The sequence below is a fragment of the Hyperoodon ampullatus genome (assembly GCF_949752795.1).
Source record: "Hyperoodon ampullatus genome assembly, chromosome: 18".
NCBI lineage: Eukaryota > Metazoa > Chordata > Mammalia > Artiodactyla > Ziphiidae > Hyperoodon > Hyperoodon ampullatus.
The window spans coordinates 29414298-29647519 of NC_136931.1; the positions used below are offsets into that span (position 1 = coordinate 29414298).

Consider the following 233222-nt stretch of genomic DNA (forward strand, 5'->3'; position numbering starts at 1 on the left):
CTGCTACCCCTGAGAGCTCCCTGTGGTGAGTTGGCTCTGAATCTTTGGAAGTTCCTTTAGGTCAGGCTGAACGCTGCCTTCAAAATCCAGCCCTTGGCTACTGGAAACCACAAAGTGACTAGGAATTTGTAGGTAATGCCCAGCCACTTCCCAACAAGAGGCAGAGTACCTGGAAATTGGTTCCAGATGAAGGACTTCATGTCTGCCTGTGCAGGGTAGTGTCAGATTCTGCATTTACAACGTGGTGGTGGTATTTACTAGGAAGGAGTGAGGCGCTGAGTGACCTGTAAATAATGGCGAGAGCTGGTCCTCCTGACAACTTCTGGAGGGATTTGCTATTTGATGGAAAGTCAAAGAGAAAGACGAGTCACGTGGCCCAAGTGTCAGGACCACACTCACCCACAGGTGTCCTGTGTGAAGAGGGGATTTCAGGAGCCAGCCTGTGCTGGGTGCGTGGGTGCTGGTGTCAGGCAGTCTTGGTTCACAGACCACAGTGGCCCTTACCAGCCGCGTATCCTAAATGAGTCGCTCGACCTCTCTAAGTCTCCATTTCCTATAAAAAGGAGATGATATCCCTGTGTGGTATTGAGAGTGGCCTAGCTCCTCACTAGGGCTTAATAAACTCTGTCTATTAGGATGCTTCTGTTCACAGTGACTTTACTGGGACACAATCTTGCTGAATTCCAACAAGCTCTTGGGGAAAGGCTCATGGTTTTGCAAGCATCACTCCAGGCTGGAGGTTAAGGTTTGATTGCAAATTTACTGATCCACTGGCAGGGGGAGTGTGGATGCCCTGCAATAGCCCCCCCCCCCCCCCAGGATAAAATGCTGCCACACCATTTGGAGAAACACAAAATCAATGCCCACCCTTCCTATCACTTGATCTATATTGAACCAGTAACACAGTGAACCTGCAGGGGCTGGAATGATTGCGCCAGCTACCCAGAGTTTCAGCAACCTGCCTAAGGGCACACAGATCATATTCAGAGGTCTGAAGCTATAGCAAGGCTGTCTCACCTCCTTGCCAAAGGTCGCTGATTAGGAGGTCACTGAAGGCTGAGTCCTGCCTATCATTACTCAGAGCTGGAAGTGTCCTTTCAGACAGTCTAGTTGTGCTTCTGGCTGCAGAGATGGGAGACTAAAGTCCAGAGAGGTCACAGAGCTATGCAGAGGGATGTGACTGCCTGCTCAGTGCCCTTCCCACTGCTGAATACTGAAAGGGAAATAACCACTTGTCATGCTTTGCTATTTAATGCCAGGTCTGCCCATCACTTACAATGATCCCTTCCACGGGGTGGGATCTCATCCTTTGGGAACCTCCATCCTGGTGCAGGGTGGACTGGCTAGGATCAGGAAATCCCCTGCCAAGTTTAGGCCAGGAGCACAGGGACAAGTGTGCCCATCCATCCATTCAGTAGTGCAGAAAAGAAGGAAGGATGGGAGGCAGAGGCCTGAGTTGGTCGCGGTGCTCTTACGGAGAAACGTTAGAGAAACGCTGCCTAAGGACCATCGTGGGGACCAGGACAGGAAATGGTGGGGGAAGAGGGAGTCGGAGGATTGGTGGTGAAGGTCACATCCACCGCCGCTCTCTGCACACAACTCCCAGGATCCAGCCATGCCTGGGACGGGAGCGCGAGACTAGGGTTGCACACGGGCTCCGGAAAGGGGGAACCTGAAGACAACAGCGCGGGGGCCGGTGGTGGGGAAGACAGCGAGGATACAGAGGCTGGCTTGCTGGAAAATCCCGGAACAAGGTGGCTGCCGCCCTCGGGAAAATCGGGAGGGGCGGACAGGGAGGCTAGGACACCGCGCACCTCCTGGCAAACAGTCCCTACCGGCGAGCAGGCACCAAATACGGCTCTCCGTGCGCAGAGCGGACCCACGTACACTGGGAGAATCCTGTCTCGGCCCCAGGGGTTGCTCACGGCCGGGCCCCCGGCGCTGCGGGCGGGGCGGGCGCAGATCCGCGGGGCGGGCGCAGATCCGCGGGGCGGGTGCAAGGAGGGGGTGGGACCTCTGCGCCCGGGCCGCCTCCTCTGGGTACAAACACTGCAAGCAGGCTCCTAGGCTCGACACGCCTCCCACCAGCTCACGGGCCTCTTGGCCGCTTGCTTTCTACCCCCGGCCTCGCCTTGGCTCCAAATGGACCCCAACTGCTCCTCCCCACTGGTAAGGAACCCCTGGCTCTGGGCCTTGGATGCCCGCTTCTCAGCCCAGGACACAGTGTCCCTGGGGTTAGACGAGGAAGAAGTTTCAATTTGAGCACAAGTGGACGGCCACGGTTCACCCAGTGCTTTCTTCCCAGCCAGGGCAGCGACAGCATTTTTTTAATCTATTTTTTGTTTTTTGTTTTTTGGCTGTACCACTCAGCTTGTGGGAGCTTAGTTCCCTGACCGGGGACGGAACCCAGACACTAGGAAGTGAGAGCGCTGTCCCCTAACCACTATATCGCCAGAGAGTTCCAGCCTCTATTTTTGAATGGGGAGTACAGAGGCTCAAGACTGACTTTGTTGAGGTCACCCAGCAGGTCACGGAATTGCTAGACCCAGGGTTTGGAGGAGGCCTCGGAGCTGCCAGGACTTGATGGGAGGAGGGGACACTGCCTCTTTGGGGTTCACGCCATGGGCCCTGGCCCCCGGCCCCAGTCAGCCTGGGCTGGGTCTGGAGCCTGGGACCTTTCCTGTGGAGTCCCATCAGGAGGGGACCTACTCTCCTTGGACCAGAAGACACGAGCTGGGGCTTCTCTATCCGCCTGAGTGGACACGAGCTCCCAGGGCCGCGTCCTGACGGAGGAGGAGGGCTCAGGGAGGCATTGCTGACCGTCTGCTGTAGCTCCTGCATCCCTCTCCCTGCTCACTGCTGGCCTTTCCCTTCCTGGCAGGCGGCTCCTGCAGCTGCGCTGGCTCCTGCACCTGCAAGGCCTGCAGATGCACCTCCTGCAAGAAGAGTGAGTGTGCGGGGCCTTCTCTGGCAATGCGGGGTGTGGGCTGAGTGCGAGGAGGGAGCCCAGAGCTCAGCAGGCAGGAGCAGGACAGGGACCAAACTTCCCGGCACCCCCCTCACCAGGAAGGGATTCCCAGTCAGAGCTGGAATCGCCTTCGACGTGACCGAGACCCAGGCGCGCACTAGAGAACAGGGAGACTGAGGCCCAGATGGGTCACCAACAAACAACCTCAGACCTGTCACTAGAACTAGTCCTCCTCCCTCCTGAGTCACGCTTCTGAATCCTCCCAGGGACTGAAGCACTGTAGGGACATGAACGAGTGACCCTGTGTGGCTTCTCGGACCTGGTGCAGCCCCTTCCTGTCGAAGCAGCCCAGAGCCTCCCTATCCCGAGCGGGAGCTGCTCTGTGAGGGGTTTGCCTCCACTTTGATCCTGAGGACGTGGCTCACATCACTGGTGGTGCTGGGGGCTGGCTTTGTCTTGTCCCCAGAGGCCCTGCTCAGTGTCTCTCCAAGGCGCTGTGCCCTGTCCCGGGCACAGATGGGGCAGGCAACCTGAACCTAGTGCCTGAGAGCAATTATCTCAGGACAGAGGACACCATCGTAAACTCAGGGTCTGGGCCTGAGGGCGGCTGGGGCCAGGCCTGCTGTTGGGAAGGGTGGTTGCGGACAACGCGTGGTCCGACTGCACGCTGCCCTTGCCTCCCCAGGCTGCTGCTCCTGCTGCCCCGTGGGCTGCGCCAAGTGTGCCCAGGGCTGCGTCTGCAAAGGGGCCTCGGACAAGTGCAGCTGCTGTGCCTGATGTCGCGGAGAGCCTGCCCCGGGTGTCAACAGAGCAACCAGGACAAACCTGCATTTTACCGTTTTTCATACAAGCGGACCTGACGCTACATTCCTTTTTCTGTGAAGTATGTGAGTTGTAATAAAAGTTGTTGACTTTATTCTGGCTCTGTCTTCCTTTGTCTGTCTTGAACAAAGAGACGCCGTGCCCATCAGGGCTGGCGTGGGGAACTGGACTGGACGTGCAGAGACCTCGGCTCTGGACCAAAGAGTACCCCCCCACCCCCCAAAACACACGCACACGGAGCGTCTTAGCCCCTTAGGTTAAGTTGAGCTTCAGTTTCTCAGCTCCAAATGAAAGCCTCGCCAGATGACATAGGGCACTGGACACACAGAGGACACACTCCCTCTATTCCCCTTACGAGTATGGATTGCAGAGAACGTTGTCCATTTCTCATTTTCCTTCTCTGGGGGCCCCTGCCAAACTCAGTCCTCGGTGATGAGAGCCTGGAAAAGTACCCAGAGGGGATGGAATCCCACACCCCTCTTGTTTGACTTCTACACGGGACTGGCGTCTAAAACACCCTGGAAAGACCTATTTGTATTTTCGGCCACAGTTTTAACCCTGGTCAGTAAAAAGAATCGCTAAGATAAAATGTAAAAGGACACTATATGTGACACCCATTTTTCCCTTCAACACGTCAAATCACCTTCATACGTGGAGGAGCAATTCTGAAAGCTGGACGCTTTCATATGCTGCACTTACATGGAAGGTGTGCCCGAGTCCTGGGAACGCTTCACAGATGCCCCACTGTGCGGACCACACACGCCCGGAGCAGCTCTGCCCCCTGCCTCCCCACAGGGAACATCAGTCTTGGCTTGCCTAGGGCTACTGACAGGACACTCGCCACCCGTGACAGCTCCCTGCAGGGCCTTGGCTCTGAATCTTCGCAAGGTCCTCCCTAGATCAGGCTGACATCTTCCCTTCCCTCAAATGCAGCCCGTGGCTACTTGACACCCCGATAGTGATTTGAATTTGGTGGGAATTTCCCAGCTGTTTCCCTGAGACTTGCTTTCAGAAGAAGGACTTCATGTGTTCCTCTGCAGAGTGATGGTGGTGCTGCAGTGCGGAGGGCCTGGTGCTGTTTATTAGCAAGAAGTGTGTGCTGAGGGAACAGGTAATATAGTTCAGGTGTTGCGCCCCCTGGCGGTCTGGGGAGGGAATTCCTAGTTGATGGGCACTCGGAGAGAAAGAGGAGACACGTGGCTCAGAAGTCAGGAGCAAGATTGCCCACAGGTGCCCTGTGTGAAGGGGGCATTTCAGGAGCCGGCCCGTTCTGCGTGCGTGGGTGTTGGTGTCAGGCACTCGGGTTCACAGCCAGCATGCCACTTCCTGACCTGGCAAGTCACTGATACTCTCTGAGATTTCATTTCCTCCTTTCGATAAAAAAGATTAATTTCAATGAGGGGGAATTAGCCAGATAGTGGCCTGGCTCCTAGCTCGGGCTTCCCGAACGGTGTCCTTTATGATCGCTCTCTCCACACTGACATTTGTGCACAGAGAATCCTTGAGCTCCCAACAAGCTCCTGGAGAAAGGCTCCCTGGTTTGCAAGCAAGCTCATGGTGAGGGCAGAGGTGGATAGGAACCTTGCTTATCCAGTGCCAGAGGGCGTAGGGATGTTCTCCAACAAGCCCCATGGAACGAGTCACCGCCACAGCATTTGCACAGACTCAGTGAACCTGCAAGGTCTGGAGTGATGGTGCCAATTGCAGAGGGGTTAAGCAACTTACCCAAGGGCACACAGCCTATACTCAGAGGACTACACCTACACCACAGCTGTCTCACCTCCCGGCCACATGGGGCCGGTTATGACATCACTGGAGGCTGAATCCGGCCTCTCCTTTTTCAGGGCTGCAAGGGTCTTCGGAGACAGTCCAGCTGTGCTCCTGGCTGCAGAGGTGGGAGGCTGAAGCCCACAGAGGTCACAGAGCTGTGCAGAGGGCTCTGACTGCCAGCTCAGGGCTTTCCCACTGCTGCCTCTGTGCCAGGTGTTCAGTGTTCTCACCTTTCATGGGATGACATGGTGTCCGGTTGGGCGGGGGGCTGCAGTCAGCCTGCAGGAGGGCCAGTCCCATCTGTGTCACACATAGCCCTGTGACATAACCTCTCTCTGGCTCAGTCTCCTCTGCTCTAAAGGGCAAAATAACAGTGTCTGGCTCTCGGGATTACAGAATTGAATACATGCAAAGAAGGTCAGAACATACTGGGCACTCAGGGAGTAATCTATCGTACCACCGATTCATTTATTTATCTCTTTATTTATTTGTTATCATTAGCCTAGGAGACATTGTCCTCCTTCCAGACACGCAAGCAAGGATGGTGTGTTTAGCTCTGTGCTCTGGGCCGTCCTCATCAACCCTGTGAGCCTGGGACCAGTTCCCCTGAGAGGGTTATCCTGCCTTCACGCAAAGAGCCGTTGACACTACAGGTAGAAAGCCGTGAGTAACACAGTCGGTGTCCTCCTAACACATACAGAAGGATCCTGCCATTTCTGCTGTCACCTGCATCAGGATTTCCTTACCATTCTCTTTTCAGCGATTTTTCGAAATATGTTATACCAAAAGAAACCTCTTGAGCACTACTGAAGGAGAGAGTCAGAAGGTAGCCACAAAGTCATAAATCCATTCCTATTCTGTCACTCTGGTCGCCCCCAGGATTGAGCTGGACATGGTAGAGACGGGCTGAGGACACAGCTCTGCGCCAAAGGGGAGCTTTCTCACTGACTCCCTCTCTCAGCTGCGAAGCGACAAAAGCACAGAAGCAGGGCACCACTCCCCAGCACCGTGTGCCTGCCTCCGGAGCCTCCTTGTACTGTAGGTACTTTGGCCTTTGGGAAACGGGCTCCTGACTAGGATCTCCCTTCCCGGTTGGTGTGACAGTTCAAAGAGCAAAAGTGATTAACAAGGCTTGGCCTGGACTCCACGGTGAGTAACTGTCGGGACTACTCAAAGGGAACTATCCACTTGTCTCGCTTTGTTATTTAACGCCAGGGCTGCCTATCACCTACAATGACGCCGTCCCTGGGGAGCATCCCATGATTAGGGAACCTCCACCCTGGCGTGGGGTGGACCGGCTACAGTGAGGAGCCCCCCTGGAAAGTTTAGGCAAAGAAGCCCCCGCCGAAATGAGCCATGATCCCTCCAGGAAAGGAAAACACAAGTGAGGAGGACTAGCGGCTGAAGGCAATGTTCACCGCGCTGCCGTTCCAGGAGACGGCACCGGAAACGTGCTTCCAAAGGACCGTGGTGGGGACCGGGGCTGGCAACGCCTGGGGACACATGGGCTGGGCGAAACGGTGGTGAGGGTCACATACGCCTGCCGTCTCTGACACCGCTCCCCGGCTCCAGCCAAGCCAGGGACACGAGCGGGAGGCGGGGGCTGTTCTCAGGCTGCAGGAAACGGCGACCCGCAGGCCGGCGGCGCGGGGCCCGGGGCGGGGAAGACCGGAGGACGCGGGAGCTGGATTCCTGCACAACCCGCCAACAGGGTGGCTGCTCCCGTCGGGCACATTGGGAAGGGGCGGCCAGGGGGCTGGGACACCGCTTACCGCACGGCACCCGGTTCCTCCGCTCCAGCCGGCACCGAAGTGGAATCGTGCGCTCGGCCCCGCCTGTTGCTCACAGCCCGGCCCAGGGCGCTGAGGGCGCTGCGGACGGCGCGGGCGCGGGCGCGGGCGCGGACCCGCGGGGCGCGTGCAAGGCGGGGGCGGGGCCTCTGCGCCCGGGCCGCCTCCTCGGCCTATAACTGAGCCCCCGGGCTCCTCGCTCCCACACGGCCCCCACCGGACCCGTGCAGCCGCTTCGCCCCTTGCTTTGGACCTCGGGCCTCACTTCTCCTCCAGATGGACCCCAAGTGCTCCTGCCCCACTGGTAAGGGAGCCCTGGCTTTGAGCCTTAGGATGCCCCCTTCCCAGGCACAGGACGACAAGGGAGGGTTTTGAGTTTGAGCTCAGGAGGACTCCTGTCACGGGTCCGGGGCTTTCTTGGGAGCCAGGCCCCTGGGAGCAGGTCAGTCTCCCTTTGCCTCTCTGTTAACACTGAGGTCACGGGGGCTCCAGGCTGTCCTGATTGAGGTCACCCAGCTGGTCAGGGGATTGCTAGACCGGGACCCAGTGTTTGGAGGAGGCCTCGGAGCTGCCAGGACTGGATGGGAGGAGGGGACACTGCCTCTTTGGGGTTCAGGCCATGGGCCCTGGCCCCCGGCCCCAGTCACCCTGGGCTGGGTCTGGAGCCTGGGACCTTCCCTGTGGAGTCCCATCAGGAGGGGACCTACTCTCCTTGGACCAGAAGAGACGAGCTGGGGCTTCTCTATCCGCCTGAGTGGACACGAGCTCCCAGGACTGGGTCCTGACGGAGGAGGGCTCAGGGAGGCATTGCTGACCGTCTGCTGTAGCTCCTGCATCCCTCTCCCTGCTCACTGCTGGCCTTTCCCTTCCTGGCAGGCGGCTCCTGCAGCTGCGCTGGCTCCTGCACCTGCAAGGCCTGCAGATGCACGTCCTGCAAGAAGAGTGAGTGTGCGGGGCCTTCTCTGGCAATGCGGGGTGTGGGCTGAGTGCGAGGAGGGAGCCCAGAGCTCAGCAGGCAGGAGCAGGAGAGAGACCAAACTTCCCGGCACCCTCCTCACCAGAAAGGGATTCCCAATCAGAGCTGGAATCGCCTTCGACGTGACCGAGACCCAGGCGCGCACTAGAGAACAGGGAGACTGAGGCCCAGACGGGTCACCAACAAACAACCTCAGACCTGTCACTAGAACTAGTCCTCCTGCCTCCTGAGGCCCGCTTCTGAATCCTCCCAGGGACTGAAGCACTGTAGGGACATGAGCGAGTGACCCTGTGTGGCTTCTCGGACCTGGTGCAGCCCCTTCCTGTCGAAGCAACCCAGAGCTTCCCTATCCCGAGCGGGAGCTACTCTGTGAGGGGTTTGCCTCCACTTTGATCCTGAGGACGTGGCTCACATCACTGGTGGTGCTGGGGGCCGGCTTTCTCTTGCCCCAGAGGCCCTGCTCACTGTCTGTCCAAGGCGCTGTGCCCTGTCCTGGGCACAGATGGGGCAGGCAACCTGAACCTAGTGCCTGAGAGCAATTATCTCAGGACAGAGGACACCATCGTAAACTCAGGGTCTGGGCCTGAGGGCGGCTGGGGCCAGGCCTGGTGTTGGGAAGGGTGGTTGTGGACAACGCGTGGTCCGACTGCACGCTGCCCTTGCCTCCCCAGGCTGCTGCTCCTGCTGCCCCGTGGGCTGCGCCAAGTGTGCCCAGGGCTGCGTCTGCAAAGGGGCCTCGGACAAGTGCAGCTGCTGTGCCTGATGTCGCGGAGAGCCTGCCCCAGGTGTCAATGGAGGACCACGGGCCGACCTGTGTTTTTATACAACTCTGACTTGATTGCTACATTCCCTTTCCTATGAAATATGTGAGTTGTAATAAAAGCTGTTGACACTCTTCCGACTCGGCTCTTTTTTCTGTGCATTGGGAATAAGGGCTCCTGCCCTACACCAGGGCTGGTGTAGGAGACTGGATGAGAAGTGCAGAGACTTGGGTACTGGAACAAAATGTGAGTCCCTCACAAACTGAGTGCCTAAGACAAGCCACACTCCCTCACTGGGTTCATCTTCCGTAAAATGGAAGAGCATTAGACCAGATGCTCTAAGGGTGTTGAGCAGATACAAGGTCCCCTCCATTCTCATGGCAAGGGTTCGTGGCATGGCAAGGGTTGGTGACTTCTCCATGCCTCATTTCCCATCCTCTGATTTCCCTGGCTAACTTCACGTCCTCATAGATTTTAGGCTTCATAGACTCTAAAGAAGTTGGAATCACACCTCCAGTTACCTGAATCCCTACCTGGAAGTCTCAAACTCCCTGCACTGAAAGATGTGTGAATTTTCTAGCTGTGGTTTTTATTTTCTAACGTCACAAACCTAAACTTTGGTAAAATAAAATTAAGTGAACTACTAAGAAAAATTTCAAAGGACACAAAATACAAAACCCAATTGTTGATTCAATAAATTTGAATAAATGTATGAGGATCAGAGTAGTACAGGAAAAATTTAAAAAGTAAAAACATGTTTGTTCACCTGAAACTAACACAATATTGTAAATCAGCTACACTTCAATTATTAAAAAAAAAACCATGAGTTCATCAAAGGAGTATGTTGAACACGGAAAACACTTTCAAACGCCCCACTGTGTGGATCACCCACACCTGAAGTAGCTCTTCCCACCATCCCCACAGGGAACATCCGTCTCGGCTGGCCCAGTGCCAGTGAGAGGACACCTGCTACCCCTGAGAGCTCCCTGTGGTGAGTTGGCTCTGAATCTTTGGAAGTTCCTTTAGGTCAGGCTGAACGCTGCCTTCAAAATCCAGCCCTTGGCTACTGGAAACCACAAAGTGACTAGGAATTTGTAGGTAATGCCCAGCCACTTCCCAACAAGAGGCAGAGTACCTGGAAATTGGTTCCAGATGAAGGACTTCATGTCTGCCTGTGCAGGGTAGTGTCAGATTCTGCATTTACAACGTGGTGGTGGTATTTACTAGGAAGGAGTGAGGCGCTGAGTGACCTGTAAATAATGGCGAGAGCTGGTCCTCCTGACAACTTCTGGAGCGATTTGCTATTTGATGGAAAGTCAAAGAGAAAGACGAGTCACGTGGCCCAAGTGTCAGGACCACACTCACCCACAGGTGTCCTGTGTGAAGAGGGGATTTCAGGAGCCAGCCTGTGCTGGGTGCGTGGGTGCTGGTGTCAGGCAGTCTTGGTTCACAGACCACAGTGGCCCTTACCAGCCGCGTATCCTAAATGAGTCGCTCGACCTCTCTAAGTCTCCATTTCCTATAAAAAGGAGATGATATCCCTGTGTGGTATTGAGAGTGGCCTAGCTCCTCACTAGGGCTTAATAAACTCTGTCTATTAGGATGCTTCTGTTCACAGTGACTTTACTGGGACACAATCTTGCTGAATTCCAACAAGCTCTTGGGGAAAGGCTCATGGTTTTGCAAGCATCACTCCAGGCTGGAGGTTAAGGTTTGATTGCAAATTTACTGATCCACTGGCAGGGGGAGTGTGGATGCCCTGCAATAGCCCCCCCCCCCCCAGGATAAAATGCTGCCACACCATTTGGAGAAACACAAAATCAATGCCCACCCTTCCTATCACTTGATCTATATTGAACCAGTAACACAGTGAACCTGCAGGGGCTGGAATGATTGCGCCAGCTACCCAGAGTTTCAGCAACCTGCCTAAGGGCACACAGATCATATTCAGAGGTCTGAAGCTATAGCAAGGCTGTCTCACCTCCTTGCCAAAGGTCGCTGATTAGGAGGTCACTGAAGGCTGAGTCCTGCCTATCATTACTCAGAGCTGGAAGTGTCCTTTCAGACAGTCTAGTTGTGCTTCTGGCTGCAGAGATGGGAGACTAAAGTCCAGAGAGGTCACAGAGCTATGCAGAGGGATGTGACTGCCTGCTCAGTGCCCTTCCCACTGCTGAATACTGAAAGGGAAATAACCACTTGTCATGCTTTGCTATTTAATGCCAGGTCTGCCCATCACTTACAATGATCCCTTCCACGGGGTGGGATCTCATCCTTTGGGAACCTCCATCCTGGTGCAGGGTGGACTGGCTAGGATCAGGAAATCCCCTGCCAAGTTTAGGCCAGGAGCACAGGGACAAGTGTGCCCATCCATCCATTCAGTAGTGCAGAAAAGAAGGAAGGATGGGAGGCAGAGGCCTGAGTTGGTCGCGGTGCTCTTACGGAGAAACGTTAGAGAAACGCTGCCTAAGGACCATCGTGGGGACCAGGACAGGAAATGGTGGGGGAAGAGGGAGTCGGAGGATTGGTGGTGAAGGTCACATCCACCGCCGCTCTCTGCACACAACTCCCAGGATCCAGCCATGCCTGGGACGGGAGCGCGAGACTAGGGTTGCACACGGGCTCCGGAAAGGGGGAACCTGAAGACAACAGCGCGGGGGCCGGTGGTGGGGAAGACAGCGAGGATACAGAGGCTGGCTTGCTGGAAAATCCCGGAACAAGGTGGCTGCCGCCCTCGGGAAAATCGGGAGGGGCGGACAGGGAGGCTAGGACACCGCGCACCTCCTGGCAAACAGTCCCTACCGGCGAGCAGGCACCAAATACGGCTCTCCGTGCGCAGAGCGGACCCACGTACACTGGGAGAATCCTGTCTCGGCCCCAGGGGTTGCTCACGGCCGGGCCCCCGGCGCTGCGGGCGGGGCGGGCGCAGATCCGCGGGGCGGGTGCAAGGAGGGGGTGGGACCTCTGCGCCCGGGCCGCCTCCTCTGGGTACAAACACTGCAAGCAGGCTCCTAGGCTCGACACGCCTCCCACCAGCTCACGGGCCTCTTGGCCGCTTGCTTTCTACCCCCGGCCTCGCCTTGGCTCCAAATGGACCCCAACTGCTCCTGCCCCACTGGTAAGGAACCCCTGGCTCTGGGCCTTGGATGCCCGCTTCTCAGCCCAGGACACAGTGTCCCTGGGGTTAGATGAGGAAGAAGTTTCAATTTGAGCACAAGTGGACGGCCACGGTTCACCCAGTGCTTTCTTCCCAGCCAGGGCAGCGACAGCATTTTTTTAATCTATTTTTTGTTTTTTGTTTTTTGGCTGTACCACTCAGCTTGTGGGAGCTTAGTTCCCTGACCGGGGACGGAACCCAGACACTAGGAAGTGAGAGCGCTGTCCCCTAACCACTAGATCGCCAGAGAGTTCCAGCCTCTATTTTTGAATGGGGAGTACAGAGGCTCAAGACTGCCTTTGTTGAGGTCACCCAGCAGGTCACGGAATTGCTAGACCCAGGGTTTGGAGGAGGCCTCGGAGCTGCCAGGACTTGATGGGAGGAGGGGACACTGCCTCTTTGGGGTTCACGCCATGGGCCCTGGCCCCCGGCCCCAGTCAGCCTGGGCTGGGTCTGGAGCCTGGGACCTTCCCTGTGGAGTCCCATCAGGAGGGGACCTACTCTCCTTGGACCAGAAGACACGAGCTGGGGCTTCTCTATCCGCCTGAGTGGACACGAGCTCCCAGGGCCGCGTCCTGACGGAGGAGGAGGGCTCAGGGAGGCATTGCTGACCGTCTGCTGTAGCTCCTGCATCCCTCTCCCTGCTCACTGCTGGCCTTTCCCTTCCTGGCAGGCGGCTCCTGCAGCTGCGCTGGCTCCTGCACCTGCAAGGCCTGCAGATGCACCTCCTGCAAGAAGAGTGAGTGTGCGGGGCCTTCTCTGGCAATGCGGGGTGTGGGCTGAGTGCGAGGAGGGAGCCCAGAGCTCAGCAGGCAGGAGCAGGACAGTGACCAAACTTCCCGGCACCCCCCTCACCAGGAAGGGATTCCCAGTCAGAGCTGGAATCGCCTTCGACATGACCGAGACCCAGGCGCGCACTAGAGAACAGGGAGACTGAGGCCCAGACGGGTCACCAACAAACAACCTCAGACCTGTCACTAGAACTAGTCCTCCTCCCTCCTGAGTCACGCTTCTGAATCCTCCCAGGGACTGAAGCACTGTAGGGACATGAACGAGTGACCCTGTGTGGCTTCTCGGACCTGGTGCAGCCCCTTCCTGTCGAAGCAGCCCAGAGCCTCCCTATCCCGAGCGGGAGCTGCTCTGTGAGGGGTTTGCCTCCACTTTGATCCTGAGGACGTGGCTCACATCACTGGTGGTGCTGGGGGCTGGCTTTGTCTTGTCCCCAGAGGCCCTGCTCAGTGTCTCTCCAAGGCGCTGTGCCCTGTCCCGGGCACAGATGGGGCAGGCAACCTGAACCTAGTGCCTGAGAGCAATTATCTCAGGACAGAGGACACCATCGTAAACTCAGGGTCTGGGCCTGAGGGCGGCTGGGGCCAGGCCTGCTGTTGGGAAGGGTGGTTGCGGACAACGCGTGGTCCAACTGCACGCTGCCCTTGCCTCCCCAGGCTGCTGCTCCTGCTGCCCCGTGGGCTGCGCCAAGTGTGCCCAGGGCTGCGTCTGCAAAGGGGCCTCGGACAAGTGCAGCTGCTGTGCCTGATGTCGCGGAGAGCCTGCCCCGGGTGTCAACAGAGCAACCAGGACAAACCTGCATTTTACCGTTTTTCATACAAGCGGACCTGACGCTACATTCCTTTTTCTGTGAAATATGTGAGTTGTAATAAAAGTTGTTGACTTTATTCTGGCTCTGTCTTCCTTTGTCTGTCTTGAACAAAGAGACGCCGTGCCCATCAGGGCTGGCGTGGGGAACTGGACTGGACGTGCAGAGACCTCGGCTCTGGACCAAAGAGTACCCCCCCACCCCCCAAAACACACGCACACGGAGCGTCTTAGCCCCTTAGGTTAAGTTGAGCTTCAGTTTCTCAGCTCCAAATGAAAGCCTCGCCAGATGACATAGGGCACTGGACACACAGAGGACACACTCCCTCTATTCCCCTTACGAGTATGGATTGCAGAGAACGTTGTCCATTTCTCATTTTCCTTCTCTGGGGGCCCCTGCCAAACTCAGTCCTCGGTGATGAGAGCCTGGAAAAGTACCCAGAGGGGATGGAATCCCACACCCCTCTTGTTTGACTTCTACACGGGACTGGCGTCTAAAACACCCTGGAAAGACCTATTTGTATTTTCGGCCACAGTTTTAACCCTGGTCAGTAAAAAGAATCGCTAAGATAAAATGTAAAAGGACACTATATGTGACACCCATTTTTCCCTTCAACACGTCAAATCACCCTCATACGTGGAGGAGCAATTCTGAAAGCTGGACGCTTTCATATGCTGCACTTACATGGAAGGTGTGCCCGAGTCCTGGGAACGCTTCACAGATGCCCCACTGTGCGGACCACACACGCCCGGAGCAGCTCTGCCCCCTGCCTCCCCACAGGGAACATCAGTCTTGGCTTGCCCAGGGCTACTGACAGGACACTCGCCACCCGTGACAGCTCCCTGCAGGGCCTTGGCTCTGAATCTTCGCAAGGTCCTCCCTAGATCAGGCTGACATCTTCCCTTCCCTCAAATGCAGCCCGTGGCTACTTGACACCCCGATAGTGATTTGAATTTGGTGGGAATTTCCCAGCTGTTTCCCTGAGACTTGCTTTCAGAAGAAGGACTTCATGTGTTCCTCTGCAGAGTGATGGTGGTGCTGCAGTGCGGAGGGCCTGGTGCTGTTTATTAGCAAGAAGTGTGTGCTGAGGGAACAGGTAATATAGTTCAGGTGTTGCGCCCCCTGGCGGTCTGGGGAGGGAATTCCTAGTTGATGGGCACTCGGAGAGAAAGAGGAGACACGTGGCTCAGAAGTCAGGAGCAAGATTGCCCACAGGTGCCCTGTGTGAAGGGGGGCATTTCGGGAGCCGGCCCGTTCTGCGTGCGTGGGTGTTGGTGTCAGGCACTCGGGTTCACAGCCAGCATGCCACTTCCTGACCTGGCAAGTCACTGATACTCTCTGAGATTTCATTTCCTCCTTTCGATAAAAAAGATTAATTTCAATGAGGGGGAATAAGCCAGATAGTGGCCTGGCTCCTAGCTCGGGCTTCCCGAACGGTGTCCTTTATGATCGCTCTCTCCACACTGACATTTGTGCACAGAGAATCCTTGAGCTCCCAACAAGCTCCTGGAGAAAGGCTCCCTGGTTTGCAAGCAAGCTCATGGTGAGGGCAGAGGTGGATAGGAACCTTGCTTATCCAGTGCCAGAGGGCGTAGGGATGTTCTCCAACAAGCCCCATGGAACGAGTCACCGCCACAGCATTTGCACAGACTCAGTGAACCTGCAAGGTCTGGAGTGATGGTGCCAATTGCAGAGAGGTTAAGCAACTTACCCAAGGGCACACAGCCTATGCTCAGAGGACTACACCTACACCACAGCTGTCTCACCTCCCGGCCACATGGGGCCGGTTATGACATCACTGGAGGCTGAATCCGGCCTCTCCTTTTTCAGGGCTGCAAGGGTCTTCGGAGACAGTCCAGCTGTGCTCCTGGCTGCAGAGGTGGGAGGCTGAAGCCCACAGAGGTCACAGAGCTGTGCAGAGGGCTCTGACTGCCAGCTCAGGGCTTTCCCACTGCTGCCTCTGTGCCAGGTGTTCAGTGTTCTCACCTTTCATGGGATGACATGGTGTCCGGTTGGGCGGGGGGCTGCAGTCAGCCTGCAGGAGGGCCAGTCCCATCTGTGTCACACATAGCCCTGTGACATAACCTCTCTCTGGCTCAGTCTCCTCTGCCCTAAAGGGCAAAATAACAGTGTCTGGCTCTCGGGATTACAGAATTGAATACATGCAAAGAAGGTCAGAACATACTGGGCACTCAGGGAGTAATCTATCGTACCACCGATTCATTTATTTATCTCTTTATTTATTTGTTATCATTAGCCTAGGAGACATTGTCCTCCTTCCAGACACGCAAGCAAGGATGGTGTGTTTAGCTCTGTGCTCTGGGCCGTCCTCATCAACCCTGTGAGCCTGGCACCAGTTCCCCTGAGAGGGTTATCCTGCCTTCACGCAAAGAGCCGTTGACACTACAGGTAGAAAGCCGTGAGTAACACAGTCGGTGTCCTCCTAACACATACAGAAGGATCCTGCCATTTCTGCTGTCACCTGCATCAGGATTTCCTTACCATTCTCTTTTCAGCGATTTTCCGAAATACGTTATACCAAAAGAAACCTCTTGAGCACTACGGAAGGAGAGAGTCAGAAGGTAGCCACAAAGTCATAAATCCATTCCTATTCTGTCACTCTGGTCGCCCCCAGGATTGAGCTGGACATGGTAGAGACGGGCTGAGGACACAGCTCTGGGCCAAAGGGGAGCTTTCTCACTGACTCCCTCTCTCAGCTGCGAAGCGACAAAAGCACAGAAGCAGGGCACCACTCCCCAGCACCGTGTGCCTGCCTCCGGAGCCTCCTTGTACTGTAGGTACTTTGGCCTTTGGGAAACGGGCTCCTGACTAGGATCTCCCTTCCCGGTTGGTGTGACAGTTCAAAGAGCAAAAGTGATTAACAAGGCTTGGCCTGGACTCCACGGTGAGTAACTGTCGGGACTACTCAAAGGGAACTATCCACTTGTCTCGCTTTGTTATTTAACGCCAGGGCTGCCTATCACCTACAATGACGCCGTCCCTGGGGAGCATCCCATGATTAGGGAACCTCCACCCTGGCGTGGGGTGGACCGGCTACAGTGAGGAGCCCCCCTGGAAAGTTTAGGCAAAGAAGCCCCCGCCGAAATGAGCCATGATCCCTCCAGGAAAGGAAAACACAAGTGAGGAGGACTAGCGGCTGAAGGCAATGTTCACCGCGCTGCCGTTCCAGGAGACGGCACCGGAAACGTGCTTCCAAAGGACCGTGGTGGGGACCGGGGCTGGCAACGCCTGGGGACACATGGGCTGGGCGAAACGGTGGTGAGGGTCACATACGCCTGCCGTCTCTGACACCGCTCCCCGGCTCCAGCCAAGCCAGGGACACGAGCGGGAGGCGGGGGCTGTTCTCAGGCTGCAGGAAACGGCGACCCGCAGGCCGGCGGCGCGGGGCCCGGGGCGGGGAAGACCGGAGGACGCGGGAGCTGGATTCCTGCACAACCCGCCAACAGGGTGGCTGCTCCCGTCGGGCACATTGGGAAGGGGCGGCCAGGGGGCTGGGACACCGCTTACCGCACGGCACCCGGTTCCTCCGCTCCAGCCGGCACCGAAGTGGAATCGTGCGCTCGGCCCCGCCTGTTGCTCACAGCCCGGCCCAGGGCGCTGAGGGCGCTGCGGACGGCGCGGGCGTGGGCGCGGGCGCGGGCGCGGACCCGCGGGGCGCGTGCAAGGCGGGGGCGGGGCCTCTGCGCCCGGGCCGCCTCCTCGGCCTATAACTGAGCCCCCGGGCTCCTCGCTCCCACACGGCCCCCACCGGACCCGTGCAGCCGCTTCGCCCCTTGCTTTGGACCTCGGGCCTCACTTCTCCTCCAGATGGACCCCAAGTGCTCCTGCCCCACTGGTAAGGGAGCCCTGGCTTTGAGCCTTAGGATGCCCCCTTCCCAGGCACAGGACGACAAGGGAGGGTTTTGAGTTTGAGCTCAGGAGGACTCCTGTCACGGGTCCGGGGCTTTCTTGGGAGCCAGGCCCCTGGGAGCAGGTCAGTCTCCCTTTGCCTCTCTGTTAACACTGAGGTCACGGGGGCTCCAGGCTGTCCTGATTGAGGTCACCCAGCTGGTCAGGGGATTGCTAGACCGGGACCCAGTGTTTGGAGGAGGCCTCGGAGCTGCCAGGACTGGATGGGAGGAGGGGACACTGCCTCTTTGGGGTTCAGGCCATGGGCCCTGGCCCCCGGCCCCAGTCACCCTGGGCTGGGTCTGGAGCCTGGGACCTTCCCTGTGGAGTCCCATCAGGAGGGGACCTACTCTCCTTGGACCAGAAGAGACGAGCTGGGGCTTCTCTATCCGCCTGAGTGGACACGAGCTCCCAGGACTGGGTCCTGACGGAGGAGGGCTCAGGGAGGCATTGCTGACCGTCTGCTGTAGCTCCTGCATCCCTCTCCCTGCTCACTGCTGGCCTTTCCCTTCCTGGCAGGCGGCTCCTGCAGCTGCGCTGGCTCCTGCACCTGCAAGGCCTGCAGATGCACGTCCTGCAAGAAGAGTGAGTGTGCGGGGCCTTCTCTGGGAATGCGGGGTGTGGGCTGAGTGCGAGGAGGGAGCCCAGAGCTCAGCAGGCAGGAGCAGGAGAGAGACCAAACTTCCCGGCACCCTCCTCACCAGAAAGGGATTCCCAATCAGAGCTGGAATCGCCTTCGACGTGACCGAGACCCAGGCGCGCACTAGAGAACAGGGAGACTGAGGCCCAGACGGGTCACCAACAAACAACCTCAGACCTGTCACTAGAACTAGTCCTCCTGCCTCCTGAGGCCCGCTTCTGAATCCTCCCAGGGACTGAAGCACTGTAGGGACATGAGCGAGTGACCCTGTGTGGCTTCTCGGACCTGGTGCAGCCCCTTCCTGTCGAAGCAACCCAGAGCTTCCCTATCCCGAGCGGGAGCTACTCTGTGAGGGGTTTGCCTCCACTTTGATCCTGAGGACGTGGCTCACATCACTGGTGGTGCTGGGGGCCGGCTTTCTCTTGCCCCAGAGGCCCTGCTCACTGTCTGTCCAAGGCGCTGTGCCCTGTCCTGGGCACAGATGGGGCAGGCAACCTGAACCTAGTGCCTGAGAGCAATTATCTCAGGACAGAGGACACCATCGTAAACTCAGGGTCTGGGCCTGAGGGCGGCTGGGGCCAGGCCTGCTGTTGGGAAGGGTGGTTGTGGACAACGCGTGGTCCGACTGCACGCTGCCCTTGCCTCCCCAGGCTGCTGCTCCTGCTGCCCCGTGGGCTGCGCCAAGTGTGCCCAGGGCTGCGTCTGCAAAGGGGCCTCGGACAAGTGCAGCTGCTGTGCCTGATGTCGCGGAGAGCCTGCCCCAGGTGTCAATGGAGGACCACGGGCCGACCTGTGTTTTTATACAACTCTGACTTGATTGCTACATTCCCTTTCCTATGAAATATGTGAGTTGTAATAAAAGCTGTTGACACTCTTCCGACTCGGCTCTTTTTTCTGTGCATTGGGAATAAGGGCTCCTGCCCTACACCAGGGCTGGTGTAGGAGACTGGATGAGAAGTGCAGAGACTTGGGTACTGGAACAAAATGTGAGTCCCTCACAAACTGAGTGCCTAAGACAAGCCACACTCCCTCACTGGGTTCATCTTCCGTAAAATGGAAGAGCATTAGACCAGATGCTCTAAGGGTGTTGAGCAGATACAAGGTCCCCTCCATTCTCATGGCAAGGGTTCGTGGCATGGCAAGGGTTGGTGACTTCTCCATGCCTCATTTCCCATCCTCTGATTTCCCTGGCTAACTTCACGTCCTCATAGATTTTAGGCTTCATAGACTCTAAAGAAGTTGGAATCACACCTCCAGTTACCTGAATCCCTACCTGGAAGTCTCAAACTCCCTGCACTGAAAGATGTGTGAATTTTCTAGCTGTGGTTTTTATTTTCTAACGTCACAAACCTAAACTTTGGTAAAATAAAATTAAGTGAACTACTAAGAAAAATTTCAAAGGACACAAAATACAAAACCCAATTGTTGATTCAATAAATTTGAATAAATGTATGAGGATCAGAGTAGTACAGGAAAAATTTAAAAAGTAAAAACATGTTTGTTCACCTGAAACTAACACAATATTGTAAATCAGCTACACTTCAATTATTAAAAAAAAAACCATGAGTTCATCAAAGGAGTATGTTGAACACAGAAAACACTTTCAAACGCCCCACTGTGTGGATCACCCACACCTGAAGTAGCTCTTCCCACCATCCCCACAGGGAACATCCGTCTCGGCTGGCCCAGTGCCAGTGAGAGGACACCTGCTACCCCTGAGAGCTCCCTGTGGTGAGTTGGCTCTGAATCTTTGGAAGTTCCTTTAGGTCAGGCTGAACGCTGCCTTCAAAATCCAGCCCTTGGCTACTGGAAACCACAAAGTGACTAGGAATTTGTAGGTAATGCCCAGCCACTTCCCAACAAGAGGCAGAGTACCTGGAAATTGGTTCCAGATGAAGGACTTCATGTCTGCCTGTGCAGGGTAGTGTCAGATTCTGCATTTACAACGTGGTGGTGGTATTTACTAGGAAGGAGTGAGGCGCTGAGTGACCTGTAAATAATGGCGAGAGCTGGTCCTCCTGACAACTTCTGGAGGGATTTGCTATTTGATGGAAAGTCAAAGAGAAAGACGAGTCACGTGGCCCAAGTGTCAGGACCACACTCACCCACAGGTGTCCTGTGTGAAGAGGGGATTTCAGGAGCCAGCCTGTGCTGGGTGCGTGGGTGCTGGTGTCAGGCAGTCTTGGTTCACAGACCACAGTGGCCCTTACCAGCCGCGTATCCTAAATGAGTCGCTCGACCTCTCTAAGTCTCCATTTCCTATAAAAAGGAGATGATATCCCTGTGTGGTATTGAGAGTGGCCTAGCTCCTCACTAGGGCTTAATAAACTCTGTCTATTAGGATGCTTCTGTTCACAGTGACTTTACTGGGACACAATCTTGCTGAATTCCAACAAGCTCTTGGGGAAAGGCTCATGGTTTTGCAAGCATCACTCCAGGCTGGAGGTTAAGGTTTGATTGCAAATTTACTGATCCACTGGCAGGGGGAGTGTGGATGCCCTGCAATAGCCCCCCCCCCCCCCAGGATAAAATGCTGCCACACCATTTGGAGAAACACAAAATCAATGCCCACCCTTCCTATCACTTGATCTATATTGAACCAGTAACACAGTGAACCTGCAGGGGCTGGAATGATTGCGCCAGCTACCCAGAGTTTCAGCAACCTGCCTAAGGGCACACAGATCATATTCAGAGGTCTGAAGCTATAGCAAGGCTGTCTCACCTCCTTGCCAAAGGTCGCTGATTAGGAGGTCACTGAAGGCTGAGTCCTGCCTATCATTACTCAGAGCTGGAAGTGTCCTTTCAGACAGTCTAGTTGTGCTTCTGGCTGCAGAGATGGGAGACTAAAGTCCAGAGAGGTCACAGAGCTATGCAGAGGGATGTGACTGCCTGCTCAGTGCCCTTCCCACTGCTGAATACTGAAAGGGAAATAACCACTTGTCATGCTTTGCTATTTAATGCCAGGTCTGCCCATCACTTACAATGATCCCTTCCACGGGGTGGGATCTCATCCTTTGGGAACCTCCATCCTGGTGCAGGGTGGACTGGCTAGGATCAGGAAATCCCCTGCCAAGTTTAGGCCAGGAGCACAGGGACAAGTGTGCCCATCCATCCATTCAGTAGTGCAGAAAAGAAGGAAGGATGGGAGGCAGAGGCCTGAGTTGGTCGCGGTGCTCTTACGGAGAAACGTTAGAGAAACGCTGCCTAAGGACCATCGTGGGGACCAGGACAGGAAATGGTGGGGGAAGAGGGAGTCGGAGGATTGGTGGTGAAGGTCACATCCACCGCCGCTCTCTGCACACAACTCCCAGGATCCAGCCATGCCTGGGACGGGAGCGCGAGACTAGGGTTGCACACGGGCTCCGGAAAGGGGGAACCTGAAGACAACAGCGCGGGGGCCGGTGGTGGGGAAGACAGCGAGGATACAGAGGCTGGCTTGCTGGAAAATCCCGGAACAAGGTGGCTGCCGCCCTCGGGAAAATCGGGAGGGGCGGACAGGGAGGCTAGGACACCGCGCACCTCCTGGCAAACAGTCCCTACCGGCGAGCAGGCACCAAATACGGCTCTCCGTGCGCAGAGCGGACCCACGTACACTGGGAGAATCCTGTCTCGGCCCCAGGGGTTGCTCACGGCCGGGCCCCCGGCGCTGCGGGCGGGGCGGGCGCAGATCCGCGGGGCGGGCGCAGATCCGCGGGGCGGGTGCAAGGAGGGGGTGGGACCTCTGCGCCCGGGCCGCCTCCTCTGGGTACAAACACTGCAAGCAGGCTCCTAGGCTCGACACGCCTCCCACCAGCTCACGGGCCTCTTGGCCGCTTGCTTTCTACCCCCGGCCTCGCCTTGGCTCCAAATGGACCCCAACTGCTCCTCCCCACTGGTAAGGAACCCCTGGCTCTGGGCCTTGGATGCCCGCTTCTCAGCCCAGGACACAGTGTCCCTGGGGTTAGACGAGGAAGAAGTTTCAATTTGAGCACAAGTGGACGGCCACGGTTCACCCAGTGCTTTCTTCCCAGCCAGGGCAGCGACAGCATTTTTTTAATCTATTTTTTGTTTTTTGTTTTTTGGCTGTACCACTCAGCTTGTGGGAGCTTAGTTCCCTGACCGGGGACGGAACCCAGACACTAGGAAGTGAGAGCGCTGTCCCCTAACCACTATATCGCCAGAGAGTTCCAGCCTCTATTTTTGAATGGGGAGTACAGAGGCTCAAGACTGACTTTGTTGAGGTCACCCAGCAGGTCACGGAATTGCTAGACCCAGGGTTTGGAGGAGGCCTCGGAGCTGCCAGGACTTGATGGGAGGAGGGGACACTGCCTCTTTGGGGTTCACGCCATGGGCCCTGGCCCCCGGCCCCAGTCAGCCTGGGCTGGGTCTGGAGCCTGGGACCTTTCCTGTGGAGTCCCATCAGGAGGGGACCTACTCTCCTTGGACCAGAAGACACGAGCTGGGGCTTCTCTATCCGCCTGAGTGGACACGAGCTCCCAGGGCCGCGTCCTGACGGAGGAGGAGGGCTCAGGGAGGCATTGCTGACCGTCTGCTGTAGCTCCTGCATCCCTCTCCCTGCTCACTGCTGGCCTTTCCCTTCCTGGCAGGCGGCTCCTGCAGCTGCGCTGGCTCCTGCACCTGCAAGGCCTGCAGATGCACCTCCTGCAAGAAGAGTGAGTGTGCGGGGCCTTCTCTGGCAATGCGGGGTGTGGGCTGAGTGCGAGGAGGGAGCCCAGAGCTCAGCAGGCAGGAGCAGGACAGGGACCAAACTTCCCGGCACCCCCCTCACCAGGAAGGGATTCCCAGTCAGAGCTGGAATCGCCTTCGACGTGACCGAGACCCAGGCGCGCACTAGAGAACAGGGAGACTGAGGCCCAGATGGGTCACCAACAAACAACCTCAGACCTGTCACTAGAACTAGTCCTCCTCCCTCCTGAGTCACGCTTCTGAATCCTCCCAGGGACTGAAGCACTGTAGGGACATGAACGAGTGACCCTGTGTGGCTTCTCGGACCTGGTGCAGCCCCTTCCTGTCGAAGCAGCCCAGAGCCTCCCTATCCCGAGCGGGAGCTGCTCTGTGAGGGGTTTGCCTCCACTTTGATCCTGAGGACGTGGCTCACATCACTGGTGGTGCTGGGGGCTGGCTTTGTCTTGTCCCCAGAGGCCCTGCTCAGTGTCTCTCCAAGGCGCTGTGCCCTGTCCCGGGCACAGATGGGGCAGGCAACCTGAACCTAGTGCCTGAGAGCAATTATCTCAGGACAGAGGACACCATCGTAAACTCAGGGTCTGGGCCTGAGGGCGGCTGGGGCCAGGCCTGCTGTTGGGAAGGGTGGTTGCGGACAACGCGTGGTCCGACTGCACGCTGCCCTTGCCTCCCCAGGCTGCTGCTCCTGCTGCCCCGTGGGCTGCGCCAAGTGTGCCCAGGGCTGCGTCTGCAAAGGGGCCTCGGACAAGTGCAGCTGCTGTGCCTGATGTCGCGGAGAGCCTGCCCCGGGTGTCAACAGAGCAACCAGGACAAACCTGCATTTTACCGTTTTTCATACAAGCGGACCTGACGCTACATTCCTTTTTCTGTGAAGTATGTGAGTTGTAATAAAAGTTGTTGACTTTATTCTGGCTCTGTCTTCCTTTGTCTGTCTTGAACAAAGAGACGCCGTGCCCATCAGGGCTGGCGTGGGGAACTGGACTGGACGTGCAGAGACCTCGGCTCTGGACCAAAGAGTACCCCCCCACCCCCCAAAACACACGCACACGGAGCGTCTTAGCCCCTTAGGTTAAGTTGAGCTTCAGTTTCTCAGCTCCAAATGAAAGCCTCGCCAGATGACATAGGGCACTGGACACACAGAGGACACACTCCCTCTATTCCCCTTACGAGTATGGATTGCAGAGAACGTTGTCCATTTCTCATTTTCCTTCTCTGGGGGCCCCTGCCAAACTCAGTCCTCGGTGATGAGAGCCTGGAAAAGTACCCAGAGGGGATGGAATCCCACACCCCTCTTGTTTGACTTCTACACGGGACTGGCGTCTAAAACACCCTGGAAAGACCTATTTGTATTTTCGGCCACAGTTTTAACCCTGGTCAGTAAAAAGAATCGCTAAGATAAAATGTAAAAGGACACTATATGTGACACCCATTTTTCCCTTCAACACGTCAAATCACCTTCATACGTGGAGGAGCAATTCTGAAAGCTGGACGCTTTCATATGCTGCACTTACATGGAAGGTGTGCCCGAGTCCTGGGAACGCTTCACAGATGCCCCACTGTGCGGACCACACACGCCCGGAGCAGCTCTGCCCCCTGCCTCCCCACAGGGAACATCAGTCTTGGCTTGCCTAGGGCTACTGACAGGACACTCGCCACCCGTGACAGCTCCCTGCAGGGCCTTGGCTCTGAATCTTCGCAAGGTCCTCCCTAGATCAGGCTGACATCTTCCCTTCCCTCAAATGCAGCCCGTGGCTACTTGACACCCCGATAGTGATTTGAATTTGGTGGGAATTTCCCAGCTGTTTCCCTGAGACTTGCTTTCAGAAGAAGGACTTCATGTGTTCCTCTGCAGAGTGATGGTGGTGCTGCAGTGCGGAGGGCCTGGTGCTGTTTATTAGCAAGAAGTGTGTGCTGAGGGAACAGGTAATATAGTTCAGGTGTTGCGCCCCCTGGCGGTCTGGGGAGGGAATTCCTAGTTGATGGGCACTCGGAGAGAAAGAGGAGACACGTGGCTCAGAAGTCAGGAGCAAGATTGCCCACAGGTGCCCTGTGTGAAGGGGGCATTTCAGGAGCCGGCCCGTTCTGCGTGCGTGGGTGTTGGTGTCAGGCACTCGGGTTCACAGCCAGCATGCCACTTCCTGACCTGGCAAGTCACTGATACTCTCTGAGATTTCATTTCCTCCTTTCGATAAAAAAGATTAATTTCAATGAGGGGGAATTAGCCAGATAGTGGCCTGGCTCCTAGCTCGGGCTTCCCGAACGGTGTCCTTTATGATCGCTCTCTCCACACTGACATTTGTGCACAGAGAATCCTTGAGCTCCCAACAAGCTCCTGGAGAAAGGCTCCCTGGTTTGCAAGCAAGCTCATGGTGAGGGCAGAGGTGGATAGGAACCTTGCTTATCCAGTGCCAGAGGGCGTAGGGATGTTCTCCAACAAGCCCCATGGAACGAGTCACCGCCACAGCATTTGCACAGACTCAGTGAACCTGCAAGGTCTGGAGTGATGGTGCCAATTGCAGAGGGGTTAAGCAACTTACCCAAGGGCACACAGCCTATACTCAGAGGACTACACCTACACCACAGCTGTCTCACCTCCCGGCCACATGGGGCCGGTTATGACATCACTGGAGGCTGAATCCGGCCTCTCCTTTTTCAGGGCTGCAAGGGTCTTCGGAGACAGTCCAGCTGTGCTCCTGGCTGCAGAGGTGGGAGGCTGAAGCCCACAGAGGTCACAGAGCTGTGCAGAGGGCTCTGACTGCCAGCTCAGGGCTTTCCCACTGCTGCCTCTGTGCCAGGTGTTCAGTGTTCTCACCTTTCATGGGATGACATGGTGTCCGGTTGGGCGGGGGGCTGCAGTCAGCCTGCAGGAGGGCCAGTCCCATCTGTGTCACACATAGCCCTGTGACATAACCTCTCTCTGGCTCAGTCTCCTCTGCTCTAAAGGGCAAAATAACAGTGTCTGGCTCTCGGGATTACAGAATTGAATACATGCAAAGAAGGTCAGAACATACTGGGCACTCAGGGAGTAATCTATCGTACCACCGATTCATTTATTTATCTCTTTATTTATTTGTTATCATTAGCCTAGGAGACATTGTCCTCCTTCCAGACACGCAAGCAAGGATGGTGTGTTTAGCTCTGTGCTCTGGGCCGTCCTCATCAACCCTGTGAGCCTGGGACCAGTTCCCCTGAGAGGGTTATCCTGCCTTCACGCAAAGAGCCGTTGACACTACAGGTAGAAAGCCGTGAGTAACACAGTCGGTGTCCTCCTAACACATACAGAAGGATCCTGCCATTTCTGCTGTCACCTGCATCAGGATTTCCTTACCATTCTCTTTTCAGCGATTTTTCGAAATACGTTATACCAAAAGAAACCTCTTGAGCACTACTGAAGGAGAGAGTCAGAAGGTAGCCACAAAGTCATAAATCCATTCCTATTCTGTCACTCTGGTCGCCCCCAGGATTGAGCTGGACATGGTAGAGACGGGCTGAGGACACAGCTCTGCGCCAAAGGGGAGCTTTCTCACTGACTCCCTCTCTCAGCTGCGAAGCGACAAAAGCACAGAAGCAGGGCACCACTCCCCAGCACCGTGTGCCTGCCTCCGGAGCCTCCTTGTACTGTAGGTACTTTGGCCTTTGGGAAACGGGCTCCTGACTAGGATCTCCCTTCCCGGTTGGTGTGACAGTTCAAAGAGCAAAAGTGATTAACAAGGCTTGGCCTGGACTCCACGGTGAGTAACTGTCGGGACTACTCAAAGGGAACTATCCACTTGTCTCGCTTTGTTATTTAACGCCAGGGCTGCCTATCACCTACAATGACGCCGTCCCTGGGGAGCATCCCATGATTAGGGAACCTCCACCCTGGCGTGGGGTGGACCGGCTACAGTGAGGAGCCCCCCTGGAAAGTTTAGGCAAAGAAGCCCCCGCCGAAATGAGCCATGATCCCTCCAGGAAAGGAAAACACAAGTGAGGAGGACTAGCGGCTGAAGGCAATGTTCACCGCGCTGCCGTTCCAGGAGACGGCACCGGAAACGTGCTTCCAAAGGACCGTGGTGGGGACCGGGGCTGGCAACGCCTGGGGACACATGGGCTGGGCGAAACGGTGGTGAGGGTCACATACGCCTGCCGTCTCTGACACCGCTCCCCGGCTCCAGCCAAGCCAGGGACACGAGCGGGAGGCGGGGGCTGTTCTCAGGCTGCAGGAAACGGCGACCCGCAGGCCGGCGGCGCGGGGCCCGGGGCGGGGAAGACCGGAGGACGCGGGAGCTGGATTCCTGCACAACCCGCCAACAGGGTGGCTGCTCCCGTCGGGCACATTGGGAAGGGGCGGCCAGGGGGCTGGGACACCGCTTACCGCACGGCACCCGGTTCCTCCGCTCCAGCCGGCACCGAAGTGGAATCGTGCGCTCGGCCCCGCCTGTTGCTCACAGCCCGGCCCAGGGCGCTGAGGGCGCTGCGGGCGGCGCGGGCGCGGGCGCGGGCGCGGACCCGCGGGGCGCGTGCAAGGCGGGGGCGGGGCCTCTGCGCCCGGGCCGCCTCCTCGGCCTATAACTGAGCCCCCGGGCTCCTCGCTCCCACACGGCCCCCACCGGACCCGTGCAGCCGCTTCGCCCCTTGCTTTGGACCTCGGGCCTCACTTCTCCTCCAGATGGACCCCAAGTGCTCCTGCCCCACTGGTAAGGGAGCCCTGGCTTTGAGCCTTAGGATGCCCCCTTCCCAGGCACAGGACGACAAGGGAGGGTTTTGAGTTTGAGCTCAGGAGGACTCCTGTCACGGGTCCGGGGCTTTCTTGGGAGCCAGGCCCCTGGGAGCAGGTCAGTCTCCCTTTGCCTCTCTGTTAACACTGAGGTCACGGGGGCTCCAGGCTGTCCTGATTGAGGTCACCCAGCTGGTCAGGGGATTGCTAGACCGGGACCCAGTGTTTGGAGGAGGCCTCGGAGCTGCCAGGACTGGATGGGAGGAGGGGACACTGCCTCTTTGGGGTTCAGGCCATGGGCCCTGGCCCCCGGCCCCAGTCACCCTGGGCTGGGTCTGGAGCCTGGGACCTTCCCTGTGGAGTCCCATCAGGAGGGGACCTACTCTCCTTGGACCAGAAGAGACGAGCTGGGGCTTCTCTATCCGCCTGAGTGGACACGAGCTCCCAGGACTGGGTCCTGACGGAGGAGGGCTCAGGGAGGCATTGCTGACCGTCTGCTGTAGCTCCTGCATCCCTCTCCCTGCTCACTGCTGGCCTTTCCCTTCCTGGCAGGCGGCTCCTGCAGCTGCGCTGGCTCCTGCACCTGCAAGGCCTGCAGATGCACGTCCTGCAAGAAGAGTGAGTGTGCGGGGCCTTCTCTGGCAATGCGGGGTGTGGGCTGAGTGCGAGGAGGGAGCCCAGAGCTCAGCAGGCAGGAGCAGGAGAGAGACCAAACTTCCCGGCACCCTCCTCACCAGAAAGGGATTCCCAATCAGAGCTGGAATCGCCTTCGACGTGACCGAGACCCAGGCGCGCACTAGAGAACAGGGAGACTGAGGCCCAGACGGGTCACCAACAAACAACCTCAGACCTGTCACTAGAACTAGTCCTCCTGCCTCCTGAGGCCCGCTTCTGAATCCTCCCAGGGACTGAAGCACTGTAGGGACATGAGCGAGTGACCCTGTGTGGCTTCTCGGACCTGGTGCAGCCCCTTCCTGTCGAAGCAACCCAGAGCTTCCCTATCCCGAGCGGGAGCTACTCTGTGAGGGGTTTGCCTCCACTTTGATCCTGAGGACGTGGCTCACATCACTGGTGGTGCTGGGGGCCGGCTTTCTCTTGCCCCAGAGGCCCTGCTCACTGTCTGTCCAAGGCGCTGTGCCCTGTCCTGGGCACAGATGGGGCAGGCAACCTGAACCTAGTGCCTGAGAGCAATTATCTCAGGACAGAGGACACCATCGTAAACTCAGGGTCTGGGCCTGAGGGCGGCTGGGGCCAGGCCTGGTGTTGGGAAGGGTGGTTGTGGACAACGCGTGGTCCGACTGCACGCTGCCCTTGCCTCCCCAGGCTGCTGCTCCTGCTGCCCCGTGGGCTGCGCCAAGTGTGCCCAGGGCTGCGTCTGCAAAGGGGCCTCGGACAAGTGCAGCTGCTGTGCCTGATGTCGCGGAGAGCCTGCCCCAGGTGTCAATGGAGGACCACGGGCCGACCTGTGTTTTTATACAACTCTGACTTGATTGCTACATTCCCTTTCCTATGAAATATGTGAGTTGTAATAAAAGCTGTTGACACTCTTCCGACTCGGCTCTTTTTTCTGTGCATTGGGAATAAGGGCTCCTGCCCTACACCAGGGCTGGTGTAGGAGACTGGATGAGAAGTGCAGAGACTTGGGTACTGGAACAAAATGTGAGTCCCTCACAAACTGAGTGCCTAAGACAAGCCACACTCCCTCACTGGGTTCATCTTCCGTAAAATGGAAGAGCATTAGACCAGATGCTCTAAGGGTGTTGAGCAGATACAAGGTCCCCTCCATTCTCATGGCAAGGGTTCGTGGCATGGCAAGGGTTGGTGACTTCTCCATGCCTCATTTCCCATCCTCTGATTTCCCTGGCTAACTTCACGTCCTCATAGATTTTAGGCTTCATAGACTCTAAAGAAGTTGGAATCACACCTCCAGTTACCTGAATCCCTACCTGGAAGTCTCAAACTCCCTGCACTGAAAGATGTGTGAATTTTCTAGCTGTGGTTTTTATTTTCTAACGTCACAAACCTAAACTTTGGTAAAATAAAATTAAGTGAACTACTAAGAAAAATTTCAAAGGACACAAAATACAAAACCCAATTGTTGATTCAATAAATTTGAATAAATGTATGAGGATCAGAGTAGTACAGGAAAAATTTAAAAAGTAAAAACATGTTTGTTCACCTGAAACTAACACAATATTGTAAATCAGCTACACTTCAATTATTAAAAAAAAAACCATGAGTTCATCAAAGGAGTATGTTGAACACGGAAAACACTTTCAAACGCCCCACTGTGTGGATCACCCACACCTGAAGTAGCTCTTCCCACCATCCCCACAGGGAACATCCGTCTCGGCTGGCCCAGTGCCAGTGAGAGGACACCTGCTACCCCTGAGAGCTCCCTGTGGTGAGTTGGCTCTGAATCTTTGGAAGTTCCTTTAGGTCAGGCTGAACGCTGCCTTCAAAATCCAGCCCTTGGCTACTGGAAACCACAAAGTGACTAGGAATTTGTAGGTAATGCCCAGCCACTTCCCAACAAGAGGCAGAGTACCTGGAAATTGGTTCCAGATGAAGGACTTCATGTCTGCCTGTGCAGGGTAGTGTCAGATTCTGCATTTACAACGTGGTGGTGGTATTTACTAGGAAGGAGTGAGGCGCTGAGTGACCTGTAAATAATGGCGAGAGCTGGTCCTCCTGACAACTTCTGGAGGGATTTGCTATTTGATGGAAAGTCAAAGAGAAAGACGAGTCACGTGGCCCAAGTGTCAGGACCACACTCACCCACAGGTGTCCTGTGTGAAGAGGGGATTTCAGGAGCCAGCCTGTGCTGGGTGCGTGGGTGCTGGTGTCAGGCAGTCTTGGTTCACAGACCACAGTGGCCCTTACCAGCCGCGTATCCTAAATGAGTCGCTCGACCTCTCTAAGTCTCCATTTCCTATAAAAAGGAGATGATATCCCTGTGTGGTATTGAGAGTGGCCTAGCTCCTCACTAGGGCTTAATAAACTCTGTCTATTAGGATGCTTCTGTTCACAGTGACTTTACTGGGACACAATCTTGCTGAATTCCAACAAGCTCTTGGGGAAAGGCTCATGGTTTTGCAAGCATCACTCCAGGCTGGAGGTTAAGGTTTGATTGCAAATTTACTGATCCACTGGCAGGGGGAGTGTGGATGCCCTGCAATAGCCCCCCCCCCCCCCCCAGGATAAAATGCTGCCACACCATTTGGAGAAACACAAAATCAATGCCCACCCTTCCTATCACTTGATCTATATTGAACCAGTAACACAGTGAACCTGCAGGGGCTGGAATGATTGCGCCAGCTACCCAGAGTTTCAGCAACCTGCCTAAGGGCACACAGATCATATTCAGAGGTCTGAAGCTATAGCAAGGCTGTCTCACCTCCTTGCCAAAGGTCGCTGATTAGGAGGTCACTGAAGGCTGAGTCCTGCCTATCATTACTCAGAGCTGGAAGTGTCCTTTCAGACAGTCTAGTTGTGCTTCTGGCTGCAGAGATGGGAGACTAAAGTCCAGAGAGGTCACAGAGCTATGCAGAGGGATGTGACTGCCTGCTCAGTGCCCTTCCCACTGCTGAATACTGAAAGGGAAATAACCACTTGTCATGCTTTGCTATTTAATGCCAGGTCTGCCCATCACTTACAATGATCCCTTCCACGGGGTGGGATCTCATCCTTTGGGAACCTCCATCCTGGTGCAGGGTGGACTGGCTAGGATCAGGAAATCCCCTGCCAAGTTTAGGCCAGGAGCACAGGGACAAGTGTGCCCATCCATCCATTCAGTAGTGCAGAAAAGAAGGAAGGATGGGAGGCAGAGGCCTGAGTTGGTCGCGGTGCTCTTACGGAGAAACGTTAGAGAAACGCTGCCTAAGGACCATCGTGGGGACCAGGACAGGAAATGGTGGGGGAAGAGGGAGTCGGAGGATTGGTGGTGAAGGTCACATCCACCGCCGCTCTCTGCACACAACTCCCAGGATCCAGCCATGCCTGGGACGGGAGCGCGAGACTAGGGTTGCACACGGGCTCCGGAAAGGGGGAACCTGAAGACAACAGCGCGGGGGCCGGTGGTGGGGAAGACAGCGAGGATACAGAGGCTGGCTTGCTGGAAAATCCCGGAACAAGGTGGCTGCCGCCCTCGGGAAAATCGGGAGGGGCGGACAGGGAGGCTAGGACACCGCGCACCTCCTGGCAAACAGTCCCTACCGGCGAGCAGGCACCAAATACGGCTCTCCGTGCGCAGAGCGGACCCACGTACACTGGGAGAATCCTGTCTCGGCCCCAGGGGTTGCTCACGGCCGGGCCCCCGGCGCTGCGGGCGGGGCGGGCGCAGATCCGCGGGGCGGGTGCAAGGAGGGGGTGGGACCTCTGCGCCCGGGCCGCCTCCTCTGGGTACAAACACTGCAAGCAGGCTCCTAGGCTCGACACGCCTCCCACCAGCTCACGGGCCTCTTGGCCGCTTGCTTTCTACCCCCGGCCTCGCCTTGGCTCCAAATGGACCCCAACTGCTCCTGCCCCACTGGTAAGGAACCCCTGGCTCTGGGCCTTGGATGCCCGCTTCTCAGCCCAGGACACAGTGTCCCTGGGGTTAGATGAGGAAGAAGTTTCAATTTGAGCACAAGTGGACGGCCACGGTTCACCCAGTGCTTTCTTCCCAGCCAGGGCAGCGACAGCATTTTTTTAATCTATTTTTTGTTTTTTGTTTTTTGGCTGTACCACTCAGCTTGTGGGAGCTTAGTTCCCTGACCGGGGACGGAACCCAGACACTAGGAAGTGAGAGCGCTGTCCCCTAACCACTAGATCGCCAGAGAGTTCCAGCCTCTATTTTTGAATGGGGAGTACAGAGGCTCAAGACTGCCTTTGTTGAGGTCACCCAGCAGGTCACGGAATTGCTAGACCCAGGGTTTGGAGGAGGCCTCGGAGCTGCCAGGACTTGATGGGAGGAGGGGACACTGCCTCTTTGGGGTTCACGCCATGGGCCCTGGCCCCCGGCCCCAGTCAGCCTGGGCTGGGTCTGGAGCCTGGGACCTTCCCTGTGGAGTCCCATCAGGAGGGGACCTACTCTCCTTGGACCAGAAGACACGAGCTGGGGCTTCTCTATCCGCCTGAGTGGACACGAGCTCCCAGGGCCGCGTCCTGACGGAGGAGGAGGGCTCAGGGAGGCATTGCTGACCGTCTGCTGTAGCTCCTGCATCCCTCTCCCTGCTCACTGCTGGCCTTTCCCTTCCTGGCAGGCGGCTCCTGCAGCTGCGCTGGCTCCTGCACCTGCAAGGCCTGCAGATGCACCTCCTGCAAGAAGAGTGAGTGTGCGGGGCCTTCTCTGGCAATGCGGGGTGTGGGCTGAGTGCGAGGAGGGAGCCCAGAGCTCAGCAGGCAGGAGCAGGACAGTGACCAAACTTCCCGGCACCCCCCTCACCAGGAAGGGATTCCCAGTCAGAGCTGGAATCGCCTTCGACATGACCGAGACCCAGGCGCGCACTAGAGAACAGGGAGACTGAGGCCCAGACGGGTCACCAACAAACAACCTCAGACCTGTCACTAGAACTAGTCCTCCTCCCTCCTGAGTCACGCTTCTGAATCCTCCCAGGGACTGAAGCACTGTAGGGACATGAACGAGTGACCCTGTGTGGCTTCTCGGACCTGGTGCAGCCCCTTCCTGTCGAAGCAGCCCAGAGCCTCCCTATCCCGAGCGGGAGCTGCTCTGTGAGGGGTTTGCCTCCACTTTGATCCTGAGGACGTGGCTCACATCACTGGTGGTGCTGGGGGCTGGCTTTGTCTTGTCCCCAGAGGCCCTGCTCAGTGTCTCTCCAAGGCGCTGTGCCCTGTCCCGGGCACAGATGGGGCAGGCAACCTGAACCTAGTGCCTGAGAGCAATTATCTCAGGACAGAGGACACCATCGTAAACTCAGGGTCTGGGCCTGAGGGCGGCTGGGGCCAGGCCTGCTGTTGGGAAGGGTGGTTGCGGACAACGCGTGGTCCGACTGCACGCTGCCCTTGCCTCCCCAGGCTGCTGCTCCTGCTGCCCCGTGGGCTGCGCCAAGTGTGCCCAGGGCTGCGTCTGCAAAGGGGCCTCGGACAAGTGCAGCTGCTGTGCCTGATGTCGCGGAGAGCCTGCCCCGGGTGTCAACAGAGCAACCAGGACAAACCTGCATTTTACCGTTTTTCATACAAGCGGACCTGACGCTACATTCCTTTTTCTGTGAAATATGTGAGTTGTAATAAAAGTTGTTGACTTTATTCTGGCTCTGTCTTCCTTTGTCTGTCTTGAACAAAGAGACGCCGTGCCCATCAGGGCTGGCGTGGGGAACTGGACTGGACGTGCAGAGACCTCGGCTCTGGACCAAAGAGTACCCCCCCACCCCCCAAAACACACGCACACGGAGCGTCTTAGCCCCTTAGGTTAAGTTGAGCTTCAGTTTCTCAGCTCCAAATGAAAGCCTCGCCAGATGACATAGGGCACTGGACACACAGAGGACACACTCCCTCTATTCCCCTTACGAGTATGGATTGCAGAGAACGTTGTCCATTTCTCATTTTCCTTCTCTGGGGGCCCCTGCCAAACTCAGTCCTCGGTGATGAGAGCCTGGAAAAGTACCCAGAGGGGATGGAATCCCACACCCCTCTTGTTTGACTTCTACACGGGACTGGCGTCTAAAACACCCTGGAAAGACCTATTTGTATTTTCGGCCACAGTTTTAACCCTGGTCAGTAAAAAGAATCGCTAAGATAAAATGTAAAAGGACACTATATGTGACACCCATTTTTCCCTTCAACACGTCAAATCACCCTCATACGTGGAGGAGCAATTCTGAAAGCTGGACGCTTTCATATGCTGCACTTACATGGAAGGTGTGCCCGAGTCCTGGGAACGCTTCACAGATGCCCCACTGTGCGGACCACACACGCCCGGAGCAGCTCTGCCCCCTGCCTCCCCACAGGGAACATCAGTCTTGGCTTGCCCAGGGCTACTGACAGGACACTCGCCACCCGTGACAGCTCCCTGCAGGGCCTTGGCTCTGAATCTTCGCAAGGTCCTCCCTAGATCAGGCTGACATCTTCCCTTCCCTCAAATGCAGCCCGTGGCTACTTGACACCCCGATAGTGATTTGAATTTGGTGGGAATTTCCCAGCTGTTTCCCTGAGACTTGCTTTCAGAAGAAGGACTTCATGTGTTCCTCTGCAGAGTGATGGTGGTGCTGCAGTGCGGAGGGCCTGGTGCTGTTTATTAGCAAGAAGTGTGTGCTGAGGGAACAGGTAATATAGTTCAGGTGTTGCGCCCCCTGGCGGTCTGGGGAGGGAATTCCTAGTTGATGGGCACTCGGAGAGAAAGAGGAGACACGTGGCTCAGAAGTCAGGAGCAAGATTGCCCACAGGTGCCCTGTGTGAAGGGGGGCATTTCGGGAGCCGGCCCGTTCTGCGTGCGTGGGTGTTGGTGTCAGGCACTCGGGTTCACAGCCAGCATGCCACTTCCTGACCTGGCAAGTCACTGATACTCTCTGAGATTTCATTTCCTCCTTTCGATAAAAAAGATTAATTTCAATGAGGGGGAATAAGCCAGATAGTGGCCTGGCTCCTAGCTCGGGCTTCCCGAACGGTGTCCTTTATGATCGCTCTCTCCACACTGACATTTGTGCACAGAGAATCCTTGAGCTCCCAACAAGCTCCTGGAGAAAGGCTCCCTGGTTTGCAAGCAAGCTCATGGTGAGGGCAGAGGTGGATAGGAACCTTGCTTATCCAGTGCCAGAGGGCGTAGGGATGTTCTCCAACAAGCCCCATGGAACGAGTCACCGCCACAGCATTTGCACAGACTCAGTGAACCTGCAAGGTCTGGAGTGATGGTGCCAATTGCAGAGAGGTTAAGCAACTTACCCAAGGGCACACAGCCTATGCTCAGAGGACTACACCTACACCACAGCTGTCTCACCTCCCGGCCACATGGGGCCGGTTATGACATCACTGGAGGCTGAATCCGGCCTCTCCTTTTTCAGGGCTGCAAGGGTCTTCGGAGACAGTCCAGCTGTGCTCCTGGCTGCAGAGGTGGGAGGCTGAAGCCCACAGAGGTCACAGAGCTGTGCAGAGGGCTCTGACTGCCAGCTCAGGGCTTTCCCACTGCTGCCTCTGTGCCAGGTGTTCAGTGTTCTCACCTTTCATGGGATGACATGGTGTCCGGTTGGGCGGGGGGCTGCAGTCAGCCTGCAGGAGGGCCAGTCCCATCTGTGTCACACATAGCCCTGTGACATAACCTCTCTCTGGCTCAGTCTCCTCTGCCCTAAAGGGCAAAATAACAGTGTCTGGCTCTCGGGATTACAGAATTGAATACATGCAAAGAAGGTCAGAACATACTGGGCACTCAGGGAGTAATCTATCGTACCACCGATTCATTTATTTATCTCTTTATTTATTTGTTATCATTAGCCTAGGAGACATTGTCCTCCTTCCAGACACGCAAGCAAGGATGGTGTGTTTAGCTCTGTGCTCTGGGCCGTCCTCATCAACCCTGTGAGCCTGGCACCAGTTCCCCTGAGAGGGTTATCCTGCCTTCACGCAAAGAGCCGTTGACACTACAGGTAGAAAGCCGTGAGTAACACAGTCGGTGTCCTCCTAACACATACAGAAGGATCCTGCCATTTCTGCTGTCACCTGCATCAGGATTTCCTTACCATTCTCTTTTCAGCGATTTTCCGAAATACGTTATACCAAAAGAAACCTCTTGAGCACTACTGAAGGAGAGAGTCAGAAGGTAGCCACAAAGTCATAAATCCATTCCTATTCTGTCACTCTGGTCGCCCCCAGGATTGAGCTGGACATGGTAGAGACGGGCTGAGGACACAGCTCTGGGCCAAAGGGGAGCTTTCTCACTGACTCCCTCTCTCAGCTGCGAAGCGACAAAAGCACAGAAGCAGGGCACCACTCCCCAGCACCGTGTGCCTGCCTCCGGAGCCTCCTTGTACTGTAGGTACTTTGGCCTTTGGGAAACGGGCTCCTGACTAGGATCTCCCTTCCCGGTTGGTGTGACAGTTCAAAGAGCAAAAGTGATTAACAAGGCTTGGCCTGGACTCCACGGTGAGTAACTGTCGGGACTACTCAAAGGGAACTATCCACTTGTCTCGCTTTGTTATTTAACGCCAGGGCTGCCTATCACCTACAATGACGCCGTCCCTGGGGAGCATCCCATGATTAGGGAACCTCCACCCTGGCGTGGGGTGGACCGGCTACAGTGAGGAGCCCCCCTGGAAAGTTTAGGCAAAGAAGCCCCCGCCGAAATGAGCCATGATCCCTCCAGGAAAGGAAAACACAAGTGAGGAGGACTAGCGGCTGAAGGCAATGTTCACCGCGCTGCCGTTCCAGGAGACGGCACCGGAAACGTGCTTCCAAAGGACCGTGGTGGGGACCGGGGCTGGCAACGCCTGGGGACACATGGGCTGGGCGAAACGGTGGTGAGGGTCACATACGCCTGCCGTCTCTGACACCGCTCCCCGGCTCCAGCCAAGCCAGGGACACGAGCGGGAGGCGGGGGCTGTTCTCAGGCTGCAGGAAACGGCGACCCGCAGGCCGGCGGCGCGGGGCCCGGGGCGGGGAAGACCGGAGGACGCGGGAGCTGGATTCCTGCACAACCCGCCAACAGGGTGGCTGCTCCCGTCGGGCACATTGGGAAGGGGCGGCCAGGGGGCTGGGACACCGCTTACCGCACGGCACCCGGTTCCTCCGCTCCAGCCGGCACCGAAGTGGAATCGTGCGCTCGGCCCCGCCTGTTGCTCACAGCCCGGCCCAGGGCGCTGAGGGCGCTGCGGACGGCGCGGGCGTGGGCGCGGGCGCGGGCGCGGGCGCGGGCGCGGACCCGCGGGGCGCGTGCAAGGCGGGGGCGGGGCCTCTGCGCCCGGGCCGCCTCCTCGGCCTATAACTGAGCCCCCGGGCTCCTCGCTCCCACACGGCCCCCACCGGACCCGTGCAGCCGCTTCGCCCCTTGCTTTGGACCTCGGGCCTCACTTCTCCTCCAGATGGACCCCAAGTGCTCCTGCCCCACTGGTAAGGGAGCCCTGGCTTTGAGCCTTAGGATGCCCCCTTCCCAGGCACAGGACGACAAGGGAGGGTTTTGAGTTTGAGCTCAGGAGGACTCCTGTCACGGGTCCGGGGCTTTCTTGGGAGCCAGGCCCCTGGGAGCAGGTCAGTCTCCCTTTGCCTCTCTGTTAACACTGAGGTCACGGGGGCTCCAGGCTGTCCTGATTGAGGTCACCCAGCTGGTCAGGGGATTGCTAGACCGGGACCCAGTGTTTGGAGGAGGCCTCGGAGCTGCCAGGACTGGATGGGAGGAGGGGACACTGCCTCTTTGGGGTTCAGGCCATGGGCCCTGGCCCCCGGCCCCAGTCACCCTGGGCTGGGTCTGGAGCCTGGGACCTTCCCTGTGGAGTCCCATCAGGAGGGGACCTACTCTCCTTGGACCAGAAGAGACGAGCTGGGGCTTCTCTATCCGCCTGAGTGGACACGAGCTCCCAGGACTGGGTCCTGACGGAGGAGGGCTCAGGGAGGCATTGCTGACCGTCTGCTGTAGCTCCTGCATCCCTCTCCCTGCTCACTGCTGGCCTTTCCCTTCCTGGCAGGCGGCTCCTGCAGCTGCGCTGGCTCCTGCACCTGCAAGGCCTGCAGATGCACGTCCTGCAAGAAGAGTGAGTGTGCGGGGCCTTCTCTGGGAATGCGGGGTGTGGGCTGAGTGCGAGGAGGGAGCCCAGAGCTCAGCAGGCAGGAGCAGGAGAGAGACCAAACTTCCCGGCACCCTCCTCACCAGAAAGGGATTCCCAATCAGAGCTGGAATCGCCTTCGACGTGACCGAGACCCAGGCGCGCACTAGAGAACAGGGAGACTGAGGCCCAGACGGGTCACCAACAAACAACCTCAGACCTGTCACTAGAACTAGTCCTCCTGCCTCCTGAGGCCCGCTTCTGAATCCTCCCAGGGACTGAAGCACTGTAGGGACATGAGCGAGTGACCCTGTGTGGCTTCTCGGACCTGGTGCAGCCCCTTCCTGTCGAAGCAACCCAGAGCTTCCCTATCCCGAGCGGGAGCTACTCTGTGAGGGGTTTGCCTCCACTTTGATCCTGAGGACGTGGCTCACATCACTGGTGGTGCTGGGGGCCGGCTTTCTCTTGCCCCAGAGGCCCTGCTCACTGTCTGTCCAAGGCGCTGTGCCCTGTCCTGGGCACAGATGGGGCAGGCAACCTGAACCTAGTGCCTGAGAGCAATTATCTCAGGACAGAGGACACCATCGTAAACTCAGGGTCTGGGCCTGAGGGCGGCTGGGGCCAGGCCTGCTGTTGGGAAGGGTGGTTGTGGACAACGCGTGGTCCGACTGCACGCTGCCCTTGCCTCCCCAGGCTGCTGCTCCTGCTGCCCCGTGGGCTGCGCCAAGTGTGCCCAGGGCTGCGTCTGCAAAGGGGCCTCGGACAAGTGCAGCTGCTGTGCCTGATGTCGCGGAGAGCCTGCCCCAGGTGTCAATGGAGGACCACGGGCCGACCTGTGTTTTTATACAACTCTCACTTGATTGCTACATTCCCTTTCCTATGAAATATGTGAGTTGTAATAAAAGCTGTTGACACTCTTCCGACTCGGCTCTTTTTTCTGTGCATTGGGAATAAGGGCTCCTGCCCTACACCAGGGCTGGTGTAGGAGACTGGATGAGAAGTGCAGAGACTTGGGTACTGGAACAAAATGTGAGTCCCTCACAAACTGAGTGCCTAAGACAAGCCACACTCCCTCACTGGGTTCATCTTCCGTAAAATGGAAGAGCATTAGACCAGATGCTCTAAGGGTGTTGAGCAGATACAAGGTCCCCTCCATTCTCATGGCAAGGGTTCGTGGCATGGCAAGGGTTGGTGACTTCTCCATGCCTCATTTCCCATCCTCTGATTTCCCTGGCTAACTTCACGTCCTCATAGATTTTAGGCTTCATAGACTCTAAAGAAGTTGGAATCACACCTCCAGTTACCTGAATCCCTACCTGGAAGTCTCAAACTCCCCGCACTGAAAGATGTGTGAATTTTCTAGCTGTGGTTTTTATTTTCTAACGTCACAAACCTAAACTTTGGTAAAATAAAATTAAGTGAACTACTAAGAAAAATTTCAAAGGACACAAAATACAAAACCCAATTGTTGATTCAATAAATTTGAATAAATGTATGAGGATCAGAGTAGTACAGGAAAAATTTAAAAAGTAAAAACATGTTTGTTCACCTGAAACTAACACAATATTGTAAATCAGCTACACTTCAATTATTAAAAAAAAAACCATGAGTTCATCAAAGGAGTATGTTGAACACGGAAAACACTTTCAAACGCCCCACTGTGTGGATCACCCACACCTGAAGTAGCTCTTCCCACCATCCCCACAGGGAACATCCGTCTCGGCTGGCCCAGTGCCAGTGAGAGGACACCTGCTACCCCTGAGAGCTCCCTGTGGTGAGTTGGCTCTGAATCTTTGGAAGTTCCTTTAGGTCAGGCTGAACGCTGCCTTCAAAATCCAGCCCTTGGCTACTGGAAACCACAAAGTGACTAGGAATTTGTAGGTAATGCCCAGCCACTTCCCAACAAGAGGCAGAGTACCTGGAAATTGGTTCCAGATGAAGGACTTCATGTCTGCCTGTGCAGGGTAGTGTCAGATTCTGCATTTACAACGTGGTGGTGGTATTTACTAGGAAGGAGTGAGGCGCTGAGTGACCTGTAAATAATGGCGAGAGCTGGTCCTCCTGACAACTTCTGGAGGGATTTGCTATTTGATGGAAAGTCAAAGAGAAAGACGAGTCACGTGGCCCAAGTGTCAGGACCACACTCACCCACAGGTGTCCTGTGTGAAGAGGGGATTTCAGGAGCCAGCCTGTGCTGGGTGCGTGGGTGCTGGTGTCAGGCAGTCTTGGTTCACAGACCACAGTGGCCCTTACCAGCCGCGTATCCTAAATGAGTCGCTCGACCTCTCTAAGTCTCCATTTCCTATAAAAAGGAGATGATATCCCTGTGTGGTATTGAGAGTGGCCTAGCTCCTCACTAGGGCTTAATAAACTCTGTCTATTAGGATGCTTCTGTTCACAGTGACTTTACTGGGACACAATCTTGCTGAATTCCAACAAGCTCTTGGGGAAAGGCTCATGGTTTTGCAAGCATCACTCCAGGCTGGAGGTTAAGGTTTGATTGCAAATTTACTGATCCACTGGCAGGGGGAGTGTGGATGCCCTGCAATAGCCCCCCCCCCCCCCCAGGATAAAATGCTGCCACACCATTTGGAGAAACACAAAATCAATGCCCACCCTTCCTATCACTTGATCTATATTGAACCAGTAACACAGTGAACCTGCAGGGGCTGGAATGATTGCGCCAGCTACCCAGAGTTTCAGCAACCTGCCTAAGGGCACACAGATCATATTCAGAGGTCTGAAGCTATAGCAAGGCTGTCTCACCTCCTTGCCAAAGGTCGCTGATTAGGAGGTCACTGAAGGCTGAGTCCTGCCTATCATTACTCAGAGCTGGAAGTGTCCTTTCAGACAGTCTAGTTGTGCTTCTGGCTGCAGAGATGGGAGACTAAAGTCCAGAGAGGTCACAGAGCTATGCAGAGGGATGTGACTGCCTGCTCAGTGCCCTTCCCACTGCTGAATACTGAAAGGGAAATAACCACTTGTCATGCTTTGCTATTTAATGCCAGGTCTGCCCATCACTTACAATGATCCCTTCCACGGGGTGGGATCTCATCCTTTGGGAACCTCCATCCTGGTGCAGGGTGGACTGGCTAGGATCAGGAAATCCCCTGCCAAGTTTAGGCCAGGAGCACAGGGACAAGTGTGCCCATCCATCCATTCAGTAGTGCAGAAAAGAAGGAAGGATGGGAGGCAGAGGCCTGAGTTGGTCGCGGTGCTCTTACGGAGAAACGTTAGAGAAACGCTGCCTAAGGACCATCGTGGGGACCAGGACAGGAAATGGTGGGGGAAGAGGGAGTCGGAGGATTGGTGGTGAAGGTCACATCCACCGCCGCTCTCTGCACACAACTCCCAGGATCCAGCCATGCCTGGGACGGGAGCGCGAGACTAGGGTTGCACACGGGCTCCGGAAAGGGGGAACCTGAAGACAACAGCGCGGGGGCCGGTGGTGGGGAAGACAGCGAGGATACAGAGGCTGGCTTGCTGGAAAATCCCGGAACAAGGTGGCTGCCGCCCTCGGGAAAATCGGGAGGGGCGGACAGGGAGGCTAGGACACCGCGCACCTCCTGGCAAACAGTCCCTACCGGCGAGCAGGCACCAAATACGGCTCTCCGTGCGCAGAGCGGACCCACGTACACTGGGAGAATCCTGTCTCGGCCCCAGGGGTTGCTCACGGCCGGGCCCCCGGCGCTGCGGGCGGGGCGGGCGCAGATCCGCGGGGCGGGTGCAAGGAGGGGGTGGGACCTCTGCGCCCGGGCCGCCTCCTCTGGGTACAAACACTGCAAGCAGGCTCCTAGGCTCGACACGCCTCCCACCAGCTCACGGGCCTCTTGGCCGCTTGCTTTCTACCCCCGGCCTCGCCTTGGCTCCAAATGGACCCCAACTGCTCCTGCCCCACTGGTAAGGAACCCCTGGCTCTGGGCCTTGGATGCCCGCTTCTCAGCCCAGGACACAGTGTCCCTGGGGTTAGATGAGGAAGAAGTTTCAATTTGAGCACAAGTGGACGGCCACGGTTCACCCAGTGCTTTCTTCCCAGCCAGGGCAGCGACAGCATTTTTTTAATCTATTTTTTGTTTTTTGTTTTTTGGCTGTACCACTCAGCTTGTGGGAGCTTAGTTCCCTGACCGGGGACGGAACCCAGACACTAGGAAGTGAGAGCGCTGTCCCCTAACCACTAGATCGCCAGAGAGTTCCAGCCTCTATTTTTGAATGGGGAGTACAGAGGCTCAAGACTGCCTTTGTTGAGGTCACCCAGCAGGTCACGGAATTGCTAGACCCAGGGTTTGGAGGAGGCCTCGGAGCTGCCAGGACTTGATGGGAGGAGGGGACACTGCCTCTTTGGGGTTCACGCCATGGGCCCTGGCCCCCGGCCCCAGTCAGCCTGGGCTGGGTCTGGAGCCTGGGACCTTCCCTGTGGAGTCCCATCAGGAGGGGACCTACTCTCCTTGGACCAGAAGACACGAGCTGGGGCTTCTCTATCCGCCTGAGTGGACACGAGCTCCCAGGGCCGCGTCCTGACGGAGGAGGAGGGCTCAGGGAGGCATTGCTGACCGTCTGCTGTAGCTCCTGCATCCCTCTCCCTGCTCACTGCTGGCCTTTCCCTTCCTGGCAGGCGGCTCCTGCAGCTGCGCTGGCTCCTGCACCTGCAAGGCCTGCAGATGCACCTCCTGCAAGAAGAGTGAGTGTGCGGGGCCTTCTCTGGCAATGCGGGGTGTGGGCTGAGTGCGAGGAGGGAGCCCAGAGCTCAGCAGGCAGGAGCAGGACAGTGACCAAACTTCCCGGCACCCCCCTCACCAGGAAGGGATTCCCAGTCAGAGCTGGAATCGCCTTCGACATGACCGAGACCCAGGCGCGCACTAGAGAACAGGGAGACTGAGGCCCAGACGGGTCACCAACAAACAACCTCAGACCTGTCACTAGAACTAGTCCTCCTCCCTCCTGAGTCACGCTTCTGAATCCTCCCAGGCACTGAAGCACTGTAGGGACATGAACGAGTGACCCTGTGTGGCTTCTCGGACCTGGTGCAGCCCCTTCCTGTCGAAGCAGCCCAGAGCCTCCCTATCCCGAGCGGGAGCTGCTCTGTGAGGGGTTTGCCTCCACTTTGATCCTGAGGACGTGGCTCACATCACTGGTGGTGCTGGGGGCTGGCTTTGTCTTGTCCCCAGAGGCCCTGCTCAGTGTCTCTCCAAGGCGCTGTGCCCTGTCCCGGGCACAGATGGGGCAGGCAACCTGAACCTAGTGCCTGAGAGCAATTATCTCAGGACAGAGGACACCATCGTAAACTCAGGGTCTGGGCCTGAGGGCGGCTGGGGCCAGGCCTGCTGTTGGGAAGGGTGGTTGCGGACAACGCGTGGTCCGACTGCACGCTGCCCTTGCCTCCCCAGGCTGCTGCTCCTGCTGCCCCGTGGGCTGCGCCAAGTGTGCCCAGGGCTGCGTCTGCAAAGGGGCCTCGGACAAGTGCAGCTGCTGTGCCTGATGTCGCGGAGAGCCTGCCCCGGGTGTCAACAGAGCAACCAGGACAAACCTGCATTTTACCGTTTTTCATACAAGCGGACCTGACGCTACATTCCTTTTTCTGTGAAATATGTGAGTTGTAATAAAAGTTGTTGACTTTATTCTGGCTCTGTCTTCCTTTGTCTGTCTTGAACAAAGAGACGCCGTGCCCATCAGGGCTGGCGTGGGGAACTGGACTGGACGTGCAGAGACCTCGGCTCTGGACCAAAGAGTACCCCCCCACCCCCCAAAACACACGCACACGGAGCGTCTTAGCCCCTTAGGTTAAGTTGAGCTTCAGTTTCTCAGCTCCAAATGAAAGCCTCGCCAGATGACATAGGGCACTGGACACACAGAGGACACGCTCCCTCTATTCCCCTTACGAGTATGGATTGCAGAGAACGTTGTCCATTTCTCATTTTCCTTCTCTGGGGGCCCCTGCCAAACTCAGTCCTCGGTGATGAGAGCCTGGAAAAGTACCCAGAGGGGATGGAATCCCACACCCCTCTTGTTTGACTTCTACACGGGACTGGCGTCTAAAACACCCTGGAAAGACCTATTTGTATTTTCGGCCACAGTTTTAACCCTGGTCAGTAAAAAGAATCGCTAAGATAAAATGTAAAAGGACACTATATGTGACACCCATTTTTCCCTTCAACACGTCAAATCACCCTCATACGTGGAGGAGCAATTCTGAAAGCTGGACGCTTTCATATGCTGCACTTACATGGAAGGTGTGCCCGAGTCCTGGGAACGCTTCACAGATGCCCCACTGTGCGGACCACACACGCCCGGAGCAGCTCTGCCCCCTGCCTCCCCACAGGGAACATCAGTCTTGGCTTGCCCAGGGCTACTGACAGGACACTCGCCACCCGTGACAGCTCCCTGCAGGGCCTTGGCTCTGAATCTTCGCAAGGTCCTCCCTAGATCAGGCTGACATCTTCCCTTCCCTCAAATGCAGCCCGTGGCTACTTGACACCCCGATAGTGATTTGAATTTGGTGGGAATTTCCCAGCTGTTTCCCTGAGACTTGCTTTCAGAAGAAGGACTTCATGTGTTCCTCTGCAGAGTGATGGTGGTGCTGCAGTGCGGAGGGCCTGGTGCTGTTTATTAGCAAGAAGTGTGTGCTGAGGGAACAGGTAATATAGTTCAGGTGTTGCGCCCCCTGGCGGTCTGGGGAGGGAATTCCTAGTTGATGGGCACTCGGAGAGAAAGAGGAGACACGTGGCTCAGAAGTCAGGAGCAAGATTGCCCACAGGTGCCCTGTGTGAAGGGGGGCATTTCGGGAGCCGGCCCGTTCTGCGTGCGTGGGTGTTGGTGTCAGGCACTCGGGTTCACAGCCAGCATGCCACTTCCTGACCTGGCAAGTCACTGATACTCTCTGAGATTTCATTTCCTCCTTTCGATAAAAAAGATTAATTTCAATGAGGGGGAATAAGCCAGATAGTGGCCTGGCTCCTAGCTCGGGCTTCCCGAACGGTGTCCTTTATGATCGCTCTCTCCACACTGACATTTGTGCACAGAGAATCCTTGAGCTCCCAACAAGCTCCTGGAGAAAGGCTCCCTGGTTTGCAAGCAAGCTCATGGTGAGGGCAGAGGTGGATAGGAACCTTGCTTATCCAGTGCCAGAGGGCGTAGGGATGTTCTCCAACAAGCCCCATGGAACGAGTCACCGCCACAGCATTTGCACAGACTCAGTGAACCTGCAAGGTCTGGAGTGATGGTGCCAATTGCAGAGAGGTTAAGCAACTTACCCAAGGGCACACAGCCTATGCTCAGAGGACTACACCTACACCACAGCTGTCTCACCTCCCGGCCACATGGGGCCGGTTATGACATCACTGGAGGCTGAATCCGGCCTCTCCTTTTTCAGGGCTGCAAGGGTCTTCGGAGACAGTCCAGCTGTGCTCCTGGCTGCAGAGGTGGGAGGCTGAAGCCCACAGAGGTCACAGAGCTGTGCAGAGGGCTCTGACTGCCAGCTCAGGGCTTTCCCACTGCTGCCTCTGTGCCAGGTGTTCAGTGTTCTCACCTTTCATGGGATGACATGGTGTCCGGTTGGGCGGGGGGCTGCAGTCAGCCTGCAGGAGGGCCAGTCCCATCTGTGTCACACATAGCCCTGTGACATAACCTCTCTCTGGCTCAGTCTCCTCTGCCCTAAAGGGCAAAATAACAGTGTCTGGCTCTCGGGATTACAGAATTGAATACATGCAAAGAAGGTCAGAACATACTGGGCACTCAGGGAGTAATCTATCGTACCACCGATTCATTTATTTATCTCTTTATTTATTTGTTATCATTAGCCTAGGAGACATTGTCCTCCTTCCAGACACGCAAGCAAGGATGGTGTGTTTAGCTCTGTGCTCTGGGCCGTCCTCATCAACCCTGTGAGCCTGGCACCAGTTCCCCTGAGAGGGTTATCCTGCCTTCACGCAAAGAGCCGTTGACACTACAGGTAGAAAGCCGTGAGTAACACAGTCGGTGTCCTCCTAACACATACAGAAGGATCCTGCCATTTCTGCTGTCACCTGCATCAGGATTTCCTTACCATTCTCTTTTCAGCGATTTTCCGAAATACGTTATACCAAAAGAAACCTCTTGAGCACTACGGAAGGAGAGAGTCAGAAGGTAGCCACAAAGTCATAAATCCATTCCTATTCTGTCACTCTGGTCGCCCCCAGGATTGAGCTGGACATGGTAGAGACGGGCTGAGGACACAGCTCTGGGCCAAAGGGGAGCTTTCTCACTGACTCCCTCTCTCAGCTGCGAAGCGACAAAAGCACAGAAGCAGGGCACCACTCCCCAGCACCGTGTGCCTGCCTCCGGAGCCTCCTTGTACTGTAGGTACTTTGGCCTTTGGGAAACGGGCTCCTGACTAGGATCTCCCTTCCCGGTTGGTGTGACAGTTCAAAGAGCAAAAGTGATTAACAAGGCTTGGCCTGGACTCCACGGTGAGTAACTGTCGGGACTACTCAAAGGGAACTATCCACTTGTCTCGCTTTGTTATTTAACGCCAGGGCTGCCTATCACCTACAATGACGCCGTCCCTGGGGAGCATCCCATGATTAGGGAACCTCCACCCTGGCGTGGGGTGGACCGGCTACAGTGAGGAGCCCCCCTGGAAAGTTTAGGCAAAGAAGCCCCCGCCGAAATGAGCCATGATCCCTCCAGGAAAGGAAAACACAAGTGAGGAGGACTAGCGGCTGAAGGCAATGTTCACCGCGCTGCCGTTCCAGGAGACGGCACCGGAAACGTGCTTCCAAAGGACCGTGGTGGGGACCGGGGCTGGCAACGCCTGGGGACACATGGGCTGGGCGAAACGGTGGTGAGGGTCACATACGCCTGCCGTCTCTGACACCGCTCCCCGGCTCCAGCCAAGCCAGGGACACGAGCGGGAGGCGGGGGCTGTTCTCAGGCTGCAGGAAACGGCGACCCGCAGGCCGGCGGCGCGGGGCCCGGGGCGGGGAAGACCGGAGGACGCGGGAGCTGGATTCCTGCACAACCCGCCAACAGGGTGGCTGCTCCCGTCGGGCACATTGGGAAGGGGCGGCCAGGGGGCTGGGACACCGCTTACCGCACGGCACCCGGTTCCTCCGCTCCAGCCGGCACCGAAGTGGAATCGTGCGCTCGGCCCCGCCTGTTGCTCACAGCCCGGCCCAGGGCGCTGAGGGCGCTGCGGACGGCGCGGGCGTGGGCGCGGGCGCGGGCGCGGACCCGCGGGGCGCGTGCAAGGCGGGGGCGGGGCCTCTGCGCCCGGGCCGCCTCCTCGGCCTATAACTGAGCCCCCGGGCTCCTCGCTCCCACACGGCCCCCACCGGACCCGTGCAGCCGCTTCGCCCCTTGCTTTGGACCTCGGGCCTCACTTCTCCTCCAGATGGACCCCAAGTGCTCCTGCCCCACTGGTAAGGGAGCCCTGGCTTTGAGCCTTAGGATGCCCCCTTCCCAGGCACAGGACGACAAGGGAGGGTTTTGAGTTTGAGCTCAGGAGGACTCCTGTCACGGGTCCGGGGCTTTCTTGGGAGCCAGGCCCCTGGGAGCAGGTCAGTCTCCCTTTGCCTCTCTGTTAACACTGAGGTCACGGGGGCTCCAGGCTGTCCTGATTGAGGTCACCCAGCTGGTCAGGGGATTGCTAGACCGGGACCCAGTGTTTGGAGGAGGCCTCGGAGCTGCCAGGACTGGATGGGAGGAGGGGACACTGCCTCTTTGGGGTTCAGGCCATGGGCCCTGGCCCCCGGCCCCAGTCACCCTGGGCTGGGTCTGGAGCCTGGGACCTTCCCTGTGGAGTCCCATCAGGAGGGGACCTACTCTCCTTGGACCAGAAGAGACGAGCTGGGGCTTCTCTATCCGCCTGAGTGGACACGAGCTCCCAGGACTGGGTCCTGACGGAGGAGGGCTCAGGGAGGCATTGCTGACCGTCTGCTGTAGCTCCTGCATCCCTCTCCCTGCTCACTGCTGGCCTTTCCCTTCCTGGCAGGCGGCTCCTGCAGCTGCGCTGGCTCCTGCACCTGCAAGGCCTGCAGATGCACGTCCTGCAAGAAGAGTGAGTGTGCGGGGCCTTCTCTGGGAATGCGGGGTGTGGGCTGAGTGCGAGGAGGGAGCCCAGAGCTCAGCAGGCAGGAGCAGGAGAGAGACCAAACTTCCCGGCACCCTCCTCACCAGAAAGGGATTCCCAATCAGAGCTGGAATCGCCTTCGACGTGACCGAGACCCAGGCGCGCACTAGAGAACAGGGAGACTGAGGCCCAGACGGGTCACCAACAAACAACCTCAGACCTGTCACTAGAACTAGTCCTCCTGCCTCCTGAGGCCCGCTTCTGAATCCTCCCAGGGACTGAAGCACTGTAGGGACATGAGCGAGTGACCCTGTGTGGCTTCTCGGACCTGGTGCAGCCCCTTCCTGTCGAAGCAACCCAGAGCTTCCCTATCCCGAGCGGGAGCTACTCTGTGAGGGGTTTGCCTCCACTTTGATCCTGAGGACGTGGCTCACATCACTGGTGGTGCTGGGGGCCGGCTTTCTCTTGCCCCAGAGGCCCTGCTCACTGTCTGTCCAAGGCGCTGTGCCCTGTCCTGGGCACAGATGGGGCAGGCAACCTGAACCTAGTGCCTGAGAGCAATTATCTCAGGACAGAGGACACCATCGTAAACTCAGGGTCTGGGCCTGAGGGCGGCTGGGGCCAGGCCTGCTGTTGGGAAGGGTGGTTGTGGACAACGCGTGGTCCGACTGCACGCTGCCCTTGCCTCCCCAGGCTGCTGCTCCTGCTGCCCCGTGGGCTGCGCCAAGTGTGCCCAGGGCTGCGTCTGCAAAGGGGCCTCGGACAAGTGCAGCTGCTGTGCCTGATGTCGCGGAGAGCCTGCCCCAGGTGTCAATGGAGGACCACGGGCCGACCTGTGTTTTTATACAACTCTCACTTGATTGCTACATTCCCTTTCCTATGAAATATGTGAGTTGTAATAAAAGCTGTTGACACTCTTCCGACTCGGCTCTTTTTTCTGTGCATTGGGAATAAGGGCTCCTGCCCTACACCAGGGCTGGTGTAGGAGACTGGATGAGAAGTGCAGAGACTTGGGTACTGGAACAAAATGTGAGTCCCTCACAAACTGAGTGCCTAAGACAAGCCACACTCCCTCACTGGGTTCATCTTCCGTAAAATGGAAGAGCATTAGACCAGATGCTCTAAGGGTGTTGAGCAGATACAAGGTCCCCTCCATTCTCATGGCAAGGGTTCGTGGCATGGCAAGGGTTGGTGACTTCTCCATGCCTCATTTCCCATCCTCTGATTTCCCTGGCTAACTTCACGTCCTCATAGATTTTAGGCTTCATAGACTCTAAAGAAGTTGGAATCACACCTCCAGTTACCTGAATCCCTACCTGGAAGTCTCAAACTCCCCGCACTGAAAGATGTGTGAATTTTCTAGCTGTGGTTTTTATTTTCTAACGTCACAAACCTAAACTTTGGTAAAATAAAATTAAGTGAACTACTAAGAAAAATTTCAAAGGACACAAAATACAAAACCCAATTGTTGATTCAATAAATTTGAATAAATGTATGAGGATCAGAGTAGTACAGGAAAAATTTAAAAAGTAAAAACATGTTTGTTCACCTGAAACTAACACAATATTGTAAATCAGCTACACTTCAATTATTAAAAAAAAAACCATGAGTTCATCAAAGGAGTATGTTGAACACGGAAAACACTTTCAAACGCCCCACTGTGTGGATCACCCACACCTGAAGTAGCTCTTCCCACCATCCCCACAGGGAACATCCGTCTCGGCTGGCCCAGTGCCAGTGAGAGGACACCTGCTACCCCTGAGAGCTCCCTGTGGTGAGTTGGCTCTGAATCTTTGGAAGTTCCTTTAGGTCAGGCTGAACGCTGCCTTCAAAATCCAGCCCTTGGCTACTGGAAACCACAAAGTGACTAGGAATTTGTAGGTAATGCCCAGCCACTTCCCAACAAGAGGCAGAGTACCTGGAAATTGGTTCCAGATGAAGGACTTCATGTCTGCCTGTGCAGGGTAGTGTCAGATTCTGCATTTACAACGTGGTGGTGGTATTTACTAGGAAGGAGTGAGGCGCTGAGTGACCTGTAAATAATGGCGAGAGCTGGTCCTCCTGACAACTTCTGGAGGGATTTGCTATTTGATGGAAAGTCAAAGAGAAAGACGAGTCACGTGGCCCAAGTGTCAGGACCACACTCACCCACAGGTGTCCTGTGTGAAGAGGGGATTTCAGGAGCCAGCCTGTGCTGGGTGCGTGGGTGCTGGTGTCAGGCAGTCTTGGTTCACAGACCACAGTGGCCCTTACCAGCCGCGTATCCTAAATGAGTCGCTCGACCTCTCTAAGTCTCCATTTCCTATAAAAAGGAGATGATATCCCTGTGTGGTATTGAGAGTGGCCTAGCTCCTCACTAGGGCTTAATAAACTCTGTCTATTAGGATGCTTCTGTTCACAGTGACTTTACTGGGACACAATCTTGCTGAATTCCAACAAGCTCTTGGGGAAAGGCTCATGGTTTTGCAAGCATCACTCCAGGCTGGAGGTTAAGGTTTGATTGCAAATTTACTGATCCACTGGCAGGGGGAGTGTGGATGCCCTGCAATAGCCCCCCCCCCCCCCCAGGATAAAATGCTGCCACACCATTTGGAGAAACACAAAATCAATGCCCACCCTTCCTATCACTTGATCTATATTGAACCAGTAACACAGTGAACCTGCAGGGGCTGGAATGATTGCGCCAGCTACCCAGAGTTTCAGCAACCTGCCTAAGGGCACACAGATCATATTCAGAGGTCTGAAGCTATAGCAAGGCTGTCTCACCTCCTTGCCAAAGGTCGCTGATTAGGAGGTCACTGAAGGCTGAGTCCTGCCTATCATTACTCAGAGCTGGAAGTGTCCTTTCAGACAGTCTAGTTGTGCTTCTGGCTGCAGAGATGGGAGACTAAAGTCCAGAGAGGTCACAGAGCTATGCAGAGGGATGTGACTGCCTGCTCAGTGCCCTTCCCACTGCTGAATACTGAAAGGGAAATAACCACTTGTCATGCTTTGCTATTTAATGCCAGGTCTGCCCATCACTTACAATGATCCCTTCCACGGGGTGGGATCTCATCCTTTGGGAACCTCCATCCTGGTGCAGGGTGGACTGGCTAGGATCAGGAAATCCCCTGCCAAGTTTAGGCCAGGAGCACAGGGACAAGTGTGCCCATCCATCCATTCAGTAGTGCAGAAAAGAAGGAAGGATGGGAGGCAGAGGCCTGAGTTGGTCGCGGTGCTCTTACGGAGAAACGTTAGAGAAACGCTGCCTAAGGACCATCGTGGGGACCAGGACAGGAAATGGTGGGGGAAGAGGGAGTCGGAGGATTGGTGGTGAAGGTCACATCCACCGCCGCTCTCTGCACACAACTCCCAGGATCCAGCCATGCCTGGGACGGGAGCGCGAGACTAGGGTTGCACACGGGCTCCGGAAAGGGGGAACCTGAAGACAACAGCGCGGGGGCCGGTGGTGGGGAAGACAGCGAGGATACAGAGGCTGGCTTGCTGGAAAATCCCGGAACAAGGTGGCTGCCGCCCTCGGGAAAATCGGGAGGGGCGGACAGGGAGGCTAGGACACCGCGCACCTCCTGGCAAACAGTCCCTACCGGCGAGCAGGCACCAAATACGGCTCTCCGTGCGCAGAGCGGACCCACGTACACTGGGAGAATCCTGTCTCGGCCCCAGGGGTTGCTCACGGCCGGGCCCCCGGCGCTGCGGGCGGGGCGGGCGCAGATCCGCGGGGCGGGTGCAAGGAGGGGGTGGGACCTCTGCGCCCGGGCCGCCTCCTCTGGGTACAAACACTGCAAGCAGGCTCCTAGGCTCGACACGCCTCCCACCAGCTCACGGGCCTCTTGGCCGCTTGCTTTCTACCCCCGGCCTCGCCTTGGCTCCAAATGGACCCCAACTGCTCCTGCCCCACTGGTAAGGAACCCCTGGCTCTGGGCCTTGGATGCCCGCTTCTCAGCCCAGGACACAGTGTCCCTGGGGTTAGATGAGGAAGAAGTTTCAATTTGAGCACAAGTGGACGGCCACGGTTCACCCAGTGCTTTCTTCCCAGCCAGGGCAGCGACAGCATTTTTTTAATCTATTTTTTGTTTTTTGTTTTTTGGCTGTACCACTCAGCTTGTGGGAGCTTAGTTCCCTGACCGGGGACGGAACCCAGACACTAGGAAGTGAGAGCGCTGTCCCCTAACCACTAGATCGCCAGAGAGTTCCAGCCTCTATTTTTGAATGGGGAGTACAGAGGCTCAAGACTGCCTTTGTTGAGGTCACCCAGCAGGTCACGGAATTGCTAGACCCAGGGTTTGGAGGAGGCCTCGGAGCTGCCAGGACTTGATGGGAGGAGGGGACACTGCCTCTTTGGGGTTCACGCCATGGGCCCTGGCCCCCGGCCCCAGTCAGCCTGGGCTGGGTCTGGAGCCTGGGACCTTCCCTGTGGAGTCCCATCAGGAGGGGACCTACTCTCCTTGGACCAGAAGACACGAGCTGGGGCTTCTCTATCCGCCTGAGTGGACACGAGCTCCCAGGGCCGCGTCCTGACGGAGGAGGAGGGCTCAGGGAGGCATTGCTGACCGTCTGCTGTAGCTCCTGCATCCCTCTCCCTGCTCACTGCTGGCCTTTCCCTTCCTGGCAGGCGGCTCCTGCAGCTGCGCTGGCTCCTGCACCTGCAAGGCCTGCAGATGCACCTCCTGCAAGAAGAGTGAGTGTGCGGGGCCTTCTCTGGCAATGCGGGGTGTGGGCTGAGTGCGAGGAGGGAGCCCAGAGCTCAGCAGGCAGGAGCAGGACAGTGACCAAACTTCCCGGCACCCCCCTCACCAGGAAGGGATTCCCAGTCAGAGCTGGAATCGCCTTCGACATGACCGAGACCCAGGCGCGCACTAGAGAACAGGGAGACTGAGGCCCAGACGGGTCACCAACAAACAACCTCAGACCTGTCACTAGAACTAGTCCTCCTCCCTCCTGAGTCACGCTTCTGAATCCTCCCAGGCACTGAAGCACTGTAGGGACATGAACGAGTGACCCTGTGTGGCTTCTCGGACCTGGTGCAGCCCCTTCCTGTCGAAGCAGCCCAGAGCCTCCCTATCCCGAGCGGGAGCTGCTCTGTGAGGGGTTTGCCTCCACTTTGATCCTGAGGACGTGGCTCACATCACTGGTGGTGCTGGGGGCTGGCTTTGTCTTGTCCCCAGAGGCCCTGCTCAGTGTCTCTCCAAGGCGCTGTGCCCTGTCCCGGGCACAGATGGGGCAGGCAACCTGAACCTAGTGCCTGAGAGCAATTATCTCAGGACAGAGGACACCATCGTAAACTCAGGGTCTGGGCCTGAGGGCGGCTGGGGCCAGGCCTGCTGTTGGGAAGGGTGGTTGCGGACAACGCGTGGTCCGACTGCACGCTGCCCTTGCCTCCCCAGGCTGCTGCTCCTGCTGCCCCGTGGGCTGCGCCAAGTGTGCCCAGGGCTGCGTCTGCAAAGGGGCCTCGGACAAGTGCAGCTGCTGTGCCTGATGTCGCGGAGAGCCTGCCCCGGGTGTCAACAGAGCAACCAGGACAAACCTGCATTTTACCGTTTTTCATACAAGCGGACCTGACGCTACATTCCTTTTTCTGTGAAATATGTGAGTTGTAATAAAAGTTGTTGACTTTATTCTGGCTCTGTCTTCCTTTGTCTGTCTTGAACAAAGAGACGCCGTGCCCATCAGGGCTGGCGTGGGGAACTGGACTGGACGTGCAGAGACCTCGGCTCTGGACCAAAGAGTACCCCCCCACCCCCCAAAACACACGCACACGGAGCGTCTTAGCCCCTTAGGTTAAGTTGAGCTTCAGTTTCTCAGCTCCAAATGAAAGCCTCGCCAGATGACATAGGGCACTGGACACACAGAGGACACGCTCCCTCTATTCCCCTTACGAGTATGGATTGCAGAGAACGTTGTCCATTTCTCATTTTCCTTCTCTGGGGGCCCCTGCCAAACTCAGTCCTCGGTGATGAGAGCCTGGAAAAGTACCCAGAGGGGATGGAATCCCACACCCCTCTTGTTTGACTTCTACACGGGACTGGCGTCTAAAACACCCTGGAAAGACCTATTTGTATTTTCGGCCACAGTTTTAACCCTGGTCAGTAAAAAGAATCGCTAAGATAAAATGTAAAAGGACACTATATGTGACACCCATTTTTCCCTTCAACACGTCAAATCACCCTCATACGTGGAGGAGCAATTCTGAAAGCTGGACGCTTTCATATGCTGCACTTACATGGAAGGTGTGCCCGAGTCCTGGGAACGCTTCACAGATGCCCCACTGTGCGGACCACACACGCCCGGAGCAGCTCTGCCCCCTGCCTCCCCACAGGGAACATCAGTCTTGGCTTGCCCAGGGCTACTGACAGGACACTCGCCACCCGTGACAGCTCCCTGCAGGGCCTTGGCTCTGAATCTTCGCAAGGTCCTCCCTAGATCAGGCTGACATCTTCCCTTCCCTCAAATGCAGCCCGTGGCTACTTGACACCCCGATAGTGATTTGAATTTGGTGGGAATTTCCCAGCTGTTTCCCTGAGACTTGCTTTCAGAAGAAGGACTTCATGTGTTCCTCTGCAGAGTGATGGTGGTGCTGCAGTGCGGAGGGCCTGGTGCTGTTTATTAGCAAGAAGTGTGTGCTGAGGGAACAGGTAATATAGTTCAGGTGTTGCGCCCCCTGGCGGTCTGGGGAGGGAATTCCTAGTTGATGGGCACTCGGAGAGAAAGAGGAGACACGTGGCTCAGAAGTCAGGAGCAAGATTGCCCACAGGTGCCCTGTGTGAAGGGGGGCATTTCGGGAGCCGGCCCGTTCTGCGTGCGTGGGTGTTGGTGTCAGGCACTCGGGTTCACAGCCAGCATGCCACTTCCTGACCTGGCAAGTCACTGATACTCTCTGAGATTTCATTTCCTCCTTTCGATAAAAAAGATTAATTTCAATGAGGGGGAATAAGCCAGATAGTGGCCTGGCTCCTAGCTCGGGCTTCCCGAACGGTGTCCTTTATGATCGCTCTCTCCACACTGACATTTGTGCACAGAGAATCCTTGAGCTCCCAACAAGCTCCTGGAGAAAGGCTCCCTGGTTTGCAAGCAAGCTCATGGTGAGGGCAGAGGTGGATAGGAACCTTGCTTATCCAGTGCCAGAGGGCGTAGGGATGTTCTCCAACAAGCCCCATGGAACGAGTCACCGCCACAGCATTTGCACAGACTCAGTGAACCTGCAAGGTCTGGAGTGATGGTGCCAATTGCAGAGAGGTTAAGCAACTTACCCAAGGGCACACAGCCTATGCTCAGAGGACTACACCTACACCACAGCTGTCTCACCTCCCGGCCACATGGGGCCGGTTATGACATCACTGGAGGCTGAATCCGGCCTCTCCTTTTTCAGGGCTGCAAGGGTCTTCGGAGACAGTCCAGCTGTGCTCCTGGCTGCAGAGGTGGGAGGCTGAAGCCCACAGAGGTCACAGAGCTGTGCAGAGGGCTCTGACTGCCAGCTCAGGGCTTTCCCACTGCTGCCTCTGTGCCAGGTGTTCAGTGTTCTCACCTTTCATGGGATGACATGGTGTCCGGTTGGGCGGGGGGCTGCAGTCAGCCTGCAGGAGGGCCAGTCCCATCTGTGTCACACATAGCCCTGTGACATAACCTCTCTCTGGCTCAGTCTCCTCTGCCCTAAAGGGCAAAATAACAGTGTCTGGCTCTCGGGATTACAGAATTGAATACATGCAAAGAAGGTCAGAACATACTGGGCACTCAGGGAGTAATCTATCGTACCACCGATTCATTTATTTATCTCTTTATTTATTTGTTATCATTAGCCTAGGAGACATTGTCCTCCTTCCAGACACGCAAGCAAGGATGGTGTGTTTAGCTCTGTGCTCTGGGCCGTCCTCATCAACCCTGTGAGCCTGGCACCAGTTCCCCTGAGAGGGTTATCCTGCCTTCACGCAAAGAGCCGTTGACACTACAGGTAGAAAGCCGTGAGTAACACAGTCGGTGTCCTCCTAACACATACAGAAGGATCCTGCCATTTCTGCTGTCACCTGCATCAGGATTTCCTTACCATTCTCTTTTCAGCGATTTTCCGAAATACGTTATACCAAAAGAAACCTCTTGAGCACTACTGAAGGAGAGAGTCAGAAGGTAGCCACAAAGTCATAAATCCATTCCTATTCTGTCACTCTGGTCGCCCCCAGGATTGAGCTGGACATGGTAGAGACGGGCTGAGGACACAGCTCTGCGCCAAAGGGGAGCTTTCTCACTGACTCCCTCTCTCAGCTGCGAAGCGACAAAAGCACAGAAGCAGGGCACCACTCCCCAGCACCGTGTGCCTGCCTCCGGAGCCTCCTTGTACTGTAGGTACTTTGGCCTTTGGGAAACGGGCTCCTGACTAGGATCTCCCTTCCCGGTTGGTGTGACAGTTCAAAGAGCAAAAGTGATTAACAAGGCTTGGCCTGGACTCCACGGTGAGTAACTGTCGGGACTACTCAAAGGGAACTATCCACTTGTCTCGCTTTGTTATTTAACGCCAGGGCTGCCTATCACCTACAATGACGCCGTCCCTGGGGAGCATCCCATGATTAGGGAACCTCCACCCTGGCGTGGGGTGGACCGGCTACAGTGAGGAGCCCCCCTGGAAAGTTTAGGCAAAGAAGCCCCCGCCGAAATGAGCCATGATCCCTCCAGGAAAGGAAAACACAAGTGAGGAGGACTAGCGGCTGAAGGCAATGTTCACCGCGCTGCCGTTCCAGGAGACGGCACCGGAAACGTGCTTCCAAAGGACCGTGGTGGGGACCGGGGCTGGCAACGCCTGGGGACACATGGGCTGGGCGAAACGGTGGTGAGGGTCACATACGCCTGCCGTCTCTGACACCGCTCCCCGGCTCCAGCCAAGCCAGGGACACGAGCGGGAGGCGGGGGCTGTTCTCAGGCTGCAGGAAACGGCGACCCGCAGGCCGGCGGCGCGGGGCCCGGGGCGGGGAAGACCGGAGGACGCGGGAGCTGGATTCCTGCACAACCCGCCAACAGGGTGGCTGCTCCCGTCGGGCACATTGGGAAGGGGCGGCCAGGGGGCTGGGACACCGCTTACCGCACGGCACCCGGTTCCTCCGCTCCAGCCGGCACCGAAGTGGAATCGTGCGCTCGGCCCCGCCTGTTGCTCACAGCCCGGCCCAGGGCGCTGAGGGCGCTGCGGGCGGCGCGGGCGCGGGCGCGGGCGCGGACCCGCGGGGCGCGTGCAAGGCGGGGGCGGGGCCTCTGCGCCCGGGCCGCCTCCTCGGCCTATAACTGAGCCCCCGGGCTCCTCGCTCCCACACGGCCCCCACCGGACCCGTGCAGCCGCTTCGCCCCTTGCTTTGGACCTCGGGCCTCACTTCTCCTCCAGATGGACCCCAAGTGCTCCTGCCCCACTGGTAAGGGAGCCCTGGCTTTGAGCCTTAGGATGCCCCCTTCCCAGGCACAGGACGACAAGGGAGGGTTTTGAGTTTGAGCTCAGGAGGACTCCTGTCACGGGTCCGGGGCTTTCTTGGGAGCCAGGCCCCTGGGAGCAGGTCAGTCTCCCTTTGCCTCTCTGTTAACACTGAGGTCACGGGGGCTCCAGGCTGTCCTGATTGAGGTCACCCAGCTGGTCAGGGGATTGCTAGACCGGGACCCAGTGTTTGGACGAGGCCTCGGAGCTGCCAGGACTGGATGGGAGGAGGGGACACTGCCTCTTTGGGGTTCAGGCCATGGGCCCTGGCCCCCGGCCCCAGTCACCCTGGGCTGGGTCTGGAGCCTGGGACCTTCCCTGTGGAGTCCCATCAGGAGGGGACCTACTCTCCTTGGACCAGAAGAGACGAGCTGGGGCTTCTCTATCCGCCTGAGTGGACACGAGCTCCCAGGACTGGGTCCTGACGGAGGAGGGCTCAGGGAGGCATTGCTGACCGTCTGCTGTAGCTCCTGCATCCCTCTCCCTGCTCACTGCTGGCCTTTCCCTTCCTGGCAGGCGGCTCCTGCAGCTGCGCTGGCTCCTGCACCTGCAAGGCCTGCAGATGCACGTCCTGCAAGAAGAGTGAGTGTGCGGGGCCTTCTCTGGGAATGCGGGGTGTGGGCTGAGTGCGAGGAGGGAGCCCAGAGCTCAGCAGGCAGGAGCAGGAGAGAGACCAAACTTCCCGGCACCCTCCTCACCAGAAAGGGATTCCCAATCAGAGCTGGAATCGCCTTCGACGTGACCGAGACCCAGGCGCGCACTAGAGAACAGGGAGACTGAGGCCCAGACGGGTCACCAACAAACAACCTCAGACCTGTCACTAGAACTAGTCCTCCTGCCTCCTGAGGCCCGCTTCTGAATCCTCCCAGGGACTGAAGCACTGTAGGGACATGAGCGAGTGACCCTGTGTGGCTTCTCGGACCTGGTGCAGCCCCTTCCTGTCGAAGCAACCCAGAGCTTCCCTATCCCGAGCGGGAGCTACTCTGTGAGGGGTTTGCCTCCACTTTGATCCTGAGGACGTGGCTCACATCACTGGTGGTGCTGGGGGCCGGCTTTCTCTTGCCCCAGAGGCCCTGCTCACTGTCTGTCCAAGGCGCTGTGCCCTGTCCTGGGCACAGATGGGGCAGGCAACCTGAACCTAGTGCCTGAGAGCAATTATCTCAGGACAGAGGACACCATCGTAAACTCAGGGTCTGGGCCTGAGGGCGGCTGGGGCCAGGCCTGCTGTTGGGAAGGGTGGTTGTGGACAACGCGTGGTCCGACTGCACGCTGCCCTTGCCTCCCCAGGCTGCTGCTCCTGCTGCCCCGTGGGCTGCGCCAAGTGTGCCCAGGGCTGCGTCTGCAAAGGGGCCTCGGACAAGTGCAGCTGCTGTGCCTGATGTCGCGGAGAGCCTGCCCCAGGTGTCAATGGAGGACCACGGGCCGACCTGTGTTTTTATACAACTCTCACTTGATTGCTACATTCCCTTTCCTATGAAATATGTGAGTTGTAATAAAAGCTGTTGACACTCTTCCGACTCGGCTCTTTTTTCTGTGCATTGGGAATAAGGGCTCCTGCCCTACACCAGGGCTGGTGTAGGAGACTGGATGAGAAGTGCAGAGACTTGGGTACTGGAACAAAATGTGAGTCCCTCACAAACTGAGTGCCTAAGACAAGCCACACTCCCTCACTGGGTTCATCTTCCGTAAAATGGAAGAGCATTAGACCAGATGCTCTAAGGGTGTTGAGCAGATACAAGGTCCCCTCCATTCTCATGGCAAGGGTTCGTGGCATGGCAAGGGTTGGTGACTTCTCCATGCCTCATTTCCCATCCTCTGATTTCCCTGGCTAACTTCACGTCCTCATAGATTTTAGGCTTCATAGACTCTAAAGAAGTTGGAATCACACCTCCAGTTACCTGAATCCCTACCTGGAAGTCTCAAACTCCCCGCACTGAAAGATGTGTGAATTTTCTAGCTGTGGTTTTTATTTTCTAACGTCACAAACCTAAACTTTGGTAAAATAAAATTAAGTGAACTACTAAGAAAAATTTCAAAGGACACAAAATACAAAACCCAATTGTTGATTCAATAAATTTGAATAAATGTATGAGGATCAGAGTAGTACAGGAAAAATTTAAAAAGTAAAAACATGTTTGTTCACCTGAAACTAACACAATATTGTAAATCAGCTACACTTCAATTATTAAAAAAAAAACCATGAGTTCATCAAAGGAGTATGTTGAACACGGAAAACACTTTCAAACGCCCCACTGTGTGGATCACCCACACCTGAAGTAGCTCTTCCCACCATCCCCACAGGGAACATCCGTCTCGGCTGGCCCAGTGCCAGTGAGAGGACACCTGCTACCCCTGAGAGCTCCCTGTGGTGAGTTGGCTCTGAATCTTTGGAAGTTCCTTTAGGTCAGGCTGAACGCTGCCTTCAAAATCCAGCCCTTGGCTACTGGAAACCACAAAGTGACTAGGAATTTGTAGGTAATGCCCAGCCACTTCCCAACAAGAGGCAGAGTACCTGGAAATTGGTTCCAGATGAAGGACTTCATGTCTGCCTGTGCAGGGTAGTGTCAGATTCTGCATTTACAACGTGGTGGTGGTATTTACTAGGAAGGAGTGAGGCGCTGAGTGACCTGTAAATAATGGCGAGAGCTGGTCCTCCTGACAACTTCTGGAGGGATTTGCTATTTGATGGAAAGTCAAAGAGAAAGACGAGTCACGTGGCCCAAGTGTCAGGACCACACTCACCCACAGGTGTCCTGTGTGAAGAGGGGATTTCAGGAGCCAGCCTGTGCTGGGTGCGTGGGTGCTGGTGTCAGGCAGTCTTGGTTCACAGACCACAGTGGCCCTTACCAGCCGCGTATCCTAAATGAGTCGCTCGACCTCTCTAAGTCTCCATTTCCTATAAAAAGGAGATGATATCCCTGTGTGGTATTGAGAGTGGCCTAGCTCCTCACTAGGGCTTAATAAACTCTGTCTATTAGGATGCTTCTGTTCACAGTGACTTTACTGGGACACAATCTTGCTGAATTCCAACAAGCTCTTGGGGAAAGGCTCATGGTTTTGCAAGCATCACTCCAGGCTGGAGGTTAAGGTTTGATTGCAAATTTACTGATCCACTGGCAGGGGGAGTGTGGATGCCCTGCAATAGCCCCCCCCCCCCCAGGATAAAATGCTGCCACACCATTTGGAGAAACACAAAATCAATGCCCACCCTTCCTATCACTTGATCTATATTGAACCAGTAACACAGTGAACCTGCAGGGGCTGGAATGATTGCGCCAGCTACCCAGAGTTTCAGCAACCTGCCTAAGGGCACACAGATCATATTCAGAGGTCTGAAGCTATAGCAAGGCTGTCTCACCTCCTTGCCAAAGGTCGCTGATTAGGAGGTCACTGAAGGCTGAGTCCTGCCTATCATTACTCAGAGCTGGAAGTGTCCTTTCAGACAGTCTAGTTGTGCTTCTGGCTGCAGAGATGGGAGACTAAAGTCCAGAGAGGTCACAGAGCTATGCAGAGGGATGTGACTGCCTGCTCAGTGCCCTTCCCACTGCTGAATACTGAAAGGGAAATAACCACTTGTCATGCTTTGCTATTTAATGCCAGGTCTGCCCATCACTTACAATGATCCCTTCCACGGGGTGGGATCTCATCCTTTGGGAACCTCCATCCTGGTGCAGGGTGGACTGGCTAGGATCAGGAAATCCCCTGCCAAGTTTAGGCCAGGAGCACAGGGACAAGTGTGCCCATCCATCCATTCAGTAGTGCAGAAAAGAAGGAAGGATGGGAGGCAGAGGCCTGAGTTGGTCGCGGTGCTCTTACGGAGAAACGTTAGAGAAACGCTGCCTAAGGACCATCGTGGGGACCAGGACAGGAAATGGTGGGGGAAGAGGGAGTCGGAGGATTGGTGGTGAAGGTCACATCCACCGCCGCTCTCTGCACACAACTCCCAGGATCCAGCCATGCCTGGGACGGGAGCGCGAGACTAGGGTTGCACACGGGCTCCGGAAAGGGGGAACCTGAAGACAACAGCGCGGGGGCCGGTGGTGGGGAAGACAGCGAGGATACAGAGGCTGGCTTGCTGGAAAATCCCGGAACAAGGTGGCTGCCGCCCTCGGGAAAATCGGGAGGGGCGGACAGGGAGGCTAGGACACCGCGCACCTCCTGGCAAACAGTCCCTACCGGCGAGCAGGCACCAAATACGGCTCTCCGTGCGCAGAGCGGACCCACGTACACTGGGAGAATCCTGTCTCGGCCCCAGGGGTTGCTCACGGCCGGGCCCCCGGCGCTGCGGGCGGGGCGGGCGCAGATCCGCGGGGCGGGTGCAAGGAGGGGGTGGGACCTCTGCGCCCGGGCCGCCTCCTCTGGGTACAAACACTGCAAGCAGGCTCCTAGGCTCGACACGCCTCCCACCAGCTCACGGGCCTCTTGGCCGCTTGCTTTCTACCCCCGGCCTCGCCTTGGCTCCAAATGGACCCCAACTGCTCCTGCCCCACTGGTAAGGAACCCCTGGCTCTGGGCCTTGGATGCCCGCTTCTCAGCCCAGGACACAGTGTCCCTGGGGTTAGATGAGGAAGAAGTTTCAATTTGAGCACAAGTGGACGGCCACGGTTCACCCAGTGCTTTCTTCCCAGCCAGGGCAGCGACAGCATTTTTTTAATCTATTTTTTGTTTTTTGTTTTTTGGCTGTACCACTCAGCTTGTGGGAGCTTAGTTCCCTGACCGGGGACGGAACCCAGACACTAGGAAGTGAGAGCGCTGTCCCCTAACCACTAGATCGCCAGAGAGTTCCAGCCTCTATTTTTGAATGGGGGGTACAGAGGCTCAAGACTGCCTTTGTTGAGGTCACCCAGCAGGTCACGGAATTGCTAGACCCAGGGTTTGGAGGAGGCCTCGGAGCTGCCAGGACTTGATGGGAGGAGGGGACACTGCCTCTTTGGGGTTCACGCCATGGGCCCTGGCCCCCGGCCCCAGTCAGCCTGGGCTGGGTCTGGAGCCTGGGACCTTCCCTGTGGAGTCCCATCAGGAGGGGACCTACTCTCCTTGGACCAGAAGACACGAGCTGGGGCTTCTCTATCCGCCTGAGTGGACACGAGCTCCCAGGGCCGCGTCCTGACGGAGGAGGAGGGCTCAGGGAGGCATTGCTGACCGTCTGCTGTAGCTCCTGCATCCCTCTCCCTGCTCACTGCTGGCCTTTCCCTTCCTGGCAGGCGGCTCCTGCAGCTGCGCTGGCTCCTGCACCTGCAAGGCCTGCAGATGCACCTCCTGCAAGAAGAGTGAGTGTGCGGGGCCTTCTCTGGCAATGCGGGGTGTGGGCTGAGTGCGAGGAGGGAGCCCAGAGCTCAGCAGGCAGGAGCAGGACAGTGACCAAACTTCCCGGCACCCCCCTCACCAGGAAGGGATTCCCAGTCAGAGCTGGAATCGCCTTCGACATGACCGAGACCCAGGCGCGCACTAGAGAACAGGGAGACTGAGGCCCAGACGGGTCACCAACAAACAACCTCAGACCTGTCACTAGAACTAGTCCTCCTCCCTCCTGAGTCACGCTTCTGAATCCTCCCAGGCACTGAAGCACTGTAGGGACATGAACGAGTGACCCTGTGTGGCTTCTCGGACCTGGTGCAGCCCCTTCCTGTCGAAGCAGCCCAGAGCCTCCCTATCCCGAGCGGGAGCTGCTCTGTGAGGGGTTTGCCTCCACTTTGATCCTGAGGACGTGGCTCACATCACTGGTGGTGCTGGGGGCTGGCTTTGTCTTGTCCCCAGAGGCCCTGCTCAGTGTCTCTCCAAGGCGCTGTGCCCTGTCCCGGGCACAGATGGGGCAGGCAACCTGAACCTAGTGCCTGAGAGCAATTATCTCAGGACAGAGGACACCATCGTAAACTCAGGGTCTGGGCCTGAGGGCGGCTGGGGCCAGGCCTGCTGTTGGGAAGGGTGGTTGCGGACAACGCGTGGTCCGACTGCACGCTGCCCTTGCCTCCCCAGGCTGCTGCTCCTGCTGCCCCGTGGGCTGCGCCAAGTGTGCCCAGGGCTGCGTCTGCAAAGGGGCCTCGGACAAGTGCAGCTGCTGTGCCTGATGTCGCGGAGAGCCTGCCCCGGGTGTCAACAGAGCAACCAGGACAAACCTGCATTTTACCGTTTTTCATACAAGCGGACCTGACGCTACATTCCTTTTTCTGTGAAATATGTGAGTTGTAATAAAAGTTGTTGACTTTATTCTGGCTCTGTCTTCCTTTGTCTGTCTTGAACAAAGAGACGCCGTGCCCATCAGGGCTGGCGTGGGGAACTGGACTGGACGTGCAGAGACCTCGGCTCTGGACCAAAGAGTACCCCCCCACCCCCCAAAACACACGCACACGGAGCGTCTTAGCCCCTTAGGTTAAGTTGAGCTTCAGTTTCTCAGCTCCAAATGAAAGCCTCGCCAGATGACATAGGGCACTGGACACACAGAGGACACACTCCCTCTATTCCCCTTACGAGTATGGATTGCAGAGAACGTTGTCCATTTCTCATTTTCCTTCTCTGGGGGCCCCTGCCAAACTCAGTCCTCGGTGATGAGAGCCTGGAAAAGTACCCAGAGGGGATGGAATCCCACACCCCTCTTGTTTGACTTCTACACGGGACTGGCGTCTAAAACACCCTGGAAAGACCTATTTGTATTTTCGGCCACAGTTTTAACCCTGGTCAGTAAAAAGAATCGCTAAGATAAAATGTAAAAGGACACTATATGTGACACCCATTTTTCCCTTCAACACGTCAAATCACCTTCATACGTGGAGGAGCAATTCTGAAAGCTGGACGCTTTCATATGCTGCACTTACATGGAAGGTGTGCCCGAGTCCTGGGAACGCTTCACAGATGCCCCACTGTGCGGACCACACACGCCCGGAGCAGCTCTGCCCCCTGCCTCCCCACAGGGAACATCAGTCTTGGCTTGCCCAGGGCTACTGACAGGACACTCGCCACCCGTGACAGCTCCCTGCAGGGCCTTGGCTCTGAATCTTCGCAAGGTCCTCCCTAGATCAGGCTGACATCTTCCCTTCCCTCAAATGCAGCCCGTGGCTACTTGACACCCCGATAGTGATTTGAATTTGGTGGGAATTTCCCAGCTGTTTCCCTGAGACTTGCTTTCAGAAGAAGGACTTCATGTGTTCCTCTGCAGAGTGATGGTGGTGCTGCAGTGCGGAGGGCCTGGTGCTGTTTATTAGCAAGAAGTGTGTGCTGAGGGAACAGGTAATATAGTTCAGGTGTTGCGCCCCCTGGCGGTCTGGGGAGGGAATTCCTAGTTGATGGGCACTCGGAGAGAAAGAGGAGACACGTGGCTCAGAAGTCAGGAGCAAGATTGCCCACAGGTGCCCTGTGTGAAGGGGGGCATTTCGGGAGCCGGCCCGTTCTGCGTGCGTGGGTGTTGGTGTCAGGCACTCGGGTTCACAGCCAGCATGCCACTTCCTGACCTGGCAAGTCACTGATACTCTCTGAGATTTCATTTCCTCCTTTCGATAAAAATTAATTTCAATGAGGGGGAATAAGCCAGATAGTGGCCTGGCTCCTAGCTCGGGCTTCCCGAACGGTGTCCTTTATGATCGCTCTCTCCACACTGACATTTGTGCACAGAGAATCCTTGAGCTCCCAACAAGCTCCTGGAGAAAGGCTCCCTGGTTTGCAAGCAAGCTCATGGTGAGGGCAGAGGTGGATAGGAACCTTGCTTATCCAGTGCCAGAGGGCGTAGGGATGTTCTCCAACAAGCCCCATGGAACGAGTCACTGCCACAGCATTTGCACAGACTCAGTGAACCTGCAAGGTCTGGAGTGATGGTGCCAATTGCAGAGAGGTTAAGCAACTTACCCAAGGGCACACAGCCTATGCTCAGAGGACTACACCTACACCACAGCTGTCTCACCTCCCGGCCACATGGGGCCGGTTATGACATCACTGGAGGCTGAATCCGGCCTCTCCTTTTTCAGGGCTGCAAGGGTCTTCGGAGACAGTCCAGCTGTGCTCCTGGCTGCAGAGGTGGGAGGCTGAAGCCCACAGAGGTCACAGAGCTGTGCAGAGGGCTCTGACTGCCAGCTCAGGGCTTTCCCACTGCTGCCTCTGTGCCAGGTGTTCAGTGTTCTCACCTTTCATGGGATGACATGGTGTCCGGTTGGGCGGGGGGCTGCAGTCAGCCTGCAGGAGGGCCAGTCCCATCTGTGTCACACATAGCCCTGTGACATAACCTCTCTCTGGCTCAGTCTCCTCTGCTCTAAAGGGCAAAATAACAGTGTCTGGCTCTCGGGATTACAGAATTGAATACATGCAAAGAAGGTCAGAACATACTGGGCACTCAGGGAGTAATCTATCGTACCACCGATTCATTTATTTATCTCTTTATTTATTTGTTATCATTAGCCTAGGAGACATTGTCCTCCTTCCAGACACGCAAGCAAGGATGGTGTGTTTAGCTCTGTGCTCTGGGCCGTCCTCATCAACCCTGTGAGCCTGGGACCAGTTCCCCTGAGAGGGTTATCCTGCCTTCACGCAAAGAGCCGTTGACACTACAGGTAGAAAGCCGTGAGTAACACAGTCGGTGTCCTCCTAACACATACAGAAGGATCCTGCCATTTCTGCTGTCACCTGCATCAGGATTTCCTTACCATTCTCTTTTCAGCGATTTTCCGAAATACGTTATACCAAAAGAAACCTCTTGAGCACTACTGAAGGAGAGAGTCAGAAGGTAGCCACAAAGTCATAAATCCATTCCTATTCTGTCACTCTGGTCGCCCCCAGGATTGAGCTGGACATGGTAGAGACGGGCTGAGGACACAGCTCTGGGCCAAAGGGGAGCTTTCTCACTGACTCCCTCTCTCAGCTGCGAAGCGACAAAAGCACAGAAGCAGGGCACCACTCCCCAGCACCGTGTGCCTGCCTCCGGAGCCTCCTTGTACTGTAGGTACTTTGGCCTTTGGGAAACGGGCTCCTGACTAGGATCTCCCTTCCCGGTTGGTGTGACAGTTCAAAGAGCAAAAGTGATTAACAAGGCTTGGCCTGGACTCCACGGTGAGTAACTGTCGGGACTACTCAAAGGGAACTATCCACTTGTCTCGCTTTGTTATTTAACGCCAGGGCTGCCTATCACCTACAATGACGCCGTCCCTGGGGAGCATCCCATGATTAGGGAACCTCCACCCTGGCGTGGGGTGGACCGGCTACAGTGAGGAGCCCCCCTGGAAAGTTTAGGCAAAGAAGCCCCCGCCGAAATGAGCCATGATCCCTCCAGGAAAGGAAAACACAAGTGAGGAGGACTAGCGGCTGAAGGCAATGTTCACCGCGCTGCCGTTCCAGGAGACGGTACCGGAAACGTGCTTCCAAAGGACCGTGGTGGGGACCGGGGCTGGCAACGCCTGGGGACACATGGGCTGGGCGAAACGGTGGTGAGGGTCACATACGCCTGCCGTCTCTGACACCGCTCCCCGGCTCCAGCCAAGCCAGGGACACGAGCGGGAGGCGGGGGCTGTTCTCAGGCTACAGGAAACGGCGACCCGCAGGCCGGCGGCGCGGGGCCCGGGGCGGGGAAGACCGGAGGACGCGGGAGCTGGATTCCTGCACAACCCGCCAACAGGGTGGCTGCTCCCGTCGGGCACATTGGGAAGGGGCGGCCAGGGGGCTGGGACACCGCTTACCGCACGGCACCCGGTTCCTCCGCTCCAGCCGGCACCGAAGTGGAATCCTGCGCTCGGCCCCGCCTGTTGCTCACAGCCCGGCCCAGGGCGCCGAGGGCGATGCGGACGGCGCGGGCGTGGGCGCGGGCGCGGACCCGCGGGGCGCGTGCAAGGCGGGGGCGGGGCCTCTGCGCCCGGGCCGCCTCCTCGGCCTATAACTGAGCCCCCGGGCTCCTCGCTCCCACACGGCCCCCACCGGACCCGTGCAGCCGCTTCGCCCCTTGCTTTGGACCTCGGGCCTCACTTCTCCTCCAGATGGACCCCAAGTGCTCCTGCCCCACTGGTAAGGGAGCCCTGGCTTTGAGCCTTAGGATGCCCCCTTCCCAGGCACAGGACGACAAGGGAGGGTTTTGAGTTTGAGCTCAGGAGGACTCCTGTCACGGGTCCGGGGCTTTCTTGGGAGCCAGGCCCCTGGGAGCAGGTCAGTCTCCCTTTGCCTCTCTGTTAACACTGAGGTCACGGGGGCTCCAGGCTGTCCTGATTGAGGTCACCCAGCTGGTCAGGGGATTGCTAGACCGGGACCCAGTGTTTGGAGGAGGCCTCGGAGCTGCCAGGACTGGATGGGAGGAGGGGACACTGCCTCTTTGGGGTTCAGGCCATGGGCCCTGGCCCCCGGCCCCAGTCACCCTGGGCTGGGTCTGGAGCCTGGGACCTTCCCTGTGGAGTCCCATCAGGAGGGGACCTACTCTCCTTGGACCAGAAGAGACGAGCTGGGGCTTCTCTATCCGCCTGAGTGGACACGAGCTCCCAGGACTGGGTCCTGACGGAGGAGGGCTCAGGGAGGCATTGCTGACCGTCTGCTGTAGCTCCTGCATCCCTCTCCCTGCTCACTGCTGGCCTTTCCCTTCCTGGCAGGCGGCTCCTGCAGCTGCGCTGGCTCCTGCACCTGCAAGGCCTGCAGATGCACGTCCTGCAAGAAGAGTGAGTGTGCGGGGCCTTCTCTGGGAATGCGGGGTGTGGGCTGAGTGCGAGGAGGGAGCCCAGAGCTCAGCAGGCAGGAGCAGGAGAGAGACCAAACTTCCCGGCACCCTCCTCACCAGAAAGGGATTCCCAATCAGAGCTGGAATCGCCTTCGACGTGACCGAGACCCAGGCGCGCACTAGAGAACAGGGAGACTGAGGCCCAGACGGGTCACCAACAAACAACCTCAGACCTGTCACTAGAACTAGTCCTCCTGCCTCCTGAGGCCCGCTTCTGAATCCTCCCAGGGACTGAAGCACTGTAGGGACATGAGCGAGTGACCCTGTGTGGCTTCTCGGACCTGGTGCAGCCCCTTCCTGTCGAAGCAACCCAGAGCTTCCCTATCCCGAGCGGGAGCTACTCTGTGAGGGGTTTGCCTCCACTTTGATCCTGAGGACGTGGCTCACATCACTGGTGGTGCTGGGGGCCGGCTTTCTCTTGCCCCAGAGGCCCTGCTCACTGTCTGTCCAAGGCGCTGTGCCCTGTCCTGGGCACAGATGGGGCAGGCAACCTGAACCTAGTGCCTGAGAGCAATTATCTCAGGACAGAGGACACCATCGTAAACTCAGGGTCTGGGCCTGAGGGCGGCTGGGGCCAGGCCTGCTGTTGGGAAGGGTGGTTGTGGACAACGCGTGGTCCGACTGCACGCTGCCCTTGCCTCCCCAGGCTGCTGCTCCTGCTGCCCCGTGGGCTGCGCCAAGTGTGCCCAGGGCTGCGTCTGCAAAGGGGCCTCGGACAAGTGCAGCTGCTGTGCCTGATGTCGCGGAGAGCCTGCCCCAGGTGTCAATGGAGGACCACGGGCCGACCTGTGTTTTTATACAACTCTCACTTGATTGCTACATTCCCTTTCCTATGAAATATGTGAGTTGTAATAAAAGCTGTTGACACTCTTCCGACTCGGCTCTTTTTTCTGTGCATTGGGAATAAGGGCTCCTGCCCTACACCAGGGCTGGTGTAGGAGACTGGATGAGAAGTGCAGAGACTTGGGTACTGGAACAAAATGTGAGTCCCTCACAAACTGAGTGCCTAAGACAAGCCACACTCCCTCACTGGGTTCATCTTCCGTAAAATGGAAGAGCATTAGACCAGATGCTCTAAGGGTGTTGAGCAGATACAAGGTCCCCTCCATTCTCATGGCAAGGGTTCGTGGCATGGCAAGGGTTGGTGACTTCTCCATGCCTCATTTCCCATCCTCTGATTTCCCTGGCTAACTTCACGTCCTCATAGATTTTAGGCTTCATAGACTCTAAAGAAGTTGGAATCACACCTCCAGTTACCTGAATCCCTACCTGGAAGTCTCAAACTCCCCGCACTGAAAGATGTGTGAATTTTCTAGCTGTGGTTTTTATTTTCTAACGTCACAAACCTAAACTTTGGTAAAATAAAATTAAGTGAACTACTAAGAAAAATTTCAAAGGACACAAAATACAAAACCCAATTGTTGATTCAATAAATTTGAATAAATGTATGAGGATCAGAGTAGTACAGGAAAAATTTAAAAAGTAAAAACATGTTTGTTCACCTGAAACTAACACAATATTGTAAATCAGCTACACTTCAATTATTAAAAAAAAAACCATGAGTTCATCAAAGGAGTATGTTGAACACGGAAAACACTTTCAAACGCCCCACTGTGTGGATCACCCACACCTGAAGTAGCTCTTCCCACCATCCCCACAGGGAACATCCGTCTCGGCTGGCCCAGTGCCAGTGAGAGGACACCTGCTACCCCTGAGAGCTCCCTGTGGTGAGTTGGCTCTGAATCTTTGGAAGTTCCTTTAGGTCAGGCTGAACGCTGCCTTCAAAATCCAGCCCTTGGCTACTGGAAACCACAAAGTGACTAGGAATTTGTAGGTAATGCCCAGCCACTTCCCAACAAGAGGCAGAGTACCTGGAAATTGGTTCCAGATGAAGGACTTCATGTCTGCCTGTGCAGGGTAGTGTCAGATTCTGCATTTACAACGTGGTGGTGGTATTTACTAGGAAGGAGTGAGGCGCTGAGTGACCTGTAAATAATGGCGAGAGCTGGTCCTCCTGACAACTTCTGGAGGGATTTGCTATTTGATGGAAAGTCAAAGAGAAAGACGAGTCACGTGGCCCAAGTGTCAGGACCACACTCACCCACAGGTGTCCTGTGTGAAGAGGGGATTTCAGGAGCCAGCCTGTGCTGGGTGCGTGGGTGCTGGTGTCAGGCAGTCTTGGTTCACAGACCACAGTGGCCCTTACCAGCCGCGTATCCTAAATGAGTCGCTCGACCTCTCTAAGTCTCCATTTCCTATAAAAAGGAGATGATATCCCTGTGTGGTATTGAGAGTGGCCTAGCTCCTCACTAGGGCTTAATAAACTCTGTCTATTAGGATGCTTCTGTTCACAGTGACTTTACTGGGACACAATCTTGCTGAATTCCAACAAGCTCTTGGGGAAAGGCTCATGGTTTTGCAAGCATCACTCCAGGCTGGAGGTTAAGGTTTGATTGCAAATTTACTGATCCACTGGCAGGGGGAGTGTGGATGCCCTGCAATAGCCCCCCCCCCCCCCCAGGATAAAATGCTGCCACACCATTTGGAGAAACACAAAATCAATGCCCACCCTTCCTATCACTTGATCTATATTGAACCAGTAACACAGTGAACCTGCAGGGGCTGGAATGATTGCGCCAGCTACCCAGAGTTTCAGCAACCTGCCTAAGGGCACACAGATCATATTCAGAGGTCTGAAGCTATAGCAAGGCTGTCTCACCTCCTTGCCAAAGGTCGCTGATTAGGAGGTCACTGAAGGCTGAGTCCTGCCTATCATTACTCAGAGCTGGAAGTGTCCTTTCAGACAGTCTAGTTGTGCTTCTGGCTGCAGAGATGGGAGACTAAAGTCCAGAGAGGTCACAGAGCTATGCAGAGGGATGTGACTGCCTGCTCAGTGCCCTTCCCACTGCTGAATACTGAAAGGGAAATAACCACTTGTCATGCTTTGCTATTTAATGCCAGGTCTGCCCATCACTTACAATGATCCCTTCCACGGGGTGGGATCTCATCCTTTGGGAACCTCCATCCTGGTGCAGGGTGGACTGGCTAGGATCAGGAAATCCCCTGCCAAGTTTAGGCCAGGAGCACAGGGACAAGTGTGCCCATCCATCCATTCAGTAGTGCAGAAAAGAAGGAAGGATGGGAGGCAGAGGCCTGAGTTGGTCGCGGTGCTCTTACGGAGAAACGTTAGAGAAACGCTGCCTAAGGACCATCGTGGGGACCAGGACAGGAAATGGTGGGGGAAGAGGGAGTCGGAGGATTGGTGGTGAAGGTCACATCCACCGCCGCTCTCTGCACACAACTCCCAGGATCCAGCCATGCCTGGGACGGGAGCGCGAGACTAGGGTTGCACACGGGCTCCGGAAAGGGGGAACCTGAAGACAACAGCGCGGGGGCCGGTGGTGGGGAAGACAGCGAGGATACAGAGGCTGGCTTGCTGGAAAATCCCGGAACAAGGTGGCTGCCGCCCTCGGGAAAATCGGGAGGGGCGGACAGGGAGGCTAGGACACCGCGCACCTCCTGGCAAACAGTCCCTACCGGCGAGCAGGCACCAAATACGGCTCTCCGTGCGCAGAGCGGACCCACGTACACTGGGAGAATCCTGTCTCGGCCCCAGGGGTTGCTCACGGCCGGGCCCCCGGCGCTGCGGGCGGGGCGGGCGCAGATCCGCGGGGCGGGTGCAAGGAGGGGGTGGGACCTCTGCGCCCGGGCCGCCTCCTCTGGGTACAAACACTGCAAGCAGGCTCCTAGGCTCGACACGCCTCCCACCAGCTCACGGGCCTCTTGGCCGCTTGCTTTCTACCCCCGGCCTCGCCTTGGCTCCAAATGGACCCCAACTGCTCCTGCCCCACTGGTAAGGAACCCCTGGCTCTGGGCCTTGGATGCCCGCTTCTCAGCCCAGGACACAGTGTCCCTGGGGTTAGATGAGGAAGAAGTTTCAATTTGAGCACAAGTGGACGGCCACGGTTCACCCAGTGCTTTCTTCCCAGCCAGGGCAGCGACAGCATTTTTTTAATCTATTTTTTGTTTTTTGTTTTTTGGCTGTACCACTCAGCTTGTGGGAGCTTAGTTCCCTGACCGGGGACGGAACCCAGACACTAGGAAGTGAGAGCGCTGTCCCCTAACCACTAGATCGCCAGAGAGTTCCAGCCTCTATTTTTGAATGGGGAGTACAGAGGCTCAAGACTGCCTTTGTTGAGGTCACCCAGCAGGTCACGGAATTGCTAGACCCAGGGTTTGGAGGAGGCCTCGGAGCTGCCAGGACTTGATGGGAGGAGGGGACACTGCCTCTTTGGGGTTCACGCCATGGGCCCTGGCCCCCGGCCCCAGTCAGCCTGGGCTGGGTCTGGAGCCTGGGACCTTCCCTGTGGAGTCCCATCAGGAGGGGACCTACTCTCCTTGGACCAGAAGACACGAGCTGGGGCTTCTCTATCCGCCTGAGTGGACACGAGCTCCCAGGGCCGCGTCCTGACGGAGGAGGAGGGCTCAGGGAGGCATTGCTGACCGTCTGCTGTAGCTCCTGCATCCCTCTCCCTGCTCACTGCTGGCCTTTCCCTTCCTGGCAGGCGGCTCCTGCAGCTGCGCTGGCTCCTGCACCTGCAAGGCCTGCAGATGCACCTCCTGCAAGAAGAGTGAGTGTGCGGGGCCTTCTCTGGCAATGCGGGGTGTGGGCTGAGTGCGAGGAGGGAGCCCAGAGCTCAGCAGGCAGGAGCAGGACAGTGACCAAACTTCCCGGCACCCCCCTCACCAGGAAGGGATTCCCAGTCAGAGCTGGAATCGCCTTCGACATGACCGAGACCCAGGCGCGCACTAGAGAACAGGGAGACTGAGGCCCAGACGGGTCACCAACAAACAACCTCAGACCTGTCACTAGAACTAGTCCTCCTCCCTCCTGAGTCACGCTTCTGAATCCTCCCAGGCACTGAAGCACTGTAGGGACATGAACGAGTGACCCTGTGTGGCTTCTCGGACCTGGTGCAGCCCCTTCCTGTCGAAGCAGCCCAGAGCCTCCCTATCCCGAGCGGGAGCTGCTCTGTGAGGGGTTTGCCTCCACTTTGATCCTGAGGACGTGGCTCACATCACTGGTGGTGCTGGGGGCTGGCTTTGTCTTGTCCCCAGAGGCCCTGCTCAGTGTCTCTCCAAGGCGCTGTGCCCTGTCCCGGGCACAGATGGGGCAGGCAACCTGAACCTAGTGCCTGAGAGCAATTATCTCAGGACAGAGGACACCATCGTAAACTCAGGGTCTGGGCCTGAGGGCGGCTGGGGCCAGGCCTGCTGTTGGGAAGGGTGGTTGCGGACAACGCGTGGTCCGACTGCACGCTGCCCTTGCCTCCCCAGGCTGCTGCTCCTGCTGCCCCGTGGGCTGCGCCAAGTGTGCCCAGGGCTGCGTCTGCAAAGGGGCCTCGGACAAGTGCAGCTGCTGTGCCTGATGTCGCGGAGAGCCTGCCCCGGGTGTCAACAGAGCAACCAGGACAAACCTGCATTTTACCGTTTTTCATACAAGCGGACCTGACGCTACATTCCTTTTTCTGTGAAATATGTGAGTTGTAATAAAAGTTGTTGACTTTATTCTGGCTCTGTCTTCCTTTGTCTGTCTTGAACAAAGAGACGCCGTGCCCATCAGGGCTGGCGTGGGGAACTGGACTGGACGTGCAGAGACCTCGGCTCTGGACCAAAGAGTACCCCCCCACCCCCCAAAACACACGCACACGGAGCGTCTTAGCCCCTTAGGTTAAGTTGAGCTTCAGTTTCTCAGCTCCAAATGAAAGCCTCGCCAGATGACATAGGGCACTGGACACACAGAGGACACGCTCCCTCTATTCCCCTTACGAGTATGGATTGCAGAGAACGTTGTCCATTTCTCATTTTCCTTCTCTGGGGGCCCCTGCCAAACTCAGTCCTCGGTGATGAGAGCCTGGAAAAGTACCCAGAGGGGATGGAATCCCACACCCCTCTTGTTTGACTTCTACACGGGACTGGCGTCTAAAACACCCTGGAAAGACCTATTTGTATTTTCGGCCACAGTTTTAACCCTGGTCAGTAAAAAGAATCGCTAAGATAAAATGTAAAAGGACACTATATGTGACACCCATTTTTCCCTTCAACACGTCAAATCACCCTCATACGTGGAGGAGCAATTCTGAAAGCTGGACGCTTTCATATGCTGCACTTACATGGAAGGTGTGCCCGAGTCCTGGGAACGCTTCACAGATGCCCCACTGTGCGGACCACACACGCCCGGAGCAGCTCTGCCCCCTGCCTCCCCACAGGGAACATCAGTCTTGGCTTGCCCAGGGCTACTGACAGGACACTCGCCACCCGTGACAGCTCCCTGCAGGGCCTTGGCTCTGAATCTTCGCAAGGTCCTCCCTAGATCAGGCTGACATCTTCCCTTCCCTCAAATGCAGCCCGTGGCTACTTGACACCCCGATAGTGATTTGAATTTGGTGGGAATTTCCCAGCTGTTTCCCTGAGACTTGCTTTCAGAAGAAGGACTTCATGTGTTCCTCTGCAGAGTGATGGTGGTGCTGCAGTGCGGAGGGCCTGGTGCTGTTTATTAGCAAGAAGTGTGTGCTGAGGGAACAGGTAATATAGTTCAGGTGTTGCGCCCCCTGGCGGTCTGGGGAGGGAATTCCTAGTTGATGGGCACTCGGAGAGAAAGAGGAGACACGTGGCTCAGAAGTCAGGAGCAAGATTGCCCACAGGTGCCCTGTGTGAAGGGGGGCATTTCGGGAGCCGGCCCGTTCTGCGTGCGTGGGTGTTGGTGTCAGGCACTCGGGTTCACAGCCAGCATGCCACTTCCTGACCTGGCAAGTCACTGATACTCTCTGAGATTTCATTTCCTCCTTTCGATAAAAAAGATTAATTTCAATGAGGGGGAATAAGCCAGATAGTGGCCTGGCTCCTAGCTCGGGCTTCCCGAACGGTGTCCTTTATGATCGCTCTCTCCACACTGACATTTGTGCACAGAGAATCCTTGAGCTCCCAACAAGCTCCTGGAGAAAGGCTCCCTGGTTTGCAAGCAAGCTCATGGTGAGGGCAGAGGTGGATAGGAACCTTGCTTATCCAGTGCCAGAGGGCGTAGGGATGTTCTCCAACAAGCCCCATGGAACGAGTCACCGCCACAGCATTTGCACAGACTCAGTGAACCTGCAAGGTCTGGAGTGATGGTGCCAATTGCAGAGAGGTTAAGCAACTTACCCAAGGGCACACAGCCTATGCTCAGAGGACTACACCTACACCACAGCTGTCTCACCTCCCGGCCACATGGGGCCGGTTATGACATCACTGGAGGCTGAATCCGGCCTCTCCTTTTTCAGGGCTGCAAGGGTCTTCGGAGACAGTCCAGCTGTGCTCCTGGCTGCAGAGGTGGGAGGCTGAAGCCCACAGAGGTCACAGAGCTGTGCAGAGGGCTCTGACTGCCAGCTCAGGGCTTTCCCACTGCTGCCTCTGTGCCAGGTGTTCAGTGTTCTCACCTTTCATGGGATGACATGGTGTCCGGTTGGGCGGGGGGCTGCAGTCAGCCTGCAGGAGGGCCAGTCCCATCTGTGTCACACATAGCCCTGTGACATAACCTCTCTCTGGCTCAGTCTCCTCTGCCCTAAAGGGCAAAATAACAGTGTCTGGCTCTCGGGATTACAGAATTGAATACATGCAAAGAAGGTCAGAACATACTGGGCACTCAGGGAGTAATCTATCGTACCACCGATTCATTTATTTATCTCTTTATTTATTTGTTATCATTAGCCTAGGAGACATTGTCCTCCTTCCAGACACGCAAGCAAGGATGGTGTGTTTAGCTCTGTGCTCTGGGCCGTCCTCATCAACCCTGTGAGCCTGGCACCAGTTCCCCTGAGAGGGTTATCCTGCCTTCACGCAAAGAGCCGTTGACACTACAGGTAGAAAGCCGTGAGTAACACAGTCGGTGTCCTCCTAACACATACAGAAGGATCCTGCCATTTCTGCTGTCACCTGCATCAGGATTTCCTTACCATTCTCTTTTCAGCGATTTTCCGAAATACGTTATACCAAAAGAAACCTCTTGAGCACTACTGAAGGAGAGAGTCAGAAGGTAGCCACAAAGTCATAAATCCATTCCTATTCTGTCACTCTGGTCGCCCCCAGGATTGAGCTGGACATGGTAGAGACGGGCTGAGGACACAGCTCTGCGCCAAAGGGGAGCTTTCTCACTGACTCCCTCTCTCAGCTGCGAAGCGACAAAAGCACAGAAGCAGGGCACCACTCCCCAGCACCGTGTGCCTGCCTCCGGAGCCTCCTTGTACTGTAGGTACTTTGGCCTTTGGGAAACGGGCTCCTGACTAGGATCTCCCTTCCCGGTTGGTGTGACAGTTCAAAGAGCAAAAGTGATTAACAAGGCTTGGCCTGGACTCCACGGTGAGTAACTGTCGGGACTACTCAAAGGGAACTATCCACTTGTCTCGCTTTGTTATTTAACGCCAGGGCTGCCTATCACCTACAATGACGCCGTCCCTGGGGAGCATCCCATGATTAGGGAACCTCCACCCTGGCGTGGGGTGGACCGGCTACAGTGAGGAGCCCCCCTGGAAAGTTTAGGCAAAGAAGCCCCCGCCGAAATGAGCCATGATCCCTCCAGGAAAGGAAAACACAAGTGAGGAGGACTAGCGGCTGAAGGCAATGTTCACCGCGCTGCCGTTCCAGGAGACGGCACCGGAAACGTGCTTCCAAAGGACCGTGGTGGGGACCGGGGCTGGCAACGCCTGGGGACACATGGGCTGGGCGAAACGGTGGTGAGGGTCACATACGCCTGCCGTCTCTGACACCGCTCCCCGGCTCCAGCCAAGCCAGGGACACGAGCGGGAGGCGGGGGCTGTTCTCAGGCTGCAGGAAACGGCGACCCGCAGGCCGGCGGCGCGGGGCCCGGGGCGGGGAAGACCGGAGGACGCGGGAGCTGGATTCCTGCACAACCCGCCAACAGGGTGGCTGCTCCCGTCGGGCACATTGGGAAGGGGCGGCCAGGGGGCTGGGACACCGCTTACCGCACGGCACCCGGTTCCTCCGCTCCAGCCGGCACCGAAGTGGAATCGTGCGCTCGGCCCCGCCTGTTGCTCACAGCCCGGCCCAGGGCGCTGAGGGCGCTGCGGGCGGCGCGGGCGCGGGCGCGGGCGCGGACCCGCGGGGCGCGTGCAAGGCGGGGGCGGGGCCTCTGCGCCCGGGCCGCCTCCTCGGCCTATAACTGAGCCCCCGGGCTCCTCGCTCCCACACGGCCCCCACCGGACCCGTGCAGCCGCTTCGCCCCTTGCTTTGGACCTCGGGCCTCACTTCTCCTCCAGATGGACCCCAAGTGCTCCTGCCCCACTGGTAAGGGAGCCCTGGCTTTGAGCCTTAGGATGCCCCCTTCCCAGGCACAGGACGACAAGGGAGGGTTTTGAGTTTGAGCTCAGGAGGACTCCTGTCACGGGTCCGGGGCTTTCTTGGGAGCCAGGCCCCTGGGAGCAGGTCAGTCTCCCTTTGCCTCTCTGTTAACACTGAGGTCACGGGGGCTCCAGGCTGTCCTGATTGAGGTCACCCAGCTGGTCAGGGGATTGCTAGACCGGGACCCAGTGTTTGGAGGAGGCCTCGGAGCTGCCAGGACTGGATGGGAGGAGGGGACACTGCCTCTTTGGGGTTCAGGCCATGGGCCCTGGCCCCCGGCCCCAGTCACCCTGGGCTGGGTCTGGAGCCTGGGACCTTCCCTGTGGAGTCCCATCAGGAGGGGACCTACTCTCCTTGGACCAGAAGAGACGAGCTGGGGCTTCTCTATCCGCCTGAGTGGACACGAGCTCCCAGGACTGGGTCCTGACGGAGGAGGGCTCAGGGAGGCATTGCTGACCGTCTGCTGTAGCTCCTGCATCCCTCTCCCTGCTCACTGCTGGCCTTTCCCTTCCTGGCAGGCGGCTCCTGCAGCTGCGCTGGCTCCTGCACCTGCAAGGCCTGCAGATGCACGTCCTGCAAGAAGAGTGAGTGTGCGGGGCCTTCTCTGGGAATGCGGGGTGTGGGCTGAGTGCGAGGAGGGAGCCCAGAGCTCAGCAGGCAGGAGCAGGAGAGAGACCAAACTTCCCGGCACCCTCCTCACCAGAAAGGGATTCCCAATCAGAGCTGGAATCGCCTTCGACGTGACCGAGACCCAGGCGCGCACTAGAGAACAGGGAGACTGAGGCCCAGACGGGTCACCAACAAACAACCTCAGACCTGTCACTAGAACTAGTCCTCCTGCCTCCTGAGGCCCGCTTCTGAATCCTCCCAGGGACTGAAGCACTGTAGGGACATGAGCGAGTGACCCTGTGTGGCTTCTCGGACCTGGTGCAGCCCCTTCCTGTCGAAGCAACCCAGAGCTTCCCTATCCCGAGCGGGAGCTACTCTGTGAGGGGTTTGCCTCCACTTTGATCCTGAGGACGTGGCTCACATCACTGGTGGTGCTGGGGGCCGGCTTTCTCTTGCCCCAGAGGCCCTGCTCACTGTCTGTCCAAGGCGCTGTGCCCTGTCCTGGGCACAGATGGGGCAGGCAACCTGAACCTAGTGCCTGAGAGCAATTATCTCAGGACAGAGGACACCATCGTAAACTCAGGGTCTGGGCCTGAGGGCGGCTGGGGCCAGGCCTGGTGTTGGGAAGGGTGGTTGTGGACAACGCGTGGTCCGACTGCATGCTGCCCTTGCCTCCCCAGGCTGCTGCTCCTGCTGCCCCGTGGGCTGCGCCAAGTGTGCCCAGGGCTGCGTCTGCAAAGGGGCCTCGGACAAGTGCAGCTGCTGTGCCTGATGTCGCGGAGAGCCTGCCCCAGGTGTCAATGGAGGACCACGGGCCGACCTGTGTTTTTATACAACTCTCACTTGATTGCTACATTCCCTTTCCTATGAAATATGTGAGTTGTAATAAAAGCTGTTGACACTCTTCCGACTCGGCTCTTTTTTCTGTGCATTGGGAATAAGGGCTCCTGCCCTACACCAGGGCTGGTGTAGGAGACTGGATGAGAAGTGCAGAGACTTGGGTACTGGAACAAAATGTGAGTCCCTCACAAACTGAGTGCCTAAGACAAGCCACACTCCCTCACTGGGTTCATCTTCCGTAAAATGGAAGAGCATTAGACCAGATGCTCTAAGGGTGTTGAGCAGATACAAGGTCCCCTCCATTCTCATGGCAAGGGTTCGTGGCATGGCAAGGGTTGGTGACTTCTCCATGCCTCATTTCCCATCCTCTGATTTCCCTGGCTAACTTCACGTCCTCATAGATTTTAGGCTTCATAGACTCTAAAGAAGTTGGAATCACACCTCCAGTTACCTGAATCCCTACCTGGAAGTCTCAAACTCCCTGCACTGAAAGATGTGTGAATTTTCTAGCTGTGGTTTTTATTTTCTAACGTCACAAACCTAAACTTTGGTAAAATAAAATTAAGTGAACTACTAAGAAAAATTTCAAAGGACACAAAATACAAAACCCAATTGTTGATTCAATAAATTTGAATAAATGTATGAGGATCAGAGTAGTACAGGAAAAATTTAAAAAGTAAAAACATGTTTGTTCACCTGAAACTAACACAATATTGTAAATCAGCTACACTTCAATTATTAAAAAAAAAACCATGAGTTCATCAAAGGAGTATGTTGAACACGGAAAACACTTTCAAACGCCCCACTGTGTGGATCACCCACACCTGAAGTAGCTCTTCCCACCATCCCCACAGGGAACATCCGTCTCGGCTGGCCCAGTGCCAGTGAGAGGACACCTGCTACCCCTGAGAGCTCCCTGTGGTGAGTTGGCTCTGAATCTTTGGAAGTTCCTTTAGGTCAGGCTGAACGCTGCCTTCAAAATCCAGCCCTTGGCTACTGGAAACCACAAAGTGACTAGGAATTTGTAGGTAATGCCCAGCCACTTCCCAACAAGAGGCAGAGTACCTGGAAATTGGTTCCAGATGAAGGACTTCATGTCTGCCTGTGCAGGGTAGTGTCAGATTCTGCATTTACAACGTGGTGGTGGTATTTACTAGGAAGGAGTGAGGCGCTGAGTGACCTGTAAATAATGGCGAGAGCTGGTCCTCCTGACAACTTCTGGAGGGATTTGCTATTTGATGGAAAGTCAAAGAGAAAGACGAGTCACGTGGCCCAAGTGTCAGGACCACACTCACCCACAGGTGTCCTGTGTGAAGAGGGGATTTCAGGAGCCAGCCTGTGCTGGGTGCGTGGGTGCTGGTGTCAGGCAGTCTTGGTTCACAGACCACAGTGGCCCTTACCAGCCGCGTATCCTAAATGAGTCGCTCGACCTCTCTAAGTCTCCATTTCCTATAAAAAGGAGATGATATCCCTGTGTGGTATTGAGAGTGGCCTAGCTCCTCACTAGGGCTTAATAAACTCTGTCTATTAGGATGCTTCTGTTCACAGTGACTTTACTGGGACACAATCTTGCTGAATTCCAACAAGCTCTTGGGGAAAGGCTCATGGTTTTGCAAGCATCACTCCAGGCTGGAGGTTAAGGTTTGATTGCAAATTTACTGATCCACTGGCAGGGGGAGTGTGGATGCCCTGCAATAGCCCCCCCCCCCCCCCCCAGGATAAAATGCTGCCACACCATTTGGAGAAACACAAAATCAATGCCCACCCTTCCTATCACTTGATCTATATTGAACCAGTAACACAGTGAACCTGCAGGGGCTGGAATGATTGCGCCAGCTACCCAGAGTTTCAGCAACCTGCCTAAGGGCACACAGATCATATTCAGAGGTCTGAAGCTATAGCAAGGCTGTCTCACCTCCTTGCCAAAGGTCGCTGATTAGGAGGTCACTGAAGGCTGAGTCCTGCCTATCATTACTCAGAGCTGGAAGTGTCCTTTCAGACAGTCTAGTTGTGCTTCTGGCTGCAGAGATGGGAGACTAAAGTCCAGAGAGGTCACAGAGCTATGCAGAGGGATGTGACTGCCTGCTCAGTGCCCTTCCCACTGCTGAATACTGAAAGGGAAATAACCACTTGTCATGCTTTGCTATTTAATGCCAGGTCTGCCCATCACTTACAATGATCCCTTCCACGGGGTGGGATCTCATCCTTTGGGAACCTCCATCCTGGTGCAGGGTGGACTGGCTAGGATCAGGAAATCCCCTGCCAAGTTTAGGCCAGGAGCACAGGGACAAGTGTGCCCATCCATCCATTCAGTAGTGCAGAAAAGAAGGAAGGATGGGAGGCAGAGGCCTGAGTTGGTCGCGGTGCTCTTACGGAGAAACGTTAGAGAAACGCTGCCTAAGGACCATCGTGGGGACCAGGACAGGAAATGGTGGGGGAAGAGGGAGTCGGAGGATTGGTGGTGAAGGTCACATCCACCGCCGCTCTCTGCACACAACTCCCAGGATCCAGCCATGCCTGGGACGGGAGCGCGAGACTAGGGTTGCACACGGGCTCCGGAAAGGGGGAACCTGAAGACAACAGCGCGGGGGCCGGTGGTGGGGAAGACAGCGAGGATACAGAGGCTGGCTTGCTGGAAAATCCCGGAACAAGGTGGCTGCCGCCCTCGGGAAAATCGGGAGGGGCGGACAGGGAGGCTAGGACACCGCGCACCTCCTGGCAAACAGTCCCTACCGGCGAGCAGGCACCAAATACGGCTCTCCGTGCGCAGAGCGGACCCACGTACACTGGGAGAATCCTGTCTCGGCCCCAGGGGTTGCTCACGGCCGGGCCCCCGGCGCTGCGGGCGGGGCGGGCGCAGATCCGCGGGGTGGGTGCAAGGAGGGGGTGGGACCTCTGCGCCCGGGCCGCCTCCTCTGGGTACAAACACTGCAAGCAGGCTCCTAGGCTCGACACGCCTCCCACCAGCTCACGGGCCTCTTGGCCGCTTGCTTTCTACCCCCGGCCTCGCCTTGGCTCCAAATGGACCCCAACTGCTCCTGCCCCACTGGTAAGGAACCCCTGGCTCTGGGCCTTGGATGCCCGCTTCTCAGCCCAGGACACAGTGTCCCTGGGGTTAGATGAGGAAGAAGTTTCAATTTGAGCACAAGTGGACGGCCACGGTTCACCCAGTGCTTTCTTCCCAGCCAGGGCAGCGACAGCATTTTTTTAATCTATTTTTTGTTTTTTGTTTTTTGGCTGTACCACTCAGCTTGTGGGAGCTTAGTTCCCTGACCGGGGACGGAACCCAGACACTAGGAAGTGAGAGCGCTGTCCCCTAACCACTAGATCGCCAGAGAGTTCCAGCCTCTATTTTTGAATGGGGAGTACAGAGGCTCAAGACTGCCTTTGTTGAGGTCACCCAGCAGGTCACGGAATTGCTAGACCCAGGGTTTGGAGGAGGCCTCGGAGCTGCCAGGACTTGATGGGAGGAGGGGACACTGCCTCTTTGGGGTTCACGCCATGGGCCCTGGCCCCCGGCCCCAGTCAGCCTGGGCTGGGTCTGGAGCCTGGGACCTTCCCTGTGGAGTCCCATCAGGAGGGGACCTACTCTCCTTGGACCAGAAGACACGAGCTGGGGCTTCTCTATCCGCCTGAGTGGACACGAGCTCCCAGGGCCGCGTCCTGACGGAGGAGGAGGGCTCAGGGAGGCATTGCTGACCGTCTGCTGTAGCTCCTGCATCCCTCTCCCTGCTCACTGCTGGCCTTTCCCTTCCTGGCAGGCGGCTCCTGCAGCTGCGCTGGCTCCTGCACCTGCAAGGCCTGCAGATGCACCTCCTGCAAGAAGAGTGAGTGTGCGGGGCCTTCTCTGGCAATGCGGGGTGTGGGCTGAGTGCGAGGAGGGAGCCCAGAGCTCAGCAGGCAGGAGCAGGACAGTGACCAAACTTCCCGGCACCCCCCTCACCAGGAAGGGATTCCCAGTCAGAGCTGGAATCGCCTTCGACATGACCGAGACCCAGGCGCGCACTAGAGAACAGGGAGACTGAGGCCCAGACGGGTCACCAACAAACAACCTCAGACCTGTCACTAGAACTAGTCCTCCTCCCTCCTGAGTCACGCTTCTGAATCCTCCCAGGCACTGAAGCACTGTAGGGACATGAACGAGTGACCCTGTGTGGCTTCTCGGACCTGGTGCAGCCCCTTCCTGTCGAAGCAGCCCAGAGCCTCCCTATCCCGAGCGGGAGCTGCTCTGTGAGGGGTTTGCCTCCACTTTGATCCTGAGGACGTGGCTCACATCACTGGTGGTGCTGGGGGCTGGCTTTGTCTTGTCCCCAGAGGCCCTGCTCAGTGTCTCTCCAAGGCGCTGTGCCCTGTCCCGGGCACAGATGGGGCAGGCAACCTGAACCTAGTGCCTGAGAGCAATTATCTCAGGACAGAGGACACCATCGTAAACTCAGGGTCTGGGCCTGAGGGCGGCTGGGGCCAGGCCTGCTGTTGGGAAGGGTGGTTGCGGACAACGCGTGGTCCGACTGCACGCTGCCCTTGCCTCCCCAGGCTGCTGCTCCTGCTGCCCCGTGGGCTGCGCCAAGTGTGCCCAGGGCTGCGTCTGCAAAGGGGCCTCGGACAAGTGCAGCTGCTGTGCCTGATGTCGCGGAGAGCCTGCCCCGGGTGTCAACAGAGCAACCAGGACAAACCTGCATTTTACCGTTTTTCATACAAGCGGACCTGACGCTACATTCCTTTTTCTGTGAAATATGTGAGTTGTAATAAAAGTTGTTGACTTTATTCTGGCTCTGTCTTCCTTTGTCTGTCTTGAACAAAGAGACGCCGTGCCCATCAGGGCTGGCGTGGGGAACTGGACTGGACGTGCAGAGACCTCGGCTCTGGACCAAAGAGTACCCCCCCACCCCCCAAAACACACGCACACGGAGCGTCTTAGCCCCTTAGGTTAAGTTGAGCTTCAGTTTCTCAGCTCCAAATGAAAGCCTCGCCAGATGACATAGGGCACTGGACACACAGAGGACACGCTCCCTCTATTCCCCTTACGAGTATGGATTGCAGAGAACGTTGTCCATTTCTCATTTTCCTTCTCTGGGGGCCCCTGCCAAACTCAGTCCTCGGTGATGAGAGCCTGGAAAAGTACCCAGAGGGGATGGAATCCCACACCCCTCTTGTTTGACTTCTACACGGGACTGGCGTCTAAAACACCCTGGAAAGACCTATTTGTATTTTCGGCCACAGTTTTAACCCTGGTCAGTAAAAAGAATCGCTAAGATAAAATGTAAAAGGACACTATATGTGACACCCATTTTTCCCTTCAACACGTCAAATCACCCTCATACGTGGAGGAGCAATTCTGAAAGCTGGACGCTTTCATATGCTGCACTTACATGGAAGGTGTGCCCGAGTCCTGGGAACGCTTCACAGATGCCCCACTGTGCGGACCACACACGCCCGGAGCAGCTCTGCCCCCTGCCTCCCCACAGGGAACATCAGTCTTGGCTTGCCCAGGGCTACTGACAGGACACTCGCCACCCGTGACAGCTCCCTGCAGGGCCTTGGCTCTGAATCTTCGCAAGGTCCTCCCTAGATCAGGCTGACATCTTCCCTTCCCTCAAATGCAGCCCGTGGCTACTTGACACCGCGATAGTGATTTGAATTTGGTGGGAATTTCCCAGCTGTTTCCCTGAGACTTGCTTTCAGAAGAAGGACTTCATGTGTTCCTCTGCAGAGTGATGGTGGTGCTGCAGTGCGGAGGGCCTGGTGCTGTTTATTAGCAAGAAGTGTGTGCTGAGGGAACAGGTAATATAGTTCAGGTGTTGCGCCCCCTGGCGGTCTGGGGAGGGAATTCCTAGTTGATGGGCACTCGGAGAGAAAGAGGAGACACGTGGCTCAGAAGTCAGGAGCAAGATTGCCCACAGGTGCCCTGTGTGAAGGGGGGCATTTCGGGAGCCGGCCCGTTCTGCGTGCGTGGGTGTTGGTGTCAGGCACTCGGGTTCACAGCCAGCATGCCACTTCCTGACCTGGCAAGTCACTGATACTCTCTGAGATTTCATTTCCTCCTTTCGATAAAAAAGATTAATTTCAATGAGGGGGAATAAGCCAGATAGTGGCCTGGCTCCTAGCTCGGGCTTCCCGAACGGTGTCCTTTATGATCGCTCTCTCCACACTGACATTTGTGCACAGAGAATCCTTGAGCTCCCAACAAGCTCCTGGAGAAAGGCTCCCTGGTTTGCAAGCAAGCTCATGGTGAGGGCAGAGGTGGATAGGAACCTTGCTTATCCAGTGCCAGAGGGCGTAGGGATGTTCTCCAACAAGCCCCATGGAACGAGTCACCGCCACAGCATTTGCACAGACTCAGTGAACCTGCAAGGTCTGGAGTGATGGTGCCAATTGCAGAGAGGTTAAGCAACTTACCCAAGGGCACACAGCCTATGCTCAGAGGACTACACCTACACCACAGCTGTCTCACCTCCCGGCCACATGGGGCCGGTTATGACATCACTGGAGGCTGAATCCGGCCTCTCCTTTTTCAGGGCTGCAAGGGTCTTCGGAGACAGTCCAGCTGTGCTCCTGGCTGCAGAGGTGGGAGGCTGAAGCCCACAGAGGTCACAGAGCTGTGCAGAGGGCTCTGACTGCCAGCTCAGGGCTTTCCCACTGCTGCCTCTGTGCCAGGTGTTCAGTGTTCTCACCTTTCATGGGATGACATGGTGTCCGGTTGGGCGGGGGGCTGCAGTCAGCCTGCAGGAGGGCCAGTCCCATCTGTGTCACACATAGCCCTGTGACATAACCTCTCTCTGGCTCAGTCTCCTCTGCCCTAAAGGGCAAAATAACAGTGTCTGGCTCTCGGGATTACAGAATTGAATACATGCAAAGAAGGTCAGAACATACTGGGCACTCAGGGAGTAATCTATCGTACCACCGATTCATTTATTTATCTCTTTATTTATTTGTTATCATTAGCCTAGGAGACATTGTCCTCCTTCCAGACACGCAAGCAAGGATGGTGTGTTTAGCTCTGTGCTCTGGGCCGTCCTCATCAACCCTGTGAGCCTGGCACCAGTTCCCCTGAGAGGGTTATCCTGCCTTCACGCAAAGAGCCGTTGACACTACAGGTAGAAAGCCGTGAGTAACACAGTCGGTGTCCTCCTAACACATACAGAAGGATCCTGCCATTTCTGCTGTCACCTGCATCAGGATTTCCTTACCATTCTCTTTTCAGCGATTTTCCGAAATACGTTATACCAAAAGAAACCTCTTGAGCACTACTGAAGGAGAGAGTCAGAAGGTAGCCACAAAGTCATAAATCCATTCCTATTCTGTCACTCTGGTCGCCCCCAGGATTGAGCTGGACATGGTAGAGACGGGCTGAGGACACAGCTCTGCGCCAAAGGGGAGCTTTCTCACTGACTCCCTCTCTCAGCTGCGAAGCGACAAAAGCACAGAAGCAGGGCACCACTCCCCAGCACCGTGTGCCTGCCTCCGGAGCCTCCTTGTACTGTAGGTACTTTGGCCTTTGGGAAACGGGCTCCTGACTAGGATCTCCCTTCCCGGTTGGTGTGACAGTTCAAAGAGCAAAAGTGATTAACAAGGCTTGGCCTGGACTCCACGGTGAGTAACTGTCGGGACTACTCAAAGGGAACTATCCACTTGTCTCGCTTTGTTATTTAACGCCAGGGCTGCCTATCACCTACAATGACGCCGTCCCTGGGGAGCATCCCATGATTAGGGAACCTCCACCCTGGCGTGGGGTGGACCGGCTACAGTGAGGAGCCCCCCTGGAAAGTTTAGGCAAAGAAGCCCCCGCCGAAATGAGCCATGATCCCTCCAGGAAAGGAAAACACAAGTGAGGAGGACTAGCGGCTGAAGGCAATGTTCACCGCGCTGCCGTTCCAGGAGACGGCACCGGAAACGTGCTTCCAAAGGACCGTGGTGGGGACCGGGGCTGGCAACGCCTGGGGACACATGGGCTGGGCGAAACGGTGGTGAGGGTCACATACGCCTGCCGTCTCTGACACCGCTCCCCGGCTCCAGCCAAGCCAGGGACACGAGCGGGAGGCGGGGGCTGTTCTCAGGCTGCAGGAAACGGCGACCCGCAGGCCGGCGGCGCGGGGCCCGGGGCGGGGAAGACCGGAGGACGCGGGAGCTGGATTCCTGCACAACCCGCCAACAGGGTGGCTGCTCCCGTCGGGCACATTGGGAAGGGGCGGCCAGGGGGCTGGGACACCGCTTACCGCACGGCACCCGGTTCCTCCGCTCCAGCCGGCACCGAAGTGGAATCGTGCGCTCGGCCCCGCCTGTTGCTCACAGCCCGGCCCAGGGCGCTGAGGGCGCTGCGGACGGCGCGGGCGCGGGCGCGGGCGCGGGCGCGGGCGCGGACCCGCGGGGCGCGTGCAAGGCGGGGGCGGGGCCTCTGCGCCCGGGCCGCCTCCTCGGCCTATAACTGAGCCCCCGGGCTCCTCGCTCCCACACGGCCCCCACCGGACCCGTGCAGCCGCTTCGCCCCTTGCTTTGGACCTCGGGCCTCACTTCTCCTCCAGATGGACCCCAAGTGCTCCTGCCCCACTGGTAAGGGAGCCCTGGCTTTGAGCCTTAGGATGCCCCCTTCCCAGGCACAGGACGACAAGGGAGGGTTTTGAGTTTGAGCTCAGGAGGACTCCTGTCACGGGTCCGGGGCTTTCTTGGGAGCCAGGCCCCTGGGAGCAGGTCAGTCTCCCTTTGCCTCTCTGTTAACACTGAGGTCACGGGGGCTCCAGGCTGTCCTGATTGAGGTCACCCAGCTGGTCAGGGGATTGCTAGACCGGGACCCAGTGTTTGGAGGAGGCCTCGGAGCTGCCAGGACTGGATGGGAGGAGGGGACACTGCCTCTTTGGGGTTCAGGCCATGGGCCCTGGCCCCCGGCCCCAGTCACCCTGGGCTGGGTCTGGAGCCTGGGACCTTCCCTGTGGAGTCCCATCAGGAGGGGACCTACTCTCCTTGGACCAGAAGAGACGAGCTGGGGCTTCTCTATCCGCCTGAGTGGACACGAGCTCCCAGGACTGGGTCCTGACGGAGGAGGGCTCAGGGAGGCATTGCTGACCGTCTGCTGTAGCTCCTGCATCCCTCTCCCTGCTCACTGCTGGCCTTTCCCTTCCTGGCAGGCGGCTCCTGCAGCTGCGCTGGCTCCTGCACCTGCAAGGCCTGCAGATGCACGTCCTGCAAGAAGAGTGAGTGTGCGGGGCCTTCTCTGGGAATGCGGGGTGTGGGCTGAGTGCGAGGAGGGAGCCCAGAGCTCAGCAGGCAGGAGCAGGAGAGAGACCAAACTTCCCGGCACCCTCCTCACCAGAAAGGGATTCCCAATCAGAGCTGGAATCGCCTTCGACGTGACCGAGACCCAGGCGCGCACTAGAGAACAGGGAGACTGAGGCCCAGACGGGTCACCAACAAACAACCTCAGACCTGTCACTAGAACTAGTCCTCCTGCCTCCTGAGGCCCGCTTCTGAATCCTCCCAGGGACTGAAGCACTGTAGGGACATGAGCGAGTGACCCTGTGTGGCTTCTCGGACCTGGTGCAGCCCCTTCCTGTCGAAGCAACCCAGAGCTTCCCTATCCCGAGCGGGAGCTACTCTGTGAGGGGTTTGCCTCCACTTTGATCCTGAGGACGTGGCTCACATCACTGGTGGTGCTGGGGGCCGGCTTTCTCTTGCCCCAGAGGCCCTGCTCACTGTCTGTCCAAGGCGCTGTGCCCTGTCCTGGGCACAGATGGGGCAGGCAACCTGAACCTAGTGCCTGAGAGCAATTATCTCAGGACAGAGGACACCATCGTAAACTCAGGGTCTGGGCCTGAGGGCGGCTGGGGCCAGGCCTGCTGTTGGGAAGGGTGGTTGTGGACAACGCGTGGTCCGACTGCACGCTGCCCTTGCCTCCCCAGGCTGCTGCTCCTGCTGCCCCGTGGGCTGCGCCAAGTGTGTCCAGGGCTGCGTCTGCAAAGGGGCCTCGGACAAGTGCAGCTGCTGTGCCTGATGTCGCGGAGAGCCTGCCCCAGGTGTCAATGGAGGACCACGGGCCGACCTGTGTTTTTATACAACTCTCACTTGATTGCTACATTCCCTTTCCTATGAAATATGTGAGTTGTAATAAAAGCTGTTGACACTCTTCCGACTCGGCTCTTTTTTCTGTGCATTGGGAATAAGGGCTCCTGCCCTACACCAGGGCTGGTGTAGGAGACTGGATGAGAAGTGCAGAGACTTGGGTACTGGAACAAAATGTGAGTCCCTCACAAACTGAGTGCCTAAGACAAGCCACACTCCCTCACTGGGTTCATCTTCCGTAAAATGGAAGAGCATTAGACCAGATGCTCTAAGGGTGTTGAGCAGATACAAGGTCCCCTCCATTCTCATGGCAAGGGTTCGTGGCATGGCAAGGGTTGGTGACTTCTCCATGCCTCATTTCCCATCCTCTGATTTCCCTGGCTAACTTCACGTCCTCATAGATTTTAGGCTTCATAGACTCTAAAGAAGTTGGAATCACACCTCCAGTTACCTGAATCCCTACCTGGAAGTCTCAAACTCCCCGCACTGAAAGATGTGTGAATTTTCTAGCTGTGGTTTTTATTTTCTAACGTCACAAACCTAAACTTTGGTAAAATAAAATTAAGTGAACTACTAAGAAAAATTTCAAAGGACACAAAATACAAAACCCAATTGTTGATTCAATAAATTTGAATAAATGTATGAGGATCAGAGTAGTACAGGAAAAATTTAAAAAGTAAAAACATGTTTGTTCACCTGAAACTAACACAATATTGTAAATCAGCTACACTTCAATTATTAAAAAAAAAACCATGAGTTCATCAAAGGAGTATGTTGAACACGGAAAACACTTTCAAACGCCCCACTGTGTGGATCACCCACACCTGAAGTAGCTCTTCCCACCATCCCCACAGGGAACATCCGTCTCGGCTGGCCCAGTGCCAGTGAGAGGACACCTGCTACCCCTGAGAGCTCCCTGTGGTGAGTTGGCTCTGAATCTTTGGAAGTTCCTTTAGGTCAGGCTGAACGCTGCCTTCAAAATCCAGCCCTTGGCTACTGGAAACCACAAAGTGACTAGGAATTTGTAGGTAATGCCCAGCCACTTCCCAACAAGAGGCAGAGTACCTGGAAATTGGTTCCAGATGAAGGACTTCATGTCTGCCTGTGCAGGGTAGTGTCAGATTCTGCATTTACAACGTGGTGGTGGTATTTACTAGGAAGGAGTGAGGCGCTGAGTGACCTGTAAATAATGGCGAGAGCTGGTCCTCCTGACAACTTCTGGAGGGATTTGCTATTTGATGGAAAGTCAAAGAGAAAGACGAGTCACGTGGCCCAAGTGTCAGGACCACACTCACCCACAGGTGTCCTGTGTGAAGAGGGGATTTCAGGAGCCAGCCTGTGCTGGGTGCGTGGGTGCTGGTGTCAGGCAGTCTTGGTTCACAGACCACAGTGGCCCTTACCAGCCGCGTATCCTAAATGAGTCGCTCGACCTCTCTAAGTCTCCATTTCCTATAAAAAGGAGATGATATCCCTGTGTGGTATTGAGAGTGGCCTAGCTCCTCACTAGGGCTTAATAAACTCTGTCTATTAGGATGCTTCTGTTCACAGTGACTTTACTGGGACACAATCTTGCTGAATTCCAACAAGCTCTTGGGGAAAGGCTCATGGTTTTGCAAGCATCACTCCAGGCTGGAGGTTAAGGTTTGATTGCAAATTTACTGATCCACTGGCAGGGGGAGTGTGGATGCCCTGCAATAGCCCCCCCCCCCCAGGATAAAATGCTGCCACACCATTTGGAGAAACACAAAATCAATGCCCACCCTTCCTATCACTTGATCTATATTGAACCAGTAACACAGTGAACCTGCAGGGGCTGGAATGATTGCGCCAGCTACCCAGAGTTTCAGCAACCTGCCTAAGGGCACACAGATCATATTCAGAGGTCTGAAGCTATAGCAAGGCTGTCTCACCTCCTTGCCAAAGGTCGCTGATTAGGAGGTCACTGAAGGCTGAGTCCTGCCTATCATTACTCAGAGCTGGAAGTGTCCTTTCAGACAGTCTAGTTGTGCTTCTGGCTGCAGAGATGGGAGACTAAAGTCCAGAGAGGTCACAGAGCTATGCAGAGGGATGTGACTGCCTGCTCAGTGCCCTTCCCACTGCTGAATACTGAAAGGGAAATAACCACTTGTCATGCTTTGCTATTTAATGCCAGGTCTGCCCATCACTTACAATGATCCCTTCCACGGGGTGGGATCTCATCCTTTGGGAACCTCCATCCTGGTGCAGGGTGGACTGGCTAGGATCAGGAAATCCCCTGCCAAGTTTAGGCCAGGAGCACAGGGACAAGTGTGCCCATCCATCCATTCAGTAGTGCAGAAAAGAAGGAAGGATGGGAGGCAGAGGCCTGAGTTGGTCGCGGTGCTCTTACGGAGAAACGTTAGAGAAACGCTGCCTAAGGACCATCGTGGGGACCAGGACAGGAAATGGTGGGGGAAGAGGGAGTCGGAGGATTGGTGGTGAAGGTCACATCCACCGCCGCTCTCTGCACACAACTCCCAGGATCCAGCCATGCCTGGGACGGGAGCGCGAGACTAGGGTTGCACACGGGCTCCGGAAAGGGGGAACCTGAAGACAACAGCGCGGGGGCCGGTGGTGGGGAAGACAGCGAGGATACAGAGGCTGGCTTGCTGGAAAATCCCGGAACAAGGTGGCTGCCGCCCTCGGGAAAATCGGGAGGGGCGGACAGGGAGGCTAGGACACCGCGCACCTCCTGGCAAACAGTCCCTACCGGCGAGCAGGCACCAAATACGGCTCTCCGTGCGCAGAGCGGACCCACGTACACTGGGAGAATCCTGTCTCGGCCCCAGGGGTTGCTCACGGCCGGGCCCCCGGCGCTGCGGGCGGGGCGGGCGCAGATCCGCGGGGCGGGTGCAAGGAGGGGGTGGGACCTCTGCGCCCGGGCCGCCTCCTCTGGGTACAAACACTGCAAGCAGGCTCCTAGGCTCGACACGCCTCCCACCAGCTCACGGGCCTCTTGGCCGCTTGCTTTCTACCCCCGGCCTCGCCTTGGCTCCAAATGGACCCCAACTGCTCCTGCCCCACTGGTAAGGAACCCCTGGCTCTGGGCCTTGGATGCCCGCTTCTCAGCCCAGGACACAGTGTCCCTGGGGTTAGATGAGGAAGAAGTTTCAATTTGAGCACAAGTGGACGGCCACGGTTCACCCAGTGCTTTCTTCCCAGCCAGGGCAGCGACAGCATTTTTTTAATCTATTTTTTGTTTTTTGTTTTTTGGCTGTACCACTCAGCTTGTGGGAGCTTAGTTCCCTGACCGGGGACGGAACCCAGACACTAGGAAGTGAGAGCGCTGTCCCCTAACCACTAGATCGCCAGAGAGTTCCAGCCTCTATTTTTGAATGGGGGGTACAGAGGCTCAAGACTGCCTTTGTTGAGGTCACCCAGCAGGTCACGGAATTGCTAGACCCAGGGTTTGGAGGAGGCCTCGGAGCTGCCAGGACTTGATGGGAGGAGGGGACACTGCCTCTTTGGGGTTCACGCCATGGGCCCTGGCCCCCGGCCCCAGTCAGCCTGGGCTGGGTCTGGAGCCTGGGACCTTCCCTGTGGAGTCCCATCAGGAGGGGACCTACTCTCCTTGGACCAGAAGACACGAGCTGGGGCTTCTCTATCCGCCTGAGTGGACACGAGCTCCCAGGGCCGCGTCCTGACGGAGGAGGAGGGCTCAGGGAGGCATTGCTGACCGTCTGCTGTAGCTCCTGCATCCCTCTCCCTGCTCACTGCTGGCCTTTCCCTTCCTGGCAGGCGGCTCCTGCAGCTGCGCTGGCTCCTGCACCTGCAAGGCCTGCAGATGCACCTCCTGCAAGAAGAGTGAGTGTGCGGGGCCTTCTCTGGCAATGCGGGGTGTGGGCTGAGTGCGAGGAGGGAGCCCAGAGCTCAGCAGGCAGGAGCAGGACAGTGACCAAACTTCCCGGCACCCCCCTCACCAGGAAGGGATTCCCAGTCAGAGCTGGAATCGCCTTCGACATGACCGAGACCCAGGCGCGCACTAGAGAACAGGGAGACTGAGGCCCAGACGGGTCACCAACAAACAACCTCAGACCTGTCACTAGAACTAGTCCTCCTCCCTCCTGAGTCACGCTTCTGAATCCTCCCAGGCACTGAAGCACTGTAGGGACATGAACGAGTGACCCTGTGTGGCTTCTCGGACCTGGTGCAGCCCCTTCCTGTCGAAGCAGCCCAGAGCCTCCCTATCCCGAGCGGGAGCTGCTCTGTGAGGGGTTTGCCTCCACTTTGATCCTGAGGACGTGGCTCACATCACTGGTGGTGCTGGGGGCTGGCTTTGTCTTGTCCCCAGAGGCCCTGCTCAGTGTCTCTCCAAGGCGCTGTGCCCTGTCCCGGGCACAGATGGGGCAGGCAACCTGAACCTAGTGCCTGAGAGCAATTATCTCAGGACAGAGGACACCATCGTAAACTCAGGGTCTGGGCCTGAGGGCGGCTGGGGCCAGGCCTGCTGTTGGGAAGGGTGGTTGCGGACAACGCGTGGTCCGACTGCACGCTGCCCTTGCCTCCCCAGGCTGCTGCTCCTGCTGCCCCGTGGGCTGCGCCAAGTGTGCCCAGGGCTGCGTCTGCAAAGGGGCCTCGGACAAGTGCAGCTGCTGTGCCTGATGTCGCGGAGAGCCTGCCCCGGGTGTCAACAGAGCAACCAGGACAAACCTGCATTTTACCGTTTTTCATACAAGCGGACCTGACGCTACATTCCTTTTTCTGTGAAATATGTGAGTTGTAATAAAAGTTGTTGACTTTATTCTGGCTCTGTCTTCCTTTGTCTGTCTTGAACAAAGAGACGCCGTGCCCATCAGGGCTGGCGTGGGGAACTGGACTGGACGTGCAGAGACCTCGGCTCTGGACCAAAGAGTACCCCCCCACCCCCCAAAACACACGCACACGGAGCGTCTTAGCCCCTTAGGTTAAGTTGAGCTTCAGTTTCTCAGCTCCAAATGAAAGCCTCGCCAGATGACATAGGGCACTGGACACACAGAGGACACACTCCCTCTATTCCCCTTACGAGTATGGATTGCAGAGAACGTTGTCCATTTCTCATTTTCCTTCTCTGGGGGCCCCTGCCAAACTCAGTCCTCGGTGATGAGAGCCTGGAAAAGTACCCAGAGGGGATGGAATCCCACACCCCTCTTGTTTGACTTCTACACGGGACTGGCGTCTAAAACACCCTGGAAAGACCTATTTGTATTTTCGGCCACAGTTTTAACCCTGGTCAGTAAAAAGAATCGCTAAGATAAAATGTAAAAGGACACTATATGTGACACCCATTTTTCCCTTCAACACGTCAAATCACCTTCATACGTGGAGGAGCAATTCTGAAAGCTGGACGCTTTCATATGCTGCACTTACATGGAAGGTGTGCCCGAGTCCTGGGAACGCTTCACAGATGCCCCACTGTGCGGACCACACACGCCCGGAGCAGCTCTGCCCCCTGCCTCCCCACAGGGAACATCAGTCTTGGCTTGCCCAGGGCTACTGACAGGACACTCGCCACCCGTGACAGCTCCCTGCAGGGCCTTGGCTCTGAATCTTCGCAAGGTCCTCCCTAGATCAGGCTGACATCTTCCCTTCCCTCAAATGCAGCCCGTGGCTACTTGACACCCCGATAGTGATTTGAATTTGGTGGGAATTTCCCAGCTGTTTCCCTGAGACTTGCTTTCAGAAGAAGGACTTCATGTGTTCCTCTGCAGAGTGATGGTGGTGCTGCAGTGCGGAGGGCCTGGTGCTGTTTATTAGCAAGAAGTGTGTGCTGAGGGAACAGGTAATATAGTTCAGGTGTTGCGCCCCCTGGCGGTCTGGGGAGGGAATTCCTAGTTGATGGGCACTCGGAGAGAAAGAGGAGACACGTGGCTCAGAAGTCAGGAGCAAGATTGCCCACAGGTGCCCTGTGTGAAGGGGGGCATTTCGGGAGCCGGCCCGTTCTGCGTGCGTGGGTGTTGGTGTCAGGCACTCGGGTTCACAGCCAGCATGCCACTTCCTGACCTGGCAAGTCACTGATACTCTCTGAGATTTCATTTCCTCCTTTCGATAAAAATTAATTTCAATGAGGGGGAATAAGCCAGATAGTGGCCTGGCTCCTAGCTCGGGCTTCCCGAACGGTGTCCTTTATGATCGCTCTCTCCACACTGACATTTGTGCACAGAGAATCCTTGAGCTCCCAACAAGCTCCTGGAGAAAGGCTCCCTGGTTTGCAAGCAAGCTCATGGTGAGGGCAGAGGTGGATAGGAACCTTGCTTATCCAGTGCCAGAGGGCGTAGGGATGTTCTCCAACAAGCCCCATGGAACGAGTCACTGCCACAGCATTTGCACAGACTCAGTGAACCTGCAAGGTCTGGAGTGATGGTGCCAATTGCAGAGAGGTTAAGCAACTTACCCAAGGGCACACAGCCTATGCTCAGAGGACTACACCTACACCACAGCTGTCTCACCTCCCGGCCACATGGGGCCGGTTATGACATCACTGGAGGCTGAATCCGGCCTCTCCTTTTTCAGGGCTGCAAGGGTCTTCGGAGACAGTCCAGCTGTGCTCCTGGCTGCAGAGGTGGGAGGCTGAAGCCCACAGAGGTCACAGAGCTGTGCAGAGGGCTCTGACTGCCAGCTCAGGGCTTTCCCACTGCTGCCTCTGTGCCAGGTGTTCAGTGTTCTCACCTTTCATGGGATGACATGGTGTCCGGTTGGGCGGGGGGCTGCAGTCAGCCTGCAGGAGGGCCAGTCCCATCTGTGTCACACATAGCCCTGTGACATAACCTCTCTCTGGCTCAGTCTCCTCTGCTCTAAAGGGCAAAATAACAGTGTCTGGCTCTCGGGATTACAGAATTGAATACATGCAAAGAAGGTCAGAACATACTGGGCACTCAGGGAGTAATCTATCGTACCACCGATTCATTTATTTATCTCTTTATTTATTTGTTATCATTAGCCTAGGAGACATTGTCCTCCTTCCAGACACGCAAGCAAGGATGGTGTGTTTAGCTCTGTGCTCTGGGCCGTCCTCATCAACCCTGTGAGCCTGGGACCAGTTCCCCTGAGAGGGTTATCCTGCCTTCACGCAAAGAGCCGTTGACACTACAGGTAGAAAGCCGTGAGTAACACAGTCGGTGTCCTCCTAACACATACAGAAGGATCCTGCCATTTCTGCTGTCACCTGCATCAGGATTTCCTTACCATTCTCTTTTCAGCGATTTTCCGAAATACGTTATACCAAAAGAAACCTCTTGAGCACTACTGAAGGAGAGAGTCAGAAGGTAGCCACAAAGTCATAAATCCATTCCTATTCTGTCACTCTGGTCGCCCCCAGGATTGAGCTGGACATGGTAGAGACGGGCTGAGGACACAGCTCTGGGCCAAAGGGGAGCTTTCTCACTGACTCCCTCTCTCAGCTGCGAAGCGACAAAAGCACAGAAGCAGGGCACCACTCCCCAGCACCGTGTGCCTGCCTCCGGAGCCTCCTTGTACTGTAGGTACTTTGGCCTTTGGGAAACGGGCTCCTGACTAGGATCTCCCTTCCCGGTTGGTGTGACAGTTCAAAGAGCAAAAGTGATTAACAAGGCTTGGCCTGGACTCCACGGTGAGTAACTGTCGGGACTACTCAAAGGGAACTATCCACTTGTCTCGCTTTGTTATTTAACGCCAGGGCTGCCTATCACCTACAATGACGCCGTCCCTGGGGAGCATCCCATGATTAGGGAACCTCCACCCTGGCGTGGGGTGGACCGGCTACAGTGAGGAGCCCCCCTGGAAAGTTTAGGCAAAGAAGCCCCCGCCGAAATGAGCCATGATCCCTCCAGGAAAGGAAAACACAAGTGAGGAGGACTAGCGGCTGAAGGCAATGTTCACCGCGCTGCCGTTCCAGGAGACGGTACCGGAAACGTGCTTCCAAAGGACCGTGGTGGGGACCGGGGCTGGCAACGCCTGGGGACACATGGGCTGGGCGAAACGGTGGTGAGGGTCACATACGCCTGCCGTCTCTGACACCGCTCCCCGGCTCCAGCCAAGCCAGGGACACGAGCGGGAGGCGGGGGCTGTTCTCAGGCTACAGGAAACGGCGACCCGCAGGCCGGCGGCGCGGGGCCCGGGGCGGGGAAGACCGGAGGACGCGGGAGCTGGATTCCTGCACAACCCGCCAACAGGGTGGCTGCTCCCGTCGGGCACATTGGGAAGGGGCGGCCAGGGGGCTGGGACACCGCTTACCGCACGGCACCCGGTTCCTCCGCTCCAGCCGGCACCGAAGTGGAATCCTGCGCTCGGCCCCGCCTGTTGCTCACAGCCCGGCCCAGGGCGCCGAGGGCGATGCGGACGGCGCGGGCGTGGGCGCGGGCGCGGACCCGCGGGGCGCGTGCAAGGCGGGGGCGGGGCCTCTGCGCCCGGGCCGCCTCCTCGGCCTATAACTGAGCCCCCGGGCTCCTCGCTCCCACACGGCCCCCACCGGACCCGTGCAGCCGCTTCGCCCCTTGCTTTGGACCTCGGGCCTCACTTCTCCTCCAGATGGACCCCAAGTGCTCCTGCCCCACTGGTAAGGGAGCCCTGGCTTTGAGCCTTAGGATGCCCCCTTCCCAGGCACAGGACGACAAGGGAGGGTTTTGAGTTTGAGCTCAGGAGGACTCCTGTCACGGGTCCGGGGCTTTCTTGGGAGCCAGGCCCCTGGGAGCAGGTCAGTCTCCCTTTGCCTCTCTGTTAACACTGAGGTCACGGGGGCTCCAGGCTGTCCTGATTGAGGTCACCCAGCTGGTCAGGGGATTGCTAGACCGGGACCCAGTGTTTGGAGGAGGCCTCGGAGCTGCCAGGACTGGATGGGAGGAGGGGACACTGCCTCTTTGGGGTTCAGGCCATGGGCCCTGGCCCCCGGCCCCAGTCACCCTGGGCTGGGTCTGGAGCCTGGGACCTTCCCTGTGGAGTCCCATCAGGAGGGGACCTACTCTCCTTGGACCAGAAGAGACGAGCTGGGGCTTCTCTATCCGCCTGAGTGGACACGAGCTCCCAGGACTGGGTCCTGACGGAGGAGGGCTCAGGGAGGCATTGCTGACCGTCTGCTGTAGCTCCTGCATCCCTCTCCCTGCTCACTGCTGGCCTTTCCCTTCCTGGCAGGCGGCTCCTGCAGCTGCGCTGGCTCCTGCACCTGCAAGGCCTGCAGATGCACGTCCTGCAAGAAGAGTGAGTGTGCGGGGCCTTCTCTGGGAATGCGGGGTGTGGGCTGAGTGCGAGGAGGGAGCCCAGAGCTCAGCAGGCAGGAGCAGGAGAGAGACCAAACTTCCCGGCACCCTCCTCACCAGAAAGGGATTCCCAATCAGAGCTGGAATCGCCTTCGACGTGACCGAGACCCAGGCGCGCACTAGAGAACAGGGAGACTGAGGCCCAGACGGGTCACCAACAAACAACCTCAGACCTGTCACTAGAACTAGTCCTCCTGCCTCCTGAGGCCCGCTTCTGAATCCTCCCAGGGACTGAAGCACTGTAGGGACATGAGCGAGTGACCCTGTGTGGCTTCTCGGACCTGGTGCAGCCCCTTCCTGTCGAAGCAACCCAGAGCTTCCCTATCCCGAGCGGGAGCTACTCTGTGAGGGGTTTGCCTCCACTTTGATCCTGAGGACGTGGCTCACATCACTGGTGGTGCTGGGGGCCGGCTTTCTCTTGCCCCAGAGGCCCTGCTCACTGTCTGTCCAAGGCGCTGTGCCCTGCCCTGGGCACAGATGGGGCAGGCAACCTGAACCTAGTGCCTGAGAGCAATTATCTCAGGACAGAGGACACCATCGTAAACTCAGGGTCTGGGCCTGAGGGCGGCTGGGGCCAGGCCTGGTGTTGGGAAGGGTGGTTGTGGACAACGCGTGGTCCGACTGCACGCTGCCCTTGCCTCCCCAGGCTGCTGCTCCTGCTGCCCCGTGGGCTGCGCCAAGTGTGCCCAGGGCTGCGTCTGCAAAGGGGCCTCGGACAAGTGCAGCTGCTGTGCCTGATGTCGCGGAGAGCCTGCCCCAGGTGTCAATGGAGGACCACGGGCCGACCTGTGTTTTTATACAACTCTGACTTGATTGCTACATTCCCTTTCCTATGAAATATGTGAGTTGTAATAAAAGCTGTTGACACTCTTCCGACTCGGCTCTTTTTTCTGTGCATTGGGAATAAGGGCTCCTGCCCTACACCAGGGCTGGTGTAGGAGACTGGATGAGAAGTGCAGAGACTTGGGTACTGGAACAAAATGTGAGTCCCTCACAAACTGAGTGCCTAAGACAAGCCACACTCCCTCACTGGGTTCATCTTCCGTAAAATGGAAGAGCATTAGACCAGATGCTCTAAGGGTGTTGAGCAGATACAAGGTCCCCTCCATTCTCATGGCAAGGGTTCGTGGCATGGCAAGGGTTGGTGACTTCTCCATGCCTCATTTCCCATCCTCTGATTTCCCTGGCTAACTTCACGTCCTCATAGATTTTAGGCTTCATAGACTCTAAAGAAGCTGGAATCACACCTCCAGTTACCTGAATCCCTACCTGGAAGTCTCAAACTCCCCGCACTGAAAGATGTGTGAATTTTCTAGCTGTGGTTTTTATTTTCTAACGTCACAAACCTAAACTTTGGTAAAATAAAATTAAGTGAACTACTAAGAAAAATTTCAAAGGACACAAAATACAAAACCCAATTGTTGATTCAATAAATTTGAATAAATGTATGAGGATCAGAGTAGTACAGGAAAAATTTAAAAAGTAAAAACATGTTTGTTCACCTGAAACTAACACAATATTGTAAATCAGCTACACTTCAATTATTAAAAAAAAACCATGAGTTCATCAAAGGAGTATGTTGAACACGGAAAACACTTTCAAACGCCCCACTGTGTGGATCACCCACACCTGAAGTAGCTCTTCCCACCATCCCCACAGGGAACATCCGTCTCGGCTGGCCCAGTGCCAGTGAGAGGACACCTGCTACCCCTGAGAGCTCCCTGTGGTGAGTTGGCTCTGAATCTTTGGAAGTTCCTTTAGGTCAGGCTGAACGCTGCCTTCAAAATCCAGCCCTTGGCTACTGGAAACCACAAAGTGACTAGGAATTTGTAGGTAATGCCCAGCCACTTCCCAACAAGAGGCAGAGTACCTGGAAATTGGTTCCAGATGAAGGACTTCATGTCTGCCTGTGCAGGGTAGTGTCAGATTCTGCATTTACAACGTGGTGGTGGTATTTACTAGGAAGGAGTGAGGCGCTGAGTGACCTGTAAATAATGGCGAGAGCTGGTCCTCCTGACAACTTCTGGAGGGATTTGCTATTTGATGGAAAGTCAAAGAGAAAGACGAGTCACGTGGCCCAAGTGTCAGGACCACACTCACCCACAGGTGTCCTGTGTGAAGAGGGGATTTCAGGAGCCAGCCTGTGCTGGGTGCGTGGGTGCTGGTGTCAGGCAGTCTTGGTTCACAGACCACAGTGGCCCTTACCAGCCGCGTATCCTAAATGAGTCGCTCGACCTCTCTAAGTCTCCATTTCCTATAAAAAGGAGATGATATCCCTGTGTGGTATTGAGAGTGGCCTAGCTCCTCACTAGGGCTTAATAAACTCTGTCTATTAGGATGCTTCTGTTCACAGTGACTTTACTGGGACACAATCTTGCTGAATTCCAACAAGCTCTTGGGGAAAGGCTCATGGTTTTGCAAGCATCACTCCAGGCTGGAGGTTAAGGTTTGATTGCAAATTTACTGATCCACTGGCAGGGGGAGTGTGGATGCCCTGCAATAGCCCCCCACCCCCCCAGGATAAAATGCTGCCACACCATTTGGAGAAACACAAAATCAATGCCCACCCTTCCTATCACTTGATCTATATTGAACCAGTAACACAGTGAACCTGCAGGGGCTGGAATGATTGCGCCAGCTACCCAGAGTTTCAGCAACCTGCCTAAGGGCACACAGATCATATTCAGAGGTCTGAAGCTATAGCAAGGCTGTCTCACCTCCTTGCCAAAGGTCGCTGATTAGGAGGTCACTGAAGGCTGAGTCCTGCCTATCATTACTCAGAGCTGGAAGTGTCCTTTCAGACAGTCTAGTTGTGCTTCTGGCTGCAGAGATGGGAGACTAAAGTCCAGAGAGGTCACAGAGCTATGCAGAGGGATGTGACTGCCTGCTCAGTGCCCTTCCCACTGCTGAATACTGAAAGGGAAATAACCACTTGTCATGCTTTGCTATTTAATGCCAGGTCTGCCCATCACTTACAATGATCCCTTCCACGGGGTGGGATCTCATCCTTTGGGAACCTCCATCCTGGTGCAGGGTGGACTGGCTAGGATCAGGAAATCCCCTGCCAAGTTTAGGCCAGGAGCACAGGGACAAGTGTGCCCATCCATCCATTCAGTAGTGCAGAAAAGAAGGAAGGATGGGAGGCAGAGGCCTGAGTTGGTCGCGGTGCTCTTACGGAGAAACGTTAGAGAAACGCTGCCTAAGGACCATCGTGGGGACCAGGACAGGAAATGGTGGGGGAAGAGGGAGTCGGAGGATTGGTGGTGAAGGTCACATCCACCGCCGCTCTCTGCACACAACTCCCAGGATCCAGCCATGCCTGGGACGGGAGCGCGAGACTAGGGTTGCACACGGGCTCCGGAAAGGGGGAACCTGAAGACAACAGCGCGGGGGCCGGTGGTGGGGAAGACAGCGAGGATACAGAGGCTGGCTTGCTGGAAAATCCCGGAACAAGGTGGCTGCCGCCCTCGGGAAAATCGGGAGGGGCGGACAGGGAGGCTAGGACACCGCGCACCTCCTGGCAAACAGTCCCTACCGGCGAGCAGGCACCAAATACGGCTCTCCGTGCGCAGAGCGGACCCACGTACACTGGGAGAATCCTGTCTCGGCCCCAGGGGTTGCTCACGGCCGGGCCCCCGGCGCTGCGGGCGGGGCGGGCGCAGATCCGCGGGGCGGGTGCAAGGAGGGGGTGGGACCTCTGCGCCCGGGCCGCCTCCTCTGGGTACAAACACTGCAAGCAGGCTCCTAGGCTCGACACGCCTCCCACCAGCTCACGGGCCTCTTGGCCGCTTGCTTTCTACCCCCGGCCTCGCCTTGGCTCCAAATGGACCCCAACTGCTCCTGCCCCACTGGTAAGGAACCCCTGGCTCTGGGCCTTGGATGCCCGCTTCTCAGCCCAGGACACAGTGTCCCTGGGGTTAGATGAGGAAGAAGTTTCAATTTGAGCACAAGTGGACGGCCACGGTTCACCCAGTGCTTTCTTCCCAGCCAGGGCAGCGACAGCATTTTTTTAATCTATTTTTTGTTTTTTGTTTTTTGGCTGTACCACTCAGCTTGTGGGAGCTTAGTTCCCTGACCGGGGACGGAACCCAGACACTAGGAAGTGAGAGCGCTGTCCCGTAACCACTAGATCGCCAGAGATTTCCAGCCTCTATTTTTGAATGGGGGGTACAGAGGCTCAAGACTGCCTTTGTTGAGGTCACCCAGCAGGTCACGGAATTGCTAGACCCAGGGTTTGGAGGAGGCCTCGGAGCTGCCAGGACTTGATGGGAGGAGGGGACACTGCCTCTTTGGGGTTCACGCCATGGGCCCTGGCCCCCGGCCCCAGTCAGCCTGGGCTGGGTCTGGAGCCTGGGACCTTCCCTGTGGAGTCCCATCAGGAGGGGACCTACTCTCCTTGGACCAGAAGACACGAGCTGGGGCTTCTCTATCCGCCTGAGTGGACACGAGCTCCCAGGGCCGCGTCCTGACGGAGGAGGAGGGCTCAGGGAGGCATTGCTGACCATCTGCTGTAGCTCCTGCATCCCTCTCCCTGCTCACTGCTGGCCTTTCCCTTCCTGGCAGGCGGCTCCTGCAGCTGCGCTGGCTCCTGCACCTGCAAGGCCTGCAGATGCACCTCCTGCAAGAAGAGTGAGTGTGCGGGGCCTTCTCTGGCAATGCGGGGTGTGGGCTGAGTGCGAGGAGGGAGCCCAGAGCTCAGCAGGCAGGAGCAGGACAGTGACCAAACTTCCCGGCACCCCCCTCACCAGGAAGGGATTCCCAGTCAGAGCTGGAATCGCCTTCGACATGACCGAGACCCAGGCGCGCACTAGAGAACAGGGAGACTGAGGCCCAGACGGGTCACCAACAAACAACCTCAGACCTGTCACTAGAACTAGTCCTCCTCCCTCCTGAGTCACGCTTCTGAATCCTCCCAGGCACTGAAGCACTGTAGGGACATGAACGAGTGACCCTGTGTGGCTTCTCGGACCTGGTGCAGCCCCTTCCTGTCGAAGCAGCCCAGAGCCTCCCTATCCCGAGCGGGAGCTGCTCTGTGAGGGGTTTGCCTCCACTTTGATCCTGAGGACGTGGCTCACATCACTGGTGGTGCTGGGGGCTGGCTTTGTCTTGTCCCCAGAGGCCCTGCTCAGTGTCTCTCCAAGGCGCTGTGCCCTGTCCCGGGCACAGATGGGGCAGGCAACCTGAACCTAGTGCCTGAGAGCAATTATCTCAGGACAGAGGACACCATCGTAAACTCAGGGTCTGGGCCTGAGGGCGGCTGGGGCCAGGCCTGCTGTTGGGAAGGGTGGTTGCGGACAACGCGTGGTCCGACTGCACGCTGCCCTTGCCTCCCCAGGCTGCTGCTCCTGCTGCCCCGTGGGCTGCGCCAAGTGTGCCCAGGGCTGCGTCTGCAAAGGGGCCTCGGACAAGTGCAGCTGCTGTGCCTGATGTCGCGGAGAGCCTGCCCCGGGTGTCAACAGAGCAACCAGGACAAACCTGCATTTTACCGTTTTTCATACAAGCGGACCTGACGCTACATTCCTTTTTCTGTGAAATATGTGAGTTGTAATAAAAGTTGTTGACTTTATTCTGGCTCTGTCTTCCTTTGTCTGTCTTGAACAAAGAGACGCCGTGCCCATCAGGGCTGGCGTGGGGAACTGGACTGGACGTGCAGAGACCTCGGCTCTGGACCAAAGAGTACCCCCCCACCCCCCAAAACACACGCACACGGAGCGTCTTAGCCCCTTAGGTTAAGTTGAGCTTCAGTTTCTCAGCTCCAAATGAAAGCCTCGCCAGATGACATAGGGCACTGGACACACAGAGGACACACTCCCTCTATTCCCCTTACGAGTATGGATTGCAGAGAACGTTGTCCATTTCTCATTTTCCTTCTCTGGGGGCCCCTGCCAAACTCAGTCCTCGGTGATGAGAGCCTGGAAAAGTACCCAGAGGGGATGGAATCCCACACCCCTCTTGTTTGACTTCTACACGGGACTGGCGTCTAAAACACCCTGGAAAGACCTATTTGTATTTTCGGCCACAGTTTTAACCCTGGTCAGTAAAAAGAATCGCTAAGATAAAATGTAAAAGGACACTATATGTGACACCCATTTTTCCCTTCAACACGTCAAATCACCCTCATACGTGGAGGAGCAATTCTGAAAGCTGGACGCTTTCATATGCTGCACTTACATGGAAGGTGTGCCCGAGTCCTGGGAACGCTTCACAGATGCCCCACTGTGCGGACCACACACGCCCGGAGCAGCTCTGCCCCCTGCCTCCCCACAGGGAACATCAGTCTTGGCTTGCCCAGGGCTACTGACAGGACACTCGCCACCCGTGACAGCTCCCTGCAGGGCCTTGGCTCTGAATCTTCGCAAGGTCCTCCCTAGATCAGGCTGACATCTTCCCTTCCCTCAAATGCAGCCCGTGGCTACTTGACACCGCGATAGTGATTTGAATTTGGTGGGAATTTCCCAGCTGTTTCCCTGAGACTTGCTTTCAGAAGAAGGACTTCATGTGTTCCTCTGCAGAGTGATGGTGGTGCTGCAGTGCGGAGGGCCTGGTGCTGTTTATTAGCAAGAAGTGTGTGCTGAGGGAACAGGTAATATAGTTCAGGTGTTGCGCCCCCTGGCGGTCTGGGGAGGGAATTCCTAGTTGATGGGCACTCGGAGAGAAAGAGGAGACACGTGGCTCAGAAGTCAGGAGCGGGCCTCCCTGGTGGCGCAGTGGTTGAGAGTCCGCCTGCCGATGCAGGGGATACGGATTCGTGCCCCGGTCTGGGAGGATCCCATATGCCGCGGAGCGGCTGGGCCCGTGAGCCATGGCTGCTGAGCCTGCGCATCCGGAGCCTGTGCTCCGCAACGGGAGAGGCCACAACAGTGAGAGGCCCGCGTACCACAAAAAAAAAAAAAAAAAAAAAAAAAAAGAAGTCAGGAGCAAGATTGCCCACAGGTGCCCTGTGTGAAGGGGGGCATTTCGGGAGCCGGCCCGTTCTGCGTGCGTGGGTGTTGGTGTCAGGCACTCGGGTTCACAGCCAGCATGCCACTTCCTGACCTGGCAAGTCACTGATACTCTCTGAGATTTCATTTCCTCCTTTCGATAAAAAAGATTAATTTCAATGAGGGGGAATAAGCCAGATAGTGGCCTGGCTCCTAGCTCGGGCTTCCCGAACGGTGTCCTTTATGATCGCTCTCTCCACACTGACATTTGTGCACAGAGAATCCTTGAGCTCCCAACAAGCTCCTGGAGAAAGGCTCCCTGGTTTGCAAGCAAGCTCATGGTGAGGGCAGAGGTGGATAGGAACCTTGCTTATCCAGTGCCAGAGGGCGTAGGGATGTTCTCCAACAAGCCCCATGGAACGAGTCACCGCCACAGCATTTGCACAGACTCAGTGAACCTGCAAGGTCTGGAGTGATGGTGCCAATTGCAGAGAGGTTAAGCAACTTACCCAAGGGCACACAGCCTATGCTCAGAGGACTACACCTACACCACAGCTGTCTCACCTCCCGGCCACATGGGGCCGGTTATGACATCACTGGAGGCTGAATCCGGCCTCTCCTTTTTCAGGGCTGCAAGGGTCTTCGGAGACAGTCCAGCTGTGCTCCTGGCTGCAGAGGTGGGAGGCTGAAGCCCACAGAGGTCACAGAGCTGTGCAGAGGGCTCTGACTGCCAGCTCAGGGCTTTCCCACTGCTGCCTCTGTGCCAGGTGTTCAGTGTTCTCACCTTTCATGGGATGACATGGTGTCCGGTTGGGCGGGGGGCTGCAGTCAGCCTGCAGGAGGGCCAGTCCCATCTGTGTCACACATAGCCCTGTGACATAACCTCTCTCTGGCTCAGTCTCCTCTGCCCTAAAGGGCAAAATAACAGTGTCTGGCTCTCGGGATTACAGAATTGAATACATGCAAAGAAGGTCAGAACATACTGGGCACTCAGGGAGTAATCTATCGTACCACCGATTCATTTATTTATCTCTTTATTTATTTGTTATCATTAGCCTAGGAGACATTGTCCTCCTTCCAGACACGCAAGCAAGGATGGTGTGTTTAGCTCTGTGCTCTGGGCCGTCCTCATCAACCCTGTGAGCCTGGGACCAGTTCCCCTGAGAGGGTTATCCTGCCTTCACGCAAAGAGCCGTTGACACTACAGGTAGAAAGCCGTGAGTAACACAGTCGGTGTCCTCCTAACACATACAGAAGGATCCTGCCATTTCTGCTGTCACCTGCATCAGGATTTCCTTACCATTCTCTTTTCAGCGATTTTCCGAAATACGTTATACCAAAAGAAACCTCTTGAGCACTACTGAAGGAGAGAGTCAGAAGGTAGCCACAAAGTCATAAATCCATTCCTATTCTGTCACTCTGGTCGCCCCCAGGATTGAGCTGGACATGGTAGAGACGGGCTGAGGACACAGCTCTGCGCCAAAGGGGAGCTTTCTCACTGACTCCCTCTCTCAGCTGCGAAGCGACAAAAGCACAGAAGCAGGGCACCACTCCCCAGCACCGTGTGCCTGCCTCCGGAGCCTCCTTGTACTGTAGGTACTTTGGCCTTTGGGAAACGGGCTCCTGACTAGGATCTCCCTTCCCGGTTGGTGTGACAGTTCAAAGAGCAAAAGTGATTAACAAGGCTTGGCCTGGACTCCACGGTGAGTAACTGTCGGGACTACTCAAAGGGAACTATCCACTTGTCTCGCTTTGTTATTTAACGCCAGGACTGCCTATCACCTACAATGACGCCGTCCCTGGGGAGCATCCCATGATTAGGGAACCTCCACCCTGGCGTGGGGTGGACCGGCTACAGTGAGGAGCCCCCCTGGAAAGTTTAGGCAAAGAAGCCCCCGCCGAAATGAGCCATGATCCCTCCAGGAAAGGAAAACACAAGTGAGGAGGACTAGCGGCTGAAGGCAATGTTCACCGCGCTGCCGTTCCAGGAGACGGTACCGGAAACGTGCTTCCAAAGGACCGTGGTGGGGACCGGGGCTGGCAACTCCTGGGGACACATGGGCTGGGCGAAACGGTGGTGAGGGTCACATACGCCTGCCGTCTCTGACACCGCTCCCCGGCTCCAGCCAAGCCAGGGACACGAGCGGGAGGCGGGGGCTGTTCTCAGGCTGCAGGAAACGGCGACCCGCAGGCCGGCGGCGCGGGGCCCGGGGCGGGGAAGACCGGAGGACGCGGGAGCTGGATTCCTGCACAACCCGCCAACAGGGTGGCTGCTCCCGTCGGGCACATTGGGAAGGGGCGGCCAGGGGGCTGGGACACCGCTTACCGCACGGCACCCGGTTCCTCCGCTCCAGCCGGCACCGAAGTGGAATCGTGCGCTCGGCCCCGCCTGTTGCTCACAGCCCGGCCCAGGGCGCTGAGGGCGCTGCGGACGGCGCGGGCGCGGGCGCGGGCGCGGACCCGCGGGGCGCGTGCAAGGCGGGGGCGGGGCCTCTGCGCCCGGGCCGCCTCCTCGGCCTATAACTGAGCCCCCGGGCTCCTCGCTCCCACACGGCCCCCACCGGACCCGTGCAGCCGCTTCGCCCCTTGCTTTGGACCTCGGGCCTCACTTCTCCTCCAGATGGACCCCAAGTGCTCCTGCCCCACTGGTAAGGGAGCCCTGGCTTTGAGCCTTAGGATGCCCCCTTCCCAGGCACAGGACGACAAGGGAGGGTTTTGAGTTTGAGCTCAGGAGGACTCCTGTCACGGGTCCGGGGCTTTCTTGGGAGCCAGGCCCCTGGGAGCAGGTCAGTCTCCCTTTGCCTCTCTGTTAACACTGAGGTCACGGGGGCTCCAGGCTGTCCTGATTGAGGTCACCCAGCTGGTCAGGGGATTGCTAGACCGGGACCCAGTGTTTGGAGGAGGCCTCGGAGCTGCCAGGACTGGATGGGAGGAGGGGACACTGCCTCTTTGGGGTTCAGGCCATGGGCCCTGGCCCCCGGCCCCAGTCACCCTGGGCTGGGTCTGGAGCCTGGGACCTTCCCTGTGGAGTCCCATCAGGAGGGGACCTACTCTCCTTGGACCAGAAGAGACGAGCTGGGGCTTCTCTATCCGCCTGAGTGGACACGAGCTCCCAGGACTGGGTCCTGACGGAGGAGGGCTCAGGGAGGCATTGCTGACCGTCTGCTGTAGCTCCTGCATCCCTCTCCCTGCTCACTGCTGGCCTTTCCCTTCCTGGCAGGCGGCTCCTGCAGCTGCGCTGGCTCCTGCACCTGCAAGGCCTGCAGATGCACGTCCTGCAAGAAGAGTGAGTGTGCGGGGCCTTCTCTGGGAATGCGGGGTGTGGGCTGAGTGCGAGGAGGGAGCCCAGAGCTCAGCAGGCAGGAGCAGGAGAGAGACCAAACTTCCCGGCACCCTCCTCACCAGAAAGGGATTCCCAATCAGAGCTGGAATCGCCTTCGACGTGACCGAGACCCAGGCGCGCACTAGAGAACAGGGAGACTGAGGCCCAGACGGGTCACCAACAAACAACCTCAGACCTGTCACTAGAACTAGTCCTCCTGCCTCCTGAGGCCCGCTTCTGAATCCTCCCAGGGACTGAAGCACTGTAGGGACATGAGCGAGTGACCCTGTGTGGCTTCTCGGACCTGGTGCAGCCCCTTCCTGTCAAAGCAACCCAGAGCTTCCCTATCCCGAGCGGGAGCTACTCTGTGAGGGGTTTGCCTCCACTTTGATCCTGAGGACGTGGCTCACATCACTGGTGGTGCGGGGGGCCGGCTTTCTCTTGCCCCAGAGGCCCTGCTCACTGTCTGTCCAAGGCGCTGTGCCCTGTCCTGGGCACAGATGGGGCAGGCAACCTGAACCTAGTGCCTGAGAGCAATTATCTCAGGACAGAGGACACCATCGTAAACTCAGGGTCTGGGCCTGAGGGCGGCTGGGGCCAGGCCTGGTGTTGGGAAGGGTGGTTGTGGACAACGCGTGGTCCGACTGCACGCTGCCCTTGCCTCCCCAGGCTGCTGCTCCTGCTGCCCCGTGGGCTGCGCCAAGTGTGCCCAGGGCTGCGTCTGCAAAGGGGCCTCGGACAAGTGCAGCTGCTGTGCCTGATGTCGCGGAGAGCCTGCCCCAGGTGTCAATGGAGGACCACGGGCCGACCTGTGTTTTTATACAACTCTGACTTGATTGCTACATTCCCTTTCCTATGAAATATGTGAGTTGTAATAAAAGCTGTTGACACTCTTCCGACTCGGCTCTTTTTTCTGTGCATTGGGAATAAGGGCTCCTGCCCTACACCAGGGCTGGTGTAGGAGACTGGATGAGAAGTGCAGAGACTTGGGTACTGGAACAAAATGTGAGTCCCTCACAAACTGAGTGCCTAAGACAAGCCACACTCCCTCACTGGGTTCATCTTCCGTAAAATGGAAGAGCATTAGACCAGATGCTCTAAGGGTGTTGAGCAGATACAAGGTCCCCTCCATTCTCATGGCAAGGGTTCGTGGCATGGCAAGGGTTGGTGACTTCTCCATGCCTCATTTCCCATCCTCTGATTTCCCTGGCTAACTTCACGTCCTCATAGATTTTAGGCTTCATAGACTCTAAAGAAGTTGGAATCACACCTCCAGTTACCTGAATCCCTACCTGGAAGTCTCAAACTCCCCGCACTGAAAGATGTGTGAATTTTCTAGCTGTGGTTTTTATTTTCTAACGTCACAAACCTAAACTTTGGTAAAATAAAATTAAGTGAACTACTAAGAAAAATTTCAAAGGACACAAAATACAAAACCCAATTGTTGATTCAATAAATTTGAATAAATGTATGAGGATCAGAGTAGTACAGGAAAAATTTAAAAAGTAAAAACATGTTTGTTCACCTGAAACTAACACAATATTGTAAATCAGCTACACTTCAATTATTAAAAAAAAAACCATGAGTTCATCAAAGGAGTATGTTGAACACGGAAAACACTTTCAAACGCCCCACTGTGTGGATCACCCACACCTGAAGTAGCTCTTCCCACCATCCCCACAGGGAACATCCGTCTCGGCTGGCCCAGTGCCAGTGAGAGGACACCTGCTACCCCTGAGAGCTCCCTGTGGTGAGTTGGCTCTGAATCTTTGGAAGTTCCTTTAGGTCAGGCTGAACGCTGCCTTCAAAATCCAGCCCTTGGCTACTGGAAACCACAAAGTGACTAGGAATTTGTAGGTAATGCCCAGCCACTTCCCAACAAGAGGCAGAGTACCTGGAAATTGGTTCCAGATGAAGGACTTCATGTCTGCCTGTGCAGGGTAGTGTCAGATTCTGCATTTACAACGTGGTGGTGGTATTTACTAGGAAGGAGTGAGGCGCTGAGTGACCTGTAAATAATGGCGAGAGCTGGTCCTCCTGACAACTTCTGGAGGGATTTGCTATTTGATGGAAAGTCAAAGAGAAAGACGAGTCACGTGGCCCAAGTGTCAGGACCACACTCACCCACAGGTGTCCTGTGTGAAGAGGGGATTTCAGGAGCCAGCCTGTGCTGGGTGCGTGGGTGCTGGTGTCAGGCAGTCTTGGTTCACAGACCACAGTGGCCCTTACCAGCCGCGTATCCTAAATGAGTCGCTCGACCTCTCTAAGTCTCCATTTCCTATAAAAAGGAGATGATATCCCTGTGTGGTATTGAGAGTGGCCTAGCTCCTCACTAGGGCTTAATAAACTCTGTCTATTAGGATGCTTCTGTTCACAGTGACTTTACTGGGACACAATCTTGCTGAATTCCAACAAGCTCTTGGGGAAAGGCTCATGGTTTTGCAAGCATCACTCCAGGCTGGAGGTTAAGGTTTGATTGCAAATTTACTGATCCACTGGCAGGGGGAGTGTGGATGCCCTGCAATAGCCCCCCACCCCCCCAGGATAAAATGCTGCCACACCATTTGGAGAAACACAAAATCAATGCCCACCCTTCCTATCACTTGATCTATATTGAACCAGTAACACAGTGAACCTGCAGGGGCTGGAATGATTGCGCCAGCTACCCAGAGTTTCAGCAACCTGCCTAAGGGCACACAGATCATATTCAGAGGTCTGAAGCTATAGCAAGGCTGTCTCACCTCCTTGCCAAAGGTCGCTGATTAGGAGGTCACTGAAGGCTGAGTCCTGCCTATCATTACTCAGAGCTGGAAGTGTCCTTTCAGACAGTCTAGTTGTGCTTCTGGCTGCAGAGATGGGAGACTAAAGTCCAGAGAGGTCACAGAGCTATGCAGAGGGATGTGACTGCCTGCTCAGTGCCCTTCCCACTGCTGAATACTGAAAGGGAAATAACCACTTGTCATGCTTTGCTATTTAATGCCAGGTCTGCCCATCACTTACAATGATCCCTTCCACGGGGTGGGATCTCATCCTTTGGGAACCTCCATCCTGGTGCAGGGTGGACTGGCTAGGATCAGGAAATCCCCTGCCAAGTTTAGGCCAGGAGCACAGGGACAAGTGTGCCCATCCATCCATTCAGTAGTGCAGAAAAGAAGGAAGGATGGGAGGCAGAGGCCTGAGTTGGTCGCGGTGCTCTTACGGAGAAACGTTAGAGAAACGCTGCCTAAGGACCATCGTGGGGACCAGGACAGGAAATGGTGGGGGAAGAGGGAGTCGGAGGATTGGTGGTGAAGGTCACATCCACCGCCGCTCTCTGCACACAACTCCCAGGATCCAGCCATGCCTGGGACGGGAGCGCGAGACTAGGGTTGCACACGGGCTCCGGAAAGGGGGAACCTGAAGACAACAGCGCGGGGGCCGGTGGTGGGGAAGACAGCGAGGATACAGAGGCTGGCTTGCTGGAAAATCCCGGAACAAGGTGGCTGCCGCCCTCGGGAAAATCGGGAGGGGCGGACAGGGAGGCTAGGACACCGCGCACCTCCTGGCAAACAGTCCCTACCGGCGAGCAGGCACCAAATACGGCTCTCCGTGCGCAGAGCGGACCCACGTACACTGGGAGAATCCTGTCTCGGCCCCAGGGGTTGCTCACGGCCGGGCCCCCGGCGCTGCGGGCGGGGCGGGCGCAGATCCGCGGGGCGGGTGCAAGGAGGGGGTGGGACCTCTGCGCCCGGGCCGCCTCCTCTGGGTACAAACACTGCAAGCAGGCTCCTAGGCTCGACACGCCTCCCACCAGCTCACGGGCCTCTTGGCCGCTTGCTTTCTACCCCCGGCCTCGCCTTGGCTCCAAATGGACCCCAACTGCTCCTGCCCCACTGGTAAGGAACCCCTGGCTCTGGGCCTTGGATGCCCGCTTCTCAGCCCAGGACACAGTGTCCCTGGGGTTAGATGAGGAAGAAGTTTCAATTTGAGCACAAGTGGACGGCCACGGTTCACCCAGTGCTTTCTTCCCAGCCAGGGCAGCGACAGCATTTTTTTAATCTATTTTTTGTTTTTTGTTTTTTGGCTGTACCACTCAGCTTGTGGGAGCTTAGTTCCCTGACCGGGGACGGAACCCAGACACTAGGAAGTGAGAGCGCTGTCCCCTAACCACTAGATCGCCAGAGAGTTCCAGCCTCTATTTTTGAATGGGGGGTACAGAGGCTCAAGACTGCCTTTGTTGAGGTCACCCAGCAGGTCACGGAATTGCTAGACCCAGGGTTTGGAGGAGGCCTCGGAGCTGCCAGGACTTGATGGGAGGAGGGGACACTGCCTCTTTGGGGTTCACGCCATGGGCCCTGGCCCCCGGCCCCAGTCAGCCTGGGCTGGGTCTGGAGCCTGGGACCTTCCCTGTGGAGTCCCATCAGGAGGGGACCTACTCTCCTTGGACCAGAAGACACGAGCTGGGGCTTCTCTATCCGCCTGAGTGGACACGAGCTCCCAGGGCCGCGTCCTGACGGAGGAGGAGGGCTCAGGGAGGCATTGCTGACCGTCTGCTGTAGCTCCTGCATCCCTCTCCCTGCTCACTGCTGGCCTTTCCCTTCCTGGCAGGCGGCTCCTGCAGCTGCGCTGGCTCCTGCACCTGCAAGGCCTGCAGATGCACCTCCTGCAAGAAGAGTGAGTGTGCGGGGCCTTCTCTGGCAATGCGGGGTGTGGGCTGAGTGCGAGGAGGGAGCCCAGAGCTCAGCAGGCAGGAGCAGGACAGTGACCAAACTTCCCGGCACCCCCCTCACCAGGAAGGGATTCCCAGTCAGAGCTGGAATCGCCTTCGACATGACCGAGACCCAGGCGCGCACTAGAGAACAGGGAGACTGAGGCCCAGACGGGTCACCAACAAACAACCTCAGACCTGTCACTAGAACTAGTCCTCCTCCCTCCTGAGTCACGCTTCTGAATCCTCCCAGGCACTGAAGCACTGTAGGGACATGAACGAGTGACCCTGTGTGGCTTCTCGGACCTGGTGCAGCCCCTTCCTGTCGAAGCAGCCCAGAGCCTCCCTATCCCGAGCGGGAGCTGCTCTGTGAGGGGTTTGCCTCCACTTTGATCCTGAGGACGTGGCTCACATCACTGGTGGTGCTGGGGGCTGGCTTTGTCTTGTCCCCAGAGGCCCTGCTCAGTGTCTCTCCAAGGCGCTGTGCCCTGTCCCGGGCACAGATGGGGCAGGCAACCTGAACCTAGTGCCTGAGAGCAATTATCTCAGGACAGAGGACACCATCGTAAACTCAGGGTCTGGGCCTGAGGGCGGCTGGGGCCAGGCCTGCTGTTGGGAAGGGTGGTTGCGGACAACGCGTGGTCCGACTGCACGCTGCCCTTGCCTCCCCAGGCTGCTGCTCCTGCTGCCCCGTGGGCTGCGCCAAGTGTGCCCAGGGCTGCGTCTGCAAAGGGGCCTCGGACAAGTGCAGCTGCTGTGCCTGATGTCGCGGAGAGCCTGCCCCGGGTGTCAACAGAGCAACCAGGACAAACCTGCATTTTACCGTTTTTCATACAAGCGGACCTGACGCTACATTCCTTTTTCTGTGAAATATGTGAGTTGTAATAAAAGTTGTTGACTTTATTCTGGCTCTGTCTTCCTTTGTCTGTCTTGAACAAAGAGACGCCGTGCCCATCAGGGCTGGCGTGGGGAACTGGACTGGACGTGCAGAGACCTCGGCTCTGGACCAAAGAGTACCCCCCCACCCCCCAAAACACACGCACACGGAGCGTCTTAGCCCCTTAGGTTAAGTTGAGCTTCAGTTTCTCAGCTCCAAATGAAAGCCTCGCCAGATGACATAGGGCACTGGACACACAGAGGACACGCTCCCTCTATTCCCCTTACGAGTATGGATTGCAGAGAACGTTGTCCATTTCTCATTTTCCTTCTCTGGGGGCCCCTGCCAAACTCAGTCCTCGGTGATGAGAGCCTGGAAAAGTACCCAGAGGGGATGGAATCCCACACCCCTCTTGTTTGACTTCTACACGGGACTGGCGTCTAAAACACCCTGGAAAGACCTATTTGTATTTTCGGCCACAGTTTTAACCCTGGTCAGTAAAAAGAATCGCTAAGATAAAATGTAAAAGGACACTATATGTGACACCCATTTTTCCCTTCAACACGTCAAATCACCTTCATACGTGGAGGAGCAATTCTGAAAGCTGGACGCTTTCATATGCTGCACTTACATGGAAGGTGTGCCCGAGTCCTGGGAACGCTTCACAGATGCCCCACTGTGCGGACCACACACGCCCGGAGCAGCTCTGCCCCCTGCCTCCCCACAGGGAACATCAGTCTTGGCTTGCCCAGGGCTACTGACAGGACACTCGCCACCCGTGACAGCTCCCTGCAGGGCCTTGGCTCTGAATCTTCGCAAGGTCCTCCCTAGATCAGGCTGACATCTTCCCTTCCCTCAAATGCAGCCCGTGGCTACTTGACACCCCGATAGTGATTTGAATTTGGTGGGAATTTCCCAGCTGTTTCCCTGAGACTTGCTTTCAGAAGAAGGACTTCATGTGTTCCTCTGCAGAGTGATGGTGGTGCTGCAGTGCGGAGGGCCTGGTGCTGTTTATTAGCAAGAAGTGTGTGCTGAGGGAACAGGTAATATAGTTCAGGTGTTGCGCCCCCTGGCGGTCTGGGGAGGGAATTCCTAGTTGATGGGCACTCGGAGAGAAAGAGGAGACACGTGGCTCAGAAGTCAGGAGCAAGATTGCCCACAGGTGCCCTGTGTGAAGGGGGGCATTTCGGGAGCCGGCCCGTTCTGCGTGCGTGGGTGTTGGTGTCAGGCACTCGGGTTCACAGCCAGCATGCCACTTCCTGACCTGGCAAGTCACTGATACTCTCTGAGATTTCATTTCCTCCTTTCGATAAAAATTAATTTCAATGAGGGGGAATAAGCCAGATAGTGGCCTGGCTCCTAGCTCGGGCTTCCCGAACGGTGTCCTTTATGATCGCTCTCTCCACACTGACATTTGTGCACAGAGAATCCTTGAGCTCCCAACAAGCTCCTGGAGAAAGGCTCCCTGGTTTGCAAGCAAGCTCATGGTGAGGGCAGAGGTGGATAGGAACCTTGCTTATCCAGTGCCAGAGGGCGTAGGGATGTTCTCCAACAAGCCCCATGGAACGAGTCACTGCCACAGCATTTGCACAGACTCAGTGAACCTGCAAGGTCTGGAGTGATGGTGCCAATTGCAGAGAGGTTAAGCAACTTACCCAAGGGCACACAGCCTATGCTCAGAGGACTACACCTACACCACAGCTGTCTCACCTCCCGGCCACATGGGGCCGGTTATGACATCACTGGAGGCTGAATCCGGCCTCTCCTTTTTCAGGGCTGCAAGGGTCTTCGGAGACAGTCCAGCTGTGCTCCTGGCTGCAGAGGTGGGAGGCTGAAGCCCACAGAGGTCACAGAGCTGTGCAGAGGGCTCTGACTGCCAGCTCAGGGCTTTCCCACTGCTGCCTCTGTGCCAGGTGTTCAGTGTTCTCACCTTTCATGGGATGACATGGTGTCCGGTTGGGCGGGGGGCTGCAGTCAGCCTGCAGGAGGGCCAGTCCCATCTGTGTCACACATAGCCCTGTGACATAACCTCTCTCTGGCTCAGTCTCCTCTGCTCTAAAGGGCAAAATAACAGTGTCTGGCTCTCGGGATTACAGAATTGAATACATGCAAAGAAGGTCAGAACATACTGGGCACTCAGGGAGTAATCTATCGTACCACCGATTCATTTATTTATCTCTTTATTTATTTGTTATCATTAGCCTAGGAGACATTGTCCTCCTTCCAGACACGCAAGCAAGGATGGTGTGTTTAGCTCTGTGCTCTGGGCCGTCCTCATCAACCCTGTGAGCCTGGGACCAGTTCCCCTGAGAGGGTTATCCTGCCTTCACGCAAAGAGCCGTTGACACTACAGGTAGAAAGCCGTGAGTAACACAGTCGGTGTCCTCCTAACACATACAGAAGGATCCTGCCATTTCTGCTGTCACCTGCATCAGGATTTCCTTACCATTCTCTTTTCAGCGATTTTCCGAAATACGTTATACCAAAAGAAACCTCTTGAGCACTACTGAAGGAGAGAGTCAGAAGGTAGCCACAAAGTCATAAATCCATTCCTATTCTGTCACTCTGGTCGCCCCCAGGATTGAGCTGGACATGGTAGAGACGGGCTGAGGACACAGCTCTGGGCCAAAGGGGAGCTTTCTCACTGACTCCCTCTCTCAGCTGCGAAGCGACAAAAGCACAGAAGCAGGGCACCACTCCCCAGCACCGTGTGCCTGCCTCCGGAGCCTCCTTGTACTGTAGGTACTTTGGCCTTTGGGAAACGGGCTCCTGACTAGGATCTCCCTTCCCGGTTGGTGTGACAGTTCAAAGAGCAAAAGTGATTAACAAGGCTTGGCCTGGACTCCACGGTGAGTAACTGTCGGGACTACTCAAAGGGAACTATCCACTTGTCTCGCTTTGTTATTTAACGCCAGGGCTGCCTATCACCTACAATGACGCCGTCCCTGGGGAGCATCCCATGATTAGGGAACCTCCACCCTGGCGTGGGGTGGACCGGCTACAGTGAGGAGCCCCCCTGGAAAGTTTAGGCAAAGAAGCCCCCGCCGAAATGAGCCATGATCCCTCCAGGAAAGGAAAACACAAGTGAGGAGGACTAGCGGCTGAAGGCAATGTTCACCGCGCTGCCGTTCCAGGAGACGGTACCGGAAACGTGCTTCCAAAGGACCGTGGTGGGGACCGGGGCTGGCAACGCCTGGGGACACATGGGCTGGGCGAAACGGTGGTGAGGGTCACATACGCCTGCCGTCTCTGACACCGCTCCCCGGCTCCAGCCAAGCCAGGGACACGAGCGGGAGGCGGGGGCTGTTCTCAGGCTACAGGAAACGGCGACCCGCAGGCCGGCGGCGCGGGGCCCGGGGCGGGGAAGACCGGAGGACGCGGGAGCTGGATTCCTGCACAACCCGCCAACAGGGTGGCTGCTCCCGTCGGGCACATTGGGAAGGGGCGGCCAGGGGGCTGGGACACCGCTTACCGCACGGCACCCGGTTCCTACGCTCCAGCCGGCACCGAAGTGGAATCCTGCGCTCGGCCCCGCCTGTTGCTCACAGCCCGGCCCAGGGCGCCGAGGGCGATGCGGACGGCGCGGGCGTGGGCGCGGGCGCGGACCCGCGGGGCGCGTGCAAGGCGGGGGCGGGGCCTCTGCGCCCGGGCCGCCTCCTCGGCCTATAACTGAGCCCCCGGGCTCCTCGCTCCCACACGGCCCCCACCGGACCCGTGCAGCCGCTTCGCCCCTTGCTTTGGACCTCGGGCCTCACTTCTCCTCCAGATGGACCCCAAGTGCTCCTGCCCCACTGGTAAGGGAGCCCTGGCTTTGAGCCTTAGGATGCCCCCTTCCCAGGCACAGGACGACAAGGGAGGGTTTTGAGTTTGAGCTCAGGAGGACTCCTGTCACGGGTCCGGGGCTTTCTTGGGAGCCAGGCCCCTGGGAGCAGGTCAGTCTCCCTTTGCCTCTCTGTTAACACTGAGGTCACGGGGGCTCCAGGCTGTCCTGATTGAGGTCACCCAGCTGGTCAGGGGATTGCTAGACCGGGACCCAGTGTTTGGAGGAGGCCTCGGAGCTGCCAGGACTGGATGGGAGGAGGGGACACTGCCTCTTTGGGGTTCAGGCCATGGGCCCTGGCCCCCGGCCCCAGTCACCCTGGGCTGGGTCTGGAGCCTGGGACCTTCCCTGTGGAGTCCCATCAGGAGGGGACCTACTCTCCTTGGACCAGAAGAGACGAGCTGGGGCTTCTCTATCCGCCTGAGTGGACACGAGCTCCCAGGACTGGGTCCTGACGGAGGAGGGCTCAGGGAGGCATTGCTGACCGTCTGCTGTAGCTCCTGCATCCCTCTCCCTGCTCACTGCTGGCCTTTCCCTTCCTGGCAGGCGGCTCCTGCAGCTGCGCTGGCTCCTGCACCTGCAAGGCCTGCAGATGCACCTCCTGCAAGAAGAGTGAGTGTGCGGGGCCTTCTCTGGCAATGCGGGGTGTGGGCTGAGTGCGAGGAGGGAGCCCAGAGCTCAGCAGGCAGGAGCAGGACAGTGACCAAACTTCCCGGCACCCCCCTCACCAGGAAGGGATTCCCAGTCAGAGCTGGAATCGCCTTCGACATGACCGAGACCCAGGCGCGCACTAGAGAACAGGGAGACTGAGGCCCAGACGGGTCACCAACAAACAACCTCAGACCTGTCACTAGAACTAGTCCTCCTCCCTCCTGAGTCACGCTTCTGAATCCTCCCAGGGACTGAAGCACTGTAGGGACATGAACGAGTGACCCTGTGTGGCTTCTCGGACCTGGTGCAGCCCCTTCCTGTCGAAGCAGCCCAGAGCCTCCCTATCCCGAGCGGGAGCTGCTCTGTGAGGGGTTTGCCTCCACTTTGATCCTGAGGACGTGGCTCACATCACTGGTGGTGCTGGGGGCTGGCTTTGTCTTGTCCCCAGAGGCCCTGCTCAGTGTCTCTCCAAGGCGCTGTGCCCTGTCCCGGGCACAGATGGGGCAGGCAACCTGAACCTAGTGCCTGAGAGCAATTATCTCAGGACAGAGGACACCATCGTAAACTCAGGGTCTGGGCCTGAGGGCGGCTGGGGCCAGGCCTGCTGTTGGGAAGGGTGGTTGCGGACAACGCGTGGTCCGACTGCACGCTGCCCTTGCCTCCCCAGGCTGCTGCTCCTGCTGCCCCGTGGGCTGCGCCAAGTGTGCCCAGGGCTGCGTCTGCAAAGGGGCCTCGGACAAGTGCAGCTGCTGTGCCTGATGTCGCGGAGAGCCTGCCCCGGGTGTCAACAGAGCAACCAGGACAAACCTGCATTTTACCGTTTTTCATACAAGCGGACCTGACGCTACATTCCTTTTTCTGTGAAATATGTGAGTTGTAATAAAAGTTGTTGACTTTATTCTGGCTCTGTCTTCCTTTGTCTGTCTTGAACAAAGAGATGCCGTGCCCATCAGGGCTGGCGTGGGGAACTGGACTGGACGTGCAGAGACCTCGGCTCTGGACCAAAGAGTACCCCCCCACCCCCCAAAACACACGCACACGGAGCGTCTTAGCCCCTTAGGTTAAGTTGAGCTTCAGTTTCTCAGCTCCAAATGAAAACCTCGCCAGATGACATAGGGCACTGGACACACAGAGGACACACTCCCTCTATTCCCCTTACGAGTATGGATTGCAGAGAACGTTGTCCATTTCTCATTTTCCTTCTCTGGGGGCCCCTGCCAAACTCAGTCCTCGGTGATGAGAGCCTGGAAAAGTACCCAGAGGGGATGGAATCCCACACCCCTCTTGTTTGACTTCTACACGGGACTGGCGTCTAAAACACCCTGGAAAGACCTATTTGTATTTTCGGCCACAGTTTTAACCCTGGTCAGTAAAAAGAATCGCTAAGATAAAATGTAAAAGGACACTATATGTGACACCCATTTTTCCCTTCAACACGTCAAATCACCCTCATACGTGGAGGAGCAATTCTGAAAGCTGGACGCTTTCATATGCTGCACTTACATGGAAGGTGTGCCCGAGTCCTGGGAACGCTTCACAGATGCCCCACTGTGCGGACCACACACGCCCGGAGCAGCCCTGCCCCCTGCCTCCCCACAGGGAACATCAGTCTTGGCTTGCCCAGGGCTACTGACAGGACACTCGCCACCCGTGACAGCTCCCTGCAGGGCCTTGGCTCTGAATCTTCGCAAGGTCCTCCCTAGATCAGGCTGACATCTTCCCTTCCCTCAAATGCAGCCCGTGGCTACTTGACACCCCGATAGTGATTTGAATTTGGTGGGAATTTCCCAGCTGTTTCCCTGAGACTTGCTTTCAGAAGAAGGACTTCATGTGTTCCTCTGCAGAGTGATGGTGGTGCTGCAGTGCGGAGGGCCTGGTGCTGTTTATTAGCAAGAAGTGTGTGCTGAGGGAACAGGTAATATAGTTCAGGTGTTGCGCCCCCTGGCGGTCTGGGGAGGGAATTCCTAGTTGATGGGCACTCGGAGAGAAAGAGGAGACACGTGGCTCAGAAGTCAGGAGCAAGATTGCCCACAGGTGCCCTGTGTGAAGGGGGCATTTCGGGAGCCGGCCCGTTCTGCGTGCGTGGGTGTTGGTGTCAGGCACTCGGGTTCACAGCCAGCATGCCACTTCCTGACCTGGCAAGTCACTGATACTCTCTGAGATTTCATTTCCTCCTTTCGATAAAAAAGATTAATTTCAATGAGGGGGAATAAGCCAGATAGTGGCCTGGCTCCTAGCTCGGGCTTCCCGAACGGTGTCCTTTATGATCGCTCTCTCCACACTGACATTTGTGCACAGAGAATCCTTGAGCTCCCAACAAGCTCCTGGAGAAAGGCTCCCTGGTTTGCAAGCAAGCTCATGGTGAGGGCAGAGGTGGATAGGAACCTTGCTTATCCAGTGCCAGAGGGCGTAGGGATGTTCTCCAACAAGCCCCATGGAACGAGTCACTGCCACAGCATTTGCACAGACTCAGTGAACCTGCAAGGTCTGGAGTGATGGTGCCAATTGCAGAGAGGTTAAGCAACTTACCCAAGGGCACACAGCCTATACTCAGAGGACTACACCTACACCACAGCTGTCTCACCTCCCGGCCACATGGGGCCGGTTATGACATCACTGGAGGCTGAATCCGGCCTCTCCTTTTTCAGGGCTGCAAGGGTCTTCGGAGACAGTCCAGCTGTGCTCCTGGCTGCAGAGGTGGGAGGCTGAAGCCCACAGAGGTCACAGAGCTGTGCAGAGGGCTCTGACTGCCAGCTCAGGGCTTTCCCACTGCTGCCTCTGTGCCAGGTGTTCAGTGTTCTCACCTTTCATGGGATGACATGGTGTCCGGTTGGGCGGGGGGCTGCAGTCAGCCTGCAGGAGGGCCAGTCCCATCTGTGTCACACATAGCCCTGTGACATAACCTCTCTCTGGCTCAGTCTCCTCTGCTCTAAAGGGCAAAATAACAGTGTCTGGCTCTCGGGATTACAGAATTGAATACATGCAAAGAAGGTCAGAACATACTGGGCACTCAGGGAGTAATCTATCGTACCACCGATTCATTTATTTATCTCTTTATTTATTTGTTATCATTAGCCTAGGAGACATTGTCCTCCTTCCAGACACGCAAGCAAGGATGGTGTGTTTAGCTCTGTGCTCTGGGCCGTCCTCATCAACCCTGTGAGCCTGGGACCAGTTCCCCTGAGAGGGTTATCCTGCCTTCACGCAAAGAGCCGTTGACACTACAGGTAGAAAGCCGTGAGTAACACAGTCGGTGTCCTCCTAACACATACAGAAGGATCCTGCCATTTCTGCTGTCACCTGCATCAGGATTTCCTTACCATTCTCTTTTCAGCGATTTTCCGAAATACGTTATACCAAAAGAAACCTCTTGAGCACTACTGAAGGAGAGAGTCAGAAGGTAGCCACAAAGTCATAAATCCATTCCTATTCTGTCACTCTGGTCGCCCCCAGGATTGAGCTGGACATGGTAGAGACGGGCTGAGGACACAGCTCTGCGCCAAAGGGGAGCTTTCTCACTGACTCCCTCTCTCAGCTGCGAAGCGACAAAAGCACAGAAGCAGGGCACCACTCCCCAGCACCGTGTGCCTGCCTCCGGAGCCTCCTTGTACTGTAGGTACTTTGGCCTTTGGGAAACGGGCTCCTGACTAGGATCTCCCTTCCCGGTTGGTGTGACAGTTCAAAGAGCAAAAGTGATTAACAAGGCTTGGCCTGGACTCCACGGTGAGTAACTGTCGGGACTACTCAAAGGGAACTATCCACTTGTCTCGCTTTGTTATTTAACGCCAGGGCTGCCTATCACCTACAATGACGCCGTCCCTGGGGAGCATCCCATGATTAGGGAACCTCCACCCTGGCGTGGGGTGGACCGGCTACAGTGAGGAGCCCCCCTGGAAAGTTTAGGCAAAGAAGCCCCCGCCGAAATGAGCCATGATCCCTCCAGGAAAGGAAAACACAAGTGAGGAGGACTAGCGGCTGAAGGCAATGTTCACCGCGCTGCCGTTCCAGGAGACGGTACCGGAAACGTGCTTCCAAAGGACCGTGGTGGGGACCGGGGCTGGCAACGCCTGGGGACACATGGGCTGGGCGAAACGGTGGTGAGGGTCACATACGCCTGCCGTCTCTGACACCGCTCCCCGGCTCCAGCCAAGCCAGGGACACGAGCGGGAGGCGGGGGCTGTTCTCAGGCTGCAGGAAACGGCGACCCGCAGGCCGGCGGCGCGGGGCCCGGGGCGGGGAAGACCGGAGGACGCGGGAGCTGGATTCCTGCACAACCCGCCAACAGGGTGGCTGCTCCCGTCGGGCACATTGGGAAGGGGCGGCCAGGGGGCTGGGACACCGCTTACCGCACGGCACCCGGTTCCTCCGCTCCAGCCGGCACCGAAGTGGAATCGTGCGCTCGGCCCCGCCTGTTGCTCACAGCCCGGCCCAGGGCGCTGAGGGCGCTGCGGACGGCGCGGGCGTGGGCGCGGGCGCGGGCGCGGGCGCGGGCGCGGACCCGCGGGGCGCGTGCAAGGCGGGGGCGGGGCCTCTGCGCCCGGGCCGCCTCCTCGGCCTATAACTGAGCCCCCGGGCTCCTCGCTCCCACACGGCCCCCACCGGACCCGTGCAGCCGCTTCGCCCCTTGCTTTGGACCTCGGGCCTCACTTCTCCTCCAGATGGACCCCAAGTGCTCCTGCCCCACTGGTAAGGGAGCCCTGGCTTTGAGCCTTAGGATGCCCCCTTCCCAGGCACAGGACGACAAGGGAGGGTTTTGAGTTTGAGCTCAGGAGGACTCCTGTCACGGGTCCGGGGCTTTCTTGGGAGCCAGGCCCCTGGGAGCAGGTCAGTCTCCCTTTGCCTCTCTGTTAACACTGAGGTCACGGGGGCTCCAGGCTGTCCTGATTGAGGTCACCCAGCTGGTCAGGGGATTGCTAGACCGGGACCCAGTGTTTGGAGGAGGCCTCGGAGCTGCCAGGACTGGATGGGAGGAGGGGACACTGCCTCTTTGGGGTTCAGGCCATGGGCCCTGGCCCCCGGCCCCAGTCACCCTGGGCTGGGTCTGGAGCCTGGGACCTTCCCTGTGGAGTCCCATCAGGAGGGGACCTACTCTCCTTGGACCAGAAGAGACGAGCTGGGGCTTCTCTATCCGCCTGAGTGGACACGAGCTCCCAGGACTGGGTCCTGACGGAGGAGGGCTCAGGGAGGCATTGCTGACCGTCTGCTGTAGCTCCTGCATCCCTCTCCCTGCTCACTGCTGGCCTTTCCCTTCCTGGCAGGCGGCTCCTGCAGCTGCGCTGGCTCCTGCACCTGCAAGGCCTGCAGATGCACGTCCTGCAAGAAGAGTGAGTGTGCGGGGCCTTCTCTGGGAATGCGGGGTGTGGGCTGAGTGCGAGGAGGGAGCCCAGAGCTCAGCAGGCAGGAGCAGGAGAGAGACCAAACTTCCCGGCACCCTCCTCACCAGAAAGGGATTCCCAATCAGAGCTGGAATCGCCTTCGACGTGACCGAGACCCAGGCGCGCACTAGAGAACAGGGAGACTGAGGCCCAGACGGGTCACCAACAAACAACCTCAGACCTGTCACTAGAACTAGTCCTCCTGCCTCCTGAGGCCCGCTTCTGAATCCTCCCAGGGACTGAAGCACTGTAGGGACATGAGCGAGTGACCCTGTGTGGCTTCTCGGACCTGGTGCAGCCCCTTCCTGTCGAAGCAACCCAGAGCTTCCCTATCCCGAGCGGGAGCTACTCTGTGAGGGGTTTGCCTCCACTTTGATCCTGAGGACGTGGCTCACATCACTGGTGGTGCTGGGGGCCGGCTTTCTCTTGCCCCAGAGGCCCTGCTCACTGTCTGTCCAAGGCGCTGTGCCCTGTCCTGGGCACAGATGGGGCAGGCAACCTGAACCTAGTGCCTGAGAGCAATTATCTCAGGACAGAGGACACCATCGTAAACTCAGGGTCTGGGCCTGAGGGCGGCTGGGGCCAGGCCTGGTGTTGGGAAGGGTGGTTGTGGACAACGCGTGGTCCGACTGCACGCTGCCCTTGCCTCCCCAGGCTGCTGCTCCTGCTGCCCCGTGGGCTGCGCCAAGTGTGCCCAGGGCTGCGTCTGCAAAGGGGCCTCGGACAAGTGCAGCTGCTGTGCCTGATGTCGCGGAGAGCCTGCCCCAGGTGTCAATGGAGGACCACGGGCCGACCTGTGTTTTTATACAACTCTGACTTGATTGCTACATTCCCTTTCCTATGAAATATGTGAGTTGTAATAAAAGCTGTTGACACTCTTCCGACTCGGCTCTTTTTTCTGTGCATTGGGAATAAGGGCTCCTGCCCTACACCAGGGCTGGTGTAGGAGACTGGATGAGAAGTGCAGAGACTTGGGTACTGGAACAAAATGTGAGTCCCTCACAAACTGAGTGCCTAAGACAAGCCACACTCCCTCACTGGGTTCATCTTCCGTAAAATGGAAGAGCATTAGACCAGATGCTCTAAGGGTGTTGAGCAGATACAAGGTCCCCTCCATTCTCATGGCAAGGGTTCGTGGCATGGCAAGGGTTGGTGACTTCTCCATGCCTCATTTCCCATCCTCTGATTTCCCTGGCTAACTTCACGTCCTCATAGATTTTAGGCTTCATAGACTCTAAAGAAGCTGGAATCACACCTCCAGTTACCTGAATCCCTACCTGGAAGTCTCAAACTCCCCGCACTGAAAGATGTGTGAATTTTCTAGCTGTGGTTTTTATTTTCTAACGTCACAAACCTAAACTTTGGTAAAATAAAATTAAGTGAACTACTAAGAAAAATTTCAAAGGACACAAAATACAAAACCCAATTGTTGATTCAATAAATTTGAATAAATGTATGAGGATCAGAGTAGTACAGGAAAAATTTAAAAAGTAAAAACATGTTTGTTCACCTGAAACTAACACAATATTGTAAATCAGCTACACTTCAATTATTAAAAAAAAACCATGAGTTCATCAAAGGAGTATGTTGAACACGGAAAACACTTTCAAACGCCCCACTGTGTGGATCACCCACACCTGAAGTAGCTCTTCCCACCATCCCCACAGGGAACATCCGTCTCGGCTGGCCCAGTGCCAGTGAGAGGACACCTGCTACCCCTGAGAGCTCCCTGTGGTGAGTTGGCTCTGAATCTTTGGAAGTTCCTTTAGGTCAGGCTGAACGCTGCCTTCAAAATCCAGCCCTTGGCTACTGGAAACCACAAAGTGACTAGGAATTTGTAGGTAATGCCCAGCCACTTCCCAACAAGAGGCAGAGTACCTGGAAATTGGTTCCAGATGAAGGACTTCATGTCTGCCTGTGCAGGGTAGTGTCAGATTCTGCATTTACAACGTGGTGGTGGTATTTACTAGGAAGGAGTGAGGCGCTGAGTGACCTGTAAATAATGGCGAGAGCTGGTCCTCCTGACAACTTCTGGAGGGATTTGCTATTTGATGGAAAGTCAAAGAGAAAGACGAGTCACGTGGCCCAAGTGTCAGGACCACACTCACCCACAGGTGTCCTGTGTGAAGAGGGGATTTCAGGAGCCAGCCTGTGCTGGGTGCGTGGGTGCTGGTGTCAGGCAGTCTTGGTTCACAGACCACAGTGGCCCTTACCAGCCGCGTATCCTAAATGAGTCGCTCGACCTCTCTAAGTCTCCATTTCCTATAAAAAGGAGATGATATCCCTGTGTGGTATTGAGAGTGGCCTAGCTCCTCACTAGGGCTTAATAAACTCTGTCTATTAGGATGCTTCTGTTCACAGTGACTTTACTGGGACACAATCTTGCTGAATTCCAACAAGCTCTTGGGGAAAGGCTCATGGTTTTGCAAGCATCACTCCAGGCTGGAGGTTAAGGTTTGATTGCAAATTTACTGATCCACTGGCAGGGGGAGTGTGGATGCCCTGCAATAGCCCCCCACCCCCCCAGGATAAAATGCTGCCACACCATTTGGAGAAACACAAAATCAATGCCCACCCTTCCTATCACTTGATCTATATTGAACCAGTAACACAGTGAACCTGCAGGGGCTGGAATGATTGCGCCAGCTACCCAGAGTTTCAGCAACCTGCCTAAGGGCACACAGATCATATTCAGAGGTCTGAAGCTATAGCAAGGCTGTCTCACCTCCTTGCCAAAGGTCGCTGATTAGGAGGTCACTGAAGGCTGAGTCCTGCCTATCATTACTCAGAGCTGGAAGTGTCCTTTCAGACAGTCTAGTTGTGCTTCTGGCTGCAGAGATGGGAGACTAAAGTCCAGAGAGGTCACAGAGCTATGCAGAGGGATGTGACTGCCTGCTCAGTGCCCTTCCCACTGCTGAATACTGAAAGGGAAATAACCACTTGTCATGCTTTGCTATTTAATGCCAGGTCTGCCCATCACTTACAATGATCCCTTCCACGGGGTGGGATCTCATCCTTTGGGAACCTCCATCCTGGTGCAGGGTGGACTGGCTAGGATCAGGAAATCCCCTGCCAAGTTTAGGCCAGGAGCACAGGGACAAGTGTGCCCATCCATCCATTCAGTAGTGCAGAAAAGAAGGAAGGATGGGAGGCAGAGGCCTGAGTTGGTCGCGGTGCTCTTACGGAGAAACGTTAGAGAAACGCTGCCTAAGGACCATCGTGGGGACCAGGACAGGAAATGGTGGGGGAAGAGGGAGTCGGAGGATTGGTGGTGAAGGTCACATCCACCGCCGCTCTCTGCACACAACTCCCAGGATCCAGCCATGCCTGGGACGGGAGCGCGAGACTAGGGTTGCACACGGGCTCCGGAAAGGGGGAACCTGAAGACAACAGCGCGGGGGCCGGTGGTGGGGAAGACAGCGAGGATACAGAGGCTGGCTTGCTGGAAAATCCCGGAACAAGGTGGCTGCCGCCCTCGGGAAAATCGGGAGGGGCGGACAGGGAGGCTAGGACACCGCGCACCTCCTGGCAAACAGTCCCTACCGGCGAGCAGGCACCAAATACGGCTCTCCGTGCGCAGAGCGGACCCACGTACACTGGGAGAATCCTGTCTCGGCCCCAGGGGTTGCTCACGGCCGGGCCCCCGGCGCTGCGGGCGGGGCGGGCGCAGATCCGCGGGGCGGGTGCAAGGAGGGGGTGGGACCTCTGCGCCCGGGCCGCCTCCTCTGGGTACAAACACTGCAAGCAGGCTCCTAGGCTCGACACGCCTCCCACCAGCTCACGGGCCTCTTGGCCGCTTGCTTTCTACCCCCGGCCTCGCCTTGGCTCCAAATGGACCCCAACTGCTCCTGCCCCACTGGTAAGGAACCCCTGGCTCTGGGCCTTGGATGCCCGCTTCTCAGCCCAGGACACAGTGTCCCTGGGGTTAGATGAGGAAGAAGTTTCAATTTGAGCACAAGTGGACGGCCACGGTTCACCCAGTGCTTTCTTCCCAGCCAGGGCAGCGACAGCATTTTTTTAATCTATTTTTTGTTTTTTGTTTTTTGGCTGTACCACTCAGCTTGTGGGAGCTTAGTTCCCTGACCGGGGACGGAACCCAGACACTAGGAAGTGAGAGCGCTGTCCCGTAACCACTAGATCGCCAGAGATTTCCAGCCTCTATTTTTGAATGGGGGGTACAGAGGCTCAAGACTGCCTTTGTTGAGGTCACCCAGCAGGTCACGGAATTGCTAGACCCAGGGTTTGGAGGAGGCCTCGGAGCTGCCAGGACTTGATGGGAGGAGGGGACACTGCCTCTTTGGGGTTCACGCCATGGGCCCTGGCCCCCGGCCCCAGTCAGCCTGGGCTGGGTCTGGAGCCTGGGACCTTCCCTGTGGAGTCCCATCAGGAGGGGACCTACTCTCCTTGGACCAGAAGACACGAGCTGGGGCTTCTCTATCCGCCTGAGTGGACACGAGCTCCCAGGGCCGCGTCCTGACGGAGGAGGAGGGCTCAGGGAGGCATTGCTGACCGTCTGCTGTAGCTCCTGCATCCCTCTCCCTGCTCACTGCTGGCCTTTCCCTTCCTGGCAGGCGGCTCCTGCAGCTGCGCTGGCTCCTGCACCTGCAAGGCCTGCAGATGCACGTCCTGCAAGAAGAGTGAGTGTGCGGGGCCTTCTCTGGGAATGCGGGGTGTGGGCTGAGTGCGAGGAGGGAGCCCAGAGCTCAGCAGGCAGGAGCAGGACAGTGACCAAACTTCCCGGCACCCCCCTCACCAGGAAGGGATTCCCAGTCAGAGCTGGAATCGCCTTCGACATGACCGAGACCCAGGCGCGCACTAGAGAACAGGGAGACTGAGGCCCAGACGGGTCACCAACAAACAACCTCAGACCTGTCACTAGAACTAGTCCCCCTCCCTCCTGAGTCACGCTTCTGAATCCTCCCAGGCACTGAAGCACTGTAGGGACATGAACGAGTGACCCTGTGTGGCTTCTCGGACCTGGTGCAGCCCCTTCCTGTCGAAGCAGCCCAGAGCCTCCCTATCCCGAGCGGGAGCTGCTCTGTGAGGGGTTTGCCTCCACTTTGATCCTGAGGACGTGGCTCACATCACTGGTGGTGCTGGGGGCTGGCTTTGTCTTGTCCCCAGAGGCCCTGCTCAGTGTCTCTCCAAGGCGCTGTGCCCTGTCCCGGGCACAGATGGGGCAGGCAACCTGAACCTAGTGCCTGAGAGCAATTATCTCAGGACAGAGGACACCATCGTAAACTCAGGGTCTGGGCCTGAGGGCGGCTGGGGCCAGGCCTGCTGTTGGGAAGGGTGGTTGCGGACAACGCGTGGTCCGACTGCACGCTGCCCTTGCCTCCCCAGGCTGCTGCTCCTGCTGCCCCGTGGGCTGCGCCAAGTGTGCCCAGGGCTGCGTCTGCAAAGGGGCCTCGGACAAGTGCAGCTGCTGTGCCTGATGTCGCGGAGAGCCTGCCCCGGGTGTCAACAGAGCAACCAGGACAAACCTGCATTTTACCGTTTTTCATACAAGCGGACCTGACGCTACATTCCTTTTTCTGTGAAATATGTGAGTTGTAATAAAAGTTGTTGACTTTATTCTGGCTCTGTCTTCCTTTGTCTGTCTTGAACAAAGAGACGCCGTGCCCATCAGGGCTGGCGTGGGGAACTGGACTGGACGTGCAGAGACCTCGGCTCTGGACCAAAGAGTACCCCCCCACCCCCCAAAACACACGCACACGGAGCGTCTTAGCCCCTTAGGTTAAGTTGAGCTTCAGTTTCTCAGCTCCAAATGAAAGCCTCGCCAGATGACATAGGGCACTGGACACACAGAGGACACACTCCCTCTATTCCCCTTACGAGTATGGATTGCAGAGAACGTTGTCCATTTCTCATTTTCCTTCTCTGGGGGCCCCTGCCAAACTCAGTCCTCGGTGATGAGAGCCTGGAAAAGTACCCAGAGGGGATGGAATCCCACACCCCTCTTGTTTGACTTCTACACGGGACTGGCGTCTAAAACACCCTGGAAAGACCTATTTGTATTTTCGGCCACAGTTTTAACCCTGGTCAGTAAAAAGAATCGCTAAGATAAAATGTAAAAGGACACTATATGTGACACCCATTTTTCCCTTCAACACGTCAAATCACCTTCATACGTGGAGGAGCAATTCTGAAAGCTGGACGCTTTCATATGCTGCACTTACATGGAAGGTGTGCCCGAGTCCTGGGAACGCTTCACAGATGCCCCACTGTGCGGACCACACACGCCCGGAGCAGCCCTGCCCCCTGCCTCCCCACAGGGAACATCAGTCTTGGCTTGCCCAGGGCTACTGACAGGACACTCGCCACCCGTGACAGCTCCCTGCAGGGCCTTGGCTCTGAATCTTCGCAAGGTCCTCCCTAGATCAGGCTGACATCTTCCCTTCCCTCAAATGCAGCCCGTGGCTACTTGACACCCCGATAGTGATTTGAATTTGGTGGGAATTTCCCAGCTGTTTCCCTGAGACTTGCTTTCAGAAGAAGGACTTCATGTGTTCCTCTGCAGAGTGATGGTGGTGCTGCAGTGCGGAGGGCCTGGTGCTGTTTATTAGCAAGAAGTGTGTGCTGAGGGAACAGGTAATATAGTTCAGGTGTTGCGCCCCCTGGCGGTCTGGGGAGGGAATTCCTAGTTGATGGGCACTCGGAGAGAAAGAGGAGACACGTGGCTCAGAAGTCAGGAGCAAGATTGCCCACAGGTGCCCTGTGTGAAGGGGGCATTTCGGGAGCCGGCCCGTTCTGCGTGCGTGGGTGTTGGTGTCAGGCACTCGGGTTCACAGCCAGCATGCCACTTCCTGACCTGGCAAGTCACTGATACTCTCTGAGATTTCATTTCCTCCTTTCGATAAAAAAGATTAATTTCAATGAGGGGGAATAAGCCAGATAGTGGCCTGGCTCCTAGCTCGGGCTTCCCGAACGGTGTCCTTTATGATCGCTCTCTCCACACGGACATTTGTGCACAGAGAATCCTTGAGCTCCCAACAAGCTCCTGGAGAAAGGCTCCCTGGTTTGCAAGCAAGCTCATGGTGAGGGCAGAGGTGGATAGGAACCTTGCTTATCCAGTGCCAGAGGGCGTAGGGATGTTCTCCAACAAGCCCCATGGAACGAGTCACCGCCACAGCATTTGCACAGACTCAGTGAACCTGCAAGGTCTGGAGTGATGGTGCCAATTGCAGAGAGGTTAAGCAACTTACCCAAGGGCACACAGCCTATACTCAGAGGACTACACCTACACCACAGCTGTCTCACCTCCCGGCCACATGGGGCCGGTTATGACATCACTGGAGGCTGAATCCGGCCTCTCCTTTTTCAGGGCTGCAAGGGTCTTCGGAGACAGTCCAGCTGTGCTCCTGGCTGCAGAGGTGGGAGGCTGAAGCCCACAGAGGTCACAGAGCTGTGCAGAGGGCTCTGACTGCCAGCTCAGGGCTTTCCCACTGCTGCCTCTGTGCCAGGTGTTCAGTGTTCTCACCTTTCATGGGATGACATGGTGTCCGGTTGGGCGGGGGGCTGCAGTCAGCCTGCAGGAGGGCCAGTCCCATCTGTGTCACACATAGCCCTGTGACATAACCTCTCTCTGGCTCAGTCTCCTCTGCTCTAAAGGGCAAAATAACAGTGTCTGGCTCTCGGGATTACAGAATTGAATACATGCAAAGAAGGTCAGAACATACTGGGCACTCAGGGAGTAATCTATCGTACCACCGATTCATTTATTTATCTCTTTATTTATTTGTTATCATTAGCCTAGGAGACATTGTCCTCCTTCCAGACACGCAAGCAAGGATGGTGTGTTTAGCTCTGTGCTCTGGGCCGTCCTCATCAACCCTGTGAGCCTGGCACCAGTTCCCCTGAGAGGGTTATCCTGCCTTCACGCAAAGAGCCGTTGACACTACAGGTAGAAAGCCGTGAGTAACACAGTCGGTGTCCTCCTAACACATACAGAAGGATCCTGCCATTTCTGCTGTCACCTGCATCAGGATTTCCTTACCATTCTCTTTTCAGCGATTTTCCGAAATACGTTATACCAAAAGAAACCTCTTGAGCACTACTGAAGGAGAGAGTCAGAAGGTAGCCACAAAGTCATAAATCCATTCCTATTCTGTCACTCTGGTCGCCCCCAGGATTGAGCTGGACATGGTAGAGACGGGCTGAGGACACAGCTCTGCGCCAAAGGGGAGCTTTCTCACTGACTCCCTCTCTCAGCTGCGAAGCGACAAAAGCACAGAAGCAGGGCACCACTCCCCAGCACCGTGTGCCTGCCTCCGGAGCCTCCTTGTACTGTAGGTACTTTGGCCTTTGGGAAACGGGCTCCTGACTAGGATCTCCCTTCCCGGTTGGTGTGACAGTTCAAAGAGCAAAAGTGATTAACAAGGCTTGGCCTGGACTCCACGGTGAGTAACTGTCGGGACTACTCAAAGGGAACTATCCACTTGTCTCGCTTTGTTATTTAACGCCAGGGCTGCCTATCACCTACAATGACGCCGTCCCTGGGGAGCATCCCATGATTAGGGAACCTCCACCCTGGCGTGGGGTGGACCGGCTACAGTGAGGAGCCCCCCTGGAAAGTTTAGGCAAAGAAGCCCCCGCCGAAATGAGCCATGATCCCTCCAGGAAAGGAAAACACAAGTGAGGAGGACTAGCGGCTGAAGGCAATGTTCACCGCGCTGCCGTTCCAGGAGACGGTACCGGAAACGTGCTTCCAAAGGACCGTGGTGGGGACCGGGGCTGGCAACGCCTGGGGACACATGGGCTGGGCGAAACGGTGGTGAGGGTCACATACGCCTGCCGTCTCTGACACCGCTCCCCGGCTCCAGCCAAGCCAGGGACACGAGCGGGAGGCGGGGGCTGTTCTCAGGCTGCAGGAAACGGCGACCCGCAGGCCGGCGGCGCGGGGCCCGGGGCGGGGAAGACCGGAGGACGCGGGAGCTGGATTCCTGCACAACCCGCCAACAGGGTGGCTGCTCCCGTCGGGCACATTGGGAAGGGGCGGCCAGGGGGCTGGGACACCGCTTACCGCACGGCACCCGGTTCCTCCGCTCCAGCCGGCACCGAAGTGGAATCGTGCGCTCGGCCCCGCCTGTTGCTCACAGCCCGGCCCAGGGCGCTGAGGGCGCTGCGGACGGCGCGGGCGTGGGCGCGGGCGCGGGCGCGGGCGCGGGCGCGGACCCGCGGGGCGCGTGCAAGGCGGGGGCGGGGCCTCTGCGCCCGGGCCGCCTCCTCGGCCTATAACTGAGCCCCCGGGCTCCTCGCTCCCACACGGCCCCCACCGGACCCGTGCAGCCGCTTCGCCCCTTGCTTTGGACCTCGGGCCTCACTTCTCCTCCAGATGGACCCCAAGTGCTCCTGCCCCACTGGTAAGGGAGCCCTGGCTTTGAGCCTTAGGATGCCCCCTTCCCAGGCACAGGACGACAAGGGAGGGTTTTGAGTTTGAGCTCAGGAGGACTCCTGTCACGGGTCCGGGGCTTTCTTGGGAGCCAGGCCCCTGGGAGCAGGTCAGTCTCCCTTTGCCTCTCTGTTAACACTGAGGTCACGGGGGCTCCAGGCTGTCCTGATTGAGGTCACCCAGCTGGTCAGGGGATTGCTAGACCGGGACCCAGTGTTTGGAGGAGGCCTCGGAGCTGCCAGGACTGGATGGGAGGAGGGGACACTGCCTCTTTGGGGTTCAGGCCATGGGCCCTGGCCCCCGGCCCCAGTCACCCTGGGCTGGGTCTGGAGCCTGGGACCTTCCCTGTGGAGTCCCATCAGGAGGGGACCTACTCTCCTTGGACCAGAAGAGACGAGCTGGGGCTTCTCTATCCGCCTGAGTGGACACGAGCTCCCAGGACTGGGTCCTGACGGAGGAGGGCTCAGGGAGGCATTGCTGACCGTCTGCTGTAGCTCCTGCATCCCTCTCCCTGCTCACTGCTGGCCTTTCCCTTCCTGGCAGGCGGCTCCTGCAGCTGCGCTGGCTCCTGCACCTGCAAGGCCTGCAGATGCACGTCCTGCAAGAAGAGTGAGTGTGCGGGGCCTTCTCTGGGAATGCGGGGTGTGGGCTGAGTGCGAGGAGGGAGCCCAGAGCTCAGCAGGCAGGAGCAGGAGAGAGACCAAACTTCCCGGCACCCTCCTCACCAGAAAGGGATTCCCAATCAGAGCTGGAATCGCCTTCGACGTGACCGAGACCCAGGCGCGCACTAGAGAACAGGGAGACTGAGGCCCAGACGGGTCACCAACAAACAACCTCAGACCTGTCACTAGAACTAGTCCTCCTGCCTCCTGAGGCCCGCTTCTGAATCCTCCCAGGGACTGAAGCACTGTAGGGACATGAGCGAGTGACCCTGTGTGGCTTCTCGGACCTGGTGCAGCCCCTTCCTGTCGAAGCAACCCAGAGCTTCCCTATCCCGAGCGGGAGCTACTCTGTGAGGGGTTTGCCTCCACTTTGATCCTGAGGACGTGGCTCACATCACTGGTGGTGCTGGGGGCCGGCTTTCTCTTGCCCCAGAGGCCCTGCTCACTGTCTGTCCAAGGCGCTGTGCCCTGTCCTGGGCACAGATGGGGCAGGCAACCTGAACCTAGTGCCTGAGAGCAATTATCTCAGGACAGAGGACACCATCGTAAACTCAGGGTCTGGGCCTGAGGGCGGCTGGGGCCAGGCCTGGTGTTGGGAAGGGTGGTTGTGGACAACGCGTGGTCCGACTGCACGCTGCCCTTGCCTCCCCAGGCTGCTGCTCCTGCTGCCCCGTGGGCTGCGCCAAGTGTGCCCAGGGCTGCGTCTGCAAAGGGGCCTCGGACAAGTGCAGCTGCTGTGCCTGATGTCGCGGAGAGCCTGCCCCAGGTGTCAATGGAGGACCACGGGCCGACCTGTGTTTTTATACAACTCTGACTTGATTGCTACATTCCCTTTCCTATGAAATATGTGAGTTGTAATAAAAGCTGTTGACACTCTTCCGACTCGGCTCTTTTTTCTGTGCATTGGGAATAAGGGCTCCTGCCCTACACCAGGGCTGGTGTAGGAGACTGGATGAGAAGTGCAGAGACTTGGGTACTGGAACAAAATGTGAGTCCCTCACAAACTGAGTGCCTAAGACAAGCCACACTCCCTCACTGGGTTCATCTTCCGTAAAATGGAAGAGCATTAGACCAGATGCTCTAAGGGTGTTGAGCAGATACAAGGTCCCCTCCATTCTCATGGCAAGGGTTCGTGGCATGGCAAGGGTTGGTGACTTCTCCATGCCTCATTTCCCATCCTCTGATTTCCCTGGCTAACTTCACGTCCTCATAGATTTTAGGCTTCATAGACTCTAAAGAAGCTGGAATCACACCTCCAGTTACCTGAATCCCTACCTGGAAGTCTCAAACTCCCCGCACTGAAAGATGTGTGAATTTTCTAGCTGTGGTTTTTATTTTCTAACGTCACAAACCTAAACTTTGGTAAAATAAAATTAAGTGAACTACTAAGAAAAATTTCAAAGGACACAAAATACAAAACCCAATTGTTGATTCAATAAATTTGAATAAATGTATGAGGATCAGAGTAGTACAGGAAAAATTTAAAAAGTAAAAACATGTTTGTTCACCTGAAACTAACACAATATTGTAAATCAGCTACACTTCAATTATTAAAAAAAAACCATGAGTTCATCAAAGGAGTATGTTGAACACGGAAAACACTTTCAAACGCCCCACTGTGTGGATCACCCACACCTGAAGTAGCTCTTCCCACCATCCCCACAGGGAACATCCGTCTCGGCTGGCCCAGTGCCAGTGAGAGGACACCTGCTACCCCTGAGAGCTCCCTGTGGTGAGTTGGCTCTGAATCTTTGGAAGTTCCTTTAGGTCAGGCTGAACGCTGCCTTCAAAATCCAGCCCTTGGCTACTGGAAACCACAAAGTGACTAGGAATTTGTAGGTAATGCCCAGCCACTTCCCAACAAGAGGCAGAGTACCTGGAAATTGGTTCCAGATGAAGGACTTCATGTCTGCCTGTGCAGGGTAGTGTCAGATTCTGCATTTACAACGTGGTGGTGGTATTTACTAGGAAGGAGTGAGGCGCTGAGTGACCTGTAAATAATGGCGAGAGCTGGTCCTCCTGACAACTTCTGGAGGGATTTGCTATTTGATGGAAAGTCAAAGAGAAAGACGAGTCACGTGGCCCAAGTGTCAGGACCACACTCACCCACAGGTGTCCTGTGTGAAGAGGGGATTTCAGGAGCCAGCCTGTGCTGGGTGCGTGGGTGCTGGTGTCAGGCAGTCTTGGTTCACAGACCACAGTGGCCCTTACCAGCCGCGTATCCTAAATGAGTCGCTCGACCTCTCTAAGTCTCCATTTCCTATAAAAAGGAGATGATATCCCTGTGTGGTATTGAGAGTGGCCTAGCTCCTCACTAGGGCTTAATAAACTCTGTCTATTAGGATGCTTCTGTTCACAGTGACTTTACTGGGACACAATCTTGCTGAATTCCAACAAGCTCTTGGGGAAAGGCTCATGGTTTTGCAAGCATCACTCCAGGCTGGAGGTTAAGGTTTGATTGCAAATTTACTGATCCACTGGCAGGGGGAGTGTGGATGCCCTGCAATAGCCCCCCACCCCCCCAGGATAAAATGCTGCCACACCATTTGGAGAAACACAAAATCAATGCCCACCCTTCCTATCACTTGATCTATATTGAACCAGTAACACAGTGAACCTGCAGGGGCTGGAATGATTGCGCCAGCTACCCAGAGTTTCAGCAACCTGCCTAAGGGCACACAGATCATATTCAGAGGTCTGAAGCTATAGCAAGGCTGTCTCACCTCCTTGCCAAAGGTCGCTGATTAGGAGGTCACTGAAGGCTGAGTCCTGCCTATCATTACTCAGAGCTGGAAGTGTCCTTTCAGACAGTCTAGTTGTGCTTCTGGCTGCAGAGATGGGAGACTAAAGTCCAGAGAGGTCACAGAGCTATGCAGAGGGATGTGACTGCCTGCTCAGTGCCCTTCCCACTGCTGAATACTGAAAGGGAAATAACCACTTGTCATGCTTTGCTATTTAATGCCAGGTCTGCCCATCACTTACAATGATCCCTTCCACGGGGTGGGATCTCATCCTTTGGGAACCTCCATCCTGGTGCAGGGTGGACTGGCTAGGATCAGGAAATCCCCTGCCAAGTTTAGGCCAGGAGCACAGGGACAAGTGTGCCCATCCATCCATTCAGTAGTGCAGAAAAGAAGGAAGGATGGGAGGCAGAGGCCTGAGTTGGTCGCGGTGCTCTTACGGAGAAACGTTAGAGAAACGCTGCCTAAGGACCATCGTGGGGACCAGGACAGGAAATGGTGGGGGAAGAGGGAGTCGGAGGATTGGTGGTGAAGGTCACATCCACCGCCGCTCTCTGCACACAACTCCCAGGATCCAGCCATGCCTGGGACGGGAGCGCGAGACTAGGGTTGCACACGGGCTCCGGAAAGGGGGAACCTGAAGACAACAGCGCGGGGGCCGGTGGTGGGGAAGACAGCGAGGATACAGAGGCTGGCTTGCTGGAAAATCCCGGAACAAGGTGGCTGCCGCCCTCGGGAAAATCGGGAGGGGCGGACAGGGAGGCTAGGACACCGCGCACCTCCTGGCAAACAGTCCCTACCGGCGAGCAGGCACCAAATACGGCTCTCCGTGCGCAGAGCGGACCCACGTACACTGGGAGAATCCTGTCTCGGCCCCAGGGGTTGCTCACGGCCGGGCCCCCGGCGCTGCGGGCGGGGCGGGCGCAGATCCGCGGGGCGGGTGCAAGGAGGGGGTGGGACCTCTGCGCCCGGGCCGCCTCCTCTGGGTACAAACACTGCAAGCAGGCTCCTAGGCTCGACACGCCTCCCACCAGCTCACGGGCCTCTTGGCCGCTTGCTTTCTACCCCCGGCCTCGCCTTGGCTCCAAATGGACCCCAACTGCTCCTGCCCCACTGGTAAGGAACCCCTGGCTCTGGGCCTTGGATGCCCGCTTCTCAGCCCAGGACACAGTGTCCCTGGGGTTAGATGAGGAAGAAGTTTCAATTTGAGCACAAGTGGACGGCCACGGTTCACCCAGTGCTTTCTTCCCAGCCAGGGCAGCGACAGCATTTTTTTAATCTATTTTTTGTTTTTTGTTTTTTGGCTGTACCACTCAGCTTGTGGGAGCTTAGTTCCCTGACCGGGGACGGAACCCAGACACTAGGAAGTGAGAGCGCTGTCCCGTAACCACTAGATCGCCAGAGATTTCCAGCCTCTATTTTTGAATGGGGGGTACAGAGGCTCAAGACTGCCTTTGTTGAGGTCACCCAGCAGGTCACGGAATTGCTAGACCCAGGGTTTGGAGGAGGCCTCGGAGCTGCCAGGACTTGATGGGAGGAGGGGACACTGCCTCTTTGGGGTTCACGCCATGGGCCCTGGCCCCCGGCCCCAGTCAGCCTGGGCTGGGTCTGGAGCCTGGGACCTTCCCTGTGGAGTCCCATCAGGAGGGGACCTACTCTCCTTGGACCAGAAGACACGAGCTGGGGCTTCTCTATCCGCCTGAGTGGACACGAGCTCCCAGGGCCGCGTCCTGACGGAGGAGGAGGGCTCAGGGAGGCATTGCTGACCGTCTGCTGTAGCTCCTGCATCCCTCTCCCTGCTCACTGCTGGCCTTTCCCTTCCTGGCAGGCGGCTCCTGCAGCTGCGCTGGCTCCTGCACCTGCAAGGCCTGCAGATGCACCTCCTGCAAGAAGAGTGAGTGTGCGGGGCCTTCTCTGGCAATGCGGGGTGTGGGCTGAGTGCGAGGAGGGAGCCCAGAGCTCAGCAGGCAGGAGCAGGACAGTGACCAAACTTCCCGGCACCCCCCTCACCAGGAAGGGATTCCCAGTCAGAGCTGGAATCGCCTTCGACATGACCGAGACCCAGGCGCGCACTAGAGAACAGGGAGACTGAGGCCCAGACGGGTCACCAACAAACAACCTCAGACCTGTCACTAGAACTAGTCCTCCTCCCTCCTGAGTCACGCTTCTGAATCCTCCCAGGCACTGAAGCACTGTAGGGACATGAACGAGTGACCCTGTGTGGCTTCTCGGACCTGGTGCAGCCCCTTCCTGTCGAAGCAGCCCAGAGCCTCCCTATCCCGAGCGGGAGCTGCTCTGTGAGGGGTTTGCCTCCACTTTGATCCTGAGGACGTGGCTCACATCACTGGTGGTGCTGGGGGCTGGCTTTGTCTTGTCCCCAGAGGCCCTGCTCAGTGTCTCTCCAAGGCGCTGTGCCCTGTCCCGGGCACAGATGGGGCAGGCAACCTGAACCTAGTGCCTGAGAGCAATTATCTCAGGACAGAGGACACCATCGTAAACTCAGGGTCTGGGCCTGAGGGCGGCTGGGGCCAGGCCTGCTGTTGGGAAGGGTGGTTGCGGACAACGCGTGGTCCGACTGCACGCTGCCCTTGCCTCCCCAGGCTGCTGCTCCTGCTGCCCCGTGGGCTGCGCCAAGTGTGCCCAGGGCTGCGTCTGCAAAGGGGCCTCGGACAAGTGCAGCTGCTGTGCCTGATGTCGCGGAGAGCCTGCCCCGGGTGTCAACAGAGCAACCAGGACAAACCTGCATTTTACCGTTTTTCATACAAGCGGACCTGACGCTACATTCCTTTTTCTGTGAAATATGTGAGTTGTAATAAAAGTTGTTGACTTTATTCTGGCTCTGTCTTCCTTTGTCTGTCTTGAACAAAGAGACGCCGTGCCCATCAGGGCTGGCGTGGGGAACTGGACTGGACGTGCAGAGACCTCGGCTCTGGACCAAAGAGTACCCCCCCACCCCCCAAAACACACGCACACGGAGCGTCTTAGCCCCTTAGGTTAAGTTGAGCTTCAGTTTCTCAGCTCCAAATGAAAGCCTCGCCAGATGACATAGGGCACTGGACACACAGAGGACACACTCCCTCTATTCCCCTTACGAGTATGGATTGCAGAGAACGTTGTCCATTTCTCATTTTCCTTCTCTGGGGGCCCCTGCCAAACTCAGTCCTCGGTGATGAGAGCCTGGAAAAGTACCCAGAGGGGATGGAATCCCACACCCCTCTTGTTTGACTTCTACACGGGACTGGCGTCTAAAACACCCTGGAAAGACCTATTTGTATTTTCGGCCACAGTTTTAACCCTGGTCAGTAAAAAGAATCGCTAAGATAAAATGTAAAAGGACACTATATGTGACACCCATTTTTCCCTTCAACACGTCAAATCACCTTCATACGTGGAGGAGCAATTCTGAAAGCTGGACGCTTTCATATGCTGCACTTACATGGAAGGTGTGCCCGAGTCCTGGGAACGCTTCACAGATGCCCCACTGTGCGGACCACACACGCCCGGAGCAGCCCTGCCCCCTGCCTCCCCACAGGGAACATCAGTCTTGGCTTGCCCAGGGCTACTGACAGGACACTCGCCACCCGTGACAGCTCCCTGCAGGGCCTTGGCTCTGAATCTTCGCAAGGTCCTCCCTAGATCAGGCTGACATCTTCCCTTCCCTCAAATGCAGCCCGTGGCTACTTGACACCCCGATAGTGATTTGAATTTGGTGGGAATTTCCCAGCTGTTTCCCTGAGACTTGCTTTCAGAAGAAGGACTTCATGTGTTCCTCTGCAGAGTGATGGTGGTGCTGCAGTGCGGAGGGCCTGGTGCTGTTTATTAGCAAGAAGTGTGTGCTGAGGGAACAGGTAATATAGTTCAGGTGTTGCGCCCCCTGGCGGTCTGGGGAGGGAATTCCTAGTTGATGGGCACTCGGAGAGAAAGAGGAGACACGTGGCTCAGAAGTCAGGAGCAAGATTGCCCACAGGTGCCCTGTGTGAAGGGGGCATTTCGGGAGCCGGCCCGTTCTGCGTGCGTGGGTGTTGGTGTCAGGCACTCGGGTTCACAGCCAGCATGCCACTTCCTGACCTGGCAAGTCACTGATACTCTCTGAGATTTCATTTCCTCCTTTCGATAAAAAAGATTAATTTCAATGAGGGGGAATAAGCCAGATAGTGGCCTGGCTCCTAGCTCGGGCTTCCCGAACGGTGTCCTTTATGATCGCTCTCTCCACACGGACATTTGTGCACAGAGAATCCTTGAGCTCCCAACAAGCTCCTGGAGAAAGGCTCCCTGGTTTGCAAGCAAGCTCATGGTGAGGGCAGAGGTGGATAGGAACCTTGCTTATCCAGTGCCAGAGGGCGTAGGGATGTTCTCCAACAAGCCCCATGGAACGAGTCACCGCCACAGCATTTGCACAGACTCAGTGAACCTGCAAGGTCTGGAGTGATGGTGCCAATTGCAGAGAGGTTAAGCAACTTACCCAAGGGCACACAGCCTATACTCAGAGGACTACACCTACACCACAGCTGTCTCACCTCCCGGCCACATGGGGCCGGTTATGACATCACTGGAGGCTGAATCCGGCCTCTCCTTTTTCAGGGCTGCAAGGGTCTTCGGAGACAGTCCAGCTGTGCTCCTGGCTGCAGAGGTGGGAGGCTGAAGCCCACAGAGGTCACAGAGCTGTGCAGAGGGCTCTGACTGCCAGCTCAGGGCTTTCCCACTGCTGCCTCTGTGCCAGGTGTTCAGTGTTCTCACCTTTCATGGGATGACATGGTGTCCGGTTGGGCGGGGGGCTGCAGTCAGCCTGCAGGAGGGCCAGTCCCATCTGTGTCACACATAGCCCTGTGACATAACCTCTCTCTGGCTCAGTCTCCTCTGCTCTAAAGGGCAAAATAACAGTGTCTGGCTCTCGGGATTACAGAATTGAATACATGCAAAGAAGGTCAGAACATACTGGGCACTCAGGGAGTAATCTATCGTACCACCGATTCATTTATTTATCTCTTTATTTATTTGTTATCATTAGCCTAGGAGACATTGTCCTCCTTCCAGACACGCAAGCAAGGATGGTGTGTTTAGCTCTGTGCTCTGGGCCGTCCTCATCAACCCTGTGAGCCTGGGACCAGTTCCCCTGAGAGGGTTATCCTGCCTTCACGCAAAGAGCCGTTGACACTACAGGTAGAAAGCCGTGAGTAACACAGTCGGTGTCCTCCTAACACATACAGAAGGATCCTGCCATTTCTGCTGTCACCTGCATCAGGATTTCCTTACCATTCTCTTTTCAGCGATTTTCCGAAATACGTTATACCAAAAGAAACCTCTTGAGCACTACTGAAGGAGAGAGTCAGAAGGTAGCCACAAAGTCATAAATCCATTCCTATTCTGTCACTCTGGTCGCCCCCAGGATTGAGCTGGACATGGTAGAGACGGGCTGAGGACACAGCTCTGCGCCAAAGGGGAGCTTTCTCACTGACTCCCTCTCTCAGCTGCGAAGCGACAAAAGCACAGAAGCAGGGCACCACTCCCCAGCACCGTGTGCCTGCCTCCGGAGCCTCCTTGTACTGTAGGTACTTTGGCCTTTGGGAAACGGGCTCCTGACTAGGATCTCCCTTCCCGGTTGGTGTGACAGTTCAAAGAGCAAAAGTGATTAACAAGGCTTGGCCTGGACTCCACGGTGAGTAACTGTCGGGACTACTCAAAGGGAACTATCCACTTGTCTCGCTTTGTTATTTAACGCCAGGGCTGCCTATCACCTACAATGACGCCGTCCCTGGGGAGCATCCCATGATTAGGGAACCTCCACCCTGGCGTGGGGTGGACCGGCTACAGTGAGGAGCCCCCCTGGAAAGTTTAGGCAAAGAAGCCCCCGCCGAAATGAGCCATGATCCCTCCAGGAAAGGAAAACACAAGTGAGGAGGACTAGCGGCTGAAGGCAATGTTCACCGCGCTGCCGTTCCAGGAGACGGTACCGGAAACGTGCTTCCAAAGGACCGTGGTGGGGACCGGGGCTGGCAACGCCTGGGGACACATGGGCTGGGCGAAACGGTGGTGAGGGTCACATACGCCTGCCGTCTCTGACACCGCTCCCCGGCTCCAGCCAAGCCAGGGACACGAGCGGGAGGCGGGGGCTGTTCTCAGGCTGCAGGAAACGGCGACCCGCAGGCCGGCGGCGCGGGGCCCGGGGCGGGGAAGACCGGAGGACGCGGGAGCTGGATTCCTGCACAACCCGCCAACAGGGTGGCTGCTCCCGTCGGGCACATTGGGAAGGGGCGGCCAGGGGGCTGGGACACCGCTTACCGCACGGCACCCGGTTCCTCCGCTCCAGCCGGCACCGAAGTGGAATCGTGCGCTCGGCCCCGCCTGTTGCTCACAGCCCGGCCCAGGGCGCTGAGGGCGCTGCGGACGGCGCGGGCGTGGGCGCGGGCGCGGGCGCGGGCGCGGGCGCGGACCCGCGGGGCGCGTGCAAGGCGGGGGCGGGGCCTCTGCGCCCGGGCCGCCTCCTCGGCCTATAACTGAGCCCCCGGGCTCCTCGCTCCCACACGGCCCCCACCGGACCCGTGCAGCCGCTTCGCCCCTTGCTTTGGACCTCGGGCCTCACTTCTCCTCCAGATGGACCCCAAGTGCTCCTGCCCCACTGGTAAGGGAGCCCTGGCTTTGAGCCTTAGGATGCCCCCTTCCCAGGCACAGGACGACAAGGGAGGGTTTTGAGTTTGAGCTCAGGAGGACTCCTGTCACGGGTCCGGGGCTTTCTTGGGAGCCAGGCCCCTGGGAGCAGGTCAGTCTCCCTTTGCCTCTCTGTTAACACTGAGGGCACGGGGGCTCCAGGCTGTCCTGATTGAGGTCACCCAGCTGGTCAGGGGATTGCTAGACCGGGACCCAGTGTTTGGAGGAGGCCTCGGAGCTGCCAGGACTGGATGGGAGGAGGGGACACTGCCTCTTTGGGGTTCAGGCCATGGGCCCTGGCCCCCGGCCCCAGTCACCCTGGGCTGGGTCTGGAGCCTGGGACCTTCCCTGTGGAGTCCCATCAGGAGGGGACCTACTCTCCTTGGACCAGAAGACACGAGCTGGGGCTTCTCTATCCGCCTGAGTGGACACGAGCTCCCAGGACTGGGTCCTGACGGAGGAGGGCTCAGGGAGGCATTGCTGACCGTCTGCTGTAGCTCCTGCATCCCTCTCCCTGCTCACTGCTGGCCTTTCCCTTCCTGGCAGGCGGCTCCTGCAGCTGCGCTGGCTCCTGCACCTGCAAGGCCTGCAGATGCACGTCCTGCAAGAAGAGTGAGTGTGCGGGGCCTTCTCTGGGAATGCGGGGTGTGGGCTGAGTGCGAGGAGGGAGCCCAGAGCTCAGCAGGCAGGAGCAGGAGAGAGACCAAACTTCCCGGCACCCTCCTCACCAGAAAGGGATTCCCAATCAGAGCTGGAATCGCCTTCGACGTGACCGAGACCCAGGCGCGCACTAGAGAACAGGGAGACTGAGGCCCAGACGGGTCACCAACAAACAACCTCAGACCTGTCACTAGAACTAGTCCTCCTGCCTCCTGAGGCCCGCTTCTGAATCCTCCCAGGGACTGAAGCACTGTAGGGACATGAGCGAGTGACCCTGTGTGGCTTCTCGGACCTGGTGCAGCCCCTTCCTGTCGAAGCAACCCAGAGCTTCCCTATCCCGAGCGGGAGCTACTCTGTGAGGGGTTTGCCTCCACTTTGATCCTGAGGACGTGGCTCACATCACTGGTGGTGCTGGGGGCCGGCTTTCTCTTGCCCCAGAGGCCCTGCTCACTGTCTGTCCAAGGCGCTGTGCCCTGTCCTGGGCACAGATGGGGCAGGCAACCTGAACCTAGTGCCTGAGAGCAATTATCTCAGGACAGAGGACACCATCGTAAACTCAGGGTCTGGGCCTGAGGGCGGCTGGGGCCAGGCCTGGTGTTGGGAAGGGTGGTTGTGGACAACGCGTGGTCCAACTGCACGCTGCCCTTGCCTCCCCAGGCTGCTGCTCCTGCTGCCCCGTGGGCTGCGCCAAGTGTGCCCAGGGCTGCGTCTGCAAAGGGGCCTCGGACAAGTGCAGCTGCTGTGCCTGATGTCGCGGAGAGCCTGCCCCAGGTGTCAATGGAGGACCACGGGCCGACCTGTGTTTTTATACAACTCTGACTTGATTGCTACATTCCCTTTCCTATGAAATATGTGAGTTGTAATAAAAGCTGTTGACACTCTTCCGACTCGGCTCTTTTTTCTGTGCATTGGGAATAAGGGCTCCTGCCCTACACCAGGGCTGGTGTAGGAGACTGGATGAGAAGTGCAGAGACTTGGGTACTGGAACAAAATGTGAGTCCCTCACAAACTGAGTGCCTAAGACAAGCCACACTCCCTCACTGGGTTCATCTTCCGTAAAATGGAAGAGCATTAGACCAGATGCTCTAAGGGTGTTGAGCAGATACAAGGTCCCCTCCATTCTCATGGCAAGGGTTCGTGGCATGGCAAGGGTTGGTGACTTCTCCATGCCTCATTTCCCATCCTCTGATTTCCCTGGCTAACTTCACGTCCTCATAGATTTTAGGCTTCATAGACTCTAAAGAAGCTGGAATCACACCTCCAGTTACCTGAATCCCTACCTGGAAGTCTCAAACTCCCCGCACTGAAAGATGTGTGAATTTTCTAGCTGTGGTTTTTATTTTCTAACGTCACAAACCTAAACTTTGGTAAAATAAAATTAAGTGAACTACTAAGAAAAATTTCAAAGGACACAAAATACAAAACCCAATTGTTGATTCAATAAATTTGAATAAATGTATGAGGATCAGAGTAGTACAGGAAAAATTTAAAAAGTAAAAACATGTTTGTTCACCTGAAACTAACACAATATTGTAAATCAGCTACACTTCAATTATTAAAAAAAAACCATGAGTTCATCAAAGGAGTATGTTGAACACGGAAAACACTTTCAAACGCCCCACTGTGTGGATCACCCACACCTGAAGTAGCTCTTCCCACCATCCCCACAGGGAACATCCGTCTCGGCTGGCCCAGTGCCAGTGAGAGGACACCTGCTACCCCTGAGAGCTCCCTGTGGTGAGTTGGCTCTGAATCTTTGGAAGTTCCTTTAGGTCAGGCTGAACGCTGCCTTCAAAATCCAGCCCTTGGCTACTGGAAACCACAAAGTGACTAGGAATTTGTAGGTAATGCCCAGCCACTTCCCAACAAGAGGCAGAGTACCTGGAAATTGGTTCCAGATGAAGGACTTCATGTCTGCCTGTGCAGGGTAGTGTCAGATTCTGCATTTACAACGTGGTGGTGGTATTTACTAGGAAGGAGTGAGGCGCTGAGTGACCTGTAAATAATGGCGAGAGCTGGTCCTCCTGACAACTTCTGGAGGGATTTGCTATTTGATGGAAAGTCAAAGAGAAAGACGAGTCACGTGGCCCAAGTGTCAGGACCACACTCACCCACAGGTGTCCTGTGTGAAGAGGGGATTTCAGGAGCCAGCCTGTGCTGGGTGCGTGGGTGCTGGTGTCAGGCAGTCTTGGTTCACAGACCACAGTGGCCCTTACCAGCCGCGTATCCTAAATGAGTCGCTCGACCTCTCTAAGTCTCCATTTCCTATAAAAAGGAGATGATATCCCTGTGTGGTATTGAGAGTGGCCTAGCTCCTCACTAGGGCTTAATAAACTCTGTCTATTAGGATGCTTCTGTTCACAGTGACTTTACTGGGACACAATCTTGCTGAATTCCAACAAGCTCTTGGGGAAAGGCTCATGGTTTTGCAAGCATCACTCCAGGCTGGAGGTTAAGGTTTGATTGCAAATTTACTGATCCACTGGCAGGGGGAGTGTGGATGCCCTGCAATAGCCCCCCCCCCCCCCAGGATAAAATGCTGCCACACCATTTGGAGAAACACAAAATCAATGCCCACCCTTCCTATCACTTGATCTATATTGAACCAGTAACACAGTGAACCTGCAGGGGCTGGAATGATTGCGCCAGCTACCCAGAGTTTCAGCAACCTGCCTAAGGGCACACAGATCATATTCAGAGGTCTGAAGCTATAGCAAGGCTGTCTCACCTCCTTGCCAAAGGTCGCTGATTAGGAGGTCACTGAAGGCTGAGTCCTGCCTATCATTACTCAGAGCTGGAAGTGTCCTTTCAGACAGTCTAGTTGTGCTTCTGGCTGCAGAGATGGGAGACTAAAGTCCAGAGAGGTCACAGAGCTATGCAGAGGGATGTGACTGCCTGCTCAGTGCCCTTCCCACTGCTGAATACTGAAAGGGAAATAACCACTTGTCATGCTTTGCTATTTAATGCCAGGTCTGCCCATCACTTACAATGATCCCTTCCACGGGGTGGGATCTCATCCTTTGGGAACCTCCATCCTGGTGCAGGGTGGACTGGCTAGGATCAGGAAATCCCCTGCCAAGTTTAGGCCAGGAGCACAGGGACAAGTGTGCCCATCCATCCATTCAGTAGTGCAGAAAAGAAGGAAGGATGGGAGGCAGAGGCCTGAGTTGGTCGCGGTGCTCTTACGGAGAAACGTTAGAGAAACGCTGCCTAAGGACCATCGTGGGGACCAGGACAGGAAATGGTGGGGGAAGAGGGAGTCGGAGGATTGGTGGTGAAGGTCACATCCACCGCCGCTCTCTGCACACAACTCCCAGGATCCAGCCATGCCTGGGACGGGAGCGCGAGACTAGGGTTGCACACGGGCTCCGGAAAGGGGGAACCTGAAGACAACAGCGCGGGGGCCGGTGGTGGGGAAGACAGCGAGGATACAGAGGCTGGCTTGCTGGAAAATCCCGGAACAAGGTGGCTGCCGCCCTCGGGAAAATCGGGAGGGGCGGACAGGGAGGCTAGGACACCGCGCACCTCCTGGCAAACAGTCCCTACCGGCGAGCAGGCACCAAATACGGCTCTCCGTGCGCAGAGCGGACCCACGTACACTGGGAGAATCCTGTCTCGGCCCCAGGGGTTGCTCACGGCCGGGCCCCCGGCGCTGCGGGCGGGGCGGGCGCAGATCCGCGGGGCGGGTGCAAGGAGGGGGTGGGACCTCTGCGCCCGGGCCGCCTCCTCTGGGTACAAACACTGCAAGCAGGCTCCTAGGCTCGACACGCCTCCCACCAGCTCACGGGCCTCTTGGCCGCTTGCTTTCTACCCCCGGCCTCGCCTTGGCTCCAAATGGACCCCAACTGCTCCTGCCCCACTGGTAAGGAACCCCTGGCTCTGGGCCTTGGATGCCCGCTTCTCAGCCCAGGACACAGTGTCCCTGGGGTTAGATGAGGAAGAAGTTTCAATTTGAGCACAAGTGGACGGCCACGGTTCACCCAGTGCTTTCTTCCCAGCCAGGGCAGCGACAGCATTTTTTTAATCTATTTTTTGTTTTTTGTTTTTTGGCTGTACCACTCAGCTTGTGGGAGCTTAGTTCCCTGACCGGGGACGGAACCCAGACACTAGGAAGTGAGAGCGCTGTCCCGTAACCACTAGATCGCCAGAGATTTCCAGCCTCTATTTTTGAATGGGGGGTACAGAGGCTCAAGACTGCCTTTGTTGAGGTCACCCAGCAGGTCACGGAATTGCTAGACCCAGGGTTTGGAGGAGGCCTCGGAGCTGCCAGGACTTGATGGGAGGAGGGGACACTGCCTCTTTGGGGTTCACGCCATGGGCCCTGGCCCCCGGCCCCAGTCAGCCTGGGCTGGGTCTGGAGCCTGGGACCTTCCCTGTGGAGTCCCATCAGGAGGGGACCTACTCTCCTTGGACCAGAAGACACGAGCTGGGGCTTCTCTATCCGCCTGAGTGGACACGAGCTCCCAGGGCCGCGTCCTGACGGAGGAGGAGGGCTCAGGGAGGCATTGCTGACCGTCTGCTGTAGCTCCTGCATCCCTCTCCCTGCTCACTGCTGGCCTTTCCCTTCCTGGCAGGCGGCTCCTGCAGCTGCGCTGGCTCCTGCACCTGCAAGGCCTGCAGATGCACCTCCTGCAAGAAGAGTGAGTGTGCGGGGCCTTCTCTGGCAATGCGGGGTGTGGGCTGAGTGCGAGGAGGGAGCCCAGAGCTCAGCAGGCAGGAGCAGGACAGTGACCAAACTTCCCGGCACCCCCCTCACCAGGAAGGGATTCCCAGTCAGAGCTGGAATCGCCTTCGACATGACCGAGACCCAGGCGCGCACTAGAGAACAGGGAGACTGAGGCCCAGACGGGTCACCAACAAACAACCTCAGACCTGTCACTAGAACTAGTCCTCCTCCCTCCTGAGTCACGCTTCTGAATCCTCCCAGGGACTGAAGCACTGTAGGGACATGAACGAGTGACCCTGTGTGGCTTCTCGGACCTGGTGCAGCCCCTTCCTGTCGAAGCAGCCCAGAGCCTCCCTATCCCGAGCGGGAGCTGCTCTGTGAGGGGTTTGCCTCCACTTTGATCCTGAGGACGTGGCTCACATCACTGGTGGTGCTGGGGGCTGGCTTTGTCTTGTCCCCAGAGGCCCTGCTCAGTGTCTCTCCAAGGCGCTGTGCCCTGTCCCGGGCACAGATGGGGCAGGCAACCTGAACCTAGTGCCTGAGAGCAATTATCTCAGGACAGAGGACACCATCGTAAACTCAGGGTCTGGGCCTGAGGGCGGCTGGGGCCAGGCCTGCTGTTGGGAAGGGTGGTTGCGGACAACGCGTGGTCCGACTGCACGCTGCCCTTGCCTCCCCAGGCTGCTGCTCCTGCTGCCCCGTGGGCTGCGCCAAGTGTGCCCAGGGCTGCGTCTGCAAAGGGGCCTCGGACAAGTGCAGCTGCTGTGCCTGATGTCGCGGAGAGCCTGCCCCGGGTGTCAACAGAGCAACCAGGACAAACCTGCATTTTACCGTTTTTCATACAAGCGGACCTGACGCTACATTCCTTTTTCTGTGAAATATGTGAGTTGTAATAAAAGTTGTTGACTTTATTCTGGCTCTGTCTTCCTTTGTCTGTCTTGAACAAAGAGACGCCGTGCCCATCAGGGCTGGCGTGGGGAACTGGACTGGACGTGCAGAGACCTCGGCTCTGGACCAAAGAGTACCCCCCCACCCCCCAAAACACACGCACACGGAGCGTCTTAGCCCCTTAGGTTAAGTTGAGCTTCAGTTTCTCAGCTCCAAATGAAAGCCTCGCCAGATGACATAGGGCACTGGACACACAGAGGACACACTCCCTCTATTCCCCTTACGAGTATGGATTGCAGAGAACGTTGTCCATTTCTCATTTTCCTTCTCTGGGGGCCCCTGCCAAACTCAGTCCTCGGTGATGAGAGCCTGGAAAAGTACCCAGAGGGGATGGAATCCCACACCCCTCTTGTTTGACTTCTACACGGGACTGGCGTCTAAAACACCCTGGAAAGACCTATTTGTATTTTCGGCCACAGTTTTAACCCTGGTCAGTAAAAAGAATCGCTAAGATAAAATGTAAAAGGACACTATATGTGACACCCATTTTTCCCTTCAACACGTCAAATCACCCTCATACGTGGAGGAGCAATTCTGAAAGCTGGACGCTTTCATATGCTGCACTTACATGGAAGGTGTGCCCGAGTCCTGGGAACGCTTCACAGATGCCCCACTGTGCGGACCACACACGCCCGGAGCAGCTCTGCCCCCTGCCTCCCCACAGGGAACATCAGTCTTGGCTTGCCCAGGGCTACTGACAGGACACTCGCCACCCGTGACAGCTCCCTGCAGGGCCTTGGCTCTGAATCTTCGCAAGGTCCTCCCTAGATCAGGCTGACATCTTCCCTTCCCTCAAATGCAGCCCGTGGCTACTTGACACCCCGATAGTGATTTGAATTTGGTGGGAATTTCCCAGCTGTTTCCCTGAGACTTGCTTTCAGAAGAAGGACTTCATGTGTTCCTCTGCAGAGTGATGGTGGTGCTGCAGTGCGGAGGGCCTGGTGCTGTTTATTAGCAAGAAGTGTGTGCTGAGGGAACAGGTAATATAGTTCAGGTGTTGCGCCCCCTGGCGGTCTGGGGAGGGAATTCCTAGTTGATGGGCACTCGGAGAGAAAGAGGAGACACGTGGCTCAGAAGTCAGGAGCGGGCCTCCCTGGTGGCGCAGTGGTTGAGAGTCCGCCTGCCGATGCAGGGGATACGGGTTCGTGCCCCGGTCTGGGAGGATCCCATATGCCGCGGAGCGGCTGGGCCCGTGAGCCATGGCTGCTGAGCCTGCGCATCCGGAGCCTGTGCTCCGCAACGGGAGAGGCCACAACAGTGAGAGGCCCGCGTACCACAAAAAAAAAAAAAAAAAAAAAAAAAAAAAAAAAGAAGTCAGGAGCAAGATTGCCCACAGGTGCCCTGTGTGAAGGGGGGCATTTCGGGAGCCGGCCCGTTCTGCGTGCGTGGGTGTTGGTGTCAGGCACTCGGGTTCACAGCCAGCATGCCACTTCCTGACCTGGCAAGTCACTGATACTCTCTGAGATTTCATTTCCTCCTTTCGATAAAAAAGATTAATTTCAATGAGGGGGAATAAGCCAGATAGTGGCCTGGCTCCTAGCTCGGGCTTCCCGAACGGTGTCCTTTATGATCGCTCTCTCCACACTGACATTTGTGCACAGAGAATCCTTGAGCTCCCAACAAGCTCCTGGAGAAAGGCTCCCTGGTTTGCAAGCAAGCTCATGGTGAGGGCAGAGGTGGATAGGAACCTTGCTTATCCAGTGCCAGAGGGCGTAGGGATGTTCTCCAACAAGCCCCATGGAACGAGTCACCGCCACAGCATTTGCACAGACTCAGTGAACCTGCAAGGTCTGGAGTGATGGTGCCAATTGCAGAGAGGTTAAGCAACTTACCCAAGGGCACACAGCCTATACTCAGAGGACTACACCTACACCACAGCTGTCTCACCTCCCGGCCACATGGGGCCGGTTATGACATCACTGGAGGCTGAATCCGGCCTCTCCTTTTTCAGGGCTGCAAGGGTCTTCGGAGACAGTCCAGCTGTGCTCCTGGCTGCAGAGGTGGGAGGCTGAAGCCCACAGAGGTCACAGAGCTGTGCAGAGGGCTCTGACTGCCAGCTCAGGGCTTTCCCACTGCTGCCTCTGTGCCAGGTGTTCAGTGTTCTCACCTTTCATGGGATGACATGGTGTCCGGTTGGGCGGGGGGCTGCAGTCAGCCTGCAGGAGGGCCAGTCCCATCTGTGTCACACATAGCCCTGTGACATAACCTCTCTCTGGCTCAGTCTCCTCTGCCCTAAAGGGCAAAATAACAGTGTCTGGCTCTCGGGATTACAGAATTGAATACATGCAAAGAAGGTCAGAACATACTGGGCACTCAGGGAGTAATCTATCGTACCACCGATTCATTTATTTATCTCTTTATTTATTTGTTATCATTAGCCTAGGAGACATTGTCCTCCTTCCAGACACGCAAGCAAGGATGGTGTGTTTAGCTCTGTGCTCTGGGCCGTCCTCATCAACCCTGTGAGCCTGGGACCAGTTCCCCTGAGAGGGTTATCCTGCCTTCACGCAAAGAGCCGTTGACACTACAGGTAGAAAGCCGTGAGTAACACAGTCGGTGTCCTCCTAACACATACAGAAGGATCCTGCCATTTCTGCTGTCACCTGCATCAGGATTTCCTTACCATTCTCTTTTCAGCGATTTTCCGAAATACGTTATACCAAAAGAAACCTCTTGAGCACTACTGAAGGAGAGAGTCAGAAGGTAGCCACAAAGTCATAAATCCATTCCTATTCTGTCACTCTGGTCGCCCCCAGGATTGAGCTGGACATGGTAGAGACGGGCTGAGGACACAGCTCTGCGCCAAAGGGGAGCTTTCTCACTGACTCCCTCTCTCAGCTGCGAAGCGACAAAAGCACAGAAGCAGGGCACCACTCCCCAGCACCGTGTGCCTGCCTCCGGAGCCTCCTTGTACTGTAGGTACTTTGGCCTTTGGGAAACGGGCTCCTGACTAGGATCTCCCTTCCCGGTTGGTGTGACAGTTCAAAGAGCAAAAGTGATTAACAAGGCTTGGCCTGGACTCCACGGTGAGTAACTGTCGGGACTACTCAAAGGGAACTATCCACTTGTCTCGCTTTGTTATTTAACGCCAGGACTGCCTATCACCTACAATGACGCCGTCCCTGGGGAGCATCCCATGATTAGGGAACCTCCACCCTGGCGTGGGGTGGACCGGCTACAGTGAGGAGCCCCCCTGGAAAGTTTAGGCAAAGAAGCCCCCGCCGAAATGAGCCATGATCCCTCCAGGAAAGGAAAACACAAGTGAGGAGGACTAGCGGCTGAAGGCAATGTTCACCGCGCTGCCGTTCCAGGAGACGGTACCGGAAACGTGCTTCCAAAGGACCGTGGTGGGGACCGGGGCTGGCAACTCCTGGGGACACATGGGCTGGGCGAAACGGTGGTGAGGGTCACATACGCCTGCCGTCTCTGACACCGCTCCCCGGCTCCAGCCAAGCCAGGGACACGAGCGGGAGGCGGGGGCTGTTCTCAGGCTGCAGGAAACGGCGACCCGCAGGCCGGCGGCGCGGGGCCCGGGGCGGGGAAGACCGGAGGACGCGGGAGCTGGATTCCTGCACAACCCGCCAACAGGGTGGCTGCTCCCGTCGGGCACATTGGGAAGGGGCGGCCAGGGGGCTGGGACACCGCTTACCGCACGGCACCCGGTTCCTCCGCTCCAGCCGGCACCGAAGTGGAATCGTGCGCTCGGCCCCGCCTGTTGCTCACAGCCCGGCCCAGGGCGCCGAGGGCGATGCGGACGGCGCGGGCGTGGGCGCGGGCGCGGACCCGCGGGGCGCGTGCAAGGCGGGGGCGGGGCCTCTGCGCCCGGGCCGCCTCCTCGGCCTATAACTGAGCCCCCGGGCTCCTCGCTCCCACACGGCCCCCACCGGACCCGTGCAGCCGCTTCGCCCCTTGCTTTGGACCTCGGGCCTCACTTCTCCTCCAGATGGACCCCAAGTGCTCCTGCCCCACTGGTAAGGGAGCCCTGGCTTTGAGCCTTAGGATGCCCCCTTCCCAGGCACAGGACGACAAGGGAGGGTTTTGAGTTTGAGCTCAGGAGGACTCCTGTCACGGGTCCGGGGCTTTCTTGGGAGCCAGGCCCCTGGGAGCAGGTCAGTCTCCCTTTGCCTCTCTGTTAACACTGAGGTCACGGGGGCTCCAGGCTGTCCTGATTGAGGTCACCCAGCTGGTCAGGGGATTGCTAGACCGGGACCCAGTGTTTGGAGGAGGCCTCGGAGCTGCCAGGACTGGATGGGAGGAGGGGACACTGCCTCTTTGGGGTTCAGGCCATGGGCCCTGGCCCCCGGCCCCAGTCACCCTGGGCTGGGTCTGGAGCCTGGGACCTTCCCTGTGGAGTCCCATCAGGAGGGGACCTACTCTCCTTGGACCAGAAGAGACGAGCTGGGGCTTCTCTATCCGCCTGAGTGGACACGAGCTCCCAGGACTGGGTCCTGACGGAGGAGGGCTCAGGGAGGCATTGCTGACCGTCTGCTGTAGCTCCTGCATCCCTCTCCCTGCTCACTGCTGGCCTTTCCCTTCCTGGCAGGCGGCTCCTGCAGCTGCGCTGGCTCCTGCACCTGCAAGGCCTGCAGATGCACCTCCTGCAAGAAGAGTGAGTGTGCGGGGCCTTCTCTGGCAATGCGGGGTGTGGGCTGAGTGCGAGGAGGGAGCCCAGAGCTCAGCAGGCAGGAGCAGGACAGTGACCAAACTTCCCGGCACCCCCCTCACCAGGAAGGGATTCCCAGTCAGAGCTGGAATCGCCTTCGACATGACCGAGACCCAGGCGCGCACTAGAGAACAGGGAGACTGAGGCCCAGACGGGTCACCAACAAACAACCTCAGACCTGTCACTAGAACTAGTCCTCCTCCCTCCTGAGTCACGCTTCTGAATCCTCCCAGGGACTGAAGCACTGTAGGGACATGAACGAGTGACCCTGTGTGGCTTCTCGGACCTGGTGCAGCCCCTTCCTGTCGAAGCAGCCCAGAGCCTCCCTATCCCGAGCGGGAGCTGCTCTGTGAGGGGTTTGCCTCCACTTTGATCCTGAGGACGTGGCTCACATCACTGGTGGTGCTGGGGGCTGGCTTTGTCTTGTCCCCAGAGGCCCTGCTCAGTGTCTCTCCAAGGCGCTGTGCCCTGTCCCGGGCACAGATGGGGCAGGCAACCTGAACCTAGTGCCTGAGAGCAATTATCTCAGGACAGAGGACACCATCGTAAACTCAGGGTCTGGGCCTGAGGGCGGCTGGGGCCAGGCCTGCTGTTGGGAAGGGTGGTTGCGGACAACGCGTGGTCCGACTGCACGCTGCCCTTGCCTCCCCAGGCTGCTGCTCCTGCTGCCCCGTGGGCTGCGCCAAGTGTGCCCAGGGCTGCGTCTGCAAAGGGGCCTCGGACAAGTGCAGCTGCTGTGCCTGATGTCGCGGAGAGCCTGCCCCGGGTGTCAACAGAGCAACCAGGACAAACCTGCATTTTACCGTTTTTCATACAAGCGGACCTGACGCTACATTCCTTTTTCTGTGAAATATGTGAGTTGTAATAAAAGTTGTTGACTTTATTCTGGCTCTGTCTTCCTTTGTCTGTCTTGAACAAAGAGATGCCGTGCCCATCAGGGCTGGCGTGGGGAACTGGACTGGACGTGCAGAGACCTCGGCTCTGGACCAAAGAGTACCCCCCCACCCCCCAAAACACACGCACACGGAGCGTCTTAGCCCCTTAGGTTAAGTTGAGCTTCAGTTTCTCAGCTCCAAATGAAAACCTCGCCAGATGACATAGGGCACTGGACACACAGAGGACACACTCCCTCTATTCCCCTTACGAGTATGGATTGCAGAGAACGTTGTCCATTTCTCATTTTCCTTCTCTGGGGGCCCCTGCCAAACTCAGTCCTCGGTGATGAGAGCCTGGAAAAGTACCCAGAGGGGATGGAATCCCACACCCCTCTTGTTTGACTTCTACACGGGACTGGCGTCTAAAACACCCTGGAAAGACCTATTTGTATTTTCGGCCACAGTTTTAACCCTGGTCAGTAAAAAGAATCGCTAAGATAAAATGTAAAAGGACACTATATGTGACACCCATTTTTCCCTTCAACACGTCAAATCACCCTCATACGTGGAGGAGCAATTCTGAAAGCTGGACGCTTTCATATGCTGCACTTACATGGAAGGTGTGCCCGAGTCCTGGGAACGCTTCACAGATGCCCCACTGTGCGGACCACACACGCCCGGAGCAGCCCTGCCCCCTGCCTCCCCACAGGGAACATCAGTCTTGGCTTGCCCAGGGCTACTGACAGGACACTCGCCACCCGTGACAGCTCCCTGCAGGGCCTTGGCTCTGAATCTTCGCAAGGTCCTCCCTAGATCAGGCTGACATCTTCCCTTCCCTCAAATGCAGCCCGTGGCTACTTGACACCCCGATAGTGATTTGAATTTGGTGGGAATTTCCCAGCTGTTTCCCTGAGACTTGCTTTCAGAAGAAGGACTTCATGTGTTCCTCTGCAGAGTGATGGTGGTGCTGCAGTGCGGAGGGCCTGGTGCTGTTTATTAGCAAGAAGTGTGTGCTGAGGGAACAGGTAATATAGTTCAGGTGTTGCGCCCCCTGGCGGTCTGGGGAGGGAATTCCTAGTTGATGGGCACTCGGAGAGAAAGAGGAGACACGTGGCTCAGAAGTCAGGAGCAAGATTGCCCACAGGTGCCCTGTGTGAAGGGGGCATTTCGGGAGCCGGCCCGTTCTGCGTGCGTGGGTGTTGGTGTCAGGCACTCGGGTTCACAGCCAGCATGCCACTTCCTGACCTGGCAAGTCACTGATACTCTCTGAGATTTCATTTCCTCCTTTCGATAAAAAAGATTAATTTCAATGAGGGGGAATAAGCCAGATAGTGGCCTGGCTCCTAGCTCGGGCTTCCCGAACGGTGTCCTTTATGATCGCTCTCTCCACACGGACATTTGTGCACAGAGAATCCTTGAGCTCCCAACAAGCTCCTGGAGAAAGGCTCCCTGGTTTGCAAGCAAGCTCATGGTGAGGGCAGAGGTGGATAGGAACCTTGCTTATCCAGTGCCAGAGGGCGTAGGGATGTTCTCCAACAAGCCCCATGGAACGAGTCACCGCCACAGCATTTGCACAGACTCAGTGAACCTGCAAGGTCTGGAGTGATGGTGCCAATTGCAGAGAGGTTAAGCAACTTACCCAAGGGCACACAGCCTATACTCAGAGGACTACACCTACACCACAGCTGTCTCACCTCCCGGCCACATGGGGCCGGTTATGACATCACTGGAGGCTGAATCCGGCCTCTCCTTTTTCAGGGCTGCAAGGGTCTTCGGAGACAGTCCAGCTGTGCTCCTGGCTGCAGAGGTGGGAGGCTGAAGCCCACAGAGGTCACAGAGCTGTGCAGAGGGCTCTGACTGCCAGCTCAGGGCTTTCCCACTGCTGCCTCTGTGCCAGGTGTTCAGTGTTCTCACCTTTCATGGGATGACATGGTGTCCGGTTGGGCGGGGGGCTGCAGTCAGCCTGCAGGAGGGCCAGTCCCATCTGTGTCACACATAGCCCTGTGACATAACCTCTCTCTGGCTCAGTCTCCTCTGCCCTAAAGGGCAAAATAACAGTGTCTGGCTCTCGGGATTACAGAATTGAATACATGCAAAGAAGGTCAGAACATACTGGGCACTCAGGGAGTAATCTATCGTACCACCGATTCATTTATTTATCTCTTTATTTATTTGTTATCATTAGCCTAGGAGACATTGTCCTCCTTCCAGACACGCAAGCAAGGATGGTGTGTTTAGCTCTGTGCTCTGGGCCGTCCTCATCAACCCTGTGAGCCTGGGACCAGTTCCCCTGAGAGGGTTATCCTGCCTTCACGCAAAGAGCCGTTGACACTACAGGTAGAAAGCCGTGAGTAACACAGTCGGTGTCCTCCTAACACATACAGAAGGATCCTGCCATTTCTGCTGTCACCTGCATCAGGATTTCCTTACCATTCTCTTTTCAGCGATTTTCCGAAATACGTTATACCAAAAGAAACCTCTTGAGCACTACTGAAGGAGAGAGTCAGAAGGTAGCCACAAAGTCATAAATCCATTCCTATTCTGTCACTCTGGTCGCCCCCAGGATTGAGCTGGACATGGTAGAGACGGGCTGAGGACACAGCTCTGCGCCAAAGGGGAGCTTTCTCACTGACTCCCTCTCTCAGCTGCGAAGCGACAAAAGCACAGAAGCAGGGCACCACTCCCCAGCACCGTGTGCCTGCCTCCGGAGCCTCCTTGTACTGTAGGTACTTTGGCCTTTGGGAAACGGGCTCCTGACTAGGATCTCCCTTCCCGGTTGGTGTGACAGTTCAAAGAGCAAAAGTGATTAACAAGGCTTGGCCTGGACTCCACGGTGAGTAACTGTCGGGACTACTCAAAGGGAACTATCCACTTGTCTCGCTTTGTTATTTAACGCCAGGACTGCCTATCACCTACAATGACGCCGTCCCTGGGGAGCATCCCATGATTAGGGAACCTCCACCCTGGCGTGGGGTGGACCGGCTACAGTGAGGAGCCCCCCTGGAAAGTTTAGGCAAAGAAGCCCCCGCCGAAATGAGCCATGATCCCTCCAGGAAAGGAAAACACAAGTGAGGAGGACTAGCGGCTGAAGGCAATGTTCACCGCGCTGCCGTTCCAGGAGACGGTACCGGAAACGTGCTTCCAAAGGACCGTGGTGGGGACCGGGGCTGGCAACTCCTGGGGACACATGGGCTGGGCGAAACGGTGGTGAGGGTCACATACGCCTGCCGTCTCTGACACCGCTCCCCGGCTCCAGCCAAGCCAGGGACACGAGCGGGAGGCGGGGGCTGTTCTCAGGCTGCAGGAAACGGCGACCCGCAGGCCGGCGGCGCGGGGCCCGGGGCGGGGAAGACCGGAGGACGCGGGAGCTGGATTCCTGCACAACCCGCCAACAGGGTGGCTGCTCCCGTCGGGCACATTGGGAAGGGGCGGCCAGGGGGCTGGGACACCGCTTACCGCACGGCACCCGGTTCCTCCGCTCCAGCCGGCACCGAAGTGGAATCGTGCGCTCGGCCCCGCCTGTTGCTCACAGCCCGGCCCAGGGCGCCGAGGGCGATGCGGACGGCGCGGGCGTGGGCGCGGGCGCGGACCCGCGGGGCGCGTGCAAGGCGGGGGCGGGGCCTCTGCGCCCGGGCCGCCTCCTCGGCCTATAACTGAGCCCCCGGGCTCCTCGCTCCCACACGGCCCCCACCGGACCCGTGCAGCCGCTTCGCCCCTTGCTTTGGACCTCGGGCCTCACTTCTCCTCCAGATGGACCCCAAGTGCTCCTGCCCCACTGGTAAGGGAGCCCTGGCTTTGAGCCTTAGGATGCCCCCTTCCCAGGCACAGGACGACAAGGGAGGGTTTTGAGTTTGAGCTCAGGAGGACTCCTGTCACGGGTCCGGGGCTTTCTTGGGAGCCAGGCCCCTGGGAGCAGGTCAGTCTCCCTTTGCCTCTCTGTTAACACTGAGGTCACGGGGGCTCCAGGCTGTCCTGATTGAGGTCACCCAGCTGGTCAGGGGATTGCTAGACCGGGACCCAGTGTTTGGAGGAGGCCTCGGAGCTGCCAGGACTGGATGGGAGGAGGGGACACTGCCTCTTTGGGGTTCAGGCCATGGGCCCTGGCCCCCGGCCCCAGTCACCCTGGGCTGGGTCTGGAGCCTGGGACCTTCCCTGTGGAGTCCCATCAGGAGGGGACCTACTCTCCTTGGACCAGAAGAGACGAGCTGGGGCTTCTCTATCCGCCTGAGTGGACACGAGCTCCCAGGACTGGGTCCTGACGGAGGAGGGCTCAGGGAGGCATTGCTGACCGTCTGCTGTAGCTCCTGCATCCCTCTCCCTGCTCACTGCTGGCCTTTCCCTTCCTGGCAGGCGGCTCCTGCAGCTGCGCTGGCTCCTGCACCTGCAAGGCCTGCAGATGCACCTCCTGCAAGAAGAGTGAGTGTGCGGGGCCTTCTCTGGCAATGCGGGGTGTGGGCTGAGTGCGAGGAGGGAGCCCAGAGCTCAGCAGGCAGGAGCAGGACAGTGACCAAACTTCCCGGCACCCCCCTCACCAGGAAGGGATTCCCAGTCAGAGCTGGAATCGCCTTCGACATGACCGAGACCCAGGCGCGCACTAGAGAACAGGGAGACTGAGGCCCAGACGGGTCACCAACAAACAACCTCAGACCTGTCACTAGAACTAGTCCTCCTCCCTCCTGAGTCACGCTTCTGAATCCTCCCAGGGACTGAAGCACTGTAGGGACATGAACGAGTGACCCTGTGTGGCTTCTCGGACCTGGTGCAGCCCCTTCCTGTCGAAGCAGCCCAGAGCCTCCCTATCCCGAGCGGGAGCTGCTCTGTGAGGGGTTTGCCTCCATTTTGATCCTGAGGACGTGGCTCACATCACTGGTGGTGCTGGGGGCTGGCTTTGTCTTGTCCCCAGAGGCCCTGCTCAGTGTCTCTCCAAGGCGCTGTGCCCTGTCCCGGGCACAGATGGGGCAGGCAACCTGAACCTAGTGCCTGAGAGCAATTATCTCAGGACAGAGGACACCATCGTAAACTCAGGGTCTGGGCCTGAGGGCGGCTGGGGCCAGGCCTGCTGTTGGGAAGGGTGGTTGCGGACAACGCGTGGTCCGACTGCACGCTGCCCTTGCCTCCCCAGGCTGCTGCTCCTGCTGCCCCGTGGGCTGCGCCAAGTGTGCCCAGGGCTGCGTCTGCAAAGGGGCCTCGGACAAGTGCAGCTGCTGTGCCTGATGTCGCGGAGAGCCTGCCCCGGGTGTCAACAGAGCAACCAGGACAAACCTGCATTTTACCGTTTTTCATACAAGCGGACCTGACGCTACATTCCTTTTTCTGTGAAATATGTGAGTTGTAATAAAAGTTGTTGACTTTATTCTGGCTCTGTCTTCCTTTGTCTGTCTTGAACAAAGAGACGCCGTGCCCATCAGGGCTGGCGTGGGGAACTGGACTGGACGTGCAGAGACCTCGGCTCTGGACCAAAGAGTACCCCCCCACCCCCCAAAACACACGCACACGGAGCGTCTTAGCCCCTTAGGTTAAGTTGAGCTTCAGTTTCTCAGCTCCAAATGAAAGCCTCGCCAGATGACATAGGGCACTGGACACACAGAGGACACACTCCCTCTATTCCCCTTACGAGTATGGATTGCAGAGAACGTTGTCCATTTCTCATTTTCCTTCTCTGGGGGCCCCTGCCAAACTCAGTCCTCGGTGATGAGAGCCTGGAAAAGTACCCAGAGGGGATGGAATCCCACACCCCTCTTGTTTGACTTCTACACGGGACTGGCGTCTAAAACACCCTGGAAAGACCTATTTGTATTTTCGGCCACAGTTTTAACCCTGGTCAGTAAAAAGAATCGCTAAGATAAAATGTAAAAGGACACTATATGTGACACCCATTTTTCCCTTCAACACGTCAAATCACCCTCATACGTGGAGGAGCAATTCTGAAAGCTGGACGCTTTCATATGCTGCACTTACATGGAAGGTGTGCCCGAGTCCTGGGAACGCTTCACAGATGCCCCACTGTGCGGACCACACACGCCCGGAGCAGCCCTGCCCCCTGCCTCCCCACAGGGAACATCAGTCTTGGCTTGCCCAGGGCTACTGACAGGACACTCGCCACCCGTGACAGCTCCCTGCAGGGCCTTGGCTCTGAATCTTCGCAAGGTCCTCCCTAGATCAGGCTGACATCTTCCCTTCCCTCAAATGCAGCCCGTGGCTACTTGACACCCCGATAGTGATTTGAATTTGGTGGGAATTTCCCAGCTGTTTCCCTGAGACTTGCTTTCAGAAGAAGGACTTCATGTGTTCCTCTGCAGAGTGATGGTGGTGCTGCAGTGCGGAGGGCCTGGTGCTGTTTATTAGCAAGAAGTGTGTGCTGAGGGAACAGGTAATATAGTTCAGGTGTTGCGCCCCCTGGCGGTCTGGGGAGGGAATTCCTAGTTGATGGGCACTCGGAGAGAAAGAGGAGACACGTGGCTCAGAAGTCAGGAGCAAGATTGCCCACAGGTGCCCTGTGTGAAGGGGGCATTTCGGGAGCCGGCCCGTTCTGCGTGCGTGGGTGTTGGTGTCAGGCACTCGGGTTCACAGCCAGCATGCCACTTCCTGACCTGGCAAGTCACTGATACTCTCTGAGATTTCATTTCCTCCTTTCGATAAAAAAGATTAATTTCAATGAGGGGGAATAAGCCAGATAGTGGCCTGGCTCCTAGCTCGGGCTTCCCGAACGGTGTCCTTTATGATCGCTCTCTCCACACGGACATTTGTGCACAGAGAATCCTTGAGCTCCCAACAAGCTCCTGGAGAAAGGCTCCCTGGTTTGCAAGCAAGCTCATGGTGAGGGCAGAGGTGGATAGGAACCTTGCTTATCCAGTGCCAGAGGGCGTAGGGATGTTCTCCAACAAGCCCCATGGAACGAGTCACCGCCACAGCATTTGCACAGACTCAGTGAACCTGCAAGGTCTGGAGTGATGGTGCCAATTGCAGAGAGGTTAAGCAACTTACCCAAGGGCACACAGCCTATACTCAGAGGACTACACCTACACCACAGCTGTCTCACCTCCCGGCCACATGGGGCCGGTTATGACATCACTGGAGGCTGAATCCGGCCTCTCCTTTTTCAGGGCTGCAAGGGTCTTCGGAGACAGTCCAGCTGTGCTCCTGGCTGCAGAGGTGGGAGGCTGAAGCCCACAGAGGTCACAGAGCTGTGCAGAGGGCTCTGACTGCCAGCTCAGGGCTTTCCCACTGCTGCCTCTGTGCCAGGTGTTCAGTGTTCTCACCTTTCATGGGATGACATGGTGTCCGGTTGGGCGGGGGGCTGCAGTCAGCCTGCAGGAGGGCCAGTCCCATCTGTGTCACACATAGCCCTGTGACATAACCTCTCTCTGGCTCAGTCTCCTCTGCTCTAAAGGGCAAAATAACAGTGTCTGGCTCTCGGGATTACAGAATTGAATACATGCAAAGAAGGTCAGAACATACTGGGCACTCAGGGAGTAATCTATCGTACCACCGATTCATTTATTTATCTCTTTATTTATTTGTTATCATTAGCCTAGGAGACATTGTCCTCCTTCCAGACACGCAAGCAAGGATGGTGTGTTTAGCTCTGTGCTCTGGGCCGTCCTCATCAACCCTGTGAGCCTGGGACCAGTTCCCCTGAGAGGGTTATCCTGCCTTCACGCAAAGAGCCGTTGACACTACAGGTAGAAAGCCGTGAGTAACACAGTCGGTGTCCTCCTAACACATACAGAAGGATCCTGCCATTTCTGCTGTCACCTGCATCAGGATTTCCTTACCATTCTCTTTTCAGCGATTTTCCGAAATACGTTATACCAAAAGAAACCTCTTGAGCACTACTGAAGGAGAGAGTCAGAAGGTAGCCACAAAGTCATAAATCCATTCCTATTCTGTCACTCTGGTCGCCCCCAGGATTGAGCTGGACATGGTAGAGACGGGCTGAGGACACAGCTCTGGGCCAAAGGGGAGCTTTCTCACTGACTCCCTCTCTCAGCTGCGAAGCGACAAAAGCACAGAAGCAGGGCACCACTCCCCAGCACCGTGTGCCTGCCTCCGGAGCCTCCTTGTACTGTAGGTACTTTGGCCTTTGGGAAACGGGCTCCTGACTAGGATCTCCCTTCCCGGTTGGTGTGACAGTTCAAAGAGCAAAAGTGATTAACAAGGCTTGGCCTGGACTCCACGGTGAGTAACTGTCGGGACTACTCAAAGGGAACTATCCACTTGTCTCGCTTTGTTATTTAACGCCAGGGCTGCCTATCACCTACAATGACGCCGTCCCTGGGGAGCATCCCATGATTAGGGAACCTCCACCCTGGCGTGGGGTGGACCGGCTACAGTGAGGAGCCCCCCTGGAAAGTTTAGGCAAAGAAGCCCCCGCCGAAATGAGCCATGATCCCTCCAGGAAAGGAAAACACAAGTGAGGAGGACTAGCGGCTGAAGGCAATGTTCACCGCGCTGCCGTTCCAGGAGACGGTACCGGAAACGTGCTTCCAAAGGACCGTGGTGGGGACCGGGGCTGGCAACGCCTGGGGACACATGGGCTGGGCGAAACGGTGGTGAGGGTCACATACGCCTGCCGTCTCTGACACCGCTCCCCGGCTCCAGCCAAGCCAGGGACACGAGCGGGAGGCGGGGGCTGTTCTCAGGCTACAGGAAACGGCGACCCGCAGGCCGGCGGCGCGGGGCCCGGGGCGGGGAAGACCGGAGGACGCGGGAGCTGGATTCCTGCACAACCCGCCAACAGGGTGGCTGCTCCCGTCGGGCACATTGGGAAGGGGCGGCCAGGGGGCTGGGACACCGCTTACCGCACGGCACCCGGTTCCTCCGCTCCAGCCGGCACCGAAGTGGAATCCTGCGCTCGGCCCCGCCTGTTGCTCACAGCCCGGCCCAGGGCGCCGAGGGCGATGCGGACGGCGCGGGCGTGGGCGCGGGCGCGGACCCGCGGGGCGCGTGCAAGGCGGGGGCGGGGCCTCTGCGCCCGGGCCGCCTCCTCGGCCTATAACTGAGCCCCCGGGCTCCTCGCTCCCACACGGCCCCCACCGGACCCGTGCAGCCGCTTCGCCCCTTGCTTTGGACCTCGGGCCTCACTTCTCCTCCAGATGGACCCCAAGTGCTCCTGCCCCACTGGTAAGGGAGCCCTGGCTTTGAGCCTTAGGATGCCCCCTTCCCAGGCACAGGACGACAAGGGAGGGTTTTGAGTTTGAGCTCAGGAGGACTCCTGTCACGGGTCCGGGGCTTTCTTGGGAGCCAGGCCCCTGGGAGCAGGTCAGTCTCCCTTTGCCTCTCTGTTAACACTGAGGTCACGGGGGCTCCAGGCTGTCCTGATTGAGGTCACCCAGCTGGTCAGGGGATTGCTAGACCGGGACCCAGTGTTTGGAGGAGGCCTCGGAGCTGCCAGGACTGGATGGGAGGAGGGGACACTGCCTCTTTGGGGTTCAGGCCATGGGCCCTGGCCCCCGGCCCCAGTCACCCTGGGCTGGGTCTGGAGCCTGGGACCTTCCCTGTGGAGTCCCATCAGGAGGGGACCTACTCTCCTTGGACCAGAAGAGACGAGCTGGGGCTTCTCTATCCGCCTGAGTGGACACGAGCTCCCAGGACTGGGTCCTGACGGAGGAGGGCTCAGGGAGGCATTGCTGACCGTCTGCTGTAGCTCCTGCATCCCTCTCCCTGCTCACTGCTGGCCTTTCCCTTCCTGGCAGGCGGCTCCTGCAGCTGCGCTGGCTCCTGCACCTGCAAGGCCTGCAGATGCACCTCCTGCAAGAAGAGTGAGTGTGCGGGGCCTTCTCTGGCAATGCGGGGTGTGGGCTGAGTGCGAGGAGGGAGCCCAGAGCTCAGCAGGCAGGAGCAGGACAGTGACCAAACTTCCCGGCACCCCCCTCACCAGGAAGGGATTCCCAGTCAGAGCTGGAATCGCCTTCGACATGACCGAGACCCAGGCGCGCACTAGAGAACAGGGAGACTGAGGCCCAGACGGGTCACCAACAAACAACCTCAGACCTGTCACTAGAACTAGTCCTCCTCCCTCCTGAGTCACGCTTCTGAATCCTCCCAGGGACTGAAGCACTGTAGGGACATGAACGAGTGACCCTGTGTGGCTTCTCGGACCTGGTGCAGCCCCTTCCTGTCGAAGCAGCCCAGAGCCTCCCTATCCCGAGCGGGAGCTGCTCTGTGAGGGGTTTGCCTCCACTTTGATCCTGAGGACGTGGCTCACATCACTGGTGGTGCTGGGGGCTGGCTTTGTCTTGTCCCCAGAGGCCCTGCTCAGTGTCTCTCCAAGGCGCTGTGCCCTGTCCCGGGCACAGATGGGGCAGGCAACCTGAACCTAGTGCCTGAGAGCAATTATCTCAGGACAGAGGACACCATCGTAAACTCAGGGTCTGGGCCTGAGGGCGGCTGGGGCCAGGCCTGCTGTTGGGAAGGGTGGTTGCGGACAACGCGTGGTCCGACTGCACGCTGCCCTTGCCTCCCCAGGCTGCTGCTCCTGCTGCCCCGTGGGCTGCGCCAAGTGTGCCCAGGGCTGCGTCTGCAAAGGGGCCTCGGACAAGTGCAGCTGCTGTGCCTGATGTCGCGGAGAGCCTGCCCCGGGTGTCAACAGAGCAACCAGGACAAACCTGCATTTTACCGTTTTTCATACAAGCGGACCTGACGCTACATTCCTTTTTCTGTGAAATATGTGAGTTGTAATAAAAGTTGTTGACTTTATTCTGGCTCTGTCTTCCTTTGTCTGTCTTGAACAAAGAGATGCCGTGCCCATCAGGGCTGGCGTGGGGAACTGGACTGGACGTGCAGAGACCTCGGCTCTGGACCAAAGAGTACCCCCCCACCCCCCAAAACACACGCACACGGAGCGTCTTAGCCCCTTAGGTTAAGTTGAGCTTCAGTTTCTCAGCTCCAAATGAAAACCTCGCCAGATGACATAGGGCACTGGACACACAGAGGACACACTCCCTCTATTCCCCTTACGAGTATGGATTGCAGAGAACGTTGTCCATTTCTCATTTTCCTTCTCTGGGGGCCCCTGCCAAACTCAGTCCTCGGTGATGAGAGCCTGGAAAAGTACCCAGAGGGGATGGAATCCCACACCCCTCTTGTTTGACTTCTACACGGGACTGGCGTCTAAAACACCCTGGAAAGACCTATTTGTATTTTCGGCCACAGTTTTAACCCTGGTCAGTAAAAAGAATCGCTAAGATAAAATGTAAAAGGACACTATATGTGACACCCATTTTTCCCTTCAACACGTCAAATCACCCTCATACGTGGAGGAGCAATTCTGAAAGCTGGACGCTTTCATATGCTGCACTTACATGGAAGGTGTGCCCGAGTCCTGGGAACGCTTCACAGATGCCCCACTGTGCGGACCACACACGCCCGGAGCAGCCCTGCCCCCTGCCTCCCCACAGGGAACATCAGTCTTGGCTTGCCCAGGGCTACTGACAGGACACTCGCCACCCGTGACAGCTCCCTGCAGGGCCTTGGCTCTGAATCTTCGCAAGGTCCTCCCTAGATCAGGCTGACATCTTCCCTTCCCTCAAATGCAGCCCGTGGCTACTTGACACCCCGATAGTGATTTGAATTTGGTGGGAATTTCCCAGCTGTTTCCCTGAGACTTGCTTTCAGAAGAAGGACTTCATGTGTTCCTCTGCAGAGTGATGGTGGTGCTGCAGTGCGGAGGGCCTGGTGCTGTTTATTAGCAAGAAGTGTGTGCTGAGGGAACAGGTAATATAGTTCAGGTGTTGCGCCCCCTGGCGGTCTGGGGAGGGAATTCCTAGTTGATGGGCACTCGGAGAGAAAGAGGAGACACGTGGCTCAGAAGTCAGGAGCAAGATTGCCCACAGGTGCCCTGTGTGAAGGGGGCATTTCGGGAGCCGGCCCGTTCTGCGTGCGTGGGTGTTGGTGTCAGGCACTCGGGTTCACAGCCAGCATGCCACTTCCTGACCTGGCAAGTCACTGATACTCTCTGAGATTTCATTTCCTCCTTTCGATAAAAAAGATTAATTTCAATGAGGGGGAATAAGCCAGATAGTGGCCTGGCTCCTAGCTCGGGCTTCCCGAACGGTGTCCTTTATGATCGCTCTCTCCACACGGACATTTGTGCACAGAGAATCCTTGAGCTCCCAACAAGCTCCTGGAGAAAGGCTCCCTGGTTTGCAAGCAAGCTCATGGTGAGGGCAGAGGTGGATAGGAACCTTGCTTATCCAGTGCCAGAGGGCGTAGGGATGTTCTCCAACAAGCCCCATGGAACGAGTCACCGCCACAGCATTTGCACAGACTCAGTGAACCTGCAAGGTCTGGAGTGATGGTGCCAATTGCAGAGAGGTTAAGCAACTTACCCAAGGGCACACAGCCTATACTCAGAGGACTACACCTACACCACAGCTGTCTCACCTCCCGGCCACATGGGGCCGGTTATGACATCACTGGAGGCTGAATCCGGCCTCTCCTTTTTCAGGGCTGCAAGGGTCTTCGGAGACAGTCCAGCTGTGCTCCTGGCTGCAGAGGTGGGAGGCTGAAGCCCACAGAGGTCACAGAGCTGTGCAGAGGGCTCTGACTGCCAGCTCAGGGCTTTCCCACTGCTGCCTCTGTGCCAGGTGTTCAGTGTTCTCACCTTTCATGGGATGACATGGTGTCCGGTTGGGCGGGGGGCTGCAGTCAGCCTGCAGGAGGGCCAGTCCCATCTGTGTCACACATAGCCCTGTGACATAACCTCTCTCTGGCTCAGTCTCCTCTGCTCTAAAGGGCAAAATAACAGTGTCTGGCTCTCGGGATTACAGAATTGAATACATGCAAAGAAGGTCAGAACATACTGGGCACTCAGGGAGTAATCTATCGTACCACCGATTCATTTATTTATCTCTTTATTTATTTGTTATCATTAGCCTAGGAGACATTGTCCTCCTTCCAGACACGCAAGCAAGGATGGTGTGTTTAGCTCTGTGCTCTGGGCCGTCCTCATCAACCCTGTGAGCCTGGGACCAGTTCCCCTGAGAGGGTTATCCTGCCTTCACGCAAAGAGCCGTTGACACTACAGGTAGAAAGCCGTGAGTAACACAGTCGGTGTCCTCCTAACACATACAGAAGGATCCTGCCATTTCTGCTGTCACCTGCATCAGGATTTCCTTACCATTCTCTTTTCAGCGATTTTCCGAAATACGTTATACCAAAAGAAACCTCTTGAGCACTACTGAAGGAGAGAGTCAGAAGGTAGCCACAAAGTCATAAATCCATTCCTATTCTGTCACTCTGGTCGCCCCCAGGATTGAGCTGGACATGGTAGAGACGGGCTGAGGACACAGCTCTGGGCCAAAGGGGAGCTTTCTCACTGACTCCCTCTCTCAGCTGCGAAGCGACAAAAGCACAGAAGCAGGGCACCACTCCCCAGCACCGTGTGCCTGCCTCCGGAGCCTCCTTGTACTGTAGGTACTTTGGCCTTTGGGAAACGGGCTCCTGACTAGGATCTCCCTTCCCGGTTGGTGTGACAGTTCAAAGAGCAAAAGTGATTAACAAGGCTTGGCCTGGACTCCACGGTGAGTAACTGTCGGGACTACTCAAAGGGAACTATCCACTTGTCTCGCTTTGTTATTTAACGCCAGGGCTGCCTATCACCTACAATGACGCCGTCCCTGGGGAGCATCCCATGATTAGGGAACCTCCACCCTGGCGTGGGGTGGACCGGCTACAGTGAGGAGCCCCCCTGGAAAGTTTAGGCAAAGAAGCCCCCGCCGAAATGAGCCATGATCCCTCCAGGAAAGGAAAACACAAGTGAGGAGGACTAGCGGCTGAAGGCAATGTTCACCGCGCTGCCGTTCCAGGAGACGGTACCGGAAACGTGCTTCCAAAGGACCGTGGTGGGGACCGGGGCTGGCAACGCCTGGGGACACATGGGCTGGGCGAAACGGTGGTGAGGGTCACATACGCCTGCCGTCTCTGACACCGCTCCCCGGCTCCAGCCAAGCCAGGGACACGAGCGGGAGGCGGGGGCTGTTCTCAGGCTACAGGAAACGGCGACCCGCAGGCCGGCGGCGCGGGGCCCGGGGCGGGGAAGACCGGAGGACGCGGGAGCTGGATTCCTGCACAACCCGCCAACAGGGTGGCTGCTCCCGTCGGGCACATTGGGAAGGGGCGGCCAGGGGGCTGGGACACCGCTTACCGCACGGCACCCGGTTCCTCCGCTCCAGCCGGCACCGAAGTGGAATCCTGCGCTCGGCCCCGCCTGTTGCTCACAGCCCGGCCCAGGGCGCCGAGGGCGATGCGGACGGCGCGGGCGTGGGCGCGGGCGCGGACCCGCGGGGCGCGTGCAAGGCGGGGGCGGGGCCTCTGCGCCCGGGCCGCCTCCTCGGCCTATAACTGAGCCCCCGGGCTCCTCGCTCCCACACGGCCCCCACCGGACCCGTGCAGCCGCTTCGCCCCTTGCTTTGGACCTCGGGCCTCACTTCTCCTCCAGATGGACCCCAAGTGCTCCTGCCCCACTGGTAAGGGAGCCCTGGCTTTGAGCCTTAGGATGCCCCCTTCCCAGGCACAGGACGACAAGGGAGGGTTTTGAGTTTGAGCTCAGGAGGACTCCTGTCACGGGTCCGGGGCTTTCTTGGGAGCCAGGCCCCTGGGAGCAGGTCAGTCTCCCTTTGCCTCTCTGTTAACACTGAGGTCACGGGGGCTCCAGGCTGTCCTGATTGAGGTCACCCAGCTGGTCAGGGGATTGCTAGACCGGGACCCAGTGTTTGGAGGAGGCCTCGGAGCTGCCAGGACTGGATGGGAGGAGGGGACACTGCCTCTTTGGGGTTCAGGCCATGGGCCCTGGCCCCCGGCCCCAGTCACCCTGGGCTGGGTCTGGAGCCTGGGACCTTCCCTGTGGAGTCCCATCAGGAGGGGACCTACTCTCCTTGGACCAGAAGAGACGAGCTGGGGCTTCTCTATCCGCCTGAGTGGACACGAGCTCCCAGGACTGGGTCCTGACGGAGGAGGGCTCAGGGAGGCATTGCTGACCGTCTGCTGTAGCTCCTGCATCCCTCTCCCTGCTCACTGCTGGCCTTTCCCTTCCTGGCAGGCGGCTCCTGCAGCTGCGCTGGCTCCTGCACCTGCAAGGCCTGCAGATGCACCTCCTGCAAGAAGAGTGAGTGTGCGGGGCCTTCTCTGGCAATGCGGGGTGTGGGCTGAGTGCGAGGAGGGAGCCCAGAGCTCAGCAGGCAGGAGCAGGACAGTGACCAAACTTCCCGGCACCCCCCTCACCAGGAAGGGATTCCCAGTCAGAGCTGGAATCGCCTTCGACATGACCGAGACCCAGGCGCGCACTAGAGAACAGGGAGACTGAGGCCCAGACGGGTCACCAACAAACAACCTCAGACCTGTCACTAGAACTAGTCCTCCTCCCTCCTGAGTCACGCTTCTGAATCCTCCCAGGGACTGAAGCACTGTAGGGACATGAACGAGTGACCCTGTGTGGCTTCTCGGACCTGGTGCAGCCCCTTCCTGTCGAAGCAGCCCAGAGCCTCCCTATCCCGAGCGGGAGCTGCTCTGTGAGGGGTTTGCCTCCACTTTGATCCTGAGGACGTGGCTCACATCACTGGTGGTGCTGGGGGCTGGCTTTGTCTTGTCCCCAGAGGCCCTGCTCAGTGTCTCTCCAAGGCGCTGTGCCCTGTCCCGGGCACAGATGGGGCAGGCAACCTGAACCTAGTGCCTGAGAGCAATTATCTCAGGACAGAGGACACCATCGTAAACTCAGGGTCTGGGCCTGAGGGCGGCTGGGGCCAGGCCTGCTGTTGGGAAGGGTGGTTGCGGACAACGCGTGGTCCGACTGCACGCTGCCCTTGCCTCCCCAGGCTGCTGCTCCTGCTGCCCCGTGGGCTGCGCCAAGTGTGCCCAGGGCTGCGTCTGCAAAGGGGCCTCGGACAAGTGCAGCTGCTGTGCCTGATGTCGCGGAGAGCCTGCCCCGGGTGTCAACAGAGCAACCAGGACAAACCTGCATTTTACCGTTTTTCATACAAGCGGACCTGACGCTACATTCCTTTTTCTGTGAAATATGTGAGTTGTAATAAAAGTTGTTGACTTTATTCTGGCTCTGTCTTCCTTTGTCTGTCTTGAACAAAGAGACGCCGTGCCCATCAGGGCTGGCGTGGGGAACTGGACTGGACGTGCAGAGACCTCGGCTCTGGACCAAAGAGTACCCCCCCACCCCCCAAAACACACGCACACGGAGCGTCTTAGCCCCTTAGGTTAAGTTGAGCTTCAGTTTCTCAGCTCCAAATGAAAGCCTCGCCAGATGACATAGGGCACTGGACACACAGAGGACACACTCCCTCTATTCCCCTTACGAGTATGGATTGCAGAGAACGTTGTCCATTTCTCATTTTCCTTCTCTGGGGGCCCCTGCCAAACTCAGTCCTCGGTGATGAGAGCCTGGAAAAGTACCCAGAGGGGATGGAATCCCACACCCCTCTTGTTTGACTTCTACACGGGACTGGCGTCTAAAACACCCTGGAAAGACCTATTTGTATTTTCGGCCACAGTTTTAACCCTGGTCAGTAAAAAGAATCGCTAAGATAAAATGTAAAAGGACACTATATGTGACACCCATTTTTCCCTTCAACACGTCAAATCACCCTCATACGTGGAGGAGCAATTCTGAAAGCTGGACGCTTTCATATGCTGCACTTACATGGAAGGTGTGCCCGAGTCCTGGGAACGCTTCACAGATGCCCCACTGTGCGGACCACACACGCCCGGAGCAGCTCTGCCCCCTGCCTCCCCACAGGGAACATCAGTCTTGGCTTGCCCAGGGCTACTGACAGGACACTCGCCACCCGTGACAGCTCCCTGCAGGGCCTTGGCTCTGAATCTTCGCAAGGTCCTCCCTAGATCAGGCTGACATCTTCCCTTCCCTCAAATGCAGCCCGTGGCTACTTGACACCCCGATAGTGATTTGAATTTGGTGGGAATTTCCCAGCTGTTTCCCTGAGACTTGCTTTCAGAAGAAGGACTTCATGTGTTCCTCTGCAGAGTGATGGTGGTGCTGCAGTGCGGAGGGCCTGGTGCTGTTTATTAGCAAGAAGTGTGTGCTGAGGGAACAGGTAATATAGTTCAGGTGTTGCGCCCCCTGGCGGTCTGGGGAGGGAATTCCTAGTTGATGGGCACTCGGAGAGAAAGAGGAGACACGTGGCTCAGAAGTCAGGAGCGGGCCTCCCTGGTGGCGCAGTGGTTGAGAGTCCGCCTGCCGATGCAGGGGATACGGGTTCGTGCCCCGGTCTGGGAGGATCCCATATGCCGCGGAGCGGCTGGGCCCGTGAGCCATGGCTGCTGAGCCTGCGCATCCGGAGCCTGTGCTCCGCAACGGGAGAGGCCACAACAGTGAGAGGCCCGCGTACCACAAAAAAAAAAAAAAAAAAAAAGAAGTCAGGAGCAAGATTGCCCACAGGTGCCCTGTGTGAAGGGGGGCATTTCGGGAGCCGGCCCGTTCTGCGTGCGTGGGTGTTGGTGTCAGGCACTCGGGTTCACAGCCAGCATGCCACTTCCTGACCTGGCAAGTCACTGATACTCTCTGAGATTTCATTTCCTCCTTTCGATAAAAAAGATTAATTTCAATGAGGGGGAATAAGCCAGATAGTGGCCTGGCTCCTAGCTCGGGCTTCCCGAACGGTGTCCTTTATGATCGCTCTCTCCACACTGACATTTGTGCACAGAGAATCCTTGAGCTCCCAACAAGCTCCTGGAGAAAGGCTCCCTGGTTTGCAAGCAAGCTCATGGTGAGGGCAGAGGTGGATAGGAACCTTGCTTATCCAGTGCCAGAGGGCGTAGGGATGTTCTCCAACAAGCCCCATGGAACGAGTCACCGCCACAGCATTTGCACAGACTCAGTGAACCTGCAAGGTCTGGAGTGATGGTGCCAATTGCAGAGAGGTTAAGCAACTTACCCAAGGGCACACAGCCTATACTCAGAGGACTACACCTACACCACAGCTGTCTCACCTCCCGGCCACATGGGGCCGGTTATGACATCACTGGAGGCTGAATCCGGCCTCTCCTTTTTCAGGGCTGCAAGGGTCTTCGGAGACAGTCCAGCTGTGCTCCTGGCTGCAGAGGTGGGAGGCTGAAGCCCACAGAGGTCACAGAGCTGTGCAGAGGGCTCTGACTGCCAGCTCAGGGCTTTCCCACTGCTGCCTCTGTGCCAGGTGTTCAGTGTTCTCACCTTTCATGGGATGACATGGTGTCCGGTTGGGCGGGGGGCTGCAGTCAGCCTGCAGGAGGGCCAGTCCCATCTGTGTCACACATAGCCCTGTGACATAACCTCTCTCTGGCTCAGTCTCCTCTGCCCTAAAGGGCAAAATAACAGTGTCTGGCTCTCGGGATTACAGAATTGAATACATGCAAAGAAGGTCAGAACATACTGGGCACTCAGGGAGTAATCTATCGTACCACCGATTCATTTATTTATCTCTTTATTTATTTGTTATCATTAGCCTAGGAGACATTGTCCTCCTTCCAGACACGCAAGCAAGGATGGTGTGTTTAGCTCTGTGCTCTGGGCCGTCCTCATCAACCCTGTGAGCCTGGGACCAGTTCCCCTGAGAGGGTTATCCTGCCTTCACGCAAAGAGCCGTTGACACTACAGGTAGAAAGCCGTGAGTAACACAGTCGGTGTCCTCCTAACACATACAGAAGGATCCTGCCATTTCTGCTGTCACCTGCATCAGGATTTCCTTACCATTCTCTTTTCAGCGATTTTCCGAAATACGTTATACCAAAAGAAACCTCTTGAGCACTACTGAAGGAGAGAGTCAGAAGGTAGCCACAAAGTCATAAATCCATTCCTATTCTGTCACTCTGGTCGCCCCCAGGATTGAGCTGGACATGGTAGAGACGGGCTGAGGACACAGCTCTGCGCCAAAGGGGAGCTTTCTCACTGACTCCCTCTCTCAGCTGCGAAGCGACAAAAGCACAGAAGCAGGGCACCACTCCCCAGCACCGTGTGCCTGCCTCCGGAGCCTCCTTGTACTGTAGGTACTTTGGCCTTTGGGAAACGGGCTCCTGACTAGGATCTCCCTTCCCGGTTGGTGTGACAGTTCAAAGAGCAAAAGTGATTAACAAGGCTTGGCCTGGACTCCACGGTGAGTAACTGTCGGGACTACTCAAAGGGAACTATCCACTTGTCTCGCTTTGTTATTTAACGCCAGGACTGCCTATCACCTACAATGACGCCGTCCCTGGGGAGCATCCCATGATTAGGGAACCTCCACCCTGGCGTGGGGTGGACCGGCTACAGTGAGGAGCCCCCCTGGAAAGTTTAGGCAAAGAAGCCCCCGCCGAAATGAGCCATGATCCCTCCAGGAAAGGAAAACACAAGTGAGGAGGACTAGCGGCTGAAGGCAATGTTCACCGCGCTGCCGTTCCAGGAGACGGTACCGGAAACGTGCTTCCAAAGGACCGTGGTGGGGACCGGGGCTGGCAACTCCTGGGGACACATGGGCTGGGCGAAACGGTGGTGAGGGTCACATACGCCTGCCGTCTCTGACACCGCTCCCCGGCTCCAGCCAAGCCAGGGACACGAGCGGGAGGCGGGGGCTGTTCTCAGGCTGCAGGAAACGGCGACCCGCAGGCCGGCGGCGCGGGGCCCGGGGCGGGGAAGACCGGAGGACGCGGGAGCTGGATTCCTGCACAACCCGCCAACAGGGTGGCTGCTCCCGTCGGGCACATTGGGAAGGGGCGGCCAGGGGGCTGGGACACCGCTTACCGCACGGCACCCGGTTCCTCCGCTCCAGCCGGCACCGAAGTGGAATCGTGCGCTCGGCCCCGCCTGTTGCTCACAGCCCGGCCCAGGGCGCCGAGGGCGATGCGGACGGCGCGGGCGTGGGCGCGGGCGCGGACCCGCGGGGCGCGTGCAAGGCGGGGGCGGGGCCTCTGCGCCCGGGCCGCCTCCTCGGCCTATAACTGAGCCCCCGGGCTCCTCGCTCCCACACGGCCCCCACCGGACCCGTGCAGCCGCTTCGCCCCTTGCTTTGGACCTCGGGCCTCACTTCTCCTCCAGATGGACCCCAAGTGCTCCTGCCCCACTGGTAAGGGAGCCCTGGCTTTGAGCCTTAGGATGCCCCCTTCCCAGGCACAGGACGACAAGGGAGGGTTTTGAGTTTGAGCTCAGGAGGACTCCTGTCACGGGTCCGGGGCTTTCTTGGGAGCCAGGCCCCTGGGAGCAGGTCAGTCTCCCTTTGCCTCTCTGTTAACACTGAGGTCACGGGGGCTCCAGGCTGTCCTGATTGAGGTCACCCAGCTGGTCAGGGGATTGCTAGACCGGGACCCAGTGTTTGGAGGAGGCCTCGGAGCTGCCAGGACTGGATGGGAGGAGGGGACACTGCCTCTTTGGGGTTCAGGCCATGGGCCCTGGCCCCCGGCCCCAGTCACCCTGGGCTGGGTCTGGAGCCTGGGACCTTCCCTGTGGAGTCCCATCAGGAGGGGACCTACTCTCCTTGGACCAGAAGAGACGAGCTGGGGCTTCTCTATCCGCCTGAGTGGACACGAGCTCCCAGGACTGGGTCCTGACGGAGGAGGGCTCAGGGAGGCATTGCTGACCGTCTGCTGTAGCTCCTGCATCCCTCTCCCTGCTCACTGCTGGCCTTTCCCTTCCTGGCAGGCGGCTCCTGCAGCTGCGCTGGCTCCTGCACCTGCAAGGCCTGCAGATGCACCTCCTGCAAGAAGAGTGAGTGTGCGGGGCCTTCTCTGGCAATGCGGGGTGTGGGCTGAGTGCGAGGAGGGAGCCCAGAGCTCAGCAGGCAGGAGCAGGACAGTGACCAAACTTCCCGGCACCCCCCTCACCAGGAAGGGATTCCCAGTCAGAGCTGGAATCGCCTTCGACATGACCGAGACCCAGGCGCGCACTAGAGAACAGGGAGACTGAGGCCCAGACGGGTCACCAACAAACAACCTCAGACCTGTCACTAGAACTAGTCCTCCTCCCTCCTGAGTCACGCTTCTGAATCCTCCCAGGGACTGAAGCACTGTAGGGACATGAACGAGTGACCCTGTGTGGCTTCTCGGACCTGGTGCAGCCCCTTCCTGTCGAAGCAGCCCAGAGCCTCCCTATCCCGAGCGGGAGCTGCTCTGTGAGGGGTTTGCCTCCACTTTGATCCTGAGGACGTGGCTCACATCACTGGTGGTGCTGGGGGCTGGCTTTGTCTTGTCCCCAGAGGCCCTGCTCAGTGTCTCTCCAAGGCGCTGTGCCCTGTCCCGGGCACAGATGGGGCAGGCAACCTGAACCTAGTGCCTGAGAGCAATTATCTCAGGACAGAGGACACCATCGTAAACTCAGGGTCTGGGCCTGAGGGCGGCTGGGGCCAGGCCTGCTGTTGGGAAGGGTGGTTGCGGACAACGCGTGGTCCGACTGCACGCTGCCCTTGCCTCCCCAGGCTGCTGCTCCTGCTGCCCCGTGGGCTGCGCCAAGTGTGCCCAGGGCTGCGTCTGCAAAGGGGCCTCGGACAAGTGCAGCTGCTGTGCCTGATGTCGCGGAGAGCCTGCCCCGGGTGTCAACAGAGCAACCAGGACAAACCTGCATTTTACCGTTTTTCATACAAGCGGACCTGACGCTACATTCCTTTTTCTGTGAAATATGTGAGTTGTAATAAAAGTTGTTGACTTTATTCTGGCTCTGTCTTCCTTTGTCTGTCTTGAACAAAGAGATGCCGTGCCCATCAGGGCTGGCGTGGGGAACTGGACTGGACGTGCAGAGACCTCGGCTCTGGACCAAAGAGTACCCCCCCACCCCCCAAAACACACGCACACGGAGCGTCTTAGCCCCTTAGGTTAAGTTGAGCTTCAGTTTCTCAGCTCCAAATGAAAACCTCGCCAGATGACATAGGGCACTGGACACACAGAGGACACACTCCCTCTATTCCCCTTACGAGTATGGATTGCAGAGAACGTTGTCCATTTCTCATTTTCCTTCTCTGGGGGCCCCTGCCAAACTCAGTCCTCGGTGATGAGAGCCTGGAAAAGTACCCAGAGGGGATGGAATCCCACACCCCTCTTGTTTGACTTCTACACGGGACTGGCGTCTAAAACACCCTGGAAAGACCTATTTGTATTTTCGGCCACAGTTTTAACCCTGGTCAGTAAAAAGAATCGCTAAGATAAAATGTAAAAGGACACTATATGTGACACCCATTTTTCCCTTCAACACGTCAAATCACCCTCATACGTGGAGGAGCAATTCTGAAAGCTGGACGCTTTCATATGCTGCACTTACATGGAAGGTGTGCCCGAGTCCTGGGAACGCTTCACAGATGCCCCACTGTGCGGACCACACACGCCCGGAGCAGCCCTGCCCCCTGCCTCCCCACAGGGAACATCAGTCTTGGCTTGCCCAGGGCTACTGACAGGACACTCGCCACCCGTGACAGCTCCCTGCAGGGCCTTGGCTCTGAATCTTCGCAAGGTCCTCCCTAGATCAGGCTGACATCTTCCCTTCCCTCAAATGCAGCCCGTGGCTACTTGACACCCCGATAGTGATTTGAATTTGGTGGGAATTTCCCAGCTGTTTCCCTGAGACTTGCTTTCAGAAGAAGGACTTCATGTGTTCCTCTGCAGAGTGATGGTGGTGCTGCAGTGCGGAGGGCCTGGTGCTGTTTATTAGCAAGAAGTGTGTGCTGAGGGAACAGGTAATATAGTTCAGGTGTTGCGCCCCCTGGCGGTCTGGGGAGGGAATTCCTAGTTGATGGGCACTCGGAGAGAAAGAGGAGACACGTGGCTCAGAAGTCAGGAGCAAGATTGCCCACAGGTGCCCTGTGTGAAGGGGGCATTTCGGGAGCCGGCCCGTTCTGCGTGCGTGGGTGTTGGTGTCAGGCACTCGGGTTCACAGCCAGCATGCCACTTCCTGACCTGGCAAGTCACTGATACTCTCTGAGATTTCATTTCCTCCTTTCGATAAAAAAGATTAATTTCAATGAGGGGGAATAAGCCAGATAGTGGCCTGGCTCCTAGCTCGGGCTTCCCGAACGGTGTCCTTTATGATCGCTCTCTCCACACGGACATTTGTGCACAGAGAATCCTTGAGCTCCCAACAAGCTCCTGGAGAAAGGCTCCCTGGTTTGCAAGCAAGCTCATGGTGAGGGCAGAGGTGGATAGGAACCTTGCTTATCCAGTGCCAGAGGGCGTAGGGATGTTCTCCAACAAGCCCCATGGAACGAGTCACCGCCACAGCATTTGCACAGACTCAGTGAACCTGCAAGGTCTGGAGTGATGGTGCCAATTGCAGAGAGGTTAAGCAACTTACCCAAGGGCACACAGCCTATACTCAGAGGACTACACCTACACCACAGCTGTCTCACCTCCCGGCCACATGGGGCCGGTTATGACATCACTGGAGGCTGAATCCGGCCTCTCCTTTTTCAGGGCTGCAAGGGTCTTCGGAGACAGTCCAGCTGTGCTCCTGGCTGCAGAGGTGGGAGGCTGAAGCCCACAGAGGTCACAGAGCTGTGCAGAGGGCTCTGACTGCCAGCTCAGGGCTTTCCCACTGCTGCCTCTGTGCCAGGTGTTCAGTGTTCTCACCTTTCATGGGATGACATGGTGTCCGGTTGGGCGGGGGGCTGCAGTCAGCCTGCAGGAGGGCCAGTCCCATCTGTGTCACACATAGCCCTGTGACATAACCTCTCTCTGGCTCAGTCTCCTCTGCTCTAAAGGGCAAAATAACAGTGTCTGGCTCTCGGGATTACAGAATTGAATACATGCAAAGAAGGTCAGAACATACTGGGCACTCAGGGAGTAATCTATCGTACCACCGATTCATTTATTTATCTCTTTATTTATTTGTTATCATTAGCCTAGGAGACATTGTCCTCCTTCCAGACACGCAAGCAAGGATGGTGTGTTTAGCTCTGTGCTCTGGGCCGTCCTCATCAACCCTGTGAGCCTGGGACCAGTTCCCCTGAGAGGGTTATCCTGCCTTCACGCAAAGAGCCGTTGACACTACAGGTAGAAAGCCGTGAGTAACACAGTCGGTGTCCTCCTAACACATACAGAAGGATCCTGCCATTTCTGCTGTCACCTGCATCAGGATTTCCTTACCATTCTCTTTTCAGCGATTTTCCGAAATACGTTATACCAAAAGAAACCTCTTGAGCACTACTGAAGGAGAGAGTCAGAAGGTAGCCACAAAGTCATAAATCCATTCCTATTCTGTCACTCTGGTCGCCCCCAGGATTGAGCTGGACATGGTAGAGACGGGCTGAGGACACAGCTCTGGGCCAAAGGGGAGCTTTCTCACTGACTCCCTCTCTCAGCTGCGAAGCGACAAAAGCACAGAAGCAGGGCACCACTCCCCAGCACCGTGTGCCTGCCTCCGGAGCCTCCTTGTACTGTAGGTACTTTGGCCTTTGGGAAACGGGCTCCTGACTAGGATCTCCCTTCCCGGTTGGTGTGACAGTTCAAAGAGCAAAAGTGATTAACAAGGCTTGGCCTGGACTCCACGGTGAGTAACTGTCGGGACTACTCAAAGGGAACTATCCACTTGTCTCGCTTTGTTATTTAACGCCAGGGCTGCCTATCACCTACAATGACGCCGTCCCTGGGGAGCATCCCATGATTAGGGAACCTCCACCCTGGCGTGGGGTGGACCGGCTACAGTGAGGAGCCCCCCTGGAAAGTTTAGGCAAAGAAGCCCCCGCCGAAATGAGCCATGATCCCTCCAGGAAAGGAAAACACAAGTGAGGAGGACTAGCGGCTGAAGGCAATGTTCACCGCGCTGCCGTTCCAGGAGACGGTACCGGAAACGTGCTTCCAAAGGACCGTGGTGGGGACCGGGGCTGGCAACGCCTGGGGACACATGGGCTGGGCGAAACGGTGGTGAGGGTCACATACGCCTGCCGTCTCTGACACCGCTCCCCGGCTCCAGCCAAGCCAGGGACACGAGCGGGAGGCGGGGGCTGTTCTCAGGCTACAGGAAACGGCGACCCGCAGGCCGGCGGCGCGGGGCCCGGGGCGGGGAAGACCGGAGGACGCGGGAGCTGGATTCCTGCACAACCCGCCAACAGGGTGGCTGCTCCCGTCGGGCACATTGGGAAGGGGCGGCCAGGGGGCTGGGACACCGCTTACCGCACGGCACCCGGTTCCTCCGCTCCAGCCGGCACCGAAGTGGAATCCTGCGCTCGGCCCCGCCTGTTGCTCACAGCCCGGCCCAGGGCGCCGAGGGCGATGCGGACGGCGCGGGCGTGGGCGCGGGCGCGGACCCGCGGGGCGCGTGCAAGGCGGGGGCGGGGCCTCTGCGCCCGGGCCGCCTCCTCGGCCTATAACTGAGCCCCCGGGCTCCTCGCTCCCACACGGCCCCCACCGGACCCGTGCAGCCGCTTCGCCCCTTGCTTTGGACCTCGGGCCTCACTTCTCCTCCAGATGGACCCCAAGTGCTCCTGCCCCACTGGTAAGGGAGCCCTGGCTTTGAGCCTTAGGATGCCCCCTTCCCAGGCACAGGACGACAAGGGAGGGTTTTGAGTTTGAGCTCAGGAGGACTCCTGTCACGGGTCCGGGGCTTTCTTGGGAGCCAGGCCCCTGGGAGCAGGTCAGTCTCCCTTTGCCTCTCTGTTAACACTGAGGTCACGGGGGCTCCAGGCTGTCCTGATTGAGGTCACCCAGCTGGTCAGGGGATTGCTAGACCGGGACCCAGTGTTTGGAGGAGGCCTCGGAGCTGCCAGGACTGGATGGGAGGAGGGGACACTGCCTCTTTGGGGTTCAGGCCATGGGCCCTGGCCCCCGGCCCCAGTCACCCTGGGCTGGGTCTGGAGCCTGGGACCTTCCCTGTGGAGTCCCATCAGGAGGGGACCTACTCTCCTTGGACCAGAAGAGACGAGCTGGGGCTTCTCTATCCGCCTGAGTGGACACGAGCTCCCAGGACTGGGTCCTGACGGAGGAGGGCTCAGGGAGGCATTGCTGACCGTCTGCTGTAGCTCCTGCATCCCTCTCCCTGCTCACTGCTGGCCTTTCCCTTCCTGGCAGGCGGCTCCTGCAGCTGCGCTGGCTCCTGCACCTGCAAGGCCTGCAGATGCACCTCCTGCAAGAAGAGTGAGTGTGCGGGGCCTTCTCTGGCAATGCGGGGTGTGGGCTGAGTGCGAGGAGGGAGCCCAGAGCTCAGCAGGCAGGAGCAGGACAGTGACCAAACTTCCCGGCACCCCCCTCACCAGGAAGGGATTCCCAGTCAGAGCTGGAATCGCCTTCGACATGACCGAGACCCAGGCGCGCACTAGAGAACAGGGAGACTGAGGCCCAGACGGGTCACCAACAAACAACCTCAGACCTGTCACTAGAACTAGTCCTCCTCCCTCCTGAGTCACGCTTCTGAATCCTCCCAGGGACTGAAGCACTGTAGGGACATGAACGAGTGACCCTGTGTGGCTTCTCGGACCTGGTGCAGCCCCTTCCTGTCGAAGCAGCCCAGAGCCTCCCTATCCCGAGCGGGAGCTGCTCTGTGAGGGGTTTGCCTCCACTTTGATCCTGAGGACGTGGCTCACATCACTGGTGGTGCTGGGGGCTGGCTTTGTCTTGTCCCCAGAGGCCCTGCTCAGTGTCTCTCCAAGGCGCTGTGCCCTGTCCCGGGCACAGATGGGGCAGGCAACCTGAACCTAGTGCCTGAGAGCAATTATCTCAGGACAGAGGACACCATCGTAAACTCAGGGTCTGGGCCTGAGGGCGGCTGGGGCCAGGCCTGCTGTTGGGAAGGGTGGTTGCGGACAACGCGTGGTCCGACTGCACGCTGCCCTTGCCTCCCCAGGCTGCTGCTCCTGCTGCCCCGTGGGCTGCGCCAAGTGTGCCCAGGGCTGCGTCTGCAAAGGGGCCTCGGACAAGTGCAGCTGCTGTGCCTGATGTCGCGGAGAGCCTGCCCCGGGTGTCAACAGAGCAACCAGGACAAACCTGCATTTTACCGTTTTTCATACAAGCGGACCTGACGCTACATTCCTTTTTCTGTGAAATATGTGAGTTGTAATAAAAGTTGTTGACTTTATTCTGGCTCTGTCTTCCTTTGTCTGTCTTGAACAAAGAGATGCCGTGCCCATCAGGGCTGGCGTGGGGAACTGGACTGGACGTGCAGAGACCTCGGCTCTGGACCAAAGAGTACCCCCCCACCCCCCAAAACACACGCACACGGAGCGTCTTAGCCCCTTAGGTTAAGTTGAGCTTCAGTTTCTCAGCTCCAAATGAAAACCTCGCCAGATGACATAGGGCACTGGACACACAGAGGACACACTCCCTCTATTCCCCTTACGAGTATGGATTGCAGAGAACGTTGTCCATTTCTCATTTTCCTTCTCTGGGGGCCCCTGCCAAACTCAGTCCTCGGTGATGAGAGCCTGGAAAAGTACCCAGAGGGGATGGAATCCCACACCCCTCTTGTTTGACTTCTACACGGGACTGGCGTCTAAAACACCCTGGAAAGACCTATTTGTATTTTCGGCCACAGTTTTAACCCTGGTCAGTAAAAAGAATCGCTAAGATAAAATGTAAAAGGACACTATATGTGACACCCATTTTTCCCTTCAACACGTCAAATCACCCTCATACGTGGAGGAGCAATTCTGAAAGCTGGACGCTTTCATATGCTGCACTTACATGGAAGGTGTGCCCGAGTCCTGGGAACGCTTCACAGATGCCCCACTGTGCGGACCACACACGCCCGGAGCAGCCCTGCCCCCTGCCTCCCCACAGGGAACATCAGTCTTGGCTTGCCCAGGGCTACTGACAGGACACTCGCCACCCGTGACAGCTCCCTGCAGGGCCTTGGCTCTGAATCTTCGCAAGGTCCTCCCTAGATCAGGCTGACATCTTCCCTTCCCTCAAATGCAGCCCGTGGCTACTTGACACCCCGATAGTGATTTGAATTTGGTGGGAATTTCCCAGCTGTTTCCCTGAGACTTGCTTTCAGAAGAAGGACTTCATGTGTTCCTCTGCAGAGTGATGGTGGTGCTGCAGTGCGGAGGGCCTGGTGCTGTTTATTAGCAAGAAGTGTGTGCTGAGGGAACAGGTAATATAGTTCAGGTGTTGCGCCCCCTGGCGGTCTGGGGAGGGAATTCCTAGTTGATGGGCACTCGGAGAGAAAGAGGAGACACGTGGCTCAGAAGTCAGGAGCAAGATTGCCCACAGGTGCCCTGTGTGAAGGGGGCATTTCGGGAGCCGGCCCGTTCTGCGTGCGTGGGTGTTGGTGTCAGGCACTCGGGTTCACAGCCAGCATGCCACTTCCTGACCTGGCAAGTCACTGATACTCTCTGAGATTTCATTTCCTCCTTTCGATAAAAAAGATTAATTTCAATGAGGGGGAATAAGCCAGATAGTGGCCTGGCTCCTAGCTCGGGCTTCCCGAACGGTGTCCTTTATGATCGCTCTCTCCACACGGACATTTGTGCACAGAGAATCCTTGAGCTCCCAACAAGCTCCTGGAGAAAGGCTCCCTGGTTTGCAAGCAAGCTCATGGTGAGGGCAGAGGTGGATAGGAACCTTGCTTATCCAGTGCCAGAGGGCGTAGGGATGTTCTCCAACAAGCCCCATGGAACGAGTCACCGCCACAGCATTTGCACAGACTCAGTGAACCTGCAAGGTCTGGAGTGATGGTGCCAATTGCAGAGAGGTTAAGCAACTTACCCAAGGGCACACAGCCTATACTCAGAGGACTACACCTACACCACAGCTGTCTCACCTCCCGGCCACATGGGGCCGGTTATGACATCACTGGAGGCTGAATCCGGCCTCTCCTTTTTCAGGGCTGCAAGGGTCTTCGGAGACAGTCCAGCTGTGCTCCTGGCTGCAGAGGTGGGAGGCTGAAGCCCACAGAGGTCACAGAGCTGTGCAGAGGGCTCTGACTGCCAGCTCAGGGCTTTCCCACTGCTGCCTCTGTGCCAGGTGTTCAGTGTTCTCACCTTTCATGGGATGACATGGTGTCCGGTTGGGCGGGGGGCTGCAGTCAGCCTGCAGGAGGGCCAGTCCCATCTGTGTCACACATAGCCCTGTGACATAACCTCTCTCTGGCTCAGTCTCCTCTGCTCTAAAGGGCAAAATAACAGTGTCTGGCTCTCGGGATTACAGAATTGAATACATGCAAAGAAGGTCAGAACATACTGGGCACTCAGGGAGTAATCTATCGTACCACCGATTCATTTATTTATCTCTTTATTTATTTGTTATCATTAGCCTAGGAGACATTGTCCTCCTTCCAGACACGCAAGCAAGGATGGTGTGTTTAGCTCTGTGCTCTGGGCCGTCCTCATCAACCCTGTGAGCCTGGGACCAGTTCCCCTGAGAGGGTTATCCTGCCTTCACGCAAAGAGCCGTTGACACTACAGGTAGAAAGCCGTGAGTAACACAGTCGGTGTCCTCCTAACACATACAGAAGGATCCTGCCATTTCTGCTGTCACCTGCATCAGGATTTCCTTACCATTCTCTTTTCAGCGATTTTCCGAAATACGTTATACCAAAAGAAACCTCTTGAGCACTACTGAAGGAGAGAGTCAGAAGGTAGCCACAAAGTCATAAATCCATTCCTATTCTGTCACTCTGGTCGCCCCCAGGATTGAGCTGGACATGGTAGAGACGGGCTGAGGACACAGCTCTGCGCCAAAGGGGAGCTTTCTCACTGACTCCCTCTCTCAGCTGCGAAGCGACAAAAGCACAGAAGCAGGGCACCACTCCCCAGCACCGTGTGCCTGCCTCCGGAGCCTCCTTGTACTGTAGGTACTTTGGCCTTTGGGAAACGGGCTCCTGACTAGGATCTCCCTTCCCGGTTGGTGTGACAGTTCAAAGAGCAAAAGTGATTAACAAGGCTTGGCCTGGACTCCACGGTGAGTAACTGTCGGGACTACTCAAAGGGAACTATCCACTTGTCTCGCTTTGTTATTTAACGCCAGGGCTGCCTATCACCTACAATGACGCCGTCCCTGGGGAGCATCCCATGATTAGGGAACCTCCACCCTGGCGTGGGGTGGACCGGCTACAGTGAGGAGCCCCCCTGGAAAGTTTAGGCAAAGAAGCCCCCGCCGAAATGAGCCATGATCCCTCCAGGAAAGGAAAACACAAGTGAGGAGGACTAGCGGCTGAAGGCAATGTTCACCGCGCTGCCGTTCCAGGAGACGGTACCGGAAACGTGCTTCCAAAGGACCGTGGTGGGGACCGGGGCTGGCAACGCCTGGGGACACATGGGCTGGGCGAAACGGTGGTGAGGGTCACATACGCCTGCCGTCTCTGACACCGCTCCCCGGCTCCAGCCAAGCCAGGGACACGAGCGGGAGGCGGGGGCTGTTCTCAGGCTGCAGGAAACGGCGACCCGCAGGCCGGCGGCGCGGGGCCCGGGGCGGGGAAGACCGGAGGACGCGGGAGCTGGATTCCTGCACAACCCGCCAACAGGGTGGCTGCTCCCGTCGGGCACATTGGGAAGGGGCGGCCAGGGGGCTGGGACACCGCTTACCGCACGGCACCCGGTTCCTCCGCTCCAGCCGGCACCGAAGTGGAATCCTGCGCTCGGCCCCGCCTGTTGCTCACAGCCCGGCCCAGGGCGCCGAGGGCGATGCGGACGGCGCGGGCGTGGGCGCGGGCGCGGACCCGCGGGGCGCGTGCAAGGCGGGGGCGGGGCCTCTGCGCCCGGGCCGCCTCCTCGGCCTATAACTGAGCCCCCGGGCTCCTCGCTCCCACACGGCCCCCACCGGACCCGTGCAGCCGCTTCGCCCCTTGCTTTGGACCTCGGGCCTCACTTCTCCTCCAGATGGACCCCAAGTGCTCCTGCCCCACTGGTAAGGGAGCCCTGGCTTTGAGCCTTAGGATGCCCCCTTCCCAGGCACAGGACGACAAGGGAGGGTTTTGAGTTTGAGCTCAGGAGGACTCCTGTCACGGGTCCGGGGCTTTCTTGGGAGCCAGGCCCCTGGGAGCAGGTCAGTCTCCCTTTGCCTCTCTGTTAACACTGAGGTCACGGGGGCTCCAGGCTGTCCTGATTGAGGTCACCCAGCTGGTCAGGGGATTGCTAGACCGGGACCCAGTGTTTGGAGGAGGCCTCGGAGCTGCCAGGACTGGATGGGAGGAGGGGACACTGCCTCTTTGGGGTTCAGGCCATGGGCCCTGGCCCCCGGCCCCAGTCACCCTGGGCTGGGTCTGGAGCCTGGGACCTTCCCTGTGGAGTCCCATCAGGAGGGGACCTACTCTCCTTGGACCAGAAGAGACGAGCTGGGGCTTCTCTATCCGCCTGAGTGGACACGAGCTCCCAGGACTGGGTCCTGACGGAGGAGGGCTCAGGGAGGCATTGCTGACCGTCTGCTGTAGCTCCTGCATCCCTCTCCCTGCTCACTGCTGGCCTTTCCCTTCCTGGCAGGCGGCTCCTGCAGCTGCGCTGGCTCCTGCACCTGCAAGGCCTGCAGATGCACGTCCTGCAAGAAGAGTGAGTGTGCGGGGCCTTCTCTGGGAATGCGGGGTGTGGGCTGAGTGCGAGGAGGGAGCCCAGAGCTCAGCAGGCAGGAGCAGGAGAGAGACCAAACTTCCCGGCACCCTCCTCACCAGAAAGGGATTCCCAATCAGAGCTGGAATCGCCTTCGACGTGACCGAGACCCAGGCGCGCACTAGAGAACAGGGAGACTGAGGCCCAGACGGGTCACCAACAAACAACCTCAGACCTGTCACTAGAACTAGTCCTCCTGCCTCCTGAGGCCCGCTTCTGAATCCTCCCAGGGACTGAAGCACTGTAGGGACATGAGCGAGTGACCCTGTGTGGCTTCTCGGACCTGGTGCAGCCCCTTCCTGTCGAAGCAACCCAGAGCTTCCCTATCCCGAGCGGGAGCTACTCTGTGAGGGGTTTGCCTCCACTTTGATCCTGAGGACGTGGCTCACATCACTGGTGGTGCTGGGGGCCGGCTTTCTCTTGCCCCAGAGGCCCTGCTCACTGTCTGTCCAAGGCGCTGTGCCCTGTCCTGGGCACAGATGGGGCAGGCAACCTGAACCTAGTGCCTGAGAGCAATTATCTCAGGACAGAGGACACCATCGTAAACTCAGGGTCTGGGCCTGAGGGCGGCTGGGGCCAGGCCTGGTGTTGGGAAGGGTGGTTGTGGACAACGCGTGGTCCGACTGCACGCTGCCCTTGCCTCCCCAGGCTGCTGCTCCTGCTGCCCCGTGGGCTGCGCCAAGTGTGCCCAGGGCTGCGTCTGCAAAGGGGCCTCGGACAAGTGCAGCTGCTGTGCCTGATGTCGCGGAGAGCCTGCCCCAGGTGTCAATGGAGGACCACGGGCCGACCTGTGTTTTTATACAACTCTGACTTGATTGCTACATTCCCTTTCCTATGAAATATGTGAGTTGTAATAAAAGCTGTTGACACTCTTCCGACTCGGCTCTTTTTTCTGTGCATTGGGAATAAGGGCTCCTGCCCTACACCAGGGCTGGTGTAGGAGACTGGATGAGAAGTGCAGAGACTTGGGTACTGGAACAAAATGTGAGTCCCTCACAAACTGAGTGCCTAAGACAAGCCACACTCCCTCACTGGGTTCATCTTCCGTAAAATGGAAGAGCATTAGACCAGATGCTCTAAGGGTGTTGAGCAGATACAAGGTCCCCTCCATTCTCATGGCAAGGGTTCGTGGCATGGCAAGGGTTGGTGACTTCTCCATGCCTCATTTCCCATCCTCTGATTTCCCTGGCTAACTTCACGTCCTCATAGATTTTAGGCTTCATAGACTCTAAAGAAGCTGGAATCACACCTCCAGTTACCTGAATCCCTACCTGGAAGTCTCAAACTCCCTGCACTGAAAGATGTGTGAATTTTCTAGCTGTGGTTTTTATTTTCTAACGTCACAAACCTAAACTTTGGTAAAATAAAATTAAGTGAACTACTAAGAAAAATTTCAAAGGACACAAAATACAAAACCCAATTGTTGATTCAATAAATTTGAATAAATGTATGAGGATCAGAGTAGTACAGGAAAAATTTAAAAAGTAAAAACATGTTTGTTCACCTGAAACTAACACAATATTGTAAATCAGCTACACTTCAATTATTAAAAAAAAAACCATGAGTTCATCAAAGGAGTATGTTGAACACGGAAAACACTTTCAAACGCCCCACTGTGTGGATCACCCACACCTGAAGTAGCTCTTCCCACCATCCCCACAGGGAACATCCGTCTCGGCTGGCCCAGTGCCAGTGAGAGGACACCTGCTACCCCTGAGAGCTCCCTGTGGTGAGTTGGCTCTGAATCTTTGGAAGTTCCTTTAGGTCAGGCTGAACGCTGCCTTCAAAATCCAGCCCTTGGCTACTGGAAACCACAAAGTGACTAGGAATTTGTAGGTAATGCCCAGCCACTTCCCAACAAGAGGCAGAGTACCTGGAAATTGGTTCCAGATGAAGGACTTCATGTCTGCCTGTGCAGGGTAGTGTCAGATTCTGCATTTACAACGTGGTGGTGGTATTTACTAGGAAGGAGTGAGGCGCTGAGTGACCTGTAAATAATGGCGAGAGCTGGTCCTCCTGACAACTTCTGGAGGGATTTGCTATTTGATGGAAAGTCAAAGAGAAAGACGAGTCACGTGGCCCAAGTGTCAGGACCACACTCACCCACAGGTGTCCTGTGTGAAGAGGGGATTTCAGGAGCCAGCCTGTGCTGGGTGCGTGGGTGCTGGTGTCAGGCAGTCTTGGTTCACAGACCACAGTGGCCCTTACCAGCCGCGTATCCTAAATGAGTCGCTCGACCTCTCTAAGTCTCCATTTCCTATAAAAAGGAGATGATATCCCTGTGTGGTATTGAGAGTGGCCTAGCTCCTCACTAGGGCTTAATAAACTCTGTCTATTAGGATGCTTCTGTTCACAGTGACTTTACTGGGACACAATCTTGCTGAATTCCAACAAGCTCTTGGGGAAAGGCTCATGGTTTTGCAAGCATCACTCCAGGCTGGAGGTTAAGGTTTGATTGCAAATTTACTGATCCACTGGCAGGGGGAGTGTGGATGCCCTGCAATAGCCCCCCCCCCCCCAGGATAAAATGCTGCCACACCATTTGGAGAAACACAAAATCAATGCCCACCCTTCCTATCACTTGATCTATATTGAACCAGTAACACAGTGAACCTGCAGGGGCTGGAATGATTGCGCCAGCTACCCAGAGTTTCAGCAACCTGCCTAAGGGCACACAGATCATATTCAGAGGTCTGAAGCTATAGCAAGGCTGTCTCACCTCCTTGCCAAAGGTCGCTGATTAGGAGGTCACTGAAGGCTGAGTCCTGCCTATCATTACTCAGAGCTGGAAGTGTCCTTTCAGACAGTCTAGTTGTGCTTCTGGCTGCAGAGATGGGAGACTAAAGTCCAGAGAGGTCACAGAGCTATGCAGAGGGATGTGACTGCCTGCTCAGTGCCCTTCCCACTGCTGAATACTGAAAGGGAAATAACCACTTGTCATGCTTTGCTATTTAATGCCAGGTCTGCCCATCACTTACAATGATCCCTTCCACGGGGTGGGATCTCATCCTTTGGGAACCTCCATCCTGGTGCAGGGTGGACTGGCTAGGATCAGGAAATCCCCTGCCAAGTTTAGGCCAGGAGCACAGGGACAAGTGTGCCCATCCATCCATTCAGTAGTGCAGAAAAGAAGGAAGGATGGGAGGCAGAGGCCTGAGTTGGTCGCGGTGCTCTTACGGAGAAACGTTAGAGAAACGCTGCCTAAGGACCATCGTGGGGACCAGGACAGGAAATGGTGGGGGAAGAGGGAGTCGGAGGATTGGTGGTGAAGGTCACATCCACCGCCGCTCTCTGCACACAACTCCCAGGATCCAGCCATGCCTGGGACGGGAGCGCGAGACTAGGGTTGCACACGGGCTCCGGAAAGGGGGAACCTGAAGACAACAGCGCGGGGGCCGGTGGTGGGGAAGACAGCGAGGATACAGAGGCTGGCTTGCTGGAAAATCCCGGAACAAGGTGGCTGCCGCCCTCGGGAAAATCGGGAGGGGCGGACAGGGAGGCTAGGACACCGCGCACCTCCTGGCAAACAGTCCCTACCGGCGAGCAGGCACCAAATACGGCTCTCCGTGCGCAGAGCGGACCCACGTACACTGGGAGAATCCTGTCTCGGCCCCAGGGGTTGCTCACGGCCGGGCCCCCGGCGCTGCGGGCGGGGCGGGCGCAGATCCGCGGGGCGGGCGCAGATCCGCGGGGCGGGTGCAAGGAGGGGGTGGGACCTCTGCGCCCGGGCCGCCTCCTCTGGGTACAAACACTGCAAGCAGGCTCCTAGGCTCGACACGCCTCCCACCAGCTCACGGGCCTCTTGGCCGCTTGCTTTCTACCCCCGGCCTCGCCTTGGCTCCAAATGGACCCCAACTGCTCCTGCCCCACTGGTAAGGAACCCCTGGCTCTGGGCCTTGGATGCCCGCTTCTCAGCCCAGGACACAGTGTCCCTGGGGTTAGACGAGGAAGAAGTTTCAATTTGAGCACAAGTGGACGGCCACGGTTCACCCAGTGCTTTCTTCCCAGCCAGGGCAGCGACAGCATTTTTTTAATCTATTTTTTGTTTTTTGTTTTTTGGCTGTACCACTCAGCTTGTGGGAGCTTAGTTCCCTGACCGGGGACGGAACCCAGACACTAGGAAGTGAGAGCGCTGTCCCGTAACCACTAGATCGCCAGAGATTTCCAGCCTCTATTTTTGAATGGGGGGTACAGAGGCTCAAGACTGCCTTTGTTGAGGTCACCCAGCAGGTCACGGAATTGCTAGACCCAGGGTTTGGAGGAGGCCTCGGAGCTGCCAGGACTTGATGGGAGGAGGGGACACTGCCTCTTTGGGGTTCACGCCATGGGCCCTGGCCCCCGGCCCCAGTCAGCCTGGGCTGGGTCTGGAGCCTGGGACCTTCCCTGTGGAGTCCCATCAGGAGGGGACCTACTCTCCTTGGACCAGAAGACACGAGCTGGGGCTTCTCTATCCGCCTGAGTGGACACGAGCTCCCAGGGCCGCGTCCTGACGGAGGAGGAGGGCTCAGGGAGGCATTGCTGACCGTCTGCTGTAGCTCCTGCATCCCTCTCCCTGCTCACTGCTGGCCTTTCCCTTCCTGGCAGGCGGCTCCTGCAGCTGCGCTGGCTCCTGCACCTGCAAGGCCTGCAGATGCACCTCCTGCAAGAAGAGTGAGTGTGCGGGGCCTTCTCTGGCAATGCGGGGTGTGGGCTGAGTGCGAGGAGGGAGCCCAGAGCTCAGCAGGCAGGAGCAGGACAGTGACCAAACTTCCCGGCACCCCCCTCACCAGGAAGGGATTCCCAGTCAGAGCTGGAATCGCCTTCGACATGACCGAGACCCAGGCGCGCACTAGAGAACAGGGAGACTGAGGCCCAGACGGGTCACCAACAAACAACCTCAGACCTGTCACTAGAACTAGTCCTCCTCCCTCCTGAGTCACGCTTCTGAATCCTCCCAGGCACTGAAGCACTGTAGGGACATGAACGAGTGACCCTGTGTGGCTTCTCGGACCTGGTGCAGCCCCTTCCTGTCGAAGCAGCCCAGAGCCTCCCTATCCCGAGCGGGAGCTGCTCTGTGAGGGGTTTGCCTCCACTTTGATCCTGAGGACGTGGCTCACATCACTGGTGGTGCTGGGGGCTGGCTTTGTCTTGTCCCCAGAGGCCCTGCTCAGTGTCTCTCCAAGGCGCTGTGCCCTGTCCCGGGCACAGATGGGGCAGGCAACCTGAACCTAGTGCCTGAGAGCAATTATCTCAGGACAGAGGACACCATCGTAAACTCAGGGTCTGGGCCTGAGGGCGGCTGGGGCCAGGCCTGCTGTTGGGAAGGGTGGTTGCGGACAACGCGTGGTCCGACTGCACGCTGCCCTTGCCTCCCCAGGCTGCTGCTCCTGCTGCCCCGTGGGCTGCGCCAAGTGTGCCCAGGGCTGCGTCTGCAAAGGGGCCTCAGACAAGTGCAGCTGCTGTGCCTGATGTCGCGGAGAGCCTGCCCCGGGTGTCAACAGAGCAACCAGGACAAACCTGCATTTTACCGTTTTTCATACAAGCGGACCTGACGCTACATTCCTTTTTCTGTGAAATATGTGAGTTGTAATAAAAGTTGTTGACTTTATTCTGGCTCTGTCTTCCTTTGTCTGTCTTGAACAAAGAGACGCCGTGCCCATCAGGGCTGGCGTGGGGAACTGGACTGGACGTGCAGAGACCTCGGCTCTGGACCAAAGAGTACCCCCCCACCCCCCAAAACACACGCACACGGAGCGTCTTAGCCCCTTAGGTTAAGTTGAGCTTCAGTTTCTCAGCTCCAAATGAAAGCCTCGCCAGATGACATAGGGCACTGGACACACAGAGGACACACTCCCTCTATTCCCCTTACGAGTATGGATTGCAGAGAACGTTGTCCATTTCTCATTTTCCTTCTCTGGGGGCCCCTGCCAAACTCAGTCCTCGGTGATGAGAGCCTGGAAAAGTACCCAGAGGGGATGGAATCCCACACCCCTCTTGTTTGACTTCTACACGGGACTGGCGTCTAAAACACCCTGGAAAGACCTATTTGTATTTTCGGCCACAGTTTTAACCCTGGTCAGTAAAAAGAATCGCTAAGATAAAATGTAAAAGGACACTATATGTGACACCCATTTTTCCCTTCAACACGTCAAATCACCCTCATACGTGGAGGAGCAATTCTGAAAGCTGGACGCTTTCATATGCTGCACTTACATGGAAGGTGTGCCCGAGTCCTGGGAACGCTTCACAGATGCCCCACTGTGCGGACCACACACGCCCGGAGCAGCTCTGCCCCCTGCCTCCCCACAGGGAACATCAGTCTTGGCTTGCCCAGGGCTACTGACAGGACACTCGCCACCCGTGACAGCTCCCTGCAGGGCCTTGGCTCTGAATCTTCGCAAGGTCCTCCCTAGATCAGGCTGACATCTTCCCTTCCCTCAAATGCAGCCCGTGGCTACTTGACACCCCGATAGTGATTTGAATTTGGTGGGAATTTCCCAGCTGTTTCCCTGAGACTTGCTTTCAGAAGAAGGACTTCATGTGTTCCTCTGCAGAGTGATGGTGGTGCTGCAGTGCGGAGGGCCTGGTGCTGTTTATTAGCAAGAAGTGTGTGCTGAGGGAACAGGTAATATAGTTCAGGTGTTGCGCCCCCTGGCGGTCTGGGGAGGGAATTCCTAGTTGATGGGCACTCGGAGAGAAAGAGGAGACACGTGGCTCAGAAGTCAGGAGCGGGCCTCCCTGGTGGCGCAGTGGTTGAGAGTCCGCCTGCCGATGCAGGGGATACGGGTTCGTGCCCCGGTCTGGGAGGATCCCATATGCCGCGGAGCGGCTGGGCCCGTGAGCCATGGCTGCTGAGCCTGCGCATCCGGAGCCTGTGCTCCGCAACGGGAGAGGCCACAACAGTGAGAGGCCCGCGTACCACAAAAAAAAAAAAAAAAAAAAAAAAAAAAAAAAAGAAGTCAGGAGCAAGATTGCCCACAGGTGCCCTGTGTGAAGGGGGGCATTTCGGGAGCCGGCCCGTTCTGCGTGCGTGGGTGTTGGTGTCAGGCACTCGGGTTCACAGCCAGCATGCCACTTCCTGACCTGGCAAGTCACTGATACTCTCTGAGATTTCATTTCCTCCTTTCGATAAAAAAGATTAATTTCAATGAGGGGGAATAAGCCAGATAGTGGCCTGGCTCCTAGCTCGGGCTTCCCGAACGGTGTCCTTTATGATCGCTCTCTCCACACTGACATTTGTGCACAGAGAATCCTTGAGCTCCCAACAAGCTCCTGGAGAAAGGCTCCCTGGTTTGCAAGCAAGCTCATGGTGAGGGCAGAGGTGGATAGGAACCTTGCTTATCCAGTGCCAGAGGGCGTAGGGATGTTCTCCAACAAGCCCCATGGAACGAGTCACCGCCACAGCATTTGCACAGACTCAGTGAACCTGCAAGGTCTGGAGTGATGGTGCCAATTGCAGAGAGGTTAAGCAACTTACCCAAGGGCACACAGCCTATACTCAGAGGACTACACCTACACCACAGCTGTCTCACCTCCCGGCCACATGGGGCCGGTTATGACATCACTGGAGGCTGAATCCGGCCTCTCCTTTTTCAGGGCTGCAAGGGTCTTCGGAGACAGTCCAGCTGTGCTCCTGGCTGCAGAGGTGGGAGGCTGAAGCCCACAGAGGTCACAGAGCTGTGCAGAGGGCTCTGACTGCCAGCTCAGGGCTTTCCCACTGCTGCCTCTGTGCCAGGTGTTCAGTGTTCTCACCTTTCATGGGATGACATGGTGTCCGGTTGGGCGGGGGGCTGCAGTCAGCCTGCAGGAGGGCCAGTCCCATCTGTGTCACACATAGCCCTGTGACATAACCTCTCTCTGGCTCAGTCTCCTCTGCCCTAAAGGGCAAAATAACAGTGTCTGGCTCTCGGGATTACAGAATTGAATACATGCAAAGAAGGTCAGAACATACTGGGCACTCAGGGAGTAATCTATCGTACCACCGATTCATTTATTTATCTCTTTATTTATTTGTTATCATTAGCCTAGGAGACATTGTCCTCCTTCCAGACACGCAAGCAAGGATGGTGTGTTTAGCTCTGTGCTCTGGGCCGTCCTCATCAACCCTGTGAGCCTGGGACCAGTTCCCCTGAGAGGGTTATCCTGCCTTCACGCAAAGAGCCGTTGACACTACAGGTAGAAAGCCGTGAGTAACACAGTCGGTGTCCTCCTAACACATACAGAAGGATCCTGCCATTTCTGCTGTCACCTGCATCAGGATTTCCTTACCATTCTCTTTTCAGCGATTTTCCGAAATACGTTATACCAAAAGAAACCTCTTGAGCACTACTGAAGGAGAGAGTCAGAAGGTAGCCACAAAGTCATAAATCCATTCCTATTCTGTCACTCTGGTCGCCCCCAGGATTGAGCTGGACATGGTAGAGACGGGCTGAGGACACAGCTCTGCGCCAAAGGGGAGCTTTCTCACTGACTCCCTCTCTCAGCTGCGAAGCGACAAAAGCACAGAAGCAGGGCACCACTCCCCAGCACCGTGTGCCTGCCTCCGGAGCCTCCTTGTACTGTAGGTACTTTGGCCTTTGGGAAACGGGCTCCTGACTAGGATCTCCCTTCCCGGTTGGTGTGACAGTTCAAAGAGCAAAAGTGATTAACAAGGCTTGGCCTGGACTCCACGGTGAGTAACTGTCGGGACTACTCAAAGGGAACTATCCACTTGTCTCGCTTTGTTATTTAACGCCAGGACTGCCTATCACCTACAATGACGCCGTCCCTGGGGAGCATCCCATGATTAGGGAACCTCCACCCTGGCGTGGGGTGGACCGGCTACAGTGAGGAGCCCCCCTGGAAAGTTTAGGCAAAGAAGCCCCCGCCGAAATGAGCCATGATCCCTCCAGGAAAGGAAAACACAAGTGAGGAGGACTAGCGGCTGAAGGCAATGTTCACCGCGCTGCCGTTCCAGGAGACGGTACCGGAAACGTGCTTCCAAAGGACCGTGGTGGGGACCGGGGCTGGCAACTCCTGGGGACACATGGGCTGGGCGAAACGGTGGTGAGGGTCACATACGCCTGCCGTCTCTGACACCGCTCCCCGGCTCCAGCCAAGCCAGGGACACGAGCGGGAGGCGGGGGCTGTTCTCAGGCTGCAGGAAACGGCGACCCGCAGGCCGGCGGCGCGGGGCCCGGGGCGGGGAAGACCGGAGGACGCGGGAGCTGGATTCCTGCACAACCCGCCAACAGGGTGGCTGCTCCCGTCGGGCACATTGGGAAGGGGCGGCCAGGGGGCTGGGACACCGCTTACCGCACGGCACCCGGTTCCTCCGCTCCAGCCGGCACCGAAGTGGAATCGTGCGCTCGGCCCCGCCTGTTGCTCACAGCCCGGCCCAGGGCGCCGAGGGCGATGCGGACGGCGCGGGCGTGGGCGCGGGCGCGGACCCGCGGGGCGCGTGCAAGGCGGGGGCGGGGCCTCTGCGCCCGGGCCGCCTCCTCGGCCTATAACTGAGCCCCCGGGCTCCTCGCTCCCACACGGCCCCCACCGGACCCGTGCAGCCGCTTCGCCCCTTGCTTTGGACCTCGGGCCTCACTTCTCCTCCAGATGGACCCCAAGTGCTCCTGCCCCACTGGTAAGGGAGCCCTGGCTTTGAGCCTTAGGATGCCCCCTTCCCAGGCACAGGACGACAAGGGAGGGTTTTGAGTTTGAGCTCAGGAGGACTCCTGTCACGGGTCCGGGGCTTTCTTGGGAGCCAGGCCCCTGGGAGCAGGTCAGTCTCCCTTTGCCTCTCTGTTAACACTGAGGTCACGGGGGCTCCAGGCTGTCCTGATTGAGGTCACCCAGCTGGTCAGGGGATTGCTAGACCGGGACCCAGTGTTTGGAGGAGGCCTCGGAGCTGCCAGGACTGGATGGGAGGAGGGGACACTGCCTCTTTGGGGTTCAGGCCATGGGCCCTGGCCCCCGGCCCCAGTCACCCTGGGCTGGGTCTGGAGCCTGGGACCTTCCCTGTGGAGTCCCATCAGGAGGGGACCTACTCTCCTTGGACCAGAAGAGACGAGCTGGGGCTTCTCTATCCGCCTGAGTGGACACGAGCTCCCAGGACTGGGTCCTGACGGAGGAGGGCTCAGGGAGGCATTGCTGACCGTCTGCTGTAGCTCCTGCATCCCTCTCCCTGCTCACTGCTGGCCTTTCCCTTCCTGGCAGGCGGCTCCTGCAGCTGCGCTGGCTCCTGCACCTGCAAGGCCTGCAGATGCACCTCCTGCAAGAAGAGTGAGTGTGCGGGGCCTTCTCTGGCAATGCGGGGTGTGGGCTGAGTGCGAGGAGGGAGCCCAGAGCTCAGCAGGCAGGAGCAGGACAGTGACCAAACTTCCCGGCACCCCCCTCACCAGGAAGGGATTCCCAGTCAGAGCTGGAATCGCCTTCGACATGACCGAGACCCAGGCGCGCACTAGAGAACAGGGAGACTGAGGCCCAGACGGGTCACCAACAAACAACCTCAGACCTGTCACTAGAACTAGTCCTCCTCCCTCCTGAGTCACGCTTCTGAATCCTCCCAGGGACTGAAGCACTGTAGGGACATGAACGAGTGACCCTGTGTGGCTTCTCGGACCTGGTGCAGCCCCTTCCTGTCGAAGCAGCCCAGAGCCTCCCTATCCCGAGCGGGAGCTGCTCTGTGAGGGGTTTGCCTCCACTTTGATCCTGAGGACGTGGCTCACATCACTGGTGGTGCTGGGGGCTGGCTTTGTCTTGTCCCCAGAGGCCCTGCTCAGTGTCTCTCCAAGGCGCTGTGCCCTGTCCCGGGCACAGATGGGGCAGGCAACCTGAACCTAGTGCCTGAGAGCAATTATCTCAGGACAGAGGACACCATCGTAAACTCAGGGTCTGGGCCTGAGGGCGGCTGGGGCCAGGCCTGCTGTTGGGAAGGGTGGTTGCGGACAACGCGTGGTCCGACTGCACGCTGCCCTTGCCTCCCCAGGCTGCTGCTCCTGCTGCCCCGTGGGCTGCGCCAAGTGTGCCCAGGGCTGCGTCTGCAAAGGGGCCTCGGACAAGTGCAGCTGCTGTGCCTGATGTCGCGGAGAGCCTGCCCCGGGTGTCAACAGAGCAACCAGGACAAACCTGCATTTTACCGTTTTTCATACAAGCGGACCTGACGCTACATTCCTTTTTCTGTGAAATATGTGAGTTGTAATAAAAGTTGTTGACTTTATTCTGGCTCTGTCTTCCTTTGTCTGTCTTGAACAAAGAGACGCCGTGCCCATCAGGGCTGGCGTGGGGAACTGGACTGGACGTGCAGAGACCTCGGCTCTGGACCAAAGAGTACCCCCCCACCCCCCAAAACACACGCACACGGAGCGTCTTAGCCCCTTAGGTTAAGTTGAGCTTCAGTTTCTCAGCTCCAAATGAAAGCCTCGCCAGATGACATAGGGCACTGGACACACAGAGGACACACTCCCTCTATTCCCCTTACGAGTATGGATTGCAGAGAACGTTGTCCATTTCTCATTTTCCTTCTCTGGGGGCCCCTGCCAAACTCAGTCCTCGGTGATGAGAGCCTGGAAAAGTACCCAGAGGGGATGGAATCCCACACCCCTCTTGTTTGACTTCTACACGGGACTGGCGTCTAAAACACCCTGGAAAGACCTATTTGTATTTTCGGCCACAGTTTTAACCCTGGTCAGTAAAAAGAATCGCTAAGATAAAATGTAAAAGGACACTATATGTGACACCCATTTTTCCCTTCAACACGTCAAATCACCCTCATACGTGGAGGAGCAATTCTGAAAGCTGGACGCTTTCATATGCTGCACTTACATGGAAGGTGTGCCCGAGTCCTGGGAACGCTTCACAGATGCCCCACTGTGCGGACCACACACGCCCGGAGCAGCCCTGCCCCCTGCCTCCCCACAGGGAACATCAGTCTTGGCTTGCCCAGGGCTACTGACAGGACACTCGCCACCCGTGACAGCTCCCTGCAGGGCCTTGGCTCTGAATCTTCGCAAGGTCCTCCCTAGATCAGGCTGACATCTTCCCTTCCCTCAAATGCAGCCCGTGGCTACTTGACACCCCGATAGTGATTTGAATTTGGTGGGAATTTCCCAGCTGTTTCCCTGAGACTTGCTTTCAGAAGAAGGACTTCATGTGTTCCTCTGCAGAGTGATGGTGGTGCTGCAGTGCGGAGGGCCTGGTGCTGTTTATTAGCAAGAAGTGTGTGCTGAGGGAACAGGTAATATAGTTCAGGTGTTGCGCCCCCTGGCGGTCTGGGGAGGGAATTCCTAGTTGATGGGCACTCGGAGAGAAAGAGGAGACACGTGGCTCAGAAGTCAGGAGCAAGATTGCCCACAGGTGCCCTGTGTGAAGGGGGCATTTCGGGAGCCGGCCCGTTCTGCGTGCGTGGGTGTTGGTGTCAGGCACTCGGGTTCACAGCCAGCATGCCACTTCCTGACCTGGCAAGTCACTGATACTCTCTGAGATTTCATTTCCTCCTTTCGATAAAAAAGATTAATTTCAATGAGGGGGAATAAGCCAGATAGTGGCCTGGCTCCTAGCTCGGGCTTCCCGAACGGTGTCCTTTATGATCGCTCTCTCCACACGGACATTTGTGCACAGAGAATCCTTGAGCTCCCAACAAGCTCCTGGAGAAAGGCTCCCTGGTTTGCAAGCAAGCTCATGGTGAGGGCAGAGGTGGATAGGAACCTTGCTTATCCAGTGCCAGAGGGCGTAGGGATGTTCTCCAACAAGCCCCATGGAACGAGTCACCGCCACAGCATTTGCACAGACTCAGTGAACCTGCAAGGTCTGGAGTGATGGTGCCAATTGCAGAGAGGTTAAGCAACTTACCCAAGGGCACACAGCCTATACTCAGAGGACTACACCTACACCACAGCTGTCTCACCTCCCGGCCACATGGGGCCGGTTATGACATCACTGGAGGCTGAATCCGGCCTCTCCTTTTTCAGGGCTGCAAGGGTCTTCGGAGACAGTCCAGCTGTGCTCCTGGCTGCAGAGGTGGGAGGCTGAAGCCCACAGAGGTCACAGAGCTGTGCAGAGGGCTCTGACTGCCAGCTCAGGGCTTTCCCACTGCTGCCTCTGTGCCAGGTGTTCAGTGTTCTCACCTTTCATGGGATGACATGGTGTCCGGTTGGGCGGGGGGCTGCAGTCAGCCTGCAGGAGGGCCAGTCCCATCTGTGTCACACATAGCCCTGTGACATAACCTCTCTCTGGCTCAGTCTCCTCTGCTCTAAAGGGCAAAATAACAGTGTCTGGCTCTCGGGATTACAGAATTGAATACATGCAAAGAAGGTCAGAACATACTGGGCACTCAGGGAGTAATCTATCGTACCACCGATTCATTTATTTATCTCTTTATTTATTTGTTATCATTAGCCTAGGAGACATTGTCCTCCTTCCAGACACGCAAGCAAGGATGGTGTGTTTAGCTCTGTGCTCTGGGCCGTCCTCATCAACCCTGTGAGCCTGGGACCAGTTCCCCTGAGAGGGTTATCCTGCCTTCACGCAAAGAGCCGTTGACACTACAGGTAGAAAGCCGTGAGTAACACAGTCGGTGTCCTCCTAACACATACAGAAGGATCCTGCCATTTCTGCTGTCACCTGCATCAGGATTTCCTTACCATTCTCTTTTCAGCGATTTTCCGAAATACGTTATACCAAAAGAAACCTCTTGAGCACTACTGAAGGAGAGAGTCAGAAGGTAGCCACAAAGTCATAAATCCATTCCTATTCTGTCACTCTGGTCGCCCCCAGGATTGAGCTGGACATGGTAGAGACGGGCTGAGGACACAGCTCTGGGCCAAAGGGGAGCTTTCTCACTGACTCCCTCTCTCAGCTGCGAAGCGACAAAAGCACAGAAGCAGGGCACCACTCCCCAGCACCGTGTGCCTGCCTCCGGAGCCTCCTTGTACTGTAGGTACTTTGGCCTTTGGGAAACGGGCTCCTGACTAGGATCTCCCTTCCCGGTTGGTGTGACAGTTCAAAGAGCAAAAGTGATTAACAAGGCTTGGCCTGGACTCCACGGTGAGTAACTGTCGGGACTACTCAAAGGGAACTATCCACTTGTCTCGCTTTGTTATTTAACGCCAGGGCTGCCTATCACCTACAATGACGCCGTCCCTGGGGAGCATCCCATGATTAGGGAACCTCCACCCTGGCGTGGGGTGGACCGGCTACAGTGAGGAGCCCCCCTGGAAAGTTTAGGCAAAGAAGCCCCCGCCGAAATGAGCCATGATCCCTCCAGGAAAGGAAAACACAAGTGAGGAGGACTAGCGGCTGAAGGCAATGTTCACCGCGCTGCCGTTCCAGGAGACGGTACCGGAAACGTGCTTCCAAAGGACCGTGGTGGGGACCGGGGCTGGCAACGCCTGGGGACACATGGGCTGGGCGAAACGGTGGTGAGGGTCACATACGCCTGCCGTCTCTGACACCGCTCCCCGGCTCCAGCCAAGCCAGGGACACGAGCGGGAGGCGGGGGCTGTTCTCAGGCTACAGGAAACGGCGACCCGCAGGCCGGCGGCGCGGGGCCCGGGGCGGGGAAGACCGGAGGACGCGGGAGCTGGATTCCTGCACAACCCGCCAACAGGGTGGCTGCTCCCGTCGGGCACATTGGGAAGGGGCGGCCAGGGGGCTGGGACACCGCTTACCGCACGGCACCCGGTTCCTCCGCTCCAGCCGGCACCGAAGTGGAATCCTGCGCTCGGCCCCGCCTGTTGCTCACAGCCCGGCCCAGGGCGCCGAGGGCGATGCGGACGGCGCGGGCGTGGGCGCGGGCGCGGACCCGCGGGGCGCGTGCAAGGCGGGGGCGGGGCCTCTGCGCCCGGGCCGCCTCCTCGGCCTATAACTGAGCCCCCGGGCTCCTCGCTCCCACACGGCCCCCACCGGACCCGTGCAGCCGCTTCGCCCCTTGCTTTGGACCTCGGGCCTCACTTCTCCTCCAGATGGACCCCAAGTGCTCCTGCCCCACTGGTAAGGGAGCCCTGGCTTTGAGCCTTAGGATGCCCCCTTCCCAGGCACAGGACGACAAGGGAGGGTTTTGAGTTTGAGCTCAGGAGGACTCCTGTCACGGGTCCGGGGCTTTCTTGGGAGCCAGGCCCCTGGGAGCAGGTCAGTCTCCCTTTGCCTCTCTGTTAACACTGAGGTCACGGGGGCTCCAGGCTGTCCTGATTGAGGTCACCCAGCTGGTCAGGGGATTGCTAGACCGGGACCCAGTGTTTGGAGGAGGCCTCGGAGCTGCCAGGACTGGATGGGAGGAGGGGACACTGCCTCTTTGGGGTTCAGGCCATGGGCCCTGGCCCCCGGCCCCAGTCACCCTGGGCTGGGTCTGGAGCCTGGGACCTTCCCTGTGGAGTCCCATCAGGAGGGGACCTACTCTCCTTGGACCAGAAGAGACGAGCTGGGGCTTCTCTATCCGCCTGAGTGGACACGAGCTCCCAGGACTGGGTCCTGACGGAGGAGGGCTCAGGGAGGCATTGCTGACCGTCTGCTGTAGCTCCTGCATCCCTCTCCCTGCTCACTGCTGGCCTTTCCCTTCCTGGCAGGCGGCTCCTGCAGCTGCGCTGGCTCCTGCACCTGCAAGGCCTGCAGATGCACCTCCTGCAAGAAGAGTGAGTGTGCGGGGCCTTCTCTGGCAATGCGGGGTGTGGGCTGAGTGCGAGGAGGGAGCCCAGAGCTCAGCAGGCAGGAGCAGGACAGTGACCAAACTTCCCGGCACCCCCCTCACCAGGAAGGGATTCCCAGTCAGAGCTGGAATCGCCTTCGACATGACCGAGACCCAGGCGCGCACTAGAGAACAGGGAGACTGAGGCCCAGACGGGTCACCAACAAACAACCTCAGACCTGTCACTAGAACTAGTCCTCCTCCCTCCTGAGTCACGCTTCTGAATCCTCCCAGGGACTGAAGCACTGTAGGGACATGAACGAGTGACCCTGTGTGGCTTCTCGGACCTGGTGCAGCCCCTTCCTGTCGAAGCAGCCCAGAGCCTCCCTATCCCGAGCGGGAGCTGCTCTGTGAGGGGTTTGCCTCCACTTTGATCCTGAGGACGTGGCTCACATCACTGGTGGTGCTGGGGGCTGGCTTTGTCTTGTCCCCAGAGGCCCTGCTCAGTGTCTCTCCAAGGCGCTGTGCCCTGTCCCGGGCACAGATGGGGCAGGCAACCTGAACCTAGTGCCTGAGAGCAATTATCTCAGGACAGAGGACACCATCGTAAACTCAGGGTCTGGGCCTGAGGGCGGCTGGGGCCAGGCCTGCTGTTGGGAAGGGTGGTTGCGGACAACGCGTGGTCCGACTGCACGCTGCCCTTGCCTCCCCAGGCTGCTGCTCCTGCTGCCCCGTGGGCTGCGCCAAGTGTGCCCAGGGCTGCGTCTGCAAAGGGGCCTCGGACAAGTGCAGCTGCTGTGCCTGATGTCGCGGAGAGCCTGCCCCGGGTGTCAACAGAGCAACCAGGACAAACCTGCATTTTACCGTTTTTCATACAAGCGGACCTGACGCTACATTCCTTTTTCTGTGAAATATGTGAGTTGTAATAAAAGTTGTTGACTTTATTCTGGCTCTGTCTTCCTTTGTCTGTCTTGAACAAAGAGATGCCGTGCCCATCAGGGCTGGCGTGGGGAACTGGACTGGACGTGCAGAGACCTCGGCTCTGGACCAAAGAGTACCCCCCCACCCCCCAAAACACACGCACACGGAGCGTCTTAGCCCCTTAGGTTAAGTTGAGCTTCAGTTTCTCAGCTCCAAATGAAAACCTCGCCAGATGACATAGGGCACTGGACACACAGAGGACACACTCCCTCTATTCCCCTTACGAGTATGGATTGCAGAGAACGTTGTCCATTTCTCATTTTCCTTCTCTGGGGGCCCCTGCCAAACTCAGTCCTCGGTGATGAGAGCCTGGAAAAGTACCCAGAGGGGATGGAATCCCACACCCCTCTTGTTTGACTTCTACACGGGACTGGCGTCTAAAACACCCTGGAAAGACCTATTTGTATTTTCGGCCACAGTTTTAACCCTGGTCAGTAAAAAGAATCGCTAAGATAAAATGTAAAAGGACACTATATGTGACACCCATTTTTCCCTTCAACACGTCAAATCACCCTCATACGTGGAGGAGCAATTCTGAAAGCTGGACGCTTTCATATGCTGCACTTACATGGAAGGTGTGCCCGAGTCCTGGGAACGCTTCACAGATGCCCCACTGTGCGGACCACACACGCCCGGAGCAGCCCTGCCCCCTGCCTCCCCACAGGGAACATCAGTCTTGGCTTGCCCAGGGCTACTGACAGGACACTCGCCACCCGTGACAGCTCCCTGCAGGGCCTTGGCTCTGAATCTTCGCAAGGTCCTCCCTAGATCAGGCTGACATCTTCCCTTCCCTCAAATGCAGCCCGTGGCTACTTGACACCCCGATAGTGATTTGAATTTGGTGGGAATTTCCCAGCTGTTTCCCTGAGACTTGCTTTCAGAAGAAGGACTTCATGTGTTCCTCTGCAGAGTGATGGTGGTGCTGCAGTGCGGAGGGCCTGGTGCTGTTTATTAGCAAGAAGTGTGTGCTGAGGGAACAGGTAATATAGTTCAGGTGTTGCGCCCCCTGGCGGTCTGGGGAGGGAATTCCTAGTTGATGGGCACTCGGAGAGAAAGAGGAGACACGTGGCTCAGAAGTCAGGAGCAAGATTGCCCACAGGTGCCCTGTGTGAAGGGGGCATTTCGGGAGCCGGCCCGTTCTGCGTGCGTGGGTGTTGGTGTCAGGCACTCGGGTTCACAGCCAGCATGCCACTTCCTGACCTGGCAAGTCACTGATACTCTCTGAGATTTCATTTCCTCCTTTCGATAAAAAAGATTAATTTCAATGAGGGGGAATAAGCCAGATAGTGGCCTGGCTCCTAGCTCGGGCTTCCCGAACGGTGTCCTTTATGATCGCTCTCTCCACACGGACATTTGTGCACAGAGAATCCTTGAGCTCCCAACAAGCTCCTGGAGAAAGGCTCCCTGGTTTGCAAGCAAGCTCATGGTGAGGGCAGAGGTGGATAGGAACCTTGCTTATCCAGTGCCAGAGGGCGTAGGGATGTTCTCCAACAAGCCCCATGGAACGAGTCACCGCCACAGCATTTGCACAGACTCAGTGAACCTGCAAGGTCTGGAGTGATGGTGCCAATTGCAGAGAGGTTAAGCAACTTACCCAAGGGCACACAGCCTATACTCAGAGGACTACACCTACACCACAGCTGTCTCACCTCCCGGCCACATGGGGCCGGTTATGACATCACTGGAGGCTGAATCCGGCCTCTCCTTTTTCAGGGCTGCAAGGGTCTTCGGAGACAGTCCAGCTGTGCTCCTGGCTGCAGAGGTGGGAGGCTGAAGCCCACAGAGGTCACAGAGCTGTGCAGAGGGCTCTGACTGCCAGCTCAGGGCTTTCCCACTGCTGCCTCTGTGCCAGGTGTTCAGTGTTCTCACCTTTCATGGGATGACATGGTGTCCGGTTGGGCGGGGGGCTGCAGTCAGCCTGCAGGAGGGCCAGTCCCATCTGTGTCACACATAGCCCTGTGACATAACCTCTCTCTGGCTCAGTCTCCTCTGCCCTAAAGGGCAAAATAACAGTGTCTGGCTCTCGGGATTACAGAATTGAATACATGCAAAGAAGGTCAGAACATACTGGGCACTCAGGGAGTAATCTATCGTACCACCGATTCATTTATTTATCTCTTTATTTATTTGTTATCATTAGCCTAGGAGACATTGTCCTCCTTCCAGACACGCAAGCAAGGATGGTGTGTTTAGCTCTGTGCTCTGGGCCGTCCTCATCAACCCTGTGAGCCTGGGACCAGTTCCCCTGAGAGGGTTATCCTGCCTTCACGCAAAGAGCCGTTGACACTACAGGTAGAAAGCCGTGAGTAACACAGTCGGTGTCCTCCTAACACATACAGAAGGATCCTGCCATTTCTGCTGTCACCTGCATCAGGATTTCCTTACCATTCTCTTTTCAGCGATTTTCCGAAATACGTTATACCAAAAGAAACCTCTTGAGCACTACTGAAGGAGAGAGTCAGAAGGTAGCCACAAAGTCATAAATCCATTCCTATTCTGTCACTCTGGTCGCCCCCAGGATTGAGCTGGACATGGTAGAGACGGGCTGAGGACACAGCTCTGCGCCAAAGGGGAGCTTTCTCACTGACTCCCTCTCTCAGCTGCGAAGCGACAAAAGCACAGAAGCAGGGCACCACTCCCCAGCACCGTGTGCCTGCCTCCGGAGCCTCCTTGTACTGTAGGTACTTTGGCCTTTGGGAAACGGGCTCCTGACTAGGATCTCCCTTCCCGGTTGGTGTGACAGTTCAAAGAGCAAAAGTGATTAACAAGGCTTGGCCTGGACTCCACGGTGAGTAACTGTCGGGACTACTCAAAGGGAACTATCCACTTGTCTCGCTTTGTTATTTAACGCCAGGACTGCCTATCACCTACAATGACGCCGTCCCTGGGGAGCATCCCATGATTAGGGAACCTCCACCCTGGCGTGGGGTGGACCGGCTACAGTGAGGAGCCCCCCTGGAAAGTTTAGGCAAAGAAGCCCCCGCCGAAATGAGCCATGATCCCTCCAGGAAAGGAAAACACAAGTGAGGAGGACTAGCGGCTGAAGGCAATGTTCACCGCGCTGCCGTTCCAGGAGACGGTACCGGAAACGTGCTTCCAAAGGACCGTGGTGGGGACCGGGGCTGGCAACTCCTGGGGACACATGGGCTGGGCGAAACGGTGGTGAGGGTCACATACGCCTGCCGTCTCTGACACCGCTCCCCGGCTCCAGCCAAGCCAGGGACACGAGCGGGAGGCGGGGGCTGTTCTCAGGCTGCAGGAAACGGCGACCCGCAGGCCGGCGGCGCGGGGCCCGGGGCGGGGAAGACCGGAGGACGCGGGAGCTGGATTCCTGCACAACCCGCCAACAGGGTGGCTGCTCCCGTCGGGCACATTGGGAAGGGGCGGCCAGGGGGCTGGGACACCGCTTACCGCACGGCACCCGGTTCCTCCGCTCCAGCCGGCACCGAAGTGGAATCGTGCGCTCGGCCCCGCCTGTTGCTCACAGCCCGGCCCAGGGCGCCGAGGGCGATGCGGACGGCGCGGGCGTGGGCGCGGGCGCGGACCCGCGGGGCGCGTGCAAGGCGGGGGCGGGGCCTCTGCGCCCGGGCCGCCTCCTCGGCCTATAACTGAGCCCCCGGGCTCCTCGCTCCCACACGGCCCCCACCGGACCCGTGCAGCCGCTTCGCCCCTTGCTTTGGACCTCGGGCCTCACTTCTCCTCCAGATGGACCCCAAGTGCTCCTGCCCCACTGGTAAGGGAGCCCTGGCTTTGAGCCTTAGGATGCCCCCTTCCCAGGCACAGGACGACAAGGGAGGGTTTTGAGTTTGAGCTCAGGAGGACTCCTGTCACGGGTCCGGGGCTTTCTTGGGAGCCAGGCCCCTGGGAGCAGGTCAGTCTCCCTTTGCCTCTCTGTTAACACTGAGGTCACGGGGGCTCCAGGCTGTCCTGATTGAGGTCACCCAGCTGGTCAGGGGATTGCTAGACCGGGACCCAGTGTTTGGAGGAGGCCTCGGAGCTGCCAGGACTGGATGGGAGGAGGGGACACTGCCTCTTTGGGGTTCAGGCCATGGGCCCTGGCCCCCGGCCCCAGTCACCCTGGGCTGGGTCTGGAGCCTGGGACCTTCCCTGTGGAGTCCCATCAGGAGGGGACCTACTCTCCTTGGACCAGAAGAGACGAGCTGGGGCTTCTCTATCCGCCTGAGTGGACACGAGCTCCCAGGACTGGGTCCTGACGGAGGAGGGCTCAGGGAGGCATTGCTGACCGTCTGCTGTAGCTCCTGCATCCCTCTCCCTGCTCACTGCTGGCCTTTCCCTTCCTGGCAGGCGGCTCCTGCAGCTGCGCTGGCTCCTGCACCTGCAAGGCCTGCAGATGCACCTCCTGCAAGAAGAGTGAGTGTGCGGGGCCTTCTCTGGCAATGCGGGGTGTGGGCTGAGTGCGAGGAGGGAGCCCAGAGCTCAGCAGGCAGGAGCAGGACAGTGACCAAACTTCCCGGCACCCCCCTCACCAGGAAGGGATTCCCAGTCAGAGCTGGAATCGCCTTCGACATGACCGAGACCCAGGCGCGCACTAGAGAACAGGGAGACTGAGGCCCAGACGGGTCACCAACAAACAACCTCAGACCTGTCACTAGAACTAGTCCTCCTCCCTCCTGAGTCACGCTTCTGAATCCTCCCAGGGACTGAAGCACTGTAGGGACATGAACGAGTGACCCTGTGTGGCTTCTCGGACCTGGTGCAGCCCCTTCCTGTCGAAGCAGCCCAGAGCCTCCCTATCCCGAGCGGGAGCTGCTCTGTGAGGGGTTTGCCTCCACTTTGATCCTGAGGACGTGGCTCACATCACTGGTGGTGCTGGGGGCTGGCTTTGTCTTGTCCCCAGAGGCCCTGCTCAGTGTCTCTCCAAGGCGCTGTGCCCTGTCCCGGGCACAGATGGGGCAGGCAACCTGAACCTAGTGCCTGAGAGCAATTATCTCAGGACAGAGGACACCATCGTAAACTCAGGGTCTGGGCCTGAGGGCGGCTGGGGCCAGGCCTGCTGTTGGGAAGGGTGGTTGCGGACAACGCGTGGTCCGACTGCACGCTGCCCTTGCCTCCCCAGGCTGCTGCTCCTGCTGCCCCGTGGGCTGCGCCAAGTGTGCCCAGGGCTGCGTCTGCAAAGGGGCCTCGGACAAGTGCAGCTGCTGTGCCTGATGTCGCGGAGAGCCTGCCCCGGGTGTCAACAGAGCAACCAGGACAAACCTGCATTTTACCGTTTTTCATACAAGCGGACCTGACGCTACATTCCTTTTTCTGTGAAATATGTGAGTTGTAATAAAAGTTGTTGACTTTATTCTGGCTCTGTCTTCCTTTGTCTGTCTTGAACAAAGAGACGCCGTGCCCATCAGGGCTGGCGTGGGGAACTGGACTGGACGTGCAGAGACCTCGGCTCTGGACCAAAGAGTACCCCCCCACCCCCCAAAACACACGCACACGGAGCGTCTTAGCCCCTTAGGTTAAGTTGAGCTTCAGTTTCTCAGCTCCAAATGAAAGCCTCGCCAGATGACATAGGGCACTGGACACACAGAGGACACACTCCCTCTATTCCCCTTACGAGTATGGATTGCAGAGAACGTTGTCCATTTCTCATTTTCCTTCTCTGGGGGCCCCTGCCAAACTCAGTCCTCGGTGATGAGAGCCTGGAAAAGTACCCAGAGGGGATGGAATCCCACACCCCTCTTGTTTGACTTCTACACGGGACTGGCGTCTAAAACACCCTGGAAAGACCTATTTGTATTTTCGGCCACAGTTTTAACCCTGGTCAGTAAAAAGAATCGCTAAGATAAAATGTAAAAGGACACTATATGTGACACCCATTTTTCCCTTCAACACGTCAAATCACCCTCATACGTGGAGGAGCAATTCTGAAAGCTGGACGCTTTCATATGCTGCACTTACATGGAAGGTGTGCCCGAGTCCTGGGAACGCTTCACAGATGCCCCACTGTGCGGACCACACACGCCCGGAGCAGCCCTGCCCCCTGCCTCCCCACAGGGAACATCAGTCTTGGCTTGCCCAGGGCTACTGACAGGACACTCGCCACCCGTGACAGCTCCCTGCAGGGCCTTGGCTCTGAATCTTCGCAAGGTCCTCCCTAGATCAGGCTGACATCTTCCCTTCCCTCAAATGCAGCCCGTGGCTACTTGACACCCCGATAGTGATTTGAATTTGGTGGGAATTTCCCAGCTGTTTCCCTGAGACTTGCTTTCAGAAGAAGGACTTCATGTGTTCCTCTGCAGAGTGATGGTGGTGCTGCAGTGCGGAGGGCCTGGTGCTGTTTATTAGCAAGAAGTGTGTGCTGAGGGAACAGGTAATATAGTTCAGGTGTTGCGCCCCCTGGCGGTCTGGGGAGGGAATTCCTAGTTGATGGGCACTCGGAGAGAAAGAGGAGACACGTGGCTCAGAAGTCAGGAGCAAGATTGCCCACAGGTGCCCTGTGTGAAGGGGGCATTTCGGGAGCCGGCCCGTTCTGCGTGCGTGGGTGTTGGTGTCAGGCACTCGGGTTCACAGCCAGCATGCCACTTCCTGACCTGGCAAGTCACTGATACTCTCTGAGATTTCATTTCCTCCTTTCGATAAAAAAGATTAATTTCAATGAGGGGGAATAAGCCAGATAGTGGCCTGGCTCCTAGCTCGGGCTTCCCGAACGGTGTCCTTTATGATCGCTCTCTCCACACGGACATTTGTGCACAGAGAATCCTTGAGCTCCCAACAAGCTCCTGGAGAAAGGCTCCCTGGTTTGCAAGCAAGCTCATGGTGAGGGCAGAGGTGGATAGGAACCTTGCTTATCCAGTGCCAGAGGGCGTAGGGATGTTCTCCAACAAGCCCCATGGAACGAGTCACCGCCACAGCATTTGCACAGACTCAGTGAACCTGCAAGGTCTGGAGTGATGGTGCCAATTGCAGAGAGGTTAAGCAACTTACCCAAGGGCACACAGCCTATACTCAGAGGACTACACCTACACCACAGCTGTCTCACCTCCCGGCCACATGGGGCCGGTTATGACATCACTGGAGGCTGAATCCGGCCTCTCCTTTTTCAGGGCTGCAAGGGTCTTCGGAGACAGTCCAGCTGTGCTCCTGGCTGCAGAGGTGGGAGGCTGAAGCCCACAGAGGTCACAGAGCTGTGCAGAGGGCTCTGACTGCCAGCTCAGGGCTTTCCCACTGCTGCCTCTGTGCCAGGTGTTCAGTGTTCTCACCTTTCATGGGATGACATGGTGTCCGGTTGGGCGGGGGGCTGCAGTCAGCCTGCAGGAGGGCCAGTCCCATCTGTGTCACACATAGCCCTGTGACATAACCTCTCTCTGGCTCAGTCTCCTCTGCCCTAAAGGGCAAAATAACAGTGTCTGGCTCTCGGGATTACAGAATTGAATACATGCAAAGAAGGTCAGAACATACTGGGCACTCAGGGAGTAATCTATCGTACCACCGATTCATTTATTTATCTCTTTATTTATTTGTTATCATTAGCCTAGGAGACATTGTCCTCCTTCCAGACACGCAAGCAAGGATGGTGTGTTTAGCTCTGTGCTCTGGGCCGTCCTCATCAACCCTGTGAGCCTGGGACCAGTTCCCCTGAGAGGGTTATCCTGCCTTCACGCAAAGAGCCGTTGACACTACAGGTAGAAAGCCGTGAGTAACACAGTCGGTGTCCTCCTAACACATACAGAAGGATCCTGCCATTTCTGCTGTCACCTGCATCAGGATTTCCTTACCATTCTCTTTTCAGCGATTTTCCGAAATACGTTATACCAAAAGAAACCTCTTGAGCACTACTGAAGGAGAGAGTCAGAAGGTAGCCACAAAGTCATAAATCCATTCCTATTCTGTCACTCTGGTCGCCCCCAGGATTGAGCTGGACATGGTAGAGACGGGCTGAGGACACAGCTCTGGGCCAAAGGGGAGCTTTCTCACTGACTCCCTCTCTCAGCTGCGAAGCGACAAAAGCACAGAAGCAGGGCACCACTCCCCAGCACCGTGTGCCTGCCTCCGGAGCCTCCTTGTACTGTAGGTACTTTGGCCTTTGGGAAACGGGCTCCTGACTAGGATCTCCCTTCCCGGTTGGTGTGACAGTTCAAAGAGCAAAAGTGATTAACAAGGCTTGGCCTGGACTCCACGGTGAGTAACTGTCGGGACTACTCAAAGGGAACTATCCACTTGTCTCGCTTTGTTATTTAACGCCAGGGCTGCCTATCACCTACAATGACGCCGTCCCTGGGGAGCATCCCATGATTAGGGAACCTCCACCCTGGCGTGGGGTGGACCGGCTACAGTGAGGAGCCCCCCTGGAAAGTTTAGGCAAAGAAGCCCCCGCCGAAATGAGCCATGATCCCTCCAGGAAAGGAAAACACAAGTGAGGAGGACTAGCGGCTGAAGGCAATGTTCACCGCGCTGCCGTTCCAGGAGACGGCACCGGAAACGTGCTTCCAAAGGACCGTGGTGGGGACCGGGGCTGGCAACGCCTGGGGACACATGGGCTGGGCGAAACGGTGGTGAGGGTCACATACGCCTGCCGTCTCTGACACCGCTCCCCGGCTCCAGCCAAGCCAGGGACACGAGCGGGAGGCGGGGGCTGTTCTCAGGCTGCAGGAAACGGCGACCCGCAGGCCGGCGGCGCGGGGCCCGGGGCGGGGAAGACCGGAGGACGCGGGAGCTGGATTCCTGCACAACCCGCCAACAGGGTGGCTGCTCCCGTCGGGCACATTGGGAAGGGGCGGCCAGGGGGCTGGGACACCGCTTACCGCACGGCACCCGGTTCCTCCGCTCCAGCCGGCACCGAAGTGGAATCGTGCGCTCGGCCCCGCCTGTTGCTCACAGCCCGGCCCAGGGCGCTGAGGGCGCTGCGGACGGCGCGGGCGCGGACCCGCGGGGCGCGTGCAAGGCGGGGGCGGGGCCTCTGCGCCCGGGCCGCCTCCTCGGCCTATAACTGAGCCCCCGGGCTCCTCGCTCCCACACGGCCCCCACCGGACCCGTGCAGCCGCTTCGCCCCTTGCTTTGGACCTCGGGCCTCACTTCTCCTCCAGATGGACCCCAAGTGCTCCTGCCCCACTGGTAAGGGAGCCCTGGCTTTGAGCCTTAGGATGCCCCCTTCCCAGGCACAGGACGACAAGGGAGGGTTTTGAGTTTGAGCTCAGGAGGACTCCTGTCACGGGTCCGGGGCTTTCTTGGGAGCCAGGCCCCTGGGAGCAGGTCAGTCTCCCTTTGCCTCTCTGTTAACACTGAGGTCACGGGGGCTCCAGGCTGTCCTGATTGAGGTCACCCAGCTGGTCAGGGGATTGCTAGACCGGGACCCAGTGTTTGGAGGAGGCCTCGGAGCTGCCAGGACTGGATGGGAGGAGGGGACACTGCCTCTTTGGGGTTCAGGCCATGGGCCCTGGCCCCCGGCCCCAGTCACCCTGGGCTGGGTCTGGAGCCTGGGACCTTCCCTGTGGAGTCCCATCAGGAGGGGACCTACTCTCCTTGGACCAGAAGAGACGAGCTGGGGCTTCTCTATCCGCCTGAGTGGACACGAGCTCCCAGGACTGGGTCCTGACGGAGGAGGGCTCAGGGAGGCATTGCTGACCGTCTGCTGTAGCTCCTGCATCCCTCTCCCTGCTCACTGCTGGCCTTTCCCTTCCTGGCAGGCGGCTCCTGCAGCTGCGCTGGCTCCTGCACCTGCAAGGCCTGCAGATGCACGTCCTGCAAGAAGAGTGAGTGTGCGGGGCCTTCTCTGGGAATGCGGGGTGTGGGCTGAGTGCGAGGAGGGAGCCCAGAGCTCAGCAGGCAGGAGCAGGAGAGAGACCAAACTTCCCGGCACCCTCCTCACCAGAAAGGGATTCCCAATCAGAGCTGGAATCGCCTTCGACGTGACCGAGACCCAGGCGCGCACTAGAGAACAGGGAGACTGAGGCCCAGACGGGTCACCAACAAACAACCTCAGACCTGTCACTAGAACTAGTCCTCCTGCCTCCTGAGGCCCGCTTCTGAATCCTCCCAGGGACTGAAGCACTGTAGGGACATGAGCGAGTGACCCTGTGTGGCTTCTCGGACCTGGTGCAGCCCCTTCCTGTCGAAGCAACCCAGAGCTTCCCTATCCCGAGCGGGAGCTACTCTGTGAGGGGTTTGCCTCCACTTTGATCCTGAGGACGTGGCTCACATCACTGGTGGTGCTGGGGGCCGGCTTTCTCTTGCCCCAGAGGCCCTGCTCACTGTCTGTCCAAGGCGCTGTGCCCTGTCCTGGGCACAGATGGGGCAGGCAACCTGAACCTAGTGCCTGAGAGCAATTATCTCAGGACAGAGGACACCATCGTAAACTCAGGGTCTGGGCCTGAGGGCGGCTGGGGCCAGGCCTGGTGTTGGGAAGGGTGGTTGTGGACAACGCGTGGTCCGACTGCACGCTGCCCTTGCCTCCCCAGGCTGCTGCTCCTGCTGCCCCGTGGGCTGCGCCAAGTGTGCCCAGGGCTGCGTCTGCAAAGGGGCCTCGGACAAGTGCAGCTGCTGTGCCTGATGTCGCGGAGAGCCTGCCCCAGGTGTCAATGGAGGACCACGGGCCGACCTGTGTTTTTATACAACTCTGACTTGATTGCTACATTCCCTTTCCTATGAAATATGTGAGTTGTAATAAAAGCTGTTGACACTCTTCCGACTCGGCTCTTTTTTCTGTGCATTGGGAATAAGGGCTCCTGCCCTACACCAGGGCTGGTGTAGGAGACTGGATGAGAAGTGCAGAGACTTGGGTACTGGAACAAAATGTGAGTCCCTCACAAACTGAGTGCCTAAGACAAGCCACACTCCCTCACTGGGTTCATCTTCCGTAAAATGGAAGAGCATTAGACCAGATGCTCTAAGGGTGTTGAGCAGATACAAGGTCCCCTCCATTCTCATGGCAAGGGTTCGTGGCATGGCAAGGGTTGGTGACTTCTCCATGCCTCATTTCCCATCCTCTGATTTCCCTGGCTAACTTCACGTCCTCATAGATTTTAGGCTTCATAGACTCTAAAGAAGCTGGAATCACACCTCCAGTTACCTGAATCCCTACCTGGAAGTCTCAAACTCCCTGCACTGAAAGATGTGTGAATTTTCTAGCTGTGGTTTTTATTTTCTAACGTCACAAACCTAAACTTTGGTAAAATAAAATTAAGTGAACTACTAAGAAAAATTTCAAAGGACACAAAATACAAAACCCAATTGTTGATTCAATAAATTTGAATAAATGTATGAGGATCAGAGTAGTACAGGAAAAATTTAAAAAGTAAAAACATGTTTGTTCACCTGAAACTAACACAATATTGTAAATCAGCTACACTTCAATTATTAAAAAAAAACCATGAGTTCATCAAAGGAGTATGTTGAACACGGAAAACACTTTCAAACGCCCCACTGTGTGGATCACCCACACCTGAAGTAGCTCTTCCCACCATCCCCACAGGGAACATCCGTCTCGGCTGGCCCAGTGCCAGTGAGAGGACACCTGCTACCCCTGAGAGCTCCCTGTGGTGAGTTGGCTCTGAATCTTTGGAAGTTCCTTTAGGTCAGGCTGAACGCTGCCTTCAAAATCCAGCCCTTGGCTACTGGAAACCACAAAGTGACTAGGAATTTGTAGGTAATGCCCAGCCACTTCCCAACAAGAGGCAGAGTACCTGGAAATTGGTTCCAGATGAAGGACTTCATGTCTGCCTGTGCAGGGTAGTGTCAGATTCTGCATTTACAACGTGGTGGTGGTATTTACTAGGAAGGAGTGAGGCGCTGAGTGACCTGTAAATAATGGCGAGAGCTGGTCCTCCTGACAACTTCTGGAGGGATTTGCTATTTGATGGAAAGTCAAAGAGAAAGACGAGTCACGTGGCCCAAGTGTCAGGACCACACTCACCCACAGGTGTCCTGTGTGAAGAGGGGATTTCAGGAGCCAGCCTGTGCTGGGTGCGTGGGTGCTGGTGTCAGGCAGTCTTGGTTCACAGACCACAGTGGCCCTTACCAGCCGCGTATCCTAAATGAGTCGCTCGACCTCTCTAAGTCTCCATTTCCTATAAAAAGGAGATGATATCCCTGTGTGGTATTGAGAGTGGCCTAGCTCCTCACTAGGGCTTAATAAACTCTGTCTATTAGGATGCTTCTGTTCACAGTGACTTTACTGGGACACAATCTTGCTGAATTCCAACAAGCTCTTGGGGAAAGGCTCATGGTTTTGCAAGCATCACTCCAGGCTGGAGGTTAAGGTTTGATTGCAAATTTACTGATCCACTGGCAGGGGGAGTGTGGATGCCCTGCAATAGCCCCCCCCCCCCCAGGATAAAATGCTGCCACACCATTTGGAGAAACACAAAATCAATGCCCACCCTTCCTATCACTTGATCTATATTGAACCAGTAACACAGTGAACCTGCAGGGGCTGGAATGATTGCGCCAGCTACCCAGAGTTTCAGCAACCTGCCTAAGGGCACACAGATCATATTCAGAGGTCTGAAGCTATAGCAAGGCTGTCTCACCTCCTTGCCAAAGGTCGCTGATTAGGAGGTCACTGAAGGCTGAGTCCTGCCTATCATTACTCAGAGCTGGAAGTGTCCTTTCAGACAGTCTAGTTGTGCTTCTGGCTGCAGAGATGGGAGACTAAAGTCCAGAGAGGTCACAGAGCTATGCAGAGGGATGTGACTGCCTGCTCAGTGCCCTTCCCACTGCTGAATACTGAAAGGGAAATAACCACTTGTCATGCTTTGCTATTTAATGCCAGGTCTGCCCATCACTTACAATGATCCCTTCCACGGGGTGGGATCTCATCCTTTGGGAACCTCCATCCTGGTGCAGGGTGGACTGGCTAGGATCAGGAAATCCCCTGCCAAGTTTAGGCCAGGAGCACAGGGACAAGTGTGCCCATCCATCCATTCAGTAGTGCAGAAAAGAAGGAAGGATGGGAGGCAGAGGCCTGAGTTGGTCGCGGTGCTCTTACGGAGAAACGTTAGAGAAACGCTGCCTAAGGACCATCGTGGGGACCAGGACAGGAAATGGTGGGGGAAGAGGGAGTCGGAGGATTGGTGGTGAAGGTCACATCCACCGCCGCTCTCTGCACACAACTCCCAGGATCCAGCCATGCCTGGGACGGGAGCGCGAGACTAGGGTTGCACACGGGCTCCGGAAAGGGGGAACCTGAAGACAACAGCGCGGGGGCCGGTGGTGGGGAAGACAGCGAGGATACAGAGGCTGGCTTGCTGGAAAATCCCGGAACAAGGTGGCTGCCGCCCTCGGGAAAATCGGGAGGGGCGGACAGGGAGGCTAGGACACCGCGCACCTCCTGGCAAACAGTCCCTACCGGCGAGCAGGCACCAAATACGGCTCTCCGTGCGCAGAGCGGACCCACGTACACTGGGAGAATCCTGTCTCGGCCCCAGGGGTTGCTCACGGCCGGGCCCCCGGCGCTGCGGGCGGGGCGGGCGCAGATCCGCGGGGCGGGCGCAGATCCGCGGGGCGGGTGCAAGGAGGGGGTGGGACCTCTGCGCCCGGGCCGCCTCCTCTGGGTACAAACACTGCAAGCAGGCTCCTAGGCTCGACACGCCTCCCACCAGCTCACGGGCCTCTTGGCCGCTTGCTTTCTACCCCCGGCCTCGCCTTGGCTCCAAATGGACCCCAACTGCTCCTGCCCCACTGGTAAGGAACCCCTGGCTCTGGGCCTTGGATGCCCGCTTCTCAGCCCAGGACACAGTGTCCCTGGGGTTAGACGAGGAAGAAGTTTCAATTTGAGCACAAGTGGACGGCCACGGTTCACCCAGTGCTTTCTTCCCAGCCAGGGCAGCGACAGCATTTTTTTAATCTATTTTTTGTTTTTTGTTTTTTGGCTGTACCACTCAGCTTGTGGGAGCTTAGTTCCCTGACCGGGGACGGAACCCAGACACTAGGAAGTGAGAGCGCTGTCCCGTAACCACTAGATCGCCAGAGATTTCCAGCCTCTATTTTTGAATGGGGGGTACAGAGGCTCAAGACTGCCTTTGTTGAGGTCACCCAGCAGGTCACGGAATTGCTAGACCCAGGGTTTGGAGGAGGCCTCGGAGCTGCCAGGACTTGATGGGAGGAGGGGACACTGCCTCTTTGGGGTTCACGCCATGGGCCCTGGCCCCCGGCCCCAGTCAGCCTGGGCTGGGTCTGGAGCCTGGGACCTTCCCTGTGGAGTCCCATCAGGAGGGGACCTACTCTCCTTGGACCAGAAGACACGAGCTGGGGCTTCTCTATCCGCCTGAGTGGACACGAGCTCCCAGGGCCGCGTCCTGACGGAGGAGGAGGGCTCAGGGAGGCATTGCTGACCGTCTGCTGTAGCTCCTGCATCCCTCTCCCTGCTCACTGCTGGCCTTTCCCTTCCTGGCAGGCGGCTCCTGCAGCTGCGCTGGCTCCTGCACCTGCAAGGCCTGCAGATGCACCTCCTGCAAGAAGAGTGAGTGTGCGGGGCCTTCTCTGGCAATGCGGGGTGTGGGCTGAGTGCGAGGAGGGAGCCCAGAGCTCAGCAGGCAGGAGCAGGACAGTGACCAAACTTCCCGGCACCCCCCTCACCAGGAAGGGATTCCCAGTCAGAGCTGGAATCGCCTTCGACATGACCGAGACCCAGGCGCGCACTAGAGAACAGGGAGACTGAGGCCCAGACGGGTCACCAACAAACAACCTCAGACCTGTCACTAGAACTAGTCCTCCTCCCTCCTGAGTCACGCTTCTGAATCCTCCCAGGCACTGAAGCACTGTAGGGACATGAACGAGTGACCCTGTGTGGCTTCTCGGACCTGGTGCAGCCCCTTCCTGTCGAAGCAGCCCAGAGCCTCCCTATCCCGAGCGGGAGCTGCTCTGTGAGGGGTTTGCCTCCACTTTGATCCTGAGGACGTGGCTCACATCACTGGTGGTGCTGGGGGCTGGCTTTGTCTTGTCCCCAGAGGCCCTGCTCAGTGTCTCTCCAAGGCGCTGTGCCCTGTCCCGGGCACAGATGGGGCAGGCAACCTGAACCTAGTGCCTGAGAGCAATTATCTCAGGACAGAGGACACCATCGTAAACTCAGGGTCTGGGCCTGAGGGCGGCTGGGGCCAGGCCTGCTGTTGGGAAGGGTGGTTGCGGACAACGCGTGGTCCGACTGCACGCTGCCCTTGCCTCCCCAGGCTGCTGCTCCTGCTGCCCCGTGGGCTGCGCCAAGTGTGCCCAGGGCTGCGTCTGCAAAGGGGCCTCAGACAAGTGCAGCTGCTGTGCCTGATGTCGCGGAGAGCCTGCCCCGGGTGTCAACAGAGCAACCAGGACAAACCTGCATTTTACCGTTTTTCATACAAGCGGACCTGACGCTACATTCCTTTTTCTGTGAAATATGTGAGTTGTAATAAAAGTTGTTGACTTTATTCTGGCTCTGTCTTCCTTTGTCTGTCTTGAACAAAGAGACGCCGTGCCCATCAGGGCTGGCGTGGGGAACTGGACTGGACGTGCAGAGACCTCGGCTCTGGACCAAAGAGTACCCCCCCACCCCCCAAAACACACGCACACGGAGCGTCTTAGCCCCTTAGGTTAAGTTGAGCTTCAGTTTCTCAGCTCCAAATGAAAGCCTCGCCAGATGACATAGGGCACTGGACACACAGAGGACACACTCCCTCTATTCCCCTTACGAGTATGGATTGCAGAGAACGTTGTCCATTTCTCATTTTCCTTCTCTGGGGGCCCCTGCCAAACTCAGTCCTCGGTGATGAGAGCCTGGAAAAGTACCCAGAGGGGATGGAATCCCACACCCCTCTTGTTTGACTTCTACACGGGACTGGCGTCTAAAACACCCTGGAAAGACCTATTTGTATTTTCGGCCACAGTTTTAACCCTGGTCAGTAAAAAGAATCGCTAAGATAAAATGTAAAAGGACACTATATGTGACACCCATTTTTCCCTTCAACACGTCAAATCACCTTCATACGTGGAGGAGCAATTCTGAAAGCTGGACGCTTTCATATGCTGCACTTACATGGAAGGTGTGCCCGAGTCCTGGGAACGCTTCACAGATGCCCCACTGTGCGGACCACACACGCCCGGAGCAGCCCTGCCCCCTGCCTCCCCACAGGGAACATCAGTCTTGGCTTGCCCAGGGCTACTGACAGGACACTCGCCACCCGTGACAGCTCCCTGCAGGGCCTTGGCTCTGAATCTTCGCAAGGTCCTCCCTAGATCAGGCTGACATCTTCCCTTCCCTCAAATGCAGCCCGTGGCTACTTGACACCCCGATAGTGATTTGAATTTGGTGGGAATTTCCCAGCTGTTTCCCTGAGACTTGCTTTCAGAAGAAGGACTTCATGTGTTCCTCTGCAGAGTGATGGTGGTGCTGCAGTGCGGAGGGCCTGGTGCTGTTTATTAGCAAGAAGTGTGTGCTGAGGGAACAGGTAATATAGTTCAGGTGTTGCGCCCCCTGGCGGTCTGGGGAGGGAATTCCTAGTTGATGGGCACTCGGAGAGAAAGAGGAGACACGTGGCTCAGAAGTCAGGAGCAAGATTGCCCACAGGTGCCCTGTGTGAAGGGGGCATTTCGGGAGCCGGCCCGTTCTGCGTGCGTGGGTGTTGGTGTCAGGCACTCGGGTTCACAGCCAGCATGCCACTTCCTGACCTGGCAAGTCACTGATACTCTCTGAGATTTCATTTCCTCCTTTCGATAAAAAAGATTAATTTCAATGAGGGGGAATAAGCCAGATAGTGGCCTGGCTCCTAGCTCGGGCTTCCCGAACGGTGTCCTTTATGATCGCTCTCTCCACACGGACATTTGTGCACAGAGAATCCTTGAGCTCCCAACAAGCTCCTGGAGAAAGGCTCCCTGGTTTGCAAGCAAGCTCATGGTGAGGGCAGAGGTGGATAGGAACCTTGCTTATCCAGTGCCAGAGGGCGTAGGGATGTTCTCCAACAAGCCCCATGGAACGAGTCACCGCCACAGCATTTGCACAGACTCAGTGAACCTGCAAGGTCTGGAGTGATGGTGCCAATTGCAGAGAGGTTAAGCAACTTACCCAAGGGCACACAGCCTATACTCAGAGGACTACACCTACACCACAGCTGTCTCACCTCCCGGCCACATGGGGCCGGTTATGACATCACTGGAGGCTGAATCCGGCCTCTCCTTTTTCAGGGCTGCAAGGGTCTTCGGAGACAGTCCAGCTGTGCTCCTGGCTGCAGAGGTGGGAGGCTGAAGCCCACAGAGGTCACAGAGCTGTGCAGAGGGCTCTGACTGCCAGCTCAGGGCTTTCCCACTGCTGCCTCTGTGCCAGGTGTTCAGTGTTCTCACCTTTCATGGGATGACATGGTGTCCGGTTGGGCGGGGGGCTGCAGTCAGCCTGCAGGAGGGCCAGTCCCATCTGTGTCACACATAGCCCTGTGACATAACCTCTCTCTGGCTCAGTCTCCTCTGCTCTAAAGGGCAAAATAACAGTGTCTGGCTCTCGGGATTACAGAATTGAATACATGCAAAGAAGGTCAGAACATACTGGGCACTCAGGGAGTAATCTATCGTACCACCGATTCATTTATTTATCTCTTTATTTATTTGTTATCATTAGCCTAGGAGACATTGTCCTCCTTCCAGACACGCAAGCAAGGATGGTGTGTTTAGCTCTGTGCTCTGGGCCGTCCTCATCAACCCTGTGAGCCTGGGACCAGTTCCCCTGAGAGGGTTATCCTGCCTTCACGCAAAGAGCCGTTGACACTACAGGTAGAAAGCCGTGAGTAACACAGTCGGTGTCCTCCTAACACATACAGAAGGATCCTGCCATTTCTGCTGTCACCTGCATCAGGATTTCCTTACCATTCTCTTTTCAGCGATTTTCCGAAATACGTTATACCAAAAGAAACCTCTTGAGCACTACTGAAGGAGAGAGTCAGAAGGTAGCCACAAAGTCATAAATCCATTCCTATTCTGTCACTCTGGTCGCCCCCAGGATTGAGCTGGACATGGTAGAGACGGGCTGAGGACACAGCTCTGCGCCAAAGGGGAGCTTTCTCACTGACTCCCTCTCTCAGCTGCGAAGCGACAAAAGCACAGAAGCAGGGCACCACTCCCCAGCACCGTGTGCCTGCCTCCGGAGCCTCCTTGTACTGTAGGTACTTTGGCCTTTGGGAAACGGGCTCCTGACTAGGATCTCCCTTCCCGGTTGGTGTGACAGTTCAAAGAGCAAAAGTGATTAACAAGGCTTGGCCTGGACTCCACGGTGAGTAACTGTCGGGACTACTCAAAGGGAACTATCCACTTGTCTCGCTTTGTTATTTAACGCCAGGGCTGCCTATCACCTACAATGACGCCGTCCCTGGGGAGCATCCCATGATTAGGGAACCTCCACCCTGGCGTGGGGTGGACCGGCTACAGTGAGGAGCCCCCCTGGAAAGTTTAGGCAAAGAAGCCCCCGCCGAAATGAGCCATGATCCCTCCAGGAAAGGAAAACACAAGTGAGGAGGACTAGCGGCTGAAGGCAATGTTCACCGCGCTGCCGTTCCAGGAGACGGTACCGGAAACGTGCTTCCAAAGGACCGTGGTGGGGACCGGGGCTGGCAACGCCTGGGGACACATGGGCTGGGCGAAACGGTGGTGAGGGTCACATACGCCTGCCGTCTCTGACACCGCTCCCCGGCTCCAGCCAAGCCAGGGACACGAGCGGGAGGCGGGGGCTGTTCTCAGGCTGCAGGAAACGGCGACCCGCAGGCCGGCGGCGCGGGGCCCGGGGCGGGGAAGACCGGAGGACGCGGGAGCTGGATTCCTGCACAACCCGCCAACAGGGTGGCTGCTCCCGTCGGGCACATTGGGAAGGGGCGGCCAGGGGGCTGGGACACCGCTTACCGCACGGCACCCGGTTCCTCCGCTCCAGCCGGCACCGAAGTGGAATCGTGCGCTCGGCCCCGCCTGTTGCTCACAGCCCGGCCCAGGGCGCTGAGGGCGCTGCGGACGGCGCGGGCGCGGACCCGCGGGGCGCGTGCAAGGCGGGGGCGGGGCCTCTGCGCCCGGGCCGCCTCCTCGGCCTATAACTGAGCCCCCGGGCTCCTCGCTCCCACACGGCCCCCACCGGACCCGTGCAGCCGCTTCGCCCCTTGCTTTGGACCTCGGGCCTCACTTCTCCTCCAGATGGACCCCAAGTGCTCCTGCCCCACTGGTAAGGGAGCCCTGGCTTTGAGCCTTAGGATGCCCCCTTCCCAGGCACAGGACGACAAGGGAGGGTTTTGAGTTTGAGCTCAGGAGGACTCCTGTCACGGGTCCGGGGCTTTCTTGGGAGCCAGGCCCCTGGGAGCAGGTCAGTCTCCCTTTGCCTCTCTGTTAACACTGAGGTCACGGGGGCTCCAGGCTGTCCTGATTGAGGTCACCCAGCTGGTCAGGGGATTGCTAGACCGGGACCCAGTGTTTGGAGGAGGCCTCGGAGCTGCCAGGACTGGATGGGAGGAGGGGACACTGCCTCTTTGGGGTTCAGGCCATGGGCCCTGGCCCCCGGCCCCAGTCACCCTGGGCTGGGTCTGGAGCCTGGGACCTTCCCTGTGGAGTCCCATCAGGAGGGGACCTACTCTCCTTGGACCAGAAGAGACGAGCTGGGGCTTCTCTATCCGCCTGAGTGGACACGAGCTCCCAGGACTGGGTCCTGACGGAGGAGGGCTCAGGGAGGCATTGCTGACCGTCTGCTGTAGCTCCTGCATCCCTCTCCCTGCTCACTGCTGGCCTTTCCCTTCCTGGCAGGCGGCTCCTGCAGCTGCGCTGGCTCCTGCACCTGCAAGGCCTGCAGATGCACGTCCTGCAAGAAGAGTGAGTGTGCGGGGCCTTCTCTGGGAATGCGGGGTGTGGGCTGAGTGCGAGGAGGGAGCCCAGAGCTCAGCAGGCAGGAGCAGGAGAGAGACCAAACTTCCCGGCACCCTCCTCACCAGAAAGGGATTCCCAATCAGAGCTGGAATCGCCTTCGACGTGACCGAGACCCAGGCGCGCACTAGAGAACAGGGAGACTGAGGCCCAGACGGGTCACCAACAAACAACCTCAGACCTGTCACTAGAACTAGTCCTCCTGCCTCCTGAGGCCCGCTTCTGAATCCTCCCAGGGACTGAAGCACTGTAGGGACATGAGCGAGTGACCCTGTGTGGCTTCTCGGACCTGGTGCAGCCCCTTCCTGTCGAAGCAACCCAGAGCTTCCCTATCCCGAGCGGGAGCTACTCTGTGAGGGGTTTGCCTCCACTTTGATCCTGAGGACGTGGCTCACATCACTGGTGGTGCTGGGGGCCGGCTTTCTCTTGCCCCAGAGGCCCTGCTCACTGTCTGTCCAAGGCGCTGTGCCCTGTCCTGGGCACAGATGGGGCAGGCAACCTGAACCTAGTGCCTGAGAGCAATTATCTCAGGACAGAGGACACCATCGTAAACTCAGGGTCTGGGCCTGAGGGCGGCTGGGGCCAGGCCTGGTGTTGGGAAGGGTGGTTGTGGACAACGCGTGGTCCGACTGCACGCTGCCCTTGCCTCCCCAGGCTGCTGCTCCTGCTGCCCCGTGGGCTGCGCCAAGTGTGCCCAGGGCTGCGTCTGCAAAGGGGCCTCGGACAAGTGCAGCTGCTGTGCCTGATGTCGCGGAGAGCCTGCCCCAGGTGTCAATGGAGGACCACGGGCCGACCTGTGTTTTTATACAACTCTGACTTGATTGCTACATTCCCTTTCCTATGAAATATGTGAGTTGTAATAAAAGCTGTTGACACTCTTCCGACTCGGCTCTTTTTTCTGTGCATTGGGAATAAGGGCTCCTGCCCTACACCAGGGCTGGTGTAGGAGACTGGATGAGAAGTGCAGAGACTTGGGTACTGGAACAAAATGTGAGTCCCTCACAAACTGAGTGCCTAAGACAAGCCACACTCCCTCACTGGGTTCATCTTCCGTAAAATGGAAGAGCATTAGACCAGATGCTCTAAGGGTGTTGAGCAGATACAAGGTCCCCTCCATTCTCATGGCAAGGGTTCGTGGCATGGCAAGGGTTGGTGACTTCTCCATGCCTCATTTCCCATCCTCTGATTTCCCTGGCTAACTTCACGTCCTCATAGATTTTAGGCTTCATAGACTCTAAAGAAGCTGGAATCACACCTCCAGTTACCTGAATCCCTACCTGGAAGTCTCAAACTCCCTGCACTGAAAGATGTGTGAATTTTCTAGCTGTGGTTTTTATTTTCTAACGTCACAAACCTAAACTTTGGTAAAATAAAATTAAGTGAACTACTAAGAAAAATTTCAAAGGACACAAAATACAAAACCCAATTGTTGATTCAATAAATTTGAATAAATGTATGAGGATCAGAGTAGTACAGGAAAAATTTAAAAAGTAAAAACATGTTTGTTCACCTGAAACTAACACAATATTGTAAATCAGCTACACTTCAATTATTAAAAAAAAAACCATGAGTTCATCAAAGGAGTATGTTGAACACGGAAAACACTTTCAAACGCCCCACTGTGTGGATCACCCACACCTGAAGTAGCTCTTCCCACCATCCCCACAGGGAACATCCGTCTCGGCTGGCCCAGTGCCAGTGAGAGGACACCTGCTACCCCTGAGAGCTCCCTGTGGTGAGTTGGCTCTGAATCTTTGGAAGTTCCTTTAGGTCAGGCTGAACGCTGCCTTCCAAATCCAGCCCTTGGCTACTGGAAACCACAAAGTGACTAGGAATTTGTAGGTAATGCCCAGCCACTTCCCAACAAGAGGCAGAGTACCTGGAAATTGGTTCCAGATGAAGGACTTCATGTCTGCCTGTGCAGGGTAGTGTCAGATTCTGCATTTACAACGTGGTGGTGGTATTTACTAGGAAGGAGTGAGGCGCTGAGTGACCTGTAAATAATGGCGAGAGCTGGTCCTCCTGACAACTTCTGGAGGGATTTGCTATTTGATGGAAAGTCAAAGAGAAAGACGAGTCACGTGGCCCAAGTGTCAGGACCACACTCACCCACAGGTGTCCTGTGTGAAGAGGGGATTTCAGGAGCCAGCCTGTGCTGGGTGCGTGGGTGCTGGTGTCAGGCAGTCTTGGTTCACAGACCACAGTGGCCCTTACCAGCCGCGTATCCTAAATGAGTCGCTCGACCTCTCTAAGTCTCCATTTCCTATAAAAAGGAGATGATATCCCTGTGTGGTATTGAGAGTGGCCTAGCTCCTCACTAGGGCTTAATAAACTCTGTCTATTAGGATGCTTCTGTTCACAGTGACTTTACTGGGACACAATCTTGCTGAATTCCAACAAGCTCTTGGGGAAAGGCTCATGGTTTTGCAAGCATCACTCCAGGCTGGAGGTTAAGGTTTGATTGCAAATTTACTGATCCACTGGCAGGGGGAGTGTGGATGCCCTGCAATAGCCCCCCCCCCCCCAGGATAAAATGCTGCCACACCATTTGGAGAAACACAAAATCAATGCCCACCCTTCCTATCACTTGATCTATATTGAACCAGTAACACAGTGAACCTGCAGGGGCTGGAATGATTGCGCCAGCTACCCAGAGTTTCAGCAACCTGCCTAAGGGCACACAGATCATATTCAGAGGTCTGAAGCTATAGCAAGGCTGTCTCACCTCCTTGCCAAAGGTCGCTGATTAGGAGGTCACTGAAGGCTGAGTCCTGCCTATCATTACTCAGAGCTGGAAGTGTCCTTTCAGACAGTCTAGTTGTGCTTCTGGCTGCAGAGATGGGAGACTAAAGTCCAGAGAGGTCACAGAGCTATGCAGAGGGATGTGACTGCCTGCTCAGTGCCCTTCCCACTGCTGAATACTGAAAGGGAAATAACCACTTGTCATGCTTTGCTATTTAATGCCAGGTCTGCCCATCACTTACAATGATCCCTTCCACGGGGTGGGATCTCATCCTTTGGGAACCTCCATCCTGGTGCAGGGTGGACTGGCTAGGATCAGGAAATCCCCTGCCAAGTTTAGGCCAGGAGCACAGGGACAAGTGTGCCCATCCATCCATTCAGTAGTGCAGAAAAGAAGGAAGGATGGGAGGCAGAGGCCTGAGTTGGTCGCGGTGCTCTTACGGAGAAACGTTAGAGAAACGCTGCCTAAGGACCATCGTGGGGACCAGGACAGGAAATGGTGGGGGAAGAGGGAGTCGGAGGATTGGTGGTGAAGGTCACATCCACCGCCGCTCTCTGCACACAACTCCCAGGATCCAGCCATGCCTGGGACGGGAGCGCGAGACTAGGGTTGCACACGGGCTCCGGAAAGGGGGAACCTGAAGACAACAGCGCGGGGGCCGGTGGTGGGGAAGACAGCGAGGATACAGAGGCTGGCTTGCTGGAAAATCCCGGAACAAGGTGGCTGCCGCCCTCGGGAAAATCGGGAGGGGCGGACAGGGAGGCTAGGACACCGCGCACCTCCTGGCAAACAGTCCCTACCGGCGAGCAGGCACCAAATACGGCTCTCCGTGCGCAGAGCGGACCCACGTACACTGGGAGAATCCTGTCTCGGCCCCAGGGGTTGCTCACGGCCGGGCCCCCGGCGCTGCGGGCGGGGCGGGCGCAGATCCGCGGGGCGGGCGCAGATCCGCGGGGCGGGTGCAAGGAGGGGGTGGGACCTCTGCGCCCGGGCCGCCTCCTCTGGGTACAAACACTGCAAGCAGGCTCCTAGGCTCGACACGCCTCCCACCAGCTCACGGGCCTCTTGGCCGCTTGCTTTCTACCCCCGGCCTCGCCTTGGCTCCAAATGGACCCCAACTGCTCCTGCCCCACTGGTAAGGAACCCCTGGCTCTGGGCCTTGGATGCCCGCTTCTCAGCCCAGGACACAGTGTCCCTGGGGTTAGACGAGGAAGAAGTTTCAATTTGAGCACAAGTGGACGGCCACGGTTCACCCAGTGCTTTCTTCCCAGCCAGGGCAGCGACAGCATTTTTTTAATCTATTTTTTGTTTTTTGTTTTTTGGCTGTACCACTCAGCTTGTGGGAGCTTAGTTCCCTGACCGGGGACGGAACCCAGACACTAGGAAGTGAGAGCGCTGTCCCCTAACCACTAGATCGCCAGAGAGTTCCAGCCTCTATTTTTGAATGGGGGGTACAGAGGCTCAAGACTGCCTTTGTTGAGGTCACCCAGCAGGTCACGGAATTGCTAGACCCAGGGTTTGGAGGAGGCCTCGGAGCTGCCAGGACTTGATGGGAGGAGGGGACACTGCCTCTTTGGGGTTCACGCCATGGGCCCTGGCCCCCGGCCCCAGTCAGCCTGGGCTGGGTCTGGAGCCTGGGACCTTCCCTGTGGAGTCCCATCAGGAGGGGACCTACTCTCCTTGGACCAGAAGACACGAGCTGGGGCTTCTCTATCCGCCTGAGTGGACACGAGCTCCCAGGGCCGCGTCCTGACGGAGGAGGAGGGCTCAGGGAGGCATTGCTGACCGTCTGCTGTAGCTCCTGCATCCCTCTCCCTGCTCACTGCTGGCCTTTCCCTTCCTGGCAGGCGGCTCCTGCAGCTGCGCTGGCTCCTGCACCTGCAAGGCCTGCAGATGCACCTCCTGCAAGAAGAGTGAGTGTGCGGGGCCTTCTCTGGCAATGCGGGGTGTGGGCTGAGTGCGAGGAGGGAGCCCAGAGCTCAGCAGGCAGGAGCAGGACAGTGACCAAACTTCCCGGCACCCCCCTCACCAGGAAGGGATTCCCAGTCAGAGCTGGAATCGCCTTCGACATGACCGAGACCCAGGCGCGCACTAGAGAACAGGGAGACTGAGGCCCAGACGGGTCACCAACAAACAACCTCAGACCTGTCACTAGAACTAGTCCTCCTCCCTCCTGAGTCACGCTTCTGAATCCTCCCAGGGACTGAAGCACTGTAGGGACATGAACGAGTGACCCTGTGTGGCTTCTCGGACCTGGTGCAGCCCCTTCCTGTCGAAGCAGCCCAGAGCCTCCCTATCCCGAGCGGGAGCTGCTCTGTGAGGGGTTTGCCTCCACTTTGATCCTGAGGACGTGGCTCACATCACTGGTGGTGCTGGGGGCTGGCTTTGTCTTGTCCCCAGAGGCCCTGCTCAGTGTCTCTCCAAGGCGCTGTGCCCTGTCCCGGGCACAGATGGGGCAGGCAACCTGAACCTAGTGCCTGAGAGCAATTATCTCAGGACAGAGGACACCATCGTAAACTCAGGGTCTGGGCCTGAGGGCGGCTGGGGCCAGGCCTGCTGTTGGGAAGGGTGGTTGCGGACAACGCGTGGTCCGACTGCACGCTGCCCTTGCCTCCCCAGGCTGCTGCTCCTGCTGCCCCGTGGGCTGCGCCAAGTGTGCCCAGGGCTGCGTCTGCAAAGGGGCCTCGGACAAGTGCAGCTGCTGTGCCTGATGTCGCGGAGAGCCTGCCCCGGGTGTCAACAGAGCAACCAGGACAAACCTGCATTTTACCGTTTTTCATACAAGCGGACCTGACGCTACATTTCTTTTCCTGTGATATATGTGAGTTGTAATAAAAGTTGTTGACTTTATTCTGGCTCTGTCTTCCTTTGTCTGTCTTGAACAAAGAGACGCCGTGCCCATCAGGGCTGGCGTGGGGAACTGGACTGGACGTGCAGAGACCTCGGCTCTGGACCAAAGAGTACCCCCCCACCCCCCAAAACACACGCACACGGAGCGTCTTAGCCCCTTAGGTTAAGTTGAGCTTCAGTTTCTCAGCTCCAAATGAAAGCCTCGCCAGATGACATAGGGCACTGGACACACAGAGGACACACTCCCTCTATTCCCCTTACGAGTATGGATTGCAGAGAACGTTGTCCATTTCTCATTTTCCTTCTCTGGGGGCCCCTGCCAAACTCAGTCCTCGGTGATGAGAGCCTGGAAAAGTACCCAGAGGGGATGGAATCCCACACCCCTCTTGTTTGACTTCTACACGGGACTGGCGTCTAAAACACCCTGGAAAGACCTATTTGTATTTTCGGCCACAGTTTTAACCCTGGTCAGTAAAAAGAATCGCTAAGATAAAATGTAAAAGGACACTATATGTGACACCCATTTTTCCCTTCAACACGTCAAATCACCTTCATACGTGGAGGAGCAATTCTGAAAGCTGGACGCTTTCATATGCTGCACTTACATGGAAGGTGTGCCCGAGTCCTGGGAACGCTTCACAGATGCCCCACTGTGCGGACCACACACGCCCGGAGCAGCCCTGCCCCCTGCCTCCCCACAGGGAACATCAGTCTTGGCTTGCCCAGGGCTACTGACAGGACACTCGCCACCCGTGACAGCTCCCTGCAGGGCCTTGGCTCTGAATCTTCGCAAGGTCCTCCCTAGATCAGGCTGACATCTTCCCTTCCCTCAAATGCAGCCCGTGGCTACTTGACACCCCGATAGTGATTTGAATTTGGTGGGAATTTCCCAGCTGTTTCCCTGAGACTTGCTTTCAGAAGAAGGACTTCATGTGTTCCTCTGCAGAGTGATGGTGGTGCTGCAGTGCGGAGGGCCTGGTGCTGTTTATTAGCAAGAAGTGTGTGCTGAGGGAACAGGTGATATAGTTCAGGTGTTGCGCCCCCTGGCGGTCTGGGGAGGGAATTCCTAGTTGATGGGCACTCGGAGAGAAAGAGGAGACACGTGGCTCAGAAGTCAGGAGCAAGATTGCCCACAGGTGCCCTGTGTGAAGGGGGGCATTTCGGGAGCCGGCCCGTTCTGCGTGCGTGGGTGTTGGTGTCAGGCACTCGGGTTCACAGCCAGCATGCCACTTCCTGACCTGGCAAGTCACTGATACTCTCTGAGATTTCATTTCCTCCTTTCGATAAAAAAGATTAATTTCAATGAGGGGGAATAAGCCAGATAGTGGCCTGGCTCCTAGCTCGGGCTTCCCGAACGGTGTCCTTTATGATCGCTCTCTCCACACTGACATTTGTGCACAGAGAATCCTTGAGCTCCCAACAAGCTCCTGGAGAAAGGCTCCCTGGTTTGCAAGCAAGCTCATGGTGAGGGCAGAGGTGGATAGGAACCTTGCTTATCCAGTGCCAGAGGGCGTAGGGATGTTCTCCAACAAGCCCCATGGAACGAGTCACCGCCACAGCATTTGCACAGACTCAGTGAACCTGCAAGGTCTGGAGTGATGGTGCCAATTGCAGAGAGGTTAAGCAACTTACCCAAGGGCACACAGCCTATGCTCAGAGGACTACACCTACACCACAGCTGTCTCACCTCCCGGCCACATGGGGCCGGTTATGACATCACTGGAGGCTGAATCCGGCCTCTCCTTTTTCAGGGCTGCAAGGGTCTTCGGAGACAGTCCAGCTGTGCTCCTGGCTGCAGAGGTGGGAGGCTGAAGCCCACAGAGGTCACAGAGCTGTGCAGAGGGCTCTGACTGCCAGCTCAGGGCTTTCCCACTGCTGCCTCTGTGCCAGGTGTTCAGTGTTCTCACCTTTCATGGGATGACATGGTGTCCGGTTGGGCGGGGGGCTGCAGTCAGCCTGCAGGAGGGCCAGTCCCATCTGTGTCACACATAGCCCTGTGACATAACCTCTCTCTGGCTCAGTCTCCTCTGCTCTAAAGGGCAAAATAACAGTGTCTGGCTCTCGGGATTACAGAATTGAATACATGCAAAGAAGGTCAGAACATACTGGGCACTCAGGGAGTAATCTATCGTACCACCGATTCATTTATTTATCTCTTTATTTATTTGTTATCATTAGCCTAGGAGACATTGTCCTCCTTCCAGACACGCAAGCAAGGATGGTGTGTTTAGCTCTGTGCTCTGGGCCGTCCTCATCAACCCTGTGAGCCTGGGACCAGTTCCCCTGAGAGGGTTATCCTGCCTTCACGCAAAGAGCCGTTGACACTACAGGTAGAAAGCCGTGAGTAACACAGTCGGTGTCCTCCTAACACATACAGAAGGATCCTGCCATTTCTGCTGTCACCTGCATCAGGATTTCCTTACCATTCTCTTTTCAGCGATTTTCCGAAATACGTTATACCAAAAGAAACCTCTTGAGCACTACTGAAGGAGAGAGTCAGAAGGTAGCCACAAAGTCATAAATCCATTCCTATTCTGTCACTCTGGTCGCCCCCAGGATTGAGCTGGACATGGTAGAGACGGGCTGAGGACACAGCTCTGCGCCAAAGGGGAGCTTTCTCACTGACTCCCTCTCTCAGCTGCGAAGCGACAAAAGCACAGAAGCAGGGCACCACTCCCCAGCACCGTGTGCCTGCCTCCGGAGCCTCCTTGTACTGTAGGTACTTTGGCCTTTGGGAAACGGGCTCCTGACTAGGATCTCCCTTCCCGGTTGGTGTGACAGTTCAAAGAGCAAAAGTGATTAACAAGGCTTGGCCTGGACTCCACGGTGAGTAACTGTCGGGACTACTCAAAGGGAACTATCCACTTGTCTCGCTTTGTTATTTAACGCCAGGGCTGCCTATCACCTACAATGACGCCGTCCCTGGGGAGCATCCCATGATTAGGGAACCTCCACCCTGGCGTGGGGTGGACCGGCTACAGTGAGGAGCCCCCCTGGAAAGTTTAGGCAAAGAAGCCCCCGCCGAAATGAGCCATGATCCCTCCAGGAAAGGAAAACACAAGTGAGGAGGACTAGCGGCTGAAGGCAATGTTCACCGCGCTGCCGTTCCAGGAGACGGTACCGGAAACGTGCTTCCAAAGGACCGTGGTGGGGACCGGGGCTGGCAACGCCTGGGGACACATGGGCTGGGCGAAACGGTGGTGAGGGTCACATACGCCTGCCGTCTCTGACACCGCTCCCCGGCTCCAGCCAAGCCAGGGACACGAGCGGGAGGCGGGGGCTGTTCTCAGGCTGCAGGAAACGGCGACCCGCAGGCCGGCGGCGCGGGGCCCGGGGCGGGGAAGACCGGAGGACGCGGGAGCTGGATTCCTGCACAACCCGCCAACAGGGTGGCTGCTCCCGTCGGGCACATTGGGAAGGGGCGGCCAGGGGGCTGGGACACCGCTTACCGCACGGCACCCGGTTCCTCCGCTCCAGCCGGCACCGAAGTGGAATCGTGCGCTCGGCCCCGCCTGTTGCTCACAGCCCGGCCCAGGGCGCTGAGGGCGCTGCGGACGGCGCGGGCGCGGACCCGCGGGGCGCGTGCAAGGCGGGGGCGGGGCCTCTGCGCCCGGGCCGCCTCCTCGGCCTATAACTGAGCCCCCGGGCTCCTCGCTCCCACACGGCCCCCACCGGACCCGTGCAGCCGCTTCGCCCCTTGCTTTGGACCTCGGGCCTCACTTCTCCTCCAGATGGACCCCAAGTGCTCCTGCCCCACTGGTAAGGGAGCCCTGGCTTTGAGCCTTAGGATGCCCCCTTCCCAGGCACAGGACGACAAGGGAGGGTTTTGAGTTTGAGCTCAGGAGGACTCCTGTCACGGGTCCGGGGCTTTCTTGGGAGCCAGGCCCCTGGGAGCAGGTCAGTCTCCCTTTGCCTCTCTGTTAACACTGAGGTCACGGGGGCTCCAGGCTGTCCTGATTGAGGTCACCCAGCTGGTCAGGGGATTGCTAGACCGGGACCCAGTGTTTGGAGGAGGCCTCGGAGCTGCCAGGACTGGATGGGAGGAGGGGACACTGCCTCTTTGGGGTTCAGGCCATGGGCCCTGGCCCCCGGCCCCAGTCACCCTGGGCTGGGTCTGGAGCCTGGGACCTTCCCTGTGGAGTCCCATCAGGAGGGGACCTACTCTCCTTGGACCAGAAGAGACGAGCTGGGGCTTCTCTATCCGCCTGAGTGGACACGAGCTCCCAGGACTGG

The 233222-nt window shown here is 57.1% G+C and overlaps 22 protein-coding genes across 22 annotated transcripts; all 22 read left to right on the plus strand.

The window, feature by feature from the left end:
• Window positions 1-12174: 12174 nt before the first annotated feature.
• Window positions 12175-19129, plus strand: LOC307066354 (metallothionein-1E; the record flags this gene model as incomplete). Its single annotated transcript, XM_079723486.1, has 3 exons — window positions 12175-12202; window positions 18267-18332; window positions 19038-19129. 3 exons carry the CDS (start codon window positions 12175-12177, stop codon window positions 19127-19129), a joined length of 186 nt encoding a protein of 61 aa, XP_079579612.1.
• Window positions 19130-27718: 8589 nt separating this feature from the next.
• On the plus strand, window positions 27719-29181 carry LOC307066353 (metallothionein-1E-like; the record flags this gene model as incomplete). The annotated part of the gene is made up of 3 exons (XM_079723485.1): window positions 27719-27746; window positions 28319-28384; window positions 29090-29181. The coding sequence occupies 3 exons, from the start codon at window positions 27719-27721 to the stop codon at window positions 29179-29181; spliced, it is 186 nt and encodes a 61-aa protein (XP_079579611.1).
• A 3088-nt stretch (window positions 29182-32269) lies between these two features.
• On the plus strand, window positions 32270-33873 carry LOC307066243 (metallothionein-1E; the record flags this gene model as incomplete). Its single annotated transcript, XM_079723351.1, has 3 exons — window positions 32270-32297; window positions 33010-33075; window positions 33782-33873. 3 exons carry the CDS (start codon window positions 32270-32272, stop codon window positions 33871-33873), a joined length of 186 nt encoding a protein of 61 aa, XP_079579477.1.
• A 3900-nt stretch (window positions 33874-37773) lies between these two features.
• On the plus strand, window positions 37774-39236 carry LOC307066244 (metallothionein-1E-like; the record flags this gene model as incomplete). Its single annotated transcript, XM_079723352.1, has 3 exons — window positions 37774-37801; window positions 38374-38439; window positions 39145-39236. 3 exons carry the CDS (start codon window positions 37774-37776, stop codon window positions 39234-39236), a joined length of 186 nt encoding a protein of 61 aa, XP_079579478.1.
• A 3087-nt stretch (window positions 39237-42323) lies between these two features.
• On the plus strand, window positions 42324-49278 carry LOC307066309 (metallothionein-1E; the record flags this gene model as incomplete). The annotated part of the gene is made up of 3 exons (XM_079723430.1): window positions 42324-42351; window positions 48416-48481; window positions 49187-49278. The coding sequence occupies 3 exons, from the start codon at window positions 42324-42326 to the stop codon at window positions 49276-49278; spliced, it is 186 nt and encodes a 61-aa protein (XP_079579556.1).
• A 3087-nt stretch (window positions 49279-52365) lies between these two features.
• LOC307066378 (metallothionein-1E) lies at window positions 52366-59314 on the plus strand (the record flags this gene model as incomplete). The annotated part of the gene is made up of 3 exons (XM_079723516.1): window positions 52366-52393; window positions 58452-58517; window positions 59223-59314. The coding sequence occupies 3 exons, from the start codon at window positions 52366-52368 to the stop codon at window positions 59312-59314; spliced, it is 186 nt and encodes a 61-aa protein (XP_079579642.1).
• Window positions 59315-62399: 3085 nt separating this feature from the next.
• LOC307066433 (metallothionein-1E) lies at window positions 62400-64003 on the plus strand (the record flags this gene model as incomplete). Its single annotated transcript, XM_079723586.1, has 3 exons — window positions 62400-62427; window positions 63140-63205; window positions 63912-64003. 3 exons carry the CDS (start codon window positions 62400-62402, stop codon window positions 64001-64003), a joined length of 186 nt encoding a protein of 61 aa, XP_079579712.1.
• A 3879-nt stretch (window positions 64004-67882) lies between these two features.
• Window positions 67883-69345, plus strand: LOC307066434 (metallothionein-1E-like; the record flags this gene model as incomplete). The annotated part of the gene is made up of 3 exons (XM_079723587.1): window positions 67883-67910; window positions 68483-68548; window positions 69254-69345. The coding sequence occupies 3 exons, from the start codon at window positions 67883-67885 to the stop codon at window positions 69343-69345; spliced, it is 186 nt and encodes a 61-aa protein (XP_079579713.1).
• A 3087-nt stretch (window positions 69346-72432) lies between these two features.
• Window positions 72433-74036, plus strand: LOC307066488 (metallothionein-1E; the record flags this gene model as incomplete). The annotated part of the gene is made up of 3 exons (XM_079723661.1): window positions 72433-72460; window positions 73173-73238; window positions 73945-74036. The coding sequence occupies 3 exons, from the start codon at window positions 72433-72435 to the stop codon at window positions 74034-74036; spliced, it is 186 nt and encodes a 61-aa protein (XP_079579787.1).
• A 3882-nt stretch (window positions 74037-77918) lies between these two features.
• LOC307066548 (metallothionein-1E-like) lies at window positions 77919-79381 on the plus strand (the record flags this gene model as incomplete). The annotated part of the gene is made up of 3 exons (XM_079723726.1): window positions 77919-77946; window positions 78519-78584; window positions 79290-79381. The coding sequence occupies 3 exons, from the start codon at window positions 77919-77921 to the stop codon at window positions 79379-79381; spliced, it is 186 nt and encodes a 61-aa protein (XP_079579852.1).
• Window positions 79382-82470: 3089 nt separating this feature from the next.
• LOC307066607 (metallothionein-1E) lies at window positions 82471-84074 on the plus strand (the record flags this gene model as incomplete). Its single annotated transcript, XM_079723806.1, has 3 exons — window positions 82471-82498; window positions 83211-83276; window positions 83983-84074. 3 exons carry the CDS (start codon window positions 82471-82473, stop codon window positions 84072-84074), a joined length of 186 nt encoding a protein of 61 aa, XP_079579932.1.
• An 8441-nt stretch (window positions 84075-92515) lies between these two features.
• LOC307066738 (metallothionein-1E) lies at window positions 92516-99461 on the plus strand (the record flags this gene model as incomplete). The annotated part of the gene is made up of 3 exons (XM_079723983.1): window positions 92516-92543; window positions 98599-98664; window positions 99370-99461. 3 exons carry the CDS (start codon window positions 92516-92518, stop codon window positions 99459-99461), a joined length of 186 nt encoding a protein of 61 aa, XP_079580109.1.
• A 3085-nt stretch (window positions 99462-102546) lies between these two features.
• On the plus strand, window positions 102547-109726 carry LOC307066973 (metallothionein-1E; the record flags this gene model as incomplete). Its single annotated transcript, XM_079724181.1, has 3 exons — window positions 102547-102574; window positions 108864-108929; window positions 109635-109726. The coding sequence occupies 3 exons, from the start codon at window positions 102547-102549 to the stop codon at window positions 109724-109726; spliced, it is 186 nt and encodes a 61-aa protein (XP_079580307.1).
• A 3086-nt stretch (window positions 109727-112812) lies between these two features.
• On the plus strand, window positions 112813-119759 carry LOC307067034 (metallothionein-1E; the record flags this gene model as incomplete). The annotated part of the gene is made up of 3 exons (XM_079724302.1): window positions 112813-112840; window positions 118896-118961; window positions 119668-119759. The coding sequence occupies 3 exons, from the start codon at window positions 112813-112815 to the stop codon at window positions 119757-119759; spliced, it is 186 nt and encodes a 61-aa protein (XP_079580428.1).
• Window positions 119760-123658: 3899 nt separating this feature from the next.
• On the plus strand, window positions 123659-125121 carry LOC307067035 (metallothionein-1E-like; the record flags this gene model as incomplete). Its single annotated transcript, XM_079724303.1, has 3 exons — window positions 123659-123686; window positions 124259-124324; window positions 125030-125121. 3 exons carry the CDS (start codon window positions 123659-123661, stop codon window positions 125119-125121), a joined length of 186 nt encoding a protein of 61 aa, XP_079580429.1.
• Window positions 125122-128206: 3085 nt separating this feature from the next.
• On the plus strand, window positions 128207-129810 carry LOC307066352 (metallothionein-1E; the record flags this gene model as incomplete). The annotated part of the gene is made up of 3 exons (XM_079723484.1): window positions 128207-128234; window positions 128947-129012; window positions 129719-129810. The coding sequence occupies 3 exons, from the start codon at window positions 128207-128209 to the stop codon at window positions 129808-129810; spliced, it is 186 nt and encodes a 61-aa protein (XP_079579610.1).
• A 3899-nt stretch (window positions 129811-133709) lies between these two features.
• On the plus strand, window positions 133710-135172 carry LOC307066355 (metallothionein-1E-like; the record flags this gene model as incomplete). Its single annotated transcript, XM_079723487.1, has 3 exons — window positions 133710-133737; window positions 134310-134375; window positions 135081-135172. 3 exons carry the CDS (start codon window positions 133710-133712, stop codon window positions 135170-135172), a joined length of 186 nt encoding a protein of 61 aa, XP_079579613.1.
• Window positions 135173-138257: 3085 nt separating this feature from the next.
• Window positions 138258-139861, plus strand: LOC307066670 (metallothionein-1E; the record flags this gene model as incomplete). Its single annotated transcript, XM_079723890.1, has 3 exons — window positions 138258-138285; window positions 138998-139063; window positions 139770-139861. 3 exons carry the CDS (start codon window positions 138258-138260, stop codon window positions 139859-139861), a joined length of 186 nt encoding a protein of 61 aa, XP_079580016.1.
• A 3899-nt stretch (window positions 139862-143760) lies between these two features.
• LOC307067106 (metallothionein-1E-like) lies at window positions 143761-145223 on the plus strand (the record flags this gene model as incomplete). The annotated part of the gene is made up of 3 exons (XM_079724402.1): window positions 143761-143788; window positions 144361-144426; window positions 145132-145223. 3 exons carry the CDS (start codon window positions 143761-143763, stop codon window positions 145221-145223), a joined length of 186 nt encoding a protein of 61 aa, XP_079580528.1.
• A 3085-nt stretch (window positions 145224-148308) lies between these two features.
• Window positions 148309-149912, plus strand: LOC307065959 (metallothionein-1E; the record flags this gene model as incomplete). Its single annotated transcript, XM_079722984.1, has 3 exons — window positions 148309-148336; window positions 149049-149114; window positions 149821-149912. The coding sequence occupies 3 exons, from the start codon at window positions 148309-148311 to the stop codon at window positions 149910-149912; spliced, it is 186 nt and encodes a 61-aa protein (XP_079579110.1).
• Window positions 149913-159376: 9464 nt separating this feature from the next.
• On the plus strand, window positions 159377-160840 carry LOC307066152 (metallothionein-1E-like; the record flags this gene model as incomplete). Its single annotated transcript, XM_079723249.1, has 3 exons — window positions 159377-159404; window positions 159977-160042; window positions 160749-160840. The coding sequence occupies 3 exons, from the start codon at window positions 159377-159379 to the stop codon at window positions 160838-160840; spliced, it is 186 nt and encodes a 61-aa protein (XP_079579375.1).
• A 3881-nt stretch (window positions 160841-164721) lies between these two features.
• On the plus strand, window positions 164722-166185 carry LOC307066245 (metallothionein-1E-like; the record flags this gene model as incomplete). Its single annotated transcript, XM_079723353.1, has 3 exons — window positions 164722-164749; window positions 165322-165387; window positions 166094-166185. 3 exons carry the CDS (start codon window positions 164722-164724, stop codon window positions 166183-166185), a joined length of 186 nt encoding a protein of 61 aa, XP_079579479.1.
• Between the last annotated feature and the right edge of the window lie 67037 nt (window positions 166186-233222).